This window comes from Zootoca vivipara, chromosome 11 (genome assembly GCF_963506605.1).
Source record: "Zootoca vivipara chromosome 11, rZooViv1.1, whole genome shotgun sequence".
Taxonomy (NCBI): Eukaryota; Metazoa; Chordata; class Lepidosauria; order Squamata; family Lacertidae; genus Zootoca; species Zootoca vivipara.
The window spans coordinates 33479932-33730780 of NC_083286.1; the positions used below are offsets into that span (position 1 = coordinate 33479932).

The 250849-nt window shown below is 41.6% G+C and overlaps 6 protein-coding genes across 11 annotated transcripts; 4 read left to right on the forward strand and 2 right to left on the reverse strand.

Annotated features, from left to right (window-relative positions):
- The first annotated feature begins 5706 nt into the window (after positions 1-5706).
- Positions 5707-24419, forward strand: GTF2H2 (general transcription factor IIH subunit 2). 3 transcript variants are annotated; one of them, XM_035100103.2, is made up of 16 exons: positions 5707-5835; positions 6666-6741; positions 6842-6919; positions 7286-7322; positions 9645-9731; positions 10333-10383; positions 11709-11763; positions 13147-13252; positions 14668-14758; positions 14937-15024; positions 15755-15862; positions 16967-17030; positions 17811-17914; positions 18579-18681; positions 20432-20471; positions 21291-24419. In XM_035100103.2, exons 2-16 carry the CDS (start codon positions 6686-6688, stop codon positions 21408-21410), a joined length of 1188 nt encoding a protein of 395 aa, XP_034955994.1. In that variant the 5' UTR covers positions 5707-5835; positions 6666-6685; the 3' UTR covers positions 21411-24419. The 3 variants fall into 3 exon arrangements, with proteins under 3 accessions (XP_034955994.1, XP_034955996.1, XP_034955995.1); XM_035100104.2 differs by having other exon boundaries at positions 5714-5965; XM_035100105.2 differs by lacking the exon at positions 15755-15862.
- Positions 24420-25047: 628 nt separating this feature from the next.
- On the reverse strand, positions 25048-31283 carry LOC118076919 (survival of motor neuron protein). The gene is made up of 9 exons (XM_035100127.2): positions 31139-31283; positions 30166-30237; positions 29381-29506; positions 28778-28975; positions 27493-27630; positions 27200-27271; positions 26826-26936; positions 25874-25935; positions 25048-25458 (listed from the first exon to the last, which is right to left on the reverse strand). The coding sequence occupies exons 1-8, from the start codon at positions 31190-31192 to the stop codon at positions 25879-25881; spliced, it is 828 nt and encodes a 275-aa protein (XP_034956018.2). The 5' UTR covers positions 31193-31283; the 3' UTR covers positions 25048-25458; positions 25874-25878.
- Positions 31284-36889: 5606 nt separating this feature from the next.
- SERF1B (small EDRK-rich factor 1B) lies at positions 36890-40068 on the reverse strand. Its single transcript, XM_035100162.2, has 3 exons — positions 39920-40068; positions 37514-37622; positions 36890-37081 (listed from the first exon to the last, which is right to left on the reverse strand). The coding sequence occupies exons 1-3, from the start codon at positions 39924-39926 to the stop codon at positions 37009-37011; spliced, it is 189 nt and encodes a 62-aa protein (XP_034956053.1). The 5' UTR covers positions 39927-40068; the 3' UTR covers positions 36890-37008.
- A 2223-nt stretch (positions 40069-42291) lies between these two features.
- BDP1 (B double prime 1, subunit of RNA polymerase III transcription initiation factor IIIB) lies at positions 42292-90207 on the forward strand. Of its 3 annotated transcripts, none has more exons than XM_035099861.2 (42): positions 42292-42683; positions 44002-44551; positions 46296-46405; positions 46862-46921; positions 47779-47916; positions 48379-48512; positions 52390-52484; positions 52653-52707; positions 53069-53221; positions 54591-54872; positions 56092-56254; positions 57560-57710; positions 58738-58805; positions 59610-59760; positions 60072-60160; positions 60788-60923; positions 61038-61120; positions 61856-62096; positions 63050-63246; positions 63970-64168; positions 64910-65091; positions 65931-66111; positions 66263-66396; positions 68448-68655; positions 69297-69502; positions 69885-70107; positions 71504-71697; positions 72111-72498; positions 73320-73427; positions 74277-74310; positions 75497-75580; positions 76353-76668; positions 77445-77602; positions 77918-78071; positions 78564-78729; positions 79951-80002; positions 81195-81393; positions 82216-82438; positions 85089-85131; positions 86078-86372; positions 86992-87223; positions 87976-90207. In XM_035099861.2, exons 1-42 carry the CDS (start codon positions 42433-42435, stop codon positions 88093-88095), a joined length of 7206 nt encoding a protein of 2401 aa, XP_034955752.2. In that variant the 5' UTR covers positions 42292-42432; the 3' UTR covers positions 88096-90207. The 3 variants fall into 3 exon arrangements, with proteins under 3 accessions (XP_034955752.2, XP_034955753.2, XP_060136205.1); XM_035099862.2 differs by having other exon boundaries at positions 69315-69502; XM_060280222.1 differs by having other exon boundaries at positions 63053-63246.
- Positions 90208-92232: 2025 nt separating this feature from the next.
- On the forward strand, positions 92233-128388 carry MCCC2 (methylcrotonyl-CoA carboxylase subunit 2). 2 transcript variants are annotated; one of them, XM_060280223.1, is made up of 18 exons: positions 92233-92337; positions 92368-92443; positions 97482-97548; positions 98175-98259; positions 99398-99499; positions 99896-100023; positions 101596-101708; positions 104590-104703; positions 107218-107282; positions 107573-107672; positions 109306-109401; positions 110294-110366; positions 116701-116777; positions 118026-118092; positions 118581-118737; positions 119267-119381; positions 119596-119681; positions 128153-128388. In XM_060280223.1, the coding sequence occupies exons 1-18, from the start codon at positions 92300-92302 to the stop codon at positions 128268-128270; spliced, it is 1677 nt and encodes a 558-aa protein (XP_060136206.1). In that variant the 5' UTR covers positions 92233-92299; the 3' UTR covers positions 128271-128388. The 2 variants fall into 2 exon arrangements, with proteins under 2 accessions (XP_060136206.1, XP_034955821.1); XM_035099930.2 differs by having other exon boundaries at positions 92233-92443.
- A 5957-nt stretch (positions 128389-134345) lies between these two features.
- On the forward strand, positions 134346-138241 carry CARTPT (CART prepropeptide). The gene is made up of 3 exons (XM_035099931.2): positions 134346-134555; positions 134894-134977; positions 136371-138241. Exons 1-3 carry the CDS (start codon positions 134412-134414, stop codon positions 136476-136478), a joined length of 336 nt encoding a protein of 111 aa, XP_034955822.1. The 5' UTR covers positions 134346-134411; the 3' UTR covers positions 136479-138241.
- Positions 138242-250849: the final 112608 nt, after the last annotated feature.

A 250849-nucleotide genomic window follows, 5' to 3' on the forward strand; every position in this document is an offset into this window, starting at 1 on the left:
GAAGGCAGAGAAGGCACCTTCACAGTGGTGGCAGCTCTTATGGAAAATATTCTCTGGAGTAAAATAAACTCTGTGTCTTTTTCAGCATCGGGTGAAGACTTTTATTTGCCCAGAGGCCCCAGACTTTCCAGCATGTTGAGTAGCTGGTTTTAATCTGCTTCGTGTTTATCGCTTTCTGATAGCTTTTATATATATGTTTGTTTTTACTGCTCTACTATGTTTTATATAGTTGTTTTGTTCTTGTATGTTTTTATGATCCTCTTGTATGTTTTTATGATAGCTGAGGCCCGGCCTTTTTGTAGTGTCAATATGGGAGTGGTTACTGAGGCTTTGCAGCTATTTCTTGAATGTTGAGAGGCTTTTCGGGAGCAGTTAACCCTCCTTAAAGCTTTCTCTAAAATGGGATTCAGTTAACCCAGAGGACAGGTCTATGAAGGGTAATTGACCATGATAGCTTAGTTGACCCTCCAAGTTCAGGGGAAATGTATTTCTGCCAGTTGCTGAAGAACGGACAAGCCTGTAGGCATCCCTGAAGCATTTGTTGCACTAAACCAGTCTGACTCTTGGCAGGGCGGTTTTATATGGGCTTCCATTATTGCTGATTTCAGCCCACACAGCATCCTGCCAACTGCCCAGAAAACAGACCCGTGGAGTCAGGTGTGTGTTTTCCTAAAGAGGTGGAGAAGCTGAGTACAAGCTCTTTCATAACAGACTTTAGAAAGGATGGCCTAGTTGAGAGAGGATGGCCTGGCATCCTTGGATGTCCCATATATCAAACATGACATGAAGCACAGCCACATTTCCTCCTTAGACAAAGAGGTTCAAGATACTAAAAGAGGGTGGTGAGAGAAAATAGAGGCAAAGCCTACATTCTCTTAATCAGCATTAATTATCTTTGACCCAAAAGACACTGGACATTTCGTAATGTGGATGTTCAATGAAGAAACAGCAAAAACTGTTTATTATTACTGCACTTCGGCTTCATTAATGATTGTGCTGCTGCTCCATCAATTCAAATGTTTAGACATCATCACAACATATGGAACAGGATGTCCCTATTTTCATTGGAGACATGTTGGAGGGTATGCAACCCTTTGTCAGGAGTCCAGTCCTCTGCTTGATAACACAGTGAGCATTGTTAATTAAAAAGGATGATCTACTGTCAAAACAAACAGATAACTGGACGGCTCTAACACAACCTCCAGCACCATCAATCATGATGACCCTTCTGAAAACTGCTTCCAGCAAGACCAGAAGCAACTGAGCTTTCGCTTCGTACGTCTTTTGTTTCGCTTCCTATATTGCAGCCCTCCCATTCATGGAGACCTCGGACTGAGGGGGTCAGCTCCCTCCTCTTCCCCATTCTCTGAGAGGCTGTCTTTTAACTCTTCCCCGCCTATTTGTGCTTCCAGTGAGCTTTGACTGTGTTCTAGCTTGCTTTCCACTATTCCCTTATCAGCGGGAGAGTTGGCACTAGCCAGGCTAATCCTGCATGGCAATTAACCCTCTCTGTTCCTGACTGCTTCCTTCAATTGGCAGCAACCCTTCTCTGGGAGCTGGCTGCAAACCTTCCCTGGGGGCACCTTTCCCCATTGTTTAACATTGTCTTTCAGTGTTGTCTAGCTCAGACAATACTGAACTAGATGACCGTTGGACTTTATTTGGTATCAAGCAGCTTCCTTTGTGCCTAAGAGGGAACAATTATGATAATACACTTTTTAAAGCTCTTATATGATCACCTTCATTTATAATCTTTACTTAAAGGCATTTTGTGACCTTCATTTACTTCTTTACATCTTTACTTAAAGGCATTTTGTGTTACAAATTGTACTAAGAATATTTGGTCTGGCCTCTCCTGTGAGAAGCATTTCAATAAGGAGAAAAGAGGTAACACATGCAGCCCTCACCCAGTTTCAGGCTGAATCAAGAGAAGGAAGGTAAGGGTGTGGAGTCAGGAATTGCCCTGAAATATTTCATCAGTTTTTATTTAACACACGTCAGTTCCAATTGTGTCATAATAAATGATGATGCAAAATGTTCCTCATCTTTGCAGGGAGGATTATGGTATCTGCAGAATCTGAAGGAGTGCTCAGTATCAAAACTATGCAAACAAACATATTTATGACAGGCACCGTCTCTGTCTAGTTTCAGGTGCCTGGTTAAAACCATCTTATTCCAGGAGGCCTTTACATCATAGATGCTTCTCCAATGTTCTAAAACATTCCCATTTTCTTGTTCAGATGTTGGATATTGAAATTTCTAAGGTTTTAAATTTCTGCAGTTTCATTATGCTTTTATTTTGGAAATTTTGTGTTTTTTTCATTGTAAGGTGCTTTGAGAATGAGATGGTGAAAAGATGGATATAATTTAAAAACAAAACAAAACTGCAGGGTGTTAATCCTAAAACAAACACCACACATTTTAATTGCACATAACATTAACTGTAAAGGTAATACCATGCTTGCAAATAAATGTTGTTCAGAAAATGAAAATTTTCAGCTATTAATGAACATAGGGAAAATATTTTCAAGCTTTAAAAAAGGCAAAGGACCCCTAACAGTTAAGTCCAGTCATGAACGACTCTGGGGTTGCGGCACTCATCTCACTTTACTGGCTGAGGGAGCAGACGTTTGTCTGCAGACAGTTTTTCCAGGTCATGTGGCCAGCATGACTAAGCCACTTCTGGTGAAACCAGAGCAGCGCACGGAAATGTTGTTTACCTTCCCACCAGAGTGGAACTATTTATCTACTTGCACTTTTTGGCGCGCTTTCGAACTGCTAGGTTGGCAGGAGCTGGGACCGAGCAACGGGAGCTCACTCCGTCGCAGGGATTCGAACCACTGACCTTCTGATTGGCAAGCCCAAGGCTCAGTGGTTTACACCACAGCACTAGTTTTAAATACCTTCACCCAGCACATTATTGTTGAAATAAAATGTTTTATGTGAAAGTAATTTAAATGATCAGAGTTTTATAGTGTGTACTTAGTCCTCTATTAAAACTAACCCTTTTTGAAAAACAGATTATAGCCAGGTGTTCTGAAGGAAAACAAGTGATATTTCAAATGGGTCACAGTGAATGTTGAAATGAATGGAAGCAGCAGCAAGCTTAGTTGATAGTTCCCCAAAACTTTCAACTACAGTATTTCCTAATTTCTACCGAAGAATCAAGTGAAGGTTGACGTGTTTCAAACTTGACGTTTTACAATAAAAAATTAGTGTTTCCATATTGTAGCAATATTAGGCTATTTTTGTATTTTTTTTTATAATCGATAGCCTCTGATTTGTGTGTGTGTGTTATCCAGAGCCCAAAACCTAAAACCTTAAATATAAGAGGGCTATTTATTTATTTTAAAGATCTAAAAGTAAATAATGTAAAATTTCCATGAAATATAATACTGTAATTTAAACAGCAGTCAAAAAATCTCAGAGTCAATAAAACCACATAAATTATTAAAATAGTTTAAGTTTCTCAAAATACAAATCAAGAACTGCTTGATGGGTCCTGGGCTGTTATATACCTCTTTTTAACCCGCGAACATGGGCTGACTGGGTGAACTTTGAAAATTATTCCATTCATAAAAACTAGACTAAAATTGCCACAGATGCAAATGTTTTCACGACCAAAGTGTTTCTAATTTGGTCACAGAGCTGTCTTTTGAAGTATTACCATTTAAAAAAAAGAACTAAAAACTAGCTGGTTTTACTTCCTTCCTTACATTGTTCTAGAACAGGCTTGTCAGTAGCCATTTTTCCCTTGGGAACATGACTATTGATCTTCATGTTATTATGATTGTGGGTTTCTGTCATGTGATGTAGTGAAGCATTTTGTTTGGATATGGAAGTAGACGTGTTCAGCTGTTGGGCAACTGAAGATATTGGGAAATGCACTCTCACTTGGCAGGTTTCTACTTGAAAGTTATGAGCACATATGGGGGGGGGAGGGGTTGACATCTTATGGTGATGGATGTGATATTTGTCCACATTGTATTTAGTCATTCAGCAAAGAACTGCAGTCTCCAGAGGGAGATGGAGGAAAGCCATTTTGTGCCCAGATATGTTTTGTGCCAAATATATGTTTTGACACTGAATTCCAGAATGAGATAATAATCAAAAACTCACAAAGCAGGAAAAAAGCAGATATCGGTATAATAAAAGTTTTTTTTTGGGGGGGGGCAGTTACTGATTGGGACAAAAAGAAAGAAAATGTATTAATTAATTACCATTTATATAAACCAGTATAATTTTTTGTTTGTAGTTCAGCAAACGGTTATGAAATGTAATGGCCTTTGGCTAGTACAATAAGTACAACTTATTGTTGATAGGCATACACCATTTTAGAGCCATCCTGTTTTATTAATTTAAAATAGGATAGTTTTTTAACAATAAAAAGGCTAAAAGTGAGAACCCTCCCAATCTCTTATTTGTTAAAGCAATGCTCTGTTACCGTCTGTTCACCTGTGATATTAGTGACTCTCTTGTCCTTGGGAAATTGAAAGCTAGCAACACCTTTCTTGGGAAAAGGTGATCCCAGTCTCTGACGGTGTGATGAGTTTCAGGAAAGTCCAAAATAAATAGGAAAGACACATTTGCGATTTCAGTTGATGGAAGCTGGAGATGCTAATATTTTGATTTATAATTTGGTTGAATTGTGAATGATTTTATATTTTAACTGATGTTTATTATTAGCCACCTTGAATTTATTCTGAAAACTAGATAGAAGTTTTTAAAAACAGACTATCAATAAATTGGAGTAGAGAAGGGAGCTGAGCAGATATATACATACTTGATTAAGTATACTTAATTAATGTAAGGCTTAATTTGTACCAGTTTCTTTTTAGGAGGGAGGAACAGTTGACCCTCCAACAGAAGTTTCAGTGTATCTGAAGAAGTGTGCATGCACACGAAAGTTCATACCAATGACAAACTTAGTTGTTCTCTAAGGTGCTGCTGGAAGGAATTTTTTATTTTTTTTTGTTTCGACTATACCAGACCAACACGGCTACCTACTGTAACTAGAACCATGTGTGATTAGAACTTTCCCACCCTGAGATGCGCCCCAGAGTTACGAGCCTCTAAATTTTAGCCTCTAAAATACAGTACCTACTAGATGACAAGGAAGGCTTTCCAGGTCACAAGGCATGATCTGTAACACTACAACTAAGCTTAAACCGCAGCGTTAGCAAGAGAGAAGCATCCCTGCGTTTCTCTGGACTGGAGGAAGGAAAAGCTGTCCATAGTAGCTGCACTAATTTATTCCCACGCCTCACGCTCCACGCCCCTCCCAAGACAAAAGGGCAGCAAAGAGAGGAGTCTTATTTCACCTGAACCGTTCATTATTATAGTTTCTAAACGTTTAAAAATAGTCCTGCCCATTTAGAGTCCAAGAGTCCCCACATTGGGGGCAGGGCCGTGAAAGAAGAAACTGAGAAAGTTCCTTATGATAAAACCTTTTGAAGACCAAGAGTCTTTGGTCAGCCTTTAAAGTCCCACAGGGCTTTGCTGGTTTTGCTGCAACGCAGACTATAGCAAAGTGCGTGTTTTAATTTCTGCCAGAAGCTGAGGCAGCATCACTCATAGCAGCAGAAACATACCCCCCCATCTATGCCAGTCACCCTGCTCTTTTCTCCTTCTAATCTTTCTCCGCGACAAGCTCTTTGCATGGCGGAACTCTTCTTCTCAATATTCGCGCTGCCGCCGGAATGTTTAAAGTGTGGAACGTTTAGCCAGAGAGATGGTTTTCCTAGAGAGGCTCTGAAGTGCATGCGGCTCGGTTCTTGGGCGCGCGCTTCTTTCTGTTCCTCCTCTTCGGTCCTTTCTGCCCCCTGAAAGATAAAGGCAGGTGGCAAGAACAGCCCCCCCCCACCTCCCCGAGAGCTGTTGGCCTATTCCTGAGCCAGGAGACTTTATGGGAACAAGACGCTTTTGTCCCAACCCCAACCTTGTTCTTGTCCACTAGCTGAGGAGGGTAGTTATACTTGTCTACCTTTAGAGTACCTTTAGAATTTAGAGGTGCTAAAGTTGTGATATGTGGCAGTGATCTTAAGTTTTCGGTGGTCATTTTATGCTAGTTATCCTTTTCTTTATTTTTATGTTGATTTTCTTTCCTTTTTTTATATAAAAAAGTCATTTGGGTAAGGGTTGAAAAATGCTTACTGTATGTTCTGCCCTTTTAAGTCAATTGCAGGAAAAGGCTCGTTAAAATTAGCAAAACTTCCTAAGCTGAAAAGGGGGGGGGGAAGAGGCTTGAAGCGAGCTTTTTTTTTAAAAAAAAAAACCTAGTTGATTTTCTTGTAGCCAGAAATTTGCCCAGGCTGGGACCCCAACTTGGGATCAACCAGAGTAGTGATGTGTGCTGATGCAGCAGAATCAGGATGTTATAAATCATTTCCCATCAAATACCTCTCCTTTTCCTAGTTTTTAGTACAGGAAGGAGCTTTGTGGACTCTGTCAGTCTTGAAGACCACAAAGGCTGATGGGGTTTCATAAGGGCTTCTTCTGAGAATTACACCTGATTGCTCTGATTTATGTACTATTCAGGAACCTTGAACCTGACAAGATGTAGCCATTTGTACATATGTGTGTTATTTAATTAATTATTGTGGCATAAATTCTATTATAATATATCAAAATATAGTTTTAAATTACAGTATAATTTTTCTTATTAGTTTCTTAGCTGGGAAGAAAAATGGATGATGAACCAGAGAGAGCCAAACGGTGGGAAGGGGGATATGAAAGAACTTGGTAAGCTTTTATATTTCTCCCCCCCCCCTCCATTGTTTAAGAATTGTAGCCTTCTGTTATCTGTATACAGTACATTATACTTTATTTTTGTTGCTTCTAGGGAAGTTCTTAAAGAAGATGAATCTGGATCATTGAAAGCCAGCATAGAGGATATTCTTTATAAGGCCAAAAGAAAAAGGTAATCTCTAAGCTGCACAATGTAGGAATGCACTATGAATCACTTCAGAATAAATTGCATTTTGCTGCAATCTTAACAAGGACAAGGGTGAAAAGTTTCCAGTTTAACTTCAAATCTTACTTCATTCTACTTAGGTTGTATGGTGTTATAGTCAATCAGATTACAATGTGGCTCTGACATCCATCTTCAAAGCATAATTTTAAAATTTTGTATCAAATATGCTCTTAGACTTCGTTTTTTAAAAAACACACGTAAATATGATTCATTGAATATAATCTGTTTTTCACAAGTGAGAATAGATTGTATATATCGATGCTACATAAATGCTATAACAATAAGCAATTGACTTTTTTTTTTACTTTGCAGAATCTTTGAGCATCATGGACAAGTTCGACTTGGGATGGTAAGTTCTCTTTTTCTACTTGGCTCTAAACTTATTTTGCTGTGAAGTTGTATATGAACTAGGTCTCATTCATATGCTTAATAAGAGCATAGTCAGCCACTTGTTTTTCCTTAGATTGCAGTTTGCTTTGGGCAGGCAGCTGCACTATCATTCAGTAATAAGAGCAAGAAGAGACCTGCTGCATCAAATCAAAGGTCCATCTTGTAAAGCATTCTGATCTCACAGTAGTTCATGTGTGTTGATATCCCACATGAGGGATATGAGCACTCTTGCTTGTGTGCCCTAGCAACTGATCCCGGAGGCCCTATATAGCCATTATGGCTAATAGCCATTGAGAGCCTTGGTCCTCCATGAAGCTGCCCAAGTTGGTGGCCATCTTGTGGTAACAAATTGCATAGTCTGAGGATGTGCTATGTGAAGAAGTACTTCCTTTGGTCCATTCTGAATCTCCCACCGCTCAGATTCATTGGATAACTCTGGCTTCTAGTATTGTGAGAGAGGGAGAAATACTTTCCCTACACCATGCACACCTTCTTGTAAAATTGCAGTGACATTTAACTATCATCTATTTAGCCATAAAAAAATTCCTTCCAGTAGCACCTTAGAGACCAACCAAATTTGTTATTGGTATGAGTTTTTGTGTGCCTGCACACTTCTTCAGATACCTAAAGAATACCTGCATGCACATGAAAACTCATACCAATAACAAACTTAGTTGGTCTCTAAGGTGCTACTGGAAGGATTTTTAAAATTTTGTTTCGACTACGGCAGACCAACACGGCTACCTACCTGTAACTAGAACTACCGGTATTTAGGCATGTTCATATGACCTTTGAGCTTCAAGCAAGCAGGTCAATAAACTTCAAATTGCATAGCAGATATTCTAGCCATCCAAGTTCACAGAGATATTCTGAAGTCAACCTAAGCAAAAGGCAGCTCTGGTTGTTTTTTGGTTGAGGGAAATTGGATTCTATTTAAAGCAAATTAAGTTTAAACAAGTCTTAGCTTTGCTTAAGTGCTTTCAGTAAAGACACTGTGGTTGTGACTGTAGCTTACCAGCTTTTAGAGTTGGTTTTGGGATGTTATAGTAAAATGCTGGATTCTTCAGTTAGGATAAAGATGTGAGAAAAGTTCTACTTGATTATTAGGCTGTGTGCAAATTTTACATTAAAGCATTTATTTGTGATGTTATTGGACTACTGATAAATAAAAATAAAAATGTATTTTGATTACATACAATTGCTTGGATTTAAACTTTTTTTTCTGCCCCACTCTTTCTCTTGCCTAGACCCAGGATGGCTAACAAGAATCTTAAAAGCATGGGTCATGAAGCAACGGTTTAAAATTATACCAGTTTAATGTCCTTAGAGGCACAGCAACAGATGAAAAGGTCTCTGGGTTGCATCCAATGATGTTGTGCTGTAAGGACTTGAATGGGATTACCTCTTCTCTCTCCATACCCCCTCCCCACATCTGCTTCAGGGTTGGGGGGGGGAATCTCAGAACCTATTTGTAGGGGTGAGGGAGGAGATTCTTGCACTGGACAACTTTGTTGGATATAACCCTCTGTATCTTTTATAATTATCATTAGTCCTCTGCTTTGGTGGTTGACCAAGTTGGATGTTGGGTGCAATGTATCTGAACTGAATCAACCCATGGATGTCTATGAGAATGTAAGGGCAGGATTAGTGGAAAATATGGGTTTCAGGGAATAAGTGAGAAGTATATACAGTGGTACCTCTACTTACGAATGTTTCTACTTACGAATGGAGCTCCGTCCGCCATCTTGGATGCGGTTTAGATAGGATTTTTTCTACTTAAGAATTTTTCTCCCAATGCATTCCTATGGGATTCGACTTAAATTTTTTTTCTACTTACAAATATGCGTTTGGAACGCATTAAATTTGTAAGTAGAGGTACCACTGTAGTAGGATAAAGGTTGACAGGCTTCCTTGGCTCAATGCTGTGTGCTGCTTAAAAGCAAATAATACTGCCAGTAAACACAAAAACCCAGAACCAGCACAAAGAGAAAAGCAAACAGCCTGAAGTGTAAATTTACCCTGAAGTAAGTTCCATGGATTCAATGGGGACCACTCAAAAGCAAATACGCATAGATTTTCAGTTTTCAGATATATTTCTGTAACTCTAAAAGAAGGGGCCATCAGCCCACAATTCCTGAAAACCTGTGTGTGCATTTAGAATAATTTGTGAATCCTAGATTACTTTCGAAAAGGTATGTATTATATTGGCCTGATATTCTATTTTATGAATATTCTATTAAAATAGAATCTAATTCCCTAAAAATATCTTACCCATATGTAGATGCGTCACCTGTATGTAGTGGTTGATGGATCAAGAACAATGGAAGACCAAGATTTAAAACCTACCAGGCTAACTTGTACCCTAAAGGTATTTATTCTTGATAACTTGCATTTCTCTAAGATCACTGAAATAACTGAAAATAGATAAAATGTCAGATTGGGACAACTCAGATTCAAGGTCTTGCTCAGCTCTGAAACCCACTGGATAATCATGGGCCAAGTCCCATTTCTAAGCCTAATGTACCTTGCAGAGTGGTTTGGAGGATGAATTGGGTGTGGTTAGATACAGCAAACATCACCTAGAACCTCTTGAAAGAAGGGTGGAGGGAAGGAAACAAATATGATAAATTATCCTTCATTTGTTTCCCTTTCTCATCTGGTGATCTCAGGGTTTCCAGGAACCGTGTCTTTCAGCCATCAAATGGGAATGTTTTCAAATTCCTCCTGAAAGTCAATAACTGTCCTAAAATCAAGGTTTAGATGGACCTTAACATCACTCTTGAAATAACATTGGTAACCACAACTTTGTTTTTTGTTAGTTGTCCTCGTGCATACTTTTTAGACAACAAGAAGCTTTTGTCTTTTTTTGATGACTAGGTATAAAATGACTGTTGTGAGGTTCATAAAGTTGTGCGATGTAAAGTAACACTTGAGAACTAATGGCTCTAATGATATTTCTCTTTCTGTAGTTACTGGAATATTTTGTTGAAGAATATTTTGACCAAAATCCGATTAGTCAGGTATGTACACTGTGCTGGAGATGGTTGCTGCGGATTAGAAATAATCACCTCTTTGAATGTTTAGCTAAAAGCAGTCTTAAGTGTGATTATTAGCATATTGGTGAATTAAAAGCATTCTAAAGACAAAAATAAAAGCCACGATTTATGTTAAAATTAAATAATAAAAATGTACAGTACTTAGATAATTCAATTTTCTGTCAATAAAGCTCAAAGCATTTCGGCATTCTAAATGAGGGGGTTAATATCTTCATCCCTGCCTGTGCATCGGAGAATGTCTGAAGAAGGGAGCCTGCTTTATGTACACAGGCTGCCACCATGATTTGGAGCTCTATGCGATCATGCTTCCAAATCACAGGGCCATCTTCCAGTGCATAGCCAGTGGGGACTGGACACCAGCAGGGGACTTGGGAGTCAGGCCAGTAGGTGGCATAGCTGCCAAGTTCTCCCTTTTTTAAAGGGAAATTCCATTATGCTGAATAGGCTTCCTTGCGAGAAAAGGGAAAACTTGGCAGCTATGGTAGGTGGACTTTGCTCTCTAGTCCATGTGATTAATAATTAGGTGATTTATAATGCCTGAATAGGGTTTGGTCCTGCAGCATATATAAATGAGCATGCATCTGATGATTTTGCACAATTTGTTTTGCTTCTGTTATCTGTGGGCAAAAGCAAGAAATGACACAGTGCAATGAAACCTCTGACCCTTTGATCCTTTTGTCCTTCCCCTCCCTAGGCTTTTGATTTCACCAGGCATCACCTCCCATCAAGCCTGTCTTTGCAACCACCTAGGCTAGCTAGAAACTGATTAGGAAGTGGCTAATAATAATAATAAAGCAGAGGCTCTCGAGATTCTGAAATTTGCAGTGTCAAACTCTGTTTCTTCATCACAATTATGGAAAAAAGCTGCTGTAAATATAGTAGAACGAATTATATAGATTACCAGAAACTTCATAAACATTTTCCCCCAACAGATTTCATATTTATAGCTCTTGGTCAAACTTAGTCCCAGCTGTTGATGTCATGGGGTAAGCAGGAGTAGCAATGGCTTGCATAATTCAAAGGCAGGTGGAGATGAAACTATCCAGCTCTGCCGTGTCGAATTCCCTGCAATGTTGCTCATTACATGTTTTGATGGGAATATGCAGGAGTGCTAGGTGGCTCTTGTCCCTCTTTACATCTCAAGTACTGTAACTCTTATTACTACCGTATCAGCTCTGCAAATGATTCTTGGCTCTCTGCTGCCACCTCTGTACGTTGGAAAACATGGTTGGGCTCAACTAGACTTCTTTACTCTGTGACTCTATTAATAGCAGACATCTTTCTGGCAGGTTGGCATTATTGTGACTAAGGGCAAAAGAGCTGAAAAACTTACCGAGCTTTCAGGTATGAACACATTATTTCTTTCATACTGAGAAGAGATTTGTTATTATGGCCTTGCCATTTAAAAAAACAACAACAACAGATAATATCTTCTATATTTCTGCCTCATTCGGCCGTCCTTGCTATAATAAACACGATACAGACATCTGACTTTGACCCAGTGTGAACTTTAAAATTTAAGGATAGTTGCTGGAGGGAAGTAGCAAGTTTAAAGAGAATGTTCCCTATAATGTTTCTACCTTAGACATGTGCAAATGAAACTTTACTTGAGGGCAACTCTGTAAATTCATTCACTGTGTGCTGTCTAAATAAAGTTTTCTCCAGGGTGGTATTGACCTTAAATGTATACAGTAGTACCTCGGGTTACGAACTCGATCCGTTCCGGGTCGCAGTTCGTAACCCAAAAAGGTCGCAAACCGAGCGCCGGTTCTGCTGCGCAAAGCGCACACGCCACTTCTGCGCATGCGCGGGACGCGCGCGCGCTGAAAACACTTCCGGGGGTGCGGAGTTCGTAACCCGAACTGTTCGCAATCCAAGCGGTTCGTAAACCGAGGTACGACTGTATATGTGCCCAGTGCTGATTGTCTGCCACATGCCACATGCCCCCAAAGTAAGCTTTTAATTTCTAAAATTTTAAATAAAGCATTGAACCAGGGTTTTAGTTGCACATATGTACACCCCCCCAAAGAAACCGGTGCAATGAAGATTAAGCATTCTCGGTCCCAGAATGTTGACAATCAGTTGGGGGGGGAATGGGGTGGAGGAAATGAAATGGTTTTCTGGAGAAGGGGGTGGTTGACCTGCTGGCTGACTGGAGCTGTGAACAGGATCACTTTTTATCACTCTAGACCAGACTTTGTCAGCCTTGGGACCCTAGATTTTGTTGGACTACAAATCCCATTATCCCTAGCTACAAGGACTAGTGGTCAGGGATGATGGGAGTTGTAGTCCAACGACATCCGGGTTCCCAAGGTTGAGAAAGGCTGCTCTAGACTGCAGCATTTTGTTGCACGCCCCATTTCATAGCCATAATGGACACTGGACAAAGATGAAGCAGGGCTTGAATGAGGGAGACAAGTTGATTGGATGGATAGAGGACCCTCCTGGGACAAAGGAGAAGGAGTCCATGAAAAATACTTGTTTTGAGCTTTCATGTGATAATAAAAGGTGGGTTTGGGGTGCCTGGAGACTTGATGAGCATTGTGGGTATAGTCTTGGTTCAGCTATAATGCCAGACCATGGGTTGATATTGCATGAATGTGTGTCAGTTTACTTCCTTTGTATTTCCCTTCCTGCCTGCTAATAAAAGCAGTGTTTTATGTCAGAATATTTGTTTTTTACTTGAGATATTTTCTGATGTTTGGTAATGAGTAATTTTCCTCATAGGGAATCCAAGAAAACACACAGCTGCTTTGAAAAAAGCTGTAGATATGTCTTGTCTAGGAGAGCCATCTTTATATAATGCCTTAAATTTGGCCGCACAAACATTAAAGTAAGTACCGTATATATAGGCTACTGCAGCGTGCTTTTTTTGTTTAGCAACCATGGAGATCGATCTGACTATAATCACAGGGAGAATCATTTATTAATCAAGTATCCCTTTTCAGCATTTATTAATCTGCTTCAGCAAAAAAAGCCACATTTTGTGGCCCCTTAAAGATTAGTATATTTATTATGGTATAAACTTCCATGCACTTCATCAGACGTATGGAATGTTTATACTCATGGTTTGGGGAGAGGCAGAGTGTGAACTAGGTTAGAAGGAAATAAAATGCAATAGAACAGTCTGACAATTGTGTTAAAGTTTAAATGCATGTAAAATAATTACAGTGACCATTCCCAGAGAAGTGTTGATGATATCGTAAACATCGCAGCATTGGTTAGCTAATTAACACCTATATTGGGATAAGAACCTGTTCTGTATTCAGTCCACAGGTGATAGAATCAAATTTCTTTATAAGTAGTTTCATACTGTACTAGAATTTCCTGTTTGAAGTTCTTTTATCCAGTAATTTGTTCAAGAACTAGATTGTTCCTCTTTGTCAAGATTGGGGAATCTTTCTGCTAGAGTCTTGGGTAAACTTCCAGGTACTGCATATCAGGAACAAAACTGCATTACACCCCCCCATTCACATGTACCTATCCATTTAAATTATCTCCCCATTCACACACATTCATACAAACCCAATTCTCACACAGCCATTTATAAACAGTCACTTAAGTTATCTCTCCACCTTCTCTCTCTCCTCTTTTCCTCCTTTTACTGCCCCTCCTCAGTGTGGCACTTAGGTTTAGATTTTTTGGGGGAGGCGTTGTGCATAGAGGGAGGGGAATGTTAGCTTCCTCCCCATGCAGTAAGTAATCACAGGGAAAAGAAGGATTCCATTTGTGCTAATGGGACCTCTCTCCTAAGACCAAAGGCTAATTACTAATTACATGGTGCATGGCACTGAAGAGGACAGGCTGTGGTCCAGATTGAAAGACTTAGCCAGAGATTGCCCACCCTGGTTCTTGGACATTCTGCAATTTGAAGATGCTGCAGCAAATCAAAGCAGGCTGCAGAATTATCCTGGAGATTAGTATGTGCTAAGTTACAGTGGTAAATGTTTAAAGCCCATATGTCCAACACTGATTCCCCTCCCCTATTTCTTACTTTGCTTTCAACAGCCTCGGCTGAATCATCAAACTACTTAGTGAGCATAAATGCGCCTTCTCACACTCTGTGTGTGTGTGTGTGTGCGCGCGCAACATCTTCTCTGCACTGACTCATAACAAGTCTCATTGCTGTCAGTGTAAAATAATCTTCTCACATAATTTATGTGGAAGTGGGTCTCTGTCTTGCATTTGATTATTTTGGCACTTGTTTTTGTTTGTTACAAACATAAAAGAGTGTTTTATTCTCTCTAGGCATATGCCAGGGCATACAAGCAGAGAAGTCTTAGTAATATTCAGCAGTCTGACAACATGTGATCCTTCCAATATTTATGATCTAATTAAGGTACACAAGTTTTTGCTTTTCTTCTTCTTCTATTAAAACAATCCAGAATGATGATGCAGAGATAGTTAACATGCTTGAAACAAATATTTGTCACAGAATCCTGAAAGCCTTGTGCATTTTATAGGTTTTTTTAGATCTCTTATTGCATGTGTTTTCTCTTTTTTATACGGTATCGAAGAGTTTAAAGGCACTTAAGATCAGAGTGTCTATTATTGGCCTTTCAGCTGAAGTTCGAGTTTGCACTGTACTTGCCCGGGAAACTGGTGGTATGTATATATTTGAATATGTGTGTGTGAGTGAGAGAGAGAACCATGAACTGAATTGAAAAAGCTCTGAAGGCCTGCATTTTCAGTTGGCCTTCTAGCTGTGATATTTATAATTTGGATGATGGTCTGACTGTAGTTTTGAACTGTAGTTTTTAGTTTTTAAAAAATATATCAGGTTTTAAAAATATTTCTTTGGTTTTGATTGTTAGCTGCTTTTGACTGGCATTTGCCCCAAAGAGCTGTCTGGATTAAATAAAATAAAAACTGTTTGTATCTAACATATTTTGATGACAAATCACTAAAAGTAGATGCTAACAGAGAAGGAAAATTTCATAAATAGTTACTCTTTACATAGTCAGTGTTATCTAGGCTTATCTAAATGACTATTCACTTCAAAACCTTTTTATCTCTTTGCTCTGTGATGGAATTAGTGCAAAATCTTCATTTGCTGTTAAACCATTGCAGCCTTTCCTCTGACATACTCTCAGTAAGCCTCATAATTAGGTCCACAAGGTGCTAGATAACATGTATTTTTACTCACCCATCTGCCCACATATACCTGTGTCAGGTTTGGCCTAAAAGGAGGGAAAGAGAACTAGTTGGTTTTGCAGGGCTCCTTTCCTTGATCACTTGTTGACAATTCTTACTCACCACTGGCAACCAGATGAGCAACTGTTGAGACGTCTGCTCTCAGTTAATTAAATTTTTATTTTGTTTCTTTGTGTGGCAGGAACCTATCATGTCATTTTAGATGAAAGCCATTATAGGGAACTTCTGATGCACCACGTCAGTCCACCACCAGCTAGTTCAAGTTCTGAAAGCTCACTTATTCGTATGGGTAAGAAATTGTCCTTTAACATTTTGGTATACTGGTATTGAACACACAGTATTGTTTGCTCTAAATCCAGAGGCAAGCAATTAAGGATAGTACTAAAGACCACCTATCCTGAACTGGTGGATTTCAGTATTATATTGTGGTTGCAAGTATTCTGCAGATATTTTAGACCTGTGGTTCTCAAACTTTGGGCTGCACTGTCAGAACAAAAAATTGCTTGTGCCACACTGCATTTTTTATTGATAAGAAATGCATTGGAAAACAAAAAGAAATAACTCCTAGCAGTGCTTGATTTATAACACAGAACACAACTTCCTTATAATACAGTGGTACCTCGGAAGTCGAACGGAACCCATTCTGGAAGTCCATTCAACTTCCAAAACGTTCAGAAACCAAGGCGCAGCTTCCGATTGGCTGCAGGAAGATCCTGCAGCCAATTGGAAGCTGCAGTTGGACTTTCGGGGTCCAAAGAACATTCGCAAACTGGAACACTCACTTCCGGGTTTGTGGTGTTCGGGAGCCAAAACGTTCGAGTCGCAAGGCGTTTGTTCATCAACCAAGGTACGACTGTATTAGGTCTAATTTGAGACAAACTCTCATCTCCTCATCAACACAAAGAAGCCTTTCCATTTTCTGAGCTTTCATATTTGTCAGAGTTGAAAATCCTTGTTCACAACAATATGTTGTGGAGAACTGTAGAAGAATAGCCAATACTCTTGAAGAGAGGTGTGGATACTGTTTCCAGTTGTATATCCATACCACACTGAAATGTTTAAATATTTTTTTATTATCCTTGAATCTTTCCCTCACAATTGCCATCCTCTCCTGCCACACCAGTGCACAACACCACACTCTTTCGAGAACCACTGCTTTAGACAATTATTGTTTATTAACTACAGGTTATTACCATTTTCAGTTATCTGTAACATACATTTTGCCCTACCTAGTGATGGCATGGTCCAGGCCGACCACACAGAGATTTGTGTGTCATCACAGTAAAGTGCCTTATATTGGGATGGAAATCAATGCACACTAAGATTCTCCTCCTAAATGAGGACCACAATACATATAAAGTGACTCAAAACTATGACTGTTCTTTTCCCCTAGGCTTTCCTCAGCACACCATTGCATCTTTGACTGATCAGGACGCAAAGCCATCTTTTAGCATGGTGTAAGTAATGGGTTGCTTTGTGAGTACATTGAGCAGCCAGCATTTTATCTGAAATTACTGCTTCAATTGCTCCAGTAGTGTAAGGGAAAACATCATTTTAATAGCAGCTCATAGTCTCTTTCAGCATTCAGAAATAATTTGGTGGAAACATCAAAGGCAGGTTTGGCTGTGTAGCTGTTCTTCCCCATATGTCCAGATTTTGGTCCTCTGTTTAACTAAAACTAGGTTTTGCTCATTGTAAATTTTATTATTGCTAGAATTTCAGTTGAACCGACTTTCTGTATGAGAGAGAACTCTTAAGGACACAGTGTCTGTATGGGTCTTCCCAGATGGATTTATTGCACAACAGATGCAGAGTTCTTTTGCCGTAGAAGGAGATCTCAGTGTCTTTCCATTGCAGAACAGCCCCCTTTTCTTCTGTGATATTATAATGGACTCAAGTGACTTACTGGGAGGGGAGGGGAAAGGCAGCAGTGAGGATGGTGTGGTACAAATGCACCAGCGGCAGGAGTGGATTGGCTCTTCCCATGCCTTGAACCATGCTGGCCTCACCACTCCCCCTCTCAGTAAACAGCACTGATGCCAGTCACTGCTGGAAAATCCAACTCTTCTTCAAGGGCTTGACAAAGCGATTTATTTAGCCATACTGGCTTCTCCAAGAATTTAACCCTAAACTTTGAGGCCTAATGCTATTTCTCACCATTACAAACAATCCTTTTCGAATTGTTGAAAATGCTTCTGTGCAACATTGTCAGGGGGTGGAAATGTTATTCTTTACAGGCAGCTAGAAAACAGCAATGATCCAGGTCTTACCCTGGGAGGATATTTCTGCCCCCAATGTAGAGCCAAATACTGTGAGCTTCCTGTGGAGTGCAAAGTTTGTGGTGAGTAATTAAGTGTATTTATCTTTGTCTATTATAATGGGGTGTGTGCCAACCCCCTCCCCCCCCCAACCCCCAGCTGGGAAAACAGAAAAGTAAGCCACTAGCTTTGCCTCTTGTTGCATCCACTGTGGTTTAGCCACACACTTCACAATTGTGCATGCTATCCAGCTTCAATCTGTGAGGCAATTATGACATTCCCGGTACGCAATTTCTTTTCTGGGGTGGAAGGTGGTGAGTTTCCCCAATGTTTAATTTCTAAACGAAATGTTGCCACAGATCAGGCCTGTGTAGAAGTCATATCCTTTCATCTAGAAACCCTTCACATTAGTCACAGGTAGAGGGTTGGTTGTGGTCTCTTGATCATGAATTAAGTGCCATTTGTACATACCAAAAGCACTCCTTTACTCTGTTCATATCTTCCAAGCATTCAAAAGTGACACCCAGATCTAAACCTTGGTCATTTACAGTTACATGGTGAAGAGCAGAATTTGCATACTTTTTACATCCGTAAGGCTATATACAGTATGTTAAACAAGTTTTATGAGGGGAGCAGAAGTTTGAAATACTAATAAGAGGGTTAATAAGTTAAAGCTACGTTTTAAAAAGGATAATTGAGAATTGTTTTTCAGTAACCCTTTATAAAAACGCTGATAATTTTTTGTAGGTCTTACGCTAGTATCTGCACCCCATCTGGCTCGATCTTACCATCACCTTTTTCCTTTGGATGCCTTTCAGGAAGTCCCACTGGAACAGTATATAGGAGAACGGTGTGTAAAAGATGTCTGGTATAACCAGTCTGAATATCAGGGGTTAATATTTCCAGCATGTGATGGGTTGATGGCTTTATCTCTGCCTACAGACTACAACACCATGGTGAATCACATAGGAACAATGTTTCATTTGCAGGGGTTCCCCCCTCCCCCAACCAAAGGGTGAAATATCTTTTCTTAATTCCCATTTCTGCTGTTTCCAAGAATGGCTCTGGAGCTTGCGGCTACTGAAACAGAGCAAGGATTATCACCTTTTGGGGTTTGACTACCATTTCTTTTTAAATAGCCATTACTTCCTGTTGATCCCACCACTGTTCTAATTCCTTTAAAAAGATGGCTGGGTAATGTTATGCTTGGAATAAGAACAAATTGTGATACAACATCCCATCCCCCTCCCCAGTTTTTTGACAATCAACTCATCATCAATCATTCATTTTGGAAACAGGTTTTTGTTTCAGATATACAGTAAGTGTTCATTATTATGAGCAAATTGGGGACTGTGATTGTATGGTTGTAAACTGACACTTCTGTTCTTCTTTCTTGAGTGACCAGAGAGGCAATATTCTCATACAGTAATTTGCGTTACTAATTGGAATATTTTCAAATAAAGAACTTTAGCTCTTTACAGTTACAGCTTCTGTCATTTCACAGGGTCCAATATTTTATGCCACAATATCATTAATATAATCATGCAGTTTTTGTGTTGACACAAGTGAAAGTAGGAACATAATGAGGGATCTTTTTTGGTTATCCTTGTTTTGGCTGGATTATTGGACATTTCTCTGTGCATCGTAAGCCCCTATTAAAGGTAACACTTATACAGGCAGGGGTTGCATTCTGGGGATAACACATAAAGCCAAAATTGCTTTATGGTCAAAACGCATTGGGTTCAATGACAGGTGGCATTACCAAAGTCTTTTTTCCCCACCCGCCCCCTTTCCACCCACTTTCAGAAAATATTTTGGGGGGGCCGAGCATGTAAAGCCGATTGCATGCAAGTTAAATGTGCATAAGGTGCAATGTACCTGTAATAGCTGCAACACATTCCTGGCATTCGATTTAACTGGTTCTGATCCTATATTCTGTTATTAAAGTAATAGTTGCTTTATAAACACAACAGTAGCAGTGCTGTTACTGTTTATTTAGGCCCTATGCATGCACACGACACTTTACAAAACACAGAGAACAGGTCCCTACCTCAGAGGGTTTACACTCTGTAAGGCAACAAAGGGGAGACAACAAAGGGTGTGGAGTGGAGGCAGGAATAAATAGAGAAAGAATATGCATTATTTCTGTTATACTGTATATATATACTTAAGGCAGGGGTGTGGAACTTCTAGCCCTTGGGTGAATGTTGGCTCACCAGGTCATTTGCCCCAAAGCATGTCTACGTGTCCATCAGCTGACATCATGGGGTGTATTGGGTGCTAACTCTCCACTGTGTTTCCTGGGGGGAATGTGCTGATGAAGCAGACCCCTCTCCCTACTGTTGTGGATCAACTTTGACAGGTGGGTGGGACTGTCCACCTACCAGTTGCCTTATGTCATCATGGTGTAAGCTGATTGACAGGTGGGTGGTCCCTGCCCACTTGTCAAAGTTGGTGGGTAGGGGGGAGATAAAGATATGGCCTAAGAGGCCCAAAATGTTCTCCACCCATAAGTTAAGGCATGAGAAGTAGAGGTTTAACATGAAGTATGTATTAATTAGTTTCTCTAAAATCTCTTCATAAATATTCTTTTTAAACAGCTATTGCCAAGGATGCCAAGGAGAAATTACAGATCAGCATGTAAGTCTTCAGCCTTCAACCTATAAATTACATTATATTTGCTTGCTCTCCATGCAAGTAATGTTTTTTGTCCACATCCTTCTCTCCCCCCCCCCAAATTAACTTCATACAATGTAAACAAAGGTCACAACTTTTACATTAGAGAGAGCAGAAATATTTAATAATGTTTAGGATTGCCTCTTTGAAGGCTATAAAACCTTCCTACCATGTGTTCCTTTTCATGAACGCCAGGTCAGTTCTCAATAAAACAACCCTCATCTGTGACCTAATCATAGCTGAGGTGGCTGACCTGGTATATATTTCCAAGGCCTGTGTGAGCAAGCTGGGCAGGCCAGACCTGACCCAACTTTGTCCAACATAGATTGGTGAAAGGGTTCCTTTGTGCATCACACACCTGTCTGTCCAACTGTTTGTCTGTGGCTCTCTCCAGCAAACCAATCAAGCTGGAAACTGGGTTTGAGGGTTTGTTCCTGGTGTTTGGGCAGGGATAAAGCAGGGATTTTGTTGGTGAAGCACCTCTCCCTGCTACCCAGCATCAGCATGTGCTGCAATATGCTGCAATATGTAGTCCATATTATTAAATGAAATAAAACATTTTAGTGTGTTTTATTTCGTGCCTGAAAGCTCTGAGTAGCTAACCAAACAAACAAAAACACAAACAAACAGAAGGGCAGCTTAAAATAAAATAATATGCATTATGATCATAGCTGATAAATCCATGTTAAGTGTTCAGTACATGAGGCAATAGTTGAAAAAAAGAATGCTAATAATATATGCTGCAATGTAACCTTTTAAATTTCAAATCTTTCTTTTTTGTAGGTCTATATATGTAAAGTCTGCCAGTGTGCGTTTTGTGTAGAATGTGATATTTTTGCTCATGATACTCTGCACTGCTGTCCGGGTTGCATTCACAAGCATCCTGCCCCTCCCCGTGTGTGATGCTACCTAATGATCAACAATGTTGGTTGCTTTTCTGTGAGTAAAAAATTCAACTTGACTCTTCAGCAAAATAGCTTAAGATGAGGAAGAGCAGCTTACTAAATGCTTATGTAAATACTGTATTACTATTTTCACACCGAGTTTGAATATACATGTGTGTACAGCTATTTGTATGTGGAACTAGTTATTGAAACTTTTTCTTCTTCTGAACTAATCTGAATAGTGTGCACGTTTGTACCTCTGAAACTTGAAATGGATATGTGTCCTAAATTAATGGCTCTTGCGTTCATTTTAAATAATAATCAGCACAATAGGCTACAAGCCACAAAGCACAGTCATGGAGAAGCAAGTTTAATGTAAGTCATTAGGACTTAAAATCTAGGATGCAAAATCCCTAGTGTGATGGTCACTCTGGACCATCTCATCATAAGAGCTGCTTCTCTGTGTTGGCAAAGGTTGAGAGTGATTTCAGGCAATCTCCGTTTCAATAAACAGTGTTAGTGTGCTGCGTCTTTTGTTTTTACTATAATAATGATTACAGATGGAAGAGTCGTTTTAAGTTCAATTGCACTTCAGCTTCTGCAGGCAAGAGATAGAACACACAAAGTTAAAAAAAAGAAGAAAAAGGTAAAGGACAGTTAAGTCCAGTCAAAGGCGACTACGGGGTGCACTCTTTAGTAGAAGACATCTATAAAGCACCTATAAAGCACCTGAAAAGATGGTAGAGGGAAGTGCTATGATCTAAATCAGCGTTTCTCAACCGCTGTTCCGCGGCACAGTACTGTGCCGCCCGACGCTGGCTGGTGTGCCGCGACGCCTGGCGGCCGCCAATCTTTCACAGGGCATTCCTCCCTGCAGGGAAAGAAAACAGGAGCAGCGTACTCGCATGTAAGCGGCTGCCGCTTGCTTTCCATGCAGGAAGAGGGGATGCACGGGGCTTTTCTCCCTCACGGAGCTTTCTTCCCTCCTCCCTCGCGGAGCTTTCCAGCTTGCCTCCCTCCTCCCTCCGTGCAGGGAAATAAAGCGGCACCCGTTTACGTGCGTGTAAGCAACTGCCGCTTTATTTCCCTGCAGCTTCTTTCTTTCTCTCCCCACCCCCACTCGCCTCGGTGCCTGGAACAATAGAGTGTGAGTGGAGCCGGCTCTGGGCTGCGCTCCCTCCCCTTCTCCCTCTCTCCACCTCTCCTCCCCTCCCTCCGAATAAAATCTACCTTAGCATGCCTGCAAGTAAGTGCATTTAAACATCTGTGCATTTAAGCACTGTTGTCTCTCTTTTGGCTTCATTTACTGGTATTTAAAAAGCGGGGAGAGGAAGAGATACAGAATAAATTACAGTCATAATTATATAGTCAATATAGGGCGGCACAGAGTTAATTTTTTAAAACTTTTTTCATGGTGGTGTGCCTCGTGATTTTTTTCATGGAACAAGTGTGCCGTGGCCCAAAAAAGGTTGAGAAACACTGATCTAAATCAGTAGGACTATGAAATGAATTTTTAAAAAATTATCTTAGATGCATCCTTTAAGAAGAAATCAGGCACATGACCATGGACCAAAGGAATGGCTGACACCTCTTTTGTCTTGCTGCCATGGGATTTTGAAGGGGAGAACTTAACTTTCTCATATGTCAGATCCCTGACTTTTGCGTTCCACTTGCTCCATTAGGTATACTCCTTTCTTTTCAGTATGTGTCTGGCAAACTGCTGCTCTCACTCTCTAAGCTCTGGGTAGTTAGGGACTCTTTTACTCTTCAAAACTAAGGTGGGTAACCATATTAAATTGTATTTGCTGCCTGCATAGTTGTAACATTGTTCTCTAAAGCTTCCCACTTGTACTGCTCATCTTTCATTTCTGAATAATAGACCAATCATTTTTACTTCTATGTTGTGGCAGGCCCTTTATTAGACATACATGTATACATGCCTCTTTAATAAACTCATGTTCTGACCCCGCTCAAGTTTCCATTCCTCTCAGGGTACCGTATATGTTGGGTTCACATATGCAGTGGACATGCCTGTGGCTTCAGCCATACCCCTTGTAACAACCTGCAACTCCAGTGGCAGAGCTGCATCTCAGAGGCCACACCAGACTGAACCTGCTACTACAGGGAAAGTGCAACCCCATTTAGAGCAGGCAGCTTTGTGACGTTCTCCCAGAGAGCTCTCATCTTGCCAGGTTTCAGACTCAGCTTATAAGTTTACATTGAGCCTACCACTACATCTAGACACCAGTCCAGGACCTTCTCAAGCATTCCCAATTCTGAGGTTACATAGAAACCAAGTTGCTTATCATCAGTGTACTAGTGACACCTCACTCCAAATCTCATTACCACTCCCAGCTGCTTCACATAGGTGTTAGATAGCACAGGAGACAGTATGGCATCTTGCAACAACCTGTAGTTCAGCCAGAAGGCTGAGAAACACCCAATGCTCTTGAACCGTCTTGAGATAAGACTAGAACCATTGCAGAATGGTGCCCGTTACCCATCTCCTGTAGGATGGTCCAGGAGGATTGCATTGTCAATGGCATCAAAAGCTGATGAGAGATTGAGCAGGAACAGCAAAATTGATCTCACCCTTCTCCCAATCAAAGTAATCCATCAGGGTAACCGAGGCTGATCAAGTCCTGAACCGTAATTGGAATTGATGTAGATAATCAGTTTACCTAAAGAATGACTGCAGCTGCACTGCCATGACCTTGTCCCAAAGGAAGGCATTTGTGATTGGGTGGTAGTTATTAAATGCCACTGGGTTTAGGTTATTTCCCTAGGGGTGGCTGCACTACTGTATCCTTCAAAGAGGAAGGCCACACCTCCTTGTACAAGGACACATTTACCAGCTAAACGTTATTAATGAATTAATGTTTAATTGTCAAAAGTAAGTTTCAAAGTGGTTTACAAAGTACACAAATTCTGAAATACGAATATTTGTAATTTAAAATAACAATAAGAATCTCCCTTTAAAATAACAGAAACTAAAACAGGAGGCTCACAGAAGTTGCCTTACACTGAGTCAGACCATCTAGGACAGTATTGTCTGCACTGACTGGCAGCATCTCTCCAGGGTTGCAACAAGGATCTCTCTCAGTTTTACCTGTAGAGGTGGATTTAGGGCAACATGACCAGTTCTTCCACAATGGGCTCCAAGCCTAGGGTGTACTGCAAAGGATCACAACAATGACGAAGTGAATTGAGCACAATGGAAGCTGAGAGGTGGGAGGAAAGCAAATTTTGGCCTTGCACAGGGTGCCACTGAAATTTGAAAGACTCAAGACCCAAGGGAGAGGAGAGAGGGAAGCTACTGCCATATGTAACCTAGACTTTCATAAGCTAGGGTTAAGGATATGAAGGGTAGTTGTATTTCCTAAATAGTATAATCTTGTATGGTATTTTATTTAGCAATACTATTACATTCTGGCTTTGAAATTAGTGCTATGTTTTCCTGCTAACAAAATCTTTAACCTAGATGGGTGTGTGCTGAACAACCTAAAGACATCATTGCATAAAAATTCAAGTTCAATTCCCTCAGAGATGTAATCTTCACCCACAACAAAATGTAAAAAGATGTTTGGTAACTTACAAATTACCTAGAAGCTTTCTAAATATAAACACCACCCATTGACATATTATACAAATGCAAGTTGAGAAAAAATAATTTTATTGATCACTAATACAAACCAGTTGAATGGTGTAACTGATGACCTTGTTTAAGGTTTAAATGTGTAGTCAACTTGGCATCACTGAAGAGTTAGAAATGAAGATATTCTACAAATTGAAAGATTGCTTTACAAATCAAAGCAAGTCCCAATAATCAGATTCACTTGAAGAACAGTTCACTTAGTCCAGAACAGGTACCTGATTATTAACAAGATACGGGCACCTTGCAAAAAAAAACAGGGCTATTCATTCAGAAATCTTGCTAATGATGATGAAAACATTGCTGTCAGATTCCTCTCTGAGTTATCCAGTCAGTAATCCTGGTACCATTGAAAGCTTCTTTGCTGACCAATACAGAGTTGGGATGTCCTCCTTCATGGGGGATTTTTTTAAACCTAGTTTTAAAAAGACCATGGGGGGTAGTAAATTCATTTTAGAAGATATCATGCCAATGCTAAGGTTATGTTCTATCAAAGCTGATCTATGTATCAGAAATAGAGGAAACTTAAAAATCTGATGCTGATAGCCATCCATCCCTCATACACATGCACTCTTTTACAGAGAAAATACACATACAAGCCACATTCTAGTATTTGACCCCCCCCCCTTTGCAGCAACCCTGGACTGATTTAGCTACAGGAGCCTATTTTCTGTGGGCTCCCAAAGAAACACCATAAGGTGTGCTTTCCCCATCTCCCCAACAAGCAAAAAAAGTCACCAGCCCAAAGCTGATCTTGTGCCTTCAAAATGAAACTAAGTTCAGCTTGCCCTCCATTGCAAGTTAAAGTTAAAACAAAATGCAGTACTTACAACAGCTACTTAGAGTGGGCATGTCTCCCCAAGGCAGCTTCCATGCGGCTCTGCTTTAAACCCTGTGCAATACAGGAGACAGAATGGGTTGTTACAGAGGACCTGTTCATATTGCCGCCCTATAAATTACTGGCGATGGAAATCATATTGCACTCAACCTGATTATCTAAATTGGGTCAGCAAACTTTTTGAGCAGGGGACCTTGTGGGGAACCGGACTATAGTTTTTTTTGGGGAAAGAACGAATTCCTATGCCCCACAAATAACCCAGAGATGCATTTTAAATAAAAGGACACATTTTACGCATGTAAAAACACGCTGATTCCCGGACCGTCCGCGGGCCGGATTCAGGTGATTGGGCCGGATCTGGCCCCTGGGCCTTAGTTTGTCTACCGTGTTTCTCATATTATAAGACACGTCTTATATTTATTTTTTCCTCAAAAAAACACACTATGGCTTATTTTCAAGGGATGTCTTATTTTTTTCCTCCTCCTCCTGCCGCGGCCGGCATTGCTGCTGCGCCTATCACTATGTCTTATTTTCGGGGTATGGCTTACATTCCTTGAATGCTTAAAAATCCTGCTATGGCTTATTTTATGGGTATGTCTTAAAATATGAGAAACAGGGTACCCATGATCTAAATATTCTTAATAACAGTGGTAAAAGCAGTTCAGTAGGTCTTTGGTTAAGAGAAGGCGCATCAGCTGGCACTCCCTATAATCGGAAGATAACACACAGCAGAATTGTTCCTAGATTAAATGTGTGCAAGTCTGTCAGCCACAATGTTCCATGTCTCTTTAATGAGCTCCAGAAATATTTATTTTATGTAATCTGTCAGGTTTTGACCAGCCACAAATCAAAAGATTAACCTATTTAAGCAGTGTTAGTGCCTTAATTGGTGACTTGGGCAAGTTGCTTGCATTTTAGTACAGAAAAAGATGTATGTTTCTTACCAGATAGTAACCAGTGTGATAGCCACTCATATACCAGGCGATTAACATACTTCCCAAAGCTTCGTCGTCATCAGGAGAATCTGGACTGAAAGGTGGTGGAGGTGGTATCAACTAAGAAGATAAATGAAAGACTTCTCAACTGGATTAACTACCTTTTCTTCTAAATACATTGAACAAGAAACAATTGTTCATTACTAACATTTAGAACAATTCTTAATGCAAATTTAATTGAACTAGGGAAATAATAATTGTAGGGGGACATTCCATTATTTAAATCCCCAGCTCAAGTGGTACCATTCAGCGTCTGGGTTATTAACTTTCCCTTTTGTGACAAGAGTATCCCTTTACTGTCACACATTTTACCCATCACTCACCGGTGGTCCTGATGGAAATGGTGGAGGCCAGCCTGATAAAAAGGGTGGAGGTCCACTGAATTTCATTCCAGTCTACACAAGAGAAATTTAAAATACAATAAAGGGTCTTCATTATACCAATGCTTGCAAAATTAAGCATGCAAGATACAGCAACCCCCAAATCTCACAAAAGCATCCATGACTAGAATGGCACCTGTAATTCTGCTTGTAAAGGTAAAAATACTACTCTTTTAAATAGCTGGAACACTACCATATAGTAATTGGACGTCTTTCAGATTTACTACTATGCCTACCCTTCCAAGGCCTGGTACTGGTGGTGGTGGAGGAAAGTGAGAATTCCACTGTGCTGATTTAGTACGATTGTATTTGTTTCCAGGTGACCGGAATGAGATGTCACTTTCATCTGTTGAATACTGAGTCTCATTTTCATTCTAGAAAAATAATAGTAATTAGGAATTTGCAACCAGTATTTGCAAGCCATACGTAGCTATAACTAATGAAACCTCAAAAAACAACATTTTCTTCTGTTCTGATTTTGTGACATTCCAAAAGACACCCTCTTGAATGCAAACTGTTAAAAGGTTTTATGAACCTGCCCTTTGGGAACTCTACTTTCATCTTTCCCCTATTTCTACTTACGTTTTGACATATTCTCATCCGTGCCTGCCCTTTTAATGATTATTGCTTATGTCCTCTGCTTGGATTAAAATAAATGAATACTGGACGTTACTTAGAAGCATTTTAACATGCTTCAAATATGCACAATCACATCCACTCCCTGGTTGCAACAGAAGTAGCCTGCCACAAGCAGCACAAGAAGGTGAAAACACAGCAAAATGCTTTCGATCTTTTGCAAAGGGAGCCAGTAGAATTTTTGTTTTACCTCACTATTTGAGCTGCTTGCCATGTGGTATTATGGATATACAACAGTTGCTCAAGTAAATGGGATTAAAGCTACTACTAGACCAATATACAGCTGGGCTCAAGAACTATGGAGATAGCACTGAAATGTGGGTGGGTGGAAATGCTGCCTTTTATTCTGAAATTGCAAGCAAGTTTCATCTCCAACCTTTGTGTTGTTTGTTTACTACAAATATTTTTCTGTGTGCTCTTTAGAGAAGCTCTATAAAAAGCAGGCAGCAGATTTTCTCCCAATCAGAAATTGCTATGCAAACAGGCAGAAAGACTTGCTATGAGGGTTTCATGTGGCTTGGCTGTCCACCCCTGAAATAAATCATGTGCAGGAGGCCCAGGACTAAATTCAGCTCCCACAGAAAAAGGTAAATTCCTGTATTTCATTTGCTTTAGCTTTAATCCTCACACACTGTACTTTGCTGAGCTGTGAAAGACATGTGTTGTTGTTGTTGTTGTTTAGTCGTTTAGTCGTGTCCGACTCTTCGTGACCCCATGGACCATAGCACGCCAGGCTATGTTTTGACGTTTGGTCAAAACATAACTTCTCTAAGTTATTTAAGCCCCTTCGCCACGACAAGGCAGTGATCCATGAAGGGGGAAAGACATGTAGCAATGATAAATTGTCCCATTTCAGTCAAGTGTAAATTTTCTACTTGGCCTCACCTCAGCAGCACTTTTCTCATTTGTTCCCTCAGTATCCGTTGGTGGTAGCAGATCTGACAGATTTTGCTCTTCCTTATTTCCATATCCAGTATAGACAACTACACACGTCCCTTTCTTCCAGTTAATTGAGCTAATAGTTGCTTGGTACACGTTGCCATCTTCAGACCAAACTGCACTGCATGCATCACTAACTCTCCACTGCATTGAAAGGGGACAAAAAGTTAAGTTGGTGGTGTTATGAATTTATTCCTCACTCTACTATACTTCATCCTTTATCACCTCTGTTTTAAATAGTTTTGCAGATGCACTACCTAAAAATACTTTCCAGCAGCATAATATTGCAAATACATTATTATTGCTTAAATAAAAAGTATTTCCCCATTTTAAGAACTGGAACACCTGAATTGAACTAAAGGCAAAATACAGGCCATTGCAAAAACCAGACTATTCCCCTGTAAAAATTCAAGTGCAACAAGAAAAAACTTTAGGTTTTTGTATATGGGAGCATGTATTTATGTTTGAAAAAACAGGATCATAATTCCATGATTTTAAAAACATTCTTAGTACTATCTCCTGTCACAGTTCCCCTCCCCCCAAAAACACCTGTTTCTGTGGTCCAGCATTACTTTTCTTCCTACTCTTGTTCTTTTTATTATTTTTTCTTTTTGTCCCAGCGTTTTGTTCTGTTTTATCCAAAGGCTCTGAACAGTCACCATTCTTCAAAGCATTCTGATGGAAAGAAGATACAAAATAATTATTTTGCAGGTTTCCAACTCCCTTCACTCCTTAAACTATGTCACAGCTGTTGGTATTTTATTTTTTTACTAGTATTACCCTGTTTCTCCTAAAATAAGACGTAGCCATAAAATAAGCCGTAGCAGGATTTTTAAGCATTCAAGGAATATAAGCCATACCCCGAATATAATAGTGATAGGCGCAGCAGCAATGTCGGCTGCAGCAGCAGGAGGAGGAAAAAAATAAGACATCCCCTGAAAATAAGCTATAGTGTTTTTTTTTAGGAAAAATAAAGAGGGTGTCTTATTTTTGGAGAAACACGGTAATATAATAATTATTACTTGAATATTCATATATTTCATCTAGATCACTTGATATGATGATGTACTGCACCAAATTTGATTAATCAAAACATATCAAGCATATAAACATAGAACTGTTCCTATGGGCTATCTGCTTTCAGCCCAGCTATTAAAAACCACAAGGATATTGAGAGAAGAAAAATGCAACCATCTTCTTCTGTCCCTTTCTTCCAATCCACCTATCTTTGGGGTGACAGTGCAGGATCAGAATGAGTGGCCACCATACAAGCTTGAGGTTTTGCAGTTCACATGTTGCATAGCAGGTGGGTCATTAACTAGAGTATGTTTTACCTTGAAGGATGCAACGGCTTTATCATATGCTTTTATGAGCGCTGTATCATCCCATATATCAGAATCATCACTCTGTAGAGACAAAACAGAATTGTAGGTTTCCTTTTTATTTTAAAGGCAGCTGCCACATGGTTCCTTTCCTTTCCTTAAATCATCTTTGAATAACTGATTGCCATGCCACATCATAAGTGGCTTTCCCCTGGTTACAATAACTGGTTGCCATGTGCAAATAGAAGCATCCCCTTGTGCATGTAGAACTTAGTTGTGAAACTTGTTGCATTCCGAGACAGCTTTACAATACTTTGTGCATAGCTCATGCTTTTGTTGAAGTTGCTAGGGCAAGCCTTTGGCGCAGAAATTCAAGACCCCGCTCAGCAGAATGAACAGGAGCCCTCCCCCCAATGTAACCCAACAGTACCAGGTAAGTGGACTGAAACCTAGTCCACAGTGCAATCTAAAGAAGAGACCCCCAATGAGACCACTAAATCCACTCACCTTACTATACCACTGCTTGCTTCCGTTTTGGAAGCAGGTCGACCTTCTTGCTCACCCTACTTAAGCAGTTACTTTCTAACCTGTGCCATTAAGTTAAGACGGGGGACATGCAGGAGAAATGATTTTGAGGAGATATGGAAGGCGTTTGTAGAATTTGTACTGTTAAAACGGAAAGGGGTCAAACCATCGCAAGAGGTTTTGGGAGGTTGGATAGTTACAATGGAATGGTCTCGGTGGTGGGGTGTACAATTTTATTCTTATTTATTTATCATTATTACTTCGTAAAAGTAAAAAATAAAAAAGCAGCTCCTTTCCCCTCAGAATCCGCTCCGCTGAACTGCGAAGCTAAGAGTCCCTCCTGAGCAGCGCCTCACGCGGGAGTAGCGGCCTCGCCTCGCCCGCTCAGCCGACAGCGGCCCCCACGGAGGGAAAGCGAAACCCTATGAAGGGCCATGAAAAGCCCGGCCTACCCCAGTACCTGCCCGGCCCCGCGTCTGAACAGCACCGCCTCGCCGTCGCCGCAAGAAGCCATGAGGGCTCCGGGATGAAGGCGCTCTTCCACAGGGCCTCTTGCCTCTACGTCATCAGTCGGCGACCGGGGGTGCGGAGCTCCACCGACAAAGGCCTCTTGCGAGCGCCGCCACCTCCTCGGAGCCGCCTCCGGGGAGATTGCCTTACTGCCCCCTGCAGGCCAGGAGGCCTCAAGCTCTTCCCGGCGACCGCCTCTTCCTCCTTCCTGCGACAAAAGCGGGGCGGGGAAAGGGGTGGGAATGCCACAGGTAGCAGCCTCGCTTTTGCTGCGCAACGAGAGTCTGGTGCAGGATTCCGTTTCCAACGATGGGCAGCGAGACCGAGGGATTAAAAAGCTGCCCTTCCTTCGATCAACGTATATACGGAAGGTGTGGCCCTCCAGGTATTGTTGGAGACCAAACCCCACCAAGTCTAGTTTAGTGGTCGGGGTTGACTTCGCCAGGGTTACGACTTGTCCTGTTAGGGCTTGAGGTATTGTTCCAAAGGTATTTGTTGTTGTTGTTTTGTGTTTTTTAATTAGGTTATACGTCAATCACCTTGAGATGGTTCGATCAGTGTTGATGAGGATGGGGAGTTGTAGCCTAGCAACATTCGAAGAGGGAAAGCTCCCCTATATTTACTTCATAGGAAAGCCCACATGCAGAGTAAAGGGATAATGCAGTCATACCTCGGGTTAAGTACGCTTCAGGTTGAGTACTTTCAGGTTAAGTACTCCGCGGACCCAGAAGTGTTTACTTCCGGATTCTGCCACGCGCGCACGCGCAGAAGCGCTCTGCCAGTGCTTCCCGCTCGCATTAAGTACTTTTCAGGGTGTGAATTAAGTACTACTTAACCCGAGGTACCACTGTAATTATTAGATTTTTTAAAATCTACAATACTGTCTTATTTATTTTATAGTACAGTACGTAGATTATTGCCTTCATTTTATGGATCAGTGGTCTCGTTAGACAGTAAAATTTGTGTTAAATTGCTGTTTTAGGGGGTGTTTTTCATCATCTGGAACGGATTAATCCACTTTCCATTACTTTCAATGGGAAAGCTCGCTTCAGGTTAAGTAAGCTTCAGGTTAAGTACGGACTTCCGGTTCAAATTGTGTACTTAACCTGAGGTACAAGCAATCAAATTTATTTCAGCTTTAAGCTCATAAAAGTACAAAACATAAACATACGACAACATACAAAACGAGCAAGATGCTCGGGAATAGTAACAATTGGTAAAAAATACAAAACATAAAGGGTATACAGGTTTAGGAATGAGTTAGGAATAAAAAAATATAATGAATAAAAGCAATTTCAAATTGTATACAACAATCCGTTACGTCTCTTATAAGACAAAACGGAGGTTACTTTTTTTGCCAATTGTAATGTTATACATGAATCTGAGTCTTGCAATAGGAAGGCAAGCTGCAACTCTGTCGGGAACCCAGACGATTTTTGGAGTAATGGAGTCAATAGTTTTCCGAGCAGCACTATATAAGGGACATATGAGCACTATGTGCTGAAGGGATTCAATCGAGCGATTGTCACATGAACATAAAACCAAGACTCGACCCTTGGTAAATCTGTGAAAAAGGATGTTAGAGAGGAATACATTAAAGCATGCTTTAATAAAAGCGAAACAGTGACTGGCAACCGGAAGAGATTATTATCTGAGGTACCACTGTACACACAACAGCCCGCATTTATACGGGACTCTTGATATTCCAATGCTTATTGCCTCAGTCTGAACATTGAGCCATCAAAGTCATCCAATGTTGATAAACCACATCTCTACTGGGTCCTCCTCGCTCCTGAACCTATTTGTAGAATTTATAATCCACTTTATAGTCCCAGGAAGCTCTCAAAGAAGCTTACAAAAGGTTCTCAAATACTGGAACAGAAATTACATACTTCCCACATGGAACCAGAAATATTTAAGCAGTGTTTGTTGTCCCTTTCCCCAAGATCTCCCACCCAGGTGCTCTGCGGCAAGGGAATCAGTTCATAGGAACCAAGTCTTCTCTTCCTTGCAATTTATTTTGTGATACAGTATATCTTTTGAATTGCTAAACTGGGGCCAAAGAGTGACTTTTTAAAAAATTGATCTAGGAGTGTGTTTAGTTAAGGTGTAGGGCAGGGGTCCCCAGACTACGGCCCCCGGGCCGGGTGCGGCCCAATTGGCCTCCCAATCCGGCCCGCGACGACCCCCGCCGCCCGCTGCCACCGCCCGCTCTTACAGCGCACGGCGCGGCGGCGATCTTCAAAATCGGCAAAAAATTGCCGAAAATCCTTTGTGCGCATGCGTGTGGGACTCTCCCGACCCAGAAGAGGTCATTTCCGATGCACTTCTGGGTCGGGGGAGGCCCATACGCATGCGCACAGCTACATTTTTTCCGACCGTGTGCGTGTGCGCATGCGCACGGGCGCACACTCCCCCGCCCTCCGGCCCGCTGCGCGCGCACTCCCCTTCCCTCTGGCCCGCCGCGCGGTCGGCGCGGTGGGCACCGGCCCAAAGCCCGCTAAGTCTGGGGACCCCTGGTGTAGGGTAAAGGTAAAGGGACCCCTGACCATTAGATCCAGTCGTGACCGACTCTGGGGTTGCGGTGCTCATCTTGCGTTATTGGCCAAGGGAGCCGGCATACAGCTTCCAGGTCATGTGGCCAGCATGACAAAGCCACTTCTGGCGAACCATAGCAGCACATGGAAACACTGTGTAGGGTAAAAATGCTTTAATAAATTTAAGTAAAGTAGGCAGAATAAAAAATGTAGTTGATCTCAAATTTGTATTTGTACAATATATGGGGAACAGTAGCCTATTATTTCCTTCAAAAATACCTTCCCATATAAATTGTTTGCCAAGACCAGTTTCCTACTTAGCCATCTTGTTTTATATTAACTATGTTTTTTTTCTGATTGCCAGGCAAGTCAATGGATGGTAACAGACCCATTTTTCATTTTCATCCAGTTACAGCTACAGTAATATAGAAAGTGCTATCCTGTTTTGGGATGCACTAGAGCTCATCAAGTCAGCCACATTTCTTCCATGTACATCTCAAGTCTTAGTAGCATTTGTACTTCTATTTTTCTACTAAAGCTCTCCATCATGTACTTCCTTTTCTTAGATATATAGTACTTAAAAAGCATCATTTTCACTGTTGGCTTGTTAAATTTGAAACATCTTCCTCAGAGCAGGCTACCTTGTGCCAGTGTTGCTGTCATTCCAAGCACAAGGTAAACATCTGTTTACAGCAACATATAAACAGATATAAATGGATTCTATTGGTTGTATGTGTTTCATTGTATTTTTTGTTATGACTGTACACTGCCCTAAAACCCTACAAAGTTTTTTTAAAAAATGTTTACTTTCAACAGCAGCATTCTGCAAACCTGTACACAGCCTGTAGCTAAGCTAAGTGTAAAAGCTTACACCACATGGGTAAGATTAAGACTGCCATCATTATACAGCTCCAGAGTTTATCTCTGTGTGGAAACAGACATGAAATCAATAAGGGAGTGATTACTTTAGGAGGGAATACTGGTGTTTAGCTATCACAGTTGACAGCCAATGCATCACTAACAGAAACTGAACCTTCTATTGATGCAAGCATGGCTTGTACAATACATGGTGCATACACAGCTACTTGCCCAGCTCAATTTCCTAAGGCTCATTTTTGCATATCCCAATAGAAGGGTATGGGAAATGCATCCGGGAAGGAAAAATGTATTAAGGAGTTAATGGTCTGACATGGAGCCCTGCCTGCCTGTCCCTTCCCCCTCCCTCCCTCGTTAAGTTTTTTTTATATGGTGTGAGAACAGTCTTTAAGGTCCTGAGAACTTGGGAGGAGGTGAAGCCCCCCCCCCAGCTGCCTTAATTGAACAATTTCAGGCAGTTTCTTTGAAGTTCATGCACAGACTGATTGGCCACAAGGCCATGCAAACTGAGGCTACCTGGGGGAGTCACTTCACTGCTTCTTGAGGGCTTCCAAGTGGCAGATTGAAGTGTTGGCTTGGTACGTATACATTGCCTGCTGTTTTAGAATAAAACCTTTAATCTTCTCACTTGTCTATTTTGTATTGCTTCTGAATCTCATTTTAAAAGAACCACCTTGCCTATGGCAAGACAAGAGGGCAGTTCATAGGTAACTCTAGCAAATGAGCGAACATGTAGTTTCCCCAGAGAGAAAGTAGTTGTTGCCTTGCTTCTCCAGTTCTGCTGTTGCAATTGCAGGCATGACTTGTCTGATCATTAAAGCAAGAGTCTGGGTTCAGGTATATCTCTTCGAGGCAAGCCACAAGTGGTAAGCTATAGAACACACCTTAGCTATATGTTATGGTTTGTTTGATGAAAGATAAAATCATGAGCTTAGGTTTGGATGCAACACCAAGCCAAAACATAGCTTATAGCAGCACAGCACCAGGAAAGACTGTAGAAGTAGGGTGGCTGCTATCTTTACCTTTTTAAAAAGCTGGACATTTCTAATTTACACACACAAAGTGGGTATGGCTAATCCATCTTCCCTTGGGATAGCAGTGTTAGAGAACCATCTATCACTTAGTTACTTGAGACCACCAGTATGTCTTACAAGCCAACTTCTCCTCCCCTCCCAAACTTTTACCAAACTAGTAGTGCACTCATAAACATCCTTATTTAACACACTGCTATACTACTGCTCCAAGACACTGAATGTTGGATAAAATTCCAAAGGGGTCAGTTGCTTAGTCTGTTACAGAAAACTCAAAGTATTAGAGCTGTTTGTTGTACTAGAACAACTTATCTAGTATGCTGGATTTCAGTGTCTTTTCTGAAACCAGAGTTAGGGTCACCCTGACTGCCTCCATCCCAATCTGCTAATATGCTACACAGAGCTCTATTGTTTTTAAGAGAAGTAGCAGGGAACAGAAGAATAATTTGGCTTAATCCCAGGTCAACAGGCTTTTGTTCCTGCTCACTAGCTGAAGTACAACCATGAATGTCAAATACGTAATTCTGCTAGACCTTTAACATCACTATGGAAAACAGTCAGGCCTAAAAAAAGCAGTAAAACTAAGCGACTTATTCTTGGCTGCCATTTTTATAATCAACCAAGCTTTAGACAAAAGAGAAGGTTCTTTATATTTTAGTTCAGAGTAGATTTTAAGCTGCAGTTATACATAGTAGGTAATATATTTAGAGAATCTTGCTTAGCAGTTGAAGAATTGCATTAAGTATTCAGGCTGCAACTGAAACACAATGGAAAAGTTGTGCTGATAAGACTAAGAACCCTCTGAATTGTGTCAAACGTGTCAGAAACAATGGAAAAGCTATTATAACTGTCTGGTGTACCCATTTCCAACTTAGGCAGTACTTCATGCAACCTTTTATTGTAAAAATAATTTATGGTTAACTTTACAGCTGAGCTTTACAAAGTGGAAAGCAAGAACAGAGACCTGGGCTTTTAAAAGTGGTATTGTTTTTGAATGCTGTTGGGCTGCCAGACAGGATTCTCAGTCTATTTGCATATTTAATAACTGGTACAGTCACAGAAGTCATTTACCAAGCCAACACTTAACAATGAAAACTGCAGTCAATCCACTGCTATCATTACTAGTAGACATGCAAAGGGAACTTTGAATCCAATTTTACTGGAACTATTTCTAGTATTTCAGTTAAAGCCAAGTCAGTTGCAAATGCACTCTACTAATCAGACATTCTAAAATAAATGCATACTGGACAAATGAGCTTGTAGAAGATAAACATTAACCATTTAATGGCTGGCCACTTTTACAAATATGTCTTTGCTTAGGCCCTATTATTCTGAGATGCACTGCAGCATTATTAGGTCCTTCATGCAACCACAGATTATTTTGTTCCTGTCTGAAGAGTTTTCTTCTCATTAGCTGCTTTCTGCTTTTGCTGCATAATTTCGGAGTCTCTGGAAAAGAAAAGATGATGTTTAGTGGAAACAATGAATATTTTTCAGGGCAACAAGAGTTTTGGTTTCTCACCTTCCTCAAAAATCCCCCAACCCTCTAGAATGGATTTTGGAGCACACAAGGGGGAAGAATAAGAAGTCCTGTTGAACAATGTTAGTTCTCAATTTTTAAAAGTTCGGTGTTATAGTTCTAAATTCTAAACTCCGCCCCCCCACTTCAATTACAGTAAGGCTGTATCCATTCCAAATAGCCAAATGCAAGCCTAAACACATTAAGTTAGCTTCCCAAACATTAAATATAATTTTTCAGTCTAAGACAGGGCCACAGTACAGAAATTATATTTTATATTTAAGCATTCTGAGGCAGAATTTTACACTACTTATATATGCACCAGGGTATGTGGGTTGTCAGATATTGCTATGCAAACATACCTCTGTTTCCTTTGAGAAGCCGACAGAGTATCCTCTTTTCTTTTTCCTTTATTTAGTTCTTGGTTTTTCTTCATGTTCTTTTGGCGGGCGAGTTCACGCTGGTTCCCACCTAAAGTTGGAACAGTTTTAAGAGTTAGGCTTTATGCTAGTTACCAGTACCTATTTTTGACGAATAGAGCCAAAGATTGTCCATCTCTTAGTTGCACAATAGTAAATCCTGCTGCCGATAATCCAAATTTTCCCCTTTACACTATGTTAAAAGTACCACACTTTGACTGCTCTTTGGTAAATGAGGCTTGTAGGCAAACCCTGTTGGATCAGCTGCACTACTGAGTTCCCAACTACGCAGTCCACAGTACAGCCGATATTCCCAACGAAGTGTGGCTTTGATAAGTGCCAGTCACCAAGGAAATACTTAGCTTGCCCAGGTAGTTTGAAATCCAATCAAGTGGGCAAGTATTCAAGCTGGCTTGCAAAGGAATGTGCTAAATCCAATAACATGGTGACACCTTAGCCTACAAGCTGGATAGTTCCCAACCAAAGTGGGCTACTGCATATACATGTTGACAAGAACTTGAACAGCACTGGTATCGATGCCCTTTAGGTAGTCTTTTGATGCCATGGATCCCCAATATGAAATATGTGTGCGTGTATATAATTTTGCTGCAAGTTGCTTGGAGACCTTTGGGTGACAAGCAGCTAATAAGTTGAACAAATAAATAAAAAACAACCTCTATGCCACAACAACTAATTCTGTAGTAGAAAAAGTTTGAGCACTGCAGTACAGTTTACATACACTTCAGCCAAATTTCACACCAAATCATTACTTTTTATACCTCACATCTTATCAAAATGAAATCTTCTATAGTTCTCAAAACTCGATACCATTAATGGGCTGCTACTCACATTTATTATAAAGTTCAAAATCTACTTTCTGTATGCTCAGCCATGTGAAGCACAATGAGTTTGACAACTATGCTTGCTAGTTGCTCAGGAGACTGGCTGTGGCTCTCTGTCAAGTGTGCACCAAGTGGCAAGCTGGCTTCTTATGCCCATTAATACTCAATTTTGTTGAATTCCATCCACATATTTCCTTGATGCAGAGAATCATGCAAGCTCTAAAACTAAATCAATTCAGCAAACAATTGCACAGGCACAATCAGCCTCATGACTGCCTTTATTTGTTGCAAGGATACAGATTGGACAATAACTATGTATGCCACCCTGAGCTCTTTGAAAGTAATGCAATCATATGGTAAACATCAACATACAGTTGTTTCATTCAGCAAAGTTTATGCACACTATTCTAAAAGGCAAAATAAATACAGAATATCAGCCAGGTGTTTAAGGTCCAACTCCTAGTCAGAAAATATGAACCAGATAACTCTACAGCTCTGCTGGCACTATATACTGCTTGAATTATTGTTTCTGGTGTCAGTGAAGCTGTAACCATATAGACATTTTATCCCGGCAGCTTCTCTCTGTGCTGAATTAGGAACTAGGAACCACCTTCGGGGGAATGAACTTAAGGGACCTCGTTTCCAAGTAAGCCTGCACACAATGAAGCTCTCAGCAAAACTTAGTTCCCGCTGAGGAAACAAATCGGAACGCTCCTATATAGAAATTAAACACACTGAGCAGCATCTTTTGTTTCAGTTTGAAGTCACTGGAAACTGAAGTCGGCGCCGCAGCTGTTTCCAAAAAGTTATGCTGCAGTTTGAAAATACAATACAGCCCGCATAGTGCAAACATTCAACTACTGAGGCATATTCAGCATTCACCCGCGGGACACCGAGCGTCACCGCTAGCTCTCTCCACTCGGGGAAGGCAGTTTGTGGCGCCAGATTCGTGAAAAGGGCCCTTTCACACGGCTCATTCCGAATAGGGGAGACAGTAACGCGAGCGCAGCAGGGACGTATCCTGCTTACAAAGAGCATGTTGTTTCCCCGGTCGAGGAAGGAAAACAAGAGTTGCGCTTTCTCAGGCCAGCCTTTCCTATGGCTTCCTCTTAAAAGAGAAGCGCTTCCCTCCAAGGAGAGTCCCCGTTCACCCCAACAGACAGACACAAGGGCGGCTGCTGCCCGTCCACGCTCGACCGGCCTCTCAGGCAGCGCAGCAGCCCTCGCCAGGTCTACTCGGGAACAAGCTCTACTGACGTCAACGGGGGCTTCTTCCCCAGACAAAGAGGGTCGCAAGCGAAACTACCAAGGTTTCTGAGGCGACTTTACAATTGCCTGTCTACAGGGACCACAACACGGGAGAGGCAACCCACGGCTGGCCTACGGTCCCCGCAAGGCCCGTTTCGGCCCCAGGCCGCCGCCGCCAATTATACAAGTCCCAACTGGCGAGGGAAGGCCATCAGCATGGCGGTGGCGGGCGAAGGGGCCGCCCACGCCGCATACTTACGGGCCATGGCAAAACAATAACCCCAGCGGCGACGACCGTTACGCGCACCAACAGCAACAACCCCGCTATCCGCTCCAACTGCCAGAACCTTCTGCGCGCCCCGCCCGCTGTTGTGCTCCTTATGTAAGGGGCCGCCTCTGTGACGTCAGGCCGCACGTCGCCGCCTTTCCCGTTCCCAGCCACGCTTCTTGAGCCGGTCCCGCGGTGGCGGTGCCCTTACTGCGCGCGCGCGCGCAAAACCCACCGATCGGGCCTCGTTGCCTCGTATCTGCTGCGCGAGTTGAAGCTGAGACGCTGCGCGCGCGTTACGCGGGAGAGTGGCTCAGTCAGTGGAGCTTGCTTCCGAGTTAACGCGTATGGTTGGGATGTCAATACCGCTACTTCCCGGCACGTGCGGGATATGATTGCTACACATAGCTGCCAAGTTCTCCCTTTTTTAAAGGGATTTTCCCTTATGCTGAATAGGCTTCCTCGCGAGAAAAGGGAAAACTTGGCAGCTATGTTGCTACACGATCTCCAGGTTTCAAATTGGATGCGAGGATCTTGCCCTAAAAGGCGGGATGGAAATAAAATGAACGGATATTCCTGTTTTCAGAAGCCCCACTGAGTTCGATGCACTTACCCGTGATTCATCTGAAATTATGGGGACTTTAAAGAAGTCTGGGAGGATAAGGCTGCTTTTTAAATTATAATCTATATCCAAAACTGGGGGATGTATTTTGAGATAAACCACTTGTTTGGTCACTTCCAGTGGTTGAATTCTACCATGTATATTTGCATATTTCTGTTGTATTGATGTAATATGTCAACAAAAAAGGCAAGGAACAACAACAACAAATGCATTACAATTTTATACTTTTATTGACACCCCTTCACATCCAGAACTCATCTGAACAGAACCAACTCCTATGGGTCCTCAAATCAACCAAATTCACAGGTCACACTAATGGATAGAATTGATGCAGTCACAAAGCTTAAGCAAAAAGTACTGTACATTCTGATACCATTTATTGCCCAGTATCATTTGTAGGTCAGATCAAAACCGATATGAATGAGCACTAAGCCGCAAAACGGTGTGCTAGTTGTTTGGAACCACATTGCCCAATGTGGCATGAATTTGATTGGTTTAGCTACTCAGAAGTTGGGTGTTCCTGACTGTTCTTCTGCAATATTGTTTATTGCTTAGAACAGGAATGAGGATGTGGTTTCTGTGGACTTCTTGTGGCTTACTGCATCATTCTCACCTGTTCCAATGTGACTTGTGAATTTGATTGGTTTGGTTCGTTTGGAAGCTGGCGCTCTGGGCCATTTTTCTGAAATACCATTTTTGCCGGTAAGTAAAATAAGGATGTGGTCTCTGTGGATGTTTTTTGGCATAGCGTGCTCTGGATACGACTAAACAACATCATAAATCCCATCATGGTTTGGTTAGCTTGATTTGAAAAAGTATAGGTTGAACTCATTAAGACACCATCATAAAAATGGGTGGAGAGCTGCAGTCCAAGATACGGTTGCGTCTTTTTGGAACCAACAGTATAATAATGCCATGTTCCATAGTTATATAAAGCACTGCATTTGCACTACTTTTCTGCTGATGCATTCCTTTTCATATCTATAGCTCAGTATATTGACTCATTCGGGTAGTGATAAAGCGGGATATCAAATCCAAACTCCTCCTCCTCCTCCTCCTCTTCTACTACTGAGAAGGTCTGCCTGGTTCCCTGCAGCTCCACTTTTCGCAGTGTGGGAACAGCCAGGAGGCCCTGGGCGCTGGACCTCAGTGTCTGAGCTAAACTATGGGGCTGGAGACGCTCCTTCAGATATAATGGGCCAAGGCCGTTTAGGGCTTTAAAGGTCAGCACCCACACTTTTGAAATGTGCTCGGAAACGTACAACGTGAAATTACCTTTTCAAAGAATATCCGCTCTAGGAAAACACTAACATTTAAAATCCAACTGAGGTCAACAAGTTACAGGTAGGTAGCCGTGTTGGTCTGAGTCGAAGCAAAATAAAAAAATTCCTTCAGTAGCACCTTAAAGACCAACTAAGTTTATATTTTGGTATGAGCTTTCGTGTGCATGCACACTTCTTCAACAAAACACCGGTCTCCGGATGCCTTCCTCGGGATGTGGACTTCACGAGGCAAGAGCCGCCAAGCCGGGAATCACTACGAATGCACTGGGCTAATAAACTAGCCGCCTTCCTTCTCCTCGTGCAAGTCAAGTTCAAGGCAAATTCGACAAGAACACGCGACGATCTCCTGCGTTTCAGGCGGGTGTCCGTGTCCTCGCTGCCCAGGTGATGTTCCTGTTTTGTCGCAGAGTGATGACGCCACGCCGCGCGCCGTCCCTGGAGCAGCTGACAGGCCCCCCCCACCCGCAAGAGTCGGAGAGGAAGGGCGGGGAGCTGGGCTTGGGCCGAGCGAGGCCGGTGACATGCGGCGGCCTCGGCGGCCGGAGGAAAAAGGAGACGGTGGGCTTTAGCGAGAGTTGGCGGTTCCCTTTCACGGCGCCATGTTCCGCCGCGCCAGGTTTAATGTGAAGCCCAACGTGAGACCGGCGGCGGCGGCGGCGGCAAGGGGCAGCAACCCCAGGGGCAGCCGCAGCCCCTCAGGCGTCGCCGCGGCCCCGGACCCCGGTCCACAGCCCAGCTCGGCATCTGCCCCCTGCTCTTCGGAGGATGCGGCTGCCTCGGCTCTCCCGTCGGGCGCTGCCGGAAACCTGCAGCAGGACGGCGGCGGCGGCGGCAGCAGCAGCCCCGAGGGGTAAGCTTCGCCTTTGGCTGTAGGCTGCGCGCTTCCTTTCTCCACAAAATAAAAGGAGCCCGTTTCATGAGATGAGCAGGAGCTCAAAAAGCTCTTTTTTGAGAGACCTGCGCCTGTAAAGGAACCCCTCGCAAAGGCCGGTGCTTCACGTCGCCTGGAGTGGGACACAATGCGGCGCTTTTATCTGGAGTCACTACACACGTGTAGCTGGGGATCGCCAGAATGCTGAACCAGCTCGGCGTCTTTTTGTTTTTATTTCAGAAGATTTATATACCTCTTTGATTGTCACAAACCCTCAAAGCGCGCAAGTGCACAATCGTCTATTATTTCATTCCCCCTCCCTTTTAACCAGCATGACTTTGAATCTGCTTTAGAGTGGTGTGTGTGTCTGTGATTCCGGGGCTTAAGGGAGTAGTCGAAATTATAGCTGACATTACTAGACAGTGATTGTGGTGCTACCAAATTTGTGTACTGTACTGCAGGTGTGGGGAGAATTTGCAATATACTGTACATTCTTTGGTTGACTGTGATGAAGAGGGATAACTCTAGATTTGAATTAATTGCTCTCTCCTGGTTCCAGAAACAAAGGTAGACAAGTCATGACCTTCAAGTTGTTGCTGAATGGCCCCATGATCTCTCATCTTATGCCATAGTGGCTGGGCTGGTGGGACTTGTAGTTTAATAGCGTCTACAAGACCACAAGTTTAGCTACATCTTCCCTAATAATAATATGCAATGTATATTATACCATAGTACAATGATAATATAGAAATATATTAGTTATATATGCGGCTGTCATTCCCAGCTTTTAGGTGTTCAAACTTTTGGTCATTAATTTGGATTGTTCTGTGCTGTGCCTATTTTATGGTGTTTATCACCTTTTAGTGATATGGGGTAAGAGTTATTTTTTATAGTTATTGTGGGATGAGCACCCTTATAAATTTTGTTCTGTTGCATTTTTCTATATATTTGGTTTTTAAAAATTATTGTTAACCTTTTTTGTATTATTATGTATTAGTAAGTCAGTTAGAAATATCTTCTTATGGAAAGTGATGACTGAATGTATCAGTTAATATAAATACTAGAATGCTAACAGTGAGCTGTATGTGGGACTCTAGCCATCTATATTCTAAGTAGATATAATGTAATATATTTTTTGCTTTAATTTTTATGTCTAATCAGAATAAGCATTTTCAAAAATAAACTCGTAATATGATGTGATTGGCTTTGTGGGAATATAGCGCATTTATTCATTTTTAAAACAGCCTTGATTACAATTTTTAGAAATATGACAGCTTTCTCTCTTTTAATCTTCCAGAAATGAAAAGACCAACGCTAGTGGTGATGGAGATTGTAGTAGACATGCAGAGACACTTCTGCAGAGAAGAAAACGAATATCTACTATGCCTAATCTTGCTAAACCACGAGTTGCACCACTATCCACACAACGAGTTGCCACTTCAGCATCAAAATGTTCTCAAAAGCAAGTACCTCAATCTCCTGTTATTTGTAACCCTCCACTTCAGAAGGACTTGCCGGCTTCTGAGAAGACCAATGTGGAGAATTCCCCGAAGTCTCCCATACTTCCTGAAAAGAAAACTCCTGTTCCCCAAGTACCACAGTTCTCTCCATTCAAAAAGTCCATGCCAAATGCATGTGTAACAGGTCAAAGAAGCGATGAAGCCCTGCAGAAGAACACATCCTCACCCCTCAAAGAGAGACCAACACAGGAAAGTCTGATTCAAGAAGAAATACCACACTCAAAATGTATTCCAGCCAAAGAGAAAAGAATATGTTCTGATCGTGAGAAAATAATCAAAGCTCAGAAGCTAAGGAAGATGCTAAAGGAAGAGTTGAAGAAAGAGAAGGTATAACAACACTTAAGAGTTTTGGTTATGAGGAAGAGGGGAAAGTAATAGAAAGAGCATATAGCCTGATTTCTGCAGAGAAGTCATACTAAATCAAATTTGGCATTTGATTGTCTCTACCCTGATTTTCTAGGGCTTTGGATAGGAGATTTATGTAGTCTTACCTGGAGATTAGCATTCAAAGCATGCATTTTGCCACTTCCACAAGAGATGTGGAAGCTCTTGATGTCATGATATGATGCTTCCCTATAAAAGGTAGTTTGCTAAAGGTTTCCAGTTTTTAAAGGTAAAAGCTGGTGTGACCCTCAGCAACATCAATTTATAATAGGGATAAGGAAATTATGGCCCTGCAAATGTTGTAGTACTGTACTAACTCCCATCACCCTTGATGCTCGGCCATGCTGATTGGAGTTGATGGACGGTATAGTTCAACAACACCTGGAAGCTCACTTATTAGCCTGCCGGATTTAGTAGCTTAATGGCCAGCAGACATTGAGCTTTGCTTGTATCTGTGGGATGTATTTTTGTAAGATTATCATGGTTGTATAGTATGCTCTGAATGTGAAATGATATAATGGAACTGGTTAGTGCCTCTCTTTAGAAGGTGGCATCACATGAAATAAGATTTTTAAATAAAGCGTGCTGCCTTTTAAAACGGAATGTAGGGGGACCTGTTAGGATAGTCTGCCCTTGGAGTCTGATGGATCCAATCAGTTTCCAGGTGACTTTGGAGGATTTTCTGGCTGATATATCTGGCACTGTTGTCGAAGCCCTAGCTGACCTCAGGAACATCTGAATGGGTTGCCATGATCACTCTTGAGTTCCTCCCCATCTTTGTGGAGCCTTTTTGGCTTACTGGTTCACAGCAGAGCTTAGGGCAAGGAAACAAGCTAAGTGAGATGGTTTCAACACAAGTGGAGGAAAACTCCAGTCAAATGCAGTCAAACACTGGTGAGGGCTCTTCATCAAGCCTACTTAATGACAGGGGGTGGGTGGGGGTTGGGGTTGGGACTCCCTGGTCCTGAATGGGGTAACTGTACCCCTGAATGAGCAGGTGCTCAGTCTGGGAGTCATTTTGGACTCACAGCTGTCCATGGAGGCGCAGGTCAATTCTGTGTCCAGGGCAGCTGTCTACCAGCTCCATCTGGTATGCAGGCTGAGACCCTACCTGCCCGTGGACTGTCTCGCCAGAGTGGGGCATGCTCTAGTTATGAAGGCAGCCCTGTTTAGGGAAGTTTTTTAACGACTGATGTTTTAATGTACATTATTTTTAATCTCCAGTTGGAAGCCGCCCAGAGTGACTGGGGAAACCCAGCCAGATGAGTGGGGTATAAGTAATAAATTATTATTATTATTATTATTATTTCTTATTATTATTTATTACTGAAACATATACACTGCCTTTCTGCATTCAGTGCCTAAGGCAGCTTAGACTATTATAAAAACAAATAGAAATAATCATATTAAAAGAAAACAATACATACAATTAAAACAGAGTAGTTGCAATTACTCCAGTAAAAAATAACATTAAAATGAGCAGTCAATTAAGGTTAATCAAAAGCTCCCACAAGGTCACTTAGAAAAAGAGCAAGTTGTCATGGATCTGTCTAAATAAGAAAAGTCTTTGCTTATATATTTGTTACGAAATATATGAACTTGATTTTAACATATAGACTCCCCATAAGAAAGCTGATTAAGTCTAAAACCCTATCAAACTCATATGAATGTTAATTTTTGTGTCTAGCAACAACAGAAATACAAATACCCAGTAATTGAAAAAAGCATGCCAGAAGATCGTTCAAAAATGGTTATGAGGGACTTCATATACTATCTGCCTGAAAACAATCCGATGAAGTAAGTATACATTTTCTTTTTTATTGTAAATGTAAATTGTTTTTATATATTTGTTATGTCTTCATTTTATCCTTCCTTTAAGATACCTAGGCCTCCTCCTTTTCACTTTCAGGGCTTGTTTAAAATTTGAGATTCCTTGTTAAGTTGCTTTAAATAATATCAGTGTTCTCTGTTGTCCATAGGAAAACATCAGGGCTCATAATAAAGGAATTTTAAGCAATTAGATTTCTAAATAATTCATAGTTGTCTTGTTCTGATAACCAATAAATCACATAGATACATTTTCCCCAATCCCACTGAAGTTTGTGTGAATTAACCAATTAAAAACCTAATATTTCACATTAAAGTGTGCTCTGAGTAGGATGGTAAATCACACAGGTAAACTGCAGGAGTTGCTGTCTTCAAATTTTATTTTAATAAATGGTTAATGAGAATTGTGTTTTTTATATTTAATAGATCTTCACTGGTGGAAGAAAAGAAATCCGAAAAGCCTTCTACAGTGACTCAAGCAAAAGAGTAATTTTTTTGTCCCTTCTTTCAAATAGAATTAGTGATCTGTGCAATAATTTAGCACAGAGGGATTTGTATGAAAAATATTTTAGTAGTATTGAATTATTGCTCTAAAGATTATAATCTAATCTGCTCAAAGGATTATAATCCCAGACATTTTTCTTTTACTTGAAGATATACTACTTTGGGCAGTGTATTGTAATAAATTACCTACATGGTAAAACTCTGCCAGGACCAGTTTAGACATAATCCTAGCTAAGACCAAGAACATCTTGTGTTCTTGGGTACATGGGTTCCCCAAGCCTCTTCCCTCTCACATGGAAACTCACTATACCTTATCTGCACTGCCTTTAACAGTTGTGGGCAAGAAAATCTCAGCAGAAGTCTTGTGTGCAAGTGGGTTACCAAAATTGGATACCACCTTTTTCCTCCACTGACATTAACCATGTTTAACCTTAAGTCCTAACCCAGCATTTGATTCTTGATTTCAAATGCTGGTTTAGGAGTCCCCAGGGTTAGTACAGAAATAATACCATGGTTGATGGCAGCAAGAGGAATATTAGTACATCAGAGGAGTGGGTTAGGATTGTGATTTATTTATTTATTGGACTTTCTCATCTGCTAGTGGATGCTGGCTCTCAACAGCCTATTTAAAATATATGCCTATTTAAAGTGTATGTGCAAGAACACATTACACTGATTACAGTCTTCTGGAAAAAGGTGTACAGTATAATGACAGTTGTTTTAGTGCCATGGTTAGAAGTAACTGATAAGTGCTTGGGCCATAGAAAAGAATTTTTATTTGAAAAGGAAATATGAAGAAAGTTCCCTGTTACTTAAACTGTTATCTCTTCCAATTTCAGGCCTGAAATCATTCTTGAAAGTGAAAATGAGGAAGATGATGATGAAGAAGAAGGGGGAGATGATGATGATGATGGCCCCCTTCTTGTACCTCGAGTAAAGGTTGCGGAAGATGGTTCTATTATTCTCGATGAAGAAAGGTTAGGTTTTGTCAATTTGTATCTGCTTTAGGAGAAGAACAAACATTTGCAGAATTTCTCAGTGTTGGCTCAATATATTTTGCTGCCTGGGGCAAAGCTGAAATAGTACTTCCACCTTGGCTAAGACCAGCACTTTAAGAAGGCTGCTGCACCACTTAGATACCAATTCTTGCCTTAATTCCTTCCTTTTCTGGGCCCTGGAACTCTTAAGGTCTCTTGTTTCTCAAATTGAGCTTAATTGTTGCTGGATTAGTGAACTATATTCATATTGGCAGGGAATGATAACTTAAGGCCATACTGGAGTTCACTGAAAAACTGTAAGCTGTTCATTAAAGTGTTTGCTAGTAAGAGCCGAAATTCTTGTAAATTTGAGGTGGGAATCAATTGGTCCTCACTATTTATTCACACAATTTTCTTGGAGCATTTCTTTTGTATTATAATATCTCTCGATTTCACATTTAGCTTAACCGTAGAAGTTTTAAGGACAAAAGGGCAATGTGTGGTGGAAGATAATGATCCCATCTTTGAGCGCGGATCCACAACAACCTACTCAAGTTTCAGGAGAAGCTATTATACCAAGCCATGGTCAGAAAAAGGTAGGTGCAGCTCAGTGATGTTCTTTGCATTTGGTTTTGAAGACCTACACTCTTTTAAGTATCTTGGCTTGTATGGCTTGAGGTGGACAAAGCTAGTGCGAATGGCAAGAGCTGCATGCATCCTTATCTTATTTCTATCCTGGACTTCAGTCTAGACTGCAAAATCATGGCGTTACTGTCATGGAATCCTACTCAATATTGATCCAGTGTAGATTCCATTGTCTAGTTGGCAGAGTAACAACTTAAAAACGTTGCAGGATTTAAAAAAAGAAGAAAAAAAAAGACCAGAGGCAATTGTATTTCATCCGGCAGAGCTACTGCTACTGAAGGCAAATGAGCATAATAGTCACAAATCCAATACATTCAGGATTGGCACTGTCCATAAGAAATCCAGTTGTAGCAGACTTAACTTAAACTTACAATAACTTATGACAAGTCTAAACCTTAACACTAAGCATGCTGTGTACAGAAGGAAAAGAGATAGAGCAAAGTGAAACCCAAGCTCCTTCTGGCCTTACTTTTATAGTCAGCATGACCTTGACTGAAAAAGATAACAGGACCAGTATAAGCCAGCTGTACTCAGCTTCTCTGAAGGAATAACCCAAACATCATGAACCTTCTGCTTGTTTCTTTCACACAGAGAAGCTTCCAGAACCCTCTTGAATTAATTAGAATAGGAAAGATCTCTGCACATCAGATCAATACTTTCTGCACTAGAAATGCAAATTGATAATCAATGGGGAGATACTGGAAGATCTGAAAATTAGTAAAGGGACTTGACAAGGATGCCCACTATCGCCTCTACTTTTTGTATTGGCGATAGAGTGTCTTATTAAAGATATAAAAGAAGATGATAATATAAAAGGGCTAGTAGTTAAAAATAGTATATTTAAAATCAGAGCATTCGCTGATGACATTGTGATTATATTGGAAGACCCAACAAATTCAATCCCGTTCTTGGAGGAAAAATTGGAAAAATATGGAGAAATTGCAGGGCTAAAAATCAATAAAGAAAAGACAAAAATAATCACTAAAAATATGTAAGGAAAAGAATTAGAGGATGCGAAAAGGATATTAAAATGGGGAATAGTTGAAAAGGTAAAGTATCTAGGAATAATTTTAACATCAAATAATGTAAATTTATATGAAGAAAACTATGGGAAGGTCTGGAAGCAAGTCAAAAAAGATTTAGAAAAATGGGGGAATTTAAATTTTTCAATGTCAGGGAGAATAGCCACCATAAAAATGGCAATTTTACCTAAATTTCTCTTTCTCTTTCAAATGTTGCCTATAATTGGAAGAACTGAAATTTTTGAACAATGGAGGAAGGAATTAAGTAAATTTATCTGGGGAAACAAAAAACCGAGGATCCAATATAGGCTCTTAACAGACGCCAAAGAAAGAGGAGGTTGGGGAGTGCCAGATCTCAAAATTTACTATGCAGCAACAAGTCTATGTTGGAGTTGGAAGGCTTTAGGAATGCGCTGAGCTGGCACACCTACCTGGTGAAGGAGAGGGAGAGAAATTATAAAGAATTTACAGATCACATTATAAAAAGATCATTATTGAGAGTTTGGGAAGAGAATAAAAAAATTTTAGAACCGAAAACACCCTGGTGGGCCTCTCCACTTGAGATGACAGCCATAAATAGAGGGGGAAAAGAGGGGAAATGGAGTACATATCAAGAGATAGTTAGGAAAGAAGAGGGGAGCTATCTATTGAAACCATATGAAGAGGTTAAAAAAGAATGTGCAAGCTGGCTCCACTACAACCAGGTCCAGAGTCTTTTCCAATGTCATAAGAAAGTGGGATTCCAAGAGGGAAAATCAAAACTACAAGAAATATTAATTGAAAATGGGGATAAACAAATTACCAAATTATATAAATTTTTGTTAGAATGGAATTTAAAGGATGAGGTAGTAAAAAATACAATGGTGAAGTGGGCGCAGGATATTGGTAGAATTATATACAGCATACAATGGGAAAGACTCTGGAATGAAAGCATGAGATTCACAGCATGGACGGCAATAAAGGAAAACATGCTAAAGATGACATACAGGTGGCACCTAACCCCTGAAAAACTACATAGAATATACAAGACAGGATCCAACAAATGTTGGAAATGTCAAGATAAGATAGGTACACTCATGCATTGCTGGTGGCACTGCAAAAAATACAAGAATTTTGGGACAAAATTTATGAGAAATTGAAAAATATTTTAAAAATAAAATTTGAAAAAAAACCACGGAATTATTTCTCTACCAGAGAATATACCCAAAGAGAAGAGAAATGTATTATTATACGCAGCAGCTGCAGCAAGGATAACAATAGCACAAAAGTGGAAAGGGGCCATAGCTGCCAAGTTATCCCTTTTTTAAAGGGATTTTCCCTTATGCTGAATAGGCTTCCTCGCGAGAAAAGGGAAAACTTGGCAGCTATGAAAGGGGCAGAGGTGCCTTCGATACAAGATTGGTTAATTAAAGTGATAGAATATATGAATTTGGACAAAATGACAGCGGCCGTGAGAAATGTAGCAAAACAGAGAGTTCAAAAGGAATGGAAACCAGTGGAAGATCACCTTAGGAAAGAAGGTTTAAATTGTGAATTGGTAGTTTGTCTAATTTAATTTGAGGATTGCTTAAAGAGAACATATGGGAAGTAATGGGAGAAGAGTAACCCACAAAGGGTGGGAAAATAAGAAAGGGAAAAAACAGGGAAAACTAAAAATTGTGAGAAACGGTATATCAACAATCGGATGTTTGTATTTTAAATTTATCTTTTTTTCTTTATTTATTTTTTTGTCTTCTTTCCTCTTTTCCTCTGTGGATTTACGTTCTTTCCTTTTCTTCCTTTTTCTTTTTTCTCCTCCTTTTCTTTGTCGTGTTTTTGTTTTAAGAATCTTAGTATATAATTTCATGTATATTATTTGTATTTGCATTTGTGTTTTTTTTGTGATGTGTTGATTTTGTGGATTTTGTTGAGTTTGTGGTCTGTATGTAATCTTTTAAAATAAGAAATAAAGCTTTTTTAAAAAAAGAAAGAAATGCAAACTGACAGTTACATCATGTAACATAATTTGTATTTTTGTTTTTTACAATCCATGGTATGTGTGTGCATGCATGCAACTTAATTGCAATAGTAAGTCTTAGTGGCATTTACTGCTGCAAAGTGTTACAGAGCCTTCCACTTTCTGTGCAAATCTGGCAGTAGCGATCAAATGATTATCTATACTACTGTATCCATATAATCTCAAGTAATTCTCAAGTTCTAGTTCTATTATCATGGGCAGCCACAGTGGTGCCCATATACATTGTTGGACTGCAGCTCCCATTAGCCCCAGCCAGCATAACCGTTAGTGAGGGATGTTGGGAGTTGTAGCCCAACAACAACTGGAGGGCACCAGGTTAGTTACCCCTACTCTAGATCTAGTGTACAGAGTTAAAAATAGCTGGATCCTAATTGACAATGTTTATCAGTGTGCTTTAAACTTGGTAACTCACACTAATTATTCATTGCTGCCAGAGGAAGATTAGTGTTAGTAGTTTGCTTCTTTAGGCTCCATTTGTGGTCCTGGAGACATATAACTCAGTTTTGCACCCTAACATTTCGAGTGAATAGCTTAAAATCCTTTTCACTGAGAACACCTGAAAAACAGAGCTGTGTTTCACTGAATCGTAAAGCTATGCATCCTTTATTAAAAGGTGCAGTACAATGCAGTAGCTAATGTTAGTATGAAATATTATCCATTTCATAATATGCAGCTAAAGGGAGATGCTTTGGTATTTAGCTGAATGTGTACATTTATTGATCATGAGATTAAAATTGGTATACCAAAATTGCTCATAAAAATGGCTAAACTGTTTTTTCTCTCTTACAGAAACAGACATGTTCTTCTTAGCTATAAGTATGGTAGGAACTGACTTCTCGATGATTAGTCAGCTTTTTCCTCACAGAGCAAGAACAGAGATTAAGGTAGGCACTGAAAAGCCCCCAAAATCAATTGAGAAGTGATAATCTGGTTGTGGATCTATCATTTTATGCTGTTCTGTTAAACATTTGCACAGATCATTCAATTGAGTTTGCTTCTGTATCAGCTGATGATCTGAGAATGGCTTATATGGCATAACTTTCTGTTTTCAGAATAAATTTAAACGTGAAGAAAAGGCCAATGGATGGCGAATAGATAAAGCATTCAGTAAGTATTACGACATGTTTAATCATTTTTTTCATTTGGAGGAAATGATGTGTGCACTCTAGCAAAATTAAACTAAAATTCCATAACTGTACCTTTTTACAATACTGTAGATAAACATTTTGAGTAAAGGATCTGTTTCATCGCTCTGTTAGATCTCATTTAATGGTTCTTGATATTCAGTAAATATTATGTTTTTTCTTGCTATTAAGTAGCATCAGGACTACATGTATTTTAAAATACTAATTTATAGTTGCATGAACTTTCAGTGACAAATCCTTTCAGGGCAACAGAAGCTCAAGACAAAATTATTATTTTTAGCTGGAATGTTTGTACATAAAATAACCATCTCCCTTTTTTACAGAAGAAAAAACCCCATTTGACTTTGATTTCTTTACAAAACTCCTTGAGAAGGTCCTGGAAAATGAAAAGAGAAAAAAGGATAAAGATGCTAAATGTCAGCATCAAAAAGAAAAAAATCCCAATGAGAAAAAAACACTCAAGAAAAAGCGAAAAGGTATTTCTAAGTACTTAAATGTATTGTGGAATAATAAGTAAATCCTATTTGTTATTAAATTTCTCTTCTAAGATCTGATGGAGCCACTGTTTTGCATTCCTTCTGTATGCAATGTTAGATTTGTCAGTGTAGACCAGGGATTGGCAAAATTTTTTAGCCGCGGGCCGGTCCACTGTCCCTCAGACCTTGTGGTGGGCTGGAGAAACAGCACTGGGGGGGGGGAGCTAGAAGAAGAAGCGAGGGGGGCAAGTAGTCTTCTTCCCCACCCACCCCCACTCCCAGCCACTGCAGTTACCTTTCCAGGGGCTGCTGCTGCCCCCACTGCCACCACCGCTGCTGCAGAGGGAGCTCGTTTGCTCTGCTCTCTGGCCCACAGGAGCACCAGGGCAGTGATGGTGGAGGGAAGATGAGCTGCGCGAAAGGGCTGGCTCTGGAGAGGGGCTGCTTAAAATGGCGCTTAGCCAGCTCAGCCCGGCCCCCTTCCTCTAGGCAGGACAGGGAGAAGCCAGGAGGAGAGAGGGAGGAGACGCCATCACAGTGTGTGTGTGTGGGGGGGGAATGGAATGGCGCAGGGGGAAAAATGGCGCAGCCCCAACGAACAGAATCCCCATGCCGATCCATGGACAATCCGTGGGCCGGGTTCTGAAGGCAATTGGGCCTGATCCTGCCCTTGGGCCTTAGTTTGCCAATCCCTGGTGTAGACAGTACTGCACTCTAGAAAGCCCTTCTGAAGGCTTGATTGGCAATGAAGGCTGCAAAAACACTTTGCCTTACAGGCATTTCACATAGTGCATGTTTGATTGTTGCATTTTTCAATGCTGGAGTTAGTTTTGTTTTGATTTCTTTCACTGTTTTGACAGGTCATGGGCTTGTTCTCTTTTATCCTTGGGTTTTTATTTTAATTTAATATTACCATCTTGAATAGTTTTGATTGGAGTTTGTCACATGCATAGTCACATTGGGTGATATCCAATGGTGCCCATCTGCCAGCAGAAAAAACTTTGAGCTTCTCCTTCTCCATATAGACCTCATGGTCTGGGACAGATTTAGTTAGTTGGATAGATTTGCTGCAGGGAATGAGAAGTCCTGCTTTGCTATGTTGCATTTCTCTTACTTTCATATAATAGTGGCATACGTGTGGAATTAAGACTTTTCCTCACAGCTAAAACTGTCTTTGTGGGTGGGGTACAGTGGAGGGAAGGAGGACTGATGGAAGGGAAAGCAGAATACGTTGAATAATCTTATATGGAGGAAGTAGAATTCTATTTTTGTTCTTGGGATTTTGAAAAAAAGCTTTTTGGTATTTTTTTTAGCTTCCTTGTTGAGAATTGTCTTGCTGTAGGTATATTTACATTGTATACTTTGATAGCTAAAGTTGTCAATGGACAAGCAAACCATGGTCAGGATGATCCGCAGAATGCCAGAATTTCTGATGCAGAAATGGAAGTGGATGCTGGCACAGCCGAAAAAGAGAACGAAGAATCTCCTAGCATTTTGGAACAGGCAGACGGGCAGACAGTTACTGAATCAGTGATGGTGAAAAAGAAGAGAAAAAGGAAGAAAAAAGATTCTGAACAGGAGGCAGAGAATCTTCCTGACGAAAGAACTATTTCTGCAGAAGTGGCTGAGGGAGAAAAAACAAGAAAGAAAAGTAAGAATCTATAAATGTTGCTACTATGTCACAGTGTGCATGTGTGCTGATTTTGCTAATCTTCCAGAGGCTAAACCTGGCCCCCCCAGCTGTTTTGGGACTACAATTCCCATCATCCCTGACCATTGGTCCTGGTAGCTAGCGATGATGGGAGTTGTAGTCCAAAAGCAGTTGGAGGGCCAAGTTTGGCCACCACTGGGATAAACACTATTTGTTGCAAGGTAAAACAGCCTTAGGAACACCACCAGATTTAATAATCACTTAACTGAAGCTCATTTACCTCATCTTAATGGCAAGTGTACAGCATAGAGATGATTTCCATCTAGAATTTGAGACTTACAGTTACTTTAAAACCTGTATGTAACAAAATGGTTTGATCTGCATCTGCAAGTAATTGGATACGATATGTGTTGTATTCCCAAAGATTTGTAGGCTGTGCAATTGCACAACATTGTTCTATATTTCAGGGTCAATTATGAAAAGCGAGTATTATAATGGTTTATTGAATTGTTGCCACAGTCACAAGAATATATCCACTTGAAGTTATTTCGTTAATTGATTTTTCATTATTTTTTATGTCATTTATTCCATTAAGTATTTTCAGGAACTGTTGTCATAGTTAAAGTGCCATATTAATAATTATGAGAAATAATGAAAGATTCAGCTTACCGTTAAATAAACTGGCATTAGAATGGCTGGGTTACGGAGGACATTGTGTAATTTTCTTTTTCCTTCCTGTTAACTTGAATACATGATTAATGCTTTTTAACAGTGGGAAATCACAGATCACTTTAGGAAATTGCACTTCTTTCACACTAGAGTCCTTCCAGTAAAGGGAACCAGTAAATTAAATGCTCTTCATCAGATCCACTGAATAGAGTGCAATAGAACTAACTGGATCTGGTAGGAGGAAGCTATAATTAAAAGCATATTAGTTATTCAAAATCATCCTGCCTGTCCATAACAAATAGACCAGTGGTGTAACTGAAATTTACTTTGGGGTGGGTGGGGAGGAAATGATCAAAGATCAATTTGAGAAAATGGGAATGCAACACAGAAAATACTGAAATGTAGTGCTTTTGAAAATTGCCATCTGGATAGTAATTTCAAGGAAAAATGTTAATATGAAAGCAACCAGAGGCTCTGTCTTTTAAAAGTGTGTTTGAGTGGTAATTACTTCAGTAGACATACCATATAATGTTCAACAATATATTGTCAGGAAAAAAACTATCATCTGATGTGGAGATAAATGGCACAGAAGAAATTGGTGAGGAAGTGGAAGTCCCTGATGAAGAAACACCTGCTAATACTCTTCCATCTGTTGAAGAAGACCCACAGGTGGATGAAGAGACAGAGGGAGACCTTGGTTCAACTTTATCTGGGTAATAAGATATATTATCTTTGCAGAATTATATGAACAAGCCTTGATACAACGTGTAAATATATCATCTTTATTACTTCCTTTCCGAAAGTCTCCTAAAGGTCCCCTGCTTTGCTGTATTACATAGGGCCCATTTCATTTGCCACTCAGATGTGGCTGACAGATCTGCCTATAAGGTGGATACGTATATGGCTGCAGTCCAAGTTGGAGGGTTACAAGTTAGCCTCTCCTATTTTGTTTACATTTTTTTATATGGAACTATTGAGTCTTTAATATACAGAAACAAACATTCTTTTGTTTTTGTTTGGAGAGTGCATAGAAGCATTCAGAACAAATGTCATAACTTGCTTTCACTTTGGGCTGGGAGAAAGATAGCACATCTCTATAGAATCTCATAGGCAAATATTGAATAACTGCAGTGTGCTGTGATCTTCTTTTTAATTGCTATCTGTGTGTGAGCAGTGGGATTCTGCTTGAACAATGTGGCCTCATCTTTCCTCCCACATGTAGTCCCCTGCCCCATGCAGCCCCACATCTGCTCTGAAAGGTTGCAGGGGGAAGAGAATTAGAAGTCCTATTGTGTGAGCAGAAGTGTGCTTTCACAATGATGAATTTTGCCTTCAGATCCTTTGATAGGATGTTACAGTGCAGTCTTCTAACTTCAGTGGGGCAGCAGTGGAGTGTGATAGAATGGCATAGCCACCTCCACAACTCCTCTGCTCATGCTTGCTGGGGCAGAAGGCAGTGGGAGGTAAAAACCCTGTCACGCCAGCCTGGAAATGATGCAGTGATCAGGCCAGATGCTGAGTTTCCTGGGGGAGTGATGCCAGTGGAACTGTTTTGGGCTTGGCCACCCCCAATTCCCACCCCCAGCAGTACAGTAGATAGGCAGAGAGAGGGGGGCTGGATTCCAGCCTTAGCCTTATATGAGTATACAAATGTGACAAATAAAATAATAAGTGTTAGATTTAGACTTCATGCTAAATTCTTGCCCAGCAAGTGACTCTCGGGGTAATCCTGATTAAAGCCTTACCTTATCTTTGTTTTCCAGCTGTAAAATAGGAATAGTGAACTAGTCTTCCATAGTAGGTGCGATGAGATTGCACATGAACAATCGTGTGTAAATGCCAGTAAAGAGAGAAGTGAGTTTGAGCACTTTTCGCTTCTCAAGCTCTTTGAGTAAGCCTCTATCTTAGTTAGCACAGCTGTTGAGAGACAAAAGTGAGAGGCAAGAATCCGCCATGAACCTATGGGATAGAGTAGGAAAACCACTAATGCTTTCTTCATATTCTTCTTATCTTTCCAGTATTCAGAAAGGGAATGAATTCCTAGACATTGATTCTGGAGAAGTAGATGATTCAGATGTGAGTTCTGAGCATCATGTTGAGCGGCCTTCAGAGTTTCAGATGTCTCTCAAAACAAATAAAGAAGGTTTTGAAGAAAACAGTGCAGCAAAGGTAAACAATATTTACATGTGTTTCTAGCCTACTTCCTATTTCAAAGAAACAACTCATAAAAATAAAACCCACGAGAAGGCACTGAATGCCACACTTAAGGTTTCTGTTTTGATTCGGCATAGATTCTTGCATACGGATACTGCTTTTGGATGTGGGCTGTTACATACAGAACAGGGTGGGGTAGGTAGTGCGTTGAAGACACTGCACATGCATTTGCAGTCCTGCTACCAGACAAGGGAGTGTTACCACCTCTGATAGCTTATTTGGACAAGGACTCATACCAAATGTTCTGGGAGCTCACTGATCGTTTCCCATTTCTTTGTTCTGTATTTGTTCCTTCGGGTAAAACAACTCAGAATGAGTGGAGGACCAGCTGGGTGAGGGACTGTTTCAGCCTTCTTCTTCCCAGTTATTTTCCCACTCAAAATTGCCTTCTTCCCAAATGCCTTTTTTTCCTTGAGGAAAAACAAATAAACCAGGACCTGTTTCCCTTGGGGAGAAAAGCAGCCTGGGAGAGAGACAATTCTGAGAGATGACTTAGGTGAGAAGGAAAGGATTAAGCAGTCATCAACCCACATGGGGAAAACATTCATGGCACTATGTGGAATATGCATGTCCACCCAGAGAGTGCCTTCAGTGGGGGAGATGCACAGCAGTCTGCAAAGATTTTTGCTTCGTATGCACAAGCTGTAAAAGCTTCTGACACATTATCATCATCACTATTGTTATATTTATATATTTATATATTACATTTGTATACTACCTTTATCTTCCAAGGAGCTCAAGGTGGTGTACTTGGGAGCTGGCTGAAATTCTGCTTTGGTTCAATTTCCCCCCAGAGAGTTGGAGAACAATGTGTACCTTCAGCCATGACACACACATGAAATTCTCATCAGTGTTCACTTCTGTTTTGTAGAGGAAGTCAGCTTAGTGGTTAGAAGTTCTTGCTCCCTGGCATAGCCTCTCCCGTAATCATTAAAGAAGCCAGGACCATAGGATCATACTAACTGTTCTGATTTCCTTGCAGAATGAAATAGCAGAGTTAGATCAACCGGATGAAAATACAGCCTCTCCAAGTTGTAATGATGAGCTTATGTGAGTAAAATAATTGGCCATGATTCCCATTTCCCCACATATAATGAAACTAATCCTTTAACCTGATTTGGGGGTGGGAGAGGCTTTCAAACAAGTTTGGAGTTCAGGTGATCTCTCTATGGATAGAGTAGGAAGGAGGTTCCTGTCTATGATCTCATAACTGCTATTCCTGGTTCTCAGCCTTGCTTTTAATTTATTACATGAGCTTGGTAAAGTTGGTCTGGATATTTTTGAAAAGAAAACTCACTACCATTTGAAGTGAATAAAATAACAGAAAAGGGGTGGACAGTATATGATGGGTGTGAGGTCTATTTGCCGAAAGGAATCTGTCTTTTTCATTTCATATTTGCTTTTCTAGAGTGTAATCCTATGTATGTAGATTCAGAAGTAAGTCTCATTGAGTTCAATGGGGCTTACTTTCAAGTAAGCACATAGGAATTTGTATGTTCCTATTTCTGTTTCTTAATGTTTATAGAAGTAGATCCTCTGCTGTGCAAGATTGAAATACATAGTTTGAATCCAAAAAGTGTGAGTATTGTTTTAGTGGCAAGTCTTAGATTTTTACCAATTTCTCCATCCTGCAGAAAATTTCTAGGCTGTATTGCATGCCTTTCTGGAAACTCATGTAACACTCAGAAGTGGCTTTTGGGACACAGGGGGTTTCAGCAGGAAGTGACTGGCAGGAAAACATAATAGATGGCACCACCACTTCTACATCCCATAATAAATTATGTTAACTGAGACGGTTGGTGATGGTCTAGATTTGTGTGTTGGAAAATATAAATATGTTCAATTTAACTTCAGGGAAACGGATAGAGCAGCTATTGAAAAGCCCACAGAGAAAGGACAGCTACAGAGACTTGCATCAGAACCGTCAGAAGAAAGAGAACTTCCAGTTGATGACACATCTGAGGGCAAGATTTCTCTTTCAGAGGTTCTGGTTGCTGCAGAAAAGGTATGGGACTAAATAATTTTAAATTAATACAAGCTTTTATTGTCTCTTCTGTGTGCATGGAAGCTAGTTTAATTCACAACCCAATCCTGTTTGCAGAGGGCTTAGGAGATTGGTTGCATTGTTGCACACACCTCTGTTGTTATTTCAATTTGTATACTGCATTTTATCAAAAGACCCCAGGGTGATGGACAGCATTGCGGACACATTTTATGGAGCATAATAATAAAAACATAATACAAAGCACAATAAATAGACAGCATAATGATAATACAGTAACTCTTATCTAAGTTCTTTATGTCTCTTTCATTTAGAGTTCTGTGCAAGATGAGACTGTTAACATAACTGAACCTACCACAGAGCAAACAGACAGAGCAAGCAATGATGTGGCAAATGAATCCCAGTAAGTATATGTAAAGTAGAAAGACTGAAAAATATGGCTTACAGTGTACATCACTCACCACTTACAATATTTAGCTGTGGTGAAGGAAGCTGCTCCTAATAGTGCCTACAGAATGTCATCTTCTAATCAGACATTGTAGGAACTACTAGGAGTTAAGCAGCTTACGCTGATTTGCGTTTCTTTGGGATAGAAGAAGAGGTGACATTGTGGAGGAATGTCTTGCTTTGATACTGAACCAAATCTATCCTTTTTAGAGATGAGTAAAATAGTACTAAACTTTAACCGTGACAGAGCATTAGGCATAACTGTTGTAATGAGTGGAAACTAAAAACAGAACTTTTCACAATTTCTTTTTGGATTTTTTGCATTTGAAATCACTTAGACATTTTAGGGAAGGGATGGGGAATCTGGTCCCATCCCCGATGTTGTTGGACTATAGCTCCCATCGTCCCTGAGCATTGGCTTTGCTGACTGGCGCTGATGGGAGTTGTAGCCCTACAAAATCTGGAGGGCCGCAGGTTTTCCATCTCTGTTTTGGAGAGTATAAATAATTGTTTTTATAAATTATTTGCAGGTTTTGCCTAAATAGTGTTGGGATTATAATTTTCTCTCTCTGTGTGTGTCCAGAGACACTCAAAAAGGACCTGTAATGAGAGGCCGTCGGCAGAAACCTAAACCTAATATATTGAAAGTGTCGAGCAGAAAAGGAGCATCTCTCCGGGACCAGCCTGAAAAGCCAGAGGCTGATGAAACAGTAGGAAAGGTATTCTAGATGTTAGATTTAATTCTCCCCTCGCCCTGCTCCTGCAATTTGGGAAGCTGAACTACTATTATTTTAAAAATGTATACTCCACTTATTTTTATGCCTATTCCTCAGAACAATGACCAGCATGATGCACTCAGTATCATCACAGAGGAGACTGCAGAAAAAGATTGCCAAGTTTTAGATACTGAATCTCTGTAAGTACATTTATTCAAGTTTATTCTATAATTTATAGGCTTACTGTTAGAGTTATCCCACAGCAGGTTGCTCATCGACATATTATAAACTTTAAAATTGTTCTATAAAACACAATACGGCTAAAACATAATAGCAGCAGCAGCAGCAGCAGCAGCAGTTAAAAACAGTATCAGAGAATTAAGCAGATTCAGATAAGCTGGTCTCAAAGCATATCATACTTTAAAGACCAAAGCCAGTACCTTGGATTGGGCCTAGAAATTAATAGGCAGCCACTGTAGTTGGCACAGAATAGGTGTGAGATGACTGGAACACTTAGTTCTCATAACTTTTCTTACTACTGCTTTCTGTACCACCTGAAGTTTCCAGACAGTCTTTAAGGGCAGACTAGTGTAGAGCACACTGCAGCAATCCAACTTGGAGGTTAAGAAAGAAATGTATTACAGAGGCAATGTCTGCTTTCTCTGGATAAAGCCACAGCTGGTAAACCACTCCTGTTTTTATTATACAACTATGCCTGTTTATATACTGTTGTTGTTGTTGTTGTTGAGGATATACCTTTGGTTTATTCATATGGGGAGAGTTGATCCTCCATGGTGACAAGCTTCTAAAATTTGAAGTGCCACCTGTAATTGGTTCAAATAACAATCAGGTTCAATTACATTATGAAATGAAGGATCTTTGCAATGTTTAATACACCCTAATTCTTTCCCTCCCTGAAATCATTGTTCTTTCAGGACTAGTAAGAAATCACAAGAAAGCAGCAAGCAGGTTGTCTTGAAACCTGCACCATTAGCAAGGGGACGAATACAGAGGCCCAAGCCAAATTTAGGAAGGGTTGCTAGAAAGCCGGAAGAGCCAGCAAGAAACATGGAGGCAGAAGAAGAAGAAGAGGCAACTGATGCAGCCATTGAATCATCTGAGAAGATTCAGATACAAGATGAATATAACAGCCACGAACTCCCAACTGTTACCACAGTAAGTACCACAGCCTGCTTCCGACTGTACATAAAACATTATGTAAGCACTTGACATTTTGGATGAATTAGATTCCAGCCAGGAAACATTTATGCTTCTTACAAACCAGTTAGTCTCTAAGGTGCCAGAGCACTCATTTTCTTAATATAGATGGTAAGATTCACATCTAAGTACTCAAAGCTTTCTGTATTGTATTTTTTCCTGGAACCCCACATGCTTTCCATCCCCTTTGTTATTATTTTTAGCTAGTTTCATAAAGCTGAACATGCACAAATTAAATGAGAGGAAGTTGCAGGCTTACTGTACACACAGTCTAGATCTTTAATTCAGAATTCTGGGGAATGGGTTTCCTGCTGATGTAGAAGCTGTACTCCGTAGATGCACAGGGCATTCTATCCCTATTTTAGCAGACAGCATACAAACCTTGCTTATGTTTGTGGGACTGGGTCCTATATTTGAAAACATTCAAGAGCTCAGCATTATTTTGCTTAAATAAGATGCATTCTGGTCCAGAAAATAACATGTGCACATATTGGCTTTGTTACCAAAGTAAAAACTTGCCTTCTTTTTTCCAGATGTAATCCTCAATAATTCAAAACATATGTTTTATTGTGCTAACTGTAAAGGGCAGCACACTTTTGAATTGCATTGACCTCATGAATAGAAGAATCCTGAGCAGCCTGAAAACTTACTGCTTTATCATACCAAAGCAGTCTAGTACATTAGCAATTTTGACACCCCCAGTACCAATGTAACTTATATTTTTTGTAACTATTATTTTTAACTGTTCTTTCCTTTTATATTGATATTAATTTCTTACGTTAATGCGGGTTAAAGGCTTAAAAGAACACACTGCTCTCGTCTAAGTATACACTAGCTGAATGTCTTCAGATTATTTTCTTTATGAACTATTACACGTTGGAGGTTTCAGAGAAGTTTAATTTGTTTCCTAGGAGGCAGCTAGTTATGAAGCTGACATTCCCCACTGTGGTGTTTTAGAAGACAAAGCTGTTGCCAGTACTGAGAAAGTGCTTTTGGCACACACAATCCAATCTCCTGTAAAGACACTCTTTGAATGTGAGAGCCATGAATTTAAAAATGTGTTTCCGTCAAGTGATAAAGTGGAGGATGTGAAGGATCTTGCTACCAGGTAAGGTTTATTATATTTTGAAGGTTAAAAATAAGGGGCACAATGCCCTCTTCTTAATGGAAAAAAATGCATACTGACATGTGTGTATGTTTGTGGCAAATATATTGTGCAGGCACTCCCCCCGCCCCCAATGCACATTCCACTCGGGTTCAACCATGTTTACGTGCATTGCCACAAAATAAAAAATAGCGCAGAAATGGCATGAAAAGAGTGGAGAGCAGTGGAAAACAGCTTGCCTGACTGCTCCAAGTGTCTTGTTGCCTCCACCCACTCATCCTTTTTGGCTTTCTTCTTCCTGGCCGCCAGAGCCATCGTGTGTGGGGTGCTCTGCGCTTCCCCCTGCCTGCCCACCTACCCATGCCTCCCTTGCTCACTTGTCAATTTTGTTCCTTGAGCAGGATCTGAGAGTCCCTCTGCCCTTTGATTGCCATCACCCACTCCTTCGCCGCCCCACAAACAGGCAGCAACATTATTTATTGGGGCATGAGTGAGAACATCTGTTGCCTGCATGATAATTATGGGAATTGTCCTTAGTAATTGAAACATGTGCAAAGAGTGTAAGTAAGCACATATTCATGTGGGTTGTGGTGTTGTATTGGGCAACACTGTGTTGATTAGTTTTTTTGTTGCTCCTGAGATTTTAAAAAGGAAAACAAAACCACACATCCTTTCTTGCTTACTTAGAAGTTATAGAAGTCCTGTTGACCTTTCTTCATCCAACAGAGATTCCAGTTTTGTACAAGAAGAAAAAGAAAATTCTGCTGAAGTAGAGCCAACTTTGAAAAGTCTAAAGGAGAACACAGAAAAGGTGGCAGAAACAGAGGAATTTATACAAGCAGAAAAAGAAATGCTTACAAATGAACATAAGACTGACTCTGGAGAAACTATCCTGAGTGAAGGCAGCAAGTCCTCTAATCTGGATGTAAGACTTATTTTTAATGCTTGTTCTTGATAATTTAATAGCTTCAGGTTGCTGTATCGTTTGCTCCTGAAAGTACCCATGAATTCACTATCATCACAATAAAACATTAAACATTAAATTATATTTAATACTGAGATTTATAGAAAGCCCTGTGTGGGACAAATGGTGTATTGGCAGTCAGTTTGCATGTTGTTTCCTATGAGATCACTTGTTGACCTTAGGCCAAAAATGAGATACTTGCAGTTTAAATTCAGGAGCACAGTGTCACTATTTTTTCCTTTAAAAAAACCCAGGAGTTCCTGGCATTGTATGGCAAATCATTCTTGAAACTTAAGCATGAAGGATTTCTTTGTGAAGGATGTCCATGTTTTAACAAAGACATTAATATGATTTTCTTAATTTGGGGTGGTTGTTTTTTAAAGTCACATAGGGACAGGCTTGTAGTAAACTGCATGAACTATTTACAAAGCTTAACTGAATATCAGATTCTTAAAATGACTGAGAGCTAGTAGAACAGTTCACCTGGTTTAATGCCACTTTTCCCTTTGCTGATGTTGCATTACTTCCATGTACAAGAACTGAAAAATATTACCTTGTATGTTAAAATAGAATAAGCTTTTGGTAGTTTTGTGTTGTACTTGGATTCCCTGCATGATTTGTGTGTGTGTTTTCCCTTGAACTTTATAATATAACTGCATGCATTTTGCACCAGGTATTAAACATTCTGATAATATATTTTAGGAAACTATAGCATGCGTAATCCTGCCATCGTCACTTTTGTCAGAGGGGAACTCTGCAGATACTCAAAAAGCAGCTGCAACAAATGAGACCCACTTGTCTCCCCCAAGCCATTCAGACTTCAAAAGTAGTGATCCAAATGAAGTTTTATCATCCCCAGATATCCAAGAAAATATTACAGTTGGGTAAGGATCTATCAGCTTTTAAAGAGTTTTATCAGTTGGAAATCCACTTTCCCCCCTTTACAAGTCTGCTGATTTGAAACATAGGTTGAAAAAAATCTATTCATTTGATATGTTGATAGATGTTGGAGATAACGGATTTTCCTCAACTGAAAATGAGATGCAATAAAAAACATCCAAAATTAAACCTTGTTTTCCATCCTTCTGTGATGGAGCTATTGCCAGAACAGGTTTATCTGTCTCGCTTTGGGGCCAGGGATACCCAAGCAGCCTTGCCACGGATTGGTTTATTCCCTCTAAACTGATCACTGCAGTACCATTTCTGGGGATTTCTTGATCTTCAGGAGTCACTGTTCAGAGGTGGGACATGGTGCTGCAGTAGTGTAGGCATGGAACATGGTTCCCTGCATCTAAGCCGTAGTTAACTAGGGAATCCTTGGGAAAGAAATGAATGTGTGATTACTGAAGATGAAAGCAAGATAAAGCCACATAATTAAATTTACTGATGAACTGAAAAGAAAATCTATTTTGATTGGTTGAATTTACTTATGTGCCGTTTTTCCACAATGAACTGTGTCCAAAGCTGACAGCCGCAAAAGGCATATGTTGGGGAGGGCAATGATGGTAAGTCTCTCCCTCAGCCTTGTGGAAGTACCAAATGCTGGTTTTATTGCACTTGTTTTTCTGTTACATATTTGAGAAGTACACTAGTTACCATCTGTGAAACATGGGATAAATTATTAAACCTATGGATATAGTTTTGTTACATGTGTGTATCACTGGTGATGTATCTGATGAGTGATTTTAACTGCCGTATATGCTGCTTTGGGTCTCCCCTCCAGCAAACAGAGCACTGTTCAGCCAACACCTTTTCTCAGAGGCAGATTCCAGAGACCGAAACCTAACATAGGAAGGGCAGCTGGAAGGAAAGAAACACCATCTCTAGGAAATGAAGCAGCAGCAGCTGGAACTAAGAAACCAGAACTGCAGAAACATGGACCTTCCAGAACTCTCCCTGCAGTAGTAAGTTAAGAAAAGGGCCAAACTTTCTTTAGTAGTAAAGACATTTCAAATTAAGAGAGATTTTGTTTCTATATTTTTGCAAATACAGTGTAAAGTTAAGACCATCATTGCTAAAATGGTTTCGCGTTTTGATGTTCGATATTACTTCCAGCCTCAGTTAAAGAGTGACAGAAAAAAATTACCTGCTGAAGGCGTGGAGAACAGATTGGTAGACATGGAGAAAGTGATTCACGAAGACCCTCAAGCACCCAGTACCTCTCAGAATATTTCAGATCAATATCCCAGGTGTGTGTTCTTCAACAAGGTCTTGTTAGCTTGTCCCAAACTCCCTTTATTATGTGTGCATGACTTTACAAATCCTCCATATTTTTAAGAGTGCAGTTATTCTCTGCTGGGGCCCCAGTGGGGATAACTCTTCTTATGCCCTCAAGCTGGTGATGCTCAGGTTTTGATAATACAGCAAGAGGGAAAACAAATGGGGGTTCTGCTGTGACACAGGGTAGGCAAAGGTTATCTAATTAAACCATCTTAGCTATAGGAGAGCTTTGGGTTAGTGCATTCCCACTATTAGCAACTAGAGGGCACACAGTGATAAGAAAAAAGCAAATCAAGTCCTCCTTAACCGGGGTGGGGTGGGGTGGGGAGGGAGTCCTAGGTTATTCCACCTTTCCCTTTTCTTGTGTGCGCTTGCCTTGGGCTTTCTGGAGCTACCTGTTTCCTTCCCTGCTTGGGAAAACCTGTACCTCCTTCCTAGCAGTCTCCCATCTGCTCCCCCATCACCCAAGGCTATCAAAGCATGTTTAAATGGCCATTTATCCTCCCACACACTTTGGATGATTACATACCCTCCTTTCTGTTCTAGCTGCAACTGTTTTTCTCAGGTGTGGAGATTATTGACTTGAGGCAAGGATGCAGCTAGCATGGGGCACAGCTCTGGCAGAACCCCAATACACTTTGTTACCAACTGCAGTTTCCTAGGTCCGAATTCAGGAAATGGCAGTTGTTGCAAACCACAGAGTCACATTTCCTCTCCTGCTTCTTTGTAGAAAAAAAAAGATGAATGATAATAATAATAATAATAATAATAATAATAAATTTTTATTTATACCCCGCCCTCCCCAGTCAAAAACCGGGCTCAGGGCGGCTGACACCAACAGAACCACAATAAAACATAAAAACAATTAATTAAAATACAGATTAAAATACAGTATTAAAATTTAAAGTGCAGCCTCATTTCAAGTAGGCCATAAGTGGCTGACACCAACAGAACCACAATAAAACATAAAAACAATTAGTTAAAATACAGATTAAAATACAGTATTAAAATTTAAAGTGCAGCCTCATTTCAAGTAGGCCATAAATCCAAGCCATGAGGGAGAAAAACACAGGGGTCAGGCTGAGTCTAACCCAAAGGCCAGGCGGAACAGCTCTGTCTTGCAGGCCCTGCGGAAAGATGACAAATCCCGCAGGGCCCTGGTCTCCTGGGAAAGAGCGTTCCACCAGGTTGGGGCCAGTACTGAAAAGGCCCTGGCTCTAGTAGAGGCCAATCTAGCCATCTTGTGACTTGGGATCTCCAGAATATTATTGTTTGTGGACCTTAAGGTCCTCCGCGGGGCATACCAGGAGAGGCGGTCCCGTAGGTACGAGTCCCGTAGGATCCTGAACCCTTTTCAGCATATTAGATCTGAATGCAGCCATTCAGCTCTTAGGCATTACTTTACTTCCTCTGGTTAAGTTTGCTCTTTCTTGCGCTAGAACTGCCACTGAAAGAGAAGCAGGGTTGCTCAAGTGGGAAAATCTGTGAATTTATTAATTAAGAATATTTCTAAGCTAAACTTTCGGGTGGAGCTATCTTTCCTTCCTCAGTAAAACTGTAAACAACAACTATTGAAAACAGTTAAAACAATTGTAGCACTGGCTTTGTAGCTGGTGCTGTAGCCAGGAGATATAGATTGGCTGCAGATGCAGAGGTCACAAGACTACTGCTGCTCTCAGCTGCTGAGGCTGGCTTGCCTAATGGTGAGAGGCTCAGCATGTGCAAGGCTAGCAAGCAGGGGGAGTAGCTGTAGATCAGGCATAGGCAACCTTGGCTCTCCAGATGTTTTGGAACTACAACTCCCATGATCCCTGACCACTAGCCCTGTTAGCTAGGGAGCATGGGAGTTGTAGTTCCAAAACATCTGGAGAGCCAAGGTTGCCTATGCCTGCTGTAGATGGTGAAATGATTGAAGTCTCTCCTCCCTTCTCTCCTGTTTGGTTTTTGCCACAAACAGCACTCCCTTAGTTCCTGGGCCTGTTGAATCACTTCAGTAACATTTTCTCCTTTTGTGGGATAGGGAAAAACCAACTTCCCAAGAGAATAAGCCATGTCCTATCAAACCAGCTCAGCTGGTGAGAGGTCGATTCCAGAGAGTCAGGCCGAACCTTGGAAGAATGAATGACAAGAAAGAAGACCCCGTGTCAGAGAGCATTACTGTTCCAGTTGAGGGAGACATAGGAAAAGCAGAGGTGACCAAGGAAAGTGATCTGCACCCACCTTCAGAGGTTAGCCACACACTTAGTTTAATTTAAGCACAGCTTTACCTGTTCCAACATTGTGGGAGATGCTGCTGTTTTTCCAGTTCATTTTTGGGCAGGTGAGGGAGCAGAAGGGTCTGCATTAGGAAAGGGGGCACAGAAGCAAAATGGTTCTGTCCCACATCCTGAGATTGACCATTTTTCTTGCAAAGGCTTTATAGAGTTTTTCCCACATCTTTTTCTATTGTATATTTTAAATTAATTGTGTTTTTCAACAATGAACCTATTTGTGTCACCTTAAAGACTCATAAATTTACTGTGGGGTGAAGTTTATATGAGCCAGCAAAGCCAAACTTAAATTCCTACAGCAATGATAATTCAGACAGGAGTCAAACAGAAAATTCTTAAAGAGTTGAGCATCTTAAGACTCTACAGGGAAATTCCAGTTCACACTAACTTCTGGATCATAATCCAGATGAAGCTTTTGAGCAGGGATGCCATGCAGATGTTGGTAGACTGCAGCTCCCATAATTTCTGATCATTGGCTGTGTTGGTAGGGGCTGATGGGAGTTGGAGACCAGCAACGTCAAGGGGTTGAGCACTATGTTGTTAGGGTTATGTTTTCTCTGTTAGTAAACTGACAAGCATATGTGTTCTAAAAAATCAAGGATAATGTCAATGTCCAGGCATCCCTTGGTGATCTGGAGAAAAAAGAAGTGTCAGAATCCAGTGAAGCCCCATCATCCGAAAGGTATATTGATCAGCAGAAAATTGATTGTCCTGAGAAGCCACAGGGATGTGAACTTCCAAAAGACCAAAAAGAAATGTTTGTTTCTAAAGATGTTGAAGGAAAGTGTCTGGATCCTTCAGAAAGGTAAAATAGTTTTCAATAAGTTAAGTGTGTTACTTTGAGAACCCAAGTCTTTATATCAAGTGTTATTAGAACTTTCAGTGATCTCCAAGCTGAAAATAACCATGCCAGAGGGGTGGGGTTGGGGTTTTGTTTCTACTTTTTCTCACTACCACAAATTTATTGGGTTCATGTGGAGGAGCTAAGAAGGAGCTAAGATTGGTACTGGGTTTTTAAAGGAAAAAATATTAATATGGTCTAGAGACTCTAGACAATAAAAGGTAGATATACCCACGCGCGCGCGCACACACACACACACACACACACACACACACACACTCTTTCAGGAGTAACTAAACACTGGAATGATCTAATTGTTTTGCTGTTGCTTTTTCTTTTTGGTCAGTGATATCTCTGGCACTCAGGAAGGGAGTCTTTCAAAAAGCACAAAATCCACACAGCTGTTGAGGGGTCCTCTTCAGAAGCCAAAACCAAACCTAGCCCAAGCAGCTAAAAAGAAAAAAGCCTCTTCAAAAGGAGAAGTCAGCATCAAAGAAAAAACTGGAAGCAGTACACAAAGCAACACAACCCCAAGTGACAGCAAATCTGGGGAAATACCCACATTAATGGTGAGCCCTGATCATGTTTTGATTTAAATGGTTTTGACAATATTGGATTTTCATAAACAAGCTAGTTGTCAGTGGTGTATTAAGATAGGGGGGGCGTGCCGCCCTGGGTGGCAGGCTGGGCGGGGGGCAGCAGGCTGGACGGGGCTGACCTTCGACGGCTGCCGCACGACGCAGTTGCCGCCATCGAGGACTTAAGCCCCAATGCGAGTGAGACTGCCTCACTCCATGGCTTGCTCGCAGGGTTTGCTGTGGCGCCGCCCGTAGGCCTGCGTGCGCATGCGTCATGCATCATGACGCATGCATCGTGATGTGCGTTGCATGTGCACGACGGACGCCCCGTCCCCCCCGGCTGGGTGCCTTCGGGTTTGCCGCCCCGAGCAGCCAGAAGGCTAGCGATGCTGCTGCTGGTTGTTGAACTGCTTTTATGCTGTCTGAAATCACCTGCAGCAGCATGGGAACAGCAATGAAATCCTAGGATGAGTGGAAAGCACCCAATCATGCAAAGGGTGTTTTTTTCTGATTTCGAATGATTCCCTTCCCTCCGCACCCACCAGATGCAGTGGCCTGTGTCACAGTGAACCCTTTGGAGGGGTTTTCAGGGGACACATAGAGCTGCACCAGGAAGGAGAAGCCAGGAAATCCTCGAGGTGTATGTGTTTTTGTTTTAGCAGATCTTATTCTCAGGTTCAAAGTCCTTGAAATTGCCTCCCGTTTTCTTTTTTAAGGTTCCTTTGGCAATAAGATACACAACATTAAGATTTTGTAGCGTTCTCTCTCCGTTTCTTTCTCATTAATTAGTTTTATTAAAGTGGTAGCCTCACTGGCCTGGTGTTCAGCTTTTAAACCACAGCTAAGCTTAACTGTAGTTTAAAGTTACGTGCAAAAGAGGTCACTCTGTGGACCTAGCACAGGCATCCCCAAACTGCGGCCCTCCAGATGTTTTGGCCTACAACTCCCATGATTCCTAGCTAAGAGGACCAGTGGTCAGGGATGATGGGAATTGTAGTCCAAAACATCTGGAGGGCCGAAGTCTGGGGATATCTGACCTAGCACACTATCCACTTCATTACCAAAATTAGTAATGGACTACAGATATAAATCAACAAGTATAACCTGGTTTTTTTCCCCCTGTAGCTGTTAAAACAGCCACCTTTAGTGTCAGTGTGGAAAGCCACGATATAATTTAGATAATAAATTTGACATTTTAAAAAGAAAGACAATTATTTCAACATTTTTAGATAAAACTGAACAGTTTTTCAGTTTTACCTGAATGTTAAAGAAGCTGGTTGTCTGCTGCTTTTGTTTAAAGCTGAATGTGAAAGGAGGGGTAGGAGATCTGAAAGGACACAGAAGAGTTTAACGTATTAAATTTGGCACAATTTTGTATTGTTTCCAGCACAATTCCGCATCATCTTCTGAATCAAGACAAAGAAATCATATAGATAGTATTGAGATGATGTCCCCAACAGGACACGGGCACTCTGGAAAATGTGATTCTTCAGAACAGTCCCCTTGGAGTGGAAGTCAAATCAAGAAAGAAACCTCTAAGGCCCATTCAGTCCAGGAGAGAGCATCTGAAAGAATAAAAGGGTAAAGTTACTCTTTGAACTTTATTCTTTAAATCAGGCACCCCCAAACTTGGCCCTCCAGATTTTTGGGACTACAACTCCCATCATCCCTAGCTAACAGGACCAGTGGTCAGGGATGATGGGAATTGTAGTCCCAAAATATCTGGAGGTGCCTATTTTGGGGGTGCCTGTTTTAAATGGAAACGTGGGATATAAATGCTTCTATGAATAAGTAAAACTTGAACATTTAGTCTATATTGATAATGTAAATGCAGGCCCCTAAGGAAAAACATGTTAGCAAAAGTTTTGTATCTGTTTAAAAAAGAGTTGATTGCTATCTTTTTTCATCACAGAAGAAACATAAGTATGCACCCTGGCTTTTCCACCTGTTACAATGAAATCTTCTTAACAAAATGTCTTTTTATACTTATTTAGAAAACAAGTGAGAAGGACAGTGAAACAGAGGAAAAACATAAGTGGATCAATAACGTCTTTCACTTCTGAATGTGAGAATGACCTTAGTGAAAAGGGTAAACACTACCAAAAGGGGAAACCAAATGTTGGTAGAGGCAGAGGTTCAAAACCAGTCCTTCGCAAGAATGCTAAAAAGGAATATGGGAATTCAAAGGTTAACCTGGTGACTCTTAGGGCTTCTTCTCAGCAAGAGGATGATGATGATGATGATGATGGGGATGACTTTGAGCCAGACTATGAAGTTGAATGCTTTTCACCAGAGGAAGTAAACAAAGCTCCAGTGTTTGTTCCTAAAGGGCTTCGATCTCCAAATCCAGTTCCTGTTCAGATTGAGGAAACAATGGAAGAGGTATGACTGAAACACCTGTAAAGTGGGGGTAAGGAACCGGTGCCCCTCCAGATGTTGGACCCCAACACCCATATGGCCTAGCCAGCATGGGCAGTGGTCAGGAATTATGGGATTTTCAGTCTCATAACATCTGGAAAGCTATAATTGCATCATGCCTGCTGTAAAGAGATGACTGCAGATGTGCCAGTTCAGTGTGTCTCTCTGATTGGCCATACTTACAAATAGCTGCTCAGCATCCTTTAAGCTAAAGCAGAAAATAGAAGGTCTTAGACATTTTATTGTCAAGTATGAAAGAACAGCTAATGGAGAAGAGTTGATAGATCATTTTGCCATGACAAAGATGGTCTACATTATACAATATGGGGCCGATTGCTTGACATGACTTTAGTTTTTTTGGCCCCCGTCATAGTCTGTGACATAGAATTCTTTCCATGTGTTACCTTACTGGCAATCTGATGACTTGTTCTTAAGAAAGTTATTTCTTCAACATTTCATTTGATGTTATCTGTCCATTCCTTCCGTGGCCCCCTCCCCCATTAGCAATTGTTCATCTAAATATTCCTATTCCTAAGAGTGCATGCATACTTAAGTCCCATTGAGGTTTTGCTTATGCCTCTTTTAGGAATAATTGCATTTTGAGAATTGTGAAACACATAGCACTTTGACTGCATCTGAAAATATATCATACCGTCACTTTTGTTATATTTAACTGTGCAGATAGCAGTTACAATGCACACAGGACATTTCTTAGATCCCTTTTCAGGATGTGTTTGGTTTTGGGGAACTGCTAAACTGAATTGGTATGCTTCCTTGTCCAACAGCTTGAGATATATGAGAATGTTGCGGATGAGCCATTTCTGCATCACGAACTGAATGTAGATGCTCAGCCTGTGATTCAGAGAGAGAAAGGATTGTATTCCTCACAAAATGTAAGTATTTTGATTTCCCCCTTTATGCAATATCATTAAATGCATTTAAAACTTATTTTCTCTAGCATAATTCAGTTCTTGTTACTTTAGGACAGTTAACGTATGATTTGCATGAATAGGGAGAAAGGCTAGCGAAGATATTACACTTTTGTGATGCCAGTTGAATAATCCCCACTCCCTTAAGCAAGATGAGAAGCAAATGTTTTAGGGAGTGGCAATACTGATTAAGGAACTGAGTTATTTTTAGCAGTGTATTCATCTATTCAGATAATGCATGTAGCACACCATTCCAGTATGGCATGATAACAGGCAATCCTGTAGGAATGTGGAGCCTTGTTGTTTGTGCTGAGGTAGGCCTTATTTGCTCTTCCTCCTGGTGTGACTTGGCTCTTCCTGTTTCCCCGCAAGGTGTCCACGTGGCTTAAATGAGCTATAGTATGGCTGATGATGTCATTTGAATATGGATCATGGTTTGCGTGTTTCAAACAAACCATGCACCGGGTTCATTTAAACAAAAATGAAATACATGAAACATGAAATAAACATTAAATGAACCTTGTGCATGGTTTGTTTGAAACAAGCAAACTATGATCCAGATTTGAACAACACAACAAGCCAAAATATGGTTTGAGTTGTGTGGGGAGTGTAGATCCATGTGGTAATAGGGGAGCAAGTTCATGATTAAAACACGTTTTATGACAAAATGTGGCTTATGATATGCCAGCCAAGGTGTTATTGTCACTATGCATGCAAAGTGAAAAAGCAAACTGATCTGTAGAATTTAATTTAATTGGAGGGGGGGAAGGATTCAGAACTACAGTCGTTAACTTGTGTTTCTTTTTATCTAAGGCGGTTGCACAAGAAGATCAAGAAAAGAAAGCAGGTAAATGGTGCAAGTTGTTGACACTGAACAACTGAATAGTCACTTAAAGAAACTTGTAGTCATGAAATTCTTATGGGTTTGATTTTCATCCTTTTCCTTTTGGGCCATGTCTTCTAGCAGGAACTGTCTTACTATTGATTGATATAAGCCACTGGGAGCCTTGCTTTGAGTGAAGCGAAGGGTAAAAATACTACAGTGGTACCTTGATTCTCAAACTTAATCTGTTCTGGAAGTCCGTTCCAAAACCAAAGCGTTCCAAAACCAAGGCGCGCTTTCTCATAGAAAGTAATGCAAAATGGATTAATCTGTTACAGACTTTTAAAAACAACCCCTAAAACAGCAATTTAACATGAATTTTATTATCTAACGAGACAATTGATCCATAATATAAAAGAAATAAACTATGTACTGCAGCCCCACAATCAATCAATCAGTAGCTGAACTGGGTTCCACACAGTCACAAAAAAGCCTCAAAAACAGACAGACCTCAGTGTAACACTCAAATCAGAAGCGTAACACTCAAATCGGAAGTGTGGCCCTCAAATTGGAAGTGTAACACTCAAAACGGAGCACGTTCGGCTTCTGAAAAGAGTTCACAAACTAGAACACTTACTTCCGGGTTTGCAGTGTTTGAGTTCCAAGTTATTTGAGTACCAAGGCGTTTGAGAACCAAGGTACCACTGTATAGATAAATAAATGTACCATTGAGACCAAGTTAAATTTGTGAATTTTATTAATACTGGTCTTTACAAAAAAAAAGTTTTAAAAGAGGAGATCCTCAAGTCTCTCATTCACTAAATAAAGAAATAACTACTCAGGCTGCAGTCCCACAGACAAGCCTTGCTGGCTGGGTTCTGACAAGAAATGTACGCCAAAAACATGTGGAGGCCACCAGGTTGGCAAATGCTGCTATAGACACTTACCTGGGAGTAAGCTCCATTGAAAACAACAATACTTACTTCTGAGTAGAAAGCATATCAGATTGCATTGTAAAACAAGAATTTTGAAACCACTTTCATGGTTTGTAAATGAGGGGTGCTGAATGATGCATGTGTCAGAAACTGCTTTTAATGCCTAGAATGATCCAAAAGCAATTAGCTGTTTTTAAGACAAGCATACGTAGTTTGGGTGTATTGGAGAAATAAAATTTGATTTTGGTGGTTTTTGTTTGGTAAACTTTTTTCAGGGATTAGTGATGGAAGTACTGAAGCAGCCATGACTTTACTTGCTATGAGAGATCCAGCATTCCAGTTAAACATTGGAATCCAAGGTATGGTCACTATCACCATATAGCACTTTAGTATAGCAATAGGACAATGAATTCTGTGTTGTTTTTATTCTATTCTAGCATTGTGATTATTTAGGAGGGTGGAAATCCACAGGGCCGTCTCAAGCCGGTTGGGTGCCCTGGCGCGGAGATCGCTCCGGCGCCCCCGCCCTGGTGGGCGGGTGCAGCACCCTCCTGCTGGCCCGGCGTCCTGGCACCCTGCGCCACCAAGACTACCCCTAGAGCCAGGCCTGGAAATCCAGGTCATCCACTTGTCAGCCAGGATATATTTTATGGATTCTATACTGACAGTAGTAGGTTCTTATTTCCAGGAGGTCTGTTCCATTTTTTCTTTTTAAATCTACTTTTTATTAAAACAAAGAGAAAGGATGTGATATGTGTTGGATGGAATGCTTTTATTGAATAAGTGAAACACGAAACTTACACTTGGGGACCATTTTACATTATTTACGCTAGTCACACATTACATTACAGTCTTTTGTCCACTAAAAATGCCTGAAGGATGCCCATCAGATCTGGACTAAGAAGTATCTAGTAAACCCTAAACATAATTTTAGGTACTCTTCGATTTAGAAGGCATTCAAAATGCAGTGGTGTAATTTAATGAAATTTAGACATGAAAAATAAATCATTTGCTTAGGATTTCAGACTTAATCTTTATATTGTCCTAACTGAAATTGCACAGTATAAATGTTTTGTTATACATAAATTAAGAATTTAATTATTGTCAACTTTTTCTTTTTGTGGAAAAAAGAACAAAAAATTCAGGAGTTTCCCAGTAAAGATGAAATGAATGTTACTGATAGCTTCCCAAATGAGTGTCACGAAGAGCAAAGCATAGTCCATTGTCATATGCAACATCCTGCCCCTTCAGAAAATGAATCGCTTTCTTCAGTCAATGCAAACGTAACTGCTGCAGAGAATCATATTGTTGAACCATCAGGCTTGGAGGTTTACTTACAGGAAGCAACTAATGTGTCACTTTCAAAAAATACAAATGAAGCTGCTGCACAGCATTGCAGTACATCGGTTTTGGAAGCATGCTCAGAGGAAACAACTAGAATCAGCAGGTTTGCATCTTTCTCTTTAAAAATCTGATTGTGTTAGCTAGGAATCCCTCTCATTCTTTAGGTTGTAAGAAGTTTTACCATGATAGCATGATATCACCTAGCTCTTCTCCGTTTTAACTTGATCTTTTCAAGCCATCCCATGTAAATATAGGTAAATAGACAACATAGGTGTATAGTGTTATACACCATCTTCAGTCTATGCTTTGTAGGACTTGGTCACTCTCTCTGAAGCTGCCCAAACACATTAGGACATATAATTGTGCTTGCCATGTGGTGGTGAAGACAGCAAAGAAGACAATACTTTGCTGCATTTGCCACATCCTCAAGGGGTCGGCCGGCATTTTTGTGCTCTGTATCCAAATATTAGTTACCCCAGATTCCCCTTTAACAAACTGTGATTAGTTTGAGTGGTTGACAGGGCACTTGGGGGATAAAGCCACTTGACTTTGTAGCGACTTGGATGCCGCTATTATGGCAAATTTGGTCAAGGTGTCCAGTGCCACATCTGGCCAAGTGTTATGGAATTGTGGCCTGATGATGTGGTCAAAATTCTTGCACTAATGTGTCCAACCACATGCCCTCTGTACCTCTGCCCTTCTTGTCTAGTTAAAGCTAGTTGAAGCGGGGTGGTTGGTTGCGTTCAAGGTGTTTGAACTGTCACAGAAATTCTTATGCCTTTTCCAGATTGGTTGCATAGCTAGCTAAGATTTTGACTATTTCTGTCAGACAAATGTTAAAATTAAGGGTGCTCAGTGGTGGTTTCTGTTTCTCTGCAGTGATTTACTATCATTCAAAGGAGATAAATCATCCAAACAAGCAAGATGTAGATTTCCTAAGCCTAAACCAAATCTTAACAGAAGTCTGAGGCTGAGCAAGAATGCTTCTCAAAAATATATTGATTTGTGTGTTGAACAATCTGAAGAACTCCAGAATGGTAAGTTTTTGGTTCTTGTGTTTAAAGCATTTAGTTATCAGGACTTTACGAATCCTTTACCCTGAACAGAAATTGTACTCTGTGCTTGTGGGGATGTTTTCTGAGAATATCTGATTTTATTTTTCGTAAATTTCAAACTTCTGGTCCCCAAGTGTGCATCCAGACCTGTATGTATGGTACCTGTGTCTGTCTGTTCATCCTTCCAGCTGGGGATTAGGTGATGTGATGCCCTGTCAGTGTTGTAACCTCATCCAAAATAGTATATATTTATTCTGCAAACTATACTGAGTGGTGTTTTAATGTCTAAAATAATAGAAAAGAAGGTGTCAGACAATGCAATAGAAGAGCAGAAAGTTGAACTGGAAAAGAATCTCAAATTGAATGAGCTAACTAAAAGCAGCTCTGTAGAGAAACATAATCTACAGCTTCCAAGTTCTGGTCCTGCCATGCAGAAAGACAACATAGAAAGGTAATAACACTAATAATTTTCACAAGCTTTTGGCATCTCTCTTAGATATCTTGAGCTGCTGTATGCGAAATATATAGTAAATTGTGTTTTATAGAATAGGAGCATATCCAGTATATAGTTGACTAGAATTATGGGAAAATATGGAACTGCACATTTACTGGTTTTATATTTAAAGAGGATTTCATTTTTTAGAGAAAAGAAAGGGAAATAGCACCCTGCATACTTAATATTTAATTGTTAAGCCACATCATCTCACCCAAGTAACTTTTGAGATTTGAGAATAATAAAACATCTTTAAGATGCTTGAGGAAGACACTTTAAGACATTGCATTTTTTATTAGCTGAACTTACCTATGGAACGGTTAATAGTACTTTTAATCACTTTGACAAAATGACTGTAAACCTGACATTATTTGTTTCAAAGCTATGCAGCATGAAAACATTTAACTGATAAGCATTTTATGAAGTGAAACTGGCTTAATTTTTCCAAAGCGACAACACAGCGAGAGAGACTTGGGAAGTTGCATCTCTGTTAACTGCTTCAGAAGTTTCTCCAGAAGCAGACCCTCCTGAACCACCCGGTGGTTGCAGCACAAATATTAGTGCCCAAGTTTCTGCTCCTACTGAACACCAGTTGTTGGCAATTAAACCTGCACAGGTATTTATTTTTTATAACTAAAACTGCTACCTTATGGGGGAGAATAAAAGGAGGAAGCTGTTTCAAGCGCGCGCGCACACACACACACAACCGTTATAAATAGAAGCCATTCTGAATACAGTAGTACATTCCGAGTGTTCCTGATACAGTTATTGCACAATCAACACCCCTGCTTATATGTACATTGTTTGTCTACGTCTCAATCATGGCCCTGGCCCTCATTCTCAGGAGGAGCTGGCCAATCCAAAGACTGCTACTGGCTGAGGAACTGGACTGGACTGACCCTTCAAGAGAGACTGTTTTTTGAACAAGCGGAGGTAGGGCTTGAGGGGGTGGACTAGAGACTGTGTGTCATAAGGCCTCAGGTCACCTCTCAGCCTTTATTAGAGCACGTTAGTCACTTAGGACTATCTGTGACACTGCAGTCGTCTTGCTGCCTTGTGGGTTCCTTACGGGAACCAGGACGGTATTCTTTCCCCCTACTAGATCTCTTTTTCCACAAATGGTTTCTGCATCCCTGTTTGTTGCTGAACTGTATTTTCTATATTTTTTTTTTAAAAGTTGCTTTGAATTTGGGAGCTTGATCAATCTTTTTTTTTTTATTTGTCTTTAATGGTCTTAACACAAAAGGCATGTCAGACTGCTCTTCTGACAAGCATTTAAACTAACTTTTGTTGTAAATGTGCAGTGAAACTGTAGGAAAATGTCATCTGTGAAGCAGCCTCAAGCTCTGTGGGTTTGGATGAACACTTCAGTAATTAGAATAATTGAAGGAATTAATTTTCTTTGAGTTAATGAGCAATCTTTTCTGTGAGTCACTTCAGGCAAAGATTGTGCTATAGGCCAAAGTTGTTCATTACCATGTAGTTACAAGGTAAATTTATAAGCAATATTTTATTTCCTAATAGTACGTTTCCTGTCAAATATTCTTTCTTTTGGGTTACAACTTTTGCCAAGTCTCTTTCCTTTATTTTTAGTGATGTTCTTTCAAAGGAGGAGATCATGTTTATTTATTTTTAAATGGATTTTTACTCCACTCTTCTAAAACATTTTTGCCAGGTGGCTTGGCAGAGGGGAACAACATGGATAAAAATATGTACCGGTATTCATTTTAAAGCAGTTATCAAGAATTTTTCATTGCTTTATTTTCCCCTTTATCTTCTGAGCATTAGTGTTATTTGGCAAGCTTGTTGATTTTTATTGTGATTTTTTAATTGCCAGACTGAAGCAGCCAAGTGTTCCAGTATTTCATCCACTGCAGAGATGACTGCAGGTACATTTTACACTGTTTTATGATCACATATTTGCTGCTGTAGGGAACTAGCTTCACGTAAACATTTGTTATGCATTCATCATTTACAAGTTAGATTAAAAAGAAGAAGAGATATATGCAAATGCGGATCACCATAACCTCCCCCCCCCCCAGCAACTAGGTATCATTAAGGTGTCTAAGACTGAAGCATGTATACATCAATGCTTTGGTGAGGATTGAAGAGTTTTACGTTTGAAACACTTTTATGACCAGTTCTGACTAATTTTATTGCTTATATATGGCTGGGGCATGGGACTGCAGCTTGCTGACTCTGCCTTTAGGCCTGCTTGATGGCCACACTTGGCATCTCCCTTATATACCATGCATTCTTGAAAAATCCAGTTTGTAGAATTCAAGTTGTGCTGTCAAATTCCTAGTTTTATGTGGGATGTTGATCACTCAGTTTGAGTCTATGTGCATGGAATGTTTTGCTACGAGACGCTATGCAAACAGTATTTCCACATGTGGAGTTTCAGTGGGATAGGCACTTGAAATGGCCTGTAGCAATCCTGCTTTCCCTACTACTGTACATGTAGCAATAAAATTAATTAGAACTAGTTCTTCAACATTGTACAGAAGGCTTCTTTGCGTTTGCTTCTGTGAACACAAAAGATACAAAGAAAACAGCTATTTTGGTAAATAAAGCTAATGTTTATACTAATAAGCTGTCAGGAATGTTTTTATAAATGTAAGGTGAGGCATAAATATTTAAGGAATAAAAATTGGAGTTGGCACATTATACAATTTATAATGTAGTCTAATTATATATGATTTTAAAAGATATATGGATTCCATTTGTTTGGCTATATCTCTAATATGTGTTACAGTTGCCACTGCTTACATACAAAAAGGGAAGTTGTACATGGCATTATCAATCGTATATCAAGGCTGGCTGCAGGGGGCAGAGAAAGGAAAGATCTGTTGTGGAAGTTTCCCATCTGTTTGAACACCATTGGATACAACCCAGGGTTGTATTCATTATGTAGCTGAGCATGGAACAACCTTAATCTCTTCTTACAGCACTTGCATATCACTTTACTTGTGAAAATAAATAAAAAAATTCTGCAAGGGTTTTTGAATAGAGTAACAGCATGCAGAACAATGTTATTTTATATATTATTAATCTTTTATTTGCCCCACATATGTATCTTAGTAGTTAGTGCTGGAGTTGAAGAATATCCGAAGGGAGAGGAGCCAACCTTCATTTTAACATTGGTGGAAATCACCGTTGGATCAGAGAATTGCAGTGACGGATCCGGTTCGCTACAACAAACGTCCGAACAGCTGCTTCCAGCACCAGTTTTTTTTACCCCAGACAATCTGAACTCCACAGAAGTGGCAAGAGAAGATAAGTAAGTAACATTATCTTTTAATATGAACTGATGTTCTTTTGTTGGGTGTACTTAAGACTGGAGACGATAGTGCCCTTATATGAGTGTGCAGCTCCCAGAGAATTGGCCAAAATGGGAATATAGCCCTCTGGCTGAAAAAAATTAGTTGTGCCTGATTTAAAGGGATATTATGGAAGAGAATTTGCCCTTTTAACAAATGAAAGTTTTGAGAGGATTCTCCTTGTGGGAACATGAAGTAGGCTCTATGTTTCCCCTCTTTTTGTGGGCAGTCAAGTTATTCATGATAAAACTATTAGAACGGCCAGCTGATTAGAACTGTACCTTGTCAAAGGACAAAATGTCTTCTTGTGAGCCCAATGCAAGGAGCGACTTTCAGGAAAAGAGTAGTTTTTACTGCTCTTTCCTAAGCAGGATGTATTAAGGATGTATTCTTAGTTTTAGATTTTGATCTATGTCAAAACTGTTTTCCATTCGGTTGCGTATTTTTTGATGTGGTTTATGTATTGTTTGTGACTTTTGTAATTGTGTTATTGCTGTATTGTTTTGATATTCAATTGGAAGCCGCCCAGAGTGGTTGGGGAGACTCAGCCAGATGGGCGGGGTACAAATAAAAAATTATTATTATTATTATTATTATAAGCATACAGTAGTTACTTGGACTGTAGTCCCATTGGTCTAAGTGAAACCTCTACCAAGTATAGGAAGCAAGCATTGCTTTCAAAGGGCATTAAATTATTGCTATTAATGAGAGTTTTAATTTGAATTACATTTACATTGAATTAAATAACAGTTCCACAACTTTTGCATGGCAACTTTGTACAGCTTTGGCTCCGTAACAGCTGCTGTTGAAGAAAATGCTGTCTCTTTGGACAACACTGCGAGGGCAGAAGAATTGCTGGAAGCCTCGTTGGAACAGTTTGCAGAGCTTGGTTCAACCTCTTGGCGGAATCTGAAAAGGCATGCTGAGGCCCTTGAAGAAAGTGGGAATGCCCCTGAGAAGCAAAAACTGTCTTCTGTAGGGGGAAACCAGGAAAGCACCAATAAGGTCAGAGATTAATTCAGAGAATCACAAAAGTTAGAATCTTTTGGGTTCGCTGTCTGTTGCCTGAGTGAAGAAAACTTGGGAGCCTGCATGAAAAAAGGATGGGGAAAGCACTTCTAATATGTCTCAGTACTGTTTTTTGATGGCAGCAATAGAAAAGAGTCCATTTTTTTAAGAACCCTGCACTATGGTGAAGTGCTGCAATTGAAAACAACATGCTTATTTTTTTAGGATGTTCTGATTTTTAACTGCTTTCTTATGCACAATAGTCCATTCCATTTTGAGAAATGTATTTATTTAGGGTATTTATTATAAAGAAGAAATCTAAAATTAACAAATGTTTTATACCACTCATTTGAGAACTTTGATAACAGGTGTTAAAGAATTTGGCTATTGAGTTGAGAATTAGTTTCCATTGTATTTATATTTTGTGGTTGTTTAATTTGGAGAAGGGTTAGGTACGTGTATATAGGAAAACCAGTACAAAAGTTAAATGACACTATCTATTTAAACAAACAGGCAAAGTGGGCACCTTATAAATCTTTGCAGAAGCATATGACCAACCCAGGGACCTAAATATAAGGAATCTAACCAGAAAGAATCAGCAAAATAAAATCAAAATGGAAAAAACCCTGAAAGTTTCAAAAGAACACAGATTGGGACTGGCACAGTCAAGAGCATAGAAAACCAGCAACATTTGTTTAGCTTGTGCTAAAGCCAGTGTAAATTTCACCTATTTTCATCACCATTTGTGAGCAGTAAGACAGTTTCTGTGACATTTGACTAGGATTCTTGACTTTTCCAACAATTCTGAAAGAAATCTTTTCATCACAGAGTGGATTATGGGATTGTGCAAGAGGTAATACAGTGCCTCCTCATTCTAGTTTAATCTGCATTCAAACCCCATCACTGGTTTGTATACTGCAGGGGTTGCCAACTCGTGGCCCAAGGGCTGTTTCTGCTCCTGCCCCCCCCCTGCCTCTGAAAACAAGTCACTTTAAAAAGTGGTTTTCTAAAAACTTTTTTTGGGGGGGGGGAATTCTCCCATGCTCTGATGCCAAAAGGTTCTTGTGATCCAATCCAGACCGTATCAGAATTGTTCCTCTTTAAAAAATGAAAATGAAAATATTAAACTGATTTTGTAATGATTTTAAAAAATGAATTAAAACAGAGGGAAATGGCTAATGAGAAAGCATTTTTGAAGGCAGCCACGATAATTTGGTTTTAACAAAGCTCACGTCTACATTTTGGTCCCCAGAAACATGACTTGAAATTTCATCCTGAAAAGGTTAGCTACTGCTATTATATTGAGTTGTGGGATCTGCCATCTAAATTAATAATGCATAGCTGCTATTGCTGTAGTCACATTAAAGATAATAGTGGCATTTGTTATCTTTCTATTGTATTTTGTAGAGTAATTTTTGTGTGTTTTTACTATGTATTTGTATGTGGAACTGAGCTTTATTCATGTTTCAAGTTATGCTGTTTGTATGTTTCTATGGGTAAAATAAATAAAAAATATATCATAAACACATGCTGCAGATTAATTAAATAAACTTTGAGAATTTCTCTTAGGAAATTTAGTTTTGGAAATTAGGGGTCCCTACTCAATGCTGCAGCTTTACTGGCTCAAGGCGTTTAAATGTGCGCAATGGATTTTCCTTTTTCCCTTCTGTCCCCTGAGCACCATCAAAATCAGCTCTGAAGATTTGGGAGATCTTCCTGAGCAGATTTGGGGGAGATGTAGAAGAGGAGAGTAAAAGTCCTGTTGAGCCACTGGAACCCCACTGGTGCAACATTTGATTAAAAAAACCCCTAGTTTTCCACTTTATGGGTTGCACCCAATGTTGCGTGTGCCGAGTTCTAAGTGCACAGTGGAACTTCCCCTTCCTTTTGTCTCCCTGTGCACCCTCAAAATCTGCTCCAGGGGGTCCTCCAACTCTCAGGGGCAGATTTTGAGGGTGCACAGGAAAGGAAGGGAAAGTTCTGTTGGATGTGGAAGTCTGCTGTGCTAACAGAACAGCAATGTTGGACACGACCCCATGTTTAATCATTTGAGAACCAGGGAACAAACATGGGGTCGTGCCCTACATTGCTGTTCTGCTAGGACATCAGACTTCCACTTAGCTGGCACAGCAGACTTCCACTTATGCAATAGAACTTTTGCAAGACAAATTTTGTTGGATGTATAAATTTATAGCCTCCTCTCAATTTCTGCTTTAGGTACCTTGGAGTAGACGCTAGAAAAACAATTAATTGAAAACCCAAATCTAAATGGTTTTCTGGAAGCAGTGTTCAGGTTAGGAAGTACATATATGAATTAGTTCATCATGCAAAATTTTGGAAGTCCACCATTGGTATAGATGTTATCTTGAATCCCCAAATAGATGTAGTATTTTTCCATTCAAGATGGAGGATCTTGCAAACTGTTTCAACACATTTACCCTTAGCCACATATCTTAACTCACTTGTATTGAAATATATTGGGGGGCAAATAATACTAATTCAGCCTTACTTCAGGAAATGAAGTTGATGTATCATTAAAAAGTTCATGTTCTTTCACATTCTAAATAATGTAAGCAATTGTATTGTCCTTTTGAATCATATTTCTGAAAAGGAACTTATACTGATGTTCATATTTCCTTTCATGCAGGGCACCTCTATTAAATCAAGTTGTATACCAAGGAAAGCTGCTGGTAGGTGAAATTTATATTGTTTTCACATACAAAGGCACGGTACATGTGATTTTCTATAGTTAGCTATTGATGTACGCCAGCATCCCAAATGCATTTTTGAATTTTTATTTTAGCAGCAGACATTATTAACTAATTAACTAATTAATTAATTAAATTTCATCCAATATACATAACATAATAACAAACAAAAACAATACCTCACACAGTTTTAAAGGCCTTAGTTATGTTTAATTAGCCAAAGGCTTGGGAGAAGAGGAATGTTTTTGCCTGGTGCATAAAAAGGCACCAGATGAGCTGCCCTGGGGAGAGCATTCCACAAACGGGGAGCCACTACAGAATAGGCCCCCCCAGATCTCTCATGGAGGAGGCACTCAAAGAAGGACTTCAGGTGATTGCTGGGTCTGGCTTGGTTCATATTGGGAGGGGCAGGCCCATTCAGATCAGAAACATCTTTCTTTAAATTACTTACATATCATCTTTCATTTCAAAGAAATACTGTGGTGGTTTATATGACAATAAGTAAAATAAAAATACACCATATAACAACAAAAGATCCATATCAGTAAAACAACAATAAAACATTACAATAGCCAGAGATGCTAGGAGCTGTGAGCTTGGATGTAGGTCTGCAGTGGCAGAAGCACTCAACTGTCACTACCCACCTGATTCCTGATTTTGAAACTCACTCTCTAGTTTCAAAAATAGTTCCTCATGTGCTGTGTGGTTGGGCAGATGCTGTTTGGGAAATGCATCTATAGCCACTTTCGGATTCAAAGAACTTGTTTTCTCTTGGGCATGTTGATGTTACTGAATGTCAATTTCTCTTATTTGTGGGGAAATGAGACAAATTTGTTGTTTTGTATAGAGGAAAATGGAATTTCCCTGTAGCAGATTCTATATTTTTTGCTTATTTAGTTGTATTTGTTGTCGTCTTTTTTTTTTAAAGGGAAAAAGTCAGGAAAATCGAACATTTCAAAGAAGAAAACCACCTCCACCACTAGACCAGTACCTAAAACTACAGAGCTAAAAGTAATGGAAAGAGAGCACCCTCAATCTTCTCTGAATTTAGGTGCTGTGCTCCTTGATGAAGCAGCTACTACAGGTGACCAAGTGTCAAGAACACTCCATGCAAGAAAATTAGAAACAAGTGAAAAACAGAATAACTCAGTTGAAACCTGTAAATCTGTACAATCAGAGCAAGCCAGAGGCACAGCAGTTATTCAAAAAACACAATTATCCAGGTACTTTTTTAGTAGCTGTTTTCAGTATGCTATGCTGCTCCCCTGCTTTGTAGTGGTGTTGAAATGGTCACATGTGCTCATCACTAAACAGCGTTTCCGTGTGCTCTGGCTTCTGTCATGGTGTCCCATTGCACCAGATGCAGTTTAGGCATGCTGGCCACATGATCCGGAAAAGCTGTGTGCAGATCAACGCCAGCTCCTTCGGCCTGAAAGCAGAGATGATCACCACATACCATAGTTGAATTTGACTAGACTAAACCATCCAGGGGTACTTTACCTGCTTTACTACTAACAAGGTGCAGAGGAGACTAAAGTACTATGTAAACCCAACACAAGCGTTAAAATAACCTCGCATGAACACTATATCAAGTAGCAATACCACCAAAGGAGTTGGCTAGCTCCCGATTCTGTACCATATACAGCAGGCCCATGGATGACTGTTAGTAGGATTCTTGCATTGCTGGGCATTGAGCTAGAATAACCCTTGGGGTCCCTTCCCACTCTACAATTCTGTGATTCCTATGAGCGGGTTGTGGTTTTTTTTTTTTTAAACTATCATTATTATCACCATATGTTGGACAATTTATCTTGACATTTGTATTATTTTTGTATTGAATAGGTCATATAAAAGATCTCTGGGATTTTTACCTTTAATTTGCAAAAATAATAATAGTGATGATGAAGTAACTAGTAAAGGGAGTAGACAGCCTCTCCAGGAACCTCATATATTGGCCTCTGAAAGCACTGTTGAATTTCCAAAGTTGTCCTCAAACAACAAGGAAGATACTCAAGAAAATAGTTTGTTTCCATCAACCTCCAACTGTGAGAATGGAAGCTCTTCTACTGTTCAGGTATGCATGATTATATCTACACATAATCTATTAAAGTGTGTTGAACTCCGCAGCTCGTAAGATAATGTCATGTTCTTCCTTTATTAGTGCATTCCTCATTGTGTTGCACAAAGAAAGGTGCTTTAGTAGTTAGGCTATATTTTGTATGAATTGTTTCACTTTGTGACTGATGGAATGTAGAACTGCATGGTCTTTTAAAGACAGGCACTGCTATGATAAATCTCTAGCAATTTTTTGTTTAACTTATTTATAAAAAATTATAAATTTATAAATTCACAGAGGACATGTGAAATTGGGAAAAAAAAACTTCTTCCCTGCCTCCTTTCCAAGTAGAATTCTCCATTGGATCAAAGACACTTCTGTTCGACAGTTCGGCAGTGGAACTTGCTGCCAGGAAGTGTGGTGGAGTCTCCTTCTTTGGAGGTCTTTAAGCGGAGGCTTGACGGCCATCTGTCAGGAATCCTTTGATGGTGTTTCCTGCTTGGCAGGGGGTTGGATTGGATGGCCCTTGTGGTCTCTTCCAACTCTATGATTCTATGATTATGGACAGAGACTCAAGCAAGAGAACTTTTGGATTCAATTCATTAAAAAATGTTTTAGAATAGCTACTGCAGTGTGATTTGTATAGAAAATTATATTCTGAAACAAGTGAGCAAAATCATGCACTCCTAGCAGATGTTAGTTTATTAGGCATACATTTAACATTCACATATTTCATATCTGTTGCTTTTATCTGTTTGTTTTTCTTGTAGATTTTATCTGAGTTATCTGAAAATGAAGGCATTTCTAAGGAGCAGGAAAAAGAAGAGCCAACCAGGATCTCAGAATATTTCTTTAGTGATATTTTTATGGAGGTGGATGATTCAGAATAACTGAGATGCTTATCAAATGCCTGGCATCCAAGAATGCACTGTAGCAGTAATGTAATGCCTTTGACTAGTCACAAGTTTTCAGTTGGCCCTTACATTTAATGCAGAATTATTTTTCTTTTACTATGAATAATCTATCATTTGGAAACAGTGAAGAAAACACAACTCTCTTAAGTTCCAAGATACTCACAAGAACAGCACCAGATCTGTGTTTTATTTTGGTACAAGTAGTTTCTAGATGCATGGCTACACTTGAGAAATGCCATGAAGAATGAGCAGACACCATCTAAATATACCGTAATGCTCACGTTTGTGGGGGCTGTAAATTATCTTTACTTCTTTTTGTGAAGTAAATGTTTATGGGATGTGGATCATAAAATAGGCCAAGTTCTGATTTTAGTCATCTTATTAATATTATTATTTTATAACAAATGCCTATGTGAATTTCTTCAAAAATGTAATGTTTAATTTCTTTTCAATGTACAGAGATAAACGTGAAAAAATATTTATTTAAGTTGAATGTATAGAAATTTTAACTATGCCAAGTTAGTTCTGTTGTCCTGGAGATAAAAGAGGAATTTAATATTACTCTACTTCTAAGCACTAAATTTTAAATGAAAAGCTAAAAACAACGAAAAGCATAAAATGACCCATCAAACACCCACTGACAAGGAGAAATTGAATGTTCAAGAATAAGATCAGCCCCAATATATAAAAGGATAATATATCATGATTATTACCGGTTCCCTCCCTCACTTTTGTTATCTGTTTAGATTTTTGACTTCTATCCTTCCCTGTTTATAGGCTTGGTTGGCGATGATTTTGCTAAAAGGCACATTTTTTGGAAAACCTGTCTAAATCAGTTGTGCTCATTCTGAGAAAGGTGTCCTGTTTTCTCTGCATTTTTCTTGAACCTAGTGATTTGGATACCAAATATTGCTCATCTCCTTTACTACAACTAGCAATTGAATATAACTTTATTCTACATATCCCCATAAATATTAATATTTGGAAGTAGTTCTCACTTGCAATTGTCCAACCAAACATACAATTTTTTAGCTGTTTCTCGTTCCCAAATCATCTGGTTTGTGACATATATCATCCCAAAACAAAATTACTGATATTATTAAATTTGATAACAGAAGCATTACAGACTTTTCACTTTTTCTAAAGGTATCTAAAGGTTTTCTAAAGTATCAGTAGCAAATCAGTGGATGTCTACTAAGTGTGTCAGTTCTCCACCAGAACAAACTGTCCAAATGCTATCCAAATCTGCTCGAGTGGGTTGGACTACCCTCTGGAGCAGATTTGGGCAGGTGAAGTCAAAAAGAAAAGAAGGGAAACTCAACTGCACAAGTAAAAGTCCATTCGCATGACACTGCACGTTGCCCAATATTTTAATTTTTAAACTAACAAGTCTATATTTGCCTACTGGTTTGAGCATTTCATTTTTGTTTCAATTCTGTCATATCTGAAGCCCTAAATAGAACAAAACAAAAAACAAAAAAGCCAAATAAATGTGAATAATTTACCAAATGTAAATTTAGATCAACAGACTCGGAGAAAGTGGAATCCATTCCAGTATGCTGTTACTTCATGTTAATCACATGGAGGAGATTTAATGTACTCTCAAATTATGTACACTCAAGAGGCTGCTGAAATAATGAAATACGTATTTATGTAATTTGCTGGAATTGTTTTAAATTACAAAGCAAAACGAATTGTTTTTTAGAAATCACATAAAAAGCTCAGCTAGAAGGTGCCTTATCTTTCCTTGCTAAATGGGAAGAACAATCAATCCTATTAGCTTTCAGTGTAAACCATGTTTTCTTGGTTATCCCTTTTAAACGTCTTTAAAACATGCATATTTCTTTCATGAGTATTGTATATATTTAATGACAGAAGGGAACTAAACATGCCAGGTTCAGGAACAGCATTTCATTTCCATAAAAATATGAATAGGGTTGCTGTCCTGGAAAGTGTGACACACTTTTTTTTTCAACTGTGTGTAATGTTTCTGTGGAAGCTTTCTATTTCAAAGAAAGCGCTAGTGGCGCGTGTGTTATATATGTAAATTATGTGAATAAATAATTTTGTACCACTGAACTTGTTACGTCTTTCTTTAAAGGCTGGTGATTTAGGGTGCAGTAAATGGTACTGCCAACCTAGCAATTTGAAAGCACATCAAGGGGAAGTAGAGAAATAGGTACTGCTTCGTTTCCATGCGCTGCTCTGGTTTCTCCAGAAGCAGCTTAGTCATGCTGGCCACATGACCCGGAAAAACTGTCTGCCAAATCTAAAGTATTGGAGCCTCAGCTTCAGAATCTGTCCTTCCAGTGAGCACTCAGGGCTGATTTCCTTAAGAATGGATAGCTTTGATCTTCTTGCAGTCCATGGGACTCTCAAGAGTCTCCTCCAGCACCACAATTCAAAAGCATCAATTCTTTGGCAATCAGCCTTCTTTATGGTCTAGCTCTCACTTCCATATATCACTACTGGGAAAACCATAGCTTTAACTATACGGACCTGTGTTTGCAAGGTGATGTATCTGCTTTTTAAGATGCTGTCTAGGTTTGTCATTGCTTTTCTCCCAAGAAGCAGGCGTCTTTTAATTTTGTGACTGCTGTCACCATCTACAGTGATCATGGAACCCAGAAAGTAAAATGTCTCACTGCCTCCATTTATTCCCCTTCTATTTGCTGCTCTGTACTTGCCAATTTATGGCTGGTGAATATTCAAAATATCTCAATATATACATAGGTTGATAATAAATTTGCGCATAGTTTATCTACCAAATGTACCTTTTTGAATGGCCCGGCATTGTTTGGAAGGTGGAACTGGCAGCCTTGTACATGTACCCAAAATGCTGTATGCTTTAGGGCTGTGCTAAGCTTCATGGACATATGGTATATTAATTTTATTTAAAAAGGAAATTTGTGGACTTGTCAAAAATCAACTTGTCCTGCTCAGAGCAGTGTCTTGCTTACTTGGGTCAAATACATTGATCATTCATTCTATTTATAGACCTGTTGTGTCTATTACATAATTGTATGCAAAACCTATTTCTCTCTCCATGCTTAACAAAAAGCACCAATCTGGTTTCATAGGCTACTGCCATTTGCATTTCTTCCTTTTTATTTGAAAGTCTGTATGGATGTTCATTAATTTTCCTATAGGGTAGGATGTTTTGTTCCATAACAGAACTTTTAACAGGTCTATGATGAATAAGCATTCCAATAGGTGTAGTTTGTCCCACTACTGAATCTCTACACTAGTAATCTATTTTGTTCACTATTTCACTGCCGCAGAATGTGGATGACAGCAATTAGCTCCGACACACTTTGAAACAGTACTGGTGAAATTTATGGAAGATACAGCTGCTGATGGGCGTAATTTCTTTATGCCAACCTTCCCACCTCTTCCTCCTACGTTATCTCCAGCTGTTTGCAGCTGTACAAAACCTCCACAACCAGAGGTACTCTACCTCTGAATACAACTTGCTGGAGCCACACAGCAAGGGGAAACCTTTTACCTTTACTACCCCTGCTTGTGAGCACCAGTGCAATGGAATCAGTAAAGAATGGAGATCCCGTGGTCCTGTAGTGTAGAAGGTGTTTGGACTACAACTCCCATTATCTGAGAGTGCTGGCTTGGGGGGGGGGGGGTCGCCACCATCTAGTAGACCAGGGTTTCCCAAACTTGAGTCTCCAGCTGTTTGGGGCCTACAACTCCCACCATCCCTAGCTAGCAGTGGTCAGGGATGATAGCAATTGTAGTCCAGAAACAGCTGGAGACCCAAATTTCGTAAACAGGTCCCAAACTTCTCCACGCAGCAGCACAAAGCTGGTTTGAACTTCTGCCACTCGCGTACCTGCTAAAAAGTCATAAGAACGTTGCCCCGAAAAGAAGGCAGCCTTCTTTTAAAGGGACGGAAAAATACACTCTTCAGGAAGACGGCAAGGAACCTGGAACCGACGGCGAGAGAGGACCGGCGTGTCGGTTTCCACAATCTCCTCCTGTTCCCATCGCCTGCCTCTTCCATTGGTTTGGTCCCAGGAAGAAGCAGGCGGAGGGGAAGGCCTCGTGCCGCCTAGGCCTCGCTCCGTCTCTCTATTGGGCGACGCGGGGGGAGTGGCCGTGAGGTTGGTCCCAGGCCCGGGAAGTTGTTCCTCCGCCGCCGCCCGCCCTTCCTCCCCCGGCCGCTGCGATGTTACCGGGCCTGAAATGCCGCGGCGTCTGCGCGCTCTTTCGCTGCCCGCGCGCGGCCGCGGCTTCCCTCCGCCGCGCTTACCATGGGGACAAGGTGGGCACGGTGGGCTCTCAGCCCGACGTCGCCTCCCCGGTTTATCAGGTAGGCCGAGGAGGAGGGGAGGAGACCCGCTTCCTTTTCTTTTCTTCTTTTATTTTAAAGGAGTTTGAGGTAGTCCATACACGCACACGCGCGCGTGAAGGGCGCTCAGGTGAGCTCGCGCGGGTTTCCTTGGTGCACACCTGTGCTTGTACCTGACGCGGTCCTAGTTTAAAAAGGGAAGAGCTCTCCCGTTTCCACGTAGGGAAAGACGGGGCTTGTGTGCCTTTCTGGCGGCTAGAAGCCTTCTTCCCAATATGGAGAAGAAGCATGTCTAGCAGTTCGGAGTGTGGTATGTTTCTCTGTAGGTTCTAAAGGTAGTCCGAATCAGCGTGGAAGCCTCATCCCACAGCTTCACACTTGGCATTTTCTCTCACGGGGAGCGCAACAGCTTGCCACATTAGCCTAGTTTGGCAGGGAGATAGGCAGCGGTGTAGTGGAGCAGAAGCTCATCGTTAAAACTGTGAGCTATCAATAAGGTGGGTGATCTGTTTCTCCAAAGAGCAGCAGCAGAGCAGTCATGTTGAGAACCCGAGAGGATGCTTCAGAGAAACTAGCAGTTCATTCCTAGTAGAAAATGGGTGTCACATGCTCTGATCTCCTTGACCCCACCAGCAATCGAATCAAATAGTTTGATGTAAGGGAGAAGCAATCCCTTCAGGAACTTGGGTCCCAATCTGTTACCACTTTTTACACTAACATAAGCACCTTGCATGCTGACAACTTCTAGGAGCCACATGTGAGAGCTGAGGTCAGGGTCGTGACCAAAGGTGGACACACTACTCCAGGTATGATGTCCCCCACCAGAGGTACTACTCCTCGCCTAACTATACACTCACAGCTTTGGCTGGCAGGCTAAACCAGGCGGGGGTAGCTGATGGGTCTCAAACCTTTGGTGAGTTAGGTTTTTGCCTGTATGCAAAGACGGGCTCTGGTGGATTGAGCAGACAAGACTAATAGTGGTTCCAAGGGTTAAGAAGCCAGTTTTGCAGGTGCTGTAGAGGGACAGATGGGTCTTGTCAACGCGAGAGAAGGAAAACTCTGATTCTAAACCTCTGTTGACTAGTGGGATATGTTTGGGAGAAGAAAAGGCTAAAGCACTACACAAATCTGGAGTACAGTCCCTGAGACAGTTGGATGGTGCCTTGTACCCTTCCTTCTGGCAACTCCTACAGCCAAGCTGGTGCACAATATATTGCTCTATTTTCCTTTGGACCACATCAGTGAGGCCGAGAGAGCAGACTTGTCATCTGGGCAGCCCAGGGCTTCCATACACACTGCCCAGACTTGTGCCCCAGGGAGGTCACTTTGGTGCTGCTAATGGAGCAGTTTGACTTCACCCCGGAAGGCACACTCCATTGTCTCTCAAGACAGATGGATGCCAACAAGCACCATAGGCAGCCAATGAAAATTCTTCCAAATGGGTATTATATGGCTTCGATGTGTTGAACCATGTAAGAGTCTTGTGGCTACATTTTGCACTGACTGCAGCTTCTGGACTGCCTCCAAGGGTAATTATTGGCCTTTTGGAGCATGTTGAAGACATTTTTCCTTCAGCAGGCCAGGTTTTTATCCCAGCTGGTATCTGTGTTGGATTTGAGTGGATTTTATATATGTGGCATTGTTGTTTTAAATTGCTATACATTTTTTTCTAATTGCTTTTATAAATGCAAATGTTTCAACTGTTTTGTATATGCTGTTGCTCTCTCTATATTTCTATTTTATTCTAAATCGCTTCAGGATGCCACATGTGAAGTAATTCATAATTGAAATAAATACTAATAACTGTAGTCCCACATTGTAGGGTTTAGCAGCTAGTGGATCTGGCACCTAGTTGACCGAGAGAAGAGAGGTGCGTGGAAGTTTTTGTGGCTGTGGCAGTGGCTTGCTGGAAGTCCATTTGGGGCTTCCATTCACTCCTGTGAAATCAGTTGCTTGTTAGTGCTCTGCTGGATCTCATTGTGAGTCTTGATTAGTTTTGGATTTTCTTTTAAAATTATTTAAAAGGAAGTTTCAAGTGAATGGCCAAGGCAAGCCAGATGTATCCAGTTATGCTTAATAAACAACTATTCACGGGTATATCTAGTATAACATTCAAGGAGCAAGATGGCCCATGTTGTTAGCTGTTGAACAGGTGTAGCTATTATTTATGAAGGTCATAATATGTACACTTTGTTTCACCAGCATGTGAGGTTCCTTCCATGAGGTGCTCATACTCTGAGCAAATGTAATATGGCAAGATACTGTGCAAACTCAGAAACGGTGCAGCAGCAATAATGAGTTCCCCTTCTTGATCTTTATTGTTTGTTCATTTCTGAAGATTTAACAAGGCAGGGTGGAAGATAGTTTTCAAGGCAGGATAGATGGAAAAGTAGTTTGGTAAGACAGAAAGCGTATGTGTTAGTTCAGGAATCTAAATTCATTGATGAGGTCACAAGGACAGAACTGGCAGCAGATTCATGTACCGTGTTTCTCATATTATAAGACACGTCTTATATTTATTTTTTCCTCAAAAAAACACACTATGGCTTATTTTCAAGGGATGTCTTATTTTTTTCCTCCTCCTCCTGCTGCGGCCGGTGCCTATCACTATGGCTTATTTTCGGGGTATGGCTTATATTCCTTGAATGCTTAAAAATCCTGCTATGGCTTATTTTATGGGTATGTCTTAAAATATGAGAAACAGGGTAATGCACCATTTGTTTTTCCTCTCTGTGTTAATAATTATACATTTAGTATTCTGCTTCTTTACTTTCCATTGTCCAACTAAAGAGAAAATAATAATGGATTCAATTACATTTTGCTGTGGCTACATGAAGTTCATAGTTCTTTTCAGATCCCATTGTCCATGATTCATTAAATACAAAGATCCAGCTTGTATATACTGTAATGCCAAACCATGGCTTATTGGCTTATCCCTTGCATGAATCAAGGTTGGGCAGAGGCACCCTGATTCCTTTGCTGACTTTTGGCTTTGGGCACATCATAGTTTTCTGTTACACATCAACAAACTGGTTTGCATTTGCTCTTCAAATCATGGCTTCCAGTTCTCATTTGGAGAGCAAGCATGTTGTTTCCTGCTTTGGTTATAACAGTATACCATGGCTTGCCAATTCAGGTATACCGGTGATAGTAGGGAATTGGCCCATGCAAGAAGAGGAAGGAATTTGCGAGACTGAGGCTTCCTTAAGGGAGCTTTGGATTGGCAATTCTCAGACAGCAACCTTTGATTCCCTATATAGCAAGCCATATTTGAAACTTGGGAGACTTCAAAAAACTGAGCAGAAAACTGACATTTTGTTTTACAAATGGGAGAAAGAACCAGAAATTTGTGGCCAAAGTAGATCTTTGAATCCAAACTATAGTGGATAAAACTGGAAGTAACTTATGAAAAAGGAGACCGTTGCTGCTGTGTAGCTTCAGAGTAAATAAATAGTATAAAAAGTTTCTTATTCAGCCCATTTTTACTTATCATTCTGTAAGAATATTCTAACATCAATAGAGTGACGGAATGTAAAATATAATTTAAGCATAAGTAGTCCCTTTTTAAGGCTTGACAGGTATGAATAACTGAGGCAGAGACTGACCCATGGTCATTGTTCAGGATGTAGGGTTTATTTTATACACTTGAACACCCTTCCCTCCACTGCTCTTCTTGTGACTAAACTGGCATTACAAGCTTTTATTTGTAGCCCACGAAATGCCATTATTATTAGTACAAAAGGGCATGTTAACTTGAATTGGCTACATGGAAAATGAAGAACAGTCAAAACTTATGTTATCAAAACAGATTTCATTGTCTTAGTTATCCTGGACTTTAATCCAGAGAGTTTCTTTCAGTACACAGAAGTGGGGGAACACATGTACTTTTTTGTGTCATTCGTGCTGGTCTGGGACATCCTACTGCATTTGTCAGCCTCTCTCTCTCTCTCTCTCTCTCTCTCTCTCTCTCTCTCTCTCTCTCTCTTTAAAAATTCATCATCATTACCATCTCTCTATTTGTATCCCAACTCTGCAATATTGTGGCCAAAGCATCTAATAGCTTATCAAATGGGCAAATAAAATGAAACATAATATGAACAATTACCAAAAAAAACCTAGTGTCAATAAGCAAGTACATAATAAAAATCAGTGCAACTCTACAAATAAAGTAGCCTAACTCAAGAGCTTAAGACTAGTTGGAGCGAGAATAAAGTCTAACATGAGAATAACAACAACATATATGGCCAACTAGATCTCAGTTCCACAAGGCAACAGGATCTTCTCCATATTTAACATGCACACCTTTGTTGGTAGCCTCACCTCTCACTTGAGACAGTCTTTCTCCTAGTGCTCATTTGGCATGTTCTCTCACTTCCCCAGCTCTGATATGGGGAAGTAAAGTATCTTTCCTCCTTCAAGCCCCATGTATATTTTATTCAATCTTCTCCAGCCAGCAACTCTTCCAGGCAAGCTTTTTAAGGCACCGTGGTTGTGGTGGTGGAATAAAGCAGGTGGAAATGCTCTGACCCTTGATTTTGGCCTCCCCATCAAGCAGCTCTTCTAGCAAAGCTTTCAGGGCATTTAAAGAATAAGTAGGTAATATTTATGGATAAAATAAAACAAATAACAGCATGTGTTCCTTAAAAAAATAAATAAATTAGAAAGCCTGGGAGAATAAAAATGTACAGTTTTCTGACAGCTGAAAAAATGGTTTGGCACCAGGTGAATCCCCCTCTGAGAAGACTTGCTTTTTGGTTGCCATCCGGAGGAGAGCCTTTGAAGATGGCTTTAATGCACAGTAATCGGCAGTGGTATTTGGTGTGTGTGTACTTCTAAAACTCTGGGATAAATACACAAAAGAGAAACAAGTATAAAGAAAATGCAGTTAAAACAATGGATCAATTGAAATGTATTTAATAAGCCTTTAACCAGCTTTGAACAACATGTTTTGGAAGAGTGGTTTATAAACATAATTGTTCAATAGTGAAGAAAAGGGAGGATTTATTGTATTCTGGTTAAACATTTTCATAAGTTAACCTGTTGAAACATTCTCCACCAGGAAAACTATGAACGGATGAAGGCATTAGTAACAGAACTCCAACAGCAATCTGAAAAAATCAGGTTTGGTATGTCCTGTTTTTCTCCTATTAGAGCATTGTATAATTGGAAACTGGTTGCCACTGAGCCTCTTGGGCTTGCCGATCGGAAGGTCAGCAGTTCGAATCCCCGCGACGGGGTGAGCTCCCGTTGCTTGGTTCCAGCTCCTGCCAACTAGCAGTTCGAAAGCATGTCAAAGTGCAAGTAGATAAATAGGTACCGCTCTAGCGGGAAGGTAAATGACGTTTCCATGTGCTGCTCTGGTTCGCCAGAAGCGGCTTAGTCATGCTGGCCACATGACCTGGAAGCTGTCTGCGGACAAATGCCGGCTCCCTTGGCCAGTAAAGCGAGATGAGCGCCGCAACCCCAGAGTCGTCCGCGACTGGACTTAACGGTCAGGGGTCCCTTTACCTTTACCTTACCGTGATAAAATGTCATTGCTTTAGGACTTAATAGAGAAAGACAGAAATAGTATCTTTTAACAGTTGTTTAGCATGAATGTACTATATTACAAATACAAATAACAGAAGTTTATGAAAATAATGCATCTTTTATTAATGTCTTTGATTATAAAATAGTATTGATTATTGCTAAAGGGCATGAGCTATTTTTTCTGCTCCTTGCACAAGGAATAATAAAAGATCTTGCATGGCAGGTGGTGGAGAGAAAGCACGGAAGCTTCACACATCAAGAGGAAAATTGTTACCTAGAGAAAGAATTGACAGACTTATAGATCCTGGGTGGGTACTTCTTTCTTCATTACAGTATTAATATTTTAATGTACAGGATGTTTAAGTTAGCAGATTGCTTTGTTTCCAAGATTTTAATGTCATGGTAAACAATTTCAGATTATATTAGAAATTACTCAATTGGAAAGACAAATATTGTGTACTTATGTTGTTTTGGTAGCCATCATTATGCAGGATCTATAAATTATGTCTGTGTTTGGTAACCAGCTGTGAAGTCAGTACTATCATGGTTGTTCTTTTTTGGCATCTGTCTGTCTTGGGAGACAATGGAAGAGTGCACCTTCGGGGGTAAAGTTGGAGAGTTACAGTGTCTGCTGTAGGTAGCACAATAATATTATATGAATTTATCAACATTTAAAAGCAAGTAAACTGAGCCTGAGCTCTGGGAAATGGAGGCACTGTGCATTGGTGGCTCCTGTCACGTATTGGAGATTAGCTGGTTGCTTGTTCTGGATGGGGCTGAACTTCCTCTGAAATAACAGGTACTTGGAGTTCAGGGTTGCTCCTGGAATCGTCTTTGTCTCTGGAGGCTCAAGTAGCCTCAGTGGCTAGGAGTGCCTTTTATTGCTGGTATGTTCACTATGGCTGTCCTTGAGCAGGGATAATCTAGCCGCAGTGATTCATGCATTGGTAACTGCAAGACTCAGTTACTGCAATCTGCTCTATAAGGAGTTACCCTTCGGCCCAGTCTGGAGGCTCCAGCTCAGGCATAGGCAAACTCCAGCCCTCCAGATGTTTGGGACTACAATTCCCATCATCCCTGACCACTGGTCCTGTTGGCTAGGGATGATGGGAATTGTAGTCCCAAACATCTGGAGGGCCGGAGTTTGCCTATGCCTGCTCCAGCTAGTGCAAATTGTTTGCTCCTCTAACAGCTTCCATGAAAATTATCTGACCCAATTCATGGTATCATAAGCAGATACCACTTTTCTGTGAGATAACTCAAAATCTGGCAAGATATAAAACTTACATTATATGTGAGAATGGAAAGGTGGAATAAGAATTCCAAATAAGTAATACATGTAATTAAATTATGTTTTGGAGCCAATCTATGGGCTTGAAAAGTTACCTACCTAAAATGCTTCATATGACTTATGTGCCTGAGATTTCTAAAAAAATCTTTTCCCAGGTCTCCGTTCCTGGAGTTCTCCCAGTTTGCAGGTTACCAGCTGTATGGCGATGAAGAGGTACCAGCAGGTGGCATCATTACAGGCATTGGGCGGGTGTCAGGGTGAGAACTGTTACTATCTGTGCTTTTTGTGGGTTGCAGCTCTGGCTTTCTGACAGTTTGCAAAAAGTCAGAAAACAATCTCAAGAGATCACAATTCATAGTTCTTTTTATTTTCCAGAATTACTGTGTAATAAGAGCTGTTTCTGAAGATTCATTAGCAGCACATCAGATGCAGCAATGCCACCTTCAGTTTAAGTGTAATAGATGTTTGTGTAACACTCTCTGTCATGATACAGGACTGATGGAAACCTTTTATCAGATGTGATTGGCATTGCAAACCTAAGTGTGTTTATTTGGATGAAAGTTTGATGTTTTTCAATCTTGTTAGGATTAATGCCAGCAGTTCTCTTGCTCAACTGGGAAAGATTTAATCGCTGGAAATAATTTGTGTTTCAGAGTGGAGTGTTTGATTATTGCAAATGATGCAACTGTCAAAGGTGGAACATACTATCCAATCACTGTAAAGAAGCACCTGCGTGCTCAAGAAATCGCAATGCAGAATAATCTCCCTTGTCTATATTTAGGTAAGTTCTATTGCAAACACTATTATTAACTGATATGCTAAGGTTGGAGGCAGGCTATATTTTTAAGAGTAGGCTGTCAATGACAAATTTGTTTTTACCCTTCTAGTGGTTGGGCTGTGGAGCCATAATGCTTTTACTCACCAAAATGTGGTTAAGGAAGCTCAGTTATGGTTTGGCTTGGTGTAAGAATTGACAAAACATGGTTTACAATCAGCTGGCAAATTTGAATAGGAAACTCTGGTTTGAAGTGAGTTTGGAAATCAAGGTTTGCTCTAATAAATGTTTGGCACTATGTCTGATTTGGCAACCATAGTTATGTTCATCAAAGGCTGCTACACCATGGATGATGGAAATGAATTTCTGAAGCTGCATGCTGAAGACAGAAAACAAATGCACACTAGTAGCTTTAAACTGTAGTTTGTCTGTTGTATGTCTTATTTATTTATCCTTTATCCCACCTGTGAGGGACAGGAACTATAGGTTGCCCCCTCCCATCGTGACAACGAGTTCCTTTCCGAGCACCAGCGGGAGCAGGGAAGGAGATGACTCTAGCGGAGAAACAGGAAGCAGAGGGCAGGGCTCTGACAGGGTCACAGAGCCTCTGCGCCGACCGGGAGAAGAAGGAAGGGAGAGGGAAAGAGGGAGGCAGGAAAGCACGGCCAGGAGACCCCCTCCCTCCAGTTCCGGAGTTGCGCGTAAAGAAAAGGGGGAGGAGATTGGGGATTCTCAGACTACTTTGCTGGAAAAAGACGCGGGAATCCCCATTCCGGGGTACTGACCCAGACTGAGAACATGTATATTGTACAGCTGCTGCACTGTAAATAGTCTGCACATAATAAAAGCATGAAAAGGCAACGTGCCGGAGTCGTTACTCTAGAGTAGCCGCCAGCGATCCTGTGACACCACCTTTTCTCACAAGAGAGCCCGATGCAGTTAACAACTTTCATGAACACCACACACAGTTTTTTATACCATAATCTAATGGGTGCAAACTAAGCTTAGACAGTGCTTAAATTAGGCCTCTGTGTGTGCATCTTTCTTAGAAATGGCAAACATAAGTTGAAGTGGCAGAAGATGGGTTTTTGTACACATTACATAGTGTTTAAACAATTCAGAGCAGTACAGTGGAGCAAAGTATTGAGCGCAAATATCAAATTGCAAATCAGGCTGTACGTCTCTAATGCTTCATCTAAGCATCCGAAATGGCTGGGCTTTAAGCAATTGTTGTCCAGAGTAAAGCTGCCTGTTATTCCTTTTTCAGGTGCTGGACCCAACCCTGTTCTTCCCTTCAGTGGCACTTGCTTAGATAAAGGGCTGTAGACTGCAGGCAAGGACAACCCTTCATCCAAGCAATTGCCACATAAGGGTTTTGGCTTGCATTGCAGCAGTGACAGTGGCTGATTAAGGACTTTGGACGGGGGGAGGGGGAGCAAGTGCCTTTTCTTGCCTCAACCATCTATGATTTCTCTGCATCTGAGCTTTCTCAATGTCCTCCGCACAGGGAATAATGCTTTCCAGTAATGTTTAGATAAATATGTTGTTTATCAATGTTCAATCTTTATTTTAACTTAGTTGACTCTGGAGGTGCAAACCTACCACGCCAGGCAGAAGTGTTTCCTGATCGTGATCATTTTGGTAGAATTTTCTATAACCAAGCACGCATGTCTTCACAAAGAATTCCACAGGTAACTTTATTTGAGAATAAAAGAAGGAATATAATTAAGCTGGATTGTATAGGCAGTGACATGCATCATATGGAATTGAGTACTAAATCATTTTCAGTTACAATGGAAAATGCCAATTAAAAGTCATCCTTGCTATTTAGGAGACATGAATTTCTTTTCTCTGTTTATCACATTAGTGTTTGTCTCTTGTGTGTATTTGGAGTTGACAAGAAAACTGTCTCAGGTTTATTTTGTTAAACCCAGACCTCTTTGCTTTTCCTTTGTTTTATTTCAAAGGGACATTTCTTCTTCTTCTTTTATTCATGTGCTGCTGAAAACACATAGCAGTGGGTAGATTATTTTATACAACTTGTTTAAAGAAACTGTTTTGACCGTATCTGATCTTATGCTTGGAAGCAGAGGCACAGCAGCAGGAAGCAATTTGCTAGCACTTGACCTATATGGCTTTACCCCACTCCATCACCATTTAACTGGAACAGCTTTGAGTGTGTACTGATGTACCTCAAAACGGGAATTGGCATTCCCCTCCCTATTTCTGCACATCATTCTTTTACCTTTTGCACTGCAATCAAAATGCGTACTTGCCTCTTTGAACACTGATTTAGTTGTTCACTTTGTCCTTCCTTCCATATCTTTAGGAAGACTGTCTTCTTTTTAAAAAATGTTCAAAAGACTTCATTTGGAACTTTTTTCAAGAGAAAGAAATAATTTTTTCTTTTTAAAGTTGCAAAAGTTCACTGGGCAGAAGGGCGATGATGGATTCATGATACCATAGGTCCCAGCCGGTTAGTACTAGGCACTGTTTCTGAAGCTGGCCAACTGGGTTTTGCTTGTATTTGAGACTGGAAAGAGAAAGGTTTGTCTGACCACAAGATGATGAGTCTTCTTCAGAGTGCAATGACTCCCCAAATAGCTCTACGTATTTTGGATTCCCTCCTTCACTGCTCTCCCACTGCCAAGTGGCTGTCTGTCTTAATTTCTTTCAAAAGTGAGAATCTAATAAACTAGAGCAGGCATAGGCAAACTCAGCCCTCCAGATGTTTTGGGACTACAACTCCCATCAACCCTAGCTAACAGGACCAGTGGTTAGGGATGATGGGAGTTGTAGTCCCAAAACATCTGGAGGGCTGAGTTTGCCTATGCCTGAACTAGAGGATGTTTTCCCCAATGTAAAATTAATATTACGTAAGTCCGTGGGTAAATAGATGTCCCTTACACATTTAGGGGCTTCGTGTTTTTCTTGGATGATTGAGAAATATATTTGTCTGACCCACTGGGATAACAGACAAACCTTTATGAATAAATAAATAAATAAATAAATAAATTTCTCTTTCTGGATTCTCTCTTTTTTTAAATATGGCAACCCTACCAACTGGGATAACAGCTATCAGGTTATACATTAAAATAAATGATTCTTACTCATTCATACAAATTGCTCATATGTCTGGCATATAATAGCCTGGAGACAGTACAAGAGTTATTTTATCCATTTGGTTGTTGATTATCGTGTTATATATAAGAAACAAGGTCTTTACAGCCATGTCATAGTCCTAGAGGCATGTAATTTAATGATTGGGTTTCAGATAATATCACAAAATCGATGTAATTGCAGCCCCCCCCCTCCAGCTCTGTTACCTATATCTTTCCTAAGTTGTTCTTGTGGAATCAGATTTCTGTTTTGAAAAAAATATAATCCTGCCTTTCTTTTAATCAAACTAAGAAAATACTTTTTTCCTCATAAATGTCTTAATGATGTGAATAGTAGCCTGTAACACTTTGTCCTGTGCCTTTAGTGTTCTTAATGGACATAAAGGGGGCCTTTTCAGTTGATGATGATGCCTAATTTACCCTCGATTTTGCAAAGCGCATTTGCTTTTAATACATACCCACCGAGACAGCAAGGGCGGAAGGTTATATCCTTTCATTTCTCTTTCTTGCTTTCTCAAGCTCTTTCTATGCTTTTATGGTCATACTAATTTGGTGAAAATGTCATGCTCTGTGCTTCCTATTTAGAGGTCTGAGTGCACCGGTTGGAACAATATTCCTCTCTTACATTGCAGGAATGAAACTTTAAAGAAGGAGTGACTCTGGGAAGGGTTAATATTACTGTTCTATAAAACGCTGCCTGGAAGGACCCCTTGGAGGGGAGTGTTGGACACCACTTGGCAAGTTTGCTTTCTCTGCTTGCTGAGCAGTTGGAGGTAGAGGGCAGAGGCTTGTCTTTGTGCCTGAAAGCCCTTGAAGCTCCATCTTTCCAACAGGTGCAGAGTAAAAGAGAGAAAAAGAAGATAGCAGAGAAATGTGTGTAGCTCTGCCCGCTAACAGCTCTGACTCCACCCAATATCTACTGTGGCCCCCAAATGGGTTTTATATGACCTTCCATATAAAAAAGGTTTTCCAGGCTGGTTTTAGAAAGAAACAAACAAATAATATTTTTTTCCTGCAATACAGGAGATTGTACTGATCACTTTTAAATGTTCAGAGGCATCAAGACAGCATTCAGAGTGCAGCAGTGGTCCCTGCCACGCTGGTGCTACAGTGGTCCCTTTCAGTCCAAAGAACTATGGGGAGCAGCACCAACCAGCAAAGGCTCATTGATGCACCTTGTTGATGCATTCCAGACTTTAAAGTGACTTGCTCCTCCTTTGCACCTGGTAACCTTACACAGCAGCAGCAGCAGCAGCAGCAGCTTGCATAATTTATAGATCCAATTGACAGAACTAAAGAGAACTATTCCTCTTCTGATCAGCTTACAGTCTAGATGTAAATAAATACGAGCCAGTTGCTGCACGTTAGGTTCCAAGACTACAAGGAAATGAAGTTGCCCGTAGGTGAGTCTATTTGTTTTGTTGAACACTGTGTTTTCTCTTTGTTTTCTCAGATAGCCGTGGTTATGGGTTCATGTACAGCAGGAGGAGCCTATGTCCCAGCAATGGCTGATGAAAGTATAATAGTTGGCAAGCAAGGGACTATTTTTTTGGGAGGCCCTCCATTGGTGAGTGAATGGTTTTGAATGGATTTTGTAGGATTTCCTGCTTTTGTTTTAACATATAAATGTGTCACAGGCTTCTATGAAGAAATGGGGTCACACCAAAAACGATATCTGCCCTAGCTGTATCTCAGATAGTTGGAGAAAATGTCTGAGATAATATGTGTTCTATCATCTAGCCATTTTCCTTCCTGTATCCTTTTCAATGTGATGTAATCTATTACAGTGGTGCCTCGCTTAACGAATGCCCTGCTTAACGAAATTTCCGCTTAACGGAAGGATTTTTCGAGCGGAGCTTGCCTCTCTAGACAAATGCGTTTTACGCGTCTAGCGAATCGCGGTTTCCCATAGGAATGCATTGTAATTCAATGCGTTCCTATGGGCAAAAAAAAGTCGACAAAAATTCAGTGCATTCCTATGGGATTCGCTAGACGAATTTTTCGCTATAAGAAAAGACCCGTGGAACGAATTAATTTCGTCTAGCGAGGCACCACTGTATTTCCTTAACTATATCCAATTCTGCTTTTTAATTATATGCATCCATTTTCCAATATTTTGTCAGTCCTTAATTAAAAACATAGCTAACACATTAAAGGGGAAACATGATATGGAACTTTTAGAAGTTTGGAAATTTGTAGTTGTTGAAAAATATTTCAATAAAAAGTGGTAGCCACTACCTAGATTTTTTTTTGCATACCAAGATGATGCGGTGTCAAAGCTGAAACATGCACATTCATTGCTTGGCTTGCAGGGATAATGACTTCAGCGTGGGAAGTGTTTTCCTGGGTCAGGAATAGTGTTCTGGTACAAAAGTAATCAGCAGAAGCAGACACAGAAAATCAATAGGAAGCTCTGGATGACGAAACTCTACCATTTAGCCCTAATTAATTTGTTACTTAATTTCCTGCTTGAATTTTCAGCACTAATTATATCACTTTAGAAAAATGGAACAGACTCAGAGCTTATTGAACAGTTTTAAGCGTAAAATCTTTCTTTTGAAACAAATGATTTCTTTAAAAAAATGGCTTTGAGCTGCTCAGTTGAATGGAAATGGAGAATTGAGGTAGGCAGGCTCTGATTAGCATCAGATTAATATTAAAATGTTAAAATTACCTCCCGCAGTTTGGTCAGACTCATGTTGGTAGCTTCGAGAACACTGTCCAACCATATCGTCCTCTGTTGTCCCCTTCTCCTTGTGCCCTCCATCTTTCACAACATCAGGGTCTTTTCCAGGGGGTCTTCTCTTCTCATGAGGTGGCCAAAGTATTGGAGCCTCAGCTTCACGATCTGTCCTTCCAGTGAGCACTCAGGGCTGATTTCCTTAAGAATGGATAGGTTTGATCAGGGGTCAGCAAACTTTTTCAGCAGGGGGCCAGTCCACTGTCCCTCAGACCTTGTGGGGGGCTGGACTATATTTTTTTGGGGGGGGGGGAAATGAACGAATTGCTATGTACCACAAATAACCCAGAGATGCATTTTAAATAAAAGTACACATTCTACTCATGTAAAAACATGTTGATTCCCGGGCCATCCGTGGGCCGGATTTAGAAAAAGCGATTGGGCCGCATCCGGCCCCCGGGCCTTAGTTTGGGGACCCCGGGTTTGATCTTCTTGCAGTCCATGGGACTCTCAAGAGTCTCCTTCAGCACCATAATTCAAAAGCATCAGTTCTTTGGCGATCAGCCTTCTTTATGGTCCAGCTCTCACGTCCATACATCACTACTGGGAAAACCATAGCTTTAACTATAAGGACCTTTGTCGGCAAGGTGATGTCTCTGCTTTTTAAGATGCTGTCCAGGTTTGTCGTCGCTTTTCCCCCAAGAAGCAGGCGTCTTTTAATTTCGTGACTGCTGTCACCATCTGCAGTGATCATGGAACCCAAGAAAGTAAAATCTATCACTGCCTCCATTTCTTCCCCTTCTATTTGCCAGGAGGTGATGGGACCAGTGGCCATGATCTTAGTTTTTTTGATGTTGAGCTTCAGACCGTATTTTGCGCTCTCCTCTTTCACCCTCATTAAAAGCTTCTTAATTTTATGTTATTTGGTTATATTTTTATGGCATTTAATACTCTACTCAATCAGCTATGTCCACTGGGCATAGTGCAAAGTGCTCCATCCCCTCTTCCCTTTCCAGCTTGAGTATCCCTCTCTTTTCTTTCCAGCATTAGCACCAAGTTTAGCACAAACCAACTGTGTAGACCAGTGTTCATTGCTAGGTCCAAACCTTGGTTTATATGGGCCAAAGTAGTGAACTTAAGAGATTCTTGGATGAGAGGTGGGGGAAGTTACAGGCAGGGTCCAAAGCCTGAAAATTTCAAAGATTAATGTAGTTAACTTTTTTTAAAACAAACAAACAAACAAACAAACAAACAAACAAACAAACACATAATTGCATTGCTGCTTATCTTTGTAAGCTGTTTTCGAAGCCTTTTCAGCTATGGACTGAAATTGCTTTAAATATATAAATAACAACCCTAGTTCTATGAACTTCTGTGCTGAGACTTCGTTTTGTGATTTAGGTTAAAGCAGCAACAGGGGAGGAGGTATCAGCAGAGGATCTTGGTGGTGCTGATCTTCACTGCAGGTAAAACAAAACACTCCCCTCCACCTTCAGTACATTTTAATGGAACATGCCATAAATGATGTTGCTCTGAACTGTTGTTGCATTCACCTTGCTTTAAATAATGGTAGACTCTTCTGCTATCAATGGATATTACTGCTAAATGCTTACCCTTTATTTCTCAAGTTTCCTTTGTGTTTGGGTTCTATGGCCTGTCATTCCCTGCCCCCCCCAAAAGTATTTCACCATTGAATAGTAAATAAAAATATACTGCTTAATAACATGCCATGGTCTTGTATTTTAAATCTGTGCAGAAAATCTGGTGTAACTGATCACTATGCTTTGGATGATAACCATGCACTCCATTTAGCTAGGAAAGTGGTGAGAAGTTTGAATTACCAGAAGAAAGTAGACGTGAGTATGTTTTGTTCAGTTTCCTTTGAAGCAATGTATGAAATAGAATACTTAGAATGTGGCTTTGGTAGTAGTGCTGTGCATTTAAAGTTTCCATTTGCACTGTGGCCTATTGAAAACATAGCACCGCTGGTTTCTTAATCATGGTTCGATTGAGAGTGGACTGTAAGCTTATGTGTTCCTTCCCCTCTCCCGTTTCGATTCTACCCACCCTCCCTTGTTAACACTATCCCTGGAGCAGTGTGTTATCTGTACGGTCACTAGCCAGGTTTACTCTAGGCTAGAGTTTGACATCAGAGTTTGGCCCCTTATTAAGTGTTGCTCAATTAAGTGTTGCTCAGTTAGAGCCATTGAAATTAATGCACATGAAAAAGTGAAGTCCATTAATTTTAATAGGTCTACTCTGAGTTAACTTCAATCATGGTTTTCATGTAGGTACAGATATATCATTCAACAGACCAAGGTTCATATGGTGTTCATATGGTGGGAGCGAGTGGCAGATGAAGTAAGCAAGTCTGAAGATGTATTAAACTGAGTTCAGAAAGTGGAACAGTTATGCCTGCGCTGGCCCTGACTAGATATTAGACTATTATTACCTTTTTGGACCAACAATTTAACTTGTAGTGGCACTTAGGATAGTATACATCATCCATCCTATCCTCCTGTCACACACAAATTCATCTAATCTTCCTTTCTCCGTTCCAGGGTTATGTGTGATTGTAATGAAACCACAGGTGTTCCTGAACTTTGATTGTGATGCTCAGTGTGAGTTTAGGAGCATGGTAGTATCACCTCCTTGAGCAGAGCTGAAGCTGGACACACCTGCAAGAAAAAAACCTCCTTTGGTCTCAGGGAGAGAGAGTTGGAAGGAGAGCCCTGCTGTGCCCTTCTCTCCTCCTCCTCTTCCTCCTCATCCTCCTCCTCCTCCTCCTCCTCCTCCTCCTCCAGGGGTGACCTATTTGGGCTTTAAGGCTAATTTCTGCAGAGGCCATCTGCTAAGTCTCAGCACAGCCCAGTGTGCCTCTTTCCCCCCTAGCAGCTCAGACTGTTGTCACAGCAAGACTTTTGCAACAACAGGATGGCAAAAATAGAATGATACCCCATTCCCAGTCCCTTAACCAGGGTTCAGTTTTCTTTCTATCTTTTATTTAATTTGATTTCATACCCACCTTTTCCTATATCCCTTTTAAAATGTGTTGGGGATGGGGTTTTTTTGTTTTCATTTTTATTATGAATTTTGTGTTTTTATATTGTGATTTTATGTTGTAACCACCCTTAGACCTGAGGGTGTAGGGTGGTATACTAATTTAATAAATAATAGGGTCCCAAGGTGAGTTACAACGATAAAATATATAATTACAAAACAAATGAACAAATTGTAGGTCAGAACTGAACCATAAAGCTGCTTTGGAAATGTGTACCGTAAATTACTGCTGGAACTTAGAAAGAGCTGCGAGGAAGAGAGAAATATTCTAAATCCAGGATAAGTTTAACTGCCATGCTGAATGAATTGTTACTCAGATGCAAACACTTGAGCCTGAGCTGGTATAGAGAGAGACTGGAAAAGCCTGTAGGAAAATACTGACGAGCATTTTGATTAATTTGTGTTTTTTTGAACTTTAAATTATTGCAGGTGACAATAGAACCGCCGGAAGAACCTTTGTTTCCTCCTGATGAACTTTATGGGATAGTTGGAGAGCAGCTTAAAAGAAATTTTGATGTTAGAGAGGTATAAATACGAAATATTGCTACTGTGTCATGTACAGAAGAGTGTTCACACATACTGGTGCATATAGTGTATATTATGTGCTACCTTCTGGCACAAGTCTGCCAGACCACCTTCCAGGAACTCACATGTATTTTGCAAGTTACTGAACTATGTTTCAGTTTTGTGTGGAGCTACCCTTGGGCTTGGTCTAGAGGCTGCAGTTCGTGCAGAAGGCAGTGGCTAAGTTGCTTGTAGGGACAAACGACTGCCAGCATATAAGACCTTTCTTGCGGGGTTTGCACTGGCTGCCAGTCTGTTACCAGGCCAAGGTCAAAGTGTTAACATTTGGCCCTATGGAGCTCAGGACCATCTTATCTCTTATACACCCAGAAGATCACTGCACTCAGTGGAAGAGTTTCTCTTGTAAGTTCTAAAGATCTCAGTGTGGCTGATCCTGTGTGGAATAGCATTCCTGTTGAAATATGGCAGATGTCCACTATCTGCGCATTCCAGAAATAACTGTAAACATTTTTGTCGTCAAAAGTTTTACCAGCTGGATAAATGTGTCTTTGCCATGATTGTCTATTTTGTATTGCTTTAAATCTATCTGCTGCTTTTTGTGTTCTTAATTGATTTTGGGTTTCCCCCCGCTATTTTTATTGTACCTCACCTTGAGACAATTGTGAAGAAGGTGACTGATGACGGTGATGATAACAGCTACTTTCTATAATAACTGGGCTTTCAATTTCAAACACGTTCAGCCTAGTGTGTTCCTTCAGCTGGTGGTAATGAAGCCCAGTTACTTCGAATTTAATATCAATCTAATACAAAAGAGAATGTGATCTTAAAAATATTTTCAGTTGTAACAAAGGATGAACTAATAATGTGCGTCTTGTTTGTTTTTCTACTTAAGGTCATTGCTAGACTTGTAGATGGAAGTAAATTCGATGAATTTAAAGCCTTATACGGGGATACCTTAATCACAGGTATTATTTTTAAGTGATTAGAAATCAACTTTCCTGCAGCTTTATCGTCTGCTATACATTTCAGAAAGTAGTTTATTTGTTTGTGTGAGGGACAGGGGATATCGCGAAGTCCCTCCCCTCCTGAGTTCAAGCCCGTCCCCGAGCAAAGGGGAAAGCAGGGAGAGTTCCGATTCCAGTGGGGAAGCAGGAAGTCGTGTCCGAGGCTCAGGCAAGGTAGAGGAGCCAGGGTCCCAGGTGGGACAGGAAGGGGCAAGTAAGGGGGGAAGACCCATCCCCCCAACTCCAGAATTACGCAGGAAGAGGAGGGGCAAGAGGATGGGTCTGCCAAAGCTTTTGTGTTGGAGAAAGACGCGCCAAAAGCCATTAGGAGGTTCTGAAACCGACTGACAACATCGCTCCGTGTAAATAGCAATGACTTGAGCACTGTAAATACGCAGCACCAATAAAAGAATAAAATGCAGAGCTGCGTAGCGTCGTTACTCTGAAGTAGTCCACTCCGGCCACTGTGACAGCAACCTCCTAATCATTTTTGGGCTACTTCGGAGTTGCCGGGATGAGCGTGTCCGAGGCGGAGAAGTGGCGGCAGATCGCTGAGCAAGCCCAGCTAGAACTGCAACAGCTGTCGCTGCAGGCGCAGGGAGAATTGAAGGCAGCTAAAGAGGAGACTAAGAAGGTCCAGGACGACCGGTTACAACTTGCGGAACAGGTGAGAGAGCTCCAGGAAAAAGAGCAGCATTTAAGGGCGGTGGCGGTAGACCTCCAAAACAAGCTGGATGCAGAGAAAAACAAGGCGGGAGGGGCTCCCCAAGTCCAAGTGCTGCCAGGAAGGAGAGCAGGGACCCTTGTAAGCAAGTTCAATGGAGACCCGAAGGAGTTTCAGGGCTTTGAGACTGAGATCGTGTATGCTCTTGAGCTGCACCAGAATGAGTTCCCCGATGATGAGCACAGAGTAGCGTTTATTGTGGAACATCTCACCGGAGCAGCCAGGGAGTGGCTAAGACCATTAATCGCAACCAAGAATCCTTGCATGAAAAATGTCCAACAATTTCTAGAAGGTTTGAGGACGATGTATTCGTCCGATAGTCATTTGGACCAGACTAAGGAGGAACTGCATAATTTACGCCAAGGAAATATGACAGTTCGCGCATATTGGGCGAAATTCACCATGCTGGTGCACAGACTGGGGTGGGTTTTGGATTCGCCTCCCATGCAAGCTGCGTTTTACTTGGGTTTGAGCGAGGAGGTGAAGGATGAACTCTCGAGAGGTCCAAAGCCCAGTACTATGGATCAGCTGAGCAAAGCAGCTCTGGCGGTGGGGGTGAGGCAGGAATCCCGGTGGAACGACAAGCAAGCGACGCGCGCAAAGCGGGCTTGGTTCCCACGGTCGCAGGAGAAGCCACTCCCTCAACAACCCTTTCAAGCCACGCCTGGAGCCAGCCAGGACCAGGAGCCCATGCAGATTGATAGCGCGCGCGCGCGGGCTTTTCAAACCCCAGCGGCGCCAAGACGCAAGGAGGGAAGGGGCGGGAATTGCTTTCTCTGCAACTCACCCCAGCATCTCGTCAGAGACTGCCCACATCGCAGGGAGTGGCAAGGAAAGGCGGGAACGGTGGTGCCCTCCCCCACTGACGCAGCACCACAGCAGGGAAACGGGAAAGCCTGGCTGCAGGAGACAAGGGGCAGCAGCCAGGCACAGTCAGCAGACAACAGCCCCAGCCCGCCCACCCGCACAGAGAGGTGCAGAGCCAGCCCACCCCTCCCAGAGCAGGAGTGGTTCTAGAAGTGACGCTAACGCTCCCAAATGGCTATCCCCTGACGGTCCTCGCCTTAATTGACAGTGGGGCGTCCGCCAACTTCTTCTCGAGAACCTTTGCAGAAGAGCACCAAATCCAGCTTTTGCAGTTGGATTTTCCTCTGCACGTGGCAACCATTGACGGCAGGGAGCTGCTGGGAGGGGCCATCACACATCAAACCCCCCCCATGAGAATGACGGTGGGAAGGCACTCAGAGACACTGGCGTTCAACGTCACCACCATCTCAGACCCCCCCATCGTCTTGGGCATGAGCTGGCTGGCGCGCCACGACCCCTCCATCAGTTGGCACCAGAGGTGCATCACGTTTGGGTCGGACTTTTGTCTGGAACATTGCATGCAGCACCAACCAGGGGAGGGCCCTCCGATAGCCACGGTGGCCACCATGCATATCAAAGGGGGTGAGGCAATACCCAAGCAGTACTGGGACCTGCAGGAGGTCTTCAGCGAAGCGGAGTCCGACCACCTACCCCCGCACAGGCCTTTTGACTGCCAGATCAACCTGGTGCCAGGGGCGACGATACCCCCAGCCAAGCTGTACGCCATGTCAGACCAGGAGCTGGAGGATCTGCGCGCTTTCATCGACAAGAACCTCAAGCGGGGGTTCATAAGGGAAAGCAAGGCAGCAGGGGGCAGCCCGGTCTTCTGGGTGGACAAGAAAGACACGCAACAGCGCCGTCTTGTGGTGGACTTTAGACGGCTGAATTCGGTGACAGAGCCAGTGGCTTTCCCCATGCCCAGAGTGGATGATCTCCTGACAGCGGCACGCAGGGGCAAGATTTTCACCAAGCTGGACCTAAGGGGGGCGTACAACTTGATCAGGATCCGGGAAGGAGATGAATGGAAAACCACGATGTTCACGCCTCTGGGCTCTTTTGAATATCTGGTGATGCCCTTCGGTTTGCAAGGGGGCTCAGCATGCTTCCAGGCCTTCATGCACCACGTCCTGGGGTCCCTCCTCTTCAGGAAATGCTTGGTCTTCCTAGATGACATCCTTATCTACTCGAATGACCCAGTGCAGCATGTGAAAGATGTCAGAGAGGTGTTGCAACGCCTGAAGGAGAACCACCTGTATGTGAAGCTGGAGAAGTGCAAGTTTCACACCAAAGAGGTGGACTTCCTGGGCTACAAGCTGTCAGACAAGGGGCTGGCGATGGACAAAGACAAGGTGCAGGCCATCCTGGACTGGCACAGCCCCAGGACGCGCAAAGATGCCCAACGCCTACTAGGCTTCGCTAACTTCTACAGGAAGTTCATCAAGAACTTCTCTCGCGTTACGGCTCCCATCACGGACTGCCTGAGAGGCAAGCAGAAGTTCAAGTGGACACCAGAGGCGCAAGCAGCGTTCGAAAGCCTCAAGAGAGTGTTCGCCTCAGACCAAAACCTGTTCCATGTGGTGCAGGACGCGCCCCTACGCATTGAGACAGATGCTTCTGAAAAAGCTGTGGGCGCAATTTTGTTGCAACTGGACGCCAACAGGGAGTGGAGACCCTGTGCCTTCTTCTCCAGGAAGCTGACACAGCCTGAACGCAACTACACAGTGTTTGATAGGGAACTTCTTGCGATCTACGCTGCGTTCCAGCACTGGCGACACTTCCTGGTGGGCGCAAAGCACCCCATCCAGGTGTGCACAGACCACAAGAACCTGGAGTTCTGGAGAACTGCCAGGGTGCTCAACCAGCGGCAAATACGGTGGGCAGAGTTCTTCTCGAACTTCAACTTCTCCATCCACTACATCCCGGGGGAGCAGAATGTCAGGGCGGATGCCCTCTCCCGCAAGCCAGAGTACATGGAGGAGGAGGCGCCACCAGCCCCAAGGCACATTTTCCCCCCGTCGGCATGGTCCTGCGGAGCAGCTGTGGTGAGCGAGGCAGAACTCACAGCACTGACGGCAGCGGATGAATTTGCCAACCGCATCTTCAGAGAACTGAGAGGGGGGAGGGAGCAGGCAAAAGACTTTGCAGAACGCAGAGGGCTGCTTTTCTACAAGGGTGCGCTGTACCTACCCACCACCCAGCTTCGCCGTACGGTCCTCAAGCAAATGCACGACAACCCTACAGCGGGGCATTTTGGAAGGGACAAAACCGCTCACCTAGTCATGAGACACTTCTGGTGGCCAGGGGTGCGGGAAGATGTTCGAGACTATGTAAGGGGCTGTATCACCTGCCAGCGGGCGAAGGTGGTCAGAGCAGCGCCACCAGGGTTGCTGGAGCCCTTAGCCACACCACACAGGCCGTGGGAAGTGGTGTCCATGGACTTCATCACAGATCTGCCTTCGTCCAGGGGTAAGACTGCAGTGTTGGTGGTGGTGGACCTCATGTCTAAAATGTGTCACTTTATACCGTGTGCCAGGGCAGTCTCGGCAGAAGAGACAGCCAAACTGTTTGTTGATCACATTTTCAGACTGCATGGATTACCTTTAAGGGTTATTTCGGATCGTGGCCGCCAATTTGTTTCCAGGTTCTGGCGGCGGCTCATGAACCTCCTGCAGGTGGAGGTCAGCTTGTCGACGGCTAGACACCCGCAGACCAACGGACAAGCGGAGAGGGTCAACGCCATTCTGCAGCAGTACCTGAGATGCTACGTCAGCCAGCGGCAAACGGACTGGGTGGATCGCTTGCCACTAGCAGAATTTGCCTACAACAATGCAGTGCACGTCTCCACAGGGGTGTCGCCCTTTAAGGCCAATTACGGGCGCGACCTCAGATCTTTCCCAGAGAGGGAGAGGGAGGAGGAGGAGGAGGAGGGCCCACAGGCTGAGGATTGGGCAGAGGAACTGGAGACGGTGCACCAGCAGCTCAGAGAACACTTGGAGAGGGCCAAGGAAGCGTACAAAAAGGGGGCAGATCGCCACAGGCGACAAGGGGAGGTCATCAGGGTGGGGGACAAGGTGTGGTTGTCCTCGGAGGGCCTTCCCACCAGAGGGAGGTGCAAGAAGCTGGCACCCAAATGGCTGGGCCCCTTCACGGTCACGCAACAGGTCAACCCGGTGGCATACAGGCTGGCACTGCCAGAGGACATGAGGGTGCATCCAGTGTTTCATAGATCGCTGCTGTCGCCGTACAGGGAAAGCAGCAGGCTCAGGGACAGCGAACAAACCCCCGAGGGAGGGGGGGAGAGGGAAAGCAGGGAGCAACTCAATGAGGCCACGGCCATCCTGGATTCAAGGTGGGGGGTGGGGGGCCTGGAGTACCTCATGGCATGGGAGGATGCTCCACCGTCCCAGAATGAATGGGTTCCCGCCACTCAGATACAGGAGGAATTCTTGGTGGAAGAATTTCACGCCCTCTTTCCCCACAGACCCAAGCCCTGGCACATGGAAAGGGAGGGGGAGGAGGAGGAGGCACGGGAGAACAGCTCACCATGGCGCTGGGAAGCGGAGTTTGAGGAACCAGAGGATGAGGTATGGGTGTCGCCAAGATCCACCCAGTCAGAGGAAGGAGCAGATTGGCAAAACATTTTTACCCCCACCAGCTCAGACGCCACGGACTTTTTGGGATTCCCGTCCTCCCAGGCGGAAGGGGGGGGCTCGCAGGACTGGGGGGAGGTGTTCACACCAACGGGATCGGAGAGCACCGAGTTTTTAGGCTTCCAGTCGTCACCGACACATGGGGGGGGCCTGGGGAGGGGTGAAGGAGAGCTTGGGAGGGGGGTGGATGTGAGGGACAGGGGATATCGCGAAGTCCCTCCCCTCCTGAGTTCAAGCCCGTCCCCGAGCAAAGGGGAAAGCAGGGAGAGTTCCGATTCCAGTGGGGAAGCAGGAAGTCGTGTCCGAGGCTCAGGCAAGGTAGAGGAGCCAGGGTCCCAGGTGGGACAGGAAGGGGCAAGTAAGGGGGGAAGACCCATCCCCCCAACTCCAGAATTACGCAGGAAGAGGAGGGGCAAGAGGATGGGTCTGCCAAAGCTTTTGTGTTGGAGAAAGACGCGCCAAAAGCCATTAGGAGGTTCTGAAACCGACTGACAACATCGCTCCGTGTAAATAGCAATGACTTGAGCACTGTAAATACGCAGCACCAATAAAAGAATAAAATGCAGAGCTGCGTAGCGTCGTTACTCTGAAGTAGTCCACTCCGGCCACTGTGACAGTTTGCTATGGACTTAGACGCTTCTTATGATATCAGAATCAAATTTGCATAATGGTTCCTGAGATCAAGGAGCAGATGCCATTTTGAATCAAGATGGTGAACTGAACCTTTCAAAACCACCTATTTTCTCTACTTATTTTAAAACTGAACTGATTTTTTGTCTTTTGTTTATAATTCCTGAGGAACGCGAGGTATGAAGCTGCTAATATTTAATACATTGGAATGTGGGTATGTTTGCCTTTTAAAAATATTTTGTAAGAGGTTGTGGAAAATTAACCATTCATATAATATATATGGAAGAATTGTGGCTGCAGGCCTGAAGCTCTTATTCTTAGAATACTGATTTCATTCAAAAGGTGTTGGAATGTTTTATGCTAGTAGCCTTTCATTGTGAGGTACATGTGCAATTTTCTCTTATTCTCATTTCCCCCCCTCTAGGATTTGCTCGAATATTTGGTTATCCGGTAGGAATAATTGGAAACAATGGTGTCCTCTTTTCAGAATCTGCAAAGAAGGCAAGTATTACATACGGTATTGAAGCTCTGCCTTCCAGATTTTCATTATTGCTGAGAACAAAGCAAACACCAAAGACTACATTCAAAGTGGGTAATTAATTACCTTTTTGGTAGTTACTTATGACAATAAGCATAACCAAGTCTTCAAAATAAAATAATTTTGTGTTTACATTTTCTGACATTTTAAGGCAGGGATGGGGAACCTGTAGGCTTCCAGATGTTGCTGGACTGGAACTCCAGTTGGCTGGGGAATTGTAGCCCAGGACATCTTCATGGCCGCAGGCTCCCAATCCCTGTTTTAAGGAAATATAATTACTCTTGCTGGTTTTAGATGTAAATTTGCCCAATACCCAAGACATTCTGTCATAGTTTTATTGTTTGGTTGTGTGTGTATGTAATAATACTGACTTACATTTCAGGGTTGTTGTAAGGGTTGCAACTAGTCAGGCATCCCCAAACTGCGGCCCTCCAGATGTTTTGGCCTACAACTCCCATGATCCCTGGCTAACAGGACCAGTGGTCAGGGATGATGGGAATTGTAGTCCAAAACATCTGGAGGGCAGAAGTTTGGGGATGCCTGAACTAGATAGTGCACGTGAAACGCTCTGAACATTTGTACAGATGCTAAGTATCATTATTAACAAAGTTATGAAAGCTTTTTCTCAAGACCTGCCACACTGCAATAATTTTTTTAGTCTAACCTGCTATTTTGTCACTCTTAATGGCAGTGATCTAACGTACTATTTCTAGCATTCAGTACCGTAGCAAACTTGTTTCCTCAGTTATTACCACCTACCATTTATCACATCCTTATGTGTTGAAACTTGCTTCAAAGCTATTTTAGCAGTTATCGGGGAATGAGTAACTTCTTCATGAATCAGCTGTTTAAGGAGATAAGTAACACTAATTGGGAAAAGTTGTTTTGTTCTGAAGCAATTTGAGAGTATTACTACAGTTGGAAAAAATAAGAGACAAGCTGATGCTCAGGTATAGGGTCATTTCCAATGGAGGGAATTGGGAAAGTGCAATTATGTGTTTGAATGTTTTTTTAAATTAAATATAAGCATTATATTTCATGTAAAAGATTGTGATTTTGTTATATACATACACACACACACACACACACACACACATATATTTATAGCAACTTGATAAAACTTTGTCATGGAAGCACCTATTGGTTTTACCAATAGATGGGATTGAAGATAAGCTCTCAGTAGATCAACTATCTTTTTACTGTCTTTACAGGGCACCCATTTTATTCAGCTTTGTTGTCAGAGAAATATTCCCATTGTGTTTCTGCAAAACATCACAGGTCTGTGACTCGTTATGATTTATGCAGCTGAATCTCAGGGCAAATCAATTATTTGGAGCTGCAGATTCATTGCATAGCCCTTGGGCAACTAAATATGTAGTAGGAATAAATATATTCCTATCCATTATTTATAACCTTTGCTTGTTTTTTTTAGGAGAGCTATAGAGCTGACATTAAGTAAAGTGTTATTAAAGTGTATTAAAATCTAAGCAATATATAATGACTGAAATTAAGAACAAGAAACCCTGCCCTGAATGTTACAATCAGCAAGGACTGTTATCTTAAAGTAAGAATAAATTAAAACCTTTATGAAAACCAACTTGGTAAAGCAGTGAGGAAGCTATTTTTGTCGTGTTTTAGTTGGGCCCAGTAAAGGTGTTACCTTACTGTTGCTTTTGGATTCTCTCCCCACCCCCTCTGTAATGGACCAGTAAGATTGCTTTGCAAAATTGTTTGACATTGGTTTTGCTACTTTTATAATTCACTAGGTTTCATGGTTGGTAAGGATTATGAAGCTGGTGGAATAGCAAAAGATGGAGCCAAGATGGTAACTGCTGTAGCATGTGCCAATGTGCCTAAAATAACAGTACTAATTGGAGGTTCCTATGGTGCTGGAAATTATGGGATGTGTGGAAGAGCATATAGGTAAGTACGTGTGGCCCAGGCAGACTATGCTACCTGTGTTTATTCGTTCAGAACACCTACACAGGTGAATTAGTGAATGCATACATTCGTATGTCCTACTCATTGTATTAGATCCCTTGGTCGTTCCAGTTACACGGTGCTCATGTCACTTTGTATGTGCAATGTTGCAGTATCCGGGCACAGAAACTAAAATACCCCTCCTTTATAGCTAGAAAAACTTGATGAAAATTTTGATGCTCACTGCAGGTATCAACAGCTTAGAGTTTATGGATAATTAAGCAGTATAACAACAATGCTAAATGAATTAAATAAATGGCATGGTTAAGGAAAATGGATCTTTGTTGCTTTCATATTATGCAAATCACAATGACAGTAAGGAAGTTTAGGCAGGTGATGGAGCGGGTCTTTGAAATTCTTCCTCTCCCTATGCCCCTCAAAAATAAAATTAAATTAGAATAATTCTGGAGTAGGGAATTTGGAAAAAAGCAGGAGATTTGTGCCCTGTTTTAGTTTGTTTTATCTTTTTCAGTCCCAGATTCCTTTTTATGTGGCCAAATGCTCGGATCTCAGTTATGGGAGGAGAGCAAGCTGCAATGGTTTTGGCTACAATAGCCAAGGACCAAAAAGCAAGGGAAGGGAAGCAGGTGAGTGTTGTCTGTTACTGACGTGGGTAAGAAGACAGGTGTAAATCAGGGAACGGGGCAGGGAGAGAGATGTGAGATTGAAACTTGCTGGTTCTCATTCTTGCCATGCTAACCTATGGCCTTATGCAACCAGTGTGCAATATCACTTATTAATATATAGAAGTGTAGCTCTTGCAGACTAAAATCCCACTTTCTTTCCATATCAATTCACTAGCTAACTGAAGAGGAGGAAAAATCTCTCAAAGAGCCAATCATCCGGAGGTTTGAAGAGGAAGGCAGTCCTTACTACTCTAGTGCACGGTAACATATAGATTATAGTTTAACATGCTATGGTGTTTTCCTTCCATGTTGGTGGTTATGATAAAGCTTAACCTGCAAAGATGTTGGATTGTCACAAGACTCAGACAGATAATGCATTACTCTTCCATTAGCGGAACAGAGACTTGATTGGATCAGGCCCTTTATTATAAACTGTTTTTTAAACATTGCTAATGTGCAAAGTGTTCAGTCCTGTGCACCCACAAAATTGGTAAATAACCCACACTCCAATTTAACAGATGAAATAAAGGGACCCCTGACCGTTGGGTCCAGTCGCGAACAGATGAAATACAGTCATACCTCGGTTTAAGTACTCCTCGGTTTGAGTATTTTCAGTTTAGGTACTCCGCGGACCTGTCTGGAACGGATTAATCCTCTTTCCATTACTTTCAATGGGAAAGTTTGCTTCAGGTTAAGTACGCTTCAGGTTAAGTACAGACTTCCGGAACCAGTTTATGTTTGTAAACCGAGGTACCACTGTACTGAGGTTCAAATATAATAACTCTAGTTAAGGCTATTCTGTGTACCTGAGGGGGATGTGAAGTCTGATAACCAAGGATCAAGCTCAGTACTCTTATTTACTAGCCGAAACTGGCTTTTCATGATCTGCTAGAGATAAATTTACATGGATCATTTTGTATTTTACTAGGCATGAGAGTAGCTAGCATCTCTTAAAATTACTAAAGCAGAGTGTATGTTTATTATGTTATTTAAAATCTTTTATTTAGTACAGTAATAGTAAGCCACATCTTTCTTGTGATACCGTAATTCAAGAAACACATTTGAAGAATGCTAGAGCTTTTATCTTCCAAAAAGCAAATAAAACTGTTTACCACAGAGGATATATTTTACTTGCATATGAATTACCACCTTGTAAATCTGATCAGCCAGATTTATTAAAAGGTGTTAATAAGTGTGAGTTTAAACACAAAACTTCACTGACTATTATTCATTATCCCTGTCCTACTGCCAACACCAAACAATTGCAACAACCCGGGGCGATCCTTTTTTTCTTGAGAGTTGACATAGCAGGCTGTGTTGCATGTTGTCACTAAGCCATTGTTTAGCATTCTGAAAACAAACTGCAATGAGCCTTACAGGGCTTGCTTGCTCCCATCTTCCCCTCTCCTGATCCCAAACAACTGCAAAGAGGTTAAGCTCACAGCTTGCCATGTTCTCTGAACCCAGACAAACTGTGACCAATGTTAAATATACCTGGTTGCAATAAATCAGCTTATTCAAACCACAGTCAACATTGACTGTAGTTTTGCAGGGTTCAGATGATAGGCTAAAGCACAGTTACACTAAAGCAGTAATTTCCTATCCATTGGCCATTCCAGAGGAAGAAAAGAGCTTGCAATCCTGAGGTTTACTACAATTTGTTCTCAGAATGCTAAACCATGGTTTTAGCATTAAAATCCAAATGCATCCAGCGTTTGTGAATTACTCAGTTCTCACAGACTTATCTATATAGTAGTAGCCTATCTTGTACTCCTTGCTGTCAACTGGAAATTCATGGTCTTTGATATAGATTGGCCTTAGCAATAAATACGAATCTGGGTGCTACATCTCAGTTGCAAAAATATGTGTGGTTAAACTGCTTGAGGACCTGGCTTTGTCTAGCTGTCACAAAACCTCATATGTCTCCCCAGGCCAGAAGGGACAAATAAATACATGTATTTTCATCTTTTATTATTGGATTATGCTGGAGTCAAGAAAGCTTCTCATTGAACTAATTACATTAAAGAAATTATCATCAGACTGTATGTGCTTAAACCAAATCCTTAATTTGGAGGTATTTCCCCCCCTCTCTGTGTTCTCTTCTTGGATATAATAACTGGAGGCCCTTTATAATTTTTATATGTGTCAAAGGCCTGAAAAATAATTGGATTTTTAAGCATGCAGTATGTGCATAGTTGTGATACAAGAAACATTTGCCTTTCAGTGGATGATCTTGTAAGCAGTCAATTAGTTATTGGTTGTACAAAGGTTATTTTAAGTTTAGGCTTTTAAACTTGTCTCTAATAAGAAATGTTCATTAATTGTGATGAAAAGGCTAAAAATTAGAGGCATTCCATCATTCTTTGCTTCTAAATTTGAGATCTTCATGAGAGAACATTTCAGACATGTTTGGTCTGCCTCTACCTATGCGAAACAAAATTAATTTTTTTAAAAAAATCCTTCCAGTAGCACCTTAGAGACCAACCAAGTTTGTCATTGGTATGAGCTTTTGTGTGCATGCACACTTCTTTAGATACCTATGCGGTGCTTGACCTTTTCAGTAATAAAGTATCTCTGATGCTCTTCAGATCCATCATTAAATTGCTGCATTGTTAAAGTACTTGGAAAAATAGGATCTACTAAGAACATTTCATATACAACCTCATTGAAAGGAATAGGACTTACACAAGGGCACAACTGTGATTGCATAGAATTTCCTGATAGTTTGTATCCACTGATATAATTGGGCAGTCTAGATTCCCTTTTCCAATTCAGCTTCTTGAACTTTGTTGAAGGTACCTCTAATGATCCCCTGCTTGTCATAAGCAGTGTTTTAGGTGGTAAAAGGTAAAGGACCCCTGGACAGTTAAGTCCAGTCAAAGGCAGCAACTATGGGGTGTGCCGCTCATCTCACTTTTCAGCTCGAGGGAGCCAGTGTTTGTCCACAGACAACTTTCCAGGTCATGTGGCCCGCATAACTAAACCGCTATTGGCGCAACAGAACACCATGGCGGAAACCAGAGCACACGGAAACACTGTTTACCTTCCTGCCGCAGCAGTACCTATTTATCTTCTTGCACTGGCACGCTTTCGAACTGCTAGATTGGCAGAAGCTGGGACAGAGCAACGGGAACTCACCTGTCACAAGGATTCGAACTGCTGACCTTTTGATCAGCAAGCTGAAGAGGCTCAGTGGCTTAGACCACAACGCCACCCGCAAGCAAGAGCTCCAAAAGCCTGTTTTCTGCACACAAATTATATGTACAGTACTTTATACCCTAAGCATTGAAATATACATCCACCAAGTGGAAGTGGAAATATTTCACCTTGACTAAATTAATCCTGGTGTTTCTAGTGGGTAAAAGTCTGTATGCTTAAGTTCAAAAGGAAAAGCCATCATTGTCTCAAAAGACACTAGTCTGTGCTACAAGGGTGTCAGAACTACAACGAGGCAAAAAAGGGGGAAGCTCCTCCTTTTATTTTACGATCCACCACTGACTCCTTTGATCCACTCTGGCTACTATTAGCGCCTGTGTGGCATTTTGCTGCTGCTCTTGCTTGATATAAGCTTAGGAAGTACTGTTTGTTTCATAAGAATATTTCCCTCAGAGCTGCAATATCAATACACAAATCCAGTTCTTTTTGACATTAAAAAAAGTTTTCTCATTGATTTGTGACATCAGAGTGATTTCTATAAAAGACATTAAGAGAATGCTAGATTACAAAGTCAAATAAAAAGAATTTTTATTGACATTATTATAAGGCCCAAGTATCTGAATCTTGGACAAATTTCCAGGACCTGTGTGAATCTGCAGTAGTGGATCCAGTGACATTTTTGGATCGAGACCATAAGAGATCAAGGCCAATTTGGTTTTTGTTTGACCCGCTTCTGGGTTAGGAATAGTGTGTGCTTAAGGGAGCACTGAATTGCCGGAATTAAGATTGCCGGAATTAAGATTGCCGGAAGAAATATCAACAACCTCAGATATGCAGATGACACAACCTTGATGGCAGAAAGTGAGGAGGAATTAAAGAACCTTTTAATGAGGGTGAAAGAGGAGAGCGCAAAATATGGTCTGAAGCTCAACATCAAAAAAACCAAGATCATGGCCACTGGTCCCATCACCTCCTGGCAAATAGAAGGGGAAGAAATGGAGGCAGTGAGAGATTTTACTTTCTTGGGCTCCTTGATCACTGCAGATGGTGACAGCAGTCACGAAATTAAAAGACGCCTGCTTCTTGGGAGAAAAGCAATGACAAACCTAGACAGCATCCTAAAAAGCAGAGACATCACCTTGCCGACAAAGGTCCGTATAGTTAAAGCTATGGTTTTCCCAGTAGTGATGTATGGAAGTGAGAGCTGGACCATAAAGAAGGCTGATCGCCGAAGAATTGATGCTTTTGAATTATGGTGCTGGAGGAGACTCTTGAGAGTCCCATGGACTGCAAGAAGATCAAACCTATCCATTCTTAAGGAAATCAGCCCTGAGTGCTCCCTGGAAGGACAGATCGTGAAGCTGAGACTCCAATACTTTGGCCACCTCATGAGAAGAGAAGAATCCTTGGAAAAGACCCTGATGTTGGGAAAGATTGAGGGCACAAGGAGAAGGGGACGACAGAGGACAAGATGGTTGGACAGTGTTCTCGAAGCTACCAACATGAGTCTGACCAAACTGTGGGAGGCGGTGCAAGACAGGAGTGCCTGGCGTGCTATGGTCCATGGGGTCACGAAGAGTCGGACACGACTAAACGACTAAACAACAACAACAAGGGAGCTTTAGTCATGATTCCTATGCCTGAGTCTCTGGATCTAGTTCCCTGCAGCTGCTTTTATAGATTCCAGTCACTGGATTTGAATTCTGTGCCTAGCACCCAACAAATGAAATTTCTGCTCATTTGTTGGGGATTTTGGGGAGGCAGATTCCAGTCTCCCCATCACTTCTTCAGCGGGTGATTGACGGTATTAACAGTGACAGTGTGCTGCATGCATGTGTGTATATATTATTTTGCAAATCACTCTGTATGCACACTGTGTTGTTTATATTGACACTGTGATCTTTGTACTATAAAATCGGGACTAGGGAGGCAGAACAGTGCTTTTTCAAAAAATGGAGGCACATTTCTTTATTAGCTCTGCATATAAATTATATCTCATTCTATGTACAGGATGTCAGTAGTCTGCTCCATAGTTGTATTTCCTCATCAAACGTGCCTTTCACATGCAGAGGTCTTAATTATCAAGAGTCATTAGCCAGACATATTTTTAATGAGCCTGATTAATCTGCTTTCAGGTCTCTAAAAGGAGTTTAATCAGTTTACCTTGTAATAAATGACATGAGCAGCTTTCTTCCCAAGCCTCTTTTTCTTGCAGAGGCCCTGTTATGAATTTTTTACAAGCAGAGATATGATTCATGGTCTCGCCATGGGGTTTGATGGGTTGCTCAATAATTAATGCTTTGTCCTGTTACAGAAGGCAGTTTTCACTAAACAAAGATAGGAAGCCACAGTGATTTGGAGAAAGTAATCTTTTATCTTATGGTGAAAAATCTTTCAAGTTGCCAAAAAAAATTCTATTTGCCATATCAAAATTGTGTTCTACAGATTTAAAGGATAGACAGATATTTTTCTTGTTATAGTGCTTTTTTTAAAGGCTAGACTTGGGCCAATAAGATTTTCTTAGAATACAGTCCTGGTCAGTGTTTTCATTTAATTTTGATACCTTGTCTAGAATATCAAAATGTGTGTTTTTTTAAATCCTGAGAGAGGAATTCATCTTTGGCTTCCAACAGGACCCCAAGAGGCTATACTGAGGTTAAAGCCAGAAGGATAAAGTGTAATTGAAAATTCAAATGAAAAGCACAGGGCAAAGCAGGTTTTTTAAAGTCCTTAAAACTACCAGGCAGAAGTGACTATGCCAAAAGCATCCTTGAACAATATGGTTTTTATAAGGAGTCTAGAACCGCCATCAAGAAAGAGCCAGCCAAGCTTCCCAGGGCAATTCACAGTCTTGGCATCATGAATGAGATGTGCTTCATACCCACCAACTGTTCAGGTGGTTGTGAAATTTGTAGCAGATCCTCTATTGAAAACCTGAGCAGAAGGATAGGATTGTGGGAGGATTGCATTTTAAGTATCCTGGTCCCAAACAATTGAAGGCTTTAAAGGTCATAGCCAGCATTCTGAATTGGGCTTGGAGATGGACCAGGGACCAATTTAGATGGTACGTAATTCACCAAGACATGTTACCAATCAATGTGTAGGAGCAACCAGATCTGCAAAAGCAATCCTGGCCCTAGACATACCTTAGACATTTAGAGCAGAGCAAAGCTGGAGCCATGCACACTCCCAAACTGCGAACCTAGTTCTTAGTGTATTGTTCAACCCCATCCAAAGTGGGTATCAATTATTCCCAACCACACAGTAGTGCTGCTAAGTACAGTAATTTCTAGACTCTGTTTTGCTAGTCTTAAGAACCCTCACTTTAAATGCTAGTGTGTTGTTCCTTCACCTACTTCAAAGTGTCGTAAGCCAGTCTGCTGCATTTGGGGGCTCCCCTCATTCTGCCATGGACTTCTGCTCCCAAATACTTCCCTGATATCAACACTCCAAACAAACTTCATATTTTAAAAGTTCAGGCCACTCGCATATTAAAGAAAAGTACTATCTTTAGTTAGTTAGTTAATTAGAAAAAGATGTGGCTAAAGGATATATGTATTTATTTTTTTAAAAAAAGCCAGAAGCTAAAAGATAAATGAAGAGGAGCTAAGATGCAGGAGCACATTGCAACAGAGAGAGCATGCTGCTTGGAAATCTCACATCTAGTAGTGCTAAGTTTGAATAATCTTTTAAGGAGCTTGAAAAAGGTCAAAGAACAGCTGTTATGATTGTAAGTGTAACAGGCAAAAGCAAACCAAGACCATCTCCAAGACCTGATAGGGTTAGGCTGCCATAATGTTTTCATGTACAAATGAAGTTTGGTTTGTCCTGTTCTTTAGGAATATTAACACTCTGGAAGCGGGCTGCACGTTTTCTGCATAATTAGATTTAAAAATATAATCTTCAGACAATAAACAGTTGAAGGCTTGATTCTTTAGCCAGAGGAAAATACCTTATTCTAACCATTCAGTTCCGACTGCTTATTCGCAGATGAATGTTCTAAAGCACTTGTTTTCCAGATGGCCTGCTCTCTCTTACTTCCTGCCCTCTAAAATAATAATCAAATGAAATTACTTGAGAGATCTGTATGATCAGTTTATTGACTTTGCAACTGGCTAGCACCTACTGGCTTCCACACACTCAACATAAATCTAAAATTTAAATGAATGGATGTACTCAGCATTGGGATAGAGTGCTTTTGTTACCTTCTTTTTTTAAGTTTTGAATCCATTGCTTTAAGGCAATTTGTTATGACTTGGATTAGTTTCCATTAATTTCCATTCTTCAACAAAGAAGATTAATGAAATGATTGTTGGCAGGGCATTACAAAGAAATGTCTCACCACTTTCTATATCTTTGAGTTGAATGCGAAAACCATATTTACTTTACATTTAAGCCTAGTAATTAGTCATAATTTACATTTCATTTCCTCTTTGGAGAACAGATATTGTAAAAAAAAAGTGTGTGTGTGTGTATGTGTACATGTGTACATGCTGGAGGAGATTTGAAAGTTTCTTTGGATTGTGCACTATATGTGTGGGATAGCGTAATACAAAACTAAATAGTTTTGTTCAAATTTGTTGAATAATAATAACAATAATAATAATAATAATAATTATTATTATTATGATTAACTGAATGTATATACCGCCCTATTGTTTTTGTGTAAACCGCTTTAAGATTCTTGTTACATGTTTGTGTGTGTGTGTGTGTGTGTGTGTGTGTGTGTGTGTGTGTGTGTGTGTGTAAACAAACAAACACTGGGTTTAGAGCATAGTTGTCAGAAGGGCTGACCAATGCCTGTGATTCGCATCCAATTCTTGCACAAAAGACTTTTCCTTTAAAAGGTTCCCTGTATGGAAGCTCCTGGATAGGTCTGCCTGAAATTCAGAAGGCTTTATCCTCTAAAAGAGGGGCTTCTTTGCATGCAAATTTCATCCACATGTGGAAAATAAAAGTGATACCCCTTTTTGGATTTCCCTCTTACAGTCAGTGGTGGTGAAACAGGTTCAGATTTAAAAGTCCAGATTTTGGCCTGAATAACAAATCAAATTGGGAGAACACAAAGTGCATTCAAAACAGATCTGAAATGTGCTATTTCCACATACTGCAGATACGGGTGAATGTTGTGGTCACTGCAACCTTTAGCCTTTATGTTGATAGGTGGTGGTGGTGGTTGTTATTCCATTGTAGTTTGACTATAGAAAAGTTGCATTCTCCTCTGTTACATAGTTGTCACTTTTGGTTTTTTTGCTTTTCTAATGGAAATACTGGTTAAATATTGAATGACTGACAGGATCTATAGCAGTTTCAGGATGGAATCGTAACTGAATAGAATCCATTGGGATGTTGTGGCCTTTAAATGTAGCAAAGCTACGTATGTGGGAGCCACATGGCACAGTGCAGATTCTACTATAGTCTACTGCCCATGTAATGGTGTCACTTAAATGCTACTACTAGCAAAATGTAGTTAGGTACTATGCTAAAGGTTCCATTTATTGCTTATTAAACTGAAATAGCTTTCTGTGTCACTTGCAGTAAAAATGTAACCCTTTATTTTTGCTTTTTTTTCTCAGTCTGTGGGATGATGGAATTATTGACCCGGCTGATACAAGACTGGTTTTGGGTCTCAGCCTGAGTGCCGCACTCAATGCACCCACCCAGAAGACAGAGTTTGGAGTTTTCCGAATGTGATTTGGATGGTCTGGCAGTGGCACCTCTGGATTATTAATATGATTTTAATTAACAAATCAAAAAGATAAAATGGGCTAAAAAAATCAGTATATCAAATAAAGATTTGTGCAATACTGTAGTTGGGTTTTATTATTATGCATACTGAAATCAGACTTCATATGATACTGCTCTAGTAATTAGACAGGTAATTGTGGCATTTTTGTAAAAAAAAGGGGGGGGACAATTTATTAAATAATTGAAATTTGATCCACAAATATCTTTCCCCCATAACATTCAAATTTGCATCTAGGGCATATAAATGATTCAGAAGTCAGACAGCTTGTACATCTTCATTAATTTAATTTAAATAGCCAGGCATCACACACACCTTTATATATTTTAGTTAAACTAAAATGAGCTATATTAACAGTGAGTAACAATGAGTAGGTAAGAAAGAACAAAGCCATATATCTTAATTTTGCTGTACAATCATTATATTTCTCTTACACAGATGTTATTTTGTCACTAATGTTCCTCTCCTCCTTTGGTGCCCCACCTGTAACGTACAGGGTGACATTCAATGATGTCTTGCCACTTGCCCAATGGAAATATGCTTGCACAATGGGAATTGCAGTCGTCGTCCCCCCCGCCAGCCCCCATGTGCCCCTCCCAAATTATTTTGGTGGGAGGAGAGAAAGAAGAAGCCCCACCATGTATAAATGAACACCTGCTTCCACTATGTTGGGTCTCACCCACAGCATTTAATAGCAGAAAAGACTTGGACTCCAGCAAAGATTAATTGCCTTAATGGGAGGAATTTAAGATAATACAGTAAAACCAATGGGAGCTGCTTGATACTTGGCATTTTTGAACCTTGTATCGTATTCCATAACCCACTCCATAGCAAGGCAATCTGTTCCAAGACACAGCTTTAGTCCAAATGTGTTCAGGCATAATTTAAATGAAACTAGATTTACTACATTGTTATCTAATTGTAATTCTCCCCAAGTTACATACTCAAATAATTAATGTTTCCTTGGAAGGCAAGAGTGTGCCCTGTGAAAATATGCACTCAGAAAGGCAACGAGTGATGCCCAGTGGATTGCCGGATGGTGTGCCAATGACTTCTGGCTAAAGCTGGGTCAGAGCATTCAACTCCTGCTGACGTCAACAACACTCACAAAATATGTGAAGGCATGAAGAAAGCCTTTGAGTCAACAATCGGGAAAACGTCACTGTTGTAAACCTTGTTGGGAGAGCATCACAGACCACAGCAAGCAGATGAAGTGATGGGCAGAGCACTATCAAGAACTGTACTCCTGGGGAAACATGGGTCTCTGACACAGCAATCAACAGCAGCCAGACTCTGTGTGCCTTGGAAGAGCTAGGTGTCCCTCCCTTGACAAGCTGAAGAACGCCATCAACTTTCAGGCATGTGAAACCCCAGGACAGGATGGAATCCCAACAGAAGTGCTGAAAGCTGAATTCCTCCCACATGATACACCTCGACAGCCTCCTCTTGTGTTGTCCAGAACAAGGCATTGTGACCCTCTGCATCAGGCATCCCCAAACTTCGGCCCTCCAGATGTTTTGGACTACAGTTCCCATCATCCCTGACCACTGGCCCTCTTAGCTAGGGATCATGGGAGTTGTAGGCCAAAACATCTGGAGGGCCGCAGTTTGGGGGTGCCTGCTCTACATGAACAAAGGTGACCGCCGTCACTAACAGCTACAATGAAATCTCCCTGTTGTGAACTGTGGGGCAAGTCTAGTTCTCAACAGATTACAGTGAGGTTCTGTATCTACAGCAGTGACGAGGTAGTATGACTACTGGGAGGAGAGCCAAGAGAAGAAACGCTATGGAATGTCTGCTGCAGCACAACTGGATGCCTTGATCTGCCCCAGTTGCAACAAAACATATATTTCATATTGGTCTCTAGAGCCACAGCAGGTGCCGTAGCTCTCCAGCCATTTGACTTCACCCCAAATGGTGTAGTCTTCCATTGTCTCCTGAAGACAGATGGATGGCAACAAACAGGAGGACGGGGAGGTACCAACTGCCTTGAAGGAGGCAGTGATGCCTTCTCTCCTTGCCTTGACCAAGAAGTGTTAGACAATTATTTCTTAGTGGTGAATATCCTTTTTAGAGGCAAGGTGTTGGAGAGGGTGCTGGCGGTGTAGCTTCTGGCATGCTTGGAGGAGACCTATTACCTGGATCCATTTCATTCTGGCTTCAGGAATGGATGGTCATTGGCACTGAAACAGCCTTGGTTACCTTTGGTTGATGACATTTGTTACGAGAAAGATGTGGAAGTGTGGCCCTGCTTGTTATTGACTTCTCGGCAACTTTCAGACCATAGTAACTTCTGGAAAGGCTTAGCAAGGTGGGACTTGGGGGCACAACACATTTGTGGTTCTGATCCTACTTCCCAGACTGTAAATGGAAGTACAGTGGAACCTCGGTTTATGAACACCTCGGTTTATGAATTTTCGGTTTATGAACACCGCGGACCCATCTGGAACGGATTAATTCATTTTCCATTACTTTCAATGGGAAAGTTCGCTTCGGTTTATGAACGCTTCAGTTTATGAACAGACTTCCGGAACCAATTACACCCATGCTTCAGTTTATGAACATTTCAGTTTAAGTACTCCGCGGACCCGTCTGGAACGGATTAATCCACTTTCCATTACTTTCAATGGGAAAGTTCGCTTCAGTTTATGAACGCTTCAGTTTAAGTACTCCGCGGACTGTCTGGAACGGATTAATCCACTTTCCATTACTTTCAATGGGAAAGTTCGCTTCAGTTTATGAACGCTTCAGTTTATGAACAGACTTCCGGAACCAATTGTGTTCATAAACCGAGGTACCACTGTAGTTATAGAAGGGCAACTCTGAGTGCCATGGGGGATGTTCTATGGTGTTGAACAGGATTCCATCTTGTATCCCATGCTTTTTGATATCTTTCTGAAGCCACTGGCTGCTCTGATCAGGAAATTTGGCGTGAGTATCAGCAATATGTAGATTAATTTTATTTTATTCAGAATATTTATATCTCACCTTTCCAACAGAATATTGCTCAAGGTGGATAACAGTAAAAAGGAAATTCATCAACCTAGAGACTGTTAAAAATATGTTGGTTCTTATGGTGAGAGGCGCTCCTTTCTATTGGGGTCCTGAACCACATAAGACTTCATAGATAAAAACCAGCACATAATATTGGGTCATCTTTCCTATTCTAAGCACATTCTTCTGGGCTGCAGACAATGCCTCATAGAACTATTTGCCAGATTACTTGTCCTTTAGTTGCAGGGAGTGGGAAGACTACTTTCTGATCCCAGGCCTTTGCTGCAGAATTACATCCTTAGCTTGCCAAGGTTCCCACAGAGAGTGGTAATTAAATCCCTTCTTGAGCTGGGAATAATTCATCAATAATCTTGAGATGTAGATAATGAAAAAGGATGCATTTCTACAGACTTCATACCTTGCAAATGTTACCTCCTGGTTGCTTATTATAAGATGTAGGAAATTATTAATTTTCACTGTGTTGTCATATACATATGTAGTCTTGACTCTCAGGCTGGGGTTTTGTTTAGGGTTTTGTTTTTGCGGGGAGGAGGGGGTTGTTATTGATAGTATTTGTAAATATATTTTAGATACTATGGTTTATGTGGAAATTGTTCAATTTGGTCGTGTACTTTTTGACATTTTTATTGTTTAAAATGGTGGCATACAAATAAAATTATGTATATTAGGTAACATTTGGTTTTATTCATTGAGAGTGCATTAAAATATTAAGGAGCTAGGCCTGTTATGGTTGAGGAACAGATGCAATTCCTTGGGGGGAGAGTACAAGGGATAGTATCATAGAGTCATAGAGTAGACCCATTAAAATTAATAGTCTTGTTAGTTGTGGCTAACTTAAATAATTTATTTCCATGCCCTACTAAAGTAGGACTTAGATGGATACATCCCAAGTTGCATCCGCAGACGAGAGTCTAAAACTCAGGGCTTTTTTTCAGCTGGAACTCACTGGAACTCTGTTCCGGCACCTCTCAGGTGGGAGCCATTGCCATTATTAGAGAACAATTCATGCTGAGTTCTGGCACTTCTTTTTCTAGAAAAATAGCACTGCCTAAGAACATGGGCAGTTCTTGATAGAACTGGTTATTTTGTGTGAGTCATGTAAGTGAGATGTGATTTAAGTGCTTGTTTTAAAATTACTTGGCATTACACGGTTGGTTAATGAGATAAGTTAGACCTAATCTATAATAGCAATTTATTTTGAAGTCCATAGTTGAGCAGTCATTGCAGTTTCTAAATGTTACATTCACTGCCAAGCCTTAAAGCACCTTACCTCCACCACCTCAACTCTATCCTGTTTTATAAATTGTATAACCAACAATCCAAAACAATTGGAAATGTGTGTCCTTCCAAAAGTGGAGTACAACTCTCAGCAGAAGTCATGGGCCTAGCTTGGTGATATTTAGATGCTTACAAAAGACAGCTTTGTTTACAAAGGCTTTTCCTGAAGTGTAACTCAGTCATTTATGGAAAAATCAATTTTACATTTCATGAAATGTTTTTGTTGTTTTTTGAGTTTTGTTTGGATAGTTCTATTGTTACAGAATTTGTTGAACTGATTTTCTTGTTCTTGGAGATTGTGCTTCTGTGTTTTACTTTGTTTTTACCCTGGACACAACTTTGATGGCTTTATACCATGAAGCTGTCTATAAATTTGTTTAATAATAATACTTATTAAATTTTTGACCATGTACTATGTAGGCTGGGGTTGGTGAGGGTTGGAGTCCAAAAAATATCTGACCACAGCCTCCCTATCCCTGACCTATACCAAAAAGCCATTTTAAACAACATATTACAAACATGCAGGATGCAGACTGCCCAGTACCACTTACAGCTTTCATTTGTAACAAGAGAAATGCTAGACTGAAGGCCTAGAGCCACCATGACCATTTTCCTTGGCATGATGACAACTGCATAATGTAGACTGCAAAGTTATTCCCCCCACTACCACCAATCCATCCTGTTGTGTGAATTCAGGTCTGGTTGAAATGTGGTCTTTGTGCTGTGATTGCTGCCTCTTCTAGTTAGCTCTTGTGCTTTACTGGCATCATTTTAAGTTCTGTACCACATTAGAATCATATGGATATTTCGCCTGCCAGTGTCAGCAGTCCTGACACTAGGAAAGCAAGCAGGAGCAGAACCATGAACCACATGATGTGGAACTTTGAGCCTTAGTGCATAACATGGGAGCCACCCATGAGCGTGACATTCATTCTACAAAGGTAACATTCGGATTACATCCAACATTAACCAGCTTTCCCAGATTCCTGAATAGCTACAGAAAGTTGAGAGGAAGGACCAATGATCCGAACTGGCAGGAAGGAACTGCTTCCTATGTTCAGTCAACTGTTTTCTTTTATGTTTTCTCTGGGGCAACATGTCTGGTGCTCTCATTGTCAGCTTTTTAATGCCAGGCTATGGCATTTCTTTTGCCCATATACTTCAGTATGATCAAGCCTATTTTGTAGTACTCAGCTTTTGGTCTGGGGTTATCCCTTTCATAGGACTCCTGGATGAGAAAATTTGTTCACTGTGTTATGTTTCCCTATTGTTATCTGGTTCCTAACTGGTTTTATTAGTTTTCCATTTTATGATGCTGCAAGTTGCTTGGAGACTTTTGTGTGTGTAATGATAACATATTTAAAAATACAGATATTATATGTCAAAATTTTAGATGCTCCCAGGTACCTTCTGACCATGCACAGTGATACTAAGTTGGAACACACTCATGTCCATGAGGAACATGTTGCGTTAGAAATAGGAATAGTTTCTGTCTCCGGAAAGAGGCCCGTCACTGCGCTTTACCCTAAGTGCAGCCTTCCACCCCACCCCACCCCACCTCACTTTTCTTGTTGTCTTGCGTCTTCTTCTTGCTCTCGTTCACCCTGGAGGAAATTGAGCTAATCGCCCAACTCTCCGTCATCCACCTTGCAGTCCCCGCCTCCCCACCCCCACCCCATACACACACACCCGCGCCAGGACTGACGTATCGCAGAGCAAACAGTTCTGTCAACAGGTGCCCCCAGCCAGCTGTATAAAGAGGGCTCCGCGAGGTGCAGCGTTTTCATTTCAGCACCATGGAGAGCTGCCGGCTGCTCGCTTTGCTGGGAGCCGCGGTGCTGCTGCTGGTGGGCGTCAAAGGGCAGGAAGAGACGGACCTCCAGCCGCGAGGCTTGGACATCTACTCCACGATGGAGGACACGTCTCACGAGAAGGAGCTGGTAGGTCCTACAGCAGGGAAGGGTGTGCATGGGCAGGGCGGGGGCCACCCAGAAAGCGTGCTCGGATCGCGGGTAAAATAACTTGCTTAGTTGGATCGCTCCCTTTGCTCGGCAGAGGTAGAAGTCTAGGGGAAACTTCGCCACAGTTAAGAGCAGGGAGATGATCTAGGGACTGAGGTGGAGATGAAGCTCGAGGAGGAAGGCGCTCAAGGAGGGTGTCCAATCTCGTGGCGCCCATGGGCAGCGCAGTGCGTGTCCGCGAGAGGCAGGGAGTGACCCCACCGCCCTGCGAGGTTTGCTTGCGCGATGCACTGACGGCTCGCTTTGTGTGTCTGCAGATCGAGGCGCTGCAGGAAGTTCTGGAGAAGCTGAAAAGCAAGCGGCTCCCGCATTACGAGAAGAAGTATGGTCAAGTCCCCATGGTGAGTTGGCTTCCGAGTTCCGATCCCATCGCGCTGAGAGGGAAAAGGGCAGCTTTCGAAGGAGAAAGTTGTCCGGAGAGGGACCAGAGGAAGTTGCAGGGTGTGTGTGTGGTCAAGACAGGGCTAGGACTGTCAATCCGGACTTCAGCCTGGTTGACTGGTTCTGATCCTGGCGTCCCCCACTTAATTTGAAATCGGGACTTGGGAGTCCACACCTCTCAGAACTTTTGCAGGTTGTTGCTCTTTCACGCAATTGCTGTGATTCCAAGAGTTCTGAGCTCTCCCTGCCCTATTAATCTATTAGGTATCCCCGATTACACAGACCTGGGAGTAAATCCCATTAAATTTACTTCTGAGTAGACATGATTGAAAATCGAGTGGAAGCGGAAGGTTGCAGTCTTAGTTTCTTTGCATTTTTTGTTATATTCTATCATCTAAAATTGATGTGGAACTTGGAGCACATTAAAAAGAAAATTCCTTCTGAGTAGCCAATAAGAAACTGGTCATTGATTTCAGCTGAGGACTAGATTTCACTTACCCCTTGCTATATTAAGGTATTAGAAATGACTTTCTATTGCACTGGGAGACAAAATTCCTTAATGTTATTAATATTTAAATTTCCAGTTTGAGTTTTGAGTGGATTCTTATATAAGTAGGGTTTCAGTTCTCGATCTGTACTTGAAACGTTTGGCAGCAATATGTGTGCTTTGGTCAAAAGAGTTATTTGCTTGTGATCTTTTATTACTTACCTGGAAGGAAGCACCACTGAAAACAATGGGACTTCTGAGTTGACACGTACAGGATTGCTAATTCAAATACTGCATGCTTCCATTATTAAACAACAAATATCCCTAGGGGAAGTATGTTTGGGAACTTTTTGATGAGGGCTAGAGATTTTAATGTGGTTTTCTAGATACTCCAATATTGGTATCCATGTTTCCAGATGGGTTATTACTGTGGGATCACTGTTCCTCGTTGCAAGCAGGTGTTGGTTTTGTTGTTTTGTTTTGTTATTTTTGCAGCACTACACATCATAATTGGTCTCATAGTGCCAGCCTGGCTTCACCTCCATTTAATCTGAATTTATCTGAATGAGTAAAAACAAAACAACAAAACAACAACACAAAGACCTGTTGCCAATGACCTATCTGCAGAATGTCAGTGATCCATTTGCAAATTAAGCCCCATTCTGGAAGCCCCCTAACCTGAAGTCGAGCAAACCAATTCTCCCACTCATTTGTTGTCCTGTTAGGATATTGGGATAGCAGAATATTAAAATCCTCAAAAAGTAAAGCTCGGGTGTTGAAAAATTAGTAGAAATGGCACTGTAGCCATTTTTGTTCTTCTGCATGGTGACTTCCTTTGTCTAACTGTTGGTTACTCTCAACAACAGTGTGATGCTGGAGAGCAGTGTGCCGTGCGGAAAGGATCCAGGATCGGAAAGCTCTGTGACTGCCCCAGAGGAACATCTTGTAACACTTTTCTCTTGAAGTGCTTGTAAAGAAATGCCCCTCCCTCGACCATTGGAGAACAGAGAAAGATCCAGTTTTGCCTTGCCTGAAGGATCATACCTGTGACACCGTGGCGGGTGGGGTGGGGTGGAGAATAGTATCCATCTCTCTCTCACACACACACACACACACGGGAAAAAAGTAAACAGTTATATTTAACTGTTGCCAGTGCATTACCTTTTAGGATGTCTGATATTTTTCTGTCCTGCCATTTCTTCTCCATCTTGCCGTTCAGTTTTCTTCCCTGTGCCCATCTTCGTTCTTTCCATGCATCTGTATCTCTGTGCAAAGAAGCTCAAATGATATTTTGAAATTAGTATTTTTGTATGTGGAATGTCCTCATGACAACTAGATCTAGGGAGCATCCATTAACCTGTCTACCTTCTTTGCAGCCAAGGGCCCGAGAGACAGGACATGTGGGAGGTTGCAACACATAAACAATAAATAGGACAGTGTCTGTTAATACCTTTTTCATTAAAGTGCACCAAGGGAAAATGTGTATATGAACAGTAAGTAAACAAAGGCATCATTCCAGAGCCCCCTGTGGGCCAATCCTTTTGTCTCTGTTTGCTAATACCTTCACCCCAGTGCCTGCACCTTTTAGGAGGGCAGCCAAATTATTGAATAAAAAGCAATGGAAGCTACTTGTATACTGCATGCTAGGATTCTAGGTGCAATTAGAAACTAGGAATGGTTTTTTCTTGACCAGGTGTGTAATGGATCAGCCTGTGGTGTTGCCATTTCAAAGGGCAAGTGTATGTAATAGTAGCCACATTGCAAACATGCCACTATGGTGACTTCATGGTAAACAACTTCAGCGAGTGAATCTGTACTGATTAGCCACCCATGTTATTTCATGTTTGCTTCTTGGTTACTAAATTCACGTGGTATGAAAACAGTCCTACGTTGAAAACCATGTACAGTTGATCTGGAGCAAAATCTGAAATAATTGGAAGAAATGCTTAATATGTAGCCAGATTAGGTTTTGAAGGAACCACAAGGGGGGGAAAAGGAATATTGCTCAAATCTTCCTCTGTATAAACTCCAGTTGTTGGGTCTTCCTTTCTCAACAGTGAAAAAGCATACAGGTTCAAGGAAAACAAGGGTCTTCTTCAAATTGTCCAAAATGTCTAGGCTTTTACCAACAGTTTTACTTGTAAGAAAGCATTGTTAATGGATGTATCCACTTGAGATTGTTTTGGAGACCCAGTGCATGAATTTGATGCAGTTACTGCAAACAGCATGGCCATTGTGCACATCTCTGACCATTGTGCTGACCAAGTCTTGGCAAGAGATTGAAAAGAATAGGTCAAGGCATCATAAACTCCAAGTAGCTCACATTAAAGGTGTAGGAGTTACTGAATCAAGGTGGGTACCACAGCACTAAAAATAACAACAATGTTGTTGTTGTACAAATTTCTATTAAATATGGAACACCTTCCATTTTTAGGCACTATTTCTCATACATCTTATGTTGTGTGGAGTGAATGGTAGCTGTTGCAGAATAGATCAGGGTCCAGAACTGTGAGACTGAGTGTTCAGTGGAAGAGTTCTAATGTTTTAGAAGCACATGAAACAGAATACTTCTGTACTTCTGTAACAATGTACAGCTCACATATTTAGATGTTTTTCAGTAATGTCCCATTGTGTTCAAATCCTTTATTTCATTGTTAATAAAAATCATTGTTACAAAGTCCTTCTTCAATATAGTCCTCCTTCTTTTAGTATCTTCAGACATCGAGGAATTTTTATACTTGGGCATTTTGGGTTAGGTGGTTGCAAGTTCTTTTTCGCCAGCACAAACATATGCATACATGACTGTGTGAATAGCAAAGCTGAAGCCTTGGCAATAAAATCATCAGAATTTGGTAAGGTAAATTGGAAATTTGAAGGACTGCTGCCTTTGTTTGGATGGACATTGTCAGCAAGATTAACCTGATGCTCTAAAGAATGCCTACAGCAGAAAATGCTGGGCGGAATTAATCAGAGCGGCGGAATCCAAAGACCAAAACCTTTTTTGGAAACTGGTGGCCCCTGGCACCCGCAAGACCAACTCTTCCCTAACCTCACAAATTCCACCAAACCTCTGGGTTTCGTATTTCCAATCTCTATATGACAACATTGAACTACCACCCCAGACCTGCAAAATAGATCAACTGGCAAAATGGCCCCCAGTAACACTAACTGAAATGAAAACCTACATCAACCAACTGAAATCGGCTAAAGCCCCAGGCCTAGACGGCATTACGCCAGAAATGTTAAAAGCACAAGTAGACTGGTGGGCACCATTTCTAGCCGCCTTCTTCACGCATATAGACGACTCTGGTCATATCCCCAGAGATTGGGGAATAGCCTTAATAGTGCAATTCTACAAAAAGGGCAACAGAAGGGACCCAGCAAACTACAGGCCGATCAGCCTACTAAGCGTGACCAGTAAGCTCTACGCAAAGCACCTTCTCACCAAGTTTTCAGACTGGTTAGAGAAGGAAGACATTCTGGCAATCGAACAAGCGGGATTCAGACCTGGCCGGTCCACGTTGGATCACTGTCTAACGTTACAACATCTTATAGACAAATATAAATCAAGAGAGCAGGCCGCTCTGTAGGCCGCCTTCGTAGATTTAAAAGCAGCCTTTGACACCGTGTCTAGAACCAGACTCTGGGACAGACTGCAGGACACATCAATCGACAAACGGCTCCTATTACTAATTCAGGCACTCCACGCAAACACGGCCCTCAGAGTCAGGTGCAGCCACCTAGGGCACCTAACAGATCCCATCAAAACCTACCAGGGCGTCAGACAAGGGTGCCTTCTGGCTCCACTACTTTTTAACTTTTACCTTAATAACCTAGTAGCTGCACTAACTGATTTAGACTTCCATCCACCAAAGCTCGCAAACAGGCACATCCCTGTCCTTTTATATGCTGATGATGCGGTCATCTTATCCAGAACACCAATCGGACTTAAAGGGGCACTAAGGAGGCTTGCTATATATTGTGAAACAGAATGCCTCAAAATCAACTACCAAAAAACTAAGGTAATAGTGTTTGGGAAAAAAAAATCAAAGCCCAGAAGCTGGGATCTGCAAGGATATAGATTAGAGCAAGTTTCCAACTACAAATATCTCGGAATGGCAGTACAGGCCACAGGATCCAATAAATTGCACATAAACTCTATTGGAAGCTTAGCGGAAAAAACCGCAAACTGTATTCTCAAATTTTACAGAACACAAGGGGGCTTCTTGTTCTTGTGGCCCTTAAGCTATTTAAGGCCAAAACGTTGGCTCAGCTCCTTTATGGAGCCTTTCTAGGCCCGCCCTCCTCCTCCTCTCCCTTGGAGCGCGTACAATCCAAATTCCTCAGAGCCCTCCTACACGTTCCCACGACGAGAGTGGAGGCTTTAATCTGCCTATCATCAATCTATAAATGGCTGGCTCTATATTTGAAACCCCAAGGGATTGCGCCACTGATCCTATGCGACCAGTTCCAGTCCAGTTGGCAGCTAGCGGTTCTGAACTCTCTCCAGAGTATGGGCCTTGCCCCCCAAGCCCTCCTAAGATTGGATCTAAGACAAGCTAAAACAATGGTCAGACAACGACTCATTGATATCGAAAGACAACAGGACTGCTCAAGATGCCCTGAATATAGAATTGGAGAAATTGAGAGATACATAGCCGCCCCGGCCGGCACCATACCTCTCCTTTCTCCTGGCAAAAAATGCAAGAAGGGCTTTTACACTTGCCAGAAGCGTGGCATTGCCCACGCCTGTGCTGGAGGGGCTTTATAAAAAAAATCCCATACACCCAAAGACTCTGCGTATGCCCATTAGGGGAAATAGGAATCCCAGAGCACTTGTTCTTCAGATGCCCCCTCTATGAAGAAGCTCAAAGGGAGATCCTGGACCCCTTACTGGTGAGGTTAGCAAGCCTCCCGGAAAAGCAATTATACAACCTGCTCATGCTAGGTAATGACCTGAAGACAACCAGGGTGGTCGCCAGATTCTGTGCCCAAATATGCAGACACAGACTTTCTCCCGAGTCCGCCTGAATTTCCCCAAAATATGGTACCCTGAGCGAGCTAGGCTCAGCTTTCTGCAGCTTCTATTTTAAGGGTTAAACTTTTAGCATAGTTGTATAATTAACAATTATCTTTTAAATGTTGTTCAAAGCATCTTATATACGTTATGCTCCCGGAAACTGTTCTTTCAAAGGGATCCATTTTATTTTTATTTTATTTTCATTTTACTTTTAAGAGCTGGTCCTCGACCGTAATAATAATAATAATAATAATAATAATAATAATAATACCTGATGCTCTACCAGGATGCTCCTACCACCAGCTGCAGTTGTTAAATGGTTAATATTTCAGAAAATAGGGGATGGCCCAAATGCACTGGTATCTAAGAGGTCTCTTGGGGTGGATGGCCATATTATCAGGAGCACCAATGAAGCAAGGTGGGATCCAGGGTTTGCGCCCAAAGTCACTGGTGATATTGTGGTACAAGTCTCGTGCATACTTCCATGCCCTCTTGCATCCTGTGAAACGTTGCAAGGATTCAAGGATGGCCACCTCTCAAATGTCTTGGACTGCCTCAGGGAAAATGATGGAACAATGATGGAACAATGATGGCTTTATCATAATGCCCAGGGTTTTTTAGTGTTAACATGTGCTCAATAAATAACAAATAAAAAAGTACCATGTGTTAGATTCAGACTATGTTAGTCACAGTTTGCACTGATCTCAGTGGCAAGAGGGACTTGCAGTGCAATCCTAATCATGACCTATGTGGAAGCAAATTACATAGTTTAAGTATTTGCTGTGTGAAGAAGTTATTTCTTTTGTCCATCCTTAATCTTCCAACATTCAGCTTTATTGAATGGCCCCCAAGGTTGGAAGCAAAGGAACGGTGAGAGGAACCAGCTGGGGAACCACAAAAGGAAGAAGGCTCAGAGCCCAGAGAGTGGTGGTGGGACAATGATGAGCAGTCGGGGGGGGGGGAGACTGGGGAAAGGATGTGTCAGAACTCAGAAGCTGAAGAGGAAACCGGGCTTAGTGAGCTGGGAGGGTCTGGACAGAGAGAAGTCCAGTATCAGAGGAAGAAACTGAAGCAGGTGAGTCAGAGGAGGGAGGTGAAGAGGCAGTGATGAGTCAGGTTGATGAATAGTCACAGGTGCCCCCTTCCTGCTGCAACAAGCTCCCTTCCCCTCCATCTCCCAGAACCAGAAGAGGGATGAAACAAGACCAGCAACAACAGGTGCAGTTTCTGATTGCTTGAAAAAAGCTCTGGAGAGGATAGGACTTAGATGGCAGTGGGAAGGTGGGGACTTTCAGCCAGTGTGGTGTAGTGGTTAAAAGCGGTAGACTCGTAATCTGGGGGACTGGGTTTGCGTCTCCACTCCTCCACATGCAGCTGCTGGATGACCTTGGGCTAGTCACACTTCTCTGAAGCCTCTCATCCCCACTCACCTCACAGAGTGTTTGTTGTGGGGGAGAAAGGGAAAGGAGAATGTTAGCTGCTTTGAGACTCCTTCAGGTAGTGATAAAGCGGGATATCAAATCCAACCCCCCCTTCTTCTTAGCAATGAGGTAAGACCTGCCGGGGATAAGTTGCTGTGCTTATTAGGCCTGACACTCAGCCAAGTCTATTAAGATTGTGTTTTTGCTAATAGTTAACTCCAACTGCCAGCTCACTCTTTGACGCAAGGTCTAACATTATGAGAGAGGAAGCATCTCCTGGACCACTTTCCCCACACCTGGAAATAATTCCCATTGAATTCAATAGGAATGCATCTGAATAGACATGGTTAGGAGTGCACTGTCAGTTTAGACCCAACCTAATAAACTGAAAGGGGTGGGCTGCACAAATGGATGAGCTGAAAATAATAAAGCCACTATTTTATTGAACTAAAGAAACACAATTAAAAATAAACCAGTTTGGAAAATAGGGAAGTTATGTGCACTATATAAAGGGTCTCTGGATGTGAGTCTTCTCACCCTCCACTACTTCCTTGGCAGTGACAGTGTGCATATTTTGCTCCCTCCTCTGCAGTTTCTGGATATCTTTTCCAGTAAGAAGGCTGTGTTGTCACCCAGCACAATGACACAGACAGTGGTGATTTAAGCACCACTGGATGATTTAAGCCTTTAATAGCTAATTCAATCAAGCATTTGCAGGTGCCTTGCGTCAGTAATCTAACGGGTAACAACGTCCCCCAGAATAATCAGCAAGCTTGACGATAGGGTCTTGGGGTGTGCGTATGTACTTTTAAATGGTTAGCATTCTACGAAGACACCGTGATTTGCGTAGGTTTGGCTATCATTGTCAAGTATATCTGTGAGTGCTCAACACACAGTGCAGATTTAGATGTGCATGTACCAAATCAAAGTCAATTGTACTTTACCTATGTGATTCCACGCACACCATGCATATAAAAAGAAGCTATGTTTCGGCACCGGAGGAGGAGGAGGAGGAGAAGCAGCAGCTATGCACTTGCACCATACTAATCCTTGTAAGCTATTTGATAAATAAAATTTGTTCTGCACTACACAATGAAGTAGGCAATTTATTAACAAGTATTTCACAAGACGATTGCAATAAAATGATTTTTCATTTTTACCTCCCAAATAATTTGGTATCATCAGCAAACTGAGCCACCTAACCGTCACTGCTAACCCCTAACTCAAGCACTGTTCTCAATAGATTATTGAGGGTCCCCACTTCTCACATCCGTTCACTGACAAAACTGTCAAACTATTCATAGTTTTGGCTTCCTGTTTTCTAACTCAGGTCAACTATCGATTTACTTTATGACTTAACCTATGAGAAGTTCAAAAAGATGTACATGGTATCACCAGTCACTTCTGCTCAGATCCTGGACCTCGGAGACTTTCACACTGTTATCAGGGTTCTAGCCACTTTGGGGTGTGTGTGCCTATTTAGTCAGAAGTGAATCATATTGAGTACAGTGGGGTTTGCTCCCATATTGTGTACACAGGATCACATACTAAACCGGCTGACTTTGGGGGCGGGGGATAAGAATTTGATTTTCTCTTATTACATACCGTAGGATTCTAAGCCCAAAGGAAGTGGAATGTAAAAATATATCCATGTTGTTTTTATTGTGTTCTCAGTTCCACACTTGACAGCATTAGACTGTCACTTTTTGCCAGATAGACACACTTCTTTCTATTTCAGGACAGTATTCACTCCTCCGCCGGTGAGATTAAAAATAGTTGATACTTTTCTTTTCAGCACATTTGACAAATGGTAGTCAACAGCAGTTGTTGAAATGTTCAAAAAGGCCTAGAGAGGGCAGGGGAGAAGCCTCACTGCTCAGCATTTATGTCTCAGATAGAAGCACCTACACCTTTGATCACCTCTACTCACCGAGGGGCTGTGATAAACAGTTCATAGAATCATCCTATATAATAATGTCCAAGTTGTCCCTGCGTCCAGTTGTCCCGTGTGTCCCTGGGGTACTGCGCATGGGCCCCAGGGACACAGGGATTGGACGGAGAGACAACAGCCAACCGCCGCTCCGCCAACCGCCGCTCCGAAGCCCAGTCTCATGCTGGAGGCGGCGGGGGAAAGAAGCGCTCCCCCGGCAGCCTTGCCGCGCACCGCCGGCATAGGACGGCGCTTCCTCGGCGAACACAAGCAGGCAGACAGCCCGCCTGCTTGCTTCCCCGAGGAAGCCGAAGCGGCAGCGGGCGCCGAGGGAAGCCGGCTTTGGCTTGGCGGCGGCGGGAAGAAGGGGAGGAATTCCTCCCCTTTTTCCCGCCGCCGCCAAGCCAGTCCCCGAGCCGAAGTGCGGCGCGGCGGGGGCTTTTCGCCGTTTGCCTTCCCGGAGCGAAGGGGGAGGCAAACAGCGAAAAGCACCCGCCGCGCCGCACTTCGGCTCGGGGACTGGCTTGGCGTGCGCGGCGAGGTGGCGGGGGGGAGGAGAAGCGCTACTCCCCCCCGCCGCCTCGGCACGCAGCGCCGACATGGGACGGGGCTTCGGATACCTTCTCCGAAGCCCCGTCTCATGCGGGAGGTGCCCGGCGAGGCGACGGGGGGGGAGAGAAGCGCTCCCCCCCGCTGCCTCGGCACGCAGCGCCGGCATGGGACGGAGTTTCGGAGAAGGTCTCTGAAGCCCCGTCTCATGCGGGAGGTGCGCGGCGGGGGGGCGGGCGGGAGAAGTGCTTCTCTCCCCCCCGCCGCCTCACCGCGCACCTCCCGCATGAGACGGGGCTTCGGAGACCTCCGAAGCTCCGTCCCATGCCGGCGCTGCACGACAGCAGCGTTCTAGCGCCCGTTTTTAAACGGGCTGAATTCCACTAGTAGAATCATAGAGTTGGAAGAGACCCCAAGGCCATCCAGTCCAACCCCCTGCTAAGCAGGAAACACCATCAAAGCATTCCTGACAGATGACTGTCAAGCCTCCGCTTAAAGACCTCCAAAGAAGGAGACTCCACCACACTCCTTGGCAGCAAATTCCACTGCCGAACAGCTCTTACTGTCAGGAAGTTCTTCCTAATGTTTAGGTGGAAACTTCTTTCTTGTAGCTTGAATCCATTGCTCCATGTCCGCTTCCCCTGAGCATGTCAGTTTGCTTTTAAAAAGAAGGGATGTGGTGCTGGCAGCTTAAGAACAGTGCTGCAGTATATAAAAAGGAAAACACCCACACTGAATACTATTTTTGTAATGTAATCTTGAGAACTGACCAGGCTTCACAATTGTAAGAAGAGTCTACTGGCTCATGCCAATGGCTCTTCTAGACTAGCATCCTGTTCTCATAGTGGTCAGCCAGATACCTGTGGGAAATGTACACACTGCTGCATCACAACTGCATATCACCTATCTCCATGACTCGGAGACTTGTCTTATTTGATATGCACTAGCACCATGTGTGTTCTTTGCTTTGGGTAACTGAATGGGATATCTGAAGAAAGGTGAATGTTTGTTAGAGTAGTACCGTAGTAAGCACATCAATTTAACACACAACATCAAGTGTGCGCTCACTTTCCAATGTGATATGTATGCCACTGTTTGCCAGCAATGCTTTTCTGTATTTTGTGTAGGACACCCAGGCCAGTCTCAACATACAAAAATAAACAAGCACAAATCCGAGAGCAGAAATGGCAATATCCAAAATCCAGCGAAGACACATTTTGACCTCCTAGTGCATTTCATAACTGACTTTAACGTGGTCATCGTCCACTTTAAAGGAAGACTTGTACAGTGGTACCTCGGTTTAAGTACACAATTGGTTCCGGAAGTCTGTACTTAAACTGAAGCATACTTAACCTGAAATGAACTTTCCCATTGAAAGTAATGGAAAGTGGCTTAATCTGTTCCAGACAGGTCCGCAGAGTACTTAAACTGAAAGTACTCAAACTGAGGTGTACTTAAACCGAGGTATGACTGTATCTGAAACTGCTGAAGTACAATTTATCAAGAGGTTCTCAATTCTGTCTCTGCTCTCACCTGGTTGCCAGTGGTTTCCTTCTCAACAGTCTGGGGTTTAGTGGCCTGCAAACAGCCCTAATTTATAGGTTATGTGTTTTATTTCCATTCCCTTGATGTCTGTGGCTGCTCGGATTCAGATTGCTAGGGGTTCCAGAGCCAGAATGAAGAGGAAGGGAGACAGTGGACATCCTTTTTTGTGCCTCTTTGGATTGCTATGGTATTTTGGTCCTGTATTTTGCTGAGACTTAGACACTCTGCCTCTTTGACTCTGATACCTCGGAAGAGTTTTGCCTCTCTGCTGCTACCCAAAAGTGTGAGCCTGACTCCCTCTCCTGGTAATAAGAGAGATTAGCATTCACCTTAATGGGACATGTGCGGCATTTTCTCATGCAAAGCCCAGCTGGAATGGGTGGAGGTCCTGCAGAGGCTATGCCCAGTGGATGACACTCTGCTGCAGGCACACTTTTTAAATTTTCATATTGCAAAATAGTTCTTTCATATCTAATGCTTTCAAAATAAGACATTTTGGTGCGAAGGATGATATTCACAATTTACCAAGGAAGGAAATTCTCTTTGTAATGAAATGTGCCCTTTTCTTCAGGTACAAGTAACAAAAATGCAAAATAGGGAGGGATTGATGTGACTTTTTGAGCTTTGGATATATGTTTTTATTGAACTCAGACAAGCTGCAATCAATCCTGAGGACAGCCAACTGCCGTTTATAATTGCCTGTATTGATTAAGGACGCACTGGATGCTTGTTAATTCAAATTACCGTAAGTAAGGCTTGAGAGTGAGAGAGGCAGTGGAAGGTAGATACAGAGGAACAAGAGGCCATAAACTGCTCTAGGTTTGGGTTTTCCGGTGGACAACTCCATACAATACTTTTAGGAAATGGTGCTCCCTGTGAGGCTCTGACACAGGAGGGGTAAATCTGCTCCATCCCATGACCCCTGAGATGCTTTCCCAGGGAACGTAGAATTACAGCTTTCAGCTATATTTAAACTTTGAATTTACATTTTAGTCCATTTTACATTATGCTTCACTCTCCTGGTCCCAATGCTTCTTGTGAAACAGTCATATGACACTCAGGGATGCAGGTGGCACCAATGCCAGATTTACATATAAGCTAAACAAGCTATAGCTTAGGCCCCCACTCTCTTGGCCCCCCCCCCAAAAATATTTAAAGAAAAAAAAATCTGGACGTACATTTCCAAAATATAAGATAAAAAACAAATAAAATAAAACCTACATACAGAAACAGTGTTTTGTGTTGTGTAGGCTCCTATTCTATGATCTAATGGGCCACGCCTGCTAGCCTGCTCCCTAAAATATTTCTATATCAATTACTTTGATAAAATACATATTTTGTTATGTGCAAATGGCTTAAGATACCTATTAGGTCCATAAATTACCATATAGCATATATTCAACACAAAAAAACAGTGGCAATTTGTTGTTGGCAAAGGACAGCTGGACATATAAAGGGCCCCATTACCTCCAGTAGCTTAGGCCCTCATCAAACCTAAATCCGGCCCTGGGTGGCACTGTGGTCTAAACCACCGAGCACTCTTGAGCCTGCTAATTGTAAGGTTGGCAATCTCAATCCATGCAACGGGATGAGCTCTCCTTGCTCTATCCCAGCTCCTGCCAAAGTAGCAGTTCGAAAGCATACCAGCGTGAGTAGATAAAAGGTACCGCTGTGGTGGGAAGGTAAACGGCGTTTCCGTGTGCTCTGGCTTCCATCTCGGTGTCCTGTTGCACCAGATGTGTTTTAGTCCTGCTGGCCACATGACCCAGAAAAGCTGTCTGTGGACAAATACCGGCTCCCTCAACCTGAAAGCAGAGATGAGCACCGTACCCCATAGTCGAATTTGGCTGGGCTTAACCATCAGGATGTTATTTACCTTTAGCTTTACATATGACATATTCACCAACCTGCAGTTATTCTGAATCACTTGTCACAATTACCAACTTGTAGTTCTTCTGCTACTTCAAGCCCTTTATTCTGGGATTTTTTGGATTCATTTTATGACACACACACACATACCACCACCACCACATTTATTTCATTGTCCTTCCACTGCTAGTTTCTAAGTGTGGTTATTAATGTTACTGGTGGGAATGACTTCAACCCTGCAGAACTGTTTTAAATTCTAACACTTTGCTGCCCTTTCATGAAAATCAGCCACCACCTTGCCTAATGGTAGGGCTGGCCCTGGTTAGCGGCAGATATGCTGCAGCATTTTGTTGCAGGTTGCCACTTGCGCTGTCATGTCATGATCCTGGGAATCAAAGTGCCAATCTAGACTTCCCAGGGTTCCTCTGAGGAGAAGGATTTGCTTTTAAAGCCATTTAAATACAGCATATAGAAATAAAATACGCTTGTTCTTCCCCCTATAACCATAAGACATGCCCTTGCGGTCAGAACTGCTTTACATCCAAAGCCCACTGCAAAACTGAAGACATGATGCTCTAATCCCTCAAGCAAGCAGTTTCTAAGGCAGCTGCTGGCATTAACATATGGCTCTTTCCTGCCAGCGTATGAATGCCAGCTTTCTGGGTGTTTTTCCCCCCTCAGTATTGCTACAAGGTTTCTGGGAAGCTGCTGCAAGATTCCTTTTCTACCCCCATCCATTGCCGGCATCAGTCACATTGCAGCAATTGTTGCCAAGCAAGGTTTTATTTTAGTGCAGTCATTGTGCCTAAGGCTTTCTTGGCACATCATTTTATTTTGCAGAGTTTGTTTCCCTTAAGTGCATCTGTCTTTGCACCGGAAGAGGCAGCAACATCAAATTAGACTTTTCACCTCTGTGCAAATGCCTGAAACTCAGAAACGGCAGGTGGGAATTTTGATGTCTCAGGGTGAACAATATACCTTTTTTTAAAAAAAAAGTTAAGTTTTTTTTTTACCGTGCACAAGCATTTCAATATCAGCATGCATAGTGGAGTGGAGCTGCCCTTTCAGTGCTGGTCGTATTGCTGTTTATCTGGATGAGGCCGGGGAAGAGATTTGTGGTGAGGTCAGGTTTGAGTTGCTACCACCACTCCAACTTTCCAGGCCAGCCAAAGTATAGGGACAATAATATCCAAAAGGTGCCCTTTAAATTTTGCCCCCTTGAGGGCTGTTCCCTCCTCGCCACTCCTGTGGGATGTGTCCTGTGGGGCGCCGACCCTGTTTCTCTCTTCCCTGGGGTCACCCTGATGTCTCTTTGCTGACTTTGGGAAAAGAGGAGCACCTACTCAGACAATATTGGGTAGCTGTGACCACTGAACTGCACCACTTTCACTACTCCACATTGGGCCAGCCTGGGAGCAGCTCACTTTGGACTGGAATTCTGTAGGGCAACCCCCCCCCCCACTGTGTGTTTGGGGCCGGGGGTAGGGATGGAAGAGAAATCCAATTATGTTTGCATTTAAAAGCAAACTTTCCAGATTCATACTGTCAGGGCTGGAGTCAGATGCAGGTCAGCAATAAAGGAAGCAGATCTCCGTTGTCAGTGAAGTTAACTCTTTATTCAAGGAAATGAACATACAACTTGCCCTTGTGGTCTCAGCGACACTCCCCAGTAGGTCTTGCCCCTATGGAGCAGTTTCCAGAACTGAAGGTCCCTGCCTTCCACCCTCTCTAAGGCTCCTTCTCTCCTGGGTGTTTCGCAAGCAGTCTCAAACTGCATTTGCACACCTCCGTTCTGCTCCTCTCATTACTCTGCAAGTCCTTGGAGATGACTGGGGAGGGGAGCTTGTCACAGTAAAAGAGGAAGAGTCCTTGGATTCTTCAGCAGTCCTTTGAACAACCCCCTCCTCTGCTTCAGCCTTGGAGTCTGAACTGCTTCCTGTCACAGGCTCTCTCTGCTCACTGAACCCTGTTGCCCCTTCAGCATCTGACACCTGCTCTCAATCTTCTCCCTCTGACCTCCCACTCAGTTTAGAGAAAAGGCAAATAGAATATGATAGAAGTTTAAAAAAGTATGCATGGAATGGAGAAAGTGGATAGAGACTTAAAAAGAAAGAAAGAATTATTCCTCTCTCTAGAACACCTGGACACCCATTGAAGGTGAATGTTGGAAACTTCAGGACAGAAAAAAAGAAAGTACCTCTTCACATAGTGCACAGTGGAACTCGCTGCCACTGGAAGTAGAGATGGCCACCAGTTTGGATGACTTTAAAAGAGGATTAGACAAATTCATGGAGAAGAAGGTTATTGAAGGCTACTAGCCATGATGGCTATGTTCTGCTTCCACAGTTGGAGCCACAAATGCTTCTGAATACCAGTTGCTGGAAACCACAGGATGGGGAGAGATCCCTTGTGCTTGAATCCTGCTTGCTGGTTTCCCACAGGCACCTGGTTGGCCATTGTGAGAACAGGATGCTGGACTAGATGGGCCATTGGCCTGATCCAGCAGGTTCTCTTATGCTTATGTTTACAGAGATGGAGCCCAAGGTATGCATATCTTCTATTCTCCTTTTGCCTATGGAGTCCTGTCTCCACTCTCTCCTCAGTTGTCAGTTAAGGTCCCCCTGGGAAAGTTAAACTAACTTTCACCTGACCAGAAAGAAGACTACTCTATCAAACACACTGCAGTGCACATTACGGTACAAATAGCAAAATACATTATACAATGTGCTTTAAAACAGAGTTTAATTATTTGATTATTTTTCTGAAGGGGGAGGGAAGAGCAAAAACTTTCCAAAGGCATGCTGGGAAATGTAGCACTTTTCCTTTTAACCAGCAATAGATGATGTGAGCTAGAAATAAACGATTGTAACAGTAGCTTCCTTAGGCAGGGCCAGCGCGCCCATGAGGCAGACTGAAGCAGGTGCCTCAGGCAGTGGAAACCCATGCAGGTGGCCCTCTTGCCCCTCCCACCACCAGGGTTGTGTAGAGTCAGCAGTTTCTGGTGAGAACTGGTGAGACCCCAATAAATGAGGTTTCGGCTGGGGACGTGGCGATGGCTAGGGCAGGAGCATCAGTTTCAGTCATTGTACCTGGACAGGGATATTTACACAATCCAATCTGTTGTTAAGGGTGTGTGTGTCAAGAAATAGAGATGCCCAATCATTCTGATGCTTGTCCAGACCAATGACCCATTTCAGTTCTTAGCCATGGAATAACTTTTCTGGCGAGCATCATTTATATAATTTTATTAACTGCCAATCAACACTTTGTTTACTGATACTGCTATCAGCTAGGAACCTGCAGTTTTCTTGAGTGGACCGATTTATTGCTTTTAGTAAGCAGTTAGCATACGCTAGCAGCAAGTGACTGCCTTTGGCTGTTATTCAGGCTGCGTCTGCCTGGTGGCAATCCTCTCATGCCACATATGCTTTGTTGCTCCCAAATGCTCTCAGCAGGTTTCATGGAAACTGATTTAGTGCAGCCAGTTTCCTTGGCAAACCCCTGGGTCTTGATTCATGCAGCATCACATCAGAAATCCCATCTCTACGTCTTTGGAAGCAACTGAATTCAGGATGAAAGGTAGCCATTGAAGTTTTCGGAGGAGCAACCTAGAATGGTCTTGTTTTAGAATAACAGCCTCATTCTTCCCCTTTCCTCTAATTTTGGGGGTTCTATTTCGACAACCCCCAATGCAACATAGTCACATATGGACATGCATATGCAGGCAAGAGATCTGAAGGGTGCATAGCAGCTGGTTGCCTCCAGGGCAGCTTTAGATGCTGAAACGACTCTTGCCTACATGGTTCCAACACTCATTGTACAGAAACATATGTGCAAACTGTAAGCTAGAGGTTGGCTTATTCTGGGCAGAAAGGATGCAAGAGTCTGTGAAATAAACAAAGAAGGTGGTAAAATGATCATCGCAATCCTATACAGTGGTACCTCTACTTACGAATTTAATGCGTTCCGAACACACATTTGTAAGTCGAAAAAAATTGTAAGTCGAATCCCATAGGAATGCATTGGGAGAAAAAATTCGTAAGTCGAAGCAACCCTATCTAAAAATTCGTAAGTAGAAAAAATCCTATCTAAACCGCATCCAAGATGGCGGACGGAACTCCATTTGTAAGTAGAAAAATTCATAAGTAGAGTTATTTGTAAGTAGAGGTACCACTGTACTTGTGTACTCAGAAGTGAGCCCAACTGAATTCAATGGGACATACTCCCAGCAAAGTGTGGCTGGGATGGCAACCTAAAGCTCTGTGAAATAAATGAATCTGCCCATTAGGAAGGTAGCATTTGGATTTTTGGGGTTTGGTTTCTGGAATGTTTTGGAATCTCTGACCATTCTGAATCAGTTCAGCTAGAAGGATGGGTTTCATTGAAACCTACAGCCCCAATCACCAGCCCCAATCATCCTTCTTGTGAAGGATTAATAATAATAATAATAATAATAATAATAATAATAATAATAATAATTTATTATTTATACCCCGCCCATCTGGCTGGGTTTCCCCAGCCACTCTGGGCGGCTTCCAACAGAATATTAAAATACATTAAAATATCACACATTAAAAACTTCCCTAAAGAGGGCTGCCTTCAGATGTTTTCTGAATGTCAGGTAGTTGTTTATCTCTTTAACATCTGATGGGAGGGCATTCCACAGGGTGGATGCCACTACCGACAAGGCCCTCTGCCTGGTTCCCTGTAGCTTTGCTTCTCGCAGTGAGGGAACTGCCAGAAGGCCCTCGGCACTGGACCTCAGTGTCCGGGCAGAACGATGGGGGTAGAGACACTCCTTCAGGTATACTGGACCGAGGCCATTTAGGGCTTTAAAGGTCAGCACCAACACTTTGAATTGTGCTTGGAAATGTACTGGGAGCCAGTGTAGGTCTTTCAAGACCGGTGTTATGTGGTCTTGGCAGCCGCTCCCAGTCACCAGTCTAGCTGCAGAATTCTGGATTAGTTGTAGTTTCCAGGTCACCTTCAAAGGTGTTGTCATTTTAGAGATGATTGGGTCTGATGCTCAGGAGTCATGGAAATAGATGGGTATAAGACTCAGGCTGCAGTCCTTAAGGACTACTAACCAGGAAGCAAGTTCTAAATGGAATCAATGGGACTTATCTCCGTGTGTGTGTGTGTGTGTGTGTGTGTGTGTGTGTGTGTGTGTGTGTTTTGGGCTTGCTTACTGGAGAAGGACAAGGTTTCTGTACCTATCCAAAGATGGCTGGAGAAGTGGAAAAGATTCCTAGATTCATTATGGATATTGTTACATGCTCCCAGATAGCACCCCTTGTGGTGGCTTCCACAGTAGACACTGTATTGGCCTGAATATAAGCCTCACTCCCCCCACCCTGCCCCAATTCTGACTGTGAAAAGTTAAAGTGTGGCTTAAATTCGCAACCTTACAAAAACTGGGTTTTATGATATTGCTGCTGAAACAGACACGGTAAAATGGAATGAGTGTGAGTGTCTGCGGAATTTTAAGGGGGCAGCTTGTGTTTGGGTATTATCTTTTCTTCTTCTTTCCCCTTTAATTTTAAAGGTGCTGCTTATATTTGGGCCAATACGGTACACCTGGAGAAAAAAAGATGGGGGCTACTGAAGCCACCTAGTCTTGACACTCAGTTTTTAAAAGGAAAAAAAAATAGTGCACCCTTGGAAATTTTAGTGGAAGTAATGACAATGTGGGAAATCGGCAAGCTGGACACGAGTGCAGCAGCACTCTGCTCACCTGTCACTCTCAGCAACTGGCTTCCAGAGGCATAATGGCCCTGAAAGTGGAGGAAGAACACAGCCCTTGTGGCTTGTAGCCATTGACAGCCTGATCATCCCTGAATTTGCCTTTGGCTGCCTCTCCCCTGCCACCATGACATCAGATGAGTCCATAGCTGCCAAGTTTCCCCTTTTCTCGTGAGGAAGCCTATTCAGCATAATGGAATTTCCCTTAAAAAAAGGGATAACTTGGCAGCTATGGTTGAGTCCAGCCAATACTGTAAGGAGAGACACAGCAGGTAATTGTGGCAGGGATTGCCAACCCTCTTAGGCCCATGAGCCCATTCGCAAACTGTGGTAGGCATCACACACAAACTTCAACCATGCATACACCACAACCATGCACATACACACACACACACTCTGCAATGACACCTGCACACTCCCCCACTCCACTAATAATAAGGCTTGGAAAATCACACTTCCTCCCTGCCACAAGCCTAATTGGGGATGATCTAAGGCCACTAGACCACCAATATTTTTGCTGTATATATGAGTGAAGACAGGAATCTTCTTGCTGGTCTAGATTTAGATATTTTGGAAGTTGGTTCAATCTCCGAGCAAATCACAAGCCCATGATGAAAGCTTTTTAACTTGCCCGATGTATATGAAAGAACAGTTCTGATTTTATTGATCGCCTTGGGGATGTTAAAACATTTACAGTTGCTTTTTATAGCTGTGTTGATCAATACTGCCAAAATGCAATGCCTATTAATGCTTTATGATGTGCTCTTCAAATTTACTTTGAGAGAGAATTTATGTTACAAAATGAAATGGAGATATGGACATTTTGGTTGGCCCCCCCGCCGGGCATTTCAGTTCACTTTATTTCACTGCTATACTTCACCTGATGCATTTTACCTGATTTCTTTTCCCACTCCAAACCCCAATCAGTGGTGGACTTTGGGCTGTCAGATTTCAGCAGTGCCCTATGCAACACTAAAATTTGGCACCCCCTGGGCCTCTCTTGCTCCATTCTACAGCATTGCTTTGGCGCCCCCTGCAGCATGGTGCCACCCTAACACTGCCTCTGCCCCAATTCACTGAAGCTTCGATCTGTCCATGTGCAACAGCTGTCTGATGTGTACATACCTCAGGTTAACCATGGCTTCCATTTTCGAATTGGATGGAAGCTGCTTTGAGGGAGATCACATCAAATAGAAGTATTTCTCAAGAAGCTGCAGAATACAAATGGATCCATCACTGAAATATCCTTTCATATAGATCAGGCGAGTTAAAAAAGCTTTCTTGAAGACGGAAAGACCTACAAAAACATCTAAATCTACATCTGTGAGAAGCGTCCTTTCTTCACTCATGCATACAGCAAAGGTGATGACCGTCAGGCAGCCTTGGGACAAGCCCCATTTTGACAACAGAAAAGTTCAGCCAATACTACAAGGAAAGGCATGGCTGGAAAAGTGTGAGGTGTGATGTTTAGCATAATACAGAGGGATTGTGGCTTCAGAAAGCAGAGGTGGGAGCACACTGGATCTAGAGTAATTGGCCATGTGTACACAGCCTTGGAGAAATCATTGGGCTTCCAAGTTCCACATTGCTTTCTTACGGACACATAACCAACATTTATGAATGATGAATTTAACTCATTTTAATTTTTTTTGGAAAGGACAGTATAGCGTGCCTCTGAATGTCACTCCCTGATAAAAAGCAGTGGGAGAGAACTTCTGTAGCCCCTCTGTTCTGCTTCCACTGTGGCCACAGTAAGATAGAGTGCTAGGCTAGATGGGCCTTTGGTCTGAGCCAGCAGGACTCTCCTTATGTGGCTTCAAATCATATTGTTGGCATTCATCTGTCTTGAAAGGCAATGGCGTGAGTCTCTGGTGCTGTGTTACCAGCACCAAAGTGACCTCCCCGGGATGCAAGCCTGGGCAGTGTGTATGTTACACCATTCAAATCATATAGTTCACCATTAACAAATGAATGTAGTGTTTTTCTAGTGTTTGCCACTGAAGGGCAGCAATGATCTACTGAAGCCATCAGAATGCCGGCATTTCAAGCTACAAACAGGTCATAACTATTTTAAATTGTCTTCTATGTAAATTACTTTGAGATGGTGGTTTAGAAGGTAGTTTATAAATCAATTTGTAATCATGATAGTCATGTATAGATCTTTAAAATGGATGAGAATCCATTTTTTAACTGTACAAAATCATTATATTTTTTGAGGCTATTGCAAGTTGTGTTTTTTTAAAAAAAGTTTACTGCTTGCCTTGTTGTTGTTGTTGTTGTCGTTTAGTCACCAGGCACTCCTGTCTTGCACTGCCTCCCGCAGTTTGGTCAGACTCATGTTGGTAGCTTCGAGAACACTGTCCACACTGCTTGCTTTAGAATGTTTAAAATCCACTAGTTCTGCTGCAGGGATAAGCTTAAAAGTTGCAGTGTTCAAATCACAATGTGCTGGGCTTATCAATTCAAAAATAATCTATGGAGTAAACTGGCTGAAGCTTCTGGCTGAAGTTCCTATTCATCCAGAACCAGTTCTACTGAAGTGTATGGCAAAGATTGAAGCCAACATTCAAGGTAACAAATGTACTATTCACTTAAAAGAACTGATCTCAATGCTACTTCTAAAGAGTTTGGATGTGATTCCAAATCCTTTTGTACTTGCATGACTCCACATTTATAGAACACCCTGCCTACCCAGTCCAGTACAGAAGGCACCAACCATGATGTAATTTCAAGGGCTAGGCTGAGCTCTTTTTTTATTCTTGAAGGCTTTTAATGGAGTGATTTATATCCATGCTGCTTTTGCTTGATTCTAATAATTATACAATTGAATAATTTCATTTATATCCACCTCCCCTCCCCACTGTTTTCTACTCAGGGCAGCATTGAGAAGTCTTCCATCTGAAGACTTTTGACCTGCTTTGATTTAGCAGTTATTACCTTCTGTACCTTTGGACCATGGCTTTCGACCATTAACTATTCCTGCCATTGTAGATTTTTTTTAAAAAATAATTGTGTGAATTCTATTGTTTGTTTTCTTGTAACTGCTTAGGATATTTTAAAATAGAAATATATTATTACTCTATAATAAATATTTTTTATTAATTTGCACAGTGGTGCTGATTTTTCTTTTCTTTTTTTTAATGGGCATGCCTTATGAAGGGAGGAATGAATTCTGTGACAGCATTGGGGGACCATTGGACCAGGCAGTAAATAATAGTTACATTTCCACCAGGCCCTTTCTCCAAGGAGCTCTGAGTGGTGCTACCCATTTCCATTTTATTCTAACATAAATTATGTGAGCTAGATGAAGCAGAGAGAGAGAGAGAGAGAGAGAGACTGATCCAAGATCATTACAGGAGCTTCACAGCCAGGCAGAATTCACACCTGGATCTTGTAGTTTCACTTTTAAATGCAAATTGAATTGAATCTCTGCCCCATCACTGTTAAGCATGAGGTAAATCTTGCCTTAGCAGCACCCAACATCCCAGTAAGGAGAAGCCATACCTAGAAAGCATGGCTTTATCTTACATTATGAAGCATGTACAAAGGTTTGAGTGACGTGTTCTGCTAACAGCAAATTTACCTGTCCAAAACTTCAGAGAGCTGCTGCCAGTCAGTGCAGACAATAGTGAGCTATATGGAGTAATGTTCTGACTCAGTATAAGGCAGCATCATATGTTTCCTTAAAAGCCTTGGGGCTTTCTTCCTCCTGAGTTTGGAAAAAAAAGGTGGTTGTTATGCACACTCACACAAACACTTTCTGTCTTTACTGTTCCCGTACCATAATGCCATGGTATTAATGATTCCATTCAAATATTCCATTAATGATTCCATTCAAATCCCCTTTTGAGAGAGCAAAGTGGGGCGTCCTTGAACCAGAAAGCTCCCAGTGCGACATGTGTTATTTCTTAATGCATGCAGTATCAGGAAAGGAAGATGCCAAGTTATATACGACTAGGACACAGCCTTCGGGAACCAGCTCATGGAGGCAAAGAAGGTTTTATGCCACCCAGAACAATGGTAAAGAATAGGACAGGGATTTGGAGACAACCAGGCTCAGCCCTCAAAGAAGACTTATAAATACATGCATACAAAGAACAGCATCATCAGGAGGCAAGGAGGGAAAAGTGTGAATGCTTGTGCTCTTTAAAACCACCGTCTGTAATTTAGGGCTTAAGCAAGTGCAGATCCCATTAGAGCCATTTAATGGTCCTCGGTTGCCTTAGTAATAGGTGCTCCTTCTATGAGCACTTTTTCCACCTGCGCCTCCACACATCTACCCTCCCCCAAGCTCTACAAATGATTAGGCAAATTGGGTCCCATGCCGCGCATTCTGTTTCCATACGAGACAGCGCTTAAAAATCAATGCTAAGCTTGGCAATAAAAACACAATCTGTATACCATACAGGAAATTTAAATTGATGAGAAATGGGAGGTACTAAAAGATAGGTGTTTTAGAAGCAGCCCTTCTATAGTCCTTTTTATTTGCACAATAGCATCTCAGCTTAGACATATGTGGACGTTGCAATGAGGAGGTGCATTTGATGTTATTTTTCGGTTCATTCATTACAAGCTCAGCTTTAAACGTTATAAGACCACAGAAACCTACTTTGTGATTCTTGCTCTCAGTGCTCCAGGATCACATCCTATTCATGTCCCATTTTTGGAATACTTAATTGTACCGAACATTCATATGGTGCTTTTGAAAGTTCCAAGGACTTCACATGCCTTTTTTCATTAAACCTTACAATAACACAGTGGGGATTATAATTCTTGTCTTGCAGACGGAGGGGCTGAGAGGGAATTGGTTGCCTAAGGCTAACAGCGAGGTCAGGGCAGAGGTGAGATTCAGAACCGAAGGCTTCTTCATCCATACTCCAATCTCTTAGCCAAGATGCGACACCAGCTCTAATCCTACATCATGATAGCGAACTCTCCAAGTGTGGATGTTTATGTAATCAAAGCAGAACTATCTATGCTCGAGGGAGAGGTCTCTGTAGGGTTGGAGGATCCAAAGATTTGCAGTAGTGCAAGCAATATTTAGGAAAAACCTAATGGGGAAAAAGCCAGAGAGAGGGAATGTAATGGCATATCCTGGAAAAGGATGTGGCTGGCACACCGAGCAGGAGGAGTATTCCATGTTGAAAAACATTTTATTGCATGTTCCACTTGCAATTTCTAATAATTATCACTACAAAACCAAAACAGCTGGTGAACAGAAAGGACTTCTTTGCAGCAAACCCACCATGTCCTCAGCTCTTATTAAATGACTTTGGTATAATTTAAGACACAGCCTTCAGATGTGCCTATACAGACGACTGCTCAGGAAATAATCCCGAGTCATAATTCTGAGTCATAACCCCGAATGCTGTATAAGGAGTGGTAGCTGCTGCTCAAGAAGAAGAAGAAGAGTTTGGATTTGATATCCCGCTTTATCACTACCCGAAGGAGTCTCAAAGCGGCTAACATTCTCCTTTCCCTTCCTCCCCCACAACAAACACTCTGTGAGGTGGGTGGGGCTGAGAGACTTCAGAGAAGTGTGACTAGCCCAAGGTCACCCAGCAGCTGCATGTGGAGGAGCGGAGACACGAACCCGGTTCCCCAGATTACGAGTTTACCGCTCTTAACCACTACACCACACTGGCTCTCCGACACGACTAAACAACTAAACAACAACAACAAGCTGGTGCCTTAAACAACTGGTAGCGACTGGTATCTGTCCCCCTCTGTGGTTGATTTCCTGACACCTGCCTACCAGATTCTTTCTCCCACATGACTCGCATAAGAGGTAAAGTGTAGGCTGAAGTCTATGGCATGTCTGTGACGCAGGGATGCACATCACTGCTGAAAATGGAGCTCTCAGGCATGCTGCACTGGCCTCAGACAAAGAGGCCCATCCTCAGAGTCCAGGTTTATAGAAACTGTTTATCTTTTGGTACAATAAGGACATGCTTTGGAAATTTTGTTATTAAAGTACCAGCATTCAAAACCTGTCTCGGTATTAGCTTTAATGCAAAGAGAGAGAGAAAATGAAAGACTGATCTGATATTACCAGCTGCTGGAGGCATTTGATGAGAGATGATGCTTGCCTTTGTGCCCTGTTTGCGAGTGTATGAGAGCCTACCGGTATGTGTGAACTAGGCAAACTTTTGCTCAGATCCTGCCAAGCAATTTACTATTTTATTTAAAGGTATAGTGTGCACACATCCTATGTGTGTGTGGGGGGTGGGTGGGTCTGGGGCAAACCACACTGTGAGTACCCCATTGGCTTAATCTCCCCTCTGCCTTTTTCCTCCTCCTCTTCCTCATGGTGGCAACCCCTCTTTGCCAATGAGTTCAGAAGTTCTTGGTACTGCCTGCTGCTCAAGAAAGGGAGACAATATATTTTCCAACACATGACTGTAATGGTTTAACAGAGAGCAACCACATTCAGTATCCATTCACTGCCATAAACTTTAATGGGCTGTAAGTAAATTTGGGTCACCCATAAACTACCTGATAGCTTTGTGAGTTTTTTAAAAAAGGTTGCCAGCACCACATTTCCTAATCCTTTATCTCCTTTCATTGACGTGGCAGGCAGAAATGGATGGTGTGCGTACAAACTCTAATTAGCAGTTTCCAAGCATCCTTACAAAGTCACAAAAAGAGCTGTGGAATGCAGGCTGGCAGGCGGAGAGGCAGAGACAGGCCTAAACCTGTGCAGAGGGTTTGTTTTCTGCTAAATTCCTAACGGGACTGTAATTTCATTTTGATTTGTGACAAAGATTTACGACAAGCCTAGTGGTGGTGGTGGGGAAATCACATAAATTGCCAGTAATAATATTTGTCTCTGTAAGAGAAATCACAAAGAGAATGCCAAGGCTGTAGGGTAATTACATAGGATATGTGGAATTCAAAACAAACAAACAAACAAACGCCATATTTTTAAACTACTCTTTTTTTAAAAAAAAATTATACTTTTCAGATACTGTATATACATTTCACTGATTTTACATACATTTTGACATTTTGACTTCCTTCCCCCTCTTTCTGTAGTTCCTTAAATTTATTTTTAATATCTTCTGCATATCCAAATTAATTTAACTTGCTCATTTATTTATCTTCTTTGTGAATATACTGTTATATAGCTTCAGGTTATTACAAAGATCCTGCCAGTGTTTTTATCTAGTTTGATGGATTTCTGTATTTTAATGTTTGTTGGATTTCTGTATTTTAGAATTTCTGTTTTGTTGGAAGCCGCCCAGAGTGGCTGGGGGAACCCGGCTAGATGGGCGGGGTATAAATAATAAATTATTATTATTATTATTATTATTATTATTATTATTATTATTATTATTATTATCTGCTTACAATTTATCTGTAAATATTGAATAAACCATTTCTATTCTTTTACAAAAAGTTTGTTATCTTGATTTCTTATTCTTCTGGTAAGTTTCGCCATTTTTGCATATTCCATAAGTTGTTTTTCTTTTTAGAACTACTCTTAGGCTGCAGTACAAAAAGTTTTTCTCAATCCAGAATCACTCATGCTCATCTTCAACATGCTGCTTTCAATCTAGATTGATTCTAGATCTTACAGCCCACAAGGGTAGGTGTGGTTACTTGATGCACATTTGAAAACACTCCTCTTGGTCAGGTTGCCCGTGCTGTTTCTGCTCTGCTCAGGTCCCAGGTGAATGAAGAAGGAAGTGGTGATGGCGATATTGGTGCACGCCCATCCACAGCATCATAAGGCAGGCATGGGCACACCTTTTATTGCCAGGACTGCCTACATCTTTCATCTGTTTTCAGTTGGATATCACTGCAGAACAGTGCAGAATCATAGAACCAGTTTCTTCTAACTGCGCAAGAAATCAAATTCCACACAGCGCCACACAGTGCAAATAACAGCTGTTCATAGCCTCATAGAGTCTGGATGGGTTATATAAAATATACCTAGATTTGAGTCTCAAAGCAAGCATGCAGTATAGCCATGTGAATTATGACTCATCGGCATTAGAGGTGATACCTGAAACCATGTGCTTCAATGTTAGTGATGAGAGAGAGAGAGAGAGAGAAAGAGAGAGAGTGGGGGGAGTTTTATGGATTTGAATAAGCATGAGACACCACCAAAGCTATCTGACCTAATTATAATCTGACTCTGGATCTTCAAATATAAATGATTAATTGGTTAGCCGTGTGGCTCCCTCATCCTGATTAATACAGAAGTATGTTCTAATAGCTTAAAGTGGAAAAAAACCCTACCTAAAAATTCGTAAGTAGAAAAAATCCTATCTAAACCGCATCCAAGATGGCGGACGGAGCTCCATTCGTAAGTAGAAACATTCGTAAGTAGAGGTACCACTGTAGTTTTAAGATTGTTGTGTACTGTGTGGCTTATTTTGTGTGTGTGATTCTTTTATTATTAGTAGTAGTACATGTAAGCATTATCAAACACACACAAAAGAAGCTGCACAGTGCAAAACCATTTTCTTCTGTACATCTCCTCATTACAATGTGTGTGTGTGTGGGGGGGGAATATTTAGCACTATAAATGTGCCTGGTGTGAGAACAACAAGGAGACACGTCCCTTCCTTAGGGAGTTTATACTAAAATCTGACACGGGAGAAAACAGATAAATGGAAGGAAGACAGAAGTGAAGATAAACAGGAAACAATGTGTGGTCAGTTCACTTCCACATACTAACAGTGCAATCCTATGCAGAGTTTAATAAGGCTCTTGGTTAAGTGGATCAAGCAATGAAGAAGCTAGTTTCAATACAGTCTGGAATGCAGACTTCTGTTTTAGTACCTCCCAGTACTGCTGTATTAGCCCATAAATGAGCATCAAGGGGTCTTAATACTGCCTTGTTTTGAGAGCAGCACAACTTCATTTCAATAAGACTGCAGTTTCCCCCCCATTAGGCCTTGTCTGGTAAGGCAGTTTTGTCAAGTCATCCTGAGCTCTGCACTGGGATTCGGAGTGGTTCCAGCTGAGTCACTCCTTTGCGCTGCTTACTAAAGAACGGAGCAAAATAGATGCTCATGGCAATCTCTGTGAGTTTTGGAAGGGAAGCTGAATTTAGTTTGTGGATCTTACGCTAGAGAGGTGCAACATTATGAAACAAAGTGTGTTTATTGCATGCATGCATTGTTTAGAAAAAGGAGAAGCTGTCTTTGTCCAGTTGTAATTGTAACTGCTTTTAAGGTGCAACTTACACTCAAGATCCATCAGGAGGGGCTCTGGAATCTGACAAAGGCCCTGTTATGCCAGCAGAACTTGGGGGAAATGCCACCGGTGTAATATATAGCCTGTACTCCACCAGTGGAATCACTCTGCTGGTAAAGATATACCAGCAGAGCCATCAAAATGGGGGGTGGGGAATCATAACCATGTATTCTATCTTGAGTTCCAAGGAGGGGTGTAAATGTAACAAACACACCCTTTTTCTCTGCGCAATAGGATCCATGCAGAGGAAAAAGCAGCTTGCCCACCCATCCTCATCCCAGCATTAGGGTGGGTGAGATAAAATTCTGCATCTCCAACCTTAGTGCTGTGGAACTGGAGATAACAGGTACCTCTGGCTGCTTTTTAGAAAGGATCTCCTTGACTGCTGAAAGTATCAGTGGTACTAAAAAAAAAGTAGCACTACCAGATATTGCTGTGGGCAAGTGGGGAACACTCAGACAACACTGAAGGAGCCTTGGGAAGGGGTGGTGAAATCCATGAATAGTGAAGTTGAAATCACCTGAAAATTACGGTATGAGAGTTGGGGAAGCTCAGTGAACACCACATAAGTTAAAAATTCAGCCGGGGGGGGGGGAGATAATTTGGGGTGGTAGGCAGCTGCCAAATTTATCAATGACAATATTTTTAGGGGGGGGGGGCTATCCATGGGCCACAAACACTATCATAGTGGACTGTATAAGACCCGCATGCCATGGGTTAGCTATTGCTGAATTACAAACTATATCATTAGTGTTCTTTTCCTCTATACTGCCCATGTTTTACTTATGACCTCATTCTCTCTCCCTGGTTACAAAAGGAGGAGCAATTCTTCATTTTCTATGCTATGCTAAATATATTAACTATAAACATTTAAAATATGCAGATCCCAGTTTTGATGTTGGGGGCAAGCTTAGCCTGGATCAGGCGTAAAGTCTTCTAGCTGAAAAAGATCCCTGTATATCAAACAGTAACCAGAGGTCAAGATCTTGGCTTGCAAATGGTGAGGCATTTATGTATCGACATTTATATGCAGAGAAAGAGAAAGAAGGAGAATGTGATACTGCTGATGCTGCAATTTATATAACAGTAGCACTTTAAGGGTTGGTGGTTTTAAAATTGTGATGGTTTTTAAAGCCTTTGTTTTCCACAATTTGTTTCCAGGATCAATGTCCTGGCAAGCTGCTGATTCACAGTTGCCTTGGTTTGATTTCTCTCTCTCTCTCTCTTTCCTAAGTGAATCGCTTCTTTCTTAAACAGCTGCTGCTGTTTGGGTGGAGATATTTTACTGCAGTGCTCCAGCGACCACACAGCAGAATGGGGCAGCAGCAGCAGTTGGGCATGGCTAACCTTAATTGAGTTGTCTTTGAATTTCATTGACACATTTACACTTGTTCCAGAAGCAGCTGATGACTCTCTCGACTGCGCTTCTTCGCCTAGTCTGGGTGTCTCAGACAAGGAAAGCAACACTGTTCAGTTAAAGCCTTGCTATGTGGAAAAGCTTGTGACGGAGGGGGACAGGGCCAGGCTTAAAGGTGACATGAAGGAGGAAGTGTGCAGAATGGAAAGGTGACCCTGTTGAATGGGGTCCTATGAATAGGATGACAGGCTACAAAAGAGACAGCTGCCGCCACTTCAGAGCTCCTTCCCTCTCTTCCGGGTAATATTTAGCCTGGCGGAATGTGTGATGTGCCTCACATTACTGGCTGCTGGTGGCAGGAGCCAGGAACTCCACAGAGCAATGATGTCAGCATAAGGGAAGCCAGCATCATACCAGGGTAGGATTCAAGATTAAGTGCCAAAAGCCTGAGCAAACTGGAATGGCTTAGTCTGACAGCTAAAAGCTGATAATAATGGTGTCAAGTAAGTTTCCCTGAGGAAAGCATTCCACAAATCGGACAGAACCATTCACAAAATCTCAGAGCAAGAAACAACCTAAAAATGCAATGGAACAATACGGTATTCATGTTAATGTAACTTAATGCAAAATAAAAATAGATAACATATTAATGACGTAACAGCATCAGCAAAAGGAGGGGCGCCACTTTATTCAAGCGTGTGAGCGAATGCCTACATTTTTTACCTGAAAAGTGTGATGCTGCTTACAGCCGAGAGTCAGAAGTGGTTTGCTGGGTGGAGTAGCTTTGCTAGCTTCCCAGCAGATGGGTCACTGCTGCTTACTGGGAGGAAGAGCGGAAGGGGTAAGGTAGTGCTCTCCTGTTGGTGAACTTGGACTGGGCAGACTTCCTCACCACCTCCCTCCCTGCTAGGAAGCTAGCATAGCAGTTCCACCCCGCCTGGCGATCTGCTTCTGCCAAGAGGAAGGGCATTGCTGAGTGGTGGTGTTGCAAGAAGCCCAATCTCTGTGCAGGAAGAGATTCCAGGGATTCTGGTACAGTACCTGCCCAGGGTTCAGTTTCTTTGGAATGAAGGTCATTGGGGACTGTGGTTCCTTTAGAATGGAAGGAGGGGTGCGCAGCACTAATACTGCAACAGCTCTTTCCTCCACATTAGGTTTCCATGGGGGCCCCCAAAAGCCATAGCTTTGGATTCAGCACATCAAAAATATGATCTTATTTCAAACTGTGCTCATGAGGTCAGTCCTGCCTTGCATTGTTTGAGAACCTTCCTGCTCATTCTGCTGGGCACTGGAGGCCTGATTGTGACTGTGGATGTGTGTCTGTGGATCTAGGCCACACAAGCAATGGGGCCAAATATTTATACTTCCCTCCAATAGAAACATGATTCATTCATACTGAAGTACTGCCAGGATACTTTAAAGTTACATCCAAATGCAATAGGGTTCAAGAAACAATATATTCAAGAAGACACAGCCAGTGAATTTAAACTGTTCATTTAGGATGCTTTTTAATGGTTGAAGTCTAAGCCAGTGATGTCTATTGCCATGAAAGCTGTTGGTGGGGAGGAAGGGTAGTACATCCAAGAGATCGTTTTTAAGGCTTAGCAAAGAACAGCATTGGGGAAGAGGAACCAGGGCAGCTTCAGAAAAATCTGCATTGTGTGTTACACCAGGAGGAGATCTGGGTTAGTAGCTGATATTGAAATTGGTGGCGTAGTATCCTAGGGCAGGAGTGGCTAGCCTGTGGTCCCCCAATAGGTTTTTTTGGTGACCCCCTTCCAAGAATGTGGGTCTTCCACCATGATGCAATGATGCCAATAGAACCTAGGGGGAATGTTACTCCAATCCTCAGTGAAAAACAGCAACACAACTAATCCAGAATGCGGCAGCTAGACTGGTGACTGGGAGCAGCCGCCGAGACCACATAACACCGGTCTTGAAAGACCTACCTTGGCTCCCAGTACGTTTCTGAGCACAATTCAAAGTGTTGGTGCTGACCTTTAAAGCCCTAAATGGCCTCGGTCCAGTATATCTGAAGGAGCATCTCCACCCCCATTGTTCTACCCGGACATTGGGGTCCAGCGCCGAGGGCCTTCTGGCGGTTCCCTTGCTGCGAGAAGCCATGTTACAGGGAACCAGGCAGAGGGCCTTCTCGGTAGTGGCACCCACCCTGTGGAACGCCCTCCCACCAGATGTCAAAGAGAACAACAACTACCAGACGTTTAGAAGACATCTGAAGGCAGCCCTGAAGGAAGCTTTTAATGTTTGATGGATTACTGTATTTTAATATTTTGTTGGAAGCCGCCCAGAGTGGCTAGGGAAGCCCAGCCAGATGGGCAGGGTATAAATAAATAAATTATTATTATTATTATTATTATTATTATTATTATTATTATTATTATATTGACTTCACCCCAGGCTTTCTGACAATATAGACACCTCCGTAGTTATGGTACCTTTTGCTTGTAAAGTTTGAGATTGGCATAAGGATTCCTGCAAAGAATTGCAATGCTGCCTTCTGGGTGGGTTTTGGGTAGCTGTTTAGCTTTGTACAAAGGCTGCAGTGCTCACCCTGTAATCAATAGCACTATGGACAGCGATGTTTGCAATGCACAATAATTGTTCCACAGATATTTCCTGAAGCAGCTAGTATTTCCTTCTTAGTCTGCAGATTGAGAAATTAACCCTGAAAATGGCTTTTTTGAGTTTTTAATATAACAGAAGTTGTTTGAGCCTCCCACTGCAGACATGATAAGCCCTCATTAGGAATAAGATTTACCTGAGGCAGCTTCTGCCCCATCGCCATGCCAGTTCCAAAAGAGTCTGAAATGAGATTACCTTTTCCACCTTGAACTTTCATAATTATGTATTCATTTTTTTTTATTACCAGCCTACTGAGGGGATTGATTGAAGGCTTATGGAGAGGTTACTGCAAATGGCCAGGTGTCATGTAAGACAAGTGGGCAGGAGGAGAACTTATTACAAAACAACCAAGTCAGGAGCGTGAAATGTTCCAGTTTCTGTGCCTCCCCATAGGCCTCGCAGCTCTCTCTTAATCCTAAATCCCCAACAGAGATAAGGGATGCCTGCTTAAATTGGGACCCTGGGTATGTTTTAATCAATGTGGAGATTGGAAGCATTTAAATATAGAAGGCTGAGTTAATGGATTTTGAATGAGTTCCTCAGCTGTTTGCAACTAGGTGATCGCCATATATTTAGGCAAAGGGTGGCTAAGCCCTGCAGTACAATGTGGGATTTACTTACCAAAGACTTAAAATAAAAATAAAAATCTGGTAGGCTTTCTGCTATCCAGAGTAATCCCATAAGATTCAACCAGGCTTGTTTAACTTGTGTGACTTAAGTTTACAAAATAAAAAAATTCCTTCAGTAGCACCTTAAAGACCAACTAAGTTTTTATTTTGGTATGAGCTTTCGTGTGCATGCACACTTCTTCAGATACAGTTTACAAGTTCAGCATTCTGCAGTGCACCTGGGCAGTGGGCGGGGCATCAGGTGTGCACTGGCTGCATGACAAAAAGATAGCCACAAGCATCACCATCAAAATATCACCTTGCCAATGTGTTTGGATGAGGGAACAAGAACCCTTGGGCAAGAAGATCTTGTAAGTACATGGCGGCTGCTGCAGCCTGGCTGCCTCTCTCTCTTCGTACTCTGCTGTGGAATCAACAAGTGAGCTGCTAAATTTGTATCTGGGTTTGGTGCCAGAGGAGAACCCCTTGGGAGGCAGACATTAGAATGTTTATTCTGGAGAATACATGAGTGACTGGGACAGAAATCGGCATGGCAGTGGCTGTCACTGCAGGCACCTCAGCAGCAATGATAGGAAAATGTCCTGGCTCTGCAGATATACCAAGCGGACAAAGTTCGCTGTCGAAAAAGAGTGTAACGTTGCAAGAAGGTTTAACTAGGTATAGCACATCTCTGAAGGTCAGCCTTCAGTTTTAGAGGCTGTTGTGTAGACGGTAGCTAGTGCCACGCTCACATACCCCAGGTCTCAGATACAATCCCTGGCACATCCAGGTACAGTTGGGAGAGACTCCTGTTTGAAACCCCGGAGAGATAATGCCAGTCAGCAGAGGTCAGGGGTTGCCAGTGTGACAGCCAAGGACACAACTGCATACCCTCCAACATTCCTCAGCTGAAAATAGGGACATTTTTTCACTGCCAACTGACTGTTCTCAACCCCCCAATTTGGGTCCCCTGCCCACCTGCAGAGCATCTCCTTTCAGAAGAAGTATGAACTTATCAACAGGACACAGCGCACATGCTGTCCACTGTCCTGAGAAAACCCCTTAATCCTGATTTTTTAAATTCTTTGGTAGATTTACAAACACACACACACACACACGTTTTAGAAAGGGGCATGATTATATGCGGACACACAAAACATTTATTTTTTAAAGCAAGATTTCTTGCATTCCCCTTAGTTCCCGCCCACGTTGGCCCTGCCCTCTGCCTGCACCTCAGAGCTGGTGCGTTACAGGAGGCTGGGCCTTGGCAGCCTCAGCCTCTCCTCCTTCTCGCCTGCTCTCCAGGAGTTGCTACAAGTTGTCCAAGGGAGGAGGCTAGCAACCATGGCCATGGAGAGGCAATGGGATTCTCCTTCGAAGCTGCCACTGCCACCATCGCTTCTCAGGATAAGCACGGTCTCATCCTCCTCCCCAAGTTTGGCAGCACTGGTGGGGGAAATAGGGACATTCCAGGATCAGATAAGAAGCTGAGGTGGCTTTCATAATTCTGGGACTGTCCCTTGAAAATAGGGACACTTGGAGGGTCTTTCCCTAGTACCCACAAAACCTCTGAGCAGCCTCCTCCGCCACTCACTATTACCTTTTTCCTTCTTAAAATGTGCATAGAACTGAAGGAGGAAGTTGGATGAGCGACACTGTTCCCCACTTCCTCTTTCAGTTCTATGGGCTTTTCAAGGCTCAGATTAATTCTACTGGTTCTGACTTGCTAGAGAAATCTCATAGATTTAAAACAACAACACTGTTGCTATTTACAATCTTAAACTTTTGTCTGGATGGAACCACCCTGGCACTGTGGCCGTGTGGGTACACACCACACATTAAAGCATGCCCCAAGAATCCTGGGAACTGTAGTTTGTAAAGGGTGCTGGGTCTATGAGGGGTAAACTACAGCCTCCAGGATTATTTTTGCAGGTTGTGCTTTAAATGTGCCTGAAATGTACAGTGTATATGAAGCCTGTTTTAACACACTGTTCTTGTTTCTCTGTTTTATTAAGCAAAATAAAAAAATTCCTTCAGTAGCACCTTAAAGACCAACTAAGTTTATATTTTGGTATGAGCTTTCGTGTGCATGCACACTTCTTCACACGAAGAAGTGTGCATGCACACGAAGAAGTGTGCATGCACACGAAAGCTCATACCAAAATATAAACTTAGTTGGTCTTTAAGGTGCTACTGAAGGAATTTTTTTATTTTGCTTCGACTCAGACCAACACGGCTACCTACCTGTAACTGTTTTATTAAGGTCACTTGTAAGTAAACTTCTCAGTGTTGGTATTCGTGGTTGCGGTTCTCCTTGGCAACAAAATTTCCACCAATCTTCTGGATGCTTTTTTTGTTAGAAAGAGAGAGAGAGAGAAATTGCCTGAGCCTGGAAAGGCACAACCTTCAGTAATAACCAATGAACTAAAGATTGGTTTGGAATATGAGCCAATAATAATAATAAACAATATTTTTAAAAAACCACCACCTAACCACCACCTCCTGTCTGAAACTGAAATTCAAGGGAGGAAATAGAAGAATAGATGCCCTTTTTCTGCCTTAGTGATAGATACTTGAGGCCAAGACCCTGAAAATAAAGAAGTATATTATATTTTAGAAGCTGCACTTATGTCAAAGATATGGATTTTTGAAAAGCTTTTCCTTAGCTACTTAAATACCTCTGCTGTACATAGAATAGAATCAATTCACAGCCTTTGTATGCCAGTTATCATTGTAATAATAACTGTTTTAGCATCTCCCAAGGGCAAAAAAATGACTTTCTTCAAATATCAGGCAACTGAAAATCCTTATCACACAAAAGACTGTACTTTGGAACCGTCAGTTATGCATTTAAAATGAACATTACATAGTGGATACAATATAGAAGAAAATATTGTACAGCAATGGGAGGAACGTACTGTAAAACACAACTACAAACGCCAGCTATTTCCACACTCAATAGGTCTATTGTTATATCCGCAAGTATCAAAAGATAGGCAAAATGCTCTCTGTCTTGTATGAGGTTTGGAGTGTACTCAGGTATTCCTTTGTTGCTTAAACGTTACAGCTAGAACAAAAGCATAACAAACCATCCAACATGATAAATGTAACTGCTTATGGGAGAAGACAATGTGTAAAATCTGTGCCAACATGCCAAATTTGACCCTCCCACTGACTTAGCTGCAACCCAAGCCTAAATATGAACTGACTCTCATTCTCCCTGCTCAGCTATCCTCTCTTTTACTCTGCCTCTGTTGTCTTCCAGGAATGTGTTCATGTTTCGCTTTTTCCCTTCTGCAAACAGCCATGGACAATGATGTTGTCCGTTTCTATAGGGTCTTCACCCTTGTGGCAGGTCCCATAGAAAGCAACACGCCGCTCCCTCAAGCTGTACACGAATACCCCAAACACATGTGAGGATCCTTTAGCCCTCCAGATGTTGCTGAACTACAACAGCCATCACTCCTGGCCATTGGTTGCTCTTACTGGGGCTGGTGGGAGCTGTAGTTCTCCAACATCTTGAAGGCCAAAGGTTCCCCACAGCTGGATTAAAGGAAAAGATGTTCCTCAGTACTTATCTACTCTTCATGCCTGTGCATCTTACGCAGGAGAGTTGAGTACTCTCATCCAAACCTAGAGCATTATTTCAGTGCTTTTTTTGGAAGCTGCATCTGAAGGTTGATCACTTTTTGGGAGTTGCCTATCAGCTGAAGCAACCCGAAGGTGGGGTACTCTCTGGTAAAGTCCTCTGTCCTCAGCCCTTATTGCCAACTCCCTCCCTTGCTTTGGTATGCTTCTGGAAGACTCCAACTACAGGGCGTGTGTCCTCTTGATGGCAGATACTGATCACATTTTCTTTATTCCTAAACAGCCTTTGGCTGAGAATAAGACAGGATGCTTGTGACTACAGTATCTATGTTATCCATATCTTAATCTATAGCACAACAATATTAATTGAACCACATTGTTTGGCAACTTCTTTAAAGGGGGGGACTCCATTCCTTAATCTGATTATTTGTAAGACATTTTCATTTAATCCCCCCCCGCCAAAAAAAAACTCTGTTTGCTGCGCATAATCAAATTAGAACAAAGGCCAGTTTAAGCCACTGGGGAAATTGCTATCAGAGCCCCTCTTGTAATTAACCAGCTATCTTGTATTAGATTTCATTTCCTCAGCCAAATGCATCCTACGGTGCAGTTCTGCCATAACATTTAATTTTAGTTCCTTCCTAGAACTAGGAAAAGTGTTGAATGGAACAACCTGCCCAGGAAACTGTGAACTTGTTAACTTTCCTCTTTGGGGGGGGGGGGGAATCTTGCTTCTCTATGGCATTGCTATCTTGTGACAAGGTTCCACTGGTGGTTTGTTTGGTGTTTGATCAAGAAAAAAGATTTATTTCAAATGTTATTTCCCAAATCTGTATGATGTGAAAGAAGATAAGAAGAGTCGTGCTAAGTCAGGCCAGAAGCTCTTCTAGCATCGTTCTTCAGACTGTGCATCATTTTACAAACCTCTTATCATTTCACTAATAACAAAATGGCATGTGGCAGGACAATACCATCCTAAATCATACAGAACTATGATGATGTACCCATGTGCCAGTCACAAAAACAGAAGAAGACCCATCCATCTTTTGGGGTCTATGAGCACATTTGCAAACTGGAACATGACATAAAAACAGTGGCCCACCAGGTCCAGGTTCCTGTTCTCACAATGGTCAATCAGATGATTATGGGAAGCCTAAAAGCAGAATCTGAGCACAACAGCACTCCACCCACTTGTCATGTGGCACTCAGAGGCATATTGCCAACAGCGGAGATCATAGCTGTTGATGGCTTTAATCTCCTTGAATTTCCCTAGTTCATCTTTTCAATCCATTAAAGTTGGTGGCTGTTGTAAATTTTAAGGAGATATATATATATATATACAGACACATGTCTGAAGCAGCACAGGAAGACAGGCCTGACTGACACCATTTTGACTCTCTCTGACCAGAATCACACACACATTTCCACATGACTATCAACTTGGGAGCCATAATCCTGTAAACCGGAGCCTCTGCCAACTGGACATTTCCCCATCAATTGTGCCAGACTACTAGCCATCTCATTCACAATGGAAGACTCCTCCGAACAAAAGTGATCAACTTTTAGGAAACTGTTAATTTCTCTTTGTGTTTAGGAATTCACACCTGGGAGGGGTGAGAGGAGGACTAGGAGAGGTGTCAAAGGTGCTCAGATTTCTAACTTGAACCCTCCCTTTATGTGAGGTATTGATTACGTAGCTGTGATGTAGGAATGATGTATTTTGGGGGTGTTTCTTGGTGATGGGAAAACTGATAAAAGTGGAGGTTCTCTTTTGTTCTGGGTTCCTTCCTTGCTCTCCTGCGTGAGGGGAAGGACCCTGTTGAAACAGCAAAAATAAAGGCTTTGCTTCTCAAAATTCTCTGGTTGGCCTCTGTTACATTCTCCGACCGATGGAGAACCCAATAGCAGGGGTGGCCAACTCCCAAGACACTGTGATCTACTCACAGAGTTAAAAACTGGCAGTGAGCTACCCCTTTTGGGGGGTTCAGGTCAAAGTTGTTGAGCTTTTTTTTCTTTAGGAAAGAAAGCCCTAGTTTTTGGGGTTCTGGTCAAAGTTCTTGGGCTTTTATTATGACTGAGGACGGCCCTTTTTTGGGGGGTGCAGGGCACACATGTTGAGCTTTTTCTAGGGGAGCAAAAGTTGTTGAGCTTCTTTGGGGGGAGCCAGTGATCTACCACAGATGTCCAGTGATCTGCCAGTAGATCACGATCTACCTGTTGGATGTGCCTGCAATAAGGGAATAAGAGCAGATTTTTGCTTATAACAGTGGCCGTGGCTATTTCTTGTGGGGCTGTGTCCCATTGTTTAACTATGCCATGTGAAGAAGTACTTTACTTTGTCTGCCCCAAATATTCCGGAATTCTGCTTCATTCTCATATTCCTGCAGGAACTCAATAGAGGAGCCAATCCCATGGGCTTGAAGTCATTGCCTATCAGCTGAGGGGCAGAAACTCCCAGTCCTACCTGCCTTCTGCGTGGAAGGCAGGTACCCCACCAGTGACCTACGACCTTTCCCAGTCACTTCAACTGTAACTTTACTGGGTGCAGCTGCAAATTAGCCTTCTGTCATGTGCCAGTAGAAAATCATTTTTTCCCTGAATCCTTCTGTATGAACTCTTGTTTCCTAGGAAATTGCTATTCAGGCAACAGTACATAAAAGGAGTTTGCCCTGCTGCTCACATAATCACCTGGAAAGCCAAAGAATCAAATGTCATTGTTCTGTTCTCCCTGCTGTTTCAGACATCAGCTGTCTGTGCTCCTAATGATAAGGAGGAGATGTGGAACGGCTTCCCCCTGCTAAGTGTGTCACTCTGTGGGAACCCTTTTACATCCTGGCCCCACCTCTTTCCATTCTTGGTTGCAATCTGGCTCTCTGTTCAGTGAGCTGGTGCAACACATACACACACACACCAAAAAATTAAAATAATGTTTTCAAAATGATTTATTTTTATATGGAAGTTCTGCTGAGGAAAAAAGTCTGCTTTCTTGGAGGGTTTGTTTTGGCTGGACAAGTACAGAGAGAACATGCTTTATGCACTTATTTGAAACAATATTTTCTAAAAAAATCTTGCAGGGAGGCACAAAATATATTGCAGGGAGGCTTAAAATATATGCCAGGAAGGCACACTGACTTTATTGAAATGACAGTGAAGACAACTGACTGAAATAGAAATAGGGAAAAAGAAGGAGAGGAACCAATCTCTCTTTTTTTGTATTTTGCAAAAACAAAGCAAAAGGAATTATTATTTAAACATTTGTATCATCCACATATCTAAGCCTGGCTCAACACTGGAAATGGTCAGTTATATTTCCTTAATCACAAACTTTGCACACTGAGCTGCTGAAACAATTCTTATTTGCTTCACTCTTATACCACATCTAAGCATGGGAAGATAAAGGAAGAACATCCAGCATCATTTCTTGGGTACCAACTTAAATATGATGTCCTCCACAGCAGCCAATGTCAATTTTGTAGTTTAGCAGTTGTCTAAGAATGCAGCCCATGCACTGGCAGAAAAAGAAGTCTTCAAAAGCATGGAGAAGTCATGTGACTGTCGATTGTGACTGATCTCCAGTGAGCCACATCTCAAATTAATCAGTTGGATCAGGAGCTTCTGAGCTACACACTGGAAGGTACTGAGCTGGACACCTTGTACTTTGCTGTCAGTTAAGAAAAATCTGAAAATATTTAAAAAATGTGCTCTGATTCATGGCCAAAGCATGCTGATCCCCATCGACTGTTTTATACATTGACCATGTTGTAGTCTTCAGAAAAATCTGTGTCAGGCTGACTCATTTGCAGATGGGGGAGGATCAATTGTCAACATTCAGTTCCCTTCATGTCTCCATGTTCTGGCAAATGATGATTATTTGCCAACATGAACTCACTAAACAAAGTAAAAATGCCTCTATTATTTGTTGCCCAGAGTCATTTGTCTGCCATCTCATCCTTGCTTCCAATATACAGACAATAATTAAACTGAAATGTAAAAAAGTTTTGTCTGTGGGCCTAAAATGTGTGAAAAGGGTGATAATCTCTGCTGTTTCCTGCTAGAATCCCACACATGTTGGATCAGCAAGCTCTCCTAACTCCATCTGTTCATGCTTGTTCACAGAACCGTGGGCAACAAGTTTTTGTGGCACATTTGTTAGCATTTGTTAATGTTTGAAGGCTTAAGGTAGTGATGTATACACACTATTATCAACTCTCTCCTGTAGTTAGGCTCCAGAAGAATTGTTTATATCAGTCCCTTGTGCCACCGCCTTGCCTTCCTCACCTGCTGTTGCAAGAAGAACTCCAGGTATGTCCTTAGCAGCTGGGGAAGGGGGTCAGGACAGGAGCCAGGGGAGGGAGGTGATAGGAAGAGCCTGGACTACTATACTGTCACCCACAGCTTCATTTAAAAAAAGAATGGGAAACCTCAAGTTGATCCAATATTAAATGAAATATTAAATTCAGAAGTGGTACTGGGGGAAGGAGGACAGTCCTGGAATGGGAGAAGATCAGAAGCTTCCTCTTCTGTTCCCTCTGCACTCTCAGCTTTGCCTACCTCTCTCTCCATACATTAGCTTTCAACTCAGCTACTCTAGAGAGCTCTGCTCCCAAGACAGAAGAAACAAGATGGATCTAGTTGCCGGATCCTAGTAAACAGGCTTCCTCACTTTCTCGTCTATATTAATTAGCCTTGACTCCAACAGCAGACTCCCTTTTCTGCCTGAGCATTCAGAGAGTGGGCTCGCCATATTTTGGGGACCATGAGTGACCCTTCTAAGGCAACGCTCTAGGCCTAGATGGAAATGTGGTTGGCTCTATTCCAAGGGTGTTCTTACATTTCTTCGTGTGTACTCAAAACATTCTTTTTACTGCAAAATGAAAAGGCATTTTATAGTAATACTAATGGTTTCTTTGTGCTAGCGGTGAAGATGGATGCTTGACTTTGGCACATAGTTACTATGCAGCTAGTCTTTGCTATATATCTGTTGTTTGTAAGCCCAGGAAGATACTATGGGAGGTCTGCAAAGTTCATGGTCATAGAAGCTTCCCTATTTGCCTTAGGATGGCTTTGAATTAATATGAAAATCACAGTGTCAGCTGAATCAGCCTGACTAACACAAAGTGATGAAAAGTCCAAATTTTCACAGCCAGGGGCTGATAACAAGATGTTTCACAGCAGATCCTATATGTGTACTTGGCAGTTTCCCCAATGCAAGAGGAACAGAACAAAATTTATGACTTTGGGCTTGTAGCTAGGCCTGCCTGAGCAATGAGAAGTGTATAGAATTGCTGAGATATTACTTTACCAAGAATACGCCAGAAATCAATTCTACTCACAACAAGCAGCCATTGACCCCTTGATTGTGTTCTACATCAGTTTTCCAGTAGTAGTCAAACCAAACTTGCAGACTGTCTCTAGGAAGAGCCAACCCTTCAGCAGATATCTTAATCGCTCTGCAACATCTCCTGTAAATAATTCACATAATGCAAAAGTGGCATCAGGCTAATGAAACCTTTCCAGTACAACTAGACTGGGCCATATATATGTGACGTCCTGAGTACAATATGCTGACAGCACAAGGCTCCTGGGTTTTATGATCTGCTCGGTTGTAGGGGGAAAGCTCTGGCTATAAGGAAAATATTGGATTTATTTCTTTTCTGCGTGAGTTTAAATATGAGAGGCACATTCATGGTTCAATGAAAGCCACATGTCCATATTTGCAAAGAGACGTGGATTAGACGGAAGCTACACGTCCGCAGTACTTAGAAACTGGCACACATACACAAAACGCCGTCATCAAAAGAACCTGGTCTGTCTATGTGTGCAGTAAATGGGTGTGGTTTGGTGTAAGGCAGGGCTGGGGAATTTGGGAGAGCATCTGGGAGGCCAGGGATTCCCCACTCCTGGTGTAAGGGGAGGGTTATGCTAGATTTCCTTGAGAAGGAGAAGTTAAGCTAAGGTTACCAGATTTTTTTCCAAAGAATCTGGGGACACTTTTTTTTTGTTTTGAAAAGACAGTAAAAAGTTATTTTCTTTAAAAAAATAAGAAGTAATAGCTTCTCTTCTGCGGTCTCCTCTGTCGCATGGCCTTCCTCTGGGCCCCGGCCTGCTCTCTTGGAGAGCTAGCCGCCATAGAGTAGGCTCAGGTTGGGCCTGGGCTCGGCCATGTGTCCTTGCCCTCCCAGTGCTCTCCTCCCTCTTTTCCTCAGCGGCAGCAGCGGCGCAGCAAGGTCAGGGCTCCCCTCTTTTTTCTCCTTCCTCTTTCTCTCTCTCCCTTCTCCTTCTCTCCTTCTCCTTCTCCCTGAATCAGCTCCTGGGGTTTTACTGACCCCGGCGCTGCTGGACAGGTGTCCACGTGCTCTCACTCCCGGCTCGATTTGGGTCACCGGGGTGGGTGGGTTAAGCAGTTTCCCCAGTTGTTGCGGCAGGTGTCCCCGGTTCCCCCTCGGCAGTGGTCATGGCAGCGGCAGTCTCAGCAGCCCGGAGCCAGCCTGGTAGCGCAGTTGACTCTGGCTGGCTTCAGGAGCTGCTTGCTGCCATGGTGCCCGCGATTTTGCCTCGCCGGAAGTCCCCATATGATGTGTCTTGTGCTGTTGAGCCAATCACGCAACATTCATCCCCTACTAATAAATCTACAACACTTAAAATATAAATCTGGGGACATTAAATGAAATCCGGGGACATTCCAGGGACAAATTTTGTCCGGGGACAGATTTGTAATTCAGGGGGACTGTCCCTGGGAAACGGGGATGTCTGGTAACCATAAGTTAAGCCTGATATTGACAGGGAGCACCAATGGAACGATCGCCGATTGGCAGCTTCTGCCCAGCTCCTGTTTTTGCACCTGGAGAATTGAACCCTGTGGTGGAATCAGGTGTATTTGTGATGGCAGTTGCATTTGTGGTGAGGTGAGAGCACCAATGCAGCCCCTGAACGTATAAAGGTTTTTTGCTCTGTTTATTGATCTGTTGTACTTTTACTGTAGCTTTATTGCATTTTCTTTTTTTGAACTGTTCCCATTTGTATTTATCCTCTGTGGCACTGTGGGAAGAGGAAATGACTTGGCAGAATTTTCTGTAGGTGGACAATGCTAAAATGAGAGGAAGGGAAGAGCAAAAGAGCAAATATTGCAATGCAGTGTGGGTGGAGTTTAGAAAGGTTTCGGCATTTACCAATCTGAATGCCACAGACGAGACAGGAGCTTGTATATCAGATAGGAAAGGCTGCCTACTTGTCATTTAATATATTTTTGCTGGCTGCCTTGATTCTTTGATAGTGTAGCATATTACTTATAGTTTAAATGGATAATGTGTGGGCAATCGCCTTTCCTTGGAGAAGAGCAAAGTGTTCTTCTAAGCCAGAAATACACCCACTTTCCTGGGCTCGATGCCTGATAAGTGAAGAGGGAATTGTTGACTCATTGCTGTTCTGTAGTACTGAGAACTGAAACACAAAGCACTGGATTAACATGGGAAATGACCAATTTCATGAGCAACAGGGAAAGGACAGGAAATAATTGCACTGTGACATTCTGAAAATATTAGGATAGTTATCCATCTACATCCACAGAGTATCCCTCAGCACTGAAATTATTAGAAGAGTTGATCCTTGAATGGAGCTCTCCATATAAATCACAGTTATTATGAGGGGACATACTGAGTGTATGTACAGACTCAAGATTGACTTCGTACTTGTACCTTCCCCCCTCTACCTTAAATCACCCTGTTTCTGTTTGCTTTAGTCTGTGACTTGGGTTCCAAGCAACCCTGTGTAAAATGAAGCAGCGTATTCCCCATCATTCTCGTGAGAAATCTATAAATGGCGATAGCATTTTTCCATTTGAACAGAAGTAGATGGAATTTGTAGGTAGAGAAACCCCGCCCCCTCCACTGTGAATTAAGCCTGCCAAATTGCAGACAGATAGGTCCAGGTTTTTTCTTAATGGAGAAAGTAAAAGAGATTCACCTTCCTCCACAACCCTCATTGCGGCAATAATTTATTAGGCCAGCTAAAATTCCAAAATGCATATTAGTTTCTTATCGTTAAGGCAGGGAAGTGAGGGTTTGTCTCTTGCAGTGAAGCACCCTTCAAACCACAGAATAAATGAAATACAATAAGCAGAAGTTTATTGTTCTTCTGATTGGCCATCCTTTGTTTCAGTCACAAAGCCACATCTGCTTATCTATAGGGTAATTAGGGGTAATGTATATAGAACTAATTGGCTCATATGTCAATCATGAAGATACCTATCCCCAGAGCTTTGTAGAGAGGGGACCGAGTTGGACCCAGAGCTTGCACGTGAATAAGAGAGAAGGTGCAGAGAAGCAGAACTCATCCTGCAACAGGAAACCCAGACCCAACTTCTGTTTGAAGTTATGTCAGATAGAATGGATAGAACAGGGTGCATAAGTTACAAAATAATGCCCTTCCATCACCTAAGGTTCCAAATTTGTATATCAGTTGAGTTATTGCTGTATTCAGAATCCAAACACAGCTATCCTGTAGCTTTTTTAAAAAAAATTGTAGCTTTTTCTACAATTAGACAACGCATGTCAAAGTCTACCATTGAAGTAAAGGTAAAGGTAAAGGGACCCCTGACAATTAAGTCCAGTCATGAACGACTCTGAGGTTGTGGCGCTCATCTTGCTTTAAAGGCTGAAGAGCTGGTGTTTGTCCGCTTCCGCAGACAGTTTTTCCGGGTCATGTGGCCAGTATGACTAAGCTGCTTCTGGCAAAACCAGAGCAGCTGCATGGAAACACTGTTTACCTTCCCACCAGAGCGGTACCTATTTATCTACTTGCACTGTGTGCTTTCGAAGCAGGAGCTGGGACTGAACAATGGGAACTCAACCCGTCGCAGGGATTCAAACTGCCGACCTTTCAATTGGCAAACCCAAATGGCACAGTCGTTTAACCCACAGCGCCACCCGCATCCCTACCGTTGAAGTACCACATTTCTAATCAAAAGAACACTTTCAACCATTTGAAAAGGAGGAAAATAAATATTTGTAAAGATATTCATCCACTGTGCTTAAACTGTGAATCTACAGGCACTGTAATCATTGTTTAAAATGTTGTTTTAGGGCTTATTATGGGCCTTAATGCAATTTTGCAATATGCAGATTTACATGGACAAATGAGTAATAATGAAAAAGGGTTTTAAGTAATGCAGAAAACTGTACTATGTGGTCCTGTCATATCTCTGTTAAAAAGACCCAAATCAAACAAGAGCAAATAACCAGTGCTTCTCTTCACAGAGTTTTGTATTGTTCTCAAAATTGTCTGGAATGCATTCATTACAAGTCACCTCAACTGCATCCTTTGCCTTTAGACTGCACTCTTTTCACAGAAGCAAACTGGGTTCAATGTCTCCCTTGTGCTCTGCACCTGACGTTCCTGCTGAACATCTGATAGAGCCTTCAGAGATGAGATGACAGCCTGTGCAAAGAACAGGCCACCAAGCAGATGCATCAGAAGAAAATCAAAAGGCATTCAAAGGATGACATTTACTGATTTCTTGGCTGGCAGATTCAGATCCTGACATGTACCAGAAGATGGCCTGTTCTCTCTGCTCCCATGTTGCTGGGTTTCCCCACTCTTCCTTGTGTAGTTTTCATGATGACAGATTTGGAACTAGTAGTTAATCCAAGATTCCTCCAGCCACATGTCATGAGAGAGTGCTCAGTTTGGGCTTATCTATAAGGAAGGGTTCGGGCACTCGTTAGATGCAAACTCAAATAAAAATGCCTACTAGCTTTTATACAGCCTGCTTTATTTTATATTACATTTTATTGGGTTTTTTTATTACACACCACTCTGATCTTCTAAATGATTAAAAAAAAATAACAATGGAATTATACAAAAGCCCTAAAGGGCCTCGGTCCTATATACCTGAAGGAGCGTCTCCACCCCCATTGTTCAGCCCGGACACTGAGATCCAGCGCCGAGGGCCTTCTGGCAGTTCCCTCACTGCGAGAAGCAAAGCTACAGGGAACCAGGCAGAGGGCCTTCTTGGTAGTGGCGCCCGCCCTGTGGAACACCCTCCCATCGGAGGTCAAGGAGATGAACAACTACCTGACATTTAGAAAACATGTAAAGGCAGCCCTGTTTAGGGAAGTTTTTAATCTGTGATATTTTAATGTATTTTTATATTTGTTGGAAGCCGCCCAGAGTGGCCGGGAGACCCAGCCAGATGGGCGGGGTATAAATAATTATTAATAATAATAATAATAATAATAATAATAATAATAATAATAATATACAGCGCTGATAAGGCAGGTGTAGATTTTTATAATATGTAAACAAGATACTATTAGCAATGAAGGAATGGGTACAAAGTGTAGCATATCAAGTTATACAGTAATTATATGAACATGCAAAAAATGAAACAGATTGTGTTTTCTGATTCCTTGACTGGCAGATATTTGATTCTGACACACAGCAGGATAATAAAATGCAAATGTACTTGTTCTGTATGCACTCACTTTGCCCCCCCCCCAATCCCCAAGTCAATTCCGTGATTTGGAACCTGTCAAGAGAAAGTGCTTTTCAAAATTGCTTCCACTGCATCACCTGTAGATATTCACAGAATTGACACTACTTGCCTTTAGTGGTGTCATCTGTGGGAAATTAAGTATATTTATAGATGCTGAATTTTACCCAAGAACAAAGGTCCTCTGGGACGTTTTTCAAGTAAAAATTAAAACCACAAGATATACAAATTAAATGCAACAAATTACAAAACCAGGAACTGAACAGCATCAGAACAAAGAGATCTAAAAAGCATTTTTAAATATTATGACTGAAAAGCCGGGGGAAATATAAAAAAATCTTCACTTGGCATAGAAATACCACAGTGTAGGGCCCAGGTAACCATCTTCAGGGATGTCAGTGTGCAACTGGGATGCCACCTTCTGAAACTGACCACTCAAGTAAGTGTGGAATCACTGTAGAAAAAGTGCTTTCAGCACTCTATCCAGCAAGCCTATCCAGAAAGATACCATGGTTGAGGATATCAGAAGAAGTCCAAAAGTATCAATAAGGTCACACTTTCCCTGTCCCTCTCATGGCAAAATTCCAACTCAGTTTACCTTCCAAAACAGGCCCGAAGCCTGTTTGAACTGGATCTAGAACATCAATTTCATCCAAGATGGCCTGGAGTTGGTCACTAACCACTTGCTTGAATCTCTTGCCCAGAAAGGGGATGTTAGCAATTGGTCTATAGTTGTTTACATCTTCTGGGTCTAAGTCAGTTTTTCTCAGGTGTGGTCTTGTCTCCTGGTACCACCCAATCTGTCAAGGAGGAATTTAAAAATGCTTTTTTTTTCTGATGCTGTTCAGTTGCTGTTTAGGGAAGCTTTTAATGTTTAATAGATTATTGTATTTTAATCTGTTGGAAGCTGCCCAGAGTGGCTAGGGAAACCCAGCCAGATGGGCAGGGTATAAATAATAAATTATTATTATTATTATTATTATTATTATTATTATTATTATTATTATTTACAACCTCCTGGAGCTAGACCTACAGAGAGGAAATTAAAGCAGCTCTCAGGACAGAGGCCAGTAGGTAGACAACATGACACAATGGTCAGTTGGGGCAGATTAACTGGAAGAAAGTTTTATTGAAATGAATGGTACGTGTTCTTAGCTGAGTAATTAATAGCACAGTCCTTTGCACATTAAATTAAAAATAAGTCACACAGTACACAATGGCACTTAGTCATAGGTAGGACTGCAGCCTAATTTGGCTTTTGACAGAACATGACAGAAATTTATGTATCCTATCACTTGGTGCCCTTTTCTGTCTCACTCTTTTGCTACTTAACTTCCATATCATCTTCTCCCCTTCATTAGTAACATGAAAGAAGATATCCCTAATGCTTCTGCAGAATCATAGCTCTGCTGTTTTCTCTGGAGCCATTTCCAACGAGGGACATTTATATTATGTATATTACTTCACCCTTTATATTAAATAAGTGATAATTTTTCACTTTTTGATCACATTTATAATTCAAATGACAATACATTTATGTCCCTTTGGAGCAGTAAAAAGAAGCTCTTACTGTAAATTGCATCACTTGATTATATTCCTGTGCCAGGTTTTATTCATTTGAACCTTTTCAGCTTAAAATGAACAAGTAGGAATGTGCAGGCCTCCTTTATTTCTCTACCCCTTTGGGAATTGTTCCAATTTTCTGCAGGTAGGAAAACTGAGAAAGGAGCAAAAGAGGGACTCTGGGGAGATTTTTCTTACTATGATATCCTTTTCTTTTCATACTAGAAAAATAAAGCAAGGGATACCAAGTATTAAGGAAGGGCTACAAAACTATTTTGGGACATGGGTGGCGCTGTGGGTTAAACTACAGAGCCTAGGACTTGCCGATCAGAAGGTCAGCAGTTTGAATCCCCGCGACGGAGTGAGCTCCCACTGCTCGGTCCCAGCTCCTGACAACCTAGCAGTTCAAAAGCACGTCCAAGTGCAAGTAGATAAATAGGTACCACTCCGGTGGGAAGGTAAATGGCGTTTCCGTGTGCTGCTTTGGTTCGCCAGAAGTGGCTTAGTCATACTGGCCACATGACCCGGAAGCTGTACGCCGGCTTCCTTGGCCAATAAAGCAAGATGAGCACCACAACCCCAGAGTCGTCCGTGACTGGACCTAATGGTCAGTTTACCTTTACAAAAACTATTAATTAGAAGTTACTAAGATAATGACATCCTATTAATTATTCACTACTTTAACAATGCAGGGTATGGTGGAACAAAATTAGTCACCGTCCCATCACCTGTAGTGTAAAGCAATTCAGCTGACCAAATAAATTGGTCGAAAGCAACACACACAGCCCTAAACTAAACTAAACTAAACTAAACTAAACTTGACCATAATGAGGGAGTAGCTTACTACCCACACTGTACCCCAAGATTAACTAGCAGCATAATGCAAGACACTGGCATGTAGCTATTCGTTCAATAGAGTAAGTTGCAAAGTAACCACCAGCTCCCTTTTCAATATATTTATAAACATCTAGAATTCTTCTTTTAGTTCTAAGAATAGCAACATAATTTCACAGAATGTCATTATTTTCACAGTTCAATTGATGCAGCTTTCGGGTATTTGACTTCTTTTCTAGCCAGTTCTTATTGGCAGAGGCTGGTCCAACTCCCAAGAGACTGCAATCTACTCACAGTTAAAAACTGGCAGTGACCTACCCCCTTTTGGGGGGTTCAGGTCAAAGTTGTTGAGCTTTTCTTAGGAAGGAAAGCCCTGTTTCTGGGGTTCAGGGCAAAAATGTTGACCTTTTTTTTTTAGGGGAGCCAAAGTTGTTGAGCTTCTTTGGGGGGAGCCAGTGATCTACCAGTGATCTACCACAGATGTCCAGTGATCTACTGGTAGATCATGATCTACCTGTTGGACATGCCTCCTCTAGTTATTAAAAAACACATTCCATACCTTCTTTTCAAAATGAAGCAATGCTGGAGAAAGAAAAAAGAAGCGGCCCTGCTTTGAAGGAAGCTGAATGTTCTGAATGTAATCATTGTGTATCATTGCGACGAACATTCCCTGTATGAATTACATATCTCTGTAGGAGTTCCCCCCCCCCCTCTTTCCTTCACAGCTTTTGGCTGTCACTGAGGGAGGGGGCTATATTTCAATGCCCTTCAAATGACAGTGAAATATTGTCCTATAGCTAGAACATATCAAGACGCTTCAGAAAGGCATGCCTAAAGTAGGTCATATGAAGTGCACGATTATAAAATTGATGGAACGACATGCTCTTGTAATAGATCTCGCATCAGCAGGGAGATAAGGAGCCTTATAGCTGCGGGGCCTAAAAAAATGTGTTAACCCCTTATTGCAAGTGAGGTACAGATGCAGTCTGCCGTATGCTACTGCTGCACAGCCCCCACCCAATTAAATGGAGGATTGGCAGGAGGCCTGGCTAGCCCAGTTCAGAGGAAAAGAAAAGGAACAGGAGCAGTGAATGGTGGACAGAGTTCTGTAGCACTTACTTCAGCCTACCTCTGGGTCTCATGATTTGGGACTTCTGTGAGACCCACCATGAAATGATCATTTATGTTCTGCCTCTCTTGAACAGGCTGATCCAACTTTTCATGCCGTGATTTCCATAACAATACCAAGTGGGCCACAAGAGTATTTTGACATGGAAGCCATGGGCTGCACACTGACATGTTGCATGGGGTGGGGGGAGCGAGGCCAAAGTTTACCCTCCAGCCTTTGAACTTCCTTCCCAAAACTGACTAAGCAAGGTGCCAGACTTTGAGGAGGAGGCACAAGGCTCTGACAGGGCCCTAGAGTCCTCCTGCCTCCTTCCCAAAGCTGGGAAAGCACTAACTAGATATTAGGAAGGTGGAGGGAGGACTCTAGGACCCTGTCAGAGCCCTCCAGCCTCCTTCCCAAAGTCCAGCACCTCACCCAGCTTTGGGGTGTCAGTGGGAGGGCTGGGGTGGAGGCGTCAAATGTTGCCGAGGGCCGCCAATAAAGGTCTTGAAGGCCACATGTTTGGACTGCCCTGCTCTGGAAAGTACACTCAGTCTATTAGATGAGAAAGAGGGTGGATAGCGGATCCCACAAATACAAGAATCTATTATCTAAATTATCAGTAATTAGATGCTTTGTATGCACCAGATGGTTAAGGCAAACTATAGAGCTAAATAAATACATAACTCAAAGCCCAGCTTGGAAAGGGAATAGCAAAAGTAGTACTTTTGATCTTGATGTGAGAGCTAGTCAAGGGATTTGTCAGAGGCCCCATACGTGTTTAAGCAAAACCAGGGATGCCTGAATATTGTTTATTCCAGCCCTTCAGCCTTTATAGTGTGTGTGATTGATCACCCAAGTCACATGGTATTGTTTCTGCTCCCTGTCAGAATGACAAGCTTTAGAAACAAGCAAACAATGGGGGGAAAGGGAGGGGAAGAGAAAACACACAATGAACCTTCTGGTATGAAAGTTTGATCAAAAGCCATTTCTGCTCAGATCCACGAAAATGCAGGGATCCACAATTGCTGTGGAAAATGCTCAACATCCTGTAGTAAACAAAATAAAAATTATAAATGCGCAAATAATGTCAAATGAACCAACCCACTGTTTTTAAAATATGCTCATGTTGCCACTTTTTATGTTCTTCGAAGAAATACTGTAACTTTTTCAAGACAATGAGACTAAACCTCCTTTGTTTAGCATATGCTGTTTACTTACCCCGAGCTACTATTTTCTGGTAGAACGCGTGTGGAACAGGTTATCTTGACATCTCCTAAAATACATATACAAGAAAACTGAATATGGATATTGTGAGCATGATCTTTTGGGATGTTTAAATAGGGTCTCGATCAGAGCACAACTGGTTTGACTTTATATGTGGGTAATTGCCACCTTAGGCTAGTGTCAGATTCTGACTCTTGTTACTCATTCACTCACATACTGAGTGACTGTGTGACACAGGAGTGTGTGGGCCATGACCCCAACCCTTATGTATTTAAGTGGAAGTGCGTAGGTTAAGAACACTGACACTTGGTACATAATCCATGAGCATGGTTCCCCTCCACACATCCATGGAACACATGGATAGAGGAAAAATAAAAACTCTTTTGATAAAGAGAGAATATGGGGTGGAAAGAAGCATCTGACAGGGTTTGCATAATCCAGCACACCGATCTCTGTCCCTAAACCCTGGCTTTGTGTAAATGTATGTTGATTGAGCCCTAAAGAGAGCTAAAATATGGAATAAATTCATATTTATGTATTTATTATCCTCTTAATACAGTTTGATATATATAGGCAAACAATTTAAAGGTGACTTAGGTTTTTTATGTGTGTGTGTGGGGGGGTAATGTTTCCTTAGTTCTTCCTTCAGATTTGCTTATCCAGTTATTTACAGGCTTAACAATTTAATCCATTATTTGTTGGGTATTGTCAAAATAAAAAGGAATTGGTAGAAAAGCTAATTGATACTCACAGGCTGTCACTTCAGAAGGGATGAGTATGCCTTGGCATGTCGTCATGATGGACATTGGTCTCTGCTGATTCTCCAGTAAATTTCTTCAAGGAACATTTTATAAGACAGGACTCTTAATCACATTTTGTTTGTTTGTTTGGCAGTGATGTCAGAATTAGATAAGTCTGAGCTGAGGAACCGGAAGCAAGGTCAAATACTTCATTCAGATAACTGCCATTTGTTTCTCTCAGGCATACTTTTTCTTTAGCTGAAAGAATTTGAAGATAGATAAATCTGTTCTCTGCAGCAAAGTCCTGGAGTATTCACATAATTCATTGCCTAAAACAGGGTGATCAAGATGTTGGTGGCACCAGAGGGGGGCAGGGGAGGCAAACACCGCCCTCAAAGGACACTGTCCTCCACTTGCCCCTATTTCTGAACTCCTATCATTAACCTTCCTTCCTTCCTTCCTTCCTTCCTTCCTTCCTTCCTTCCTTCCTTCCTTCCTTCCTTCCTTCCTTCCTTTCATTCTTTCCTAGGCATATATTTTGCCGCTTCTGTGCCCCATATTTTTTTTCTGGTGCTGTCATTCATTGCTTCCAGTGTGTCCACCAATATCTGCTATGGCACCCACAAAAGGTCTCAGTATATTCCCTCAAAAACACAAGATATGAGACTTTCTACTGTTCATGCTCAATTCCCGTTGGGTTAGCCTCTCTTACACTGAAACATCTTCTTAAACATGCCCACATTTCACCGGATTTCAGGATTTGATGAACATTTTGTTGTTTAGTCATTTAGCTGTGTCCGACTCTTCGTGACCCCATGGACCAGAGCACGCTCAGCACTCCTGTCTTCCACTGCCTCCCGCAGTTTGGTCAAACTCATCTTGGTAGCTTCGAGAACACTGTCCAACCATCTCGTCCTCTGTCGTCCCCTTCTCCTAGTGCCCTCAATCTTTCCCAACATCAGGGTCTTTTCCAGGGAGTCTTCTTTTCTCATGAGGTGGCCAAAGTATTGGAGCCTCAGCTTCAGGATCTGTCCTTCCAGTGAGGACTCAGGGCTGATTTCCTTAAGAATGGATAGGTTTGATCTTCTTGTGCAGTCCATGGAACTCTCAAGAGTCTCCTCCAGCACCGTAATTCAAAAGCGTCAATTCTTTGGCCATCAGCCTTCTTTATGGTCCAGCTCTCATTCCATACATCACTACTGGGAAAACCATAGCTTTGATGAACATAGGAGGGGCACAAACAGTTGCTCTCTGTACACAAGTGCAGAAGTGGCTGATTTGGGTGCCTTTTCCCCCCATTTATGGGGTGACAGATGGAAGGGCACGTCCAAAACATTTTGTGGTCTTGTCTCTTTTCTCGTGCTCTCTTAGACATGGCAGCAATTGTGATGTGGCCTCATCTGCATTATACCACACTCACACAACATCTATTATATGTTATGCCATGACCCCATGGCAGCCATTTTGTGTCTGGTGCCCGCAACACATTCTCAAAATTCCAAATGGCTGACTGGTTCAAGAAGGTTGGCGGCCACTGGCCTAAACTTCTCCAAAATGAAATGGAAGATAGCTATGGACAGCAATGTTTTAAAGAAGAGAAATGCTAGGGGATATGTCAGTCAATGGCATAACCCTTATGCTTGCAGCTTGTTCATGGACAGTTACTCCTTTGCTACTGCAGTCCCTATCTTTATTCAGGAGAGCTAAGGGCCTGCCCTGATGTGAAGGCTCTGCCTCATTACTTGAACCAATGCAGCTTTGGTAATAATTTCTGTAGAAATTATTCATTTGTTTATTACAATTATTTGTGCCCCATTTTTCAAGGTTACGCATTTGTTCAAGGTGGCTTACAAGAAATGTTAAACTACATTTTTCGAATCCCCAATAAATATATGAAAAGTCATAATGATATTTTTGTTACAAATGAGGTGATAGTCCAGGTGAAGATGAAAACTATATATAATACCAGCATATGCAAAAACTATTTTACTTTCCCTTCGTTTTTAGTGATATGTTTTCTCTCATTTTTTTGGCTATGTCACCACCCTTAACTCCAATAATTCCCATATAATTAATTAATTTCCTCTTCTTCTAGCTTTTGTTTATTGATATAGGTATATGTAAATTCTGAGCCTGCCCAACTGAAGCAATTCTGAAGAGTTCCAGAAATGAAGGTGTGTGTGTGTGTGTGTGTGTGTGTGTGTGTGTGTGTGTGTGTTAGAAAGCAGATGGGTAAATGGGTTGGGTACAGCTGGCTCCCAGGCAGGATCCAGTGAGAAGAAATCCTGAAAAGGTGCCCTAGGGAATGCTCTCCAAGCAGCTGTGAGAGGAAAAAGCACTCTATACGGTTAATTAGCCAAGTCCTTCAGCACAGTTGATTGGAAGGGAGAGGAAGAGCCATGAACCACAAACATAAACAGGAACCTTATAAAGATGAAATGCAGACCCTTGTACTTTAAAAGGGGTAGGGCTTACATTCTGCCAGGACCCATCTGCACTATACATTTAAAGCAGTGTTATAGCACTTTAAACAGTCATGGCTTCCCCCAAAGAATCCTGGGGACAATAGTTTGTTGACGATATTGAGAGTTGTTGGGAGACCCCTATTCCCCTTTTGCAGATCTGCAGTTCTCAGAGTTTGATGGTTTAACCAGGCATAGGCAAACTCCAGCCCTCCAGATGTTCGGGACTACAATTCCCATCATCCCTGACCACTGGTCCTGTTAACTAAGGATGATGGGAATTGTAGTCCCAAACATCTGGACGGCTGGAGTTTACCTATGCCTGGGTTTAACCATCAAACTCTCTTCCCAGGGAACTCAGCTCTGCTGCTGCCAGTCAGTGTAGAGACAGATCAGTGGTCTGATTCTGTACAAGGCAGCTTCTTATGTTCCTGGCATTCACAAGGTCCCCTCCCCTACTGAAATTAGATTTCAATAGCCAGTAGAATATGCTACAGTTTGTACGCTGCCAACAGCAGTTTGGAGAACATAAGGGCCTGCTAGATCAACTAGTCCAGCAGCCTGTTATCACAGTAGATGTCCCAATGCCTGTGGGAAACCCACCATCAGGATCTGAGCTCCAGAGCACTCTCCCTTCCCATGGTTTTCAGAAACTGGGTATTCAGAAGCATTTATGCTTTCAACTGTGGAGGCAGAGCTTAGCCATCATGGCTAGTAGCCATCAGTGGCCATCCCCCCCCCCAATTTTTTAAATTCATTTTCTAATAAAACACACATAAAACATAATACAAATTAAAAAAACCAAAGATAGCACATTGCTACACATACAAAATACAAAACCAAAAATTACTTTTAACTCATGTTGTTGTTGTTGTTTAGTCATTTAGTCGTGTCCGACTCTTCGTGACCCCATGGACCATAGCACGCCAGGCACTCCTGTCTTCCACTGCCTCCCGCAGTTTGGTCAGACTCATGTTCATAGCTTCGAGAACACTGTCCAACCATCTCATCCTCTGTCGTTCCCTTCTCCCCTTTTAACTCATACCTTTCTCTTAACTTTGTTGTTTGGACTTCCCCAATTCCCCCCCCTTTCTGATTTTCAATTTTTAATCCTCTTTAGCAGTTCCATATATCAAAACTTCAATTTACTTCTTTTCTTTTCCAATTATATTTTATCTTCAACATTAACATTATTAACAAATCATTGCCACTCAAATTCAATTTTACATTTTTTTATATAACCAAAATCAACTAGCTCTAACCCTAAGCCTATAAGCTTCCAAGCCTCCAAGATTTTCCATAACTTTAAATTCCAATATTAACATTTTTCCCATTATAAAATTTTATTTAATTCTCTGCTTCTCTTTCCATTTCTTAATCACCAAACCTCCCGATCAAATCACCAATTTCCATATATCCTCTCATTTCCATACATATTATTTACTTTTATCAACCAGTGGCCCTCTCCTCCATTCATATGTCTAATTCTCTTTTTAAATCATCTAGGTTGGTACCATCACTGCCTTCTGGGGGAGTGAGCTCCATAATTTAACCATGAGCTATGTGAAATAGTATTTGCCTTTCTCTGTCCCCAAATTTCCAAGATTCAACTTCACCGGTTGTCTATGAGTTTTAGGGTTACAGGGGGGGGGGCATTTCTATCTCCTCTTTCTTCATGCCAAGCACGATTTTATAAATGTCTATTATGTCACCTTTTACTTGCCTTTTATTGAAACTAAAATGTCCCAAACTCCTTTCTTCACAGGGGAGTCTCTCCATCCTCCCACCCCTGCTGAATTGGCCACAGAATATGAAGAATAAGAGGCAAACGAATGGAAGTCCAACCTGGGCATATGTATGGTGCAACCTGTGCCTGATGTCACTCACTGAGGCCCAAGGTGGTAAAACATATGGGGAAACAGCAAGGACTCTCTTGAGGCAATGAATGTGGAATCCAACAGACAGTGGGAGGGAGCTGCAGTCTGGCTCTTGTATTAAATAACACCAAGGAACTGCTCCACAAATGCTGGGAGGCCAAACGAAGGCCAAACAACAGAGGCATAAGAAAAGAGAGCGAATACTAAGAAGAATGGAAAAAGAACACGTCTTCCCTTTTACTGTCTTGCCAGCTTGGTTCATTTGTTGCTCTGCTTCTTGCTGCTCCACATTCCTGTCTCCCACTACAAGTTATAATGTTTCCCTTAATTTTATGCCCTTAGGTTTGTTTCCAATTTCAGCCATCCCTGCTTCTTCAAGTCATCCGTTGTGCACTTAAGTAATTTTAGACTCTGGGCTTAATGGCCGTATGCTCCTGAAATGGCTGTGTTTCTTAATTCACTTACTTCAAAATGTAGTGAGCCAGACCTGTTGCCCTTGGGGACCTTCCTGCCCATCCTGCTGAGTGGGTTTCTGCCCCCAAATCCTGCCCTGATGGCACCTGATGGCCATATCTAAACTGATGGACGATGATTACAAGCACCTATGAAGGCTCCTTGCTAAAACTGCATCTCCTAAGACAGGGGTTCCCAAAGCTTCATTCAGTTGGTCCATATCAGGCATAGACATTCTGTGTAAGTAATATTCAAGAAAGTCTACGCACTTACGAATGGTGAGCTCAGAGTCCCTATGCAGGTATCCTTACCACCACCACCACTGTGTGATTGCTGTCATGCAAAGAGGACAGTGGGGATGAGTCCTGAAATGCCAGGTTAAATATTATAGTCTGCGCATGTGTGTCTCTATGAGTGGAGAAGGCCTCTCCCTTGCAGGAGACATTTCCCGTCTCAAAACGTGGAAGGTGATGTAACTGGCAGTGAGGATGCAATGGAGGGACAATGCCAAAGGGCTAATCCCTGCTCTCTTCCTTGCACAATGATAATTGCTTCTGGGGACTGCAGGCTCTGTCCAAATAGGTTGCACAGACCAAGCTTAATGGTGTGACATTTCTTTATGTGTAGGCTCTTTCAGACATTACAATGAAGAGTGGGTAGGAGCAGGGCTAATAAATGCAACTGGCTATGATTCTGCCCCTTCCTCTACATATGCTTGTGTTAATATATGAACAGTTTAGAGCCATGAGGGGATGGGAAGCAGCAGCTTAGGGCAGCGTTTCTCAACCGCTGTTCCGCGGCACACTAGTGTGCCGCGAGACGCTGGCTGGTGTGCCGCGACGTGCAGCGACGAGAAGGGCGATTTGCATTGTCACGTGCCTGGCGGCCGCCAATAACCCGCCGGAAAGCAATATTTCTCCTCCTCTTTCCCAAAGCTCAGTGCAAATACACACCACTGACCCACCGGACGGCTTGTGAAGCCTTATTACAGGAGATTGCAACCAACAAAGCAATTGGCAAGTGTTTCTTACAGTCATAATTATAGTCAATATAGGGCGGCACAGAGTTAATTTTTTTAACTTTTTAAATGGTGGTGTGCCTCGTGATTTTTTTCATGGAACAAGTGTGCCGTGGCCCAAAAAAGGTTGAGAAACACTGGCTTAGGGGAGTTATTGGGAGCAGAAAAATGGCAGGCGGGGAAAGGGTTAAGTAGTCTGCTTCTACTTCCCTGCTCTATCATCTGCTCTCAGGCAGCTTTTCTCTGGAGTTGCAGGTTTTTTGTTTTTTTGTTTGCATTGGTTGACCATTTATGTGCTCTGACATGTCACACAGCCAAGTGCTTTTCACAGTTTCTGAACTCCTAGCTCATCCCATGATATAATGAAGTTAGTCTGGTATCCACTACAGTGCAAGTCAAAATTTCCAAATTCAGGGGTGAGCAGTTAAGAAATTTATTGAAATATGTCCCTACATTGTTCAGATTTTGAGATAATACTCATCCGTATGTCTTATTTAAACAAATTTAAATTATTTGTGAGGTTTTCTTCTTCTCCTCTTTTGATCCCCACTGCATTAAAATTGCTACGAATATTATGTATATTTGGAAATATTTGGAAATATTATTTTTTTAAAAATAATGATGGTGGTGGTGATTAAAAATTTCCAAAACCCACCATTATTCAAAAATGAGCTGAAATTCTATGCACTGGATATGCCTGCAGTATAGTATAGACAACCACATACAACTGCATTGCGAAAATTGTATGTGCTGCGTCAAGCCAGCCTAGCGTTAAACAGAAACAAGCTAACCTGCAGTGCAGGCATGGCCTAAAATCGAGAATTCACTCTTCACGTTGGACTATCCCCAAGTACTTTTCTCAGAGCACACTTCCATATAACGGTAATATAATTGATGGCTTTATGCCACATTGCAGAGATTTTTTTTAAAGTCACAGTTGGCACAAGGATGTATAAATATGGGACAAAACACAGTGAGATTTGGCTCCACTTAGTTCACTGAAGCCAAGATCTAAGTTGCATGGATCCAGAAATACATATTTTGCAGAGGCCAGGCAGGCGATCTTTCCATTTAAAAAACTAGGGAGTGAGGACAGTTTAAGATATTTGCTTTAGCCTTTTCCACCTCTGTGGTTATATGAGAAGCCGCTGCTCAATGATAGGTAAAAAAGGAGGGATTTCCATTTGCATAGACCTTAGCCAACAGCGCAACAATCTATTCTCCCCACCTCTCACCTTCCATTCTGCCTCATAGTTGTGGCGCCCCCTGTGGCAGCCCCGAGGCATTGCACCCTAAATCTGCCTCTTCTTAGCATATATAACCTCAGAGGTACAAGAAAAGTTGCAGCAAATTTCTTTAAGCCTCTTCCTTCAATTGCTTTTCAATTTGATGCACTGGTTGCTTTCTGTGAAGTGGTTTTTGCGGCTTTTGTTGTACATCGCCTTGAGATATTGTGTAGAAGGTGATTAATAAATTGATGGTGATGATGATGATGATGATAACAATAATAATATCTCTCGGCCTTTGGGAATACGTATTCCTGGATTTTTTTGTAACTAACATTATGTCACTAACATTTATAGCAGGGCAAGTTACTATAATGGAACTAAATGCTTAAAAAAGAATCGATCCTAATTTTATTTGGAAAAATCAATAGCATCTGGAAATAAAAGCCTTATACTGTAGTAGAAATGCCTTCAGGAGTCTTCTGATGAAAGCACACAAAAACAGTCCTGCAAATGTTCTTATAAGCGGAGTGTTAACAGAAATATAATTCAAGATTCATTTTGCAACTGGATCAGTCATTGCACATACATTATATTGGCACAGAGATTGGATGAAGAGGTTTTTAGTTGCTGCAAATTGCTTTGAGAGGACGAGATGCAAAGGAATCTTTTTGCCTTTGGTTAGTGTGCAGGACAGGGGCAAAGTGAACCATTTCATATGGTTACTTCTTTATCATTTCCTGCCAGAGCTAACTTCCTCATCGAAAAGCAAATGCGGAGATTAGGTCTCCCAAGAATATCATTTATACATTATTTAATGCCCTTAGACACGGTCATCAGAGGAATAAAATAGAGCTCCCAGGAATACACAGGCTGTATCACAAAATGAAATATTTAGGCTGAAGTCTTAGGCCACTTACCTGGGAGTAAGTCCTACTGAATGCAGTAGGACTTACTTTTGAGTAACCCTGCATGGGCCTGCACTGTCAATGCACAAACAAAATACCACATTTTTTCATGTATGACACGCCCCTATGGGGGGACTCCAAATTGAGAAAATTCGGGGGGGGGGGAGATAGTATCTGTATATAAGACAACCCACAATTTTATCCTTCCCAAATCTGGGCAAGCCCATTGTAGGCTTTAGGAAGGGGAGGGAAAGACTCTAGGACCCTGCCAGAGTTCTTTCATTATTACATTTTCTGCTGAAACAGATCTGCCTGCTGCCAGGCGCCTGGAACTATTTACCATGGGAGTAAAGTTATTAGTTGTTGAATTTTACTTAGCTGTATGAAACTTTGCAACTTTGTCCATTACATGCCACTGACTGTCATGGCATTCTCTGTATGTTTCATGTGTCATCTACATGTGCTGCTATTTCAAACAGGAAATGAATTTGGGCATATCACTTGCCATTGGCTTTTTCAAAAGTGCTGGAATGACTGGCAAACTAATATTTATATATAGCAAGTGATTTGCAAAGGAAGTGTACAATCGTGAAGGGTGGATTAAATTAGAACGCTTCTCTATTTTTGTTTCACTCTCTGTAATGTCTGAAAGACGCTGTCCCTTACAATGTTTTTTGGCTTTTGTGCCCTAAGATGTTTTAGAAGGAAATTTGATTTTCCTGGGCAGTTTGACCTTCACTCTAAATGCTTTCACTTATAAATGGAATATTTTTCAGTGTTTGACTCCTGCCATCGCACAGAAGAATTCAAGATTATTTTAGGCTGGGTAGGTAAGCAAGGTAGGAATGGCAGTACATACTAATGAAGCAGATTTTCCCAAAGCAAAGAAAGATTCAAAATGTGGTGAAAACAATTGGGGGGGGGGGAAGCAGTACCATGGTTCCCTGTAGTTTTGCTTGCTCAAAAATGCTTGCAGTCCAGCTTTTACTGAAATGCAAAACACACAGCTGTGTATTAAGGCCAATATCCTATTAAATCCGAGGTCTGCTAATATTTCGCTTTGTGCCTCATATATTTCAGGCACATTATATTAATAGACAGGAAATGACTTGAAGGTAGCAATAAACCACCCCAGTGAATTATCAGCACTCTAATTTCCGTGAGATTCTTGCTTTATCTGTGAAGGAGGTAATACAATGGAATATTTACTAGTGTGCTGGCTGATAAATATAACACATAAGTCGCTTGTCTGCATAGGGGTCTCTCAGATTATTTATTCAATAAATACACATTTCTATAATATGAATGTGCTCTGGGAAGCCATGGCGTTTCGGATTGCTTTGAGACAGGCAGGCGTGAAGTAATCCCCAAGGAACACTATTTCAGTTCCTCCTCTAAAACTGGATTAAATGAATTACATTAATTATATGGAAGAAAATGATGAGGGTTGTGGCAAGTGGAGAGAACAAAGTAAAACAAGCAGGTCTTCAATTAGTAAAACAACAGTGATCCAGTTTGGAAAGACCCCACATGACGATTCTGCACTATACAGAGATGGCAGATCTGTGATCACAGATCATCTGCAGCTTTTCTTAAAAATGACAAAAAACTGCCTCAAACAGTGCCTGGGGTCGGTGGAATAAGGCTTCTTACTGTGCTGTTCTCCTGATCTAAATTGCACCCCACCCACCCACCCCGCTTATGTTTGTCCTGTGGAGTGAAACATTCAGGAAACAAATAATTTCAGGGAGTGATTTAGATCAGGGAAATGGTATGCAAATTTTTAAAAATTAGCCATTCCTCCTCAGTGCAGCTTCTCTGATCAAATTAGCAGCCCCACACAATCCTGATCACACATCTCCAACATCCCATTTAGACGAGTCTTTCAAGACACAGGGTGTTTTCTCAATGGACGCTAAGCACGCCTTCTAAAATCTGAAAAGAACTCCTAGTGGACGTTGCTCATTGGGGATTGAATGAGGGAGAGGGGACTTTTTTATATATATGCGTGTATATTCTAGCTAGTACCAGGTAAGAGGAGTGCCTTAGGGAGGGGTGGAAAATCTTTTGGCTCTGTGGGCCAAATCCTTCTCAAGATCACCTTGTGGGCCAAATGTGACAGGTAGGTGGAGCTGCATACCTGTCAATTGTGTGACAGCATTATGACACCAGTTGACGGACAGGTGGGCAAAATCTCCCACCTGTCAAAATTCCTTGGGCAGGAACCACTCCACAAGGGACGTTTGGCACTATGAGAAGCTCTGGAAAATTGCTTGTTTCTCCCCTCCCTTCCATTGACGGGGAGAAAACAAACAGGGCTTCTCCTGCTTTTGTTTGCAAAACGTAACTTTGTTTCTTCCATCTCTGCCACTTGGAGTCTGGGAAGTGCATCTAATGCTTTCAGCTTCATTTTACCAAACAGGAATAGAGTGCTTTATTTTTGATCCAGAAGTGTTTACGGAGGAATGGCAGTGCCGGATTTCCGTATAAACAAAATAAGGTATAGTTTAGGGCCCAACTCTCTTGGGCCCCCCAAAAAAATTAAAGGAAAAAAAACTGGATGTACATTTCCAAAATTTAATATAAAAAACAAATAAAATAAAACCTACATGCAGCAACAGTGTTGTGTAGGCTCCTATTTGTTATGTGCAAGTGGCTTTAGATACCGATTAAAGGTACAGGTAAAGGGACCCTTGATCATTAGGTCCAGTCACAGATTACTGTAGGGTTGCGGCGTTCATCTCGCTTTATTGGCCGTGGGAGCCGGCGTACAGCTTCCGAGTCATGTGGCCAGCATGACTAAGCCGCTTCTGGCGAACCAGAGCAGCTCACGGAAACGCCGTTTACCTTCCCACTGGAGCAGTACCTATTTGCACTTTGATGTGCTTTCGAACTGCTAGGTTGGCAGGAGCAGGGACTGAGCAATGGGAGCTCACCCCGTCACGGGGATTCGAACCGCCGACCTTCTGATCGGCAAGCCCTAGGCTCAGTGGTTTAACCCACAGTGCCACCCATGTCCCCTTAGATACCTATTAGGTCCATAAATTACCATATACCATATATTCAGCACAAAAACAACAACAAGTTGTTGTTGACAAAGGACAGCTGGACACATAAAGGGCCCCATTACCTTCAGTAGCTTAGGGCCTCATCAAACCTAAATCAGGCCCTGTATCTGGGGCATAAACTCTTTCACTCATGTCACTGTACCTCTGAGTCAGCAACATTCCACTGTGAAGTGAGACTTCAGTGGCACAAACCTCATATGACTCTTGGTCATGAAGTCATGAAGCTGTAGTGCAGAGAGAGGATGGAAGGAGACTGACATAATCTCACTGCACTATGAGCGCAGGACCCTTTGTACCCAGCCAGACAAGCCAAGAGGCACAACAATACACAGCACACCAGCTCATTTTTATTTAGAAAATTTCCTAAATGCTTTAGATTCCAAAGAGTCTCGAAGCGACGCACTGAAAATCAAAATCAAATGCAATATAACAGAGATTCATAACGTTGTACGAAGTAGAGGCATAGTGCCATACAAAAGAATATCCAAACCATGCTTGAAATGGAAATAAATATCAAATGAGCAAACACTCAAACCAATATACAATTAAAATAAAATAAAATACAGTATAAAGGAATCCCAAAACAATATGCAAGTGTAGGTCAAATGCAATACAAAAGAAATCAAACAATATGCCCAACAGAACTCAAAGACAACAAACAAATATATCTCAAAACGGTATGCAGAATAAAAATAAAACACAGTATGGAATATTAATCATCAATATTAATGAGCAATAAATATTAACAATCAAATGGAAACCTTTTAAAATAACATCTTATTATCGGATCAGTAACAGTTACAAACAGTTACAACCAATCACTTTGTAAAACAAAGGCAGCTGACCAGATAACTAGTCATAGAACCTTGGAATTGGAGTAAAGATAAATCAGTAATGCTTTCATTCTCGCTGTGCCTCACACATTGCACACACACCGCGGACCAGATTGGATTCTCGCTCTGACCTCTAATGTTTGTTTGTTTGTTTGTTAGGTTGAAGGAAGCCCATTTTCTTAGGGTGGCCACTTAGGCATCGCCAAACAAGAGGAAATGCATCATGGCACCACTTTGCATAAAATTTGCACATGCTAATTCATATACTTAGATACAAATTTAGAAACAGTTAATATAATTTAAGTAGAATAAGTGTAGCTCAGGGGTAGTCAACCTTTTTATACCTACTGCCCACTAAGGCATCTTTCTTGATGATGAAAATTCCTTACCGCCCACCAGTGCTCGATAGAAGGAGGATTCAGCTTGTGCCGTAGAACCCCCTACCGCCCACCTAGAATCCTGAAACGCCCACTAGTGGGCGGTAGGGAGCAGGTTGACAACCCCTGGTGTAGCTCAAAATTACGAGAAAGCCTGCATCTGCTGTCCAGGTGCTCACTGGTAATGGACAACTTAAAGACCGCCCTCCCTTCCTTTGGTTCATTCTCTTTAGACTAGAATTGGGACTGGACAGTTCTTCAAACAGAGGACTGCCCTGTGTAAAGTAGGGCATACGGTGACCCTACCCCACTTCTACAGCATGCTACTGGTAGCTTCCAAGAGCAAACTCATATAGGCTGCTGGCTAAATCTATTTATATCACATAGCCCAGATCAGCCTTTAATCACCACATGGCAGGTGCAGAGTGATTAAAGAGATGCTACAGGGTAGTTTCTCTCTGTGCTTTCTTGAGAAATGATTGTGAGTAAGGAACCTGAGGGTGGTAGTTATTCCAGATTAATTACCACGAATAGAAAAGTGGCAGGTGTGCATCTGCACTATCAGTCCATCCTTTCACCATTGTCTGGGTTCAGAATCCGGGGCTTTTTAAATATCTGTGTGCCCTACTCCTCCTCGCGTATTTTAATTGGTAGAATAACAAATGGATACCCTTCAACTGTCCCAATTAAATCAGGACACCCCATTGCGGGAGGCTGTGCAAGAACACAGCACCCAAACACACACACTTTTGGGCACCATGATATCACAGGACCCCCCCCCCCAATGCACATCTTTTGCAAACTTGTGTGGGTCCTGTGATTTGTGCGGGAGCGCATCCCGGAAGACACATGTCCTGGTTTTCCACAGAGACATTTTGAACAGTATGCAAAATGTCTCAGTTTACCTGGGGGGGGGGGAATGTGTCCCATTGGTCCCCTAATATTCTTGCCTATTTCTGCAGTTACTCACAGTATAGCTTGACACAGCCCCCGAGCAGCAGGCAGCAAACAAATGCACCCATTCCCCTGCAGACAAATAAATTTAGCGGAACCAAAGCCACTTAACCAAGCCTGCTATTCTATATCATAAGAGGGGAGAGTATCTTCCTTCGGCTTCCCTGTTATAGTCATGTGAAGCGGTCCTGGGGAAAATCGAATGAAGCATCATGTAACCAGACCATAACAAGGGGGAAACAATGGCAAAACATATTAATTGAAGATAACGCAAGAAGTAATGAGCTTAAATTACAGGAAGGCAGCTTCAAGGCCTGACCCCAGTTGCTGCCAAGGAATTGCTGGAACTCATGTCCCTCAGGGCCACCTCCGGTACTCCAGATGCAATTGACTCCCTCCCCCCTTTGTTTTTTAAAGCCAGCAAAAGGTTTAAGGCCCACATTGCTCTTTGTTCCAGGCAAATGGGTCTGTTGCCTAGAAACCACAACATGCTCTTCCCTGATGCTTCCAACTCTAAAGAAGCAGCTGGGTTTTTTTGGGGGGGGGGGGAGAGATGTTCAGAGATGGCCCCTTACATGCGCTTTGCACTGTTGCTTTAGATGAATGAAAAGCCATTTTTCAGTGCATGTTTCCGGAACTTTTCCTCCAGGGTCCCAAAACTAAATTGTAGCTATCCTCTTTCCAGCAGAATTCCACGGGGGATGCCAGCAGTGTAAGACCAAGAAGAAAAGTGTAAATTGGCACAAAGGGCCAATTTACAATCAACCAGCAGACTGCATCCCATAATTATTAGAGAGAACCTCTTTTCTCAGGTAACTGGAAAATGTGTTGGAGCCTCTAATTACTGAAGAGTGATGAACCTCTGTTGCTTGAAAAATAGGTACTAGTAGTTAAATCCTTCACTTTCAATTATTAGAGAATCATAAGAATATGTTGACATTTTCTTTCCAAATTGAAACTAACCTCCGATTATAGCTACTTCTGTAAAGTATTGTGATTCTCCTTCCTGCTTGTATCTCACCTGGGGATAATTACAAGGAGAGTGGGGGGGAAGAGGGTTTACCCCAGTATATGCATTTTTATACACATGACTTAACTGGAAAACTGTGTTGCAAAATTCAGATGTGCACAAATACTGAAGGATGGCGTTGTTCCAGTTTGCATCTTGTCTCGGAAAGCACAGATTTGGTAGGCTCGTGTTTAAATGCCAACTGAATTGAATGGAATCTATCCCCCATCCCTATTCAAAAGTTATACTCACAAGTAAGACCAACATGTGGGGTGACTCTGGGGTATCAACAGTGCAAGCCCCTCTGATAAAGGTTCAAACATGGCAAAGCACCCCTCAGCCACTTCAAACATTTAAGGCAAAATCTCTCTCTCTCTCTCTCTCTCTCTCTCTCTCTCTCTCTCTCTCTCTCTCTCTCTCTCTCTCTCTCTCATTTGTATACCACCATTCATCTGAAAATCACAGAGCAGTTTACAACATAAAAATACAAAATGAGGAATCATAGAATCATAGAGTTGTAAGAGACCACAAGGGCCATGCAGTCCAACCCCCTGCCAAGCAGAAAACAACACCAAAGCATTCCTGACAGATGGCTGTCAAGCCTCTGCTTAAAGACCTCCAAAGAAGGAGACTCCGCCACACTCCTTGGGAGCAAATTCCACTGTCGAACAGCTCTTACTATCAGGAAGTTCTTCCTAATGTTTAGGTGGAATCTTCTTTCTTGTAGTTTGAATCCATTGCTCCGTGTCTGCTTCTCTGGAGCAGCAGAAAACAATATTTCTCCCTCCTCTGTATAACTGTATGACATCCTTTTATATATTTGAACATGGCTATCATATCACCCCTTAACCTTCTCTTCTCCAGGCTAAACATGCCCAACTCCCTAAGCCATTCCTCATAAGGTACTGTTTCCAGGCCTTTGACCATTTTGTTTGCCCTCTTCTGGACACGTTCCAGCTTGTCAGTATCGTTCTTGAACTGTGGTGCCCAGAACTGGACACAGTACTCCAGGTGAGGTCTGACCAGAGCAGAATACGGTGGTACTATTACTTCCCTTGATCTAGATGCTATACTCCTATTGATGCAGCCCAGAACTGCATTGGCTTTTTTAGCTGCTGCATCATACTGTTGACTCATGTCAAGTTTGTGGTCTACCAAGACTCCTAGATCCTTTTCACATGTACTGCTCTCAAGCCAGGTGTTACCCATCCTGTATTTGTGCCTTTCATTATTATTATTTTGCCCAAGTGTAGGACATAGCAGCAGCAGCAACAACAACAACAACAATTTATTTATATACCGCTCATCTGACTAGGTTGCCCCAGCCACTCTGGGTAACTTCCAGCATAAATGATAGCAGTTCTGCGTTTGGGACACTCATTATCTGTGTTATCCAACAAAGTCCGTATATTCTATGTTCCAAAGTTCAATTGTCTTTTACGACTGCTGGGTGGCGACCCCACTAGGTACGGTAATCCAGTCAGGGGAAAAGGGAGGCAGACTATGTTTAGGGCACCTTCTTCTAGCCCCTCCCCCTTTTTGGGGTGAGCAGAGTGTATCCTAAATAGGGCTATTCAGTCATGGAAACAGCTGCTGAGCTGTCTCATTCCTTGAGTCAGAGCGGCTGAATCTGTATCCATCACCCATGTGCCGGTTCATGACTAGGGGCCTGCAGATTTCACGGTCCTGCCCCCGTTACCATTTGCGATCGCCACGGGACTTTTTGGGGTTTGGGTTTTTGGAAGACGCCTATGCGTGAATTTGTTTTATGTGTGTAGTTCAGTGCACACTGACCAACGCAGAAGAAGAAGAAGAAGAAGAAGAAGAAGAAGAAGAAGAAGAAGAAGAAGAAGAAGAAGAAGAAGAAGAAGAAGAAGAAGAAGAAAGGCTCTAGTATCACAATGACTGGTAGATTCTGTTCTGCTGCAGCCTTCATCCACCTTCACAACCGTTGTAACATACTGCTTGTTATCTTCCACCTGTTCTGCTTATTGGACCAATCTTTGTCTATCTCCCCTCCCTTTGACCTTACCACCTTGGGTGACCCTGCTGGGAGTATGAGACTCCTGACAACTTCGTTCACAAGGGTCATAGGAACATGAAAGCTCACTAACCATGACAAGGTGATGATCCAGTGAGTGAGGACTTCCAGCATATACAGAAACATAATAAAACATCAAACATTAAAAACTTCCCTATACAGGGCTGCCTTCAGATGTCTTCTATAGGTTGCATGCTCGGAAACATACTGGGAGACAACATAGGTCTTTCAGGATCTGTGTTATATAGCCCCAATGGCTGCTCCCAGTCACCAGTCTAGCTGCCGCATTCTGGATTAGTTGTAGTTTCCAAGTCACCGTCAAAGGTAGCTCCATAATAATAATAATAATAATAATAATAATAATAATAATTTATCATTTATACCCCGCCCATCTGGCTGAGTCTCCCCAACCACTCTAGGCAGCTCCCAATCGAGTATTAAAACAATACAGCATTAAATATTAAAAGCTTCCCTAAACAGGGCTGCCTTCAGATGTCTTTTAAAATTAAGATAGCTGCTTATTTCCTTGACATCTGATGAAAGGGCGCTCCACAGGGCGGGTGCTACTACCGAGAAGGCCCTCTGTTTGGTTCCCTGTAACCTCGCAATGAGGGAACTGCCAGAAGGCCCTCGGTGCTGGATCTCAGTGTCCGGGCTGAATGGTGGGGGTGGAGATGCTCCTTCGGGTATACAGGACCGAGGCCGTTTAGGGCTTTAAAGGTCAACACCAACACCCATGTAGAGCTCATTACAGTAGTCCAAGTGGGGGATAACCAGAGCACGTACCACTCTGGTGAGACTGAGCGCAGGCAGGTAGGGTTTCAGCCTGTGTACCAGATAGAGCTGGTAGACAGCTGCCCTGGACAGAGAATTGACCTGTGCCTCCATGGGCAGGGGTGAGTCCAAAACTCCCATTAGCCAGGCTGATAGGAGATGCAGTCCAAAGCATTTGGAGAGCACCAGGCTAGCGAGGGCTACAGGAAGGGATATATTGTCTAAAGACTGGGTTTTTTTAAAAAATGAAAGGGGGTGAGGGAGAGACTTCGTTGGGGTGGGGCTGTCTCATTAGAAAGGTATTTCATACCTTAGAGGCAGACTAAATGCCATGTGATGCAGCAGTTTCTATAGTGACTGTTCTCTTTCATTTGAAAGCATAGTAAGCTGTTATAGGAAAAACCCAAATAACTGTCTGGCTAGCATGCTCTCTCTCTTTCTCTCCCCAACCCCCTGATTACTTATAAGGATTTTCTGCCCTTGAATTTGATATGCTCCTCCTTCTGAAAGAGCTTTTTTGTTACACAGCAGAAAGAAGGAAGGCTAATAGTCGGCAAGGAGGACAATGGGAAACAGAAAATTAGAATACGGTAGTGCATCTGCATTAGGGCTGGTTGGGTTGGGTTTTTTAATTTTTCTTCTTCTTGCTTAAGTACCAAAACACATAGACAGGACCAGCCCAGAGGGCTCGAACTCAGCAGATGGGCGGTAAAATCAAGTCTGCTTGTTTCAGGGATCTGTGGCATAACGTAGTTTGCATTGTAACCAGTGAGGGAAAGCTTCATTTTAGCAGCAGTTTCAATGCCATTTTCTTGGAGGAATGTGCTCTCCTACTGCCCATCAGCTGAGGGGTGGTGGGAGTGTGCCTTGCTCCAGCAAAGGAATGATCAGGAGCTCACTTTGCTGAGATAAGTTTTTTTAAATAATTATTTTAATATAAAAAGGAAAAAGAGAGGGGGGAAACCAAAAACAATAACCAATAAGGAAAACAGATTGCTCAAATCACACATCATATTAAGTGGCCAAAGAAAAATTAACTCAAGAATTCAAGATCTCACACAAAGCTGTTGTAAATTGGGGTTCATTGTCTACAAAATAAAATCCCACCAAAAGTGTCCAGTGCAGCCGTTCCCTGCAATATCTAGAAACGGAGTGTAACTTTCCCCCAAATAGCAGTATCCCAAATGTTTTTATACCAGAGCATAATAGAAAAATACCAGAGCCCTTATAGTAGAAAAATCTTTTTGCAAAAGTCCTGTGTTCACTTACCTGAAGGGTGAGCCCAGTTCAACGAAAGTGGGACTTAGTTCAAAGTAAACATGGATAGGACATTGCTTTAAATCTTGCTTTGCTCCAGCTGAGGGCATCCCTGCTAATTTCATGATGAAGAGAGCCAATTTTAAAAGTGAGAATGTCTTGTTTAAGATGCAAAATATTTGCTCAAATGGCTTTCTTCCTCTTTCAACCATTCTGTTATTCACAGCACCCCTATTTGTCATGACTTCCATAATAGAGTTGCAAAACCTGTCCACAATAAAAGGCAGAGGAAATAGCTAGTTTCACTAAGGCGCACACTCCTGGTGAACTGAATGGCAATCAAGTGTACATTGTGTGTGCAACATTTATATCGAGAGCACATGATTCATTTGACCATTTACCACCCTTGATGAGTCGACACAAGCACAGATGTATTTGTGAAATCCACAGAGAAGCAGAAGGGGGAAAGCCTTGGAAATAATTCATGTTCAACAGGAAGTGCATGAAGAAACGGGAGAAGGAAAGTCCTTGGGTGGAAACAGTGTTCTGTTAGGGGAAATAATTTGTTGTAACTCTAGAGGGTATTACAAAAGACAAATAATCTAATAGCTTGTTAGTGCTGTCCATGTGACTGCTTTATAATGCAATGTGCTCACAGCGACTCAGGAGCAATGGTGGTTCATCAGCATTTTCCGCAGCTGTAGTGAGTTTGGTTTTCTGGCTTGTTCCCTGAATTAACTCATCAAGTGCCCTAACCTGTAATGGACAGCATCCTAATTCAGGCAGCCTTCAGGAGTCTGGCTCGGGGGTTGCATAACTCCATATCCTCCAATATTTCTCTGAAGAAAATAGGGATGATCTAGGATCAAATCAGAAACTGGGGTGGCTTCTGTAAAGCCGGTTCTGTCCCTGGAAAATAGGGACACTTGGAGGGTCTGTGGGTTATGTGTGTTACAATAGGGCAAGCAGTACTCACCTAACTGTGTATTACATGGGTCACTGCTGCTTACCTGTAGTGAGAGTGCAAAAGGTGAGGTGTTGGGAAGATGCAAACTCACTGGCAGGAGCACCAAATCATTTCTGCTGGTGTGCTATGGTAACCTTCCAGTGAATCCTGGAGCCCCTGGCCAGTGCCTGACTGATCTGACTGACCATTGGCGCTGGGCCTGGGAAGTGACCATCACTCAGTGGGAGAGAGCACACTTTGCACACAGAAGCAATCTGGTAGCAAGTGTTGGCAGAACTGCTATCAGGCAGAGTAGTCAACCCTAGATTCAATGGACAACATAGCTGCTTTGCAACAGGTCAGACTCATAGCTCCCAAGTTATCCCTTTTTTACAGGGATTTTCCCTTATGCTGAATAGGCTTCCTCGCGAGAAAAGCGAAAACTTGGCAGCTATGGTCAGACTTCCTATATGCCTATGCCCAGCCATGCAGGAAGCATAACATTCCTTTCTGATATTTGCACTCGTGTGCGATTCCAAGGCACTATAAAACCTCGCCGTTAGACATTTCACAGCATCAATCTGCTCCTATGATGAAGCACTGCAGAATGTTAAGTGATATAAAACACGGTCATCTGTAATGAATGGAGAGCTGCCTGTGATGAAAGGGAAAGGGGGAGGGGCGGGGACTGGAAGCAATAAATCCTAGTGCCATTATTGGTTGTGCTGCTAGGGAGGAAATGTCTGCAGCCAGCTGCCACTGCCAGAACATCCTGCAACAAGTTTAAAGTATTAAAACAAGAACCTGCCATGGCCAGATGTCCGTGGTGGCAAGCTATGTGGACCAAAATGGATGGTGGCTGTTCTCGATGAGCTGGAAAGAGAAATCCCTTTGTTTCCAAATTAGAAAACACTGAAATGCATCATTAAATTTTAACACTGTGCTCCAATAAAAAGGAGAGAGCTAAAGGAAATTGGACAAGTGATTGATGTCGGTCTGGACCACTTCAATTCTATTAAGGCAGTGGCATGGCTACTGAGCATAATGCATTTTCTAGGCTTATGCACCCACCATGTTTTGCCATTGGGTTGCCAGATCAAGAGGCGATGGTGCATTTGTCTCTAGGTAGCTGCAAGCTTAGCTCAGAGCTGTGATTACTGTATAGGCGATTTTTCTAGATGTAAACAAGAATCTCACAGAGCTTAATCGGGGCCTATTCTTTAGCACAATGTGGAGACTGATTGAAACTATTCTGGCTAAACGTAAATTTGTCCTGGGGATAAATGTTGTAGAAATGAAACAATGTGAACAAAAGCTGCCTCACCGGCTTGGAGACTTAACCGGCCAATATTGTCCCTGACCTAAGAACTGGGCCTTTTTTAAAAAATGGAATCTTAACTGAACAAAATTAGTGGGGGCTTTAAAATGAAACTATTTCATGTTGGATTGCATTTGCATGTAAGGAAATTCAAGAGAATTGTTATATATGAAATGATTTACAGACTTGGATATTACATTTAAATACCAAAAAATGTGTGGTTTGAGTTTATGGATATTATTGTTGTTGTTATTTATTTGATGATATGGGTTGTAAAAATGAAAATACATACAAATAAATATTAAATTTATAGCAGCAGCAGCAGCAGCAGCAGCAGCAGCAACAACAACAACAACAACAACATTGTCCCTGTCCTTACAAGAGGACTCTTCATACAGGCACATTGCCAAGGACTGAAACAATCCTGCTGGATGCTCTGAACATATAGTCATTTTTATTTTATGCTGTAAGAACTGTTGCCTGTTTTCTCCTCGCCCCTCCATATTTCTATACAGTAGTTGGAAAAGAAAGAAAGTGTGTGTGTGTGTGTGTGTGTATGCATGCAGTATCATGTCATGCTGAGATGTGCCTTTTGCACTCAATGCAGTTCTAATCCAAACCTGGAAAATTTATGGTGTCTTTTTTAGATCAATATATTCTTACCCTAGAGTTCATGGGCAATACAGTATCAAAAAAAGAGTAGACAGAACAAGGTTTTTCATTAGTGGCAAGTCAAAACCCAGGTGAATGAATGTTTTTTTTAGCCCCAGAACTGGGCCCTTTGTGTGATACCGTGTTTCCCCCTTTTTAATACGTAGTCAGAAAGTAAGCCATAGCAGGCTTTTAAAGCATTTGTGCAATATTAAACACCCCCTGAAAATAAGCCATACCTCCGCGCAGCAGCGCCGCTCACCTCGAGGCAGCGGGACCCAGCAGCAGCGCTGTCCTTGTCCTCCCGCTGCTGTTGCTGCTGCTGCTGCCGGGCCAGGCAGAAGCGAGGCCGCTGCTCGCCCCTGGGGGCTGCATGGCCCAAGGCTGAGCGGCGGCGGGAGGCCCGCGGGCGCTTCCGCACCGCTGGAGTGACAGACGGCGGCGGGAGCGCTGCTGGCCCCTTCCGCGACGCCGGAGTGTCATGGGCTGCATGGCCCAAGGCAGAGTGGTGACGGGAGGCCCGCAGGCCCTTCCGCACCACCGGGGTGACACACGACGGGAGCGCTGCTGGCCCCTTCTGCGCCGCCAGAGTGCCCGGCGAGGAGGCCTGCCGCCCCGACACCCAGAACCAGCGATGGCAGAGCAGAGCGCTCCGCAGCACCGATCGCTCGGAGCGCCAATCGCTCGGAGCACCGATCGCTCCGCAGCGCCGATCGGGCGGAGCGCCGAGCCAGCGACCTGGCCTCTTCCTGCCTGCTGCCCGTCGTCCGCCGCCAGGAACCGGCAAGGAGGAGGGGAAAGGGGCGCCTGGGAAGGAGTCGGGAAGGCCCTTGCTGCATGAGCCATGGGCGCGCGGCTCCTTCCAAGTGCAGTGAGAGAGAGGCTTGAAAGGGACGCGGCAACGATGGGGGCAGCCATGGGGGCTCTCAGTGCCGCCTTGCCCGGGCCCCACATTCCCCGGAGGCCTTCCGCCTCGCCAAGCTCGGCTGGCCAAGCTCGGAAGGCGCGCGGGTGGCCTGTCTAAGGCCGGGCGGGATCCCTCAGCCCTGCTCATCCTCATGTGTTTATTTCGCGAAACACCCCCCCCCAAAAAAAGTAAAGTAGCAGGAACCTTGGAGCGGTTGGCAGGGGGGGAAATGGAAGAAAGAATAAAAAACCGAGACAAAGGCATCGCCGGGCGGAGCGCCTAGCCAGCGGCCTGGCCTCTTCATGGCCCGGCCGAGGAGGCCTGCCGCCCCACCGCCCGGAACCATAGATACCATAAAAACATAATAACAATAAGACATCCCCTGAAAATAAGACACCGTGTGTTTTTTTGAGGAAAAAAAGTTATAAGACGGTGTCTTAAAAAAGGGGAAACACGGTACATTCAGCTAGACACTGCTCTTTAATTGAGATAATTCTTGCAGTAAGCATTGAAAAGGAGTTACCTTTCCTTAATGTTTTTTTATTTATATAAGGTTAAATTGAGAAAGCATAAATAACCTGAAGAACCATATGATGTAATAAATAACAAAAGGTGGGGGTTTTAGTTTAGAAAAAAAGAGTGTAAGAGGGGGACATGTAATGTAATAAATATATATTAGGCAGTATTGCAACTAAATTTTAGTCAGAGTAGGCCTATTCAAATTAATAGTCATGGTCAGTTGGTCTACTTTGAGCAAGACTTAGTTGAATACCACCCACTATTGAGAAGGTGACTGAGATGGCTAAGCACTATGCAAAAATAAAAACAAGATACTGTATATTCCTGCGTATAAGACTACTTTTTAACCCAGAAAAATCTTCTCAAAAGTCGGGGGTCGTCATATATGCCCAGTCGTCTTATACGCCGGAATATACGGTATTGACCACACATGTTCAGAAAAATACACCCCTATTCAAACTATAGATTTTAAAAAATAAAATAAATAATAACACGCTCAGTTCTATAAATTATTGGAAGCCACCCAGAGTGACTGGGGCAACCCAGTCAAATGGGAGGCATATACAAATAAATTATTCTTATTCTTAATATTAGGAACAGAATACTTTCTCTTGGAAAGGGGGCAAAAAAGGGAAGGGTAGATGAGTGATGGAACAGTCTATCCTGAAAGAAGGCATGGCTGACAGGCTGGAACCCTGAACTGGAGCCCTCCACACTGCAACATTTTGTTGTATGTTCCACTTGTCCTTCCTAACCTGCATAATATGCAAGATGGTAACCTATGATATATTTACAAGCACTAAGGAGAATTGGACCCGAGATTCATGTAGCAAGAAAGGTTAAAGGCTTCGGAGGCTGAAACCCTTCCTAAACCAAGAGTCTTTAGAGACACCATTTCTGTCTTTGCCTAATTACTTGGGAGCAAGCGCCTTCGAACACATGTAGCTTGTTTATGTGCAAACATGTATTTCTCTCTAATTCTTAATTCTAGGAACAGGGCCGTCTCAAGCAGGTCGGGCGCCCTGGCGCCGGGGCGCGGAGATCGTTCCAGCGCCCCCGCCCTGGTGGGTGGGCGCAGCGCGCAGCACGGCTTCCGTGCAGCTTTGCCACGCGGCGCCCGCCTGCCAGCCCGGCGCCCTGGCGCCCAGCGCCACCGAGACTACCCCTAGAGCCGGGCCTGTCTAGGAATCAATGCCTGCCCCCAAAGCACCTCACTAACTATAGGGAGAACATTTAAATCCAGCACCATCTAAAATTCTATGATTCTATGTTTTTGCAACAAGTGCACATGCAATTTCTACCTGCATCTAAAGCCAAACCTATCATGTGAACCATCCCTTTCGACTGAGAGGCTGAATACAAATGGGATCCCTCTTTGCAAATGTCGTAAGTTTAAAGAGAAGCAGGGTGGCTTATGGGCAGGGCCTACCGCTGTGACAGACACTATAAAGAGCAGGAATTGGTAATCTAATGTAAAGACTGCAATGGAACAAGTTCAACCAACAGTGCTGGAGCAGAATCTTTTCAACTAGCAACTCTGAACAGTCATGAAAGAAAGATGGATGCCAGACACCCCCTGCTGTATCCCAGTGCTCCATAACCAGAATGGCACAGGTTCATAGTTGCAAGGGAAATCTTTCATCTCTGCGCCTTCCAGGGACAGCGCTGAGGTTGTCTCTATGTTCCTCCACTCCTGTCCTCCATTGAGGCTGTAAATAATGAGACAAGTAAAAAACAAGACATGGGCGGTGGGGGGAAGGGGGAGAGAGGAGGAGGAGGAGGAGGAGGAGGAGGAGGAGGAGGAGGAGGAGGAGGAGGAGGAGGAGGGAGGCAACATTAGCCAAATGATCAATTTAGCAGAAAGGGCCTGAAAGCAAGCCAGCAGACGTTTATTGCAAAATTTTATCGCCTTTTGTTTTCATGTACTGCTAAGGGATGCAGGTGGCGCTGTGGGTTAAACCACAGAGTCTAGGGCTTGCTGATCAGAAGGTCGGCGGTTCGAATCCCTGCGATGGGGTGAGCTCCTGTTGCTCAGTCCCAGCTCCTGCCAACCTAGCAGTTCGAAAGCACGTCAAAGTGCAGGTAGATAAATACAGTGGTACCTCGACTTACGAATGACTCGACTTGCGAATGTTTCGAGTTACGAACAGAGTTCTGTCCGCCATTTTGGATGCGGTTTAGATAGGATTTTTTCGACTTACGAATTTTTAACCCCCCTCCCATTAGCTTTGACTTGGAGGTACCATTCCAAGCGGGAAGGTAAATGGCCTTTCTGTGCGCTGCTCTGGTTCACTAGAAGCGGATTAGTCATGCTGGCCACATGACCCGGAAGCTGTACGCCGGCTCCCTCGGCCAATAACGCGAGATGAGCGCCGCAACCCCAGAGTCGGTCATGATTGGACCTAATGGTCAGGGGTCCTTTTACCTTTTACTGATAAGAAAGTACCCAGAGCACATCAGTTGATTTAAGCTGGATTGTTCAAAGATACTTTTACAGTACATGTATGACAGGTATATGTTGTGGACCAGATCCAGAGCACCAGATGGGAAGGACTCAAATACATACTGGGTCTTTTACAGGGAAATCCTATGCATGTCTATTCAAAGGTAAACCTCAACAAATTTAATGGGGCCAATATAAAGGGTTGCAGCATTGTGTAAATTCAGTGGGGCTTACTTCTGAGTGAACATGTACCAGATTGCACTGCTTATTTTTCTTTATAAACAGCAGTCCGGGTCATCCTGGCTGGCATTGGAAGCTCTTTTGAAACTCACACTGGTTTCAAACATAGCTTTTGAGAACAGCATTCCCCCACCCTATAAAGCTGAGAGACTGCTGTTCCAAGCAGAAATGTTTCATGAGAGCAAGTTGTGGACAACTTACAGCTGCCAGGAGTAATATGTGCCAACTCCCTGGGGCCCTGGGTGCCTGAGCACCCACAAAATTCCCCATGAAGGCTCCGGGCACCCACAAATTTTGGTGCCAGGGCCATGCATGCTGCATGGCACCCACAGCCACGGGCACCCATGATCATGGGGCCAAGTTGGCACTCCTGCCAGGAGTGATGCTTCAATGCCTTCCATATGTACTGTGTCAGGAAGATTTGGGCATCACATAACAGTACAACAGCCTCCTTAGTGGCCAAATTTCATTTTTCTGGCCCTTAAGCGTTGTAAGGTTAAAATGGACAGCATTGACATGGGTCTAAATGTATAGCCTACTTCTTATTGTTGGTTTAAGTTTTAAGTTCCTTTAGATGTTTTAATTTTTGTATGGATAAATGTTTGTTTCTGACTGACGGTTGAATAAAATCTGATTGATTGATAACAGTACAGAGTCTCAAAGAAATATATGTTCTTCCAAGCCCACATTCCCAGCGTGTTTGCACTTCTGTCTCAGTGACGTCTATGCTGGCTTGGTCATGTACACAGAATGGAAGGTGACAGGAACCCCAGTTATGTGCTTTGTGGTGAGCTGGCTTCCCCAGCATGAGAGGCCTGTTGGTGGACCAACTCTGCATTGTAAAGATGTCTACAAATGTGACATGAAGGTTGGCAACATTAACCCCACCATGTGGGAATGCCTTGCAGATGACAGCAGTGCCTGGAGACAGGTCATGGGACCACAACAGTGACAAGAGGAGAAATGATTGCTGTGAGAAACGCAGAGAGAAGAAACACCACGGTGCATTTGTAACAGCAAAACCAGATGCCTTCATCTTCCCCAGCTGCAATAAAATACGTTTCTCCCCTATTGGTCTCTATAGCAACAGCAAGCACTGTAAGTCTCCAACAGTTTGACTTTACCTCTGATGGCGCACTCTTCCATTGATTCTCAACACAGGCAGATGCCACCAAATTCATTTCCAACTGGAATGGAAGTTGACTTTTTTAAAAAGACAATTTTGCACAATAATTGTTAACAGGCATAAAATAACATAAGAGCATAAGAAGAGCCCGCTGGATCAGTCCAATGGCCAATCTGGTCCAGCCTTTGTTCTCACAGTGGCCAACCAGATACAAGCAAGATTTGAGCCCTCTCCCCTCCTGTGGTTTCCAGCAACTGGTGTTCAGAAGCACTATGGCCTCCAACTGTGCAGGCAGAGCATAGCTATTGTGGCTCATTGTCCTCTCTTCCATGAAGTTGCCCGATCCTCTTCTAAAGCTGTCTTACACTTCACAGGCTTGCACCCAAATTAATTCTGATGCATCAAGACACCAAGGTCAGTACAAAGAGCCCAACCTTTACTGCAGGGTGACACATTGGATCTACATCAGGCATCCCCAAACTGCGGCCCTCCATATGTTTTGGCCTACAACTCCCATGATCCCTAGCTAACAGGACCAGTGGTCAGGGATGATGGGAATTGTAGTCCAAAACATCTGGAGGGCCGAAGTTTGGGGGTGCCTGATCTACATAAAGTGCAGTCATAGAGATCACAGTGCCTGCCACCTCTTCATCACTCTTGGCATGTTACTGCCTGGGTACGCTCTAATGTGTCATTTGCAGTTTTTCTCAGCCCCCATTTCTCTGGTCTTAAATTCAGCCCACCACATTTCCACATCAGTTTGTGAATTTTTTTTTTAGTGTGCATTGCTTCTCATGACATTTTCCTAAATATGATGCATTTACTATGTTATTTTCACTCATATGTGCATATTATACACTTTTTCACATGATATACACCTTCTTTTGGTTGAAGAACCACACTGCCAAATTTGGAGAAGCGCTAGCTTAAAGGAATAGCTGCATTTTGCTTCACATTCTTTTGGGAAATATGAATTAGATAGGCCTGCTTTAAAATGCAAACTGAACTGTATCTCTCCTGCATCGCTATGTCTGGGCATTCATGTTCCTGTCATTCGGGCTGTCATTAAGTCTCCCTCTGGCCCGTGATTCCAGGATGCAAATTAATGTCTGCATCTCTTTATACGTGCAGAAATTTACATTGCCGTGCATGAGAGCTGAACAGGTTTTTACACATAAGGGTAAGGGCTTAACAAATGATGTTTCAGAATGCTTCAATGGCACCTCAGTCTGCAAGTTACTGTCAAATATGTATAGCCTTCATTGTTCATGTGACAGTATCCCCACTTGGTGCAGGATTTACGGTCTTATCTGATTTAATGATACTGAGATGATTTCAAGAATTATAAAGCCTGCCACATAAAAGTCAATATTTGACACACTTCAGTCTCCATAGTACCCAAGCTAAACACATGGGATGTGACTTTTCATCGGTTTGTGAATCTTTGGTTTTTTAAATGATACTCAGTGACACTTAATGGCTTAGCAGGTTTAAATGTTGCCCAAAAAAACCTCTCATACGCAATGCATTGTGGGTTGGTAGAACTCTCTGTCACTGAGCTCAAACAGCAGAAATGCCATTGACTTTAATATGATCACATATCTGTCATTTTCAAAATTCAGTTCTTATGGTTTTATTGGGAAATTCTACGGCTACAATGGTTTTATTTGAAAATGCTGTTTTCTCTTTTTAATATGTGGCATTTTATCCATGTAATTGTATGTTTTGTTTATTGTAAATAAGTATTGTTTATTTACTTAAAAATTTAAAAACCACTCTGAAAGCTTTTATAAAGCCAGGTAGTGAGATATAAATTTAATAGTTAATTCATCCTCTGGATTAGGATTAATTCACCCTATGCAATACCCCACAACCCTAAACATATTTAGTCAACAGTAAAGTCCCAATGAGCCCAGGAGGATTTAGGACCTAATAAATGTGCTTAGGCAGCAGCCTAATACCACATTCTTATGTTCACTCATAGATCAATACTATGCATGCTTACTCAGAAATAAGCCACACTTTGTTCAATGGGTAGGGTTGCCAGACTCAACAGAGGACAGGACTTCTGTGCCTTTAATTGACCTGCTCTCTTTTGCGTCTGGAAACCTTAAAGAGAAACCAGCAGACCCTTCGTTTAATTTCCAAGCAAAGGAAATTAAGGTCTGCTGGTTTCTCTTTAAGGTCTGCTGGTTTCTCTTTAAGGTTTCCAGACACAAAAGAGAGCAGGGCAATTAAAGGCACAGAAGTCCTGTCCTCTGTTGAGTCTGGCAACCCTATCAATGGGACTTACTGTAGGGTAAGTTTGGATAGGATTTCAGCCCCAGTTAATTAGAACATTCTTATACCACTTTTTTAATCATGGAAAATCCTGGGAACTGTGGTTTGTTAAGGGTGCTGGGAATTGTAGCTCCGTGACATCAGCATCCTTAACAAACTACAATTCCCATGATTATTTGGGGGAAGTCACAAGTGCGAAAGTGGTATAAGAGTTATTTGAATGTATGGGAACTATTTTTTCAACTATTTTCTTTTTACTCTAGGTAGACCTACTGAAATTAATGGACCCAACTTAGTCATGTTCAATACTTTCAGTGGCTCTAACCAACTCTATGATTCTATGATTCTATGAGTCCATCTTGGTCCATCTAGTGCAGAGTTTCCCAAACTTGGTTCTATAGCTGTTTTTGGACTACAACTCCCATCATCCCTAGCTAGCAGGATCATTGGTCAGGGATGATGGGAACTGTAGTTCAAAAACAGCTGGAGACCCAAGTTTGGGAAACACTGATCTAGTGCATTACTGTCTGCACTGACTAGCAGCAACTCTCCAGGGTTTCAGGTAAACAGAGTCTCTTTCAGGAGATGCTGGGGATTGAACCTGAAACCTTCTGCACACAAGACAGATGCTCTGCCACTGTACTATGGCCCTTCCCCTATTTAGTAAATCAGATACTCTCAGAAATTCAGCTCATCATTGTGTGGACGTATTCAGTCCACTGCAGACAGCTGCCACTTGATCAAAGGCAATCTATATTCATCTTGAGAATCAGATTATGAGAATAAGGCAGATTTAAATTCTAGATGTGTTTGTAAAATTTATTATATTGCAACATGGAATGCTGGCAGGCATTCACAGCAGTGTTGCAGAACTGGGCCTTTTGCAGATGCAGAATTAGTCACTTTATATTGCAGCACTCCAAAAGCATTGCCATCATTAATTGAAAAAGGCAGGACCTCTTGCAATATAAATTTCAAGGTAAGGAAGGTCATATTGTCTGTGGTATGCATTTATTTTACAAGGAATTCTCTACCCCACCCCCTCCGCCAATATGTATCTCATAGTGTATAAGAGCTAGAAACAATGTCATTAGGACTGAAGCCAAAACCTCATTGCTGAGAATGACCTCATCCATGATGCTTTTAGCCGAACCTGGAGGTTAAGCAAGACGCTTACAAAATGCTGCTTGAAGATGAGCTACCTCTCCTCTGCAGTCTGCTGTGCAATGAAGGCATGCCTAATGAGTGCAGTATGGCTTGTTAATTTTATGTTTTGTTTTGGGAGAAAACAATGTGGGTAATTGCCACAATTAATTAAGATGTCACTAGTTAATCAAAGCCAGAAAACATTTCTCTCTCTTTTAAATACTTATATTCAAATCTCTTTGGACACAAGGGCATTGAAAGACAAACACGGGGTTGGGTCTTGACTTAGGCTTAAAACAGAGCAATTGGAATCTATGGGACATAAGCAAAGCCACATTCACACCATACACTGACAGCATTCTGGCACCACTTTAAACAGCCATGACTCCCTCCAAAGAATTTTGGGAAGTGTAGTTTGTTAAGGGTGCTGAGAGTTGTTAAGAGACCCATTTCCTGCCCAGCGCTAGAGTCACCAGAAGGATTTAACAACCAATCCCTCTTACCAGCAAACTCCACATAATTTCATACACTTCTGTCATGTTGTCTCTCACTCAGCTTTTCTCTAAACTAAGATGCTCCAAATGTGGCAACCTTTCCTCATAGGGTAGTTTGGTCTGTGGGAATGTTCAGGGAGGCAGGAGAGGATACATTGTTTATTAATATCCTTCCAATCTTGTGCTAGCAAGTTCCTTTACTTAGCAGAGTTTCACATTCCCTTTTAAACGCACAGCGGGTGGCTGGTTGCAGGCTTGTATAAGCCTCTCACTATTAGGTTTCTGGTAAGTTCCCTTATACCCCTCTTGAAAGAATAAACATGCCACAATCTTGTTTAAAGTATATAAAAGAAGTTTACTCACATTCAGTTCACAGTTGGATCCCTGAAGGCAGACTTAGTTACAAAGTATATACAGTGGTACCTCTACTTACGAATAACTCTACTTACGAATGTTTCTACTTACGAACGGAGCTCCGTCCACCATCTTGGATGCGGCTTAGATAGGATTTTTTCTACTTACGAATTTTTAGATAGGGTTGCTTCGACTTACGAATTTTTTCTCCCAATGCATTCCTATGGGATTCGACTTACAATTTTTTTTGACTTACGAATGTGCGTTCGGAACGCATTAAATTCGTAAGTAGAGGTACCACTGTACATGTGAATCTATCCCATATGGGGATAATTCCAGTGTCCTCTGTTGGCTGAGAGCCAACAGAGCATCTCTAGCTAAAAAGCTGCTCCAACGACAGAGGACGTCAAAGAGAGAGAGAGTGCTGCGTGCCTTGTCCTTTTGTTACCTGGACAGGTAAGGTCACACCCATCTCTAGTCACATGCAAAGGAAGTATGTCCCAGCCAGGAGGAAACAGGAAGCTTTTGACTGGCTGGACCAAACATTCCCCTGCTGTCCACTCTAGGAAAACAAGGAATGTTGACTGCTACTTATGTATCACATCCCACATGGTCCACCCATTTTGGTTGCCCTTTTCTGATCCTTTATTAATTCTACAATATATATTTGAGGTCAACTGTATGGTTGCATCACAGATTTGTGTGATGGCATTGTGACAATGGCAATTTTATTTTCAGTTCCTTTCCTAATTATTCCTAGCATAGAATTTGCCTTTTTTCACAGCTGCTGCACACCTCCAGCTTGCAAATGTGCCTGCAGGACCCAAAAGGTTGGTGATCTCTCTGTTAAGCCAAAGGCCGGAGCATGTGCAGCTTTATAAGCAAGTAGCCAGGGTTTGTCGACTCTACTGTACATATATAAATGTACTATATTTTTAATGTGTGCTGCAAAGACATACTGTTATCAATTACTATTATTTAAAGAGCACTCGTTGCCTTTATAAAGCCTTATGGAAGAGAATTGCGCCATTTCTTAAAAACAGCAAAACAATGAAAATACTGAAAGCAATTGATAATACGTAGTTGATCCACCCACAGTACCAGCACCGCATGACTTGCTTAAACAGAAATGTCTTGACAAGATGTCTGGAGGTAAACAGTGAAATGGCCTGGCCAATATGTCCTTGAGTTCTTGTTGGTGTTTGCTTTATGATGTAGTGGCCTGCTGATAGACGCTTCCAGTGTAAACAAGACATGAATTTCTAATGTAAAGAAAATCAATCGGTTGTGCAAAATTATCAGGATATGAAGATGCTTGTGACAAGGCCACGATAAATGACTTGCTCTGGATAAACAGAAGCCTTTTCTTCCAGTCTTAAAAAAAATTGCTTTTGATATTTCGGTGTGTATTTGTAGATATTCATTTCCTTTTTTTCCTTGCTGCCCTGAGCAATTTTCAGTGCAAAGGTGACTGATAAGCTCTTAGAGAGAGAAAGAGAGAAGAGAAAACTGTTTTTGTAAATCTGATTCTTGCATTCGACAACTGCTAGGAGATATTTCCTCACTGGAGTCCTGCTACTCATTTCAACAGAGTTGGACACCATGTACCTCACAGTTCCAGCAATGTTCTCACTACCTGTTGGGCACTCAGGGCTCAGTCCAGCTTTGAGGGGCACCTCTGTATAGTGTCCTCTGGTGGGCCTTCTCTTGTGCCATTGGATCCGTGTGGGCTTATCTAGCAGTGGCCTGGCAGCTGCGTCTGAGCCACCATTTTATTTTCCCACAGGGAGCCAGGGCATAGCATTGCTAGAGGATTTTGTGGGAAATTTTTTTTTTTTAATTTTAAAAATAAACTTTATTGAAATTCATCTTAAAATACATTTCTTTAAATTCACACATACTCAAACAAAACAATAATGTAAATAATAACGAAATCATAACCCACAAAATCATATATAATGAAATCATATTAAAGATAAATCATATAACAAACTAATAATCAAAATACGACATATAATAAGATAACGTAAAGCATAGCATGAAAATATACCCCGTAGGGGCTAGAAAAAAAAGGAGAAAAGAGAGAGGGGAGAAAAGAGGAAGAGAGGGGAGAGGAGAGGGGAGAGAGAAAAAGAGGGGAGAGGAAAAAAAAGGGAAGGAAAAAAAAAAGGAAAAATATTTAAAATTAAGTCATAAAAAACTTCCGATTGTCGACTTAACGCTTATTCATACTATTTCTCCTTCACTTGTTTCCTCCTAATTCCCTAATAGTAATATCTCTTATCCCTATTTTTAATAATTCCCTCTCTTCATGCATTCTTTAAGTTAAGCAAATCACCAACTCAGTTTTAATACCTTCTTTTTTAAAATAATCCTCCACTAATTGCCATTCATTTTGGATCCTTTGTCTAGGTACATTTCTAATTGCCGCCGTCATTTTCGCCAAATTCATATATTCCACCATTTTAATTTGCCATTCCTCCACCCCTGGCAGATCTTCTCCCTTCCATTTTTGCGCTATCAATACTCGAGCTGCTGCCCCACCATATAACAAAATGTTTCTCTTATTTTTAGGCACACTTTCTGGAATCATACTTAACAGGAATAGCTCGGGTGTTTTTTCAAAAGTTAATTTTAACATACTCTTCATTTTTTCATATATTTTATTCCAAAATTCCTGTACACATTCACACCACCACCAGCAATGCATATATGTGCCAATTTTCTTATGACACTTCCAGCATTTATTTGGTTCTTGCTTGTAAATCCTACCTATTTTCTCTGGGGTTAAGTGCCATCTATAGACCATTTTCATTATGTTTTCTTTTATTGATGTGCATGCAGTGAATCTTAAACTTTCGGACCACAATTTGTCCCATTGCACACTATAGATTGTTCTTCCTACATCTTGTGCCCACTTAACCATACTGCACTTAACCACTTCGTCTTTTAAATTCCATTCCAGTAGGTATTTATATAGATTCGTCAGGTGTTTGTTTTCTTTATCAATTAATATTTCTTGTAACTTTGATTTTTTTCTCTTGGAAGCCAATTAATTTGTGTTTTTGGAATATGCTTTGCATTTGATTATATTGGAGCCAGCTTGTGCAATCTTCTTTTATCTGATTAAATGGTTTTAAAAAGTATTGCCCATCTTTATTTTCAATCAGCTCTTGATACGTTTTCCATCTGCCCTTCCTCGCTCCCCTTTTCACAGCTGTTATCTCAAGTGGTGATAACCACCAGGGAGTCTTAGGTTCTAATATCCTTTTATTCTCCTCCCATACCTTAAACAGTGATTTTTTCACTACGTGGTCTGTGAATTCTCTATACCGTTTCTCCTTTTCATTCATCAGATACTCATGCCATCCATAGCTGTTTCTGAAACCCTCAATATCCAATAATTCCTTATCTTCTAGGATAATCCAATCTCTCACCCAACATAAATTTGCTGCAGCATAATATATTTTTAAATCAGGTACCCCCCCACCCACCCCTTTCTTTACTATCAGTTAAGATTTTGTATTGAATCCTGGGTTTTTTATTATTCCATATAAATTTGCTTAGCTCCCTCCTCCACTCTTCAAATACCTCCTTTTTCTCTATAATTGGCAGCATCTGAAATAAAAATAAAAATTTTGGTAAAACTGACATTTTTATGGCCGCGATTCTTCCCATCATTGTTAGATTCAAATTACTCCACCTTTCCAAATCAATTTTAATCTGCTTCCACATTCTCGAATAATTATTTTCATATAAATTTACATTATTTGCTGAAACTACTATTCCCAAATATTTTACACTTTTGGCTATTTCCCACCCTGTATCCAATTCTAATTCCTCCAATTCCCTCCCCCTTATATTTTTAACTATCATTTTTGTTTTTCCCCTATTGATCTTAAATCCGGCTATTTCGCCATATTCCTTTAATTTCAGTTTTAGAGCAGGTATTGAAAAGCTTGGGTCTTCCACTATAATCATAATATCATCAGCGAAAGCTCGGAGTTTAAATACGCTATTTTTAACCCTTAGACCTCTAATATCTTCATTCTCTTTTATCTCGGTTATCAAGCTCTCTATTGAGAGGATAAACAGGAGAGGGGAAAGGGGGCACCCCTGTCTAGTACCTTTTTCTATTTCAAATTCTTCTGTTATATCTCCATTTATTATTAGGTTTGCTGATTGCTTATTATAAATTGCATTTATTCCATTTAAGAAATTATCCCCGATTCCAATTTTCCCTATTACTTTTTTAAAAAAAACCCAATTCAAATTATCAAATGCTTTTTCCGCATCAAGGAAAACGAAAGCTGCTTTTTGACTAGGATTCCATTCTAGATATTCGATGGCATTTAAAAACAATCTCAGATTATTCGACATTTTCCTTTTTGGCAAGAATCCTTGCTGCTCCCTTCCAATTAACTTTTTTAGAATCCCTTTTAGCCTATCTGCAAGTATTGCCGCAAATACCTTATAGTCTGTATTAAGGAGGGATATAGGACGGAAATTGCCCACCACATCTTTTTTTGTCTCATCCTTCGGGATCAAAACTATGTGAGCCTGTTGCCAGGTTTTGGGGAGAGATCCCCCCTCCAAAATTTCATTAATCAATCTCTGATAGGCGCTTATTATTTCTTCTCTAAAAATTTTGTAATGTTGGCCTGTCAGGCCATCAGGGCCCGGGGATTTTCCCAACTTCAACTTGCTTATAGCCCTTATTATTTCCTGCTCTGTTATGGGACTGTTCAATACCTTCCCATCCTCCTCTTTTATCTTGGCCAAATTACAATTTACGAAATATTTTTCCAATTTTCCCTGACATATATCTTCCTTCCTATATAGCTTCCGATAATAATTTAAAAAACATTTTTTGATATCTTCTCCGTTTGTCCAATTTTTATTCCCCTCTTTGATATTTGTTATTAGACTATTTTCCTGTCTTTTTCTTAATTGCCAGGCTAATAACCGGCCAACTTTCCCCCCAGACTCAAATGTTCTTTGTTTTAACCACTTGATTTTTCTCTCTAATTTGTTTCCTATCAGAGCTGAAAGTTCATTTTGGAGTATTTTAATCTGTCTTACCACCTTAATATCCTTCGGGTTTCTCTCTAATTCCTTCTCTCTCTCCTCAATTTCCTTCCCGATCTTATTCATATTTTCCCTTCTGATTCTATTGATCTTACTTTTCTGTTGTATGTATATGCCTCTTACAAAGGCCTTACTTGCTTCCCACACTGTTTTAACGTCCATACCTTCCATCATGTTTATTTGGAAATATTCCTTTAGTAGTTTCTTAACTTCAGCGACAAATACCTCATCGTTCAATATACTTTCATCTAATCGCCACCTTCCCATCTTCCCCACCCCATCCTTCAGCTTGACTATTACCGGGTTGTGGTCTGTGATAGATTTCGGTAATATGTCGCACCCGTTCATTTTCATCAATACTTTTGTGGAAAGCCACATCATATCTATCCTTGCCGCAGACTTTTGGGATTCTGAATAATGGGTAAATCTTTTCTCCCCAGGGTTCTTCTGCCTCCAACAGTCTTTTAATTCAAAATTTCTAATTAAATTTCGGAATTCCTTTGGCAATTCCCCTTTATTTTTCTTACCTTTACTTGTCCTATCAACGCTTGCATCCATCACCCCATTGAAGTCCCCCGCTATGATAATTTCTTCCTCCGTTATACTTTCTGCCATCAACTCTCCTAATTTTCTGAAAAAAGCGGACTTACAACCGTTAGGTGCATAGATATTTAGGACCACCACATTACCTCCAGGAAGGTACAGTCTTGTACCTATTATCCTTCCTTCATTATCCTGTATAATTTTTTCCGCCCTAATGGTCTTCTTGACATATATCGCTACTCCCCTCTTCTTTTTCCTGTCTGAGGATAAATAGACTTCGCCTAATTTTTTGTTATCAAGGACTCTCTCATGTTTTTTGGGGACATGGGTTTCCTGTAGACATATCACTTCCCATGCCCCCCCTTTCAGAACATGTTCCACTTTATTCCTTTTAACCTTGTTGTTCAGGCCATTCACGTTCCACGATAGAATATTGAGTTTCATATCTTTAATATTAATAATGACTTACTTTTATTGCCAAGAAAAGATGGGAGAGAAGAAAGAAAGAGAGAAAAGAAAGGCAAAAAAGGGTGCTACAAATTTCCAAATCTTAGAATTACACAAATAAGGTTCAAAAGAACAGCAGTTGCGTCCACTTCCTCCTATCTAAGCTAAGTTTAATAATTTTCAGTATCTTCCTTACTATATAGCTTCCGATATCCAAGCTAAATTTAGTAATTTTACAGGGAGATCAATAGGGTCTATTGTCTATTGTTCCCCCCCCCTCTTTAACTCTAACCCTCCACCTGCCCCTCTTCCAGGGTGTTCTCCTCTTCTCCCCCTGTCTCCGCTTTAAACTTTCTACTAAATATTTCTGCTGCTTCGACTGATCTAATTGTTTTCCTTCTTTCCTTGTAAAAGAACGAAAGTCCCTCCGGGAACTCCCACGAAAACCAAATCCCTCTTTTTCTCAGGGCATCTGTCAAGACTTTATAACGCTGTCTTTTCATCCTAAATCTTTTCGGAATTTCTTTATAGATTTCCACCGCTTGTCCATCGATTATGAGGGCGTCCTTCTTCTTTCGTTGTAGAATCTTATCTTTTAATAATCTAGAATTTAAATAGAGCAGACAGTCTCCAATTATTTTTTTCTTTTTATCCACCTTGATCCTATATACTTTGTCTATGTCCATCCAAAGATCTTCTTCTTTAACTCTAAGCCAAGATGCCAGCTCTTTCACTACTTTCTCCTCGATCTGCTCACTTTGAACCTTGGGGACACCCCTCAGCCGGAGAATCAAAGATCTTTGCTGCATCTCGATTAGCGCTATTTGGTCTTCCAATTCTTCACACCTTTTCCTCCACTGCACCTTATCGTCTTCTTCCTTGTTTTGCATTCTTCTTAATTCTTTGTTCTCCATAGTCACTTTTTAAATCGCCTCTTCCTGTTTGTTCACTTTCATATTAATCTCTTTCACCGCTTTATCTAGCTCTGTATTTTTATTACTTAAATCTTTTATTTGCTCGGACATAGCCGTGGTAACCTTCGAATTCTGCTCTATTTTGCTCTCCATAGAGTCCATCTTATCACTTAGAGATTTTAAGGATGTGTTCATTTCAGTCATTAAATCTTTCAAATCCGATAATGCTCCATTGTCTAGCGATGATGACTGTCTCCTTATTTGATTTGATGCTGACGCTGGCGCCTGAGTTTGCGCTTTTTTCAGTTTTTCTTGTTTTTCCATGGTCAGTATTGTTTGTAATATGAAAAGGACGTCCTGAGTTTTCCCTTTTCAAAGGGGAGTTCCCTGTTGTCGTTTTTATTTCATAAGGGCATTTGCTTACTTAAGCTTGCCTTACAAAAAGAAACTTATCCAGAAGGCTTACTCCCCCTTTTGTTCACATATTAGTGTCCTTGCGTTCTTTCTGCAGATATACAGTTCTCTCTCACCCTCTAAATGTCGTTGCAGCTTTCACTTTCCCTTGCTTGCTAGGGGGGGGGGTGAATGCTCCTTACTCCACCCACCTTCACTTCCGTAGAGAGGGGGAAGTCGGTCAGCCTAGGTGACTTTGCAAAAAGCTGTCCGCCATATTTTAATGGAGTCTGCCAATTTTCTCTCCCCTTTACCGCTTTCCCTTTTCCTCACCCACCAAATACAGTCCAAGCAGAAAGCTCCAAAAGTTCCAAAGGTTCCAAAGGTTCCAAAAGTGGCAGTATAAAAAGTTACTCTCTCTCCCCTCCGCCGTTCTCACTTACACTCGCCTCTCCGTCACCTCCACTTTAAAGTGCCGGTGCAGATTGGCGCTTCCTTTTAGTCTGGAGTTTGGCGGTTTCCAAGGTGAGCGCTTTCTTTTTTAAATGTAAGTTTAAAAATGCACAAAGTCACTTTACACAAGTTTCTGGCACGGTAAGCCGGCACAATCTCCCGATTCCTCCTCCCGTTTCGCGACCACTCTTTCCCTTCTCCACCTCCGTCTTTCTCCTCCTCACCTCACTCGTGGTCCGCGACTGTTTTACGCTTTTAAAATTATCCTCGGGATGTCTCAGGCACTAGCTGGCAAGGACCTTAACGTCTTTCAGCAGGCAGGCTGTCGGTTTAGCGTCTGGCTCCTCTTTCCTCCCTTTCGCAATCTTCTGCGCCGGGGAGGCAAGGTTCCGCCACTCGTGACGCCGCTCTCCTCCACTCGGGCGATAGCCCCGTACTATCCCCTTTTCGCTGGGGGGGGTTTACGACGCCCCCACCCCCTCTGCTCTTGCCGCTGATCGCCGGGGGGCTCTCAGTTTTTGCAGAGCTCCTCCGTTGCGCGTCCTTTCACCAGCGCGCCCAGACCGGAAGTCCGATTTTGTGGGAAATTTATGCAGTGGTTCTCACTGGTGTAGAGATCCCAGGATAGGGAACAGTGAAGTAGCAGGCCCTGCTAGCACGATGAAGCCCTGGCAGCCCAGCTGCAGGTCTTGCTTTCATTTCCCCCATGTGGTTCAGGGAAAGATGCACCAAGTCATGAGCAGCCATGCCTGTTCACATGACCCATCTGGGGGTTAGGCAGTCTGCCTTTTGCTCCTAGGCCTCTGGGCTTAACCACCTGCTTGGAGTTTGCTTGCATTTTGCTCCATAGGGAGTTGACCATGGTCCTGAATTATTGCAACTACCTAACCCTTCCATCTAGCCAGGTACGTATCAACGTTCCTGCAGGCTACACACACACACACACACACACACACACACACACACACACACACAATATATATATATATATATGTGTGTGTGTGTTCAGTTGTTCATAAAGCATCAGCAACCACCCTCAAAGCAGATTACAGTCAAGCAGTATATAAAACTTACAACTAAACGAATCAGCAGTTTCTCTTCGTTCAGTGGTCCTCCTATCAAATCTTCACAACACTATGCTTTCAAATAATGCAAAGCAGCAAGTCTTAAATATATTTAATATAAAGCCATTAGGTTTATGGCTAACACTTTCTTTTAAAACTAAAGCAGTTACACATCTGAACAAGTATAAGGTGGCTTTTATTTTATTTTAGGAATATGGGGTCACTTTGGCTCCATATAGATGCACATCACACATTGCAGCTGCCCTCAAGACTACCCCTATTATGAAGTAAGATTATACATGTCCTGACCTGCAGACTTTGACCAGGATAGAAAGAGTCATAAAACTAGTTTTGTAAGCCTAAGGGATCTTCAAATATCTTTTTCTCTTAACAAAAGATCCCCTTCCTATAGCATGTCATATTGCATTTGAAACTGAGGGTGAAGTCAAAAGCAGTTTGTGATATATCATGGGAGGTATGATAGTAGTGCCTGTTGCTGTCCAAAGAATAGGTAAAGACTATTGAGTGAACCTAGTGTTTAAACTTGAGGCCTCTGTTTTTATATCTAAGTTCCCAAAGGATTGCCTCAACTCTTATATACCCAACCAATCACTACAGTCTGCAGGAAAAGGCCTCGTACAGATACCACCTTATCAGAACAACCATTCCTTGCATGTAGCAAGCACACCTTTGGTGTGATAGTAACCACCATTTGGAGCTTTCCCACATTACATATCAGACGGGCAGCGATTTCCCGATACCTTCTTCTTCCAATAGAGATTGTTGTCCTTGACTTTATTGGGCTAGAAAATCTATGCATATGTATTCCTTTGTTAATCATTTCAGGATGTTTCATGGGAGGGGATTCTTAAACGGAGTAAATAATATATCGCCATCATCCAAATATCTAATAAATTGGTTTAGACCTTTTCCGAGAGCCGAGCAGAGAAAATGCTACTGACTACTAACACTTTCCCAAAGGTACAACAACATCACTGAAGAATCAAATTCCTTTTATGCTTTGCAAGATGATTACTAAGCTAGCATACCCATCCAGACTAGTGTCAATGTGATAGAGGTAGCCACTTCAGACAGCTGAATTTTTAGGTGTCATGGAAAGAGAGCCAATCGTTAGTAATTTAAGTTGTTGTTGTTGTTTTACTCCCAGCAAGAGGTGCTTCTGGGAATTTCCATCTCAGCTTTCAAAATTCTTCCTCTCTGGCCGTAAAAGGAAAACAGGAACGATGCAGTAACTAACAAATTGCTGCTCTTTCATGACACCTGAAATCTACTAACTGTAGTGACAACCCTGTCCAATGTCCATTGGTTGTGGTAGTTGTATTACACCTGCTACTTTTAAAATGAATAGCCTAGAGTCCTCTTAATATACTGAAAGTGAGGGGAGGGGAGGGAATAATTTCTGTCTTTTCATTCTCATTATATATTATAAACCGTTGTCCCTTCCAATGTGCCTTTCTTCTTTTTTCTTCCTAAGATGATGAAATGGCATCTTCACTTTAAAGGTTTTCCATCTGCAAAGCCTGGACAACGGGGCGCTTGTGTTGTGCAGAGTTATTTGGTAAATAAGATTTCATTAATCATAATAAGAGATTCGTCATGTGTTTTGCTAACAGCAGCATTTTTTTATATTATTATTTTGCAACTCAGCATACGTTTCTCAGAGTAAATCCTTCATGTGTGTTGCCAGGATGAAATCTGGAGAAGGCTGCTGCCTCAATCAGGAGGCCTGACTTGTGTGCATCACAGAGATTACTTTTTATGTAGCATTGCTGCTTTTAGCTTTGCTTTATCATCCCTTCGCTGAGCTTCCAGCTGGATGCAATCCTGGAGATAAAAGCCTGCAACTTCTAAAGCAGGGTCACATTTGGCAGCAGTTGCAAACATCATAAAGCCTTCCAGGCCTGTTTGCTGCTGGGTAATCAAGTTGAAAATGTCTTTGGGAGAGTAGCTTTACAGTGATTGTCTTGCCCAGACACCTGCAGAGTTAAAAGTTTTACATTAGCCCCGGGGCACATTGTGTCACAGAAAAAGACAACTGGAGAAGATCGAGGAGCCTTTGTTTACCCACCAGCCACACTTTTCTACCAAACCGACTGAGCATCCTCCTCCTTCTTTAATTGCAATCCCAAATGAAAATGGAAGGCAAGGTTCCTGGCTCATTTATTCTCTGAAGGCAAGGCTGGCTCATAGCTCTTGAGGGCAATAATAGAAAGTGAAAGTTTGCCTTGGAAGGCTTCAGCCTCCTGCAATGTCCAGATCAAAACCTTCTGAACTGAAAAGGAAGTTTAGGAGCACTTTTGCAGTGTGTGTGTGTGTGTCTTTGAAAAGGGTGCCATCAGTCAACATAAAACTAAGAAAAGCCCCCCCCCCAATATAGTTTATTAATACAAAAAAATAGATGCAATACAGCATTACCTCGGGTTACAAACGCTTCAGGTTACAAACTCCGCTAACCCAGAAATAGTACCTTAGGTTAAGAACTTTGCTTCAGGATGAGAACAGAAATCGTGCTCTGGCGGCTTGGCAGCAGCAGGAGGCCCCATTAGCTAAAGTGGTACCTTAGGTTAAGAATAGTTTCAGGTTAAGTACGGACCTCCAGAACGAATTAAGTTCTTAACCAGAGGTACCGTACCACTGTATAGTTACTAAAAAAAGTATAAGCAAATGCAATGCAATAGCATGCATAGAAAAATAATGAGCTATTTTCAATCTTATATGTGATTAATGTGTGGAAAGCTTTATCATGAAGAAACCAATTATATACAAACTAATTCTCAGTAAGAGTTAAAAAGTTGTTCTGAATGTCCTTGGAGTACTGCATAAATTTTATATATCATCTTTGTTCCAGTTTAGGTTAGAAATGCTAACCTAAGTCAAATCTTTTAATGGAACAGAAGCGTAGGGCCAGAGGTTATGTTGAAACTGTATATTACAATGGTTTATTTTAAAAAGGCTACCATCTTACTTAAAATATATTTTGTGCTCTTCCTTTCATTTGTTTTCTGAAATAATTAAAGTTAGCTTAGAAGACTTCCTTCCCAGAATGTCTTATGCCATTGACATATGCCTAAGGACTTAGAATACTTCTAGTTAGTAACCATAACTAGCCTAGCTGCCGCTAGTATTATTTATTTCAAACATTTCTTGCACTTTAATACAAGTGCAATTTGGGAGAGGATTACTCCTAAAACAATTTAAAATACATAACACAATCACGAAAAATAGCAGAAAAGTTACAACCAGCCAACTAAAAAAAATTGCAAGGGGGTTTCCTTTTCAACACCTATCTGAAAAGTCAGCGCTATAGTATGCCAGTGTTACTGTATAGAGACAGTGCCCTAGATGTGAAACATACCGGTATTTTATGGCATGTAGCAGTTTGCAGGAGTAAATTCTGAAATGTACGTTCTCTGAGACAGCTTTATAATTGGTAGAGCTAAGCTGGAAGCACTACACTTCCACTAGGGCACAGTCTCCACAGGTTCTTTTTTGTATCTCTTTGCTTTGAAGGTGCTGCTTTTTATTTGTTTCTGGACCTTACATGCAGTACGGTGCACTCCTTTTTTTTTTTTTTTTTAAAAACAAACTTTATTTGGAATTATTTAAAATACACACACTCACAAACATACACATACACGTATAACGTTAAATTAAAGAAAAACAGAACTAATATAATACAAAAAAAAAGAAAATAAAGAAAAAACCTTATATTCAAAACAATCACTTAAACAAAATAAGAATAAAACATAACGGAATCCGAATAATATTTGTAAAATATCCAAATCATAATTATAACAGAAATTCTACTGTGAGAATCTTAATCATCAAACAGAAGATTTAAAGTAATGAATAAGCAAATAATAAATAAACAAATCAAATATCTCTTCAGACAATCATTCATGTTCAACCCCCTAATTTATGGACTCTGGTCCAATTCATCTTAACCATTAAATCTCTTAAGAAAAACTTAAATACCCTCCCCATACCCTCCACCCTGGTGGCTTCCAGTCATTCCTGTATGTTGATTATCTTTCTTTATTCTGATGCATACTTAATGTAATTTTCTCCTGCCCCTTAATTTCCTTGCCCTTCATATCTCTGCCTCAAGATTCGCTCATTTTGCCTTGTTTTTCATATATGATTCAAAAGATTCCCAATTTTTACCGGCTTTTTCCCTACCCAATCCTTTTGATATCCCATTTCGAATAGCCAAATTCTTATATCCCACTAATTTCATCAGCCAATCTTTAATATTCGGGATTTTATCACTTTTCCAATTTTGTGCAATTAGAATTCTGGCGGCTATAGTGCTGTACATTACCAAACATCTATCTTTGGCCTTAATTTCTTCACCTACCATGCTCAAAAGAAATATCTCCGGTTCTTTCTTAAATGATGTCTTAATTATCTTTTTTAACTCCTTATATACCTCATCCCAAAAAATTCTTATTTTCTTACACCACCACCAGACATGTATGAATGTTCCAATCTCCTCCCCACACCTCCAACAGGTATTGTTGTTTCCCTTGTATATCTTTGCCAGGCGCACCGGGGTTAGATACCACCTAAATTGCATTTTATAAATATTTTCCTTCAAATCATAACTAATAACCATTTTAATATCCCTTAACCACAATTTTTCCCAACTTTCATACATTATTGGTTTGCCCACATCCTGCGCCCATTTAACCATTACGTCTTTTGTTAACTCATCTTTAGTTTCCCACTCCAGAATCAATTCGTACAATTTTTTTATAAATTTATTTCCCCCTTCCAATATTATTTTCCCAAATTTGGACATTTCCTTTTCGAAACCAATTATCTTGTCTTTTTTAAATCTTTCGTTAATTTCAAAATATTGTAGCCACACATTACAATGTCTTCTAATTTCATTATAATCCTTTAATTTAAAATGTCCATCCCGCTCCTCTATTAATTCATTATATATCGGCCAATTACTTTCCATATTTACTCTTTTAACTGATATTATTTCTTTAGGTGATATCCACCGTGGTGTCCTTGGTTCCAGTATCCCCCTGTATTTTACCCATGTTTTATAAATTGACTTCCTAATAATATTATTCCATAAGGCATTGTGTACATTCAATTTTTCTCTTGATAGGTGCCAATGCCAGCCGAACCCCAGTCCGGCGCCCTCCAGATCCAAAACTTCACTGTCTTTTAGCTCAATCCATTCTTTTAGCCAGAACAGGGCAGCCGCGTCGTGATATAATTTAAGATCAGGTAAATTTAGTCCACCTCTTTCCTTTTTGTCAATTAATACTTTGTATCTGATCCTCGGCTTCTTCCCATCCCAAATAAATTTATTGATATCTTTTTTCCAAATCTCGAAGCATTTAGATCCTGCCAAAATTGGTAGGTTTTGGAATAAAAACATCATCATCGGTAACACACTCATTTTAATGATGGAGATCCTACCTAACAGCGAAATTTTTAACTTAGTCCACATTTCCATTTTCCTTTTGATCTCTTTCCAAGTTCTTTCGTAATTATCTTGAATTAAGTTTATGTTGTTAGCTGTCATGTGGATTCCTAAATATTTTATTTTTCTCTTAATTTCAATGCCAGTTACCTCTTGTAATTCTTTCTTTTCTGCTTCTTCCATATTTTTTGTTAAGATACCGCTCTTGTTATAATTTATTTTGAATCCGGCTAATTTCCCAAATTCATTAATCTTTTCTAGTGTTTTAGGGATGCTTTTTAGGGGGTTTTCGGTGGTGACGATTAAATCGTCCGCATATGCCCTAACTTTATATCTTTTCGCTCCCAATCTAATCCCTTCTATTTCTTTTTCTTCTCTTATTTTCTTTAGCACAACTTCCAGAACTATAATGAATAGCAAGGGGGACAGGGGGCACCCTTGCCTTGTACCTTTGTAGATTTTAACCTCTCCAGATGTTATCCCATTTATTACAATTCTTGCCCTTTGATCTTCATATATTGTCCCTATTGCTCTTCTCAGCCTTTCTCCGAGTCCTAGTTCCTCTAATACTTTCTTAAGAAATGCCCACGATACCTTGTCAAAGGCCTTTTCAGCATCAATTGTTAATATTGCCGCTTGTTTCCCTCTATTACTCTCCAGATATTCAATAATATTAACAATATTTCTGATGTTGTCCTTAATTTGTCTGCCTTTAACAAAACCGGCCTGGTTTTCATGTATGATTTCTTTTAGGACTAAATTTAGTCTATTGGCTAGGACTCCTGCGTAGATTTTATAATCATTATTTAGAAGGGATATGGGCCTATAATTTGCTGGGGATTCCAAATCACTATTCTGCTTGGGTAATAGAGTTATAATTGCGTCTCTCCAGGAATCCGGTGTCCCACCTTTTTCTAAAATCTCATTAATTAATTTTTTCAATGGTGTCATTAATATATCTTCTAATTTTTTATAATATTCTATTGGTAGGCCATCGGGCCCTGGGGACTTTCCAATTTTCATTTTTTGAATTACTTCTCTAATTTCTGACTCGTTTATACTTTCATTCATTTTCCCCATTTTTTCTTTCATGATTTTTGACAATTTGGCATTACTTAAATACTCTTCTATTTCCTTTTCATTTTCATTTTCTTTCCTGTATAAATCTGTATAGAAGTCCTCAAATACTTTCCTTATTTCTTTAGGTCTTTCTACCACCCTCCCCCCTATTTTTAATTTGTTAATTATCCTTTCACTTTTCCTTTTCTTTATTTGCCAGGCAAGTAACTTGCCTGGTTTGTTGGCCCATTCAAAGTGTTTATACCTCCAGAATTGTGCTTCTTTTTCCATTTCTTGCTCTATTAGATTTTCGTACTCTAATCTTAAAATTTTTATCTCTTGTTCTATATCATTTTTTTTAAACTTATATAACAATTTCTCCTTCCTTTTTATCTCCTCCATTAACTCTATTTTCTTAATTTCTTTTAATTTCCTTTCGATTTTACTTTGCTGAACGAAATACCCCCTAACCACCGCTTTTCCTGCATCCCATATTGTTTTCAATTCTACCTCCCCATTACAATTGAGCTCAAAAAATTCCTTCATTAAATCACGTGCTCCCTGTACAACCTTTTCATTGTGCAGTAAGAAGACGTTCATCCTCCACCTTCTGCTTTTTTCTTGTTCCATTTCCTCTAAACAGAGGGTTACTGGGCTATGGTCAGTCAAAGTCTTGGGGAGTATCTCTACCCTCCCAATTTTTGTTATTAATTCCTTAGACATCCAAATCCCGTCTATTCTACTTGCTGTCTGGTGCATGGAGGAGTAGTAGGTAAATTCTTTTTTAATCGGGTATTTATGCCGCCACGCATCGACCAAATCTAGATTTTCCACCATATTGTTAAAACTTTTGGGGAGTTTAATTTCTTTCCTTTTCCCCCTATTTACTGATTTATCTAATTCTGGCTCTTGAACCCCATTAAAGTCTCCCATGATCAATATATTTTTTTCCATATGTTCAAATAATTTCTCTTCCAAAACTTGGAAGAAACTACCTTTGCCCCCATTGGGCGCATATATTCCTGCAATTAGCCATTTTACTCCTTCAACTTTTATCTCCACCATTATTATTCTCCCATCTTGATCTTTCCATATCAAATTTGGTTCCCATTTTCCTTTAATGTATATCACAACTCCTCTTTTCTTTTTATCTGCGGCTGTCACGAATGCTTTCCCCAATTTTTCATTTTCCAAAATCTTTTCGTGTTTTTTATTAATATGCGTCTCCTGGAGACAAATTATATCCCAATTAGATTTTTTTAATACATGTCCCAATTTATTCCTCTTTTTTTTATTGTTTAGGCCATTCACATTCCATGAGATTGTTTTAAGCTTCATTTTATTAAATTCTCAATTTTCAATTTATTATCAATTTATTTGGCAAAAAGAAGAGAGAGAGAAATTAATCTCTCTTATTTATAAAAAGGAAAAAAAAGAAGAAAAGGGAAGAAAGCTTGCCGCTTCCCACTCCTTCCTTCCTTTCATTCACTAATACAACAGAAAACGGAACAAAGAAAAACACCAAAACCACAATAAAAGAAGCATTTGTTTCGGGGGAGATTCTAATATCCATTGTTCTTAGAGGTGTAGAATATTATTTCCCTTAAACCCCCTTGTGACTCCCATTGTCAGTTATTAAATATCTCACGTCTCTTGTATCTGCCCTTCTTCTTCCTCTTCTACCTCTACCTCGTTTTCCTCTTCTTTGGCGCTAGCTCCATTTTCATCTTCCAGGCTGCTATCTAGTTGTTCTTCTGCCGGTCTCACCCTTTCGCCACCCAACTCCTGCCAGTACTTTCTCCAGAAAATGTCCGCTTGTCCTACTGATCCAAACTTTCTCCGCCTTCCTTTGTAGAAAAAAGATAGTCCTTCGGGATATTCCCATCGAAATATTATATTTTTCTTTTTTAGTGGTTTAGCTAAGAATTGGTATTTCTGTCGTTTCTGAATCAGTCTTGGTGGAATTTCCTTCAGGATCACTATCTCTACACCATTTATTTTCATCTTCTTTCTCCCTTTTTTCTGTAGGATTTTTTCCACTAGCCATCCGGCAGTGAAGGTGACCAAACAGTCTCCCGGCCAGTTGTTCTCTTTCGCTTTCTTTGAGTTCACTCTGAAGACTTTTTCCACTCTTTCTTCAATCCCGTCCTTCTCCACCTCCAACCAACGTGCTATTTCCTCCACAATTAGTTTCTCGATGTCTTCGTTGTCTTTCTCCGGAATATTTCGAAACCTCAGCGTCTTCTCTCTTAATTTTAATTGCATCATCGCAAGTGCATCCAGAGCGGCCTCCTGTAATACTCTTTGTGTCTCTAAGTCTTTTCTCATCTTTTCCATCTCCTTTCTATCCTCTTTCTTTTCTTTATTTGCTTTCTGGATGCTATTTTCTAGTGCCAAGATTCTATTTTTCATCTCTTGAATTTCTAGTTCAGTTGCTTGACTTTTAGCCTCCACTTCTTTCAGCTCATTTTTAATTTCAGTCCTTTCTTTTTCACTTTGATCCATCTTTTCTTCCATTTTATCAACTTTTTCCTCCAAAGATTTCACCCTGTCACTCATTTCTTTTTTTATCTCCGTCAAGTCCTTTTTGACCTCTCCTATATCACTTTTCAGGCTTAAAATGAGCTCCCTTAAGTCCATCTCTGCCTCCATTGTGGAACTCCTTCTCTGTTGTTGACTTCCTGTTCCTGCTAACTTTGGTGGCATTGTGGTTTTTTTTTTTTTTATTTGCTATTCACTGTAATTACTCTCTCAATCCACCAGATGGAGTCTGCACCTTGGCTTACTTAGGATGGACTGTCTCTTTAAATTCCTCCTCTGGCGTCACTATTTTAATTCAATTGAAAAAGGACTGTCTTTCCAAATTCTTCCTCTGGTGTCGCTGTTTTAAGTCACAATGGGTCTCTAACTCTCCTTTAAATCACCTCTCTTTGTCTTAACTCTCCCCCTATTTCCGGCTTCTTCTCTTAGCTTTTTTGCTCAGTCATCGTTAATACAAAGCGCCCACCATTTAAAAAAAAAACAAGTCTTTTAACAATCAGTCTTTCTCTCATGCAGCACTGTAGCCCGTCAGAACCCCGCTCCTTCTCAGCCACTGCTCTCCAATCGCTCACCTCTCACGCAGTTATCTCTTTCTCAATCCTTTCTTCTTAGGCAAGGTTCAGTTGCATGCATTAGTTTGTTATCAACATACGGAAGACTTCACTTAAAGCAGCTTCATAAACTTTAAAATCTTTGTCTTACTTCAGATTTATTCCGGCAGCGCCTTTTAAGTTGTTTATGCTGTTTTCTCCTCACGGACTCTAACTCCCTCCCCCTTCTTAGTGCTTTCCGTTCACGTTGCTCTTCCTCCCTTCTTAAGCTCCTTTAAAGCACCTTTTAATCTCAGTTCATTGGGGGGGGGAAATCCACCTCGCGGCTCTTTGTTAAACCCACGCTCCGGTTCAAGGTAGGATTAGAAAACGGAAATTTTACCGACCCTGGTCGCGTCGCTCTTGCAGGCTTTATATTAAGGAAGCTGGTCTCAGCGCCTCCGTGTCCAGGTCTCCTCCTCTCCTCAGCTTGCAGCTTGCAGCGAGGGATGCCAGGAGTTCCTTTCAGACACAACCGGCTAGTTCAGTTGGGGATCGCCTCCCCAACCTTTATGGGGGCGCGGAATGCCGCCAGCACCCCTTTTTCCTTAATAAACTTTACCGAGGCTGCAGAGCTCTCGGCAAGAGCGCGTTACGCGTCCCGCGGCAAAACCGGAAGTCCCAGTACGGTGCACTCCTGTACATAGGATTGCCAGACTCAATAGAGGACATGACTTCTGTGCCTTTAATTGCCCTGCTCTCTTTTGAGTCTGGTAACCTTAAAGAGAAACCAGCAGACCCTTTGTTTAATTTCTAAGCAAAGGGTCTGCTGGTTTCTCTTTAAGGTTTCCAGACTCAAAAGAGAACAGGGTAATTAAAGTCACAGAAGTCCTGTCCACTATTGAGTCTGGCAACCCTACCCTGTGTATGTTTATTTGGATGCATGGGAGATATTCCTGAGTAACTGCATATATTCCTGCGTATAAGACTACTTTTTAACCCAGGAAAATCTTCTCAAAATTCAGGGGTTGTCTTATACGCCGTGTCGTATTTCTTATATGATGAGTATATCCCAAACTCTATATTTTAACTGGAAAAGTTGAGGGTCGTCTTATACGCCTAGTCGTCTTATATGCTGGAATATACGGTATATAGGATTTTGTATGTTTATATTCTGCATCTTCCATCAAAGTCAGATCCTCAGAGTGGGTTACACTCAAGATCCTATTGATTGCATACATTAATAAATCTCAAAGAATTGCAGCCTCCATTGAATGACCAGAAAAGGAGGGTCCCTGCACGATGAGCTGCATCTGGCAAAATTCACTCTTCTGCACAGCTGATATGCATGAAGGAGTCTTTGCGTCTGGTCACCCATGTAAGGAAATTGCTCTACTCCTCTTTTGCTATGACTGCCAATCTAGGAAGGCCAACCATCCAAGAGGCTCTCAGGCAAGCTGCCATTACACTTTTATTGCTCTAAGTGGAAGTGAAACACAAGGATGTCACCCATCTCTCACCCGAGCCCAATGTAGCTTGCTGTTCTCTGTCAAATCCCACCTGATGCACACATAGCATGAAGGGGAATATCCTTTTGAGTTTGGCCAAAATGCACACAAGAACCTCAGCAGCCAAACTGAAGAGAGTTTACTAAGCACAGGGTTTCAGAAAGGGCGAGCACGAGTGAAGAGGCAGAAGGATGCTTAAATTTTCTAAAAGGTTGTATTTCTTTTATTAGCTAAGCTACTCACAAAAGGCTAGGGCCATCTTCAAGCACAAGTAATACAGCATCTTGAATGGTCAGAGGCCAAGGGACCAAGGAATACTAGGATTTATAAAGACTCTTGACTCAGGTGGGTTCTGGTTGACAGGTGGCTGCGGTGAGCCAATCCCAGGAGTTTCATTGCACATAGCCTGGAATGGCTGATTCTTGGGAAGCTGTTTACTTGTGATTAGGCTGGTTCACAAAAGTCCTTCTCAGGCATTTGATAAAGAGTGAAGTAAATGTGTATGGGGGCAGTGGGTTCTAGTGTGCTAACTCTGCCCTCCATCACTGTTCCCATCTAGGGTTGTCAGACTCAATAGAGGACAGGACTTCTGTGCCTTTAATGGCCTGCTCTCTTTTGAGTATGGAAACCCTAAAGAGAAACCAGCAGACCCTTTGTTTAATTTCCAAGCAGGGAAATTAAAGGCACTGAAGTCCTGTCCTCTATTGAGTCTGGCAACCCTATTCCCATCACCCTCCAACTTGTATAAAATGGTGCTATAAACCAATCCAGGGAAAACAAGGCATGCTTAATTTCCATTGAAACCAGTGTATGAACAGACCTGCTTATCCATCCAATTAATTTCACCGGCACACCGGCATTTATATATCTCCATAGTGCATTCATAAATTTATACCCTTGATAGGTGGCTTATACTGGGTAAATGCTCTCAAGATGGTAATGGTAACAATCCCTGTTTCAAACATTTAATAAAAACAAATTATTAAGCAGTTAGAAACGAAGGACCTCCTTTTCAGGCACATTTGGCAAATAATGTTAGCACTAAGCAAATGGGCCAAGTGAAGCAAATCAAACCTGCTGTTATATTGTATTAGTTCCTTTTTAAAATTATTTTTTGACTCAGTAATTCTAAAAATGATTTTTCTTAGTGTTTTTGCTTCCTATTGTAGATGCAGAGTTAATGATCTCAGATATATCCAATATAATTGGTCACAGAATCATTATATCTGTGTTAATTATCTTTCTGCCTCTTGGCAGTTTATCGTCAATAACCAACAATAATAAATCACTGTTAATCCTAAGGTTGATTTGCTTATGTGAAAAGAGTTATGAAAATACATTTAACCTTTAAGATGCTGTTAGTGTCTGCATATGATTGGTGAAATACTTAAGAGCTAATGGGCACCTTGGCTTCAGTCATCCGTCAAAGAAGTTCATCAGTCAAGGATTCCGCAGCGTATCTGGCAGCATATCACGCTGAAACAAAACCACCACCCAACCCCCACCTTGAGGCATCGCAGGTGTACAGCACTCACAATGCAGCCAATACATTAACACAGCTTGCCGGAATTCTGATGTAATGGATTTTGCTGTCGCAGCTCTCTTTTTCTTCCAACACGCTTTACAGGCCAGCAGGTAGATGCAGGGAACAAGGTAGCAAGGATGAGCAGCTTTACAACTGAAGCATTGCTTTTGTTTACAACTGAAACTCTGCTCCTCAACACATATCCAACAGAGCTAGGGTTGCCAGTTCAGTTAAAATTGTGAAGTGTAAATACATCAGAAATCACAGGCGTACACATATTACTTCTACTATGGGGTGGGGCAGGGAAAGCCATAGAAGGACTGGGTGTGCAATGGGGAACCCAAATGGCCATGAAGGGAAGGAGTTAACTGAGGGGATATACTCTGCTTTGTTGCTCCTGGGCCTTTGCTCTCTCTTAGGCAAGGTGAGACCTGAGTCCCAATTTGCCTTTGCTTTAGCATGCTTTGCTCTAAGGTATAGGGAACTGGCAAAGGATGATAATGTGTGAAAATGTCCCTGTCTGCCACAGTGATGATGGTAGAAAATGAGCAGGAAGTTTGATTTTCTGCACTGTTGGGTCTAGAACCAGTTGTGCAATGTAGCTGTGATACATCAGTAATGTGACCCTTTACCCCTTGAGAATCTGGGCATAATTCTTTCAACCGTCATTTTAGCTATACTGATCCTGAATAGATATATTTAATTACAATGGTGTGAAGTGGTGCTTTGGCATAGCAGCAACAGCAAGTGTTCTAGAATTGAAAAGTTGTACCTTTTTACACTTCTTCTCCTAAGATCACAATATTACCCAGTATTTCTTTAACTCTGCCTCCTTTAACTCCAAAAAATGCCTGCTTCTCCTGCCAGCTACCACTGTCAATTATCCTGCCATGACCTTGGCAGTTAAATGCTGTTGGCTGGAGGCTGTGTGTGCTGCTGTTGGTTTGATATGGCATGAAAATGCTGAGAGAGTTCACAAGGTCAGAAAGGAGGAATGGTTTTCCCTAAGATCATCCTGCTTCCTCTTCTCTTGGACTCCCATCTGCACCCTGGTATTCTGCACAGTGCTGTTTTTTTCTAGAAAAAGAGGTGCTGGAACTCACCATGAACACCTCCTTCATTCTCTTAGAACTGAATGGCATCCACCTGAGAGGTGCTGGCTGAAAATAAGCTCCAATTCCGCAAGAGGGGAAGGGAAAATGACGTCCCTTTCTATTGGCTTGCATCAATCCATTTTTATTCTATATTTCTTTTGCAAACCACCTATAAACAGTACATGGGATGATGACTTAGTACAAGTCAGCCACTACTTGTCATTTAATTCAGTAGCAGCAATACCTTGCATTGAACTGATATTAAGGGTCACACAAGTGGAAAAGTATATGAGTGTATATGCTGTTCTTGGGCTGGCTTAGCCTTAGTGAGTGATTGGTCTCAGAGAGTGTTCAGACAAGCAGTTTGGTTTGCAAGGTATATAAACTGTACAATGAATACCACTGGTCTAGAAAAGGTGGCGAGTGGCTGCAGCTACTCTAATCCTTTAGACCACAGCAGACAGTCCATTTCCCCCTGATCATTGACATCAGCTATATTTAATGAGCTGGAACAAAAGCAGGTCAATGCAATATATAAATACACTGTTGGAGGAATGCCAAATGCCTAGGATTATTGAATACTAGTACTGTCTGTATATGGATGCAATCAGAAATCTAAAGGATAAGCAGTCATCTCACCTTCCCCAACACTGTCACATCACTTCCCATAACAGAAATTATTTTGACCTGCATCTTGAACTGCTTGTAAATCTAAGTGGGCAAAAATAAGTGTTTATTGTATGAAAATACATTTGGTGACATCTAGGAACCTGGGTTTGCAGAAAGCCTAAATTACTTCCAGCATTTTGGAAGGTGGATACTTTGGCTGCAAGAAACCTATTACGTAGAACCAGACTATGAATGTAAATAAAGTCTTAACAAATTCTTTTGGAGGTTGGTGTTTTTCTTCTCGGCAGGAGCAAGCAAGTAGCTCTGCCTTGCAGAACGTGGCCACTGGATTCCAAATATGTAACCTTCACCCCTTTACTGTCTTCCTAAAGAGGGGAAACGCACACTTTTAAACAGGCATCAGATATAGAAAAAAGGCTTCTCAAATTAGGTTTTGAACCAATTAAAACTACTCTAGCTACTATTTCATGCAGGACAAAGGGTAATTTGACACATCAATTTGATTGACTCTAAAAGCAAAACAGACAAGGAAAATCTATAAGTTTCTCACAGTGTTCAGTCTGCTAGGAAACACTTGATTGAATAGCATGATGATTAAAGAGCTAAGTATGAATGGGTTCCCTCACCTGCTGTAGAACAATTAAACTCTTCGGTTCTCTTGTGTTACAAAATGCACATGCTTTGGTCAAGAGCAGTGCCAACATTAATATACAGTACAACATGCGTTTCTGTCCATAGTCTTCCCCTGCCAGTCAATTGTAAACAACATGGAAGAAAAGGGAGAGAAAAAGAAGGAAGAAGCAGCTGTTGCCACATTTTCAGCTTGAGGGGTAAAACAGAAAACCTTAAATACATACACCACTAATTAGGGACTTATTCATGGGAGGGTCCTAGGGACTGCTGACCTGTGACCCACATGGGCATGAGTTACCTTACTCAGCAGGATACGTAAATATGAGAGCTGGAGAACTCAGAATAGACCAGGAGGTCTTGAGAGGGTGCTAGGCATCAGCCAGTTCCAAGGGGGATCATTCATTGTGTCTAAGCGTTCTTTGGCAGCAGATGGAACATTATAATGAATCAGTCTGGAATGTGTTTTATTCTAGCTGGGTTTAAGAACTTGGTAGTTTGCCTTGTCTAGTCTTAGTAGGGTATATTGTGCATGTTAATGTCCAATTCTTGCCTAAAACACACAGCCTTCACCCAAATCCAAAAGAAACACTGCCTTTGGCAAGCAAAATATTTGGCATAAGAGATCCCAATACATGATCCAAAATCTAGAGCTTTGTGATTAGAATGATCTAGAGCAGGCATCCCCAAACTGCGCCCCTCCAGATGTTTTGGCCTACAACTCCCATGATCCCTAGCTAAGAGGACCAGTGATCAGGGATGATGGGAATTGTAGTCCAAAACATCTGGAGGGCCGAAGTTTGGGGATGCCTGATCTAGAGGATAGTTAGGCAGATATTCCTTCCTGGAGCACTTTGGTAAGTCCGTGAATGCAATTAATATTAATTAATCCTTTTTTTGTATTTATATACCGCTCACATGCCAAAATTGCTTCTAAGCATTTTCGAAGTATAAAATCAGTTATAAAATCCATACATAATTAAAATACACAATAAAATAATTCTATCAAAACATTTTAAAAGCCCATATACAATATAACAGGACTACTGAGTTTGTCCAAAATTTGTCAAATGTTTTATCTGACTGATTATTGTCTCTGTTCTTCCAGGCCCCCCATCACAAACCATTATGCTGTAGTTTGCTTTTAGTCTTCATTACATTCCTTATAATCATAAGAAGTAAGTCAGTACTCAGCAGCACCTTGGGACTAATGGCTAGAAGAGGTTAACTGCCTTTGGCTCTGCTTAAAGCTATCAACTCCTCCCACTCCATCATTAATCCACAACCTTACCCTTGATCATTATTCACACAATCAATACCAGACTCATCATTAAGCAGATGAGTACCAGGCAAGGTGGCTAGAAGAAGATGGCTGTGGAGCTGGAAAGTAAATTAGGTTGTTCTCTCTTGGTAGTGAAATAATTTCTCCAGTTGGTTTGCAGAAATTGGTTTTGCAGCATACATACATGATCTGGAATTTTGACTTTGAACACACACACACCATTGACACTTATCAATAGGCATCTTTAGCAATCTTTCAGAATGTGAGGAAACTCAATACAGTATATGGTCTAAATAAATAATAATGGATTTTGAATCATGTTCATAGACATCATTCCATTACGTGGTGTATGGAATAAAAATATTAATGCAATCCATTTCCTAACCATCAAATGTGGTACTGGGGATATTGTGAAAAGCCACTATGCAACACAATCAGAACATAAAAATGTCTTCAGAAATAAATTAAATTAAATGACTGTATTGTTAATACAGAAGTCACATTGATCCAGTGAGGAACTTAAGTGCATTCTTCTATACAGCAGTGACAGCTGATGGAAGTTCATATAATCTAATCGTTATTTCTTATTATTATTTAGCAACAACACATTAATCACATTTCTAGTTAATACAGGATATGACATACTCCCTATAGAAACATTAGATACTAAAAATAAAATAAAATGATATGATGCAATATTTTTAGCAGCCTTCTCCGACCTGACACCCTCCAGATATTTTAGATGACAATTCCCATAATCTCTACCCATAGACTATGCTGGCTAGAGGAACTGGTGTCCAACAACAACAATAGAGAATCTTTGTAAAAGTAAGAGACCACCTATAGAAACTCATTAAAAGCATAGTGTAGCACTGTAGTCTAACAAATAAAAATGAGCAAGCTATGAAAAGTTGGTCAATTAAACTATGATCAGGAATATATCAGTGGATTTACCAGCCTCTTCATTTGCATTCTCAGAGGTTTCTCTAGTATTATTATTCACAGTTATCATTTGCCATCACTTAAAATAGTTATTCTGTAATTCTAGGCATTTGGAAGTGCTTCAGTTTCTCAGATTACCAAGAGATTTAAGCAGAGGCTTGACAGCCATATGTCAGGAATGCTTTGATGGTGTTTCCTGCTTGGCAGGGGGTTGGACTGGATGGCCCTTGTGGTCTCTTCCAACTCTATGATTCTATGATTCTATGGCCCAACAGAACCATATAATTGGAAGGGACCACGAGGGTCCAACCCCCTACAATGCAGGAATATTTTTGCCCAATGTGGGGCTCAAACCCACAACCCTGAGATTAAAAGTCCCATGGTCTACCAACTGAACTATCCTGCAGGCTAGAGCACTTTAAGCCCAATATTAGAACCAATGGAATATCCTGTTGGTCAAAGCTAAAGCATCCATTGTACAAACAGGACCCAGAAAAATAGCCGATCGGGTTGTGCCCTGCACCTAGGATCAATGCCTGTCTGTCTGTCTTGTATGTGCATTGACTGTGACTGCAGGATCCTCTATTGATTCTTTTATTGTCATAATCAGAGGGTGAACAATTCTGCCTTCAGTTTATTCGTATTGACTTCTGAATCACACAGAACTTAACTTAGCTGTCAAGCTTTGTCAAAGGCTCGAGCGAATTGGTTGGACATGGCACTTGGATGGTGAAGCACAGGGAGTTTTACTTTTTAAATGGAGGCAAGTTAATCTGGTAACAACCTGGAAAAAAAAAATCCAGAATGTCTCTTTTAAAGGGGAAAGCTTCATTTTTTACTGATCTACTTAAGGTCAAACATCAAGTCAAGAGATCTGAAGGCTCCGTCCTGTCCTGTGAGGCACACTGTCCATATTATCAGATGGACAAGCAATCACATCCAATGTGTCTGGTCACTCTTTCAGAATTCCTACTCTGGTGAGTGACCTTCAGAAGTTCCTCCTCAAGGGACTGGAGTTCAGTTTTGTTCAGATCAGTGTACCTGATCCTGGAAAGTCTCTTGGGCAGCAGTGACTTCACTGATTTTCAGAGACAGACTCTGAATGACATGTTTGGGCTCTGGGGTACAATTCAGCTGAGATGTTGCTCTCACATAAAGAATTCCATTCACTGCTATAATCATGGGCTGACTGGTAAACATTTGGTGCTGAGGATTGGCTAATTTCTGGGAATAAAAGCACTGAGTGTCTGAGGAGCTGGGAGGTTGTTAAGATAGCAAAGACTGAGGGAAAGACCCTGGTCATGTATACGAAAGGAAATGATGAGGCAAATAAAAGCTAAGTTGAAAGCCTGGGGCCAGATTCCACTCTGCCTTTACAAATAAATTATTCTACTTCTAAGAACAAGCAGGTCTATTGCTACATGCAAAATAATATTAAAAATGCTGCTAATTCTTGCACATATATGCATGTATATATTGTCTAATATAATCATGTCCCCAGGGTAGCTAACAGAAATGTAATAAAACAACGCATGATGGAAAATTAGCAAAAATAGGTAAAAAAACCCAATACAAAACAAACCCCAAAGCTGCAATTGTGTACATACGTACCTATGAGGAGGTCCCAGTTAGCTTATCAGGAAACATACATGGTATTGCACTATTAAACAGAAACAAACAGTAAAACTGTTGCCACTTACTATGTTAAAAAGATTAAATGAGGTACGGTTCCCACCAAAATTTGGCAAATTAAAATTATGCATGTGCCACCCCAGACTCTGTTTGCACATATTGATGTATACTTGCACATATTGCACATATTGATGTATACTTGCACATATTGCACATATTGATGTATACTTGCACATATTGCACATATTGATGTATACTTGCACATATTGCACATATTGATGTATACTTGCACATATTGCACATATTGATGTATACTTGCACATATTGAAGTATTCCAGTAGTTTCTTGCCATCTTCTCAAAACGTCATTCCACACACACTTTTTCCTATGGCTTGCCTTCCCATCCCGTCACTTTGAAGCATCATTGCAACAATATTTATTTTTCTGTGGCAGGACCCACATAGATTTTTTTCTTAAAAATAAAATCCAACCAGTGCAGACATGTCTTGAAAAAATGTGTGGTAAGTTTCAAAATATGTCATATAGAAATGCAATGAATTCACTTGCAGGATAACTGGAGAGAGAGAAGGAGAAAGAGAGATCGACAAGCTATCAAACATTCAGGTACTGGTATGCAGTTGGTTGCAATAGGTCCTAAGGAAGTAAAAGAGGTAGAAAACATTTTGCATACTGTAGATCTGGCGCTTCAAAAACAAACAAACAAACAAACAAATCTCACAACCTCTCTGCAGTTCCAACCCAAACTGCTGAACAAAATTCCAAGAGGCCAGACTAAGATCACGCAATTTCTCCCTGCCACACAAGATCAGCAGCCTTGAAAGGATGCCCAGGTGGAACAGAAGCAGGCATCACCAGACAGTGATTTTCAGAGACTAATGTCAAGTATTATATTACCGTTAAAGTAACCTTTCCATTGCATGTTTCTTTTAAAAGATTAACCAGTGGTTCTCTAACTTTGGGGAAGGAGGACTTGTCTACTGTAGGGACCTGGGAGTGAGGGAAGCAGAAATCACGTTTCTGGGAATGATCAGATCCTGAGAGAGAGAGGAGCTTTCAGTCAGACCAGCCAAAACATGATTGGATTGATAGGATTTCCCTCGGCAATGGACCTTTACTGAGCCATACTTGGGGTGAGGTGGCTGCAGTTTAACTGCATATTTTGCTTGAACCCTTGACCCTTAGTTTAAGAGTCTCATGCTCTACCCACTGAGCTATGTAGGTGGGGAAAAAATTGAAACAAACTTATAGCAAACAGGTTAACAAGTTGCTCAGGAATAGGAAAATGACAACTTTGAAAATGATTGAGGCCAAGCTATACCAATAAAATAAAAAAGTTGCATTAAGAACTCTTTTGCACTACAGGATATTGTTGGATAAGGATATTCATAACTGTAATGCTTGTTGGGATATTTATAAATTTGATATTTATGTTGCTTTGTTTTTGCTTCTCTTTTTTCTTAAAGTTCTTATCAGTACAATAAGAACAGAACTGTGATGTGTGAAAAATATACAGTATCCTCTTAAGCAGTTTACAGGATGACCTCATTTTTTAGGCAAATGACTTCCCTTTTTTATTTAGAAAAATACATATATATCATTATTCTTTTTTTAAAAAAAATCAGTTTAAACAGTATGTACATAAAACCATGAAAAAAGACATTATTTTTTTCTAATCGGAAATCAGCTAACTATTCTGGATATATATATATATGTATAATTTCCTTGCATTTTCTCTACTAGATCAGTTCCTCCTAGTTGTAATCCACATGTTCTGGCAGTTGCCCAAAGCAATAATATTACATTTAATAAGCAAAATATGAAATTAACCAAAGAAAAAAGGGAGGGGGGAGGAAAACCAGAAAAGGGAGCATAAAGAAATGAAGAAAGAAAATCTGAGAGATTCCTGACACAATTCCAAAGACCAAGTAATAGATCTGGCAGGAAATAAATGAAGGAAAATGAAGCCAAATCAAATGCACACTAATTATTGAAATTTGTTTAATACCCATATGTGCAGGAAGTAAGAGTCCAAAACAGCCCAGACCTAGGTAAAATTAGTTGTAAGAACGACTGAGTTTAGCAAGACTTTTTTTCTAGTTAGTGGGCTTAGAGAACTTGCAGCCTTCAAACTTTATATTGGAAACTAGAAACCCATTGTAAAATAAATGGCTTAATATTTCAGTCCAAGGTGACAACTTTAAACCACAGATATATATTTTGTTTCAAATAGAAGATGCTCCAGCAAGGAGCCCATGTTTCTTTTTAACTGCCAGAGCTGACTTTTGCTGCAATTTGCAGCTCACGTGAAGCATATGAAGAAAATCTAAGCAAGGGTCAGTGCAGACTGAGTAATGTTTTCTGGGCACAGGATCAGCACATAAGAAGCTCCTGGGTCAAAAGTAGATGCCTTGTCTATAGATAGATAGATAGATAGATAGATAGATAGATAGATAGATAGATAGACAGACAGAGAGACAGACAGACAGACAGACAGTATGGATTATATACGGTAATCAACCACTGATGAGTACAGTGTGAATTAGACAGCATGCCCTTGTCTGGAGTGGAACATGTAATTCTGGACTGGCCCTTACTTTGACATCCAGTCTCTAAAAGTATGCTAGCAAAAGGAGAAAGTATGCTAGCAAAAGGAGTTGCTACTGCTACTGTGAAAACAGGCTGCTGGATTAAATGGACCAGTGGCCTGGTCCAGCGGGCTATTATTGTGTTCTTATGCCCACCTCTGATAGCTAGGCAGCAGCAGCAATGGAAATAACAATATGCATCATGGTATACATAAAAAAAAGGCAGCCCTGTGGTCTGGTTCCACATCAACTTGGTAACATTTGGAAACTTTAAACATAAGGTAAACTGTGATATAGGGACACAGATGGCACTGTGGGTTAAACCACAGTGCCTAAGGCTTGCCGATCAGAAGGTCGGCGGTTCGAATCCCTGCGACGGGGTGAGCTCCCGTTGCTCGGTCCCAGCTCCTGCCAACCTAGCAGTTCGAAAGCACCTCAAAGTGCAAGTAGATAAATAGGTACCGCTCCAGCGGGAAGGTATACGGCGTTTCCAGGTGCTGCTCTGGTTCGCCAGAAGCAGCTTTGTCATGCTGGCCACATGACCTGGAAGCTGTATGCCGGCTAACTCGGCCAATAATGCGAGATGAGTGCCGCAACCCCAGAGTCGGTCACAACTGGACCTAATGGTCAGGGGTGCCAAACTGTGATTATATTGTTACTTCGGTGCTTGTGCTGCACATTGTATCTCTAGCTGTTGTACAAAATCAATTAAAAGGCATAAAAGTGCAACAAACTAACAAACCTCACTGTGAACCTTAAACACCCAACCCAAGCATAAAACTCAAATACAAAAAAAAGATCGACACAAATACAAATGATAAAAACAGCTAGAAATCACTGGAGCTAAAACTGTATCACAGAAACTAAAATATTTTAAAGGCCTGGCTATCATATATTGTTGCACTTGTAGAAACATCATTGCAGAGCAATCAGAGACAACATTACCAGAGATACATTTTACAATGACTAGTCTCTCTTCATTTATTTCTATTATTTCTCACCAGAAAAACCTAGACCACCTTCTATCCACTTTTTTTAAATAAAAAAGTGGTATGTTATCCTGAAGTTTATCTCAATACTTCAGATTTTATATATTTAAATATATAAACTTTGGACTGTCTCCAAGGTTTAAAGAAGGTTGTCAATGACAAGTCCGCTGTTGTAATCAATACTATATGTTTGGCATTTATAGATATATTGTATAATGAAAATGCATGGCTCACCTATGCATTTTCCTCTTCTAATGTGATATTGGAGAAGTTTGATTGTTTTATATTGGTTTGTTTGTTCTAACGTCCTGTTTATCATTGCATTGTGCAATAAACTTACATTTTTAATATATCAGAACATTTACAAACTGCATTCCATATAAAATAGCAAGGCAGTTTACAGCATAAAATCAATACAAAAGAAAACAAACCACACAAACACTACAGATAATCTGATATCTCTAATGGAGCCAGTGCTAAAAATCAAAGCTTGAGAATGTTGTCATGAATAGGTATGTTTTAACCAGCTGGTTGAACACCATTACCATAAGGGCCTACCATATATCTAGGGAAAGGCTATTGCACAGTATTTCCCATCAGACAAATCTCTGATGGATGCAGTATGACTAACAGAGCTTCCTCTGATGATCTCAATGAACAGTCTGGATTGTAAAGAAGGTGATCACTCAGATCACTTGACTGGACTTTAGCAGCATAACCTTAAACTTGACTTGGTAGCAAATAGGCAGCCAGTGGAACTCCTCTAGTACACAAATGCTATAAATGTGCGGTAGGATGTACCACTGAGCATCCTGACCACTGCATTTTGCACTACCATAGCAGCAGTTATTGAACCAACCTTAAGAGCAGCCTCACACAGAGTTCACTGCAGTCTAGAGGTTACAAATGTATGGCTCAAGCTGTCTCTGTCCAGGAAAGGGCATGGCCGGCATACCAGCTGAAACTCACAAAAGGCGATGTAGGTAAAAGTTAATTGTTCATTTATTTATGATATTTGTATGTTGTTCCATACCATGAAGTTATCTCGAAGCCTTACAAAAAAATATGTACAAACAATTGACATATATAGTAACAAAACTTTTTTTTAAAAAAGGGAGGAATGAAATTTGCTTAAATTCAGCAAAGCAGAACTTGCTGACCCCCCCCCCCATTAGAAACATACTTTAAACAGAGAGGCTCAGAATATCTCAGTTATTTAATAAGCTTGGGGAAACACCCGGTGCTCAAAAGATGTTGCCATGCAAACCTCCTTGTAGAGGTTATTATGTAACCAGGGTGCCACTACTGAAAAGTCCCTCTCCCGGTTGGTTAAATGAAGAAGCACCTCTTTTTGTCTAAACCAGAGGTTTCCAAACTGGGGTTCATGGACCACAAGTGGCCATTCAGGATGTTTTGTGGGAAATCTGCACCATTTCAATTCTATAGTATGTTACGGAATTCAAATTGCAATACAATAGAATTAAATATTAAAAAATAAAAGAAACAATAAATATAGGTATCTGAAGAAGTGTGCATGCACACGAAAGCTCATACCAATAACAAACTTAGTTGGTCTCTAAGGTGCTACTGGAAGGAATTTTTAAAATAAATATACAACGAATGACCATATACCATTTGGCACAGACAGGGGCGAAAACCATTAAGTGTTCCATCGAGACCCTCTGCAATTTTCCAGTGGCTGCTGTGGCAAGAGTGGCGTTGGGAATATTTCGCCAGTCAGCTTTGTTGAATGATGCCTGGGCTCTGGCGTCACCAAAGAGGGAGGGAGAAGAACAAACACCTCTTGCCACTTTATTCACAGTGCAAATGGAATGTCCCTGCTGGGTTACAAAGGAAAACCAAAGCAGCCGGGCACCTGGCACACCCAAC

Bases quoted from the DNA above. Each gene is read 5' to 3' on its own strand.
- CARTPT (XM_035099931.2), top strand. From the start codon at position 134,412: ATGGAGAGCTGCCGGCTGCTCGCTTTGCTGGGAGCCGCGGTGCTGCTG. The intron at 134,556-134,893 runs GTAGGTCCTACA...GTGTGTCTGCAG, and splicing joins CGTCTCACGAGAAGGAGCTG to ATCGAGGCGCTGCAGGAAGT. The intron at 134,978-136,370 runs GTGAGTTGGCTT...TCTCAACAACAG, and splicing joins AGTATGGTCAAGTCCCCATG to TGTGATGCTGGAGAGCAGTG.
- SERF1B (XM_035100162.2), bottom strand. The intron at 37,082-37,513 runs GTATGTTTGCAT...TTTCTTTTCCAG, and splicing joins GCTTCTCAAAGGAAACAGAG to AGACTCCGAAATTATGCAGC.
- BDP1 (XM_035099861.2), top strand. From the start codon at position 42,433: ATGTTCCGCCGCGCCAGGTTTAATGTGAAGCCCAACGTGAGACCGGCG. The intron at 46,406-46,861 runs GTAAGTATACAT...TATATTTAATAG, and splicing joins CCTGAAAACAATCCGATGAA to ATCTTCACTGGTGGAAGAAA. The intron at 65,092-65,930 runs GTAAGGATCTAT...TCTCCCCTCCAG, and splicing joins CAAGAAAATATTACAGTTGG to CAAACAGAGCACTGTTCAGC.
- LOC118076919 (XM_035100127.2), bottom strand. From the start codon at position 31,192: ATGGCTTCTTGCGGCGACGGCGAGGCGGTGCTGTTCAGACGCGGGGCC. The intron at 30,238-31,138 runs GTACTGGGGTAG...TTGTCTCTACAG, and splicing joins TCAGACGCGGGGCCGGGCAG to AGTGATGATTCTGATATATG. The intron at 27,272-27,492 runs GTAGGCATAGTA...TCTCTTGTGTAG, and splicing joins CAGTACCAGGCCTTGGAAGG to ACTGGAATGAAATTCAGTGG.
- MCCC2 (XM_035099930.2), top strand. From the start codon at position 92,300: ATGTTACCGGGCCTGAAATGCCGCGGCGTCTGCGCGCTCTTTCGCTGC. The intron at 97,549-98,174 runs GTATGTCCTGTT...CTTGCATGGCAG, and splicing joins ATCTGAAAAAATCAGGTTTG to GTGGTGGAGAGAAAGCACGG. The intron at 119,382-119,595 runs GTGAGTGTTGTC...TCAATTCACTAG, and splicing joins AAGCAAGGGAAGGGAAGCAG to CTAACTGAAGAGGAGGAAAA.
- GTF2H2 (XM_035100103.2), top strand. From the start codon at position 6,686: ATGGATGATGAACCAGAGAGAGCCAAACGGTGGGAAGGGGGATATGAA. The intron at 10,384-11,708 runs GTATGTACACTG...TCTTTCTGGCAG, and splicing joins ACCAAAATCCGATTAGTCAG to GTTGGCATTATTGTGACTAA. The intron at 18,682-20,431 runs GTGTGTAAAAGA...CTTTTTAAACAG, and splicing joins GAACAGTATATAGGAGAACG to CTATTGCCAAGGATGCCAAG.